We start from the raw sequence: 288358 nt of genomic DNA, 5'->3' as shown, positions 1-288358 counted from the left end.
GGAAGTTCCATCCTTTGCCAAGGAGCCCAAGTGTTTCTCCTACTCCATCCTTTAGAGTTTTCAGGGTATCCGTTTTAATTTCGAGGTCTTTGATCCATTTGGAATTGATTTTGGTACAGGGTGATATATAAGGATCTAGTTTTAGTTGATAAAGGAGCTAAAAAAATAGGATGGACAAATGGTGCTGGCAAAACTGGTTGCCAATTTCTTTTGAATGCGCAAATCAGACAGTGAAACAGAATAAAGAGACATTGTATGCACGTAGGAAAGCTTTCATTGTGTACTTATTTCACCAGTATTTAATGGGAACCTACTGGGGCAGGCCTAGTGGAAGGCATCCAACACCTGAACTGAGGCAGGAAATTGAAGCAGAGTGTTAAGGAAAAATCAATGGCCTCCCATTGGCCATAAAGACTCTGTAACTGTCTCCAAACAATGCAGTATTTCATCTTCCTACAGAAGTTTAATATCGAGCTCCACTACCTAAGAACTGAAAAAAACTCATGCAAAGCCTATCCATTTTTAATTATTTGTTAAGAATTACACATCTCTCAAGTGATAAATTGTCATAATCTCACAGGAGACTGCTAGGATGAGTTAAAATGTCTAACCTATTTTGAACATGAAGATAATGTCACCTTTTGTAATAGGAAGCCTAATGAGAACTGATTTACAACCCCATTTATAGTTCAAAGGATACCAATTTGATCAGGAAATAAAATGAAAGTGAATAAACTGCTTTGTATATTCCAAACAATGAATGGAAGCTTTTGTGTAATGGGACCAGATGGAAGGACACATAAAAGAAGTTATCTGTGGGAAGGAGCATAATCTGAGAAGCCAGACTCACCCAGAAATAAATTATATGAATCAATTCAATTCAGTATGATTTTGTTATTGCTTCTGCCTTTTGTCTAGTTCAGCACTAAACAGGTTGGAACAAAACAATTTTTAAAACAAGACAAATAACAATTTAGATTTTGACATTCACTTTTATTAGTTTGCATACTCAATTTGGTAGGTAGATAGACAGCATTTTTTGAATTGCCCTGTAAGTGTTTGTAAAAATTATGATTTGGTTTGTTTATGAACTGCCAACAGAACCAAGGTAATAAATTCCAAAAGTCTTGTTGCATACTTTTGATTTAATTTTGTGGTATAGAGGCTTACCACAATAGACATCAAGCTTTTTAACAAATATATTTTTATTTGTTGTCAAAGTGACGTACAGAGGGGTTACAGTGAGTACATTTCTTATCACACTTGTTACCTCCTCTCCTCCCTCATTTGTCTCCCACTTCCCCCTTTCCTCCCCCTCCCCAGATGTACAGTTAGTTTACAGCATATTGTCTTCTAAGTATTGCTGTTGCATTGGTTCACCTTTTAGCCTTGGTCTCTCTGTTTATGACAAATATTTTTAAGTGCACAAAACAGCATTACTTTCTTATGGGCCCTATCTTGTATCTCTAGAGCTTTGTATTTTGTAAAAATATAACTTTGGAAGAATGACTTTCCACTTCTTGCTCTTCCTGGCCCCTTCCAACTACGGCTCTACTCTGCTTCTGTGTCAATTCAGATACCTCATATGTGAAAATGCAGGCACCATTTGTCATTAAATTTTTTTAATTATTAATCCTTTTAAAATTAAAGTTTAATGATTTCCAAAACAAAACCTGAACATACACACACACATACACATATATATATATCACATATATCATGTATATGACATATTATGTGTGTGAATGTTAAATGAAGCTAGGAAAAAAAAGTATAATTTTCAAGGAAAACCAACAAGGCCAAAGCAAAACTCTGTAACTGAGTATTAAAATAAGAAAACTCAAAAAAGAAGGTATAAAAGAGGGGGAAACAAAAGAGTCAAAGTACCTATCCTGCAGCCTGATCGCAATGCAGGTTTCTGCCATAGCCTGGAAGAAATTCTAATATGTTTTGACATATTTATCTGTGGGACTCTGCCATTGCATTAGCATTCTTCAAATTATTTTTACATTTAAATTGATTTCAATTACATAGACATTTCAAAACATTAATATTCATTTGAGATATTTTTGATATCTCTGCGGTGTGAGAAACTTTTTCAGGCTCGGCTTCATAATTAACCCACTCCACATGTAGCTGCTGGAGAACAACCCTATGAAATTCTGATTAGTACAAGAGCTTTTTTTGCATATGCTCTGAGTTCCTAAATTATAAACATTCCGTTGACAAAGAGTTCACACGTACAAAGTATTCCATCACAGCTGAACTTTTAGATGTCTCCCTTCTATTATTGGAGAATAAGTAACTCCAGTAAGGAAGCAGCTCAGGCAACAGACAAGTTCATGAGATCATTAAGAATGAGAAAAGGGAAGATTTAATTGGTTCTTCAGAGGAGGGAAAGTTGGAGTTAAAGGAGCTGATGATGGAAAAGGACAACTCTAGTGAGTGACCTAAAAGAATTAGTAAAGAATGTAATAGATTTCTTATGCAAATTTATAAACAAACATAAAAAAAAAACTAAATTGATTTGTGCAGAGACAGCATGAAAACAATGAGAAGCCTTTGGAAAAGGGAACCAGGAACCTTTGACACAAACAAATAGAGCATGAGGGAAAGTTATGGAATTACAGGTGTTTGAAGCAATACCATCTTGTTGAGTAAAGGAGCACAAATACTAATTGGGGCACATGAGCACTATGAAATACTCAGTATTTAGAAGCTTTCTTTTTCCTCCTGAATCTGAGATTTGAACTTGGTACCTGGCATTTTCTCACATTGGCTAGTGCTCTAACACCTGAACCACACTTCCACCCACCCCCCAAAAGCTGTTTTTAATAAAGAACTGTTGAAGCTATTTCAGCATCTTCTTTAGGCTTCACATTTTACCTAAAAGAACATTATATTATTATTAACTTTTCACTCCCCTTTATGCTCTTTTCTAAGTTTTTAATGGGCTTCATTAATCAAGTTTCATAAATTTATGTACTTCAACAACACTCACCTTCCAACATCCTCTGCATTATCTCTTTACCCTCAGTGATGGTTCTCCCACTAATCCCCTTTTTACAATCATGTCACATTATTTTAAGGTTACATTCTTCATGTAAGTATAAACATGAAATACTTGCCTTTCTGAGCTTGATTTATCTTGTTCAATGTCACCCATTTTTACACAAATGACAATTTCATTATTTTTTATTGTATATATGTACCTCATTTTCTTCCTTTCTTTCTTTCTTTCTTCCTGTGGCTCTTTCTTTCTTTGTTTCATCCTTCTTCCCTTCCTTCCTTCCTTCATTTATTTATTTTTTTTATTTATTATTTTTTGTCAGTCCTGGGGCTTTAATCCAGGACTTGGGTAAAGTGCAGTAAAAAAGAAGCTCAGGCCACAGACATACTCATGTCCTGTGGTTGTACCGCAGTATCACTGTATCTTATCTGAGTACACTGGAAACTGCATATACTGGTATTAGAACTAGGAATGTGAAAGGGAATATCAAAATCGAGAGACAAAGGATAAAAAGACAAACAACTACAAAAGCAATACTTGCAAAACTGTTTGGTGTAAACCAACTGAACAACTCATGGGGGGAGAAGGAAAGGGAGAGGGGGAGGGAGAATGAGGGAAGAAGTAACAAACAGTATAAGAAATGTACCCAAGGCCTAACGTATGAAACTGTAACCTCTCTGTACATCACTTTGACAATAAATAAGAAAAAAAAAGAATAAGGAAAAGTGAAGCCATAGCTCCTCTTCAGCCTTTTTGTGGTTAATTGGGGAATAGCATTCATATGGACATTCCTGCCAAGACAGACTTTTCACCATGGACCTCAGATCTCAGCTTCCTGAGAAATGAAGATTACAGCTGTGAGCAACCATCTCCCAGTCCATATTTTCTTTGTCTGCATACTTGTTTTCCTAAAAAATGCCCTCACCAAAGATTTCTCCTAGAAACATCTCAATCCAATTACTCTGAATCTCACTGCCCACATCTCATCCAACTACCGCATTTACAAAATTCCCAGACAAGACTTTTAGAGGGCATCCTTCTGTATGTGAATGGCCAATAAAAGTATTTGAGGTGAACCCCTAAATGAAAGACAGGGCCAAGACTGGACACCCATAAAGGTAACCTGAAGGAAAATAAGAAAATACTGGAAAAAAGAAAAGTAAATTTAAAGAAGTAATATTGTCTTAGGAGAAACATATAAACATATAGCATCAACAAAATCCAAAGAACATTTCTATCACTTAAACTTTTTTTCTTATTTATTGTCAAAGTGATGTACAGAGAGGTTACAGTTTCATACATTAAAAGTAATATTTAATGAAGCTTAGTGTTCTCATAGAAATATGCAGGCATCTGAAATACATAACATAAATAATTGTTCCTCACCTATATACAGGGTCCATTTAGGACTAGGACTTGGGTGGTGAGTATTCTTTGCCACATAGATATTCACATTTCCAGGTACCTTCTGTCCTGTGTCATCTCCATCTTGTCAGTCCTTAATGTTCTCTCCAAACATCTGCCAAGTGATAAATCATTTCAAAGAAGCATACTTATTTCCTCTTTGCAAGGTTAGGAAGATGAAAGTGTTGCTAGAACATGTGGCCTCCCAACTGAGCAATCACTTCTTATAAGCACAGATAAGGAAAGAATTTGTGTCACACTATTGGAACATTGCCACACTCTTGAAAGGAAGAGAAAAGAAGACACAGGCTATGGATACATAAAGTAGATCCTGGACAATAAAAATATAATAGAAGTTATTAAATAATCAAAGGAAGAATTGAAAGAGTAAATTAAGGAAGCCATGAAGAAAGTGTGGCACAGAGGCAGTGATAAGAAATAGGACAGACACACCAGATTTAGCAATTTACCAGAGATAAATGTGCACCTAAGAAGAGATTCAGAATGGAAACTACAGTAAAAACAAACAGGATAAACAAATAATAAGGGCATGTTGAGAGGACTGAAAAATAGTAGTTAATAGAAGGAAAGATTTCAAATCTGACATAGTTCATAACATAGATGTAAACAAACATACGTTAAAAATGTCTAGCTAACTGTGGCTAATGATATTGTTTTGGAGAATTAATGACAAGTGATTGTATTTTAATCAACAATCAAAAATTAGAATAAAATAATAGTTTTGAAAAGTGGAAGACTGAAGAGAACATTTTAACCTGAATTACAGAGACAAAATTTTTAACCCAAAATTCTAGACACAACTAGCGATGAAGAATAATGTTATATAAAGATAAGTAAAGATAAATAAAAGTGTTATGCTCTAAAGGCTTCAAATAGCCTCCCTCCCATGCTACCAGAAACTGAGGTCTACCACAATGAGAGACAAAGAATAAAAAAGCAAATAACAAATAATAAGCCTAAGAAAATAAGAACCACTGTGGAAAAGAGAGTCCTTTGGATGATAGACAACAGAGCTCTCAATAAAATAACTGTACATCAGCCTTGGGAGCAAAGAATTTATATGGAAGCAGGAATATGGTTCCTTTAATAGATGAAATTGAGCTGGACGCCAGTGGCTCATGCCTGTAATCCTAGCTACTCTGGGGGCTAAGGTCTGGGGATTGTGGTTCAAAGCCAATCAGAGCAGGAAAGTGCATGAGATTCATCTCCAATTCATGGCAAAAAAAAAAAAAATAATAATGCTGGAAGTGGTGCTGTGGTTGAAGTGGTAGAACGGTGCCTTGAGCAAAAGATGCTCAGAGACAGTGCCCAGGCCCAGAGTTCAAGATCCTACATTGGCAAAAAAAGAAAAAATGATACTGACCTAATGTCTGCAAAATATTAGCACTATATGGAGAGGATAAAGAGCTGAAGCTAAAATCATCAGTAGCAAAGCTGTTCTATTACCAAAAAAAATTGACATAAAACATGTCTGAAGGAAAAGAAAAACTAAGAAGCAAAGAATAAAATTTAAAAACATAGCAATATGTCTAAAAGTTTGTGATATACAAATGGTAGCCAAGTAAAATTGTAGAGTTTTTAATGTCTAAATGTCTAGTGGTATTTCTAAACAAATTCAGTGATTGTTTTAAATATTGATAGTTTCTGTGCCCATTCAGACCACCTCCTCTGTGAAAGTAGAAGATGCCTGTGTTTCCACTGTGCAGATGGACTCATATTTTCTTTCCAGCTGTGGTCTAGATTTCAATTTTTCTTAATCACTACTTTTAATATTCAGCATTGAATTGAAATCACTTAGTGGCTTCTGTAAAAACATTGGCAACATTTTCAAACTTATTAACTTTTTTTTAATTTTTCTAAAGTTTTAAATTATGTCCTTTGAGGAAAGATATTGGCAATTTGCTGTAAATGTTCTACAAAATAAAATTGATCTTTAATAATTATGAAGAGGAAAGACAAATTTGGAACTTTGCAAAAATGGAAGACTTACCTATCCATCTGGTGCAATTCGTGCCAGCCATACCAATTAGCACATATTTAATACAAGAACATTTGTATGGTAAGTTTTAAAAACAACAGCCATATTACCTTGACATATATTACTAAAAATTCAAGAATCACCTTTGGTATTCATACTGTTGTTGTAAGTATTGCGTGAAAGGAGGTTGTAACCCTAGGTACTTAATCCCTAACTGTTTAAGACACCAATAAAGATTCTCCCCACTGCACATTGCAAAGTTGGGTCAGGATACACAGCACAAGACACTGGTCAAGGAAAAGTTTCTCAAAGTTCAACCTGTGAATTACATACTTAAGAACCACCCAGAGTATCTGTTAAAATGCAAATTTTTGGATCCACCATAAAATGATTAAATTATAATTTCCATGGTAGGTCTGAAAATCTGATTTTAAAATATATATATAACCCTCCTGAAGCTGAAATGTGAAGATGTGCTACTTTAGTGTGCTACTTTAATAGTCATTGGGAGCTGACTATTAGAGTATTGCAGGTGTATTAGTACCCCAAAAATCTAAGCAAAGGCAATCGACTCTCCTATAGCAGAAGATGAAAGTGAATTCAACCTTAAAGACACACATTTTCAGGCACTACAAGATCTTAAGACAGGGAAAGTTCTTAATTTTCTGCTGAGGTAGGGGCTTATAGAAGTACATAGACATGTTAAGACCCACAATATTATTTTAATATTTGTATGAATAATTTTATAGAATTTAATTTTAAAGAAAGCATTATAATAAAGCAATATGTGCAATATATTTTGATGTCTTTATGATTATGTACAGCTGCATATATATATATATGCTTATATAAAAAATAACCTGGCTTAAACAAGATGGAAATTTTCTTTTCTCTGTCACATGGTTAATTGACCCCACAAGTTCTTCAGGGCAAGTCCATACTTCCATTAGCTGCCTGCTCTTTCTTCCTCCTAGTCTAGGTGTGGACTTATGTTTTTATATGCTGGAGCTCCAGCCATTGCACCTAGCACTTTTCAAGCAGAAGTAATTAGGGACAAAGACATATGTATCAACCACTCACACTTGTTCTGGAAGTTCTTATAGATTCTAGACATTTCAATTAATAGTTTCTTTAAATTACTGAAGAAACATGAAAGGTAGTTGGGACTGAATTTGTTACAGATGCCAACACAGTTGGAGTTACTTCGCTCAAAGAGCAAGAACAGAGATTGAACTGGCACCTACAATTCTAGATTCTCTCCTCTACTAAACATCTGGCTGAAGAAATGTACCCATCATCTTTAGACTTCAGTTCTCCCACCTATAAAATAAGAACTACTACTTTTCAAGATATTATAACATTTAGGGAAAGAATTGTATGAACAATTTGGTACACAATAGAGATTCAATAAATAAGTTAAAGTAAGTTAACAATTAAAGCTCTTAAACATTTTTGGACTTGTTGATCTGTGATATAGGAATATATTACCCTGTCTTGCCAGCACAAATCAGATGTTTCATTCTGACTCATTGTATTATTTCAAAGGTTATTCTTGTTGAGCAATGATTAAAATTAATATACTCTTACAAAATTAATCAGTTACTAAAGAAAATTAAGAATCAAGGAACAGCAAGCGAAGAGTAAGAAAGATGGCCACTCAGGAAATATAAATAATAATGGAAATCCTTTAGCACTTGGATGCCAAAACAACAGCTGTATTAGCTGATCGACACATATACATCCTACTGTAAATACGTACTAATAAACTGCCCTGAGTACGTACTAATTTCCCTTTTTAAAATTGCAAGCTCAGTCTACTCTAGCAATTCTATAAGTAGGCTGAAAATGTAGGTATGGCTATTTCAGCACTATTTATGTCCCTACTTGTTTAATATAGGTGGAAAAATATGACCACATGGTCTTCACACTGTAGTATTCATGGGACATCACCTTTTACATCAGAAGTTGGAGCCTATTCCTCTTCCTTCTGAATCTGGATTTGTTCTTGGACCACCTTTGACCAAGAAAAGGGGGAAGAAGTGACATAAAGTGCTTTACACAGCTAATTAGGTCTCAGTGGAAGTTGGACCATTGTTGCAATTCTCCCTTGTAAGAAAGTAGACCTGGACCATGTAGAGGTAAGTGGATGTGTGTGTGCTACCAGCCACTACAAGACAGGTAAACTAGACTCCATCAGTCTTTCTAGCCAAGAGACATTCCACTCAAATGCAATGAAGGGTACTTCTGGTATAATAAGAAAATGAACCACCTAGCTAATCTACAAAGTAGTAGAAAATATTACTGGAATTATAAGCCTTGAAAAATACTGAGGATTTACACAATCATGTAAAGTGGGTAGCATTATTATGTGAAGAAACACTTTCAAGCTTTTATTTGCCTTACCATTGACTTTTCACCTGTTGGGGGGTAGGGAGAGAGTAAAGAACAGATGTGATCCTAACACATGGTGGACTTACTTGAATTACTTCATTAATGAATGAACTATATGAGTGAGCTACCTCTAACTCAATGAAGGATCCATTGCTTATCACCTATATCACCAAATCTACCCTAGCATCAAGCTCAGAGCACCATCTATTGGCCTCTCAGATAATTTCAAGGAGGCTAAACAGACAATTCAGACTCTGTCTTTTCAATATGATTCTTAATAATTCGCTGACTTCTAAATGAGCCATATGCTTGCCTCACAGAAGAAAATAATAGAGAGGCACTGGTTTTCCCCATGTTCTTTCTTGCATAACAGAAATAACAAATAAAATCTTTGTGTATGGACAGAGACTCTCCAATATCCAGTGGGGCCATTGTGTACCTGATACACAATTTGTGTGTAGTCACAACAGAATGTTTCAGGAATTTACATAGCTCTAAGATAGATGTTTAAGAAATAGCTGTTTATGAGAAGTGTCTTCAATGCCACAATGGAAAATCTGGTCATTCTCCACTTTGAGGCTACATCCCTGTGCTGATGTTTTATGATATAGAACTTTAACATATTAATTGATGTATGAGTATGCAGATAAACCCAGATTGTCTTTCTAAGAATGTCTTGGCCTATATAAAGAATCCTATCCAACATGTATCCATCATCAATCATGCAGCCTTCTAATCAAATGTGTCTGAAAAAGTGATTTTTCCTCCTCCTGCTAATCCATAGGCATCAAGTAGAGATGAGACAAGCATGAAGTAGTCATGTTTCTCCAAAAGCCACAGTGTTCCTTTTAGTTGGCATTTTGTAGATACATTCCCAGCTGGAGTAAGCAGCCAGAAATTCTTTTATGAAAACTGACTTCAACTGTAGTTAGAGGTCTCCTTGGCAAAGGATGGATTGCAGTCATGAGTTTCTAGTGACAGGACTCTGTGTCAGGAGTGCCTTGTCATAAGACAACACTGTGGTTAAGGAAGTGTTTAATTCAGAGGTACTCCTGCACAGAGATGCCTTATTACAAAGGAATCTTTAAGCCAAAAGTGAAATAAGATGAGTTGTGAACACCCTTGGAGGAACCAGGAAAATGTGATGGAATCTTCATTTGTGCTTAAATGTTTCCTTATTGTCAATTTACTATTGAACAACATGCAGAGTTTGTATCATTAAAATATAGTAGAAAATTCTATTTAATTTTTATCAAAAGCATATGGAGCCAGGTGTGGGTGGCTCATGTATATTTTCCTTACTAGTAAGAGGCTGAAATTGTAGAATCAGAGCCAGCCCAGGCAGACAAATCTCTTCAGGCCCCTTATCATCAATTAACCAGCAAAAGCCAGAAGTGGAGGAGTAGCTAAGTGATAAAACAACAACCTTAAGGAAAACAAACAAACAAACCCTGAGTTTAAAACACAGTATAGCCCCCCCCCCAAAAAAAAGAGAGAGAAAAAAGCTCATGAGAAAGAGAAGCAGAGGGAGAAGGGAAAGAAAAGAGAAAGAAAAAACACTACTTATATACAAGTTACAGTATATGGTTTTTCCTCTAAGTAGTCTAAAATGTAGCCTTAGGCAAAGAGAGGTCATGAGGAAAGTCATGCACATTTTATTGTTTTAACCACCACATGATCTCTTTTGCTTTAATAATCATCATCCTTTGTCAGAACTTCCTACAGTGTCCTTTGCACTGGCTCCTTTTAACTACTCCTCATTTTCACCCCTTCTAATGCAAGATCTTTGAAAAATGCAAACTTAATTGTCACCAGTTAGCTTAAAACCAATGGTATATGTTATGCTGGGAGGTATAAGTTGGGTCTGCCACAAAGCCATTCATTGACTTTCTGATGGACTTCAGATAAAAGACAAAATTTTTAACATTCCTGGTAACTCTTTGTAAAGCATTTAGTATAGTGTCTGAAGCATATGTAGGATTCTATAGATTGGACCTGCTATTTTTCAGGTCAAATTTCAGGTTACTGATTTTAAATATTGAAGAACACACCCTATTTCAGTCATTAAATAAAACCATAAATACAACTTTTTTTTTTACTCTGAATTGTAGATAACATACTCACCATTCATGGTGTCTGAGACACACAGAACTAGCTGAAAGAGATTAGAAATTAATAGGTTTATTTATTATACAAATGACTACAATAAGTGATTTATTTATACTCACAGTATTTGTTAGTGATAAAAGCCAAAAGTTAGATTTCAATTTCTCTGACTTTCACTCCAGTGCTTTCTCACTCTGAGTGCTTTCTCATGATCTAGCCACTCAGCCATTTCCTAATAGAGCTAACAGCTGTTGAGTGTCTTCTATATACATGCTGGTAAAATTCAGAACAAAACTCCTGTTCAAGGCAATACAAGACCACAGCATTCATAAGAGGATTCAAGCTGAAGAATCAATGGCTCAAATAAAAGTCTCAACTTTATTTCTCAATAAATTATAAGACACTTCCCTAACCCCAAGCCATCAATACTAGAGGGAATCCTTTCAGGTGGCGGGTACCGTTTTCCTCAGGCCCCAAATTGGTTCACTGAAACTGCATTTTTAACTTTTTCACTTCAATCTTAGTCTCTTTGTTTGGCTAGAATGTGTGTGTGTGTGTGTGTGTGTGTGTGAGAGAGAGAGAGAGAGAGAGACAGAGACAGAGACAGAGAGACAGAGAGAAAGAAAGAGAGAATGAGATATTCCTTGAGTTCTGAAGGCTGACTTTTCATTAGCACAAATCTAAGTAACCCATACAACAGAGAACTTGGTAGCAGATGGCTAGCGAGATCCTTTCTTATTCAATTTATTCAGAAATGAAATTAATTTTTAATACCACACATTAGTAATCTTCTAATACATAGGTAATCTCCTTGGAGGTCCTCCCAGTAAGAACAGATGCTGCTAATGGAATAAATGGAAGGAAATCATCCTGATTAGATAGAATGTTTTTCCATCTTTTCCTGTACAGGCATTTTGGTCCCAATTTTGGAACATTCAAGTCTAAGAAGGGCACAGATTTCTTCATCCCCCAACTATGCTCCATAACTGATCTTCCAATCTGTAATACAATTTCCACCAACTGGAAGATGAGAAAATGTCAAATTGGTACAAAGAAACCCAAATATTTCAGCTTCTCAACATACTGCACAACGAAATCAGCCCCATATCCATTGTTCTCTTTTAACTCCTACTGACAAGCTATGGAGAAATTTCTTTTCTTTAGAAATATTTTAAATTGGGAAAAGCATATTTCTGTGTTTTCTTCTTCCATTCTTTTTTCCTTCCTTCCTTCCTTCTTTCCTTCCTTCCTTCTTTCTTTTCTTCCTTCCTTCCTTCCTTCCTTCTTTCTTTTCCTTCCTTCGTCCCTCCCTCCCTCCCTCCTTCCCTTCCTTCCTCCTTTAGTTCTTTCTTTCTTTCTTTCTTTCTTTCTTTCTTTCTTTCTTTCTTTCTTTCTTTCTCTTTCTCTTTCTCCCTCCCTCTATCTTTCTTTCTTTCTTCTTTGCTTTCTCATTGTGTGTTTGTGTGTGTGTGTGTTAATGTGTGCATATGCACGTTTTTGTGAGTGCTAGGGCTTCAACTCCAGGCCTGTGTGCTGTTCCTGAGCTCTTTTGCTTAAGGCTAGCACTCTACTAATACCTTCACAGTTTGACTTCTAGTCTGTTGTAGCTTTTCAGTGATTAATTGGAGATAAGAGCATCATAGACTGTCCTGCCAATGCTGGCTTCAAACTGCGATTATCCAATCTCAGCCTCCTGAGTAGCAAGGATTAGAGGCAAGAGCTACATGTGCCCAGGTGTCCTTTCTTTAGTGGATAGAATACATAGAAATAAATCTTATGATAAGAATCCATACATTAGAGATCAAAGAAATATTCATATTTAATACATAGGCATGAACCTCCAGGAGCACATAATATTTTTCAACCATTACTTGCAGTTTATCAAAAAGCATATATTTCATTTTTCAACAGCATATCAACAAAATATCATAGGTAACTCCAAATGGCTACTTTGTGAAAATATGACATTTTTTCCTCAAACAACAGATCAACAAGTGAAGTTGTGAGGTGATCTTGTTGGTATATACTAATTGAGAATCAATTCCACCAAGCACTCCAAAGAGATGTGATTCCCATGCATGCACTCATAGTGCTCAATCTCCAAGGAAAGGCAGCACTGTAATCATATAAGGATTTATGTCATTAGTCAGGAACATTTATAAAAATAACATATTGAAATAGCATTCAACCAAGAATTAACATTTTGACTGCCAATGATTAAAAAGACTTAAATTTTTATTATAAAGTATTCAGTTTTCCTCTGGTTAGATTCTTCAGAATGAATAGTGAATAAATACTGGTTAAAAAAAAAACTTATTACAATTGATGGAGGCACTGTTTAATGGTATTGCACCTGTCTAGTATTGGTCAGACCCTGAGTTTAAATGCCAGAACTGTCAAAAAAAAAAATGTTTTCCTTCTATACCAATTGCTAACCACTCTTGTGAAATATATAACCTTTATAAAAGGCACATGAAACAAGAACGCCTAATATAAACTTATGCAAAACTTAAAAATAAACTTAATGCATCTTCTAATAAGGTAAAGACACAGAAGAACATAGCTGGTCCCATAGGCATCTTTTGTGAGTAACTTCTTAGACATATCCTCCTCCCTACAGGGCATAACCACTGACTTTCATTATAGTGTATCATTTGGGCTTTATACTACCATCTCTGAGGTATTCTCTTCTAAATATGTAGGTTGGATCAGCCATTTGCAGGTGACTTAAGCCTGTATATACCTTCTCAGGAGGATGAAATGAGAGAATTGATTTTTGAAGCCAACCAGGAGGGAAAAGTCTTTAGTATTCCATTGCAAATTTCATTGGCAAAAACCTGGGCTGGAGGATGTCCCAAGAGGAAGAATATCAGCTGAGCATGAAGGAAACCATGAATTCAAACCCAGGTTATATATTCGTGATTTTTTTTCTATGTTGACTTGAATGCATTATTCTCTTTTGTCAATATTGTGTTCATAGGATTCATATACATCTGAACAGTTCGTAGTTTCTTATACACACTGTGCTGTGTACACTTGGCCAAGTATTCTCATAATTCATCCTAATACAAAAGTGGACAATTTTCTATACATAAGAAGAATGGTGAAGGATCTTAGATGATATCCTGCTTGCAATCTAACAAGTGAATCTGCCATAGTTTCATGGGGACTTGCAGAAGACATACCATTCTCTAATCAGAGCCAAAGGACGGTTTGTTATTCACAAAAATAATGGTGGTCAGAGTCAACATTTGTCCTGGTTTCTCACTCACAAAAAGAGGGGCAGATGGATGTTGTGAACATACTGTACTACACTCAGAATACAAACTCTGGGCTCAGGAAATCCTAAATTTTTATAATAAAAAATAACCTTGATTTTTACATCATTAGGGATCCTATTTCTATTTATAAAATCTGTTTTCTCGACAAAGATTTTTGAAAAGAATATAAGACAAAAGTGCCTCTGCTCAAGACATTCATCAATGAGAGAAATTCATGGAGAAAATTCTTATTAGTGAATGATTTTTACTGAAAAAAAAAACTGTTGTTTTTCTTTTCAAAATATATGTAGAAAGTACATGTGAATGTATAAAAATAAGTTGTGTACTTATGCAAATGCGGTCATAACTAGTTTTTTTACATCTAAATCTTGTGACTTAAAGATATTTCAGTACAAAAGTTTCATTTTCCTTCCATAGCTTGTACCTTGCAAAACATAAATGCCCTACCACTTGTGTCACAAGTGATCCTACCCCCAAGTATATTTTGAAACCCAGATATAACTCTGAAACAACTTCGAGGCTGGGAATATGTCCTAATGTTAGAGTGCTTACCTTGCAGACATGAAGCCCTGGGCTGGATTTCTTAGCAACACATATATAGAAAGAGAGAGAAGTAGCACTGTGGCTCAAGTGGTAGGTAGGTAGAGTGCCAGCCTTAAGCAAAAAGAAGCCATGGACAGTGCTCAGGCCCTGAGTCCAAGCCCCAGGACTGGCAAAAAAAAAAAAAAAAAAAAAAGATAAACAACTTCAACTAGGCCCTACCTACTCAAATAGTTTTAGAGTTACCAAAATGTCTCTCTGAGGGAGGAGGTAACAAACAGTACAAGAAATGTATCCAATGCCTAACATATGAAACTGTAACCTCTCTGTACATCACTTTGACAATAAATTTTTAAAAAAGAAAAAAAATTCTCTCTGAGCTGGACACTAGTGGCTCTAATTTACAATCCTAGCTAGGATGAGATCTGAGGATCATGATTTGAAGCTATTCTAGGCAGTAAAGTCCAAGGGGCTTATACTTTAATTAACAAGAAAAAAAGATGAACTGGAGGAATAGCTTGAGTGGCAGAGCACTAGTTGTGAACAAAAACGTCAGTGAAGCATAAAACCATGTGTCTATGCTCTGGTATTGAAACAAACAAAATAATGTCTTTCTGCTCTTATTTTCTCAAGCTATTTAGAAATAAAGTAGGACCAGCATACATTTTTGACTATGCTTCAAATACAAGAAAGCAGGTGATAAAAGGTTAAATTCAACATTAGCCTTTTCCAAAGAAACTCATCACTAGGCTATATTCCAAAGAAGACAATTTTTTTTTAGTAAAATTACCCAGTATGGACCTCAAAAAGTCCTATGGAAATTTTTTATTGAATTCTTGGTGATGCAAAGTCTCTTACTCCTAACTTCACTTACGTGTCTATGTCCCATTTTACTTATACTTATGAAACCTACAAATGGAACAATACGAGTTTTGCAAAGTTGAAACAATCACGTTAATTTCTCAGAGAATCCAAAGTACTTTTCAAATGTTTGCTAAGTTATTTTTAGGAAGCACAGTATATTTACTGTGAGCCTTATAGCAGTGACACAGGGTGATAGCTAAGAAAATGCATCCCACATCTAGCAATACAAAATCAATCAATCGATACAAAAGAACCTGCTATATCTAACATATAATAGAGGCCCTTATGGTAAAGCCTTTTGAGAGAATGTGACAATAAATGAATTTATCACTTAGGATGACATTTCTTGAAGAAGATATTGACTCGGTTGTTTTTTTTAATGAAATCTAATTCACTACTGGAATCTTGGGAGGAAATGCAACAATCTGGCAACAGCAAAAGAGGAAAGAAGGAGATCTAGACAAAAGAATGAGCCATGGTTACTTCTGGGTTGCAAATTAAAGTCATCAGAGAAGGCATAGGATGTTTTTGATTGAGGAGAGCAGGCCAGAAGATGATTATTATTTTCTTTTCCTGGTCTCACAGTACTAGCAGGGAGGTAGCCACTGACCTGGAAAAATTACAGCCATCCAAAAAGACCAACAATGAAAGAGGCAGCAGATCTTGGAATTCGAAAATCTTCCGAGAAGTACCCCGCTGAGAAAACAAACACTTCCAAATGTTTGCAAGGTTCTTAATTTGACCTCGAAGAGATACACTTTAACAAATGCAGCATTATAAAACAAATAGTTTTATAGGATAGTTGTTTACTAAAAATGTGGCAGAACCAAAGAAAGGAATGCATTCTCTCTACAGAGACATTACCGGAGTCTTAGAGTGAACTTGGGAATCCTCTCTCAAAACAAGACAAATAGAATACAGCACAGGGGCAGCCAGGCGCCTGCTGAATCATGCAGGGAAATGACTGAGCACACATTGTGGAGACAATGACTGTCTCTGTTATTTGACATCACAGATACCATGGTAATAAATGGACTTCTCCATAAAAGGAACTGGAATATGTTTAAAAATAAAAGCTCCCAAGCCTTTAGCCCAGGCTCTCAACAGAAGACACCAGTGTTTCAGCCACTAGGCTGAAATCACCTTCTCCTTCTCCTTACAGACACATTCACAGCAACATCAAAGACAGGATTCCAAGTCAAAATTATAAGAGCTGTAGGTAAATTTAATGTTTATGTTTGTTTTAAAATTTCACAACATTTTGTTTTATAAAATCTCTAAATGGAAAGACTCTTCGCTGTCATGTTTCAAATATTATTATTTGTTTAGTACCCACATGAGCATATGGAGATGATTCAAATAAAATGTGGTTTCATAAATGAGTGGAACTTCAAACTAGGCACGGGAAAGGAAAAATTATAATAGGATAAACTTTTATAAGATGGATTTTTAAAGAGCAGTAATGTAGAAAGCCAGAGAAATCAAGAACAGTTGCAATGAAATGCATTTAGTAAATAACTTTCTTCTAACTAAAGACAAGAAGAAAGTGCTAGGATTTAGTCATTAAAGTCTGGATTTAAAACTAAGTTATAAATTAAACAATTTTAGAACTATTTATTTTAGTACATAAAGAAGGTTCTAAATAGGGGCTGGGGATATGGCCTAGTGGCAAGAGTGCCTGCCTCATATACATGAGGCCCTGGGTTCGATTCCCCAGCCCCACATATACAGAAAATGGCCAGAGGTGGCGCTGTGGCTCAAGTGGCAGAGTGCTAGCCTTGAGCAAAAGGAAGCCAGGGACAGTGCTCAGGCCCTGAGTCCAAGCCCCAGGACTGGCCAAAAAAAAAAAAAAAAAAAGAAGGTTCTAAATAGGTCGTGTGTGTGTGTGTGTGTGTGTGTGTGTGTGTGTGTATGTCTGTGTGTGTGACAGTGTGTGCTCTACCAAAGAAGTGGAAGTGATACGCAGGTTTAAAGCTGGTTGTCCATTGTGAGTATTTGGGCCATGGCTTCTTTCAAGGCAGTAATGTCACTGCATGGAGTGTTTAGAAGAGATGTGCATATTTCTTTCAAGTTCCAGCATACCAATGTCAGCTACTATGGAGAAATAAATTGGAAAAAAAATGAGAAAGTTTTAAAAGTTCTAAATTAAGAGAAACAACTGAAATTAAGCACATTAAAATAGTCAAGCTGGGGGCTGGGGATATAGCCTAGTGGCAAGAGTGCCTGCCTCGGATACACGAGGCCCTAGGTTCGATTCCCCAGCACCACATATACAGAAAACGGCCAGAAGCGGTGCTGTGGCTCAAGTGGCAGAGTGCTAGCCTTGAGCGGGAAGAAGCCAGGGACAGTGCTCAGGCCCTGAGTCCAAGGCCCAGGACTGGCAAAAAAAAAAAAAAAAAAAAAAAAAAAAAAAAAAAAATAGTCAAGCTGATAAAAGTTTATAATATATGTTTGGAAATTTAGGGTTTAGAAAGGTTGAATCTAAAAATTTTTTCAATCATTTTATTGAGTAGAATAAAGCAAATGAAGAATTATCAACGATTTATTTATTTATTGAGGAAGTGATTGACTTCATAATTGTAATTGTTTGGATCAGTTTGCTCTGTTCTGCAAGCTTTAGAGAGAAAAGACTAAGACAGCTTTGCAAGATGTGGTGCCAGGTCTTCAACAATAGCATTGAGGGAGAAAACCAGGTGAGTTGGAGAATATAGAAAAAAGTGGGTTCAGAGCAGAATGATCATCTGGTTGAACACCTTTAAACAACTGAACAAAGGTCAGTTTGTTGCGGAAGCCAACAGCACTAAGCTTTAGACAGGCACACTCTAGCTGCCGCCCTTGTCTGCCTTTCTGAATTCCATTGGCCATACAGATCTGGTTGCTTTCTTTACACATGGATCCTTGTCATTCTCAAAGTCCAAACCCAATCTCACAATTCCCCAATTAAATGCTGTAGCATAGATCTTAAATGATATTATTCATGCAGACCATCTTCTCTTTCCTTCTCCTTCTCCCCGTTATCCCCTAGTATATTTATACTCTTTCCTTCTAACTATGAGGATCATTCTGTTTAGTAATTTTTTTTTACTTTTTGAAAATTCTCTCAAGTGGAGGAGTGCCATACTTCCATAATCTCAGCACTTGGAATACTAAGGCAAGGGAATTGTGAGTCAAATACTGTCTAGGACTGTATATTCAGATACTGTCTCAAAACATTATCACCCCTAGCTAAGTCGCTGTGGTAAATGTCCTAGGCATTTGCCACACTTTACTTTAGATATACTGGTCTACTTATTATTCTAAACATTCTCCTAGATATTCCTATGAGAAAATGAAGGTAGCTATAATTAACCTTATTCTGTAAAAGGGGAACCAAGGGATAGAGATAATTAAAATAATCAAGCAACTGATTCAGAGGCAATCACTGATTCAGAATTTCCTTCCCAATATCCTTACTCAATAAAAAAATACTACTGATAACTTCTAAATTTCCTTAAAAGAAAGGTGCCATCTAAATGTATTTTTGCTCTGTAAAAGAGCCCTATTTGCATCTCAAGCTATATAAAATAAAATGTAAACTGTAATTTAAAAGAAATGCCACCTAATCAAAATACCACTGCCTTTTCCCAAGCCTCCTATGTTTTCTAGAACGATCTACAACAAATATAAAATGAAGACTAAGAAAAATACTCAATGAAGATAATCCTAATGTTTTTTGATCTGATGTGCCATACTTTATTGTTCAAACAGCATGAATTAGGTAATACACACTTAAATCCCATTGCTATCTATAGCCTGGGCAAAAGCTTATTGTTTTGGTATTTGTTTGTAAGCAATAGGGTGTATTTAAATGGAAACATAGGAAATAAAAAGGAAATAATACAAGGCATTTTTCAATTCCTAAAGGTACTTACTATGTAACTGTCTCAAACTGCAGTCTCCTCACGTCTCAGATCCTTAGCAGAAGGCATGCAATCAAGCCTCCATTCCAAGCTGAATTCTTCTAACTTATTAATTCTAGCAGACAAGATAAGAGGAAAGAAAACCTCTGAAGCATGTAAATTCCATTGTTTTAATGTATAAGTGGCTTTAACCCTGAAGGGTGGCTCACCAACCATTGAGGAGCTCTTGAATGCTGAATGATGTTCAATTCCTCCTTTTGAGTTTAACAAAATTACTCCATATGCAAATATATATATATATATATATACATACATATATATTTCTGAAAACAGTGGTTTTAAAACTTGGACAAATCATTCAAAGTATTGAAAAGCAAATCTCTGAGTTGCAATAGTGGTACAAGGTCAGAAACAATAGGGATAGAAGCATGTTGAATGTAATGGGGGAGAATGGTATTCTGCATTAATGGGATGAGGTTAATTAGAGCTGTAGTACTTATACTACTTTGAAGGAGAATGAATGAAATAAGACATATCCTAACATAACTGGTAGATGTTCTAGCCACATATTGTTGAGTAAAAAATGTAAGCCCTGGCCTTTTATATGATCCAAATATTTTGGTGCTATTTTGTATTTTAAAAACTTGGCATGTATTACCTAAATCTCAGAGTAACCCAAGTATTTCACACTGGTAAAATAACTATTATTTTATATTTTGTAATATTTTAATTTTGCATTTAGGAAGATATTTTAATCTGTATGTAAATGTACTATGTATTAAGCATAACTTAAAAGCATGTGAAATATGGAATAAGAAAGGATATTATATAGATTCCTCAACCATGTCTATTAGTGTGAAATATCCTGAAACAATAGGATCACCTCACAATATGAATATTTCACAACTTCCTTTTTATGGAAGTGTTTTTCAACACTTTTAAATTTCATAGTTGTCACTCACCACAACCAGGGACAGCACAATGACCAGATACTGGGTCAAAGAACAGAGAAAGGACAGAAAAGAAGGGCACCAGGAGAGTCCACTGCTCACCTGGATTGTATACCCAGGGTTCCCATTAACAAGCTTATTTTTTAGTTTAGTACAGGGAAGGTGACTACAGCTATGTGCAGAGACTAGTGTATCAGTCTGTCTTTGAAGTTACAATCATCAACATGCAACATAGTTTGCATACAAGTGATAATTGACTCCTTTATCTTACCAAGTGGAAGGAAGCAATAACATTCCAATGTTAACATAGATTTTCATCCTGTCTCCAAGGTCTTAAACTTTTGGTGTCCAAACAGCTCACACTCAGGGGAGAAACTTGAACCTCTGTCTTGCCTTGACTGTTTGATTGTTCCAGGGCTCAGCTCCCAGTCTTACGAGTGCTGTGGAGATGGCCTTCCAAAATCTGAACCCTGTCCAGATCTCACAGCTGGGCTCCAGAGTTCCCTACACAGAGTTGATTGTAAAGTAATACCTATGAAGTATCTTGCTGTCACAGGAGGAAGGGATGCTGTAAATGAAAATCTCTCCTCTTTTTGTTCCACAATAAATCCGAGCTAACACTGTAGGTAATTAAGTAAGAAGCTAGGGAATAATTAAGAGAAATTGATGGCTCATTGGGATGCTGTTCTTCAATACCTTCAAAGTAATGTCAAGTATAAAAGAAAATAAATAAATATTCACTGAAGGCAGGAATCTTTCAAGGCCTTTTATTTTCAATCTGAGCATTCTAGATGCAGTTTTGAAAATAGGTCTTGGTAATACACCGATTCTCATTAATAAAAGCAACTAAGGGGGTTCAGTTTCCAATGGCATCCAACATCTTTGTGCTTTTTCAGGTGAGTGTTGACTTTTAAAGCATTGAATGAAAAATAGAATACTTAACTCTGTCTTGCTTGTTTTCAGTGCTCAAGAAAAAAAATATGACTTACTTCATAATACTGCTAGATAAGGGAGACTGAAAATCTTAGGGACACTAAGATCTTCCATGGAGATTTCTCCTGCCTCTTCACTTCCAATTGAAACCTTATCACCTGAATACACTGCAGTCCTCTCTACTGGCATGAGCTTATGTATTTCTCAAGCTAAGAACATACTGCTCTTTTCTCTCTCTGCTCCCAAAATCTTGCCTGTAAGTCAACACCTGAATCTTATTCTTGATTTTTTTTTCAGAAAGAATTTAGATGTTTTATCTTAGGATAATATTTAGAATATGTTTCTTCAAAATGTTTATGATTCCTAAGGACTCTAGACACATAAATTCATAGTTCAGATATTTAGGAAATATTTTCTGGCCAAGGATATGGCATCTTTCTGGTATGAACAACCCAAAAAGTTTACAGATCTGCTCTTTTTTTTTAACTGTATTTTTTGTCTTTTCATTTTTGGTACTGGGGATCAAACCCAGGACGTTGCACTGGCTAGGCAAGAGCTTTGCCACTGAGCTACATCCCAGACCTACAGATCTGTTCTTATTCTTTCCGACTTCTATGGCGTTAAGTCACATGTGGTTCACTGGAGGCTATATTGGGATCAAAAAGTAGATGAATCAAATGATTAGGACAAAACCATCTTACTAGACAGGAAAGGCCTTCCATGGATTTTGCTACTTTTGTTTTGTTTTTTAATTTATGTACATATTCTTGATATGAAGCCTATGTTTGGCTTCAAACTCACAATCCTCCTGCCTCAAACACCCCAGAGATGCTGCCATTACAATTGTGCACCACCAAGCCTCAGCTTACGTATTGTTTTAACCTTGCATAAAACCAGGCCAGTCATAAGGAACACGACTGTGTTTTTCTTCTGCCTTGATGTTACATCTCAACCAGCATAGTTTCCTCCAACTACTTCTTTCATTCTGAAGATAATACTTGTACATTTCAGTAATAACACAGTTTTTTCAATTGTAATATATTCACTTTTTACTCTTTACACTTACTTTTTATTTCTTGTGATTGCTGTTCCTGATATTTAGTGTACCAATGAAGCTATCATTCCCATTGAGATTGTTTTCTTGCCAACATACCACCACCACTAACTACAATGTCTAGCAGAAACTGTAGATAAGTCGATACAATTCTGACTCTTAGTGACTTAATTTATTATCAACCTGAGATTCCCTCAATGATATTCTACTAAGAATGCTATAAAAAATGAGTAAATTCTAATATAGTTCTTGCTATAGTTGATTTAGTGATGGTAGGCTCCTATTTCAGTTAGTCCTTCCAATTATTTGGTTGAGTACATACAATCTCAGAATCGTTAAATAATCTTACCAAGGTAATATTATTTCAATAGCCCAATTGCAATTCATGTCTGTATTGTTTCAAAACCTTTTGATTTCTATTGTATACAGCACTGGTCTTTGAAGTCCAATAGATTCAAAGTCTCCAGAGACTTCCAGAAAAGGAAGCAAGTGATTAAATACTGACTTATTAGCTATTAAATTGTATTACATGTTGGCTGAGCATAGGAATTCTGGAACTATTCAGACTGGTTATCATCATGAGACTTCTAGAAACTGCAGATGAGTGGATCTGATCATCAGTGAACCTTAGGCATAAAAGATAGTATTTTCCTCCTGATGGTGAGTAAAAAGGATAAAACAAAAGGAAACCAATATTGTGTAGTAAGTTTATATTAACAACTGCTGGATCTATGAGAACACAGCTCAGTGATGGTCAGTTGCCTTTCCCATTAACAGCACCCCTTAAGTGGAAGTGCCATGAGAGAAATGACAAATGCAGGCTATCAATCAGATAAGGGTTTGCTTTGTTTTCCATGAACTTGACATATCCCTGTTTTCCCATATGCCTTGCCTCTTCTTGCTACACATTGCCTTCCCACTATCCCACCTCCTCTTCATTTGTCACCTCCTGTTCCCTCCCCTGCTTCTTCTGTTTTCCATTTAATGATGTTTTAAGTGTGAAATAATATGCATCATACCAAAGATCTTCAGGAGAACAAAAGAAATACATGCACCAGCACTTGTGTATGTGTGTGTGCCTATGTGTGATTATGATGGACAGTAATAATATTCATGGTAACACACATTATAATACCTGAAATAAATGTGGGATGTGCAAATTAAGATGTTAATAAATACATAAAATATGTCTCGGGCACTTAGCAGTCCTTCTTTTAACCTTGATATCCACTGTTAGCCATGTGTCAAAAGGAAAGCACTGGTAAAGAAACTCTGGAGACTGTTTTGCAGAGTGTAAAGGTCTGCATAACTCTGAATACTTTGAATATATCAACATGACAACACAGCATTTCCTTGACTATCAGAAAGAGTGAAGATAAATTAGAGCATTATACATTTCTTCTACAAGTAAAGGCCTGCCAAGTACTATGCAGAAGGCAAGTAAATTTACAAAGATCTCAAACACAATAAAGTATTCTTTACAAAATTAATCTCTCCCAACTTCTGGGACAGGGTTTGTAGTACAGTGATGCCTTGATTAAGACAAATCTCCTGCAAGCAAACTAAGCATGAATGAGGTTTGGATTACCACTGCTGTCCTTAGCACAGGCCAATAGAAGCAGCAAGTCATAAGAACACAATACTGATCATGTTTGCAAAGTAAGTTGTGGACCTGGATTCACACCAGGGTATATTCTAGAGGGCTAGAGAAGTGTACAAACCACCAGTCACCTGGGGGAAGAGGAAGGGGAAGCTGCAGTTCATTTTTCTTGTTTTTGACTTTTGTGATTGCATTGCTAATACCCCCATTTAAGGAACACGGTAACTATACATTAGCTCTTCACTTTTTAAAATTCTATTGCACTAAGAAAGTCCTACACGCCTCTCATCTTCCTCACCACAACTTTGAATCCACTTCCTAAGCCCTATTGGTAGTCCCCACATCATTCTCTTCAGCCTTCCACAACAACAAATAGTATATTTTGAAGGACAGGTGACTGCCAGGAGAAAGAGATTCTTTCCCACCAATTAATGGTTTTCTTGGGAATCTGGTTGATTTACTGTGGTTTTTTGCTATGTAAGTATTGGGATAAATGTGAATATGATTTTATTTTCTTAGGCTGGTGGGTCATATTTTTCAGCTCCAAGCTCTCAACAAAAATAAATAAAAATTTCCCATTTGTTGGGTATCTCTGTCCTGAGCTGCCAAGGGTCAGTATCAGTTTCATCTTTTACTTAGTTTTCTTAGTTGCTTCAGGTGGTAGTGTGCTTTGATTCAATGTATCTTTTCTAAAACTAGAGTACTGTCAATATGCTAATATTCAGAAGTGACTAGGATATGAGAGCTGCTCCCTTGAACAGAATTGAGGCCCTTAACATTTTTAAATTACTATTTTTAAAAAATGAAGGTTTACATAGCATTTGGCTAGCTAATGAACTTGCTCATCCTCTCTTCTGCCAAATGAGGAAATAAGACCCTCATCAGACTCTATGTGCCAATACCTTAATCTCAGACTTCCCAGACTTTAGAGTGATAAAAAGTAAATGCCTATCCTTGACAACTGCTCAGAGTACAATGCTTGCACACACAAACATATTAACTAAAGTATGAAATATTCAAGGGAAAATCCCAATGGTATAATTTCCTTGAGCAAATAACCTATAAACTAAAAAAAATAATGAATACCAGGTAGCTAAAACTTAAGGTGCCAGGAGAAAGTGAAGTAAAGAGAAGGGGGGGGCAGATGAACGGGGAGAGGAAGGTTGGGCAAATACACTCCTTGTATTCTATGTACATGTGTGAAAATGGAACCAGGAAAATTGTGGGTTGAGTATGGTGGGGAGAGATGGTGGGGGAATGATGAAAGGGGTGAACTTGATCAAGATGCACTGTGTATATAAACTGACATGTTGAATTGAAACCCCTTTATACAACTACTTAAAGATCAGTTTTAAAAAGAAAAGATAAAGAAGACTCACATTCACAGCCTTCTCAATCTTCTGTCAACATGAGGTAGATTTTTCTTACTGACCAATCATTATTGTAAGGGAAGTGCTGGATGGATGAATTTTATAGAGGAAGGCAGGGAGGCAGACCAGTGGTGGTCATGGAACTGCCATGTGCTCTCTGTGCACCAATGCATCACCCTCCCAGCAACAGATCAGATCACTTTTGTTAGGTTTTTATCTTGTTTCATTTCCAAGAAAAAAAGTTATAGAATCAAGCACACTAGGGTTGGGAATGCCTAAGTAGGAAAAAGAGAAATGGACAACACACACACACACACACACACACACACACACACACACAATGAATCTTGATCAATGTCACCCCTTTATCACTCATACCCATCTCTCCCAAACACACCCACTGTGTACATTTCCATCATTTTATTTTCACATATGTACATTGACTATTATGGTTGCACTTCCCTAGCCTTCCTCTCATTTGCTATACTCCTTCCTCTGTACCTCACCTCCCTGACAAATTATATAATATGAGGAAGATATCAACTTTCTCAACATTTTGATACCTAATAACCCTGAATTATCCTTTTGAAGATTCCCACTCCCCACCATAGCATCTGATTACCCTGGTCTGCATTCAGTATGAGTTCTATTTGGGCATTTAACCAGGATTCTCAAAGATGTTGTGTGTGTAGCTAGTATGTGTCCAAGACTTCATGTGTCTTCAACTACTACTCCTCCTGCTTCTTAGATTCATATCCTCACTTGTTCCTACTGAATGTAGAATAAAGCTTAATTCCATAGTGAAGTACTATGCAATAGTTCTGAATAAAATTAGCCATCACTACTTTAAGTTCTGGATACTTCTGTGGAGATATTTTTTGACATCTATAATAATTCCTAGCACATAGCAGAATCTTTCTTTTTTTAGGAGGCAAGCAAATTGTTTATTCAAGACATCAATTTACTTACTAGATGTGATCAAAGTAGCAAAAGCAGTAATGCTTTTTTTAACTTTTAAATTAAATGTGGTCTCAACATAATGTCAACAGTTTTTAAAGAAACAACCTTAGTAATAAGGCTGTCTGCCTTAACGAATTACAGTCATGCTATTAAGTTTTGAATCTTCTTTAAGAGTTGCTGCCAGATTTCATACTGCTGGACAATCTGAAAAACTGGAATGTAAGATGCTGAATTGCACTAGATATCATCAGTGTTTTCATCATCGTCCCCAATGTCATCGAAGTGAATTTCATCATCATCCCCGGGCCCAAAGGTATCAGTTTCATTGATTTTAGCATGTTCTGGAAGCTCGCCATATGCCTTCAGACTTCTGGCTTCATCTGCGTTGTATTTCAAAATTACATCAGCTTTGTTATCCTGATAATCACGGAGGCCAACCAATATGATGTCTGAGGTATTTATCCAAACCTTTTTTCTCAATTTCCCCCTAATATGACAAAACCTCTTTACACCATCAAAACACATTGCTTCTAATCGCCCGTTTCCCAACATTTTGATCACTTGAGCATATTCTTGTCCGTCTTCCTTGAACACCAACTCTCTTTTCTCAGATTCATTGTCGTTCTTACCTCTGCGTCTGTTTTTACCTCCTTTACCTTTATTCTTTGGTATGGTGGTAACTGCGAGGTGGTGGTACCGGTGACTTCTTTGAAGGAGGCTGCAGAGGGCGAGGGACTCCTCCTCAGGCTGACAAGCGGGGTGACTCTGATAGCAGAATCTTAATAATGTATTTCAATTGAACTTTCTGTTTGTTCTTTCTTCCCTTTTTAGGCAATACTGGACTTTGAACTTAAGTGTCTTACCATTGGGAAATAGATTTGTTTTTGTTACTATATTTTTGTTTCTGTTTTCGGTTTTTTGTTAGTTACCAATAGTAATATCTTGTAAAACTATAGTATGATATCATAAACACGATATTGACATTAATACACTTTGGGCACTCTATCACCACAGTGATGTATCCTTTTATCCATATACTCACTCTCCTCCAAAGGAAAGTTGCCCAAATATTGTTGTGATTAAGTCTGTAAGACACAACACAACTATTCAGGGTTGGAGATAATCTAGATAAATTCTACACTCAGATTGCTTCAGAATCGATGTAATTTTTATATCAATTTAAAAAACTTAACTGTAACAAATAGAAGCTGGAATAAAAAAAGACAGAAAGGCATTATAATCGTGACAGTTAATTTGATCATACTGCTAAATCATAAGATTGGGAAATTATTTGCAATACATTTATTTCTATTAAAACCAAACTTTGAAGTATATATTATTATTTTTTCACTTTTATTTTATATATTATAAAACTTTTGATTAAGTAAATATGGATCTCAATTATCTTAGATAATTGAAGAGCGGTGCTGTGGCTTCTCAATATGCAGTTCAATCTCAGGCCAAGTGAACTAGTAGGTCAAATGCCATTATCTCCCTCTATTTCACTTTCCTCTTCTGCAGACATTCACTCCATCTTACATTTGTTCTCTTTTCCAACTATGACAAAATTCTGTAAGTTTGATTTAAAATATGTTGAGGAGGAGGAGAGATAAGGTCACCATCTTTAAGTATGAATGAGTCACAAATGATCTCTTTTTTAAAAAAAAAGAAAGAAGATGATGATGATAATGGAGGAAAAAGAAGTTTAGGAAAAACCAGTAACTAGAAATGAATTTGAGATTAAAGATATTATGTTAAACTTGACCACTCTCTATTTATCCTTCACAGATTCTCACACTCACTTCAGAGCTCTCCTATTTACCTCTCCAACCTCAAGAAGAAGCTCATTCACTTGGCCTGTTGACATTCTTCATTATCTGTTGCCTACAATTACTTCAGTCCTTTCACCTACTTTTCTCTGCCATGGGGTTCCTTTTTCTAGAAACACTTACTGATGTTGTCCTATACACATACAGCATCTCACTCCAGACCTCAGTTCATATCAAACACTCTATCCTGACTACTGCCTCATATCCACCTGCTCCCTCAATTCCTCCAGCCTGTATCTCGTTCTTACCTCCTAAGCTCATTTCACATTCAGGTCTTCTTAGAGCCTTCTGTGTAGTATACTGAGTTAGAGATGCTCCAGTACCCTAAATATTATTCTTATTTACCCTACCACAGTAATAAAACTCAAATGGGTATAAACAGAGAAAGAAAACAATCACTAGTGTTAACAAAATATGAAAAGGGAAGCCCATTCATGTACTTTTCCTATAGAAACCATATCATATTTAATGCGTGATATTATAATCCATTAGTATTTATATCTCTGCTAATCAGTATTCCTGAGATTGTTCATGTTGGAATCTCTGAATATCAGCACCAACACTCAAATAGTAGAAATCAAATACATGCTCACTGAATAAAGAAAATAACTGGCTTTCAGGAATGTGATTACTAGGAGGAATATTTTATGTATTGAAGAGTAGGTTTACAAGTATATACAAATAACTTGGTGACTGAGTCTTGGAATTTCAAAAATGAAAGAAAACTCAATAAAATGAAGTCTTTCTGGATAGACCATGAACCTAGATTCTCATTTTAAACTTAGAAAAAAGTGAGAAAGATTTCCATGGAGAAGAGAGAGGTGCAAGTAAAATACATGATAGTGCAAGTGAGATGAGAGGTGAGGTGAATTGAAAGAGCTCTGCCATCTGCCCTCCTTTTCTCATTTTGACAGGGGGCAATGCCATCTGCCTGTGAGAGGGAAACAGACGTGTTTGGAATTGCGGTAGGAGGATTGAGAAAAGGATAAGTTGAAAAAGCTGCTTAGGAAAATGGGAACAGTTTCTTCACATGAACTAGGAGAAGTGCACTACTGTTACTCCAGACCCCATGTCTCACAGTCTAACAACAAAATCTGGGCCAGAAAATTCCATGAATGGTGTTGTTTTGATTCAGTCATTGAGTTACCTTTCCCACAGAGCAGCCACTCTTACTCACCTCCTATGTTTATACCTGCCTTTACCTCCTTTCCTCTGCATAGGGGCAAATGCATTTTTGCCTTCCGTTACAACTATACTCATTTTCTTCTCACTTCCAGAATTTTTTAAGAGGAGTTTTCAGTCTCTTGATTCTACACACACACCCCTAAAAATACATTATTTTGTTTTACCATATTAACCTTTTTTCTCTTTTTCTTTTTATTCACTATTGTCATTATTAAGTAATTTTACAAAGGGATTCCAATTTCATAATTCAGTTTGTGAGTACAATGCTTCTTGGTCAACGTGATCCTTTCCTTCCTTCTCTCTCATTTTTCCCCATTCTTCCCAGCATAACTTTCCTACCCTCAAGTTACATAGCTGCTGGTTTTTATTTGTTTGTTTGTTTGTAGTACTCACTCAAATACTAAGTCTACTATTTGAGCCACACCCTCAGTACTTTTTTTATTTTGTTTTGTTTCAAATAGAATCATATGATTTTGCTTATGGAAGCCTTGCATGGTAATCCTCTGATTTCTATCACCCACCGAGCTTGGATTACAAGCCTATAATACAATGAAAGCCTTTGGTTACTTTTCATTCACTCTTTAACCCACCATTATCTAGCCTTGGCACTAATGCTGCAGAAATATCTTTTGCAAAGGTCCCTATTACCTAACAACAACAATAACAACTAAAATAAACCAACATTAACTCTTTTTTTAACAATTTTTCTGGAATTTCTGAAAGCTCTTCTTTCTGGATACTTAGAATACATAGTAGAAAAGAAAATCAGACAAAAAAATTCCTGAATCGTGGAGATTCGGGGATTCTTCAGAAAAGGAGAAGCATAAACATAAGCAATATATCCACCATAACAAAAATAGCAGTGTCAATGATATAGAAAAGCATAACAACCAAATGGAGAGATAGGGAAATGTCCCATTAAAGGACTCAATTGCAACTTTAGATAGGATGGCCAGGTTAAAAGTCACTAAGAATTGATATTTGAGTGATAGGATGAGGGCTAATTAAACTGAAGAAAGAATGTTAGTTTTCTTTATCTGGAAAAAGTATAGGGCCTGTGCATCTGGAGTTACATGAAGAGGGGAGCAGCGGACAAGATAAAAAGGTATAGGGATGTGTTCATATAGGGCATTTTAGAAATTGACCTTCTGTGTGAAATTGAAAACTTGTAAAAAAAAAAGTTTTAAACAAAGAGATGTCTTACTTGTTAGTTTGGGTTCAGAAACATTTGATATCAGTTCTATCTTCTTTGTAAGGGAACAGGATACAGGAGGTGAGGCAAAAGCTAGAGACTAGCAAACTATATGCAGTCATAATGTTAGACAGTAGCAAGATTTGGTGAATGTAAAAAAAGGAGGTTGAATTCTAGACAGATTTTTGGGGTTAGGAATAAAGTATTTTCGTATTGGGTTGGCTGTGAGAGCAGCAGAAGAAAATGTATCATCCCAAGGTTTTGTGCTAGGTCACTATAAGACAAAGCTGTCCTGTTATCATGATGGAGAAGATTGGGAAGGAATGAATATCAATTTATAATATTTATATGGGAAAGATTTCTGCTACATTGTGAATTTACCCCTTTGCTTGTAAGACTTGTGATAATCCATCCTTTTCCTATCACAAAACACTGCAGCATCCTTGAAGCAATTTCTTACACATAATTCCATTTGGTGTGCCTTATATAACCATTTTTTTAGGAAGGCAGACAAAGTATTGTTGTTGTCTATGCAATGCAAGAGATGTCCAGGAATTGGAAAATCTATGAGATTAACTCAAGGCCTCAGTGAGTTTAAAAGGTATTATACACCAGATCCAGTATTTTGTGTCTTTTCTTGGTATATATTAGTGCATATAACACTTTCCAAGAGAAAGTGCAGCTTGTTCAATTAGTATTATGATAACTGGTTATCTGCACACAAAAGGATGAGTTTTGATCCTTAGAGCATTTGTAAATCAATCCAAATGGATTAAAAACTCAAACAAATATGGAAAGTCAAATTCTTCAAAGAAAACATAAGGAAATAGTTCCATGGTATTGGCTTGGACAGTAATCTTTTGGATATGAACCCAAAAGCACAAAGAAATTAGATTAAATCAAACTAAAGCGCACATACAATTGGCCAAAGGGAATTTGAATGAGTACTTGAAGTGTTTGGTCCAAGGCTACAGGAGTGTCCATTGTCCAATGTAGGTAGCTAAAGTATAAAACAGAACTCTACATGTGTTCAAACAGTGGTAACTATTATTAATATGCTACTCAAAAGCACCTTCTTCTTTAATAACGTTATTAAAAAGTGCTGAATTATCTCCCTTAAAATGGCTCAGTATATTTTTTGGCAGAAATTTAAGACTTTCCTCTTTAATGGCCAATTACTTGGTGTTTCTATAATCCTTTCTGTTTGTGAATTACTCCAGAGCTAGGCTCATTATATATGCTTCACCATATCCCTGCTTCACATAGAAAATAAAATCAAGTTAAGTAAGTCAGAGGAATTCCAATGCTTTGTTCAGTCAGTGCCTTGGCAGCTGTGAACAGATAGAAATTATGCATCCCATATTCAATCATTTACAGCAGTATATCCTCAAAGTATAGTCTCTGGACCATTAATCTCAAGAAATGCTCGGCGAGTCAAGAGTTCTGTGGTGAAATATACGTGGGAACTTTACACTGTGTATCCCACTCATGGGAGTTTCACAATATGCCATAGAAGTCTTTGAGAAGCCACATATAAAAGAAACTCTCTTAAATCTAGGATTTACCCTAGCATTTCTGAGCCTTATTTGATCACGAAATTCTCTCTTTTGTAACAGAGCATATTTCAGAGACATGTAGCAGTCATTTATTGAGTCAATACTCATATCCATTTATCCCTTCTTTTGTAGAAGAATTCCAGTTTTATCTGGGCATACTGTTTTTAGGTAAAAATGGTTTTTTCCCACCATCTCTACTGGCTGCTAGCTCTGACTACTAAGATGTAAGTAGAAATGGTAAATGTGAAGACCTAGAACTATCCTTAAATGTAAAGAGCATTTCCTATTTTTGAGTCACCCCTTGCGTGATTTCAGGTGACCAGAAAGCAGAGTGATAGCTACAGGATTTAATGCTTTTGTTATTAAGACAGTTAGAAAACACAAGAAAGCTATCAGACAGCAAAAGTTAGACCCTGGACTATTAGGACCGTAAGCCACATGGTACTTGTCCAGACTCCTTGATAAGAGATCAAATCTGCAACCTTTGGCATCATTATTTGGCTTTTTTTTCTTTTACTATTACTCAAGGATAAATCTAACTCTAATAAGTTTACTACTTTTCATCCTTTCATCAGACTGCTGTTCTTCAGAAGATACTGAGAATTGCTAGTATTAATTACACCAATAACATCATTCCTCTTTCCTGAAACAAGTGCATTTATTCCAAACGTACATATATGAAATGTTTACTTAGATATGCTATTTACACTTCCTCTGAAACATTGTAAAACAAAGGCAGCAGTAACTTGAATGAACAATGGATTATATAAAAATAATAAATATTTAATTCCCACTTTTTAAGTAGTCTAAATTATGCATGCCACTATTTTCCTGGTCTATATTCTCTACTTCATCTTATTAATATAAGAGCTAAATGAAATGTTGACCCCCAACAAACACTAGAAATTATATAGCATCCCTCATGAAAAAGTTTACTGTTAATTATTATTCTATTACAGGGTTCAGAACATGATAATCCACAATATGAAACTTTGCAAAACAAAACATTCACTTTGACCTTCTTCCACCTTTTTCATTGAGGCCATTACAGGAATTCTCCTTCCATTTACCCATGAAGACACTCATGTGACCAGGAGTCCTGCCCTATACTCAGAGGAAAAGATTAAAGACACAGAAATATATACAACCTCAATAAACAGACCTTGTTAAGTCCCACACAAGTACCTTATTACCTTTAGGTCATACTCTTTCTGTCTAATTATATTGATACATGGCAATCCACACTTCATTGAACCTAAGCATAGATATACAATTTTCTCTAGGTCTTGTGTCTCTACTTTCTAAGACTTTCATAGCATATAAACTTTTGGTTAAATAAATTTCTTATTCTTTTCTTTGTTCATTTTTTTGTTAAATCCATCAATTATGACTTCTTTGATGTGTGAAGATCAAGGAATGTATTTCCCCCTTACACATTATAGTATTGGGATCAATCCTACAAACATGTAGATGTCTGTTCTTGAGCTCTCTCTCTCTCACCAATTCCACAGATGTCATTTCAGTATAGACAGCAAGAACAAGATAGCCTCTTTATCCCATTCCAATGTAAATTCTAAGTGTAAATGGCATTTTTTAAATTTCAAGGTTAAGATGGAATTTTTGATGGGTTCATTTAGCTGTCTTCACGTTAACCTGGGATCATACCTAACTCATTCTAGAATTATAAAGACACTGAAGGAAAGTAATTGTAAGATTTCATCTTTAAGAAAGTGTCTGAGAGATTAACCATCTTCTCAAAAAACTGCTATTGAGAATTACAACTAAATTTATTACCCTAGTTTAAGTCTCATAGTCTCTGTGCATACTTTGGTAGCCAATGAAAAGCTGATACAACTTGTTCAATATTCAACCTCTATGTGTAAGTGATTTATTGTTAAGACAAACATAAATATTGGGTCTACAACTCACACTTTCTGTGACAACTACTGTTTCTATAGTTTTTTTTAAAGTAATATCTGACTCACAGATGAGGACCCTCATGACCATAATAAAGACATTTCAATTCTAAAGTATGGATATTTGGGAATCTTTTTATAAGGAAGAGAGATTGGGTAACAAGTTTACAAATCAAAGCATGCTTTAAAGCTGAAATTATCATTTCTAAACTATGTATCTGAAATATAAGACTATTAGTTAAGATGGGGACATACATTATTCAAATGGTATAGCTTAAAATAAATGAAAATCAAATGTCTAATTGATATTCATTTATTCTTGTCACTCTATAGCCAGAAGAGTATGAACTACTTTTGTATGGCATCATTCACGGGAAGAGTGTTCCAACATCCTTTACAAAATTTAAATAATGCATAATATTAATTTTGTTTGTTTTCAGTTTCTAGGACATGTCTGACATATATTATGGGCTATAGTCAATCTTCATTTTCTGCTTTTCTTGTAAATCCTGATGAAGGATGTTAGCATTACATTCAGCAAAATCCATCAAATAATTGAGTATCTTAAACCATATGAAATTAAACTGGTAGAATACAGTTGCTTAAAATCATTATTGGATGCTTGTGTTTGCTCATCAGTTCTAATCTTCTGTGCATTAACTGCACTCACTCTACACAGCTAGTAGTCTCCAATTGACTCTACTGACAATGTTACTTTGTATGAGGTCCAAAAAGCACAGAAGGTAACTGAAATTAGAAGAAAAAAGAGGACCATAGAGGAAAATATACCTTTAATAATCATCAAAAGTTTGTTTTTATATATTATACAATGAAAAATTTCCCCACTATTCGATATAGAAATTACTAATAAATAACAAAAGAAAACCTTAATATAACCTTTGGTATATTGGAATCAGAAGTATAACTGTCTTTAGCATTTTATTTCTGTGTATTTACTAGATCTCTCCACTACCAAAGCTTAGTAGCAATGTTATTCCACTATTAATTACAATATCTAAGTCCTAAGCCTTAGTTTTATAGTACCATTCTAAATAAAAGAACTAAGGGCTCTTGAAGGATAATAAATGTGAATACTGGAGTAGGAAAAGAACAATACACTCTTGGAATATCTTATAGCATCAGGAAGAAAGGAAAGGGTGAACATTAATGGTAACACTTTGGGAAACAATTCAATAAAATTAATAATCAAACCTGGGTAAACAAAAACAAAGACAAAGAAATGATACTTCCTGACTTCAAACTTAGTATGAAGCTACAATAAGTAAAACATTACATGTTGGTTAAATAATAAATAAATGGATAGAATCAATTAGGGAGCTTGAAAACAGACTTGTGTAAATATAGCCAATTAATGCTTTTCAGAGGAACAAAAATAAGGCAGTATAGCAATGATAGTCATTTCAACATGGTGGATAGTGGTAGAGCACAATTAGATATCCACCATGCCAAAAAAAAGGGGGGGGGAGAAAGAAAGAAAGAAAGAAAGAAAGAGAGAGAGAGAGAGAGAAAGAAAGAAAGAAAGAAAGAAAGAAAGAAAGAAAGAGAGAGAGAGAGAGAGAACAAAAACGTATCATTCACATGCACCGACTCAAAATGGGTCTCAGACCTCATGTGAAATATAAAAGCTGCATCACCCTGGATATGATAATGCCCTTTTATATAATACTAGTCACTCAGGAGGCTGAAACCTGAGGATTAAGATTGGCAAACAGCCCAGGCATGAGACTCTTATCTCCAATTCCAAGCCCAAAGACCACCAAAGATACATTTCATGAAAATGGGTTGATGAGCTGGACCTCATTAAAATTAAAGATTTATACTTTGTAAAAGAAAATACCATGAGCATAAGAACATAAGTTATAGGCTGGGAGGAAAAAATGGAAAAGACATATCTGAAATAAACAATGACTTCTTAAAAGTAAACAATAAAAAATTAAATTAATTTTAAAATTAGACAATAGAATTGGATAGCTGCTTCCCCCAGAATATATTGCAACTATAAGTCATGATATGAAAAAAATTCAACATCATGTATTAGAGAATTAAAAATTAAAACAATAATGGCATCCATACCATGACAAATAGCCAAAATAAAAAACAGTGACAATATCAAATGCTTGTGAATTTCTAAAGCAGTAGGACCTCTCATTCAATATTTATGGGAAACCAAATTCATATAGTCACTTTGAAAGAGTTAAGTAGTTTTTGCAAAAAGGAAACATCCTCTTACCAGATGATCTAGCAATCACCATCTTTGCTATTTATTCAAATTATGTAAAAAATTATGTTCACACAAAAACCTGCACATGAATATTTACATAAATTTCATTCAAAATAATCTAAATCTTGAAGCTAATAAAGTGTCCTTCAACAGGTAAATAGATAACTAATTGTGGCATATCCAATGAAATGCTAAGCAATATTGAGAAGAAATGAAATATGGATCCAGGAAAAGATACAATGTAATGAAATACAAATAAAAGATTTTTGTATTACTAAGAGAAAGAAAGTCAATCAGAAAGGACAAATACTGTTTTATTCCAATTTAATATAGTTTTTGAAAAAGGTAAAATTATAGCTCTAATACTGGCTACTCCAGTATTAAGGGAAAGATGTACATATGTAGGTAGAACACAAAGGGTTTTTAAGGCAGCAAATATTCTAGTAGAATGGTGGATATCATTATAAGAAAGCATTGTGTTATTATACATTTGTCATAACTAATACAATGTACAACATCAGAAGTGAGCCCTACATAAACTATTGGCTTTGGGTCATTAGTTAACAATACATTGGCTTTGTATCATAGCAAACACTGCTGTGGTTAAGAACTCTAAGTTCCACTCAATTTTGATGTAAATCTAAAACTGCTCTAAAATGAAACTTTTTGTTTTAAAAGTGAAAATGTTATTGTATATATGATGTTTTCTGGAAAACCTTCTTAAGAAAATATGGCACATGCTTGACACATCTGGTTACATTAATGTTAGAAACATCTTTCAACAAAAAAACAATAGCAAAAATAGTCAGAGAAGTTATCTGTCACTCATACATATCTACAATTATAAATAAAAAGGTAAATTACCTAATACAAAAGCATTAAAAGAAATAGACTATTCACAAAATGTAACCTAAATAATCAATACAAACAGATTCATAAGAAAATGAAGTGGTATACAACTTCATTACCAATCCAGAAAATGCTAGTTAGAATTCCAGTAAGATATTATTCCACATTCATCAAGTCATTAAAAAGTCTGGAATTACTAATGTCTGCTGAGTATATGCAAAAACACAAAATTTCTATATAATGATGGGGAAATAACTTGGCTCAAGCACACTGAGAGCAATTTAGCAATATCTTGCAATGATGAAAATACTGGACACTCAATCAATTATTCCACATGAACAAAGAAGCACACACACACACACAGAGACACTACATTCTATGATATTGTTTGTAACCTTAAATATCCATCAGCAAGAAATGATTAAGTTTATTTTTATATACTCACTGAATGAAGAACTATATAACCATTAGCATGAGTAAATTCCATATGTATAATTGTTGATCAAGCAATACCATAGGGTTCAGTTTAAAAAATGAGTGAATACGAAATGGCATAGTATAGTAGTATTTTTGTAAATCTAAAAAAAATCAGAACAGTGGTACCTTCTTTTGGTTTTTAGGTTTTTCTTTGATTTTTTTTTTCTTGGCAGTACTGAAATTTAAAATCATGACTTGGGCTCGCTAAGCAGGCTGTGCTGTATAAAGACACACATATTAGATAGATAGATAGATAGATAGATAGATAGATAGATAGATAGATAGATAGATATAGAGATAGAGATATATAGTGTAAAATCTTACAAAGGGATAATAAATAGTAACTTGGGCTTGTCTCAGGAAGGGTGAAGTAATTGGATCCGTTTCTAGGGTACCTTTGACATTTTTGTGCAATTTTATTTCATCTTTTTTTTCAAACTTTGAAGCTGAGAAAGCAACAAGACTATTTTATGAAATATTCTCTTAAATTTTTCATGAAATGTTCCTTAATTGCAAAAAAAAAAAAAAAGATGACGAATTTGAACAACTGAAAAGTCTACCATGTTTGTACTCATTACCACTTCCTGTCATTGGAAAAACAGTCTTGCTGAATTCCACAAGTGAAATAGAGGAAGGTTTATAATATTCTGATGATTTAAAACAAAGGAAATGAAAATAGGAACTAAAGTCAGAGCATAAATTTGTAAGGAAAATACATTACTATGAATCTACCAAACTAGGAAAATGAAAGAACGCCTCTAGGCATCATATTCACAATCAATAAGAGACAAAACCAGACTGAAACTGACTAAGCTCATCACAATGTTCTATTTGATTTTCATACTGCAACTACTTATTAGACAATGTTTTGCTCAGGAAGTGAAAAGCCCAATCATGCAGGGTGCCATCTTAAAACATATGATTCTTTATAGCACATTAAAAGCTACTGTATTTATCCTGAATTGAGAAGTTACAAATAAAACCAGGTGAGACTCTAAATTCATGATAATAGTTTTGTATCTGGAGTTTAATTTTAGAAGTTGTCATCAGAAGTGACAATGACAAGTCAAAAAGTGCTGTAACCAGACCGTCAATTGAAATGCCACCAAGGAAAAAGTGTAATCAATAATACTCCCAGGAGAAATGGGTTGAAGAAAACTGGTGAAGACCCCAACTTCTCTATGTCCTTTATTTCTATGTTATTATTCATTCTTCAGAAATTGACTTTTTATATAGTAATGCCTAAATGCTTTTGATACATCTTATGCTTGAATGAAATGATATAAAGACATCACAGTCCTCAACTGCTATTATCTCAACCTGAAAAGACCCATTTCCAACAGATTGAGGTCCCAGAAACAGACTGGGTAGTATTTTTGAAGTTTCTTATACTTTTATCCAAATTATATGTATATTTACAATTCACTGAGCCAAAACTATGATGACAACTTGCAATAAGAAGAATAAAGAGAAATTCCTAAATTACTAAATTTTTCTTAAAAATCTTTGGCCATGGGCTGGGGATATGGCCTAGTGGCAAGAGAGCTTGCCTCGTATACATGAGGCCCTGGGTTCGATTCCCCAGCACCACATATACAGAAAATGGCCAGAAGTGGCGCTGTGGCTCAAGTGGCAGAGTGCTAGCCTTGAGCAAAAGGAAGCCAGGGACAGTGCTCAGGCCCTGAGTCCAAGGCCCAGGACTGGCAAAAAAAAAAAAAAAAAAAAATCTTTGGCCATGACTTGCTAGAGTGGTATAATGTATTGTAGTAATTCTTAGGTAGAATCTAATGAGATCACAGGCATTTAAATAAAATGAAAATATGAATAATATCTAAATATATTTTAATCATGGTTGATGTTATTTATTAGAGAAACCCTCTACACAAGTGACTAAGTCTATTTTACGTTCCCATGTTGGATTTTCTTTTACTTTAACACATTAACATATATTTCTCCAGTATAAAGAATAACTAACATGGCAATAAGTTAGGAATTCTTAGGAAATTATGAGCCCTTAATTTTTCTACTGACTTAGTTCTTCAAATTTCTATTGTATTTTCAAAATTTAAGAAAATCAATGGTAGAACATAAAAACCATCTTCATCACTTCACTGTCTAATATTGGTTGATATTTTTTCATGGAAAAAAGTCTGTACTACTGAAGCTTTAAGTACTTCCCATTCTAATACCTTATAATAACTCAGAACATTGGACTAAGAGCTCAGTTACCCCTACATACTCTGCCTCATGGAGCCTTCTGCTTCAGTTACGTTCAGTATAGATGAGAGAAATCAAACAAAAAAAATCACATTACACAGGTATTGAAGGTGAGGTTCAGAAAGGCATAGGGACCTATCTAAGGGGGAAGAACAAATCACAAAACTCATGGCTGCTAATTTTGCAGTCTATTTGACCTTACCCACATGAGGAAAGGTTAAGATATGGAGGGTTCCTAGTTCCAGATTCTGCTGTCAGCTGCATATGAAACTGCAAATTTCTCATGTTCCTCCATCAAAACCTGACTCAAAGAGAGTTAAATCTAATTATCAGAATTGAATGTGATAAAATATCCATTTAAAGATGTGATAACATCCTGTTCAAGTTACCTAATGATAAAATTCCTGACTTCTGCCATCTTTGTAAAGTTGTTAAAAATGGCAATTTCCCTGTACCTACATGATTAAAATCTCCTGAGATTCACTTATACCTAATGCAATCTAAGAACAAAAAAGGAAAATTACTTCCTAACACATGTACCTTGAAACATTTTGTCTTCCACTAGATTATATAATGGACATCTTTCAGGTATTTCTCTGTCAATTAAAAGAAAGCAACATGGTGCTTGTGGATGTTTAAAGCAGGGGTGATTTCCTGACTCCATTTATCTAGCTCTCCAGTGGACTCTTTAATAAAGAACCTCTCAGTTCAGTCTGTCCCAGGTATGCATGCGTTGGGCATGCATTTAAGTTTATTGTAACACAGCAAGCTTCCAATAGAATCTTGTCAATGCAATTTCACACAATAGGTGGGCATGTGTGTTCTGCATATTAGGAAATGTTTTTCTTCTCTGCCAGGGCATTGGCTTTGCTATTCTAAATTCATTTAAAGCTTTAACTGAGGTTATAATGGTAAATAGAGTAAGAGGAAAAGTTCACAATAATAGTCATGGTTTTCACAGTATTTTGGCTTTGCCCAATAAACCATTTAGGGATGAAACTTACTGTTTTGGGCTGCATTTCTGTTCTTTGCTCTCCAGTTAGCAAGTTAGAATAGAAGGTCTAATCATTTTTACTGATAAAAAATATCTTTACTGTTTATAAATGACATGCAGGGTGAAATGGAACAAGTCCTTAATTTTTGCTCTATATGTGTACATTGTTTGAATTCTCAAATATTTTTATATATTAGTAGAAAAATTATTTCATATATTAGTAAAATAATCTTGAAAATCATCTTTCCAAACACAAAGCATATCTGCTCACTTTTAAAAATTCAGCAAATAAGAAATGAACAAAAATAGAAAGCAACTGCATTGCCTAATGATGTCAAGTGAGAATAATGCCTTAAATTATTTAAACAGACCCCTAAATAGACTATATATTTATTATCCAGATATGATAAATAATGCCTCAGAAAGTAACATACACACTTCTCCGATTCTTCAGAATAACAAGGTTGAAAGAAAGCTCATTTTATAGCTGTTGACTACTTATCTCCAGACTAGCACACACAAAAAAAGGCTGAATCAGTGTGCTATCTACTGCATTGTGAACAGAGCACCAGCTCTCTAATAATTCTCCAGTTTTACCATATAAGCAAAAGAATAAGATAAATGAAGTTTTGATTAATGTAAACAAAGTAGAGAAGCATGAGTACTAATATCAGTAGCACCTTTGCTTAATTTCTTTTCTTTAGGAAGAAGAAAAGAACTAAAATTTGTGGAGTACCTCCCATAGACCGTTGTCATACATGTGCTAGAGAAATGGTATTTTAGTAAGTGTTCAACAGCAACTAATAAGGCAATTGAAGTTCAGGAAGACTGTATCTTGATTTAAGTGTATCTAGATCAATTTGACAGATATCTTGTTCATTTGTTATCTAAGTTCGGTGCTCACCACCATATTTCCAATGATTAACCATGTGCGAGACAAATAACCTTTCTGAGATTTTTTCTATTTGAACTATGGTTCTGAGACTATAATGACTAGCATGCAGAGCTCTCATAGAAAATTGTGTTTAAAATTAGACAGAAACATAGAATATCACTTTGTAATATTTATGCATAATATTTAAGTCAGTAATTATTCATATTCTGTAAAACTCAAAGTTTCAGAATACAACTTTTCAAATGTATTTAGGGGAAATACATTTTAAGCTAAACACTTGATTTTAAAGAAATATGTTTAACTAATGAGCACGTACCTTAAGAAATAAATGGCAGAGAAAAAATGTTTAAAAAAACAAAATGAGAGCTAAGAAAACAACAGTGTACATCAGGGAATATGCACTTAAGAACAATGACAGCTTCTATTGCAAAGCTCATATCAAATACAGGCATATGAAAGGATAATTTTGAGTAAAAGACTTTGCTGTCAATTATATCTGTTCTTACATTTAGTATTAATGAAATTGGAGAAGAAGCCACAGAATGCACAGAGTTTTTGTTAGTAATGCCCAGGTGACTTAGTTTGCTCTCACTTTTTAGATTCCTTTTCTTGTCTACATTTCCATATATTTTCATGTTGGAAGGCAATCATAAAATCATCATTTTGAATAGAAAATTAGCTCCTTATCACATCGAATGCACTATCGTGCCAAAGTGTGTAACTTTAGTTGAAAATTTCCTATAGAGAGGTTTACTTCTAACTTAGGTTTTCATGAAGTAGGCAGAGAAACAGAAAGATTCTAGAAAAAAAAATTTTTTCCAGAGTTTCCCCTCCATAATAAGACATTGACATATTACAACTGAAAGAATCTGTCCCAGCCATCCCAGGGGACCACACAGAGACAGTCACAAACAGGAGAAGGTTTTTAAGGTTTATTAGCGGGGCTATATCTCCCATGGGAAAGGGAGCGATATGGTGTCTACACATTATCCAGGTGGTAGCTTGTAACTCTGGAGCTGGAGGGGAGGCAGGTAGGTCTGGGCAGAGAGTGGGAGTGCCCAACCATCCTGGTGGGGGCTCTAGAGCAGGAAGGAGTTCAGGTGTGGGTGGAGAGGGGGGCCAGTGAGAGGGGCCAAGGACCTACGTTGGGGGAAGTGCTAACACAAACTATAATGTCAAAGATTAGTAATATCTTCTTTCTGGTTTACATTTTTTATTTTCCCTTGGATACTTTCCTTCGTTCCAGAAAACCTTTGGAAAATCTCCTAGATATTCACCCTGGTTAACAAAGCACTTCTCAGCGGAAGCACTTCCTACAGAAAGTTTTCACCGAAAGAAAGCATCTCTGAAAGAAATAAGCAAATAATTGAATAGTAGGGATTTTCAGATTTATCAATACACAGCCCATTGAAAATAGGAATTGTTTCTATATTGATTCACCACACTGAAATTCATTGCCCAAATTATGAAAATAAAAAAGGTATGATTTTACAATATCTGATGAATCCAAATGTTATGAATCACTTTATTTAATATACTTATTTATGCGCATCTAAAAGCATCCATCATCTGTCCCTGACTCTTCAGAGCAAGGTTTCCCAATGTGAGGGTCCTGTCATTAAAAGAACATGGCAGAGAAAGGATGCCCAGGACTTCTTTGGCAAACAGTGTTCACTAGGACTCCCAGAGCTGTGGGCTCCCAGCAATGTAAGCTAAGCCACTTTTGAGTACTAAACACTTAGACATTCTGTAAAGAATGGCTAGCCTTCAGGCAATCCTTGAATCACCTTACCAGTGATACAACTCTTTGTTTCTGCTGAATAAGAATCCATATGCTTTACCACAGAGGGCTCTACTTTTCACTTCACCTGTTTTGACACAGGATGGGTCTTCACCTACTGGGATTATTTCCTCTTGGGCATTTTCAAGTAGAGCAGAAAGAAGCTTCAAAGAACTCTCTATATCTTGGTCCAACTGTCTTCATACCCAGCACAAAGTTCAGAAGGTACTGTTTGTAAACAATCTGTAAACACTTCTCTACTGCATTTTTAGATGTAGGATAGGAGCACAGAGAGAATATATAGAAAATCATTTGGTTATGTTTCAAAGTGTCTTTTAAGTTCTAGATGAGGAAAGAGTGGAGGGGAGGCTCAGGGGCTCAGTTTGGAGAAAGAGACCTATAGATTATAATACTATAAGTAGCTGTTTCCTTTTGCAAGTAGGAAATACTTGAAATATTTTATATTCCATATTTTATATATTTTGGAGATGGTCAAAGTCTCATAAATATATGCAGTCATATCTATTTCTATGTGTTTTGAGTATACATGTAAATAAATGATAGATAAATAGAAACAAATAAGGAGTGCAAATGTGATGTTACAACATTAGGGCTTACACAGCTGTCTTGCTCACAGCTGTTATTCTACCACTTGAGCCATGGCTCTGTTTGGCTTTTTGCCAGTTAATTGGATATGAAGCCTTTCTTAGGCTTTTATTCTTGACCCAGCTTCAGATCTCAATTCAGAAAGTCTTAGCCTCCTGAGTAGCTAAGTTTAGTAGCTAAGTTTAGCCACCAGCACCAGACTCTACAAGGTACATTATATATAATTAACTTTTTTTTTTTTTGGCCAGTCCTGGGGCTTGAACTCTGGGCCTGTGTGCTGTCTTTGGGCACCTTTTGCTCAAGTCTAGCACTCTACCATTTGAGTCACCGTGCCATCACTTCTGGCTTTTCTGTGATTAATTGGAGATAAGAGTATACAAGTCTCACTGACTTTCCTGCCTGGGCTGGCTTCAAACCATGATCCTCAGATCTCATCCTCCTGACTAGCTGCAATTATAGGCTTGAGCCACCAGTGCCTAACCAATTACCTCTTTTAATCCTCACTACAACTCTTAGAGAAAGTATTATTTTATTGTTACTTTTATAGTTAAGGGAACAAAAATCAGGACACTTTCCAAGCACCACAGTTATTATTTGTTACTACTGAGTTCAGACCAGGTAGGCATTCTTATGTTATCATTTATGACTTCATCTCTGTCTCCCATAACCTCTCCCAATTTGTAGAATTCAATATTAATTTCCATTTAAACTATCACATTGAAATATTAATTTGATTTAATATCAGCTATCTAATCCCTACTCTAAGTTCTCCAACATTGTTTATTTTAGGGGCATGTATATTTAAGCATTTATATTTTTACATTATTTTTATAAATGGCACAGAGGTATATGGAATGTCTAGGTAATGCAAATAAGGTTTCGAACCAATATTTGATGCACTCACAAGCTGTGCCAAAGCAATTTTCACCACTACAAAAGGCAAGTTTCAATGGCCCAATGATTCTTTTGTTTATTTATTTATTCAATTAATTATTTATAACATCTAGCACATACAACCTTTTGGATTAATGTTTCAAATGGGAAAAAAATACAAAACCTCAGAGCAGAGAAACAAACGCATGGGAAAACAGGAAGCTTAGTAGTTTTCTGCATAGCAATTGAAAGTAAAATTCACATCAGAACCCAGGCATATGACTAGTTGAAGCAAGCAATCTGTTGTCTGGGTTAGAGTTTACAGGAAAAACCATAAGTAACAGCAATAAGCATATCATCTCTGACTCTAGGGATGTTACACACCCTGTAATTGGTGCCATTCAGCACTAATCAATACGTTACAAACACCTAATAGGCACTCCTGCAGATCCTAGGGAAACCAGTCAGACCACAGAAAGTTCTGTAGCCCTGAATATTCATACCAAGTGCAAATGTTAATTCATGCAGCGCTTGTGTTAAACTGGTCTAATTATCTACTGAAGGAATCTATTAAAGGCATGCTGTCAATCCTACAGATTGGGTTCAGCAAAGTGAAACTGAATTGCATGCCTTTTCAGCTAATTACAAAAATTCTGCCTGAAATGCTTTAAGAATGGTTAAAAAAAAAAAAAAAGTACACACAGCCAGCTACAGCTCCCAATGCACACTGCTACTTCTTTTGTTGTCAATCTGACAAATACACAGGACAGGATGAAAGGAAGAGAAGCCCAGCCTGGGAGACCACATGTCTTACCATTACATTTCTTCCCGTCTCATAAGGAATATGGCTTGATGCAAATACTAGCTTCTTAAACGGACTCACATTGTTGATAACTGCATTTTTATTGCATAATTAGAAACAATGATCAGTAACTTTTAATACTTAGAACTATTCTTCAGTTGGCATGTTTAGTATTCCTATATATTGAAAAAGAGTTCTGTCAATAGAATTCTTTTCTCTTTTGTCTGTAATATTAATATTAAAAAAAGAAAAGAAAAAGAAAAAGATAGGGTTTTGCTTACTGCCTCTCCAGCTTCATGTTTCTCTACTGGATTTGAACTTTCAACAGCTAGTCCTCAATGAGCAGGGAAACCCTCATCATGGAGACAAAGGAAGTAGTTTATAATTTGAATATATTTTATCATGTGTTGTAGGGTGTGGCCAACTTGCTGATTAACTCATATAATCTTTTCCTCTGTCTGGAAAATGTTCCTTATCCCATATCCCTGTACCCTGCACCCTCAGTGTCCATGGTTAGTCTGTTCTACCTGCCATTTGTGAAAGTATGCATTATTCACTCCGATAACTCTCAATGATGGATCAGAGTTTGTCATCTGAAAGCTTCACTAAGGCATGAACCATATCCCAGTGCTCTTTTTGTCTCTATGTGTGCAAATTGTCAGCAATTACTATTTGTTCTACCTTCAAAGTCTTTCCAGGTTCTTTCTACTGGCTACTGTCTCCTTATGCATGTTACTACCTTCTCATGCCTAATGCACTACACCCACTTTTCCCTTCTGTAGTCTTAAACCTCCCCTCAAAGAAGCCTATATATGATAGATAGATAGATAGATAGATAGATAGATAGATAGATAGAGAGATAGATAGATAGATAGATAGATAGATAGATAGATAGATAGATAGATAGATAGATAGATAGATCTGTATAAGGTTATATTGAGCCTACTCTCAAAAGACTAATAAAAGTTAAGGTATCTAAAGTTGCCCCAATCACAGAAACAGCAAACAGAATGGTGTTCTCTTGGTAGGAAGAGAATAAGAACTGGGGAAGTTTACACTGTGTATAGCCTAAAGTTTCAGTTTCTCAAGATTAAGAAATGCTAGAGCTAGGTTCATGCCTAGCTTCTCAGAAGGGTGAGAACTGAGGATTACATTTTCAAGTTATCCTAAGAAAGGAAGTATATGGGACATTCATCTGCAATTGTCTACCAAAAAGCCGGAAATTGAAGGGTATCGCAAGTGATAGAGCGCAAGTCTTGAGTGAAAAAAACAAAACAAACAAACAAGACCTAAGAAACAGAATCTAGGCTATAAATTCAAGTCCCATCACTGGCGCGCGTGTGTGTGCGCGCACACACACACACACACACACACACACACACACACACCCCAAGGTGAGTAACATTAATACCACTGAATAGTACACTTAAAAATAGCTAAGTTGTCAGGTATTGGAAGCTCACACCTGTAATCCTACTACTCAAGAGGCTGAGATCTGAGGATTGCAATCCAAAGCCAGCCTGGGCAGGATAGTCCATTTGACTCCTATCTCCAATTAACTAGCAAAAAACTTCAAATGAAGCTGTGGTTCAAGTAGTAGAGCACTAGCCTTGAGCTAAAAATGCTCAGGGACAGGGCCCAGAGCTTCATTTCAAGCCCTAGGAATGGAAAAAGAAATCTCAGACAATAAAACATTAAAAGTTTCAAAAAGTCATAAAGTCTTTCAATGTGCTCTAAGTTGTCCAATGACTTCACATAGTACTCAATAAAATGCTGAACTTTTTCCATGCTCCAAGAGTGAACATGAATTCTCCTACCTCCCTCTGTAAGCTCTATGTCAAGCTTTATGCCTAACATGACTGTCTCTTTTAGATGACACACTGAAAGAGTCATGAATTACAGATTGACTAAAAGAACACTCAGCCATTAAGATTGTATAGAAGCCAGGCTCCAGTAGCTTACACCTTTAACCCTCGCTACTCAGAAGGCTGAGATCATGGTTCTAAGCCAGCTCAGGCTGGACACTCCATGAAAATCTCATCTCCAATAAACTACTCAAAAAAGTGGGAATGGCATTGTAGCTCAAGGGAGAGAGCACTTGTCTTGAGCAAAAGAAGCTCAAGGACAGCACCCAGGCCCAGAGGTCAAGCCCCAGGATGGGTAAAAAAAAAAAAAAGAACTTTGTGGTGCTTCAAGCTAATCTCATTAACTTTAGCCACAATCTCATCTATTGATATGAAATGGTGCCAAGACTCTTGTAAGGATGAAGAGATGACACAGGAGGATAAATAAAGATGTGAAGCACAGTTAAGAAATGTAGAACAAAAAAGGAAGGAACAATAGAACACCAAATCTGCAGCAGAGTGTTAAATCAAAGTCTATTTAAATTGTAATGGAAAAATGCAGAAATGCAATATCAGAAGCTAAATAAGGTCATTCATAAGAGAATATCTGTAGCATATTTCTAACCTACTGTGGGAGTAAAATTCATGAATAATATTAAAGGTATTTACATGATCCACTGTTCTCCTGAATAGTGTTTGTCTAATGTAATAAGATCTGGATTGCTTGAGCAAAATACAAATTAGAGGTTGTAAGGCCTTAACCTGATTCTCTGTGCTATTTTTTTAAAAAGGAATCTTTATGCATACTATAGTTTACATCAATACTATCATTTTATTCTCTTTATCTTATATATCATTTTGATTGCATTCATACCATGTAATAATTATACAATCTATGATATCCTACTCTCCTTTTCCAATATATCTTGGTATCACTTTCACTGAAAACAAGGTCTCAAAATTCAAATTTAATTTAAGCAATTCCAATCTCCTTTGTGAAAAAATACCATATGAGAAAATGTGACATCTCCTAAAAAAAAAAGAACTTTCTTCAATAAACTAAAATCTAAATATAATTGATCCCCTACTCACTTGTTAAAACACACATCTATCTCATTTCCTTTGGATTCTTAAAAGTTGACAGATATACATTCACAAAGCAAAAAGTAAATACCTCTTGCTAAGAATCTTTCTTACCCTCTATTTCTGGATATATATTTTATGCAAAACCTGTAGGAAATGAGGAAAGAACCTCTTGTTAATATCAAGGGTTTTTTTTGCCAACTATACCTGTCTCATAAATTCTATGTATAAGGATATGTTACTCTATAATTTATCTATATTTTATTGATTTGTGCTGTATTTCTAGACAGGAACACCCAGTAGTTAAGATGTTCACACAGGAAGACTTTGTTTATCCCCTTATTAACAGCACTTGCTTGCCTCAGATAAGAAAAATGTTTGATGAGTCACAAGTTTGTAAACTATCACTTCTCTCTACCCCCAGAGACAGTTTATATGCCTTTCACTTTGCTTATTTTTACTTCCTGGTGTCAGGAAGCAGACAGAACCTTTGGCTTCTCTCATTCCCTGTAGTTGGTTTTGCTGAGGTATGGCCAGTATTTTAACTATCTAAAGGAATCAATCCATGATCTCTTCCCCAAAACAGAAGATGAATGTTAGCAAGTGATAGAAATTTGACATGGCTCAGATGTTTATCTCTATGTAGCAGGAAAATGGATCACACATCCCAGGAACATTTGTAGTACACATTTGGAAACTTAGCATTTTGCAGGATTGGTTTATGTCTATTTTACCTACTATAGGGGAATCAGGCTTATTTTCAAACAACTTTCAAAATTTATAATCTCATTTTTATAGTGACTCTGAAATTTATGGTTTAACTTTTATGTAAGTATGGGTCTGCAAAAAATAGATGGTAAAAACCAAACCAACAGCCACAACAATAAATGTACTAGTGCTCAGCCACAGGGAGCTTAAACACTGATTTAGATCATTAAAGGAAAATGTTTATAGTAGGTCCTCCAGTCATTTCCATTCACTTTCATTCTTACTCTTTTTCCTTATCTGTTTTTCCAAACCCAAATTTATTTTCCCCCATTAGGATCTCAACAGTAAATGAAATCACTTTTTGTGCAATTTTTGTATTTTTTCCACATGGTTTCAAAATAAAATCTATATCACCAATAAAAGAAACATTTTCCCTGTTCTAAATCCTATTCAAAGAGCAGTGTGGTAGACAAAATAATAAGCTACTCCCTGGTGATATGTCTATTATATCCCTGGCAATCACACAGGATCTATGACTTCCCTCTAGCCAACAGGATAAAGTGATAAAGATTGGATGTTATTTTCTTGGTTATTATAGATACAAGATGGAAAGAGGGTGGATCACCAAGATGTCCATTCACATTAGTGTTGAAGATATAAGTCACTATTACCTTTACAACTAATCACACAAATAATCAAACACAAACATGAAAATTCTACTATCAGTATGGGAGTGGAGCATTTCCTTTCCCAGTGTTAGAAAATTTACATCTACTTGACTACTCTAGGATAGTGTTAAGAGATCCCATGGATAAGATCTAATTATCTGTATATAAAATCCTGGCAGATGAAAATGAACTAGAGGAAATTGGGTATTGGTTTTGTCATTTTCTTCACATAAGACATGAGGAAAAGTGGGGTACGGGGGGGGAGATGCAAAAGGAATTAAATTTATTTTGGACAAAGTAAAATTGGGGCACTGAAATGGCTATAATTTATAAATTACTTGCAATTATAAACTAAAAGTTTGTAGCCAAATATTTAACACAGGGAAGAAAGAAAAGTTACAAAGTTATAAAGAAGTAACAACATCTGGGGAAGGAGGGAATAGGTTTCATGAAGAAGGGAATAAACAGTTAGACAAATATTTAAGAACTGTCAAAAGAATAAGAACTATTAAATGTCACTATATTACATAAAAGAATGGAAAGTGTTCCCTAAGGCCTTTTAAAGGGATAGATTTGATAGAATATGAACCATCAAAATTAATATGCCAAGGGGTTGAGGTAATACAAATTGTAAGACACTGAGTATGGATCATTTGAGGGAGATAAAGAAAGTTGGGATATTTAACAGAAACTATACAATGCCAAGTGCATAATCAAAGAATATTTACTCCAAAAAATGGTAGAAGAAGGGCTCGGAATATGGCTTAGTGGTAGAGTACTTGTTTTGCATGCATGAAGCCATGGGTTCAATTCCTCAGCACCACATAAACAGAAAAAGCCGGAAGTGCCACTGTGCCTCACGTGATAGAGTGTTAGCCTTGAGTTGAAAGAAGCCAGGGACAGCACTCAGGCCCTGAGTCCAAGCTGCAGGACTGGGAAAAAAAAAAAAAAAAAGATGGTAGAAAGAAGGATACAATAGAGGATAAAGAGACAAATGAAGTAGGAAAAAGAAGACATGTCATCCTATACACAGGTGAAATCAGTAGCCACAGAGGAGTATGAAAATATAAAAGCTAAAAATACATTGCACGAATAGTAGAGGAAATAGTTCACATTCCCTGATAAGAATGGAAATTGTTCACTTCAAAATAAGAAACAAGACCAGGAATTGGAAGTGAGAGAAGGTTTGGAATGGCTCATGTGCAGACCGTTAGAGGATCAACAGAGATTAACGGAAGGATTAAGAAGCAATTAAAGTCAGGCAGCATGAACTGGTAATAGGCCAAATTGTGCAGAAATCTGTTACTGATGCTGGATTAGCAGCTAGAAGAAAACTTGGGTTAACGGTGGATTGGTGGCATGGGGAAAATGCAGCATGCACCACTAAGAATGAGACCTGCTCACACTATTTGATTGCAAAAGAGCAGCCAGGAGATCGAATGCTTTAACAACAGATTGCAGGTGTGTACTTTCAGCCAGTTATGACACTTAGTAAACTTGAAATTTTTAAAGAGTAGAAAATTCAAAATACCCTAAAGCATTTCAATCATAGTTATTGTTTGTTTTGTTTGTTTTCTTTTACTACTATCTTTCTGGCTAATTGTCTTATACAGTATTTCTTATTATGTAATTGGCATATACTTTAGATTTACAAGTATTTTCTTAAATGTCTGAAAAGAAACAAATTTTCTTAAAATGTTTTAGAAAAGCGTTTTAAAGTATATATGGAATTTAATGCCCTTATTAATTTATGAGTAAATTAATGTTATTTTTTGTCTCTCTATATTTAAGCTCCTCACTTTAAGGATAGGTAGTAAGTTTTTATTTGTAATTTGCATGTGATAATTAAAGGTGGTAATTTATATGACAATTCTTTGGTACTATGATATCTATACTGAAGATCTAAATAGTGCTATTTAATTTTTTCCACAGAAGCAATGTAATTCCATATATTACTGCATTGTTTTCTAGAAAAATCTAGTAAAAATTATTAAGGAAACTTGGAAAGCACAAGGAAGTAAAAGAAAAGCATGATAAAGCTTCTATCAACTAACATTAAGGACTTGTAAAATTTTGGCACTAACTGTAAAATTTCATAGAGAATTTTGAGGTTGTAAATACAAGCCTTGTTTTTACTTTCTTTTCCTTTTTTTCTTTTCTTCTCTTTCCTCATTTCTGTCATGGTCTTGGCTATGTAGCCAGGCTGGCCTGTAACTAACTATAAACCCCACGCTCAACTCTAAATTCTGCTGCCTCAGCTTCCAGAGTGCTTTGATCACAGGAATCACCAAACCTGAACCCTGTATTTTTATAGTTGAGAAAAATAGAGATCCCGAGAATCCTGCCTTATTTTCTACAGCCACACAGCTAGTAAGTTATATAACTAAGATTAGAAATCCTTTCTTCCATCTCCAGTACTTTTCCATTCTCTGTGAGGAGAGAAGTAGGAACATTGCACTGTGAACAGCCAATTGTTATTAGGTTCACACATATGTAGGACATTCACTATTCTGGTTGCATGATCATTATTTGCTAGGTTACACCTATAACAAAACCAATCAAAAGCATATGCGTAGATCAGGAAAAAGACGACCCTCTGAACTGAGAGGGGAAAACATCTTCTACCTATATCTGAAGCATAAACTCTACAAAATTCATTTCCTCCAGGATCATGTTTTGCAGAAGGTATATTTTCATAAGAGAAAATGTCAATTCCTTCAACAAGGAAAGCATGATACCTGTAAGTCATCCACTTAGCTCTAAAACAATTCTGAGAGCTGTTGTGCCTTAGTATTAAACCTAAGTGTTGTGAGCTAATACAATTTTCAGGAAAAAAAATGTTTTTTTGAATATTGAGGCAAAGGCCTCAAGCTTCATACTTAGTCTGCAATGTGGCAAAGCTCTGACTAGCTTTTTGAAGTAAACAAGGTAAATAAATCAACCTGAAAATAATATTCCTTGAATGGTCATGGCTGAGTTCAATTTGCAGATAATTTAGTAAAGAAATAGTAGCTGCATATCTCAAGTTATGATTCAGGCATTAACCCCGCTCCATTTTATTTACACAATTAAAAATTAATTTGTAAAAAAGAATTCACCTATCTGCTTCTTTTGAAATAATAAGTTATGGATTACCTAAGTAGTATAAAAAGTATTATCCAAGTCACCAGGCTACAAAGGAAGCTTTTTCTGAAGTATTTGTATTATGTGTATGATAGAGGCAATGAAGCAACTTAGGTCAATATGAGAATGTTCTATTAGTAATAAACTTTTTTCTCCCTTCTATGTGCCAATTATTTTAAGAAGTGTACTCTTTGTTTGACTTATGTGACTATAACCCCTTTGTATATTACCTTTGTAAAAATAACAATAAAGCTGGATGCTGGTAGCTCACACTTGTAATTCTAGATGACCAGGAGGCTGAGATCTAAGTATTGCAGTTTGAAGCCAGCCTGGGCAGGAAAGGCCATGAGCCTCTTATCTACGATCAACTACCAGAAAACCAGCAATGCTGCTGTGGATCAAAGAGGTAGACCACAAGCCTTTAGTGGAAGAGCTCAGGGACAGCGCCTAGGCCCTGAGTTCAAGCCCCATTACTGACAAAATAATAAAATAAAAATAAAATCAGTGTTAAAGAAGATATAAAACAACAAGCCCCAGACCCTGCCAGTTCTAATTCTTTAGTTTTCTGAGAAACACAAACAGACAATCTCAATAAGCAGAACTATAATGAGGCCTCTACTTGGAGCCCAAAAGCAAAGAGGGAGTGGGTAGTACTTAGTTCTAATCCTGGTCCTGTATTATAGAACATGAGCAATGTCCTCAACAAGATGACTAAAGAGTTAGCAAGGTGGTGACAGATGAGAAAAGCAACCCTGGCACCATCAAACTTCTGATACTTTAATGAATACAGTGTGTTCTGAGAACTACAAACTGTGAGGGACAGTTAAGTGACAACATTCAAAGCAGGAAGAAGGAAAGGGTAAGGATTCCAGAGTATCTGAGGCCAGATACTGGAGAGACTTGTGTGCTCATGTTGATGAACAAAGAGACTGGTCTTAGTTTTGTTGCTATCAAAGCCTTTGTGGTAGACAGTTGGTTCTAGAAGCAATGAGGGGTGAACTTAAAAGTTATGAGATTAGAAGAAAATAAAACTACTTAGAAGGTTCCAAATGCAATTAGGTCAGGATGTGATTGTATGAAAGGAGAATGTTTAGGATATGTTAGTGGGAGAGAGGTCAGAATTTAGGTTGATATCATTTCTCGCATACATGTATTTATGTCATTATATGTGGTCAGGAAGAAAATAAAATGTAGAAGAAATAAGATCAAGTTGGGATACATTTAATGGCAAGTGCCTAGAAAGATCCAAACACAATAGTGTGAGAGAACAAGGCTATACAAGACTAAGATTTTTCCATTTCTCCTGACCAACATCTTCCTTCTCTTCTAGAAGCATGAAACCTCCTTTTAACTGCCTGTATGTCCCCAAAACGCCTAAACTAGAGAAAGCAAGAGGAACATGGCTCATGTTCTATAATACAGGACCAAGATTAGAACTAAGCACTACTCACTCCCCCTTTGCTTTTGGGCTCCAAGTAGAGGCCTCATTATAGTTCTGCTTTTTGAGATTGTCTGTTTATGACTTTGTGTTTCTCAGAAAACTAAAGAATTAGAACTGGCAGGTTCTGGGGCTTGTTGTTTTATATCTTCTTTAACACTGATTTTATTTTTATTTTATTATTTTGTCAGTAATGGGGCTTGAACTCAGGGCCTAGGTACTGTCCCTTTTCCTAAGTGTATTTCCTAATAGCACGTCGTTCCCACCTTCAAGCAAATAACTGGTCTCTAGAGACCAAGAGATGCCAGCTGAGGAACACAAAGTCATGTCTCACGGGACCACTGCCACACCAAACCAGTTATTCTTCTGGGTCCCTCTTTCTATTCTCCTGTGCAAGAACCTCAGACATGTAGTCACTTGGGTGGCACATGATACATTCATTCCCTCAATCTCATTATACCTAGTGGACTCTCCTTTTTCTGTCTTCCTACCTCATAGCAAACCCATCTCAAATGGAATGACCCCAAACTATACCTATGTATAGTCTATATCTCCCAGAAATTGCCTTCTTCCTGCCCTTGCTTCATGGCAGTCACACCCTTTTCATTCCCACCCTTTTTCCCCTGCCACAGATCAGCCAACTTGTTTGATCCTTTGTCTCACTTAAAGCATGAAGGATTCTAGTTGACAGGCCTATTTAGTAACAAAGTTTTTCTTCTGTTGTTGTACTAGATTTACTACATGATTTATGAATTTAAAGGCATTCTATTTGTGGGAACATGATGGAACGGACCTGAGTTGTGAGTCTGTTTTATTACTTGGAAGGACAGTCCCCTAAACTCATTGAGCCTTCGTTTCTTTATCTGTAAAATGAAGGCACAATCATTCTTTTCCTGTATTGTTGAAAATGCGAGTAAAATGAAGAAGCATGTTAAATGGATGGCTAGTAGTGGACAGACAATGAACACTATTTCTCTTTCTTCAGATAGATAATTCTGTCCTCCACATCTTCCTTGTCATTCCTTTCAGTCATTATTTGTTCATATTTTTTTAAGTTTTCTTTCTTTCAAGTTCTCTAGCTTCTCTTCTATTTCTTTAATAATCACTGCTGATTCATCTTCCATACACAGAGCTAGAGTAGACCATGGAGGGAAACCCAGAATGTAAAGCAGAGTAGTAGTGAGAACACTGTTTCCTTTGTATCTCTGATTCCTTTTGAATTAAAGTCTCTGTAAGCAGAGCATGGCTTTTCCTTGCATTTCTATAGTTAGGAAACCATCAAATTGGAACTGGTTAAGCTCTTCTAAATCATGCTGATGGGTATCACAGTTGATTAAATACAAATAAGGCTCCTTTCCTCCCCTAATTTTCTAGGTCCCTATTCTTGTCCTCATACCATAAAACACAGATCCTCTGCTTATTAGTACCCATGATTCTCACTGTGGCCTAAGATGACAACTCCATAACAAAAAGATTGCAGATTCTTTTCTGCATTCATTAAAATCAGGCCTGTGGTTGTGGAAGCTTACTTAACCCAGAAACTAAATAAGGTAGATTCAGAAGATCTCGGGTCTCTGTGACTCTTTTACTGTTTCTTTAACCATGCTTGAAATGAAAGCAGATATTTTTTATGCTGTTTAATTAAAGTGTTAAGCAAGTGGCAGTCTCTGCCACAGGCAGAATTCTCTTTCTAGCAAATTCAGGGTTTTGGTGGCATCATCAAATGATTTCAGTTTCTGTTAACACAAACCTGACAAAAAGTGGTGGGAAACTATGTCATAAATATATGTTACACAAGATGGGTACTTGTGCAGGCCTATATTCCCAGTGCTTGGAAGCTGGAGACAAGAGCACTGCAAATGTGAGCCTAAGCCTCAGATTCATAACAAAATCAACATAGCAAGTTCAAAAACAGCCTGAGTTACATTGCAAGATGATGTCTCAAAAAATCTAAATAAGTAAGTAATCCATAGGGAGGGCTCAAGTGTTGCTAATTCTACAGGCCAGTTGGTCATTGAGGACACAGGTGCTAATGTGCTATTGCCAGTGTGTCAGCAATTAATTTCTCATGGTTGCAGTGAACCAGGCATCAATTGCAGACAGCACCATATTAACCAATCCTGGAAACTGCTGTGTTGTGTATTCCCTTTGCTTAGTGGAGATACATTCTCAGGAGCAACCTTGAAGAATTTTTCTAGCTTCCAGTCATCAAGATTGAATCACATGTTCACACACAGGAACCAGTTCTTGGCAGGTAATGTGGAGAAACGTTGTTATCTTGATACAAATAATTGTGAGCCAGACCCAAAGAAACATGGACTCTATGGCCTCCCTTATTGGGAATAATTAGTACAGGTTTAGGCAAGCCATAGCAGAGCATCACAAGGCCCAATAGCTATACTCTTATGAACACATAAGATGATGCTAAGTGAAATGAACTCCATGTTATGGAAACAATTGATATATCACAGTTGTAACTACTTTCAACGTCCTATGTGTATGTGTAGTTTCTATTATTGATGATGTTCTTGTATCACCTTCCTAAGGTTGTACCTACACTATCTCTGTAATCTTATCTGAGTATATTGGAAACCGTGTTTACTGGTATTGGAAGTAGGAAATTCAAAGGGAATACCAAATTTGAGAGACACAGGGTAAAAAAAGAGAAATAACTACAAAAGCAATACTTGCAAAACTGTTTGGTGTAAGTGAACTGAACACCTGGGTGGGGGGAGGGAAAGGGGGGAGGGCGGGGGGCATGAGGGATAAGGTAACAAACAGTACAAGAAATGTATCCAATGCCCAACATTTGAAACTGTAACCTCTCTGTACATCAGTTCGATAATAAAAATTTGAGAAAAAAAAAATCCTTTTTGGAATACAGAAGTCTAAGAGACAGGAGGGGGAGGGGGAGGGGGAGGGGAGGGGAGGGAGAGGGGGGAGGGAAGGGGGAGGGGGAGGGGAGGAGGCGGGGGGAGGGGAGGAGGCGGGGGGAGGGGAGGAGGCTGGGGGAGGGGAGGAGGCGGAGGGGAGGGGGAGGGGGGAGGAGGAGGGGGAGGGGAGGGGGAAGGGGAGGGGGAGAGAAGGGGGAGGGGCAGGGGGAGGGGGAGGGGGAGGGGAAGGGGGAGGGGGAAGGGGGAGGGGGAAGGGGGAGGGGGAAGGGGGAGGGGAGGGGAAGGGGGAGGAGGAGGAAGAAGAGGAGGATTCCTTTTTGCCACTATGTCTTGATACAGTCCCAAGCATATTCTAAGTATGGCGTCCTGTATAATGACATAGACCAGGACTGAGATTTAAGTCTGAGGCATAAAAATTAAGGATGTATTAACCCTCAGATGCAGACCCTGAACTTGCATGACTCGGAGTGTAATGCTTCTTGAACATTGTGCCTTACAAACCTTGATGGCTTCACTCTACATTTCACCTTGACCACAGATATGGTAGTTAGTTCAGTAAATAAACATTTGTTTTATGGTTTTGTTTGTAGTTTGTCCATGATATCCTTCATTCTTAGTCATTAGCTATTTACTCCTTATGTAAAGATTTGCCTACTCTCCACAATATGCTCTTATGTATTCAAAGGATACTAAATAGAGAATTGATTACACTATTGTACTATATATTTTTCGTTGTACTAAAGACACTGGTTTTTATAAGCAGAGTGCTAGGTTATTTATATACACTATCTGTTTTGTACTTGGGATGCTTCAGGCATGCTTTTTTCAGATTGTAACAAGAAAAAATAATATGGAGAGATGCTGAACAAAGAGAGAAAATTTGTTTCAGCCAAATGTACATATAATGGTATCTCCATAAATATTGGTACCAATATCACCTGCAAAGCATAGAAGAGGAAGGTAACATTACAGATGGCAATTGTAAGAAGATAAACATTCCTGCAGGATGAGCTGTTGCCCAATACAAAGGCTCAAAGTAAGACATTTATATTGACACTCTGGAGACATATGCAAGCTAGGAGGTCCTGCAGATTAGGGACAGCACCCTGATATCTTTTAGGTCAGGAGCTACATGGTTTAAGACCTCTATCATTCAATATGTGAGCCATGACTTGTTCACTTGAAATTTTCCAGATTTCAAGAAGCACAGACAATCAAGCTCTAGAGTGTTTCTCAAGCCCACTGTGTTAAGTAAAGCAAATCAAGTGGAGAAGAGCCAGAATCAGTGTAGGCAGGTACCCATCAGGGTATAGACTTAAAAAAAAAACGGAATGTGTGTGTGTGGAGATATTTATGACCATTTTTGCAGTGTAACACAAAAGAAGCATTCATGTTTGCGAATGCTTATAAAGCTCCTTTGTGATTGGCAGTTCCTTGCTATAACAAATACATGAGATAATCAATTGGTAAAGAGAAAATGTTTACATGGCTCATAGTTTCAGAAATTCTATTCTATGACCAGTTGGTACCATTACTTGTTGGCCTATAGCACATCATGATAGCTTTATGTGGAAGCACAAAACCATTAACTTAAGAAAGACTACTTTTTCACAACCCCCTTCAAAGTCATCCCTAAAATGACCTAAAGAACTCCCAGTAGGCTCTATATTTTAAAGACTCCACCTCCTCTTCCTATTGCTACTCTAGGAATGGGCCATTGAAGGACAATCAAAATCCAAACTATAATGTAACATAAGATGTCCAAAAATTGCTAGAAGACTTGCTGTGTAGGTAGATGAACCAAGGTGAAATTTTATGTAATGAAAGTGTGTTATTTAGAACATTCTTTCTTTTTTTTCCAAAAAGAAACACAGAATCTTGGAAAAAGTGGCCCACACCTGTAATCCTAACTACGCAGAGGCTGAGTTCCTGAAGATCTCAGTTTGAAGCCAGACTTGGAAGAAAAATCCACAAAATTCCACCTTCAAAATTGAACAATCAAAAAGCAAAGCTAGTGGGATGCCAGTGACTCATGACTATAATCCTGACTACTCAGGAGGTTGAGATCTGAGGATTAGAGTTCAAAGTTAGCCCAGACGGGAAGATGCTTTTCTCCAATTAACTACGCCAAAAAAACTAAAAGCGTAGCTGTGGCTCAAGTGATTGAGTGCTAGCCTTGAGCAAAAGAGCTCAAGCAGAATATCCAAGCCCTCAGTTCAAGTTACACACACACACACACACACACACACACACACACATATTAAGGATCAGGCTATGAGTTACCATGAGATTCACCTAGTCTAATAAGGTCAGAAGAACTAGTAAGCATTATTGAATTGTAGAGCTAAGAACCAAATTTAATACTACATACATACTACTGTTCATCGTTCACTGTTACATATAACCTTACTTAATAGTAAATTAAAAATGTTAGGGATGGCGACTAAAGTGAATTTCTTGGGCTGAGTGCCTTCTGAAGACTGTTTCAACCAAGCATTCTATAATTGTGTTCTGTCTTTTCCCCAGACATTCTACAATTTTATTCCTAGGCACAGTCATTCCATGACTAAATGGAGACTTTTTCTCAAGGATGGCGACTAGTCACTCACAGAGGCCCTGTCTTAGTCCTATCTGCAAGCTAAAAACTTTACTCCATTTTTAAGTAGCTGAAGCTGTCAAAAGAAGAGCAATATTTTGTGACATGCCAGAATTACATGAACTTCAAATGTGAATTCCCATAAGCTGTGTTCTATTGTAGCATAGCCACACCCATTCAATTATGGCCTGTCTATAGTTGCTTTGATGCTGCTATAACAGAGTCACATGATTGTGACAGAGACATTACTGCCAGTGAAAACTAAAATCTTTACTATCTGGCCTCCTTTTATAGGAAAAAAAATGTTGTCTAGTCTCTGTTCTGGAGGAGGAAGAAAATTGAGCATCTGATCTTCGACTTCTCTTTTCTCTTTCATGTCTGATCCTGTACTAAATGTTCTTTCCCAGATTAACCAGATCTAAAATAACTTCCTTTCCTTCCTACCTCTTCTGCTGTATGGAGAGAACAGGTTTTACTGTGTGTTCCACATCACAAGTTGCATGTCAGGCAAATCATGCATATAATTCACACTTTAAATGAGTTAATTATTTAAGTGCTCAATCTTTTAGTCGGGTCTATCAGCCAACTTTACAAGGAGGAAATGAATAAACATGAAGGCATTTTATCCCCCCCCATCATTCATTAAAAACATTTCAGAGACTCATTAGTCAGAGCTTAAGCAGGCTTCATGGAAGGCTGATAAGATGTCAGACATTACTTTCCAAACTACACGAGTATCACCTAAATGGAAGGAGTGAAATTCCTATCAGCTCAGTAGAAATTAGCTGTGACTCAGCCTCTCAACTGCCTTTCTCTAGCTCTTCAGGAAAACCTAGTTCCATCTCTGTGATTTATTTAAATTGCTGGAAAAAAATGGTTAGGCAAATAAAGCACTTGGATGCATAAAATGATGTGTCACTTGCATGGTAAGGAGTGCTTTCTGTTCTATCATCAGGAAATGAAAAAGAATAAAAAGGAAAATAGGCAGCCTTTAAAAGGATTTTAAATGAGAATGCTGCATTTCCCAAGCCTCTGCTGACTCCGAAAACCCTGTGGTATACATTTTCCCTTTTATGGTTTTAAGATGGCAAAAGTGTTCTCGTATTTTAAGTTCATTCCCAAAATACATTGTCCCTTGCAGCAGTCCCATTGGTGGTGCTTTGGAGTAACTCCCACTGACAAAGCTCACAATAATCCCCAATTCTCATTTGCCTGTTGGATCTCCCTCCACTTTCCCAATGTGCATATTGTAGCAAGGCAGTGGGCAGTGAATCAGGAAGGTTCCATGGGACCAGAAGCTTTGGGTGGTATTTTATGTTAATTCATTCTGATGGTTTCGAAGAAGTTTTCTGATCATATCAGCTTGTTGTGTTTCTTTGGGACTTATTAAAAAAGAGTGTTCTATTTCAGTAGAGTAGAAATCACTTGAATAGGGTAATGAAGATGAATTAGATGAATTCTAGTGTTTCTAGTTTTTAAATAATATGCTAAGATCTGTGAATTCGACAAAATGAGTGCCCTTTGAGTGCTTGTAGTTTTCACAGTTACTCTGAACATTGAAAATCCCTTGGATTCAGCCTAAGTGCCCAGAGCCAGTGTGGCATCTGCTAACAAAGGTAGAATAGATTAATGTGTAGACTCTTGATAGCAGCTTCAAGTCCAAGGATTGAGAGCGTATGCCTGGTGGGGAAAATGTTTGTTTTGGCAAGAAGAAGAAAGGACAGTGGATTGGGGCCAAGGCGAACAGAAGAGCATAGTGGAGCCTTTTGCTACCATTTAAATGAAAGGCAGCCTACCTCCTTCAACATGGTAGTTACCAGTTGGCAAAGAAATACTTGCGGTGGAAAATAACGAGCTCCCTCATTATAAAGCAATAGTTTTAAAGTAAATTTTCATAGCATAATCAATAAAAAGTGCCAGGAAAATAGTAGCCTAAATGTCAGTTTTCAAAGTTTCATAAGTTTATATATGGCAAGGGATGCTTGCTGGCAAGGTTTGAAGGTTTACTAATAACTTCAAACTATTCTTTAAAATGTTGTTTTTGCAATCTGCTTCACTACTTACCATTGATCATGTTCCTCTTGAATTTATACTGTAGTACATTTTAACTGAAACAAAAACAAGCATAAATCATGTAAAGCTATCAAAAATATTTCTTTTGTGAAAGCCAGTCATCACATGACTGTTATTACAATGATTTGCATTCTGATTCAATCTGCAAGTATAGGGTATTCTATGAATCAGTGGGATAAAAATGTTTCAATGTAGGATTACTTCCAGATAATTGAAGATTTTTGTCTACCATGGGAAGAATTAAGCATATTATAAATGCTTTTATCCTTAGCATGTCAAACCATGGTAAGGTGTTCCTAACATGCATGTCATCTTCCTTTCTTTTCTTTGTCTTTAATTTTTAAAAATTATCTTTCAGTGCTTGTACAAAGGGGTTTTAAATCAACATGTGGGGTTTTGAGTACAGGTTGATTAATGTCACCCTCCCAACATTCCTCTTGATCTCTCCCAGGTCCAAGTAATCTGTTTCCATGTTCACGTATGAATATTTTGACAGCATTTACCCATCCTTCCTCTCTCCAGGAAAAATATAAACCAATTCCCTGTCCAAAGCAAAAAAGTGGTTGAGCATGACTTAAGGGAACACTATGAACTGTGATTAGTCTACTGATGGCCAAGAAATGTCCAATGCAGTCCTGTCATTGGGTTGCAGCGTGAACACTGAGAGAAAAAGGGTTGGTCCTTTTCTTTGGAAATGATAAGCTACATCCTACAGGATAGGTTAGTCATTGGCTTCCTTGCCAGCAGGAAAGAAAAATGAAACATTGTAAAAGAATAGGAACAATGAAAGCTAACACACAGGAAGAGATTTTTTTTTTTTTTTTTTTTTTTTTGGCCAGTCTTGGGACTTGGACTCAGGGCCTGAGCACTGTCCCTGGCTTCCTTTTGCTCAAGGCTAGCACTCTGCCACTTGAGCCACAGCGCCACTTCTGGCCGTTTTCTGTATATGTGGTGCTGGGGAATTGAACCCAGGGCCTCATGTATAAGAGACAAGCTCTCTTGCCACTAGGCCATATCCCCAGCCCAGGAAGAGATTTTAACAGTGAGAAAAATCTGTGATCTAGTCATGCCTAATATTACTTTCTTTTCTTCCTTACTAAGGGATTTGGGTCAATAGTGTTCAATGTTTTCTTTAGGTTGGGTGGAGTTGGTTGTCTATCCATTATGACTCAAAACAATTTGACAGTCTGTAGAGCATTCTAGTTACTGAAGGATAATAAAAGGATATATATTAATATAATAAAATATATATTGATATAATAGAAGGGTACATATGAATATGATATAAGTATGATATTATTTCAAGCTCATACAGAAACCAGACAAAATCCCAGGTATTTGCGGATGTGCTTGACGTGCAGCCAGGGCAATCTAACCCCATCCTGGTCTTCAACATTCCATTGTGGGCCTAACTGAAAGGCTCAAGCTCCCCTAGCCCTATTAGCCTTTCCCATAACATTTGTCTCCTTGCTCAGACCCCTTAAAATCCTAACACCAGCTCCACTTCCTTGCACAACCTCCATCTATGCAGGAAGGTTGCTGCACCTTGCTGCTGTGCCTCAATAAAGAGTCCTTGCCTGTTGAGACGGAATGCAGCCTTTTCCTTTCTCCTCCATTTTCCTAACAGTTACTCATGAGGCTGAGATCTGGAGGATAACAGTTTCCAGTCAGCCTGGACAGGAATGCTCCTGACATTCTATTTACAATTAACCAGCAAAATACCATACTGAAAAAATGACTCAAGTAGTAGAGCACCAGCTGTGAGCAAGCAAGGTAAATAAGTACTAGTCTTGAGTTCAAAAAGTCTGTCAATGGCAAGATAGTCTCTAGTAAGTGTGAAAGGTCTAGCTATAGTGAGAAAGTTACTGAAACTGTACGTAACCAATTCTAAAAGAATCCCTGTCTTTCAGGGAGTGATATAATTTCCCTGTGCCAGTTAAAATTGAAGAGAATATTAAGCAAGAACCAAAGGATGGCTAATGATATCCATCTTCAGAACAGCAGCTGTTTAGAATAGAAATGTACAAACTGCTTCAGAAAGTGTACAAAATTCATATAGAATAATGAGTTTGTAACTCTAAGTCCAACCGTGATTGGTATAATACGTTTGTTGGCTATTTGGAACTTGAGGGCTTTTGTATTTTTTCAGTGTTTCCTATTTCATGAACCCAAAGATATTCTCTATACACATTAAAATATGAGTCCTTGACAATTTTCCTGTCACTTTGGTATAAATGATGACTGAGGATAACTACGTAGCGCTGAGGCAATGTCTAGGGCTGTCTTCCTGAAATTTAGAGAAGGAAAACTTTTTAAAAAAGTGATTTTACAGTTGGTGATGTGAAAATGTGGTGTCTATACATATTGACAGCACACGCACTTCGCAGCAGCACAGACCATAACTGAGCCTAGTTAGCAAGACAAATTAGTCAGAAAAAGGACGCTGCCAGATGGTACACATTGTTAATAACGCCCATCTGTGAATTATGAAGCTGATTTGCGTATTCATTTGATGCTTCTTTTCTTGGACAGCAAAGTAGCTTGTTACATCTTTGTTGGGAAGCTTTGGTGTCCCAGTGGCTCTCCAGGTAACTTTCATTCCTTCTTAGCCAGCAATTTTGAAGGAAGCCTTATTTGTGTCCTCTGAAGCCCTGGGACGGACCCCAGGGAGTAAAGTCTGTCATCAATTCTATAGTGATTGTGAATTATTCTCCTCTTTCAAAAAATAAGGAAAATAATGAAATATAGGCTTTAGAGTTGTGAATAGTTTCTTGATGAAAATAGAGCTATGCAAAGCTACTGTAAACAAAGCAAGGTCCAGGAAGGAAGCAAGAATAAAGAAAAAGCCATAAAGCTCTCCTTCTTGGTAGAGCTCAGCATTGAAAACATACGAAAGGACAATCTTTTTCAGCTTTCTTTTTTCCTCTCAGATTTCAAGGATTCCTAGGCCCAATGATAAGGCTAGGCCTCAAGAGAAGGTGGGCAAAGAGTTCTGGCCCTCTAGGGAGTTCTTAGATGCTCCTGTCATGTTACTATGATGTCATGAAGCAGCATCATGGTTCTCTTATTGTGGTTCCAGTCTCACCAGCCAAAATTCTGACTTCAAAGATAGTCAGACTACAGTGGAGTTTCCCCATTATTTTTACTTCTATTCAAGTTATGGGAATTTCAAAACAAAGCAGTAAAGTCACTGTGGACCCCTTTTTCCTTCCCGTGTATTAAGTTATACCACCCTAATGTGCTAATATTGGATTCTTTGTTGCTTTCTCAACTTGGACATATTAAGAATCTGGACTAACAACATAGACTTAAGGCATATTCTACCTGTCACTTATTTATTTATTTTCTTTCTGAAGCTAACAAACTGCTGGGACAAAATGTGCACAAATGCAGCAGTGACACTCACTAGATGCTATGTTGAAAATGAACTACATAACTTGTCGGGGAGAGGGATTGTGAGGGAAGGAAATGGGAAGAGGTGAGACTGTTAAAAAATACAGAGAAAAACAAAACACACAGAAAAAAACAAACACCAAAAAAACCAGTATTGACATTTGCCAAATTTCTTTCCAGAATGTCTTTTAGCCATACCTTGGTGTATTTTGTTCTATCCCAAGAAGCTGACTCGTAGCCAACAAGGAGGAGACAGATTCATGAGGATTAAAACAAAAACTCAGAAATAAAAGCCTGCTGTACTCATGTGGACCACATGAAGTTAGCATCTTTACTACTTAGATGATCAAATACTTTTGTTGTTGTTTGGTTGTGGGGCTTGATCTCATAACATGGGTTCTGTCCCTGAGCCTCTTTGTGCTCGAGGATAGCACTCTACCACTTTGAGCCATAGCAACATTTTTGAGTGGTTAATTGGAGGTAAGAATTTCACAAGAACTTTTCTTCCCTGGCTGGCTTCAAACCACAATTTTCAAATCTCAGACTCTTGAGTGCTAAGATTACAGGGATGATCTATCGGCACCTGAATCAAATGATACTTCTAAAAAAAATTATGAAGATTAAATGGAATTATTATTTAGAAAAGCTTTTAAATGTGTCTAGACTATGTGTTATATACATGTTTATAAAGTAAATAAATTATAAAATGAATACATGTGTGCATGGATTATAAACTATTATGGATACTTTATGCTTTGCTTGTTTTGCTGAATATTTTAGTTTTAGAATTTTCCAATATTAACAAAAGAAATCCTATTTTCTTCATTTTCCACTATCTAGTAAATCATTCCCATCCAGACATGCACCGTTATTTCCTGTTGGAATTGCATGGCCAATGTCTTCACCAGGTCTTGGGTTTTAGTGCCTAAACAAGGAACTTGATCTTGGTTGATCTGCACCTACTAAACCCAGCCTCGTTTATTTTTTTGCCCTACTCTTAATTTTTCTGTATAGCACTTACCCACCACCTAATAAACTGTATTAGGTAATCAGTTTGATATTTATATTTACTTTCGTATGTCCCTGCTGGACTACAAACTCTATAAGAGCAAAAAATTGCTTCATTCATTATTTCTGCAAACCTGTTTCAGAGCAGATGCTCAGTAAATATTTGCAAAATTGAAAGAAATTCCTTCTTATTTTTGCTATTATAAATAGTTTTGTGTGTTGAATGTTTCTATATGTTAATTATCTTACATTCATTCCTTTCAGACTTCTTAAAGTGAAATCATTAGGTCAGGTTTAGAGAATATATTTTAAGGTCACCATTTCCTTTTTTTCAATTATAGCTGCTTTTAGAGAAACAAATCAAAGTAATATTCATATAAGCATGAATCTTACCAAGTCCAGAGAAAAAAGGAAGGGTAAACAGTCTGCATATCCTGCTGTAATATTTTCCTGCCCAGTAAGACCATAATGCTTTGTCCCATTGTCAGTTACTGATATAATAAACCACAAATAATATCTTCTCTGGAAGATGCACTGCTGCTCTTTGAGACAACAGGGAAAAGGAACTAGACATAAGATAGAATGCTTTATTTTTTTGGCAGATAATCTCAGTCGTTACAAGTACTGCTGTACTGCTAATTTAAAAAGAATATGTTCTCCTCATGTGTTGAAAATTCCAGGGATGAGGAGGCTGAGATTTCAGCTCGGGTATCTCCAAGTATATTACTATTTTTCCCCTGACCTTTCTGTGTGTTATTTCTCAGTTGCTTCTGGATCACTCCCATTCTCTGTTTGTGAGCTTGTATGTGAGTAAGCTCTTTTGTTGGGACAGATTTCTTCAGAGCCAAATCCTGGGATCCACATGTTCCTCTGGCACTTGAGATGCAGCTGGACATATTTCACCTCAGGGTGCGGGATTTGTAATGCTGTGAAAATTGGCAGGACGCTGTTACCACAATCTGGATAAAATCATCACCAATCTACAGCAGCGCCTCCTCCACATCTTCATCCAACTGCTCATTATGATCCACTTCCCTAACTAAACCTTGTGATGTCTTCCTCTGCTAAACCTGATTGCTTTCAGGGCCAAGATGATTAGCTTCCACATGAATGCCTGGTATCTTTACCATGGAGCCATGGAGCCTTGGGGAGGAATGCTGGCTGGATCCAGTTTTATGGATGAGAAATCAGTAAGATTGATTAGGACTGACTGGCAGTCTCTGGAGTACAGCTCAAAAAGTTTACCAAGATCCTATTTCTTTATTTGAGCTGTGAGGACCAAGACAATATATTAATTGTATGGTGGTTAAGAGAAGTAGTCCAGCAACAAGACTTCATCCTTGTTTGTGCTGACATTCCCAGCACAGAGCCATCGCCATCGCAATGAGACCCTCTTCATTTCGCTAATCCAAGCCCTGGATAATAATTGCCAATAAATAAATCAATAAACAAATAAATAGAGAAAGAGAAGCTAATACATGATGGATCATGTAGAGTTCTCCCCACTGGATTTCTATAATTTCAATACCTCCAATCATCACAAGGCCACACACACATACCCAAAGCAGCTCTTTCTTTATCACTTCTTTTGATTCAGCCTACATTGTCCTTCAGTAGGTTCTAAGTTCACACTTCTAAAACTTAATTAAAATCTGAGTCCACTATGCTCATTAAATATCTGAATATGCATTCTACACTTAGATCTGAAATGCTCTACCACCATAAATTTTTTTTATCTGAATATAGCTTTATTTTCTTCCATTTATCTTACACTTCTCTGTTCCATTCAGAATATAACACAGAAATGCTATCACCTTTCTCATTTTAGGTAGCAGTCTTCTGTTAATGTCCATTAGCTTTATTGTCTGGCTCAACACCTTGTTGGTTCATTAAGTTTCTTGCTGAATACATCTCCCATTTGGCTGTTTGTGCTGACACCCAGCCCGCTCTTCCCTATATTTGTGTCCTTCTGTTTTGAAGTCCAGTTCAAGGTCTCATATAGTGTCAGTGCTCATAGCAAAGAGGCTACTTTATGCCCCCAAAGAACCATTTATTCATTTCTCAATGGTTTTCCCAACCCCATTGTAATTTCATGCTTGTAAGAAGCATTGTTCAAAAAGAAAATGAAGTATGGTATACTTTATGTGGGGTGCATGCCACACACAATCAACAAGGGATTTTTCAGCATTTTCTGTAGCAAAATTCTAAGCCAATTTTATAGGATGCTGACTGTGGAAAACTGACACAAGAAATAAGTCAGCAAAAGAACTTAAAACACAAAAGACAATGGGAGTAGTGGTCACAAAAAATAGCAATATAAGGTAGTTTATAAATTTGAGGAAATTAGACTATCATCTTCAAGAACTCATCAGTTAGATTTTCATCTCATACCCATTCCACACAGCCATTTTGTGTTTAATTCTCATGTAAACATTCTGAGCACTCAGAATATATACCTATATTACTTTTGTGGTGCTGCTGGGAGAATTTAAATACCTCCAGTTCTATTTTGCACTGAGAGAGTGGCATTCTAATATCTCAAGTGAGTGAATATGGACAGTATCCAGGTCTAGATGTCCTTACATTCTTATTTCTGACTTCCACTACTCAACATACCATTTCTAAGATGGAAAACTAGAGTAGACATTTAATGAAACAATGGAAGTGATTGGCTTGGTTTCCTCTTTTTAAGAAAGCATGCCTTTCTTTGATGCTCAGATTTGGAACATCTATGAAAAGACTAAGGTGTTTTTCTTGTTATTTTTAATGATAATTCTGTGTATTTCTATCATCTCTCAATGTCATTTCCTTCCTTACTTCCTTTCTTCCTTTCTCTCTTTCTTTCTCTCTTCCTTCCTTCCTTTTTCTTTCTTTCTCTTTCTTTCTCTCCCTTTCTCTTTCTCTCTCTCTTTTTCTCCCTTCCTCCCTCCCTTCCTCCCCTCCTTCCTTCCTTCCTTCCTTCCTTCCTTCCTTTCTTTCTTTCTTTCTTTCTTTCTTTCTTTCTTTCTTTCTTTCTTTCTTTCTTTCATTCCTTCCTTCTTTCTTTCTTTCTTTCTTTCTTTCTTTTTCTTTCTCTATTTTTATTTGCTGCTCCTGGGGCTTTAATTCCGGGCGTCCCTGAACTCCTTTTGCTCAAGGCTAGTGCTATACTTCGAGCCACAGTGCCACTTCTGGCTTTTCTATGTTTAATTGGAGATAAGAGTCTCATGGACTTTCCTGCAGGGCTGGCTCCAAACTGCAATCTTCAGATCCCAGCCTCTTGAGTATTTAAGTTTACAGGTGTGAGCTGCTGGCACCAGGATAATAATGCCATTTTTAATGTCTTCCTATCACCTAAGCTTTCTATTCTTGTATCCTACAAAGAAGCAGCTCGTTTTCTAACTAGTTAACCAAAAGTTTAGCATGAGCTAAGAACCATTATTTTAGGGATCTGATGTATTCATCTTAAGAGGTGATGAGAACATTTGGATAATTTCTGAGATTTAGATTGCCTAAGATTGTCATGTTATTCCTTAAAAATTACTAAAAGTAGCTTAAGGTTGACAATATTCCCACGTAGTGTGTTCAGATACTGCCAGTAGCAGCACTGGGGTTATTATATTCTACTGGTAAAGAAATAGTAGTCAGAAATAAAGTTTCTGTTTGAATTCTGCCTCTTCCACTGGCCAGACATGTGAACTAACTTCTTTGCATCCACATTCTCACTTCTGTGTGAGGAAGTGTGACTACCACCTCATGGGCAAATTTCACATGTGATATTATACTTGACTATCACTTAGTAAGGATAGAGTAGATAATTTACATTTATTATTTTTATATCTAAGTAGGTCAGTGGCTAAAATGCCATGCCTGAAACAGTAAGAAAGTAGGTAGACATTTCGAACATAAAATTCTAAAGTCAACCAATTTTCCACTTAGAGTAATAGGCCATTTTTGCAACTTTCCTTGAGGACCAAAATGAATGAATTAAAATATTCATCCTAATATAAGATATATCTCTACCACAGGATAGTCCAGAGACTTCCTGCAAAGGTCTAGTCATAGAGGATTTGGCTAGTATTAAGTATTAAACACCCATGTCCTTGCTGTAATATGGAGGTCAGATCTGGCCAGAGAAAGAGGGCAGAAGCTGACTCCATCTCTACTATCTCCCCAGCCACTGAGCTTCAGAGTTGAGGGCCCCTCCCCATCTGCTCGGAAGCCTGGGAGGATCCAACTTCCCGTGAACAATAGTGCCTCCCCCCCTACCAAATTCCCGAGCCAATTCTTGATGGGCTGCCTGGATTCCTACCGGAAAGGAAGCCCCATACCCAGGTAATGGGAGTTCCTGAATCCTAAGAGGCAGGGGTGGGCACATGGCCTATACTTACTGAACTTGTCAGTCAAGTGCTTGGGACTGGGAGCTTCCAGTGACCCAGCCACCTGACCTGACCCTATTTAGAGGCAGGCCAGCTCAGGCGCCTTTATGCCTTGCCACATGTCTACACATTCGAGTCTTGTGTCTCTTATCCCGTGGTGTCCCAATTCTGCTCTCCACTAGAGCTGAATTAGTTTGTTGGTACGTAGCAATCTTTGGAAGTAAGTCTCTGTCCTGTTTTGTGTTATATGTTTTTCTGAAACCTGGGGAAGGTCTATCTGGAACTTCCCCAACAAATTCATCTTTTTACTTGAGACTGTTTCTGAGTGGTGGACTCTTGGAGGGATGGGGGATCCCCCTCCCTCGGACCCCATTACACTTGGTACCACACTGTGTGTGGTACCCATAGCTTTGCACCATGTACACAGTGCCGTACAGATATATGTACCACATACAGCCCATAGTTTTATGTAACATGATATGTTGTATGTGATGCATACTGTGACTTTCTCCATCTGCAGATATACACAAATACATCTATATGAACAGATATCCATATAGTTTATCTGTGTAGACAAATATATAGATACAGATCTATAGAGATAGTCAATCTACTATCAATCTATCTAAAATCTGGCTTAAAAGTAAATACAAAAAGGTCAGCATTAGCTTGCCAAATAAACAGTTTCATATCTTGTTCTTTGCTTTAATAATGTTTTTCTGTATTATAAACCATAGGCTCACTAACCACAGCCTCATAATTTGAGAGTCATTACTCAGGTTCTCATCTTTGAAAAGGAATAGTGACATTTATGCTTAAAAAAGAACTCATTTTAATTTTAATTTCTACCTACAGTGCGTGCATTTTAAATCAGGCAATGGGGGCTGTGGACTACTTGCTTCTGCTCTTCTCAGGCCCAGGAAAGCCCACACAGGGATAGGTCTGGGAGTTGATAACTCTGGTCCAGCCCCTGAGAGCCAGAAGGTACACAGAATAGGCAAAGACATGTCTATGATCAATATAAAACATTGATAGGTATCACAGCATTCTTATCACCTCTTTTTTTTTTTTTTTGACAATTTGAGCTCTTCTCATTATCAATGATTCACTTCTCAACTTGTAGGAGATAAAAAAAGGAGACAATGTTTATTCCCAATACACTTAGCTTTGGTTTGCCAAGCTGATTTCTGAATATGTAAATACTTTATCCATGGAGATGCAAAAGACTTGCATCTTGGGTTTGTTAAAGATAAGAATTAAGCCAAAATGTGCTCAGAGTAAGCAGCCAGGAAGACAGGAAGGTATATTTCTATTTACATAGCTGCTTAAACTTATTTAGCTAAAATCCTGACAAAATAACTAGGCACTTTGTGATCAGTGGTCTAGAAATACATGTTTACATAGTTGGGGGTAAGGGAAGAGAAGAAATTAAGAGAGAGAGAGCAAAGAGTTTTCCACAGTTGACAACCTTTTTTTCTTTTTTTTTTTAAATGTCAAGGTAACTCACCACTAAGGTATCCTGCCAGCATAATGCATGGTTCCCCAACAACCTCAGGGATTTGCTTAGCAGTATCAGGCTTAATGTGAGACACTTAGGAGTCATTAAGCTTGTGAGATATTTTAATCTGGCAGTGCTAGCGATTTATGACAGCTAGGAGTTGAGAGACATCACCCTTAGAAAAAAGAAAATAAATATTCATATGCTATAGATGAAATAGAAGAATACTTAGCACATTTCCTCAAATAAGATGCATTTGTGCATTAAATTTGGAAAAGTGCTAAGTATTGATAAGCCCTTTTCTATAGAGACCATGCAAGAAATCTAGAATTTCCAGTGCATTCTTTTTTCCTCTAGGCTACATGTAAAACAGAATACAAGACCCAAAATACATTAAGTGGGAAATAAATACATAACTGACGGAATAGTAGGATTTCAGGATAAGTGCATTCCACTACTCCTCCCATGACTGCTTCCTGAAGTCCAAAATCTTTATTAAGGGTTATTGTCTTGAAATAGATAGAATCTGTTAACAATAACTTTGAGAGAAAAATCCAAATTTATTCCTTGATGGAGGGCTACTGCTGTATTTGCAAATGAGCAGGAGGCTACTTGTGTTGGAAGTGAGTCAGAAAAGCACTGTGATATCAGAAGTTTGAGCCAAACACATTTTCTGACTATTGTTTTTAGATGAAGTTTACTGAACACTGTATTCATGTTTTCACACAGGCACTCATTATTCATTCAACAAGTGTTTATTGAACATAGACTATGTTCCAACATCACGTTTATGTGTCAGATATCAAAGAAAAGCAATACCAAATTTCTGTCTTAAGGAGATCACTATCTATATTCTATAGAGTTCAGCGCAAACTATTAAAATTCTAAAAACTTTAAAAAATTCGGAAGTATGAAGCTACTAAAATTTTATTGCAGGGCCACACATAGTGGCTCAAAGCAGCATTTCATAGGGCTTACTGTAAATTATAGTAACAAATGCTTAAGGTTTCTAACTACCTCAATGTGTATCTGTTTGTTTGTTTTTTTTCCATTTCAAGGAGATCCTGTTCCTATTCATTATTTAAAATGCCTCATTGACACACACACACACACACATACATACACATACACACACACAATCTCCCAGGCATTTGCCTTACACTCCAATCAGGTATCTCCAATTATCCAGTTGCCCAGTAACCTGGAATAGTTTCACTAATGTTCTCCCACCAATGTAAAGTCAATATACCTAATGTGACTACTTTTCTCTGCAAAGTACTCTGTTTACCTTTTTATTTTCTCCAAGGCTACACAGGATCACTCTCTTTTAGCCAGAACTTTTGGGGTGGATGTGACTTGAAATAAGATTATTTTGAAATAATTTAAGTGTAATATACTAAATAAACCATATACTTTTCACACTTTAGAGAATTCCAATCACATCCAAATTTGTCTCTTCAAATAATCTAAGAAATAATATGAGAGCTGATGGCATATTTAGAAATTTGCTAAGGAGTTAAGCCAGATTAATAAGTAAACCTGGGACAGGAGGCTGAAGTAAATACATTTCTCCCTAGAAATCTTTTAGTAATTAGAAAGCAAAACATATAAATATTTGCACAGTAAGCAAAACCAGAAATCATTTCTTAGTTTAGGTAAGGTTTTGTTACTAATATGTCAATCAGATAACTGAACGTATCAAAAATAATGATAAGGATTTTAGAATTGTTAGAATATGGGATTATGAATCATAGACTGTTGATAAGTATGAAAACAATATTAAAAAAACAAAACTGGGCTGGGGATATGGCCTAGTGGCAAGAGTGCTTGCCTCATATACATGAGGCCCTTGGTTCAATTCCCCAGCACCACATATACAGAAAATGGCCAGAAAGGGTGCTGTGGCTCAAGTGGCAGAGTGCTAGCCTTGAGCAAAAAGAAGCCAGGGACAGTGCTCAGGCCCTGAGTCCAAGCCCCAGGACTGGCAAAACAACAACAACAACAACAACAAAAAAAAAAAAAAAAAAAAACTGCCAGAATCATGGTTTAAAGTCAGCCAAGGCAGGAAAGTCCCTGAAAGTCTTATCTCCAATTAACCACCTGAAAACCAGAACTGGAGCTGTGGTTCAAAGGGGTAGTAGAGTACTAGCCTTGAGCAAAAAGAGCTCAAGGACAGCATTCAGGCCTTGAGTTCAAACTCCACAACTGACAAAATAATAAAATAAAACCTTTTCGTTGGAAATCAATAATTACTCAAGACTTGGGCTGGCCATTTTATGCATACAACAATAAAAAATGTGAAAACCAGTAAGACAATGTACGTTTTCTGCACACGGAATATCTGTAGTGTACCACCATTTTTTTTAATATTATCCACCCTTGAAACTCAGTCATTTTGTTTGGTTTTGTTTGTTTCTGTTTCCTTTTTCCTTTGCTCTATATGTAACTTATCTTCAAACACACTAATTCCTCTTTTCTGTCTGGGAGTCCCATCGCTGATACAACTCAGACCCTATGTGTGATGGTGTGAATATAGTTTGTTCCCTGAAGTTCATGAACTAGTAACTGGGTTCTCATTGTATTAAGAAGTTGATGAAACTTTAATAAGTAAGTGTAGTAGCAAAGAGTAAGGAAATGAGAACATTTCCCTTGGAGAAATGCTGGCCTTGCAGAACAAGTTAGTTCTACTTAGAGTGAGTGAATAGTTATGAAAAAAACACTGATTCCTGAATCCGTCAGGCTTCCTGTCTTTCTGTGTGATCACTTTCTTACTCTTTAGATAACAGAGACTATTCTGAACACTTTGAACACATGAAAGTAGAGAATCTTTCATGTAGAGGGAAGGAACATGAGTTTACGAAGTTATATTACTTCCAAAGTTTGCAAAACTAGTAAGTGACAGAGATAGAATTTCGTACCCAGATTTACTACTAATCCATTTCCTTAAGAAGTACAGGTTAGGGAAGTTGAACATTCCACTCTGATCTTACAGCTTTAGGGAATGTTCTGAATATCAAATTCTCTCTGATTTCATCAGATGATAGGTTTTCATCAGATTCATTTCTCTTGAGGACACCTTATTTTGTTGATATCAAAAATTATTTCATTAGACATTTATGAAACCTCTATTCTGGGAAAGAAGTAAAAGAGTCCAGAGAAGTCAAATTTTTATAATAAAGCCCTTACTCTCATATTTCCCAAACATTTCTAGGAAAACAAACTATACAAGTCTCAGAAAGATTAAATCCAGCTTTGAACTTATAAGAGGAAAAAAATCTGCTAATTTGCATGACTAATGACTATTTCTAGAATAAAATACAAAGATATTTTATATTAGTATTTCATATGGGACTTTATTTGTGGAAGTTTCCTAGTTCCATATGATTGGTAGAAAAAACTATTTTCAGTTTTTGAACTTCTGGAATCAATCATAATAACAGATGCATTGATTATCTTATTATTGATTAAGCAATGCACTAAGCAAGTGCTAATCCCATTAAAAACAGTAATTAGTTTAGCTCTCATAAAAAACCAAAGCCTGTATTATGGTAGTTATTTTAGTCAGTATTATTATAATTTTGATCATTAGTTTTATTACTGTTGTTATAATTCTACTGATGAGCAAATTAGAATACAGAAAGTTTGAGTAACTTTCGTGACACCACACAACTAAGAAAGTGGGGGAAAAAATTCAAGCATGGGAATTTTTTTTGTTGTTATACTTTAACCAGTACCTCATGTACAACCTGAGATCTGTAGTAAAGACAGGAATTCAAAACAAAAAAAAGAAGTTTAGAAAGTATACTTAAGAAGAGGTATAGAAGCTATGTGGACAATAGGGTAGGTAAAATGAGAGAAACATTTTTTTTTTTTAAGTTTGAAATCCATTGCCTTAACAAAGACAATTTGTCTTTACTATCAGTTATCCCAGTTGGGATCTTGTCAAAAGCTCTACAAAGAATAATATCAAGTTGAAGTCATCAGGGAGTCCTTGAAGTACCTTTTGAGTTGTTGATTACAAAGAAACACTCATACTTCAAATTTCAAGAAGATAAGTGAGAAAGTGGCTCTTTTGTAATTCAAAAGGCATTTGTTTTTCTTGTGAATAGCTACTTTCTGGAGAGGCACACTTCAGGAAACTGGACAGGAGAAACAAAAGCATTCTCTTGATGTGTTGAGTTCTGTTCACATTCCATTTCTCCCTGTCTGCCCTATGGAACACATGTAAGATGACCATGAGGTCCAGATAGTCTTGTTATGTAGCTATACAGATGTAATTATTAATAGTGATCCCTTCTATTAAAAAATATCCTTTTGTAAATTATATAACCAATCTTTCCATAGAAAGGGGAAAAATGGGTCTGGCCAAAAAAAAGTGTTTGTAAGAAAGAGCTGTGTAACAAATATGATTTATGCTTTTATTCAAACTGTGACTTCCATATGCTTCTATTCCTCCTGGAATTCACTTTGGGACTTCCTTATTAGAAAAAAAAATTCAATGTTTTTCTATTCAGTGTTCATGTGCACTGGAACAAAGTTCAAGAACTTTGGGAGCTTTCATGTAATTTTCACCCAACTGAGCTTCCATTGAGAATTTACTTTTAAATAAGAATGTAAGCTATTTTAAGTTTTAAAAATGCACTATCAGTACAGTCTTTGTCATGTGACTGGCCACTAGATATTCTAAACATTAAGATATTTCTGTTATCATATTAAAACCCAAGTCATGGTTTTAAAAATACGTATTTTTAGAATACATAAATTCCGTGTTTTATGTTTCCAATCAGCAGGAAATTGAAGATTTTTCTCTAATTTAAAAAAGAAAAATAGTGGAAGGAGTGAGAACTCATATAATGAAGGAAGGCATATCCAGAAAATAGCTAGAAAAAAATTGCCTGAAATTAAAAAAATAGTTCAAAATATATTTATTATACAAAAGCTATTTTACTTTGAAATTTAGGCAATCTCCTGCAATCTCAGCTACTCAAGAGAAGATTGGGAAAACTGGTTCCAGGCTAGCTCCATGAAAATTTACCAGGAATTTGGGTCATAGTGGTGCCTGCCTGTAATCAGAGATAGGTAGAAGGTGTAAGGTAGAAGTATGAGGTCTATGCAAAAATGCAAGATTCTGTTAAAAGGAAGCTGGGGATGGGAAAGATTAGGCAACCTAAGTTTAGAAAGCTTGAGACCTTTAACATTCATTAAATTAAAAAGCAATAGTAGTTCCAGATAGGGATGATAATATTCATATTACAAAAATATAACTCACATATTTATGAAGATTTTAGGGGCTGTGAATGTGGGTTCGGGGTAGAATGCTTGCCTAGCATGCATAAAGCCCTGGATTCAATTCCTCAGTATCACCTAAAAAGAATAAGTCAGAAATCGTGTTATGGCTCACCTGGCAGAATGCTTAGCCCTATGCAAAAGAAGCTCAGGGACAGTGCCCATGCCCTGAGTTCAAAACTGGAAGAAAAAAAAAGAGAGAGAGAGAGAGAGAGATTTTTCTATATTTCCTACAAGTGCTACTTTAATAATCTGAGTTTTTTTCTGTCCTTGATATGTTAAAATACATTTTTAATCTATTTTAATACATTCTCACCTGATTTTGTGCCCTTGGATATTTCTTGCATGTTTGGAAATTCCTCCAGAAGACAATTATGGGTTTATCCACTGGCATTCCAACCTTATTGATGAATTTATTTCAGTTTGAATTTTTTTTTTTTTTTTTTTTTTGGCCAGTCCTGGGCCTTGGACTCCGGGCCTGAGCACTGTCCCTGGCTTCTTCCCGCTCAAGGCTAGCACTCCGCCACTTGAGCCACAGCGCCGCTTCTGGCCGTTTTCTGTATATGTGGTGCTGGGGAATCGAACCTAGGGCCTCGTGTATCCGAGGCAGGCACTCTTGCCACTAGGCTATATCCCCAGCCCTCAGTTTGAATTTTTTCTACACTGTATGCATGTCAAAGCATGCCAATAGTACAATGGGTTTTGTACTTAATTTAATCTCTCAAATGCATATTTTAAGGTAGTCTATTCTTTTAATTTATTATGGTAAAAACTATAAACCATTGCCTTAAACATACTTATATTAATGACACAGAAGAGTATCAAAACCATTGCACTTTAAAATATCTAGATCATCTTGCAAAAAAATCACATCAGGTCATCTAGTAAAATCATAGCTAATTATAAATGGGGATATATTCCAAGTTATTTTACAAAAAACCTCCATGCCAGGGAGCTGGGTCATGGGAATGACTGTGATAATTAAGTTTTCTCAGGAGAATTGCTCAGGTTTTTATGAAGAAAGGAATGGAGGGTGTGTGTGCACACATTCATATGTAAGAGAGGGAGAAGAGGTAGAAGGAATGAAAAGAGAGAGAGGAAGAGAGAGCGAGAAATAAAGAGTAGGTGGAAAAAGAAAGAGAGCCTAGTATATGATGCTAAGGCATCACTTTCATTCTGTAGGTATAATGCAAAGTCACTGGAGAATTTTAAGCAGATTTCTTAGCTCTCTGTTACAGCATAAGAACCTCAGATAATCAAATTATAAAAAGAATAGGGAGGGGCTGGGAATGTGGCTTAGCCGTAGAGTGCTTGCCTTGCATGCATGAAGCTTTGGGTTCAATTCCTCAGCACCACATAAACAGAAAAAGCCACAAGTGGCGCTGTGGCTCAAATGGTAGAGTGTTAGCATTGAGCAAAAAGAAGTCAGGGACAGTGCTCAGGCCCTGAGTCCCAAGCCCCAGGACTGGCAAAAAAAAAAAAAAAGAAGAAGAATAGGACTTTGGAGGGCAAAGATAGGAGCTAGACACAAAAGCCCTTAAGTGTTCACAGGGGCTCTGACAAGTTATCTAAGAACCTCAACATTGTTGAGAGTTGTAATATGCTTCTTGATAGTGTACCATACCCTTTCATGCCTTATTAGGTATCCTTTGCTCCTAAAACATGCTCTGCTCCAAAGTGGTTTGACAGATCTCCAACTAATGCTGCTTCAAAAATCACTGTTTCTGTATCAACTTGCTTATGTAACTCAATACCATGAGACAGAAAAAGGAAATACTGAGTTGACTATGTATAGCCACGTCAACCAAGTCCCTCAAAGTACCACAGGAATAGACAGCTACATCTTCATAGGGAGGGTGTACTAGATATTAACTGTTCCAGAATATATAACAAAGTATTATTCCTTTTATAACATTGGGTCTAGCTATGTTGCTCATTATGGTTTCAAACTCTAAACCTTAAGTGATCCTCCTACCTTAGCCTCCCCAAAAGCTGGAGCTACAGGTGCAGACCAATAGGCCCAGGTGACAAAGCAACATTTTATTTAAGAATATAGGTACATAAAATTACTACACATTTTCCTTGTATTTATTAAACATATTTGTGGTGGTTAGTACTTGCAGTTATTATATGATCAATTTAGTAGGATGATCTACTATTTGAACAGGTTACAGAGTGCCATACTGGCTGCTCATGGGTAAATACCTCACCCAGAACTAATAGTCACCACAATTTTCCTATTGCTTCTTTCCTTCGGAGTTGGCAGTTTGATCCAGAATAACCCTTCTTCGCTCAAGTTAGTCCAAGACCTCCAGTGCTGGGCTAGATTTACCTCCCTTGGTGCGGGGATGCTAAGCCTACTCCCTTATCAGTGCTCCCCTTTTCACCCTCTCCCCTGGGTGCCCGACCCGCAGGCAGCCAAGATGGAGCAAAGAGACATGGGCAAGCCTAAAGTGCACATGGCCGAACAAGATCCCCTTTTCCTCCCTCCTTACCCACCAAGGAAGCCAGGTGCAGACAGATCTCGGAGACGCTTCGGAGAACAATCCAGTTTAATCAGAAGGGGCTTACAGTAATATAATGATGATGACGAGGATTGAGCAGGAGCTGGCGATAGGCTGGTGAGCTTGTCAATCCAAGAGCAGCTCCCAAGGACCTCCCTCATGGGCTAACATCACTTCCCATAGTACCGCCCTCTGGACAAAGCCCGCGAAAAGGGGAGCACATGTGCTTGCTGGCGCAAGGTGGGGGATGGTCTCAAAGCTATCCCTTCTGGTTCCAGACCCAGAAGGAGATAGGTGTGGCTCACTTCCACACTGCCCCAGGGCTGGAGGAAGGGCAGCGTCTCAGGAGCGCTCTTATTGCCCTTCCCTCCTTAAGGCCAAGATGAATCCCCAACACTCCAGTCCTTTCATTTCTCTGCTCTTCACTTCTATGTACCATTTAGTGAGGTCCTTACTACTTTGTTTGTATAAATAACAGACAATCCATCTTTTTCTTTCCATCATACATAATCCTTCTGAATTATGTACATTCTTGTAATTATCTGCAATTTTTGTTTTAGAAGCTGGGAACTATGACCCTTATTTCTCAGTAGACTATACATTTTTAGTCATTGTTGATCCTGCTAGGTGGTATATTATTCATATGTAATAGACAGACTCTTTTACAAGTAAGATGCACTGGAAAATGCCTTTGAACAAGCCATAAAAGCTTGCCATGACAGATGTCATGTAGCTTCTAGTGAGGCAGTCCTTTTTCTAAGGCAGCCCATCTTTCATAGGGCTTCAGATAACTATATGGTCTAACACTATGAAGCAAATTTCTCCATCTGTAAGAGTTGTAGAGAGGAATAAAGCTTATATTTGAGTTATCAAATTAAATTTTAAAGAGGAAAAGGATCTACTAAAATTTAATAGATTAGACTTAGTAGAAACTATTTCGGGGGAAAAGAACACAGAATTATAGACCCTGTTAATTTTTTTTTTTTGCTTATTCTACTACTAATTATTTTCTAATGATAATCCCAAATCATTTATGATAAAGTTTAAATTTTATTTTAAATGTCACACATGAAATAATATTAATAGAAACTTCTTCCAGTATGTAACTTCTAATTCTCCCCACTGATTTTGCAGCCTGAAGCCATTCTAAATTCTGACAGACAAATGCTGTGAAGAGCTTTGAGCACAGGCAGAATTACCAGTATGCATTCTTTAACTTGTGAACCTTCATACTGCTGATGCCCATTGGACTTGGGTGATACAGCTTAAACAACAGCTTGAAAAGTAATCTCAGTAATGGGCTTCATCTTTACTTACCATGCCAATGTAGCAATAAGGCAGGGAAAATGAAATTATAAACCATTGATTTGAACCATACAAATGGTTAGGAATAAATTTTGCTATCTGCCCTATTTGTCCCTGAAGCAAAATTTACACAAAATATAATACAAGTATTCATACTCAAATACATCAAAGGACGTCTTGGCCCCTAATAAAATTACTGCTATTGGTTTCAGTTTTCTCTTTGTATTCCAGATGAGCTAGACTGGTTAATGCAGATTATCTGATGTTTCTCTCCCAGGCACAAGGCCTACTTGGATAAAGCCTATTAAGTTTGTGTTCATTATTCATGTAGCAAGCATTCAGGCAGCTATTATTTTATAGCTACCTACATTGCATAAAAGGGTACTTTCAACAATACTAAGGAAGAAATATTTAACCCTAAGTATAAGGATATGTAGATATGTGTAATAGGATAAAGAACTGTAGATGACTTGATTCCAGATCACAAAATACTTGTTTTAAAAATTCAGTATAGGGCTGGGAGTATGGCCTAGTGGCAAGAGTGCTTGCTTCCTACACATGAAGCTTTCAGTTCGATTCCCCAGCACCACATATATGGAAAACGGCCAGAGGGGGCGCTGTGGCTCAAGTGGCAGAGTGCTAGCCATGGGCAAGAAGAGGCCAGGGACAGTTCTCAGGCCCTGAGTCCAAAGGCCCAGGACTGGCAAAAAACAAACAAACAAACAAACAAAAAAAAAAAAGAATTGATATTTCATTAAAAAAAAATTCAGGGCTGGGGATATAGCCTAGTGGCAAGAGTGCCTGCCTCGGATACACGAGGCCCTAGGTTCGATTCCCCAGCACCACATATACAGAAAACGGCCAGAAGTGGCACTGTGGCTCAAGTGGCAGAGTGCTAGCCTTGAGTGGGAAGAAGCCAGGGACAGTGCTCAGGCCCTGAGTCCAAGGCCCAGGACTGGCCAAAAAAAAAAAAAAAAAAAAAAAAAAAAAATCAGTATAAAACATTTAAATGCATTATATTTATTCATAGTCAGTTTCTGAAATTAGTGATTATCCTGTGTGCTAATGGCAGAAAGAAGTTAATGTGCTGGTAATATATAACTTAGATTTTTATAAAGCTATTTTGAAAGTAACTCAATGCCACAGAACAATATCAATTACTCTTTGCTTTCAGTTGACATTCCAAGGCTGCTTAAACTTACATTCTTTAGTTCAGTACCTGCAAAGGAATTTAAGGAAGAAATATTCCATGGAAGATTTTTTAGTATTACAATCACAAGATTCACTTTAAAAAATAATAATTTGATTGTGTACAGAGGGGTTACAGTCACATATATACGGTAGTGAGTACATGTCTTATCAAAGTTGTTTCCTCCTCCCTCATTTGTCTCTCACCTTCCCTTCTCTCTCAACACCCCCCACCCATGAGTTGCACAGTTAATTTCCAACATATTGTCTTGTTAGTGTCACTGTGGCATTGGTTCACCCTTTATCCTTTGTTTCACCATTTTGATATTTCCCTTTCCCCTCCCTAATTCAGATAAGCATATATACAATACCCAGGGTACCAAAATCAAATACAGTGACAACAGGGGATAAACAACAGAGAAGCAAAATGCAAGAAAAAAGAAATAATTTCACATAGTACATTAAAAATAACAATGAAAAACCACTTGTTCATTTCGCTTATCATCAACAAGATGCACTTCTTTAGAATATGTCCCCAAAATACTTCCTCAAGTGTTGATAAATTCTTCCATTCTCTAGAAATAGAAAATTACACAAAAGTACAAAACTGACCAAAGGTGAACAGGGGTAAAGCCAGCTGGTAATCTTGAATTCCTATAATCAATTTTTCATGAGAGGGCATAGTGTTGACAGGAGGGGCTGACCGGTCAATCCAGTTTTAATCTTGACTACATTCCGTATTTACAAGTGTAATCTTGGCATCAAACCATACTGAACTTTTGTTTCCTATTTCACAAAAGAGGTTACAAAATTCACCAACCAGGTATTAAAGACCAAATAACACAACACAAGAGGGTTTAATCAACTATTTAATGCTCAACAATGTTTGCTGCTTCATTAAAATTATTTTTAATAATAAAAGTAATGTATGCATGCATTATATACATATTTACATATAAACAGATTTTTAAGTAATCATTGAAAAAAATCTAATCCAATTTGAAAACACTGTGTGGAAAATAACATGAAATATAATGAAATAACATTCAACTAAGTATACCTTGAATACATACTTCATTTTTTTTCATACTTCATTGTTAACCGACAGAAAATAAATGCACATTTTAAACCCTTAGTAGAATTTCAATCATAAAATGTTATGGTTTATTTTGTTAGCACAAACTAACAAATACAATAACATGAAAATATCTTCTATCATTGTTAAAATCCCATGTTAACCAAATATGATTGAGTTTAAGTTATCTAGCTTTACTTTCAGCACATCAGTTACATGATTTTACAAGTTGTTAACAGAACAAAGGCACAAAACCAACCATTATTCCTAGTTACTGAAATTCAGGTATACAAAAAAAAAAGAGAGAGCAAATAGTATTTAGTAAAAATAGAATAAAGTAACTAATTCTGTGTTAGTAAGTAATACTGTATTAGTACTGTAAGTAAGTAATGTAAGTAGTACTGTAAGTAATACTGTATTAGTAGTGTATTAGCCAAATTTTGTCTTTTTTAAAGTTTTTTCAATTTGCCACATATGCCTTGATTGCTATCATTTTTATTATTATTATTATCTTTATGTAGTTGTACAAAGGAGTTGCCTTTTAACAAAGTTTATGCATACAGTAAATATATCTTGATAAATGTCACCCCTTTCAACATTCTCAACCATCCCTTCCCTACCTACCCGCTCTGTCTCTTCTTAATTTTGTAGGACATACATTGGATTCTTATTTACATTTCCCCCTCTCCTCCCCTTGATCTCACCCCACCCCTTCTGAGTACCCTCTTTTCCTGATGTTTTATTTTGCTTAAATTTGTAGGATATTCACTATACCCAAAGTATAGAATCAGCCCAGATGCCCCTCAATGGATGAATAGATCAAGAAAATGTAGTATATATACACAATGGAATTTTTCTCATCTATTAGAAAGAATATATTGTCCTATTTGTAAAGAAATAGAAAGACAGGAAAATTATGTTAAATGAAGTAAGACAAATCAGACAAAGATAAAAACAAAATATTTTTCCTTATATATGGAAGCTAGATTTAGCTGATGAATTTATAATATATATATATATGTTGGGTGGTATGCAAATGTGTATGAATGTATTAACTGAAATATGGTAGAGTCAAGGGAAATCTTAAAATGTGATTTCTTAGAAATACAAAATCAAAGACTTCTATATTTTGTAGTGCAGTAGATAGTTGTTTTCTGTTTTGTTTTCATTTCTTTATTGTTAAAGTAATGTACAGAGGGGTTACAGTTTCATTCATAAGGCAGTGAGTACATTTCTTATCCAACTTGTTATCCTTTCCCTCATTTCCCCCCTTCCTCCCTCCTCATTTCCCTTCCCCCCACATGAGCTGTACAGGTTCTTGATATTTAGCCTGGGCTGGCCTGGAGCTCATTACATAGCTATATCCTACTACCTCAGCCCTCTAAAGGTTGAAATTCATGCATGTGTTATCAGAATATGTTTAGACTCCAATAAAGTAACTGGGAGAAAATGCATGATCCATAGACTGACATGAAAACTCTAAGTCTATATAAAGAAATATGCACCGAATTCCCAGGATACATGTAACTACTACAGAGAGAGTCACTTAGTAACTACTATTGGATTTTGCTAAAAGTATAATACACCCTCATTAGGCATCTCCCTCTGGACATTAATATGTGACATCACTCTCTTCTATAATACTTTATAACAGAGTCAAATAAAAAGCTCCTCCAGATTGCAACTGTAAGATAATCAGATTCTGTAGTACTCATTATGACTGCAATTATGTAACAAAACTCTCCAAATATAGTTCAGTTATTGCAGTTATTAATCATTCTCATTTTAAGTACTTGCTTTATAGCCTTCTGGATAGACTCCATTATTCCACAGGCTGAATGTTGAAAGTCAAACATGTGCCTGTGAGTCTGTTTTCTAAAGGCCTTTCAACATAATTTACCCTTTCAATTTGTATTTGTGAATACAAAAAAAAATCCCAAAACAAGAACAACAACAACAACAACAACAAAAGTAAGGGAAATAAAGTTGGTGTCAATAGAGTCACTGACCTTTGCAGTAAACAGATGACAGTCCTTAACAGAAAACAACTTTGCAAATAAGAAACCTATTTTGCTAGAACAAGAAATAGTGCTGCTTAAGAAGTTAGTCTCAGAATACCAATCAGCACTTACAAACATGAATCTACATTTGATAAAGAGAAAAACAGTATGGTGCCAGCAAATGTGCATTTTAATGGTCCAAAGCACCGACATCATAGATAGAATGTAGCCCTAAACATTTTATGCAGAAAACCATGTATTTTGATTAATACAACCAAAAAAATGCCAAGTAAAAGACAGCAGATTTATTATACAGAACAAACACCATCTGCACTACCTTAAATCACTGTTAGAAATATATTTCTAGGAAAAAAATACACCTGAAAACATTTTAAGCCTACTTTTTGTAATACCAAAGCATTAACTAAATAGGATTCCAAATAGACCCAGAGAAAGTAACTGGATAATTCTTCAAATAGTAACATGTAGGGAGCTAAGAAAAACAAACACAATTATATATCAACATAATTTTAAAATGCATCACATTTTTTTCTTATGCTTTATTTTTTTTTCAATTTGGCTACATACATTGGACCCCAGGCTTTGCCCCTGTCAGGAATCACCATGAACCCATATTCATGGTCAATGGGAGCAAATGTGAAGTGTTTAGAGTAAGTCCTTACTATTTCCCTAATGTCCACAGGCACAATGTTATGGTTGGAGTTTAAAATTTCACTGATTACATCTTGATTTTCTGCTTTGGACAGTGTACATGTAGAGTACACAAGAATCCCACCAGGACGTAGAGTTCTAATTGCAGACCTATGTAAAAATCACAAAAATGATTAAGATTAGTTAAATACAGTAAAAGGAAACCATGGGTTTGAAGGCAAAGAGGGCTCCATACTAAAGAGTAACTTCAGTATCACTCAGACTGCAGTCACTTTGGCTGCTTTCTAGTCCTGCCCTCTTTTCGTTCTAACATCCTTGATGATTGGGAAAATAATAATCAGCTAAGTCTAGATAGAACAACAAAGAATGTTTGCTTAGTTGATGGTTTTAATTTTTAAGGAGAACAGGACGTTGAACATGAATAGCAGATTTGTCTTTGAATCAGTGAAAGTAAAAGTGAAAATAAAGATAGGAATTGCAATTGGGGCTATCAAGTAAAAAGTTGGAAGACTTTTTAATCTAAGCAAAAGACATAAATTACTTAAAGCAACCTAAGACAGCCACTATGTGTGCTGTCCCCAAAACCCTTTGGACTTGCATTCTATTAGAAGGGATCCTCCAGAGCAATAGCCAGAAACTGACAATATTGGGACGAAGACTCATCCTTAAAATAAGCCTCTAGTACTATTTTGTCTCATTATAAAAAGAAAATGTAAAACAAAGCATTGCCAGATACTTGATCAACGCATGCAGAAATACCATCAGACAGAGAGTATCTATAAAACAACAGCAAAATGTTATGAGAAAAGACCAAAAAGAAAGCTCTTGGACATTTAATACATATAATTGCCCAAACCAAGAATATTGTATATATGTGCTTGGTAGTAAGAGCTCAATGAATATTACTAAAAATAGAAAAGCAACAGATAGATTAAAAACTAAGATCAATTAAGTAGGTCCAAAGGCCAGTGAACAGGACTAGAAAGATAATATAGAGAGTTAGAGGAAAAGTTAAAATAATAAAATAATGAGACGTAATTTTCCAGTGGTAAGAAAGTTTGCAAATCGTCAGATTAAAGAACTCATAAAGAGGTTATCATATTCTTACTTACTGAACATCTATTATGTGTTTAGTTTTGTTCTAGGCATTGTATGTATACCAGTACACAAATCATAAATAATTAACAATGTAAACATTGATTCACTTTCACAAAGACTTTATTCTAGAGATTCTGTCAGATAAAAATTGAAAAAATATTTAAAAAATTGTATATTAGGGCATGAATCCTGTCACATCCCTGACAAATTTACATGCTTAAGTCCAAGCATCCTCTACTGCTAAATGTAATTATATTTGGAGATAGGATTTATGAAGAGATAATTAAGTTAAAATAAAGATAGTAGGGTAGTCACTAATCAAATATGGCTCATATTCTAATATGAAGATGAAGTTTGACCGCAGTATTTATAGAGAAAAGACCACATAGACACAGGAAAAAGAAACTACTTATAAGGAATGGAAAGAGGCCTCAGAAGAAGTGAATTTTGCCAATATCTTTATCAAAAACTCAAAGGCTACTGAACTAGAATAGAAAGTAAACTTTTGTTTAGCAACCCAGACTGCAATATTTCATTATGGCTATAGCAAAATATATACATACACATGCATAAATTTTATATAAATATACATTCATTTACACATAAATATACAATGCATATGTGTACATACATAGATGTATACATACATATGCATATATAAATATATATATACAGATACATACCAACAGACACACAGTATATATACATGCATACATACCAATTAACATACACATAGATGTGTGTTTGCAGGTATTTTAGCTTGGTATGCAAATTAGTGATAAATCTGAAGAAAATTAAAGCAGGATAAGAAGATTAGGAGTGTTTAGAGAGTGGAGGATTCCAATTTAAATTAGACTTTTAGAACAGAATGCTATTTCAAAAGTGATATTTGAATAAAAGAGCTGAGACAGCATGGGAGTGGGCCAAGCAGATATGTGAAGGAAAGGCATTTTATATCAAAGGAGTAATCAAGGAAAAGAGCCTGAGAATAGCCAAAGAGGAGCCAGGTGAGCCAGGGAGTAGTAGTATGAGATGAGATCAATGTTAAAGGGAATGGGTGTAGAGGAAAACAATGAAAAACCTCCATATTAGAATAAATGAAACTCACTCATATTTAGATAAAACACTGTGAAATATAAAAACCTGGAGAATAAAGAGAAGCCATTAAGTGTCTCCACAAGGGGAAAAAAATGGGTCAGCATTAATGAGTCACTTAGGGGTCCGGGAACCATGCCACTGAGTCAGGCACTAACATATCAGGGTTTGTAGTTAGCCTCTAAAATATTTTATATTTATCTTCTTAGTTCTTACTATTACTTAAATATACTACAGAGGGGAATAATAAGTTCCTACAAACAAGATATAAAATAGAAGTAACATTCTCTAATAAGAAAAACAATGATAGACACATTGTAATTCCCAGCATATGGAAACAAGTTACATCTCAATCTCTAGAACCTGTAAAACATGCCAAAAGGGATTTATAGATTTGACTAAAATACAGATCTTGACATGGGAGATTATCCTGGATTACCTGAGTGTCTGTGATGTAATCTAAAGGGTCCCTTATAGATGAAAGTGAAGCAGAAGAGTTAGTGAAAGAGAAGTAGTGCTAGAAGTTAAAGCTATCATGACTGAATTGCTGGCCAAAAAGAAGCACCAAGGTATGTGGGCTGCTGCTGGTAGCTGGTAAAGGACTTAAAAAGAAACACAGATGCAAAAAAAAAGGTTATCCTCTAGAAATTCTAGGAAATAGAGCTCTGTGAACACCTTGATTTTAGTTTCCTAAGATGTATTACATAGTCATGACCTTCATATTATGCATTAGGCATTATTCTGACCACCAGCTTCTTGTTGCAGTTACAACTGTGTTACATACACCCAAGTAAGGATAATATTTTTATTTGTCTATTTTACAATGACACCCAAGGCATTGGCAGATTTTGCTAAACAATTTTTTTAACTGCGTTCATTTTGTATCCTTTTCTATAGGCTATAAAAAAGGTATAAGTTTGTTTTTTTAATCTATGTAAGGGACTCATACAGGATTTGAGTGCAGCTATCTTTAAGATCCCATTCAAAAGACTATTTTAATCTTACTTTCACAGTTAGCAAAGACAGTACTTAATCAAATAGGTATAGTATTTTTCTCATTAAGGTTGTACAAAAGTACATTGAAGTCTCATCATTTACAAACAATATTTTTTTCACTTGATGCAAACTTAAATTAATTTCTATAATGTTACCATTGTTGGCTTATTTTGCTTTGTTTGCATTTTATAGTCATAAATTATCTTTTAAAAATTAGTCAGCAAAACTGCCCATGCCCACGTTAATTTCTAAGCATGGAAATGGTGTGCAGCAATACAAAGGCTTCTTTTTTATAGACTGGATAATTCAGAACCCTAGAGGGCAAAAGGTTACAATTCTATGCATATGATTATTGATGTGCTAAAGCTAGTTTTTGTTTAAATATAATATCTATTTTGCTTTAACTGGCAATGGATTTTAGATATACCAAGAGTTTGAACTAAAGCAGAAGATATTAAACTAAGCTGCAAGACTTCAATCTCAGATTCATAGCTAAGATTTTACTATGCTGAAAATTTTGTTGAACTTTACATGACTTTTCCTCGGTTATTGAAATCTATATTGAGGGTTCATCAGTAGTTATTATAGTAGCCTAAAACTATCACTATAGCTAACCCTCCCCCACCCCTATACAGTTTACTTTTTTTTTTTCTAGTCTTCGGGCTTGAACTCAGGGCCTGAGCACTGCCCCTCACTTCCTTTGCTTAAGGCTAGCACTCTACCACTTGAGCCACAGCACCACTTCTGGCTTTTTCTGTTTATGTGGTGCTGAGGAATAGAACCCAGGGCTTCATGCATGCTAGGCAAGCACTCTACTGCTAAGCCACAATCCCAGCTCACTTCTTCACTTTTAATACATTTATGTATTGGTGTCAATGTCAATAGACATTGAATTTTAGTTATGGCTAGAACATTAAACAATAGTCCAATGTTAACAATAAAAATTAAGAGAAGTTTGTTATTGCAATATTGTAAACAAAAAGTAACATGCTCCTAGAATATAAGTGCCTTAGTTTGCAGATCCCTGTCACTTAAACTGTCTGAAATAAGCCTTCTGCTTCCATATCAATTCACATACATGTTTAAATGGTCCTCAGAAGACATGTATTATGTCAGATTTCACCCAAGTCATAATTAAAAGGATATTACAAGACAGTAATATAGTAGGATGTTTAGATGTTTATGAAGAGATGGGATTCAATATGCATAAAAAAGACACTTTGGCTGGGAATGTGTCCTAGTGGTAGAATGCTTGCCTAGCATGCATGAAGCCCTGGGTTCGGTTCCTCAGCACCACATAAACAGAAAAAGCCACAAGTGGCACTGTGGATCAAGTGGTAGAGTGCTAGTCTTGAGCACAACGAAGCCAGGGACAGTGTTCAGGCCCTGAGTTCAAGCCCCAGGACTGGCAAAAAATAAAAGACACTTTATAGTTGGACTCAAAAACCCACTAATAAGCTTAAAATTCTGGAGGGCTTTAGTCTGGTAGGAATTAAATTTGAATAATAAATTCTGGCAAAGTAGTATTATTTGCCACATGAAAAGACAAAGCAAGATTAGAGAAGGAAAGAATGACATATTATGTTTGGGACTGGTAACAAGAAAAAGAAATCTCTATGTTGTCTAAATTCTGAGCTATGCTATTCTCTCTCTTTTTCTTAAGAGGAAAGAAAATCTAGCCACTAAGTGACATACATTGGTAAAATAGTATTCTCTGCTAACTTCCACGAAATGAGCAGTCGCTCCCTGACTTCTCAATAACACTAAGTGTCATGATTTAACAAGATCCTGAAAAATGAGGTAGTATTCACCTGCATAATCACTAGCCAGGTTTTTCTCACAGAATTATTACAAAGTACATTGCATTAAGACTAGCATTATTCATTATTAAATACCAGTAAAGTAGTAGAGCTTTCTAATCACAATGGTAAGACATGAGCTTCCTAATCAAATAAATAAGTAAAAGTCAGAAAAAGATGTTATGACTAACTATAAGAGAAGGAAATAATTATTTCTTAGAAGTTCTAATACTCAGGAGTCTAATTACTATGTTCTATTCCAAATAAGACCACAAAACATTTGTTTTGGATTACATATTATTGTTCAATAAACAAATTCAACAGTCTTGAAAAACTTGAGGAAGTGCTTCTAAAGGAAGTAGAACAGTCACATAGTATAAACACTGTCATTTCCTTGAAAATACCTATTTGCTTCTCATGCCCCTACAAAAGGCTTAAACCCTACTGACAATACTAAAAAAGATTCTATCTACCTTACTGTGGTAAATACAGCTGATCGTGATTAATATTAGTGTGTAAAAATAATAGGGAATGCTTTTTACCCCAGAACTACTAACAGAAAATGGAATGGTAGCAATCAGAAGGGATCCCAGATACTGGTTGTTATATGGCAGATAGGGGATATAGAATGCCTCCTAAGGTTTTAGTGCTCTTTCAGTGTATTACAGGATGGGATAAAATGCATTTCATGCTTGAGCCACCCTAGTTAATAAATCAACTATAAACTAAGCAAAACAAAACAGATTCTATGTTTAAAAAACCCTATAGGGGGCTGGGGATATAGCCTAGTGGCAAGAGTGCCTGCCTCGGATACACGAGGCCCTAGGTTCGATTCCCCAGCACCACATATACAGAAAACGGCCAGAAGCGGCGCTGTGGCTCAAGTGGCAGAGTGCTAGCCTTGAGCGGGAAGAAGCCAGGGACAGTGCTTAGGCCCTGAGTCCAAGGCCCAGGACTGGCAAAAAACAAAAAAAAAAAAAAACCCTATAGGATATAATATTAAATTGAATGGTAATTTAGGCTTTGTGATAGATTTGGCCCAAAAATCTCTCCTGCACTCAAGTAACATTATTTTTGGTTGCCTTATCTCATAGCGGTATACATGTTATGTTTTGTTTAAAAGTATTAAATGTCTGATTAGAGAGTTTTGCTGTCTAGACCATACTGAAGGAGGGGGCCATATTGTCTACCTTATACTAAATATATACTTTTTAAACTTACTTTTTAAACCTCCAAAATCTAAATTCTGAAATACATCTGGCTCTAGGTGTTTTTGAATAAGATTTGGGGCTACTATTTTAGATTTGAATGACTTATTGGAACATTATAGACAATATTTTCTGTAATATATCTCATATAAAAGTAGCCACATAGTTATCCAATGAAAACTTTAATACTTTTTACACTAACAAGCATCTAAATAGGCAGGGATTATATAGCTCAGTGTTTGAGGATTTGGTTAATATGCATGAGGCCCTGATTTAACTGGCACTATGGGGATGGTGAATATATCAGATAGGCAAATTCACCAATAAGCAGTCTATATGCTGATATTCACCGTGTCTCCTTTCTAACATATTGTAAGGAGAAAACTAGATTATTTTGCATTTGATTTGGTGCACCCAGTGTTTCTCCACACTGACCTCAATAAAGTGTGTGTGTGTGTGTGTGTGTGTGTGTGCACATGTGTGTGTGTGTTTTAAAGCAGTTATTGGCATTTGAATTCATAACCTCTCACTTGCTATGTAAACACTGAACCTTAAGCCACACACCCCCAAACCTTTTTGCTTCAGCCATTTTTTAGGTAGAAGATTACTTATTCTTTTTTCCTGGAATGACGTGGATCTTGATGCTCCTACTTATGGCCTTCCACAAACCTAGGATGACAACTATGTACAACCAAACCCAGCTTACTGGTTGAGATGGAAGTCTCACTTATTGCCTGAGGTAGACTCGAACTTATTATCCAGCTCATCTCTGTTGGCGTAACTGATACTAGCCACTAGAACTTACTATATTTGTTTCCTTTTTTAAATAAGAATAAGCCCTTATTCTATTAATAATAAGGCCAATTTTTGAAGTATTTATCTTCTATGTCCTCAAATTAAATGCTGTGCTTTACACTGCAGTTTTCCATCTTTGAAAGAGCTTCTTAAAGGAGAAAATTTAATTGTGTGAAAATTGTGGAGAATCAACTTTCAACAACTGTTCAAGATTCTTAGAAACAAGAGGAGAATGTGTTGCTATTTCAGCATAACAAGCAAGGATCTTTTAATTCCCAGACTAGTCACACAGGCTTCCAACTATTAACAAGTGATCTTTAGTAAACAAGGAAAGTGAAAGAAAAATGATTGCCCAAATTTAGTATCTCAAAGGAAAAATAACAGCCTTTAAGTTCAATTACCTCGAAAAGAAGCCAATAAATAAATAAATAAGCCCCAAACTAAAGTGTCTTGGAACCCTGATAGTTATCAAACTTCCCAAGGGATAGAAATGCAAAATGAACCAAAATTTAATGTGATGAAAGATGCCCAATTTTTTTTTTCTGTAGCAAATATGGAAGTCTCAGAAAATGTTATTTTCATAAATAGCTATTAAAACCACCTAACACATTAAAAATATAAATCTCCTTTTCTGATATATTCTACTTGTGCTTGATTAGATAATTTGCCATTCTGTTGGGAGGGTCAATGTTAATTAGATCGCTAAATTTAACTCTTTTCTTCACTTAAAAAGGATTGAGCCCTAATGGTAAGAAAAAAAATAAAATTCAGCACAGCAACACTGCCATCTTTTGACTAAAGAAAAAACTGCTACTTTCCTCTTTCATTATTTCCTTAGGACTTAGAGAATTTAAAAAAAAAACAACTTCTGTTTATGTCATCTGTAAACACATTTGAAATCACATTACTGTCTCACCTATGAAGTTACAGTAGCTTCACCTACAATATCTGGTGCAGAAGTGCAAGACTTGAAGATGTCTGCATTCTTGAAAGTCAACTTCTCATCTTTATCCTGTCTTCCTATTGTCATTATAGTATCAAGGAAATAGAGCCACAATGTTAAATGTAGATATGGACAAAGAGAGGCACTCCAAACTGTAAACCCTTTCATGGCACAGTACTAACAATCTTTCCCTCTTATCTTCATAAGTTTAGTATTATACACTTTTTTAAGCCAAATAACAGGACACTGTATTTTTAAATAAGTATAGGAGTCTGATGCTTTAATTGGCTCAATGTAACCACTGGACAGAATCTACATAAGGCAATTTTTTTTTTTTTGTCGGTTGTGGGGCTTGAACTCTGGGATTAGGTGTTGTCCCTGAACTCTTCTGCTCAAGGCTAGTGCTCTATCACTTGAGCCACAGGGCCACTTCAGGTTTCCTGGTGGTTAATTGGAGATACGAGTCTTACAGACTTTGCTGCCTGGGCTGGCGATGAGCCCTGATCATCAGCCTCCTCAATAGCTAGGATTACAAGTTTGAGACACCTGCGCCCAGCATTTTATTATTTCTTTTGAAGATAATAAATGTGATTTTATTGGGAGCATGGATACATTGCTGTCCACCATTTAATTTAATAACAAGCTCCCCCTCAGCAATTCTTTGAGATAAAGTCACTAGAGAGCAGTTTTCTTGCAAGTACTTTTCCAAGTGTTTCCTGAATCGCTATCTTCCAAAATGACATCTCTTTAGTCTTAAGTGTCTTTGGAGAGAAGACAGTTCCTTCACCAACAAGAGGACTTGGGAAGTCTCTCTCAGACAGAAGTCAATGTTCTGCAACAGTTGCCACATGAAACTGCTTCTCAGGACCCAAAGTTGGATCTGGTTGGCACTCTTTGGCTGCATTCTCATGTTGTAAAAGGCGACTTTATAAGGCCACTTACAGGTTACATTGAAAAGAGAAGTAGAAATATTTTTTCAAAGTATGAAAACTATTGGTATTCTTTTTATTTCACTGCCAGGTGATAGTTAAGCTAAGTCCCAAACTGCAAAGATGAAAGGCCTCCCCCCAGAGGAAACTGGATGCATGCACCACACATATTATGTCAGGAGGAACTTTCTTATCGGTTGCATAGAATATAATGTTCCAGACAAAAGGAAGTGTAGACTTGGTTCCAAGAATCAAAACATGTTGACTGCTATGGAGTCAAGGGCACGTGATCTGCCAGATTAATACTGCCTCATGTTTACTTGATGTTTAAGAGCACTTCACAAACCATATTAATGAAGTCTATGAGGTAAATGTACATGTAAATACTGTTACCCGATTTATTAAATTTGGGTTATAAACACTTAACTTTTGTGAAGTTATATTGGCAGTTAATGCAGACACAAAGAATGCTATGTTCGTCTAATTCCAGGAAAAGGGCTACATGCTTTACCACTGCTAGTTATCTGGAAGCTAACATTATTGCTAAAGCAAGTATAGAATCTGGGGCAGTAAGACCTAGGATGCCAAAAGCATGCATTTTATCATCCCAATTATCCTAAATACTCATTGAAAGTAAAGAATAATTGCATACCTTTAAGCACAAAGAAACTAGGAGTTAATAGGTCTGAAGCAGTGACCTGAAAGTCTTAGCTACCTGACCTTTTACAACATAAAAGCCTCATCTGTAATATGTTACTCACAGCAGTTATGAAGAGGAAAACCAAAGCAAACATCTTATGCTGAGACAAAACTTACAAGTCTTCATTGGAGATTGATAGTTTAATGATAGTTTTAATGAATAATAACAAAGTAGACTCAACAAACAGAAACTCAAGAGTAGTTCATCCTTCATAAAAATTCCTAGTCATCTGGATGTATGTGTTGATATATAACATATGTGACACATATAACAACAGTAACATATGACATGCATGCGATATGTGACACATGGGACATACATGTTAGGTATGCCATGCTTGGCATATGTGACATGCATGTCATACATGTCAGATGGACATGCATGTCATTTATGTCACACGTGTCATATGACACACATGTCACCAGTCGTGCATGTCTTATTGTGATGTGGAGGTCAGATATGGCCAGCAAAAGAGGGCAGAAGCTGACTCCATTTCCACTATCTCCCCAGCCCCCCTGCTCAGAGGCCTAGGAAGATTCCCTCTCCCAGTAAACAATAGTGCCCCCCTCCCCTCCAATATGGCAGGATTTCCCTATCCCACAATCACTAAGCTAAAAAGTCCCCGCCCTTATGAGAAATGAGCACACCCCTAGCCAATGAGCCAGAGACAGAGCTTGACCGGGAACTAACCGGCCAGTGAAGTGTAAGCCCGCGAACCTTCACCCAATCACAAAGCCATTGTCATGGTTATCCCTCCCCCTACCCTATTGTCAATAAAAAAACCCTGCTGAACAAGGAGGCGGGGCTCACTACCGCATGGCTGCTGCCATGGAAGGTTGTGGGACTGGCTCTAGCTGAATTAAATGACTCTCTTGTCCTTGCATCAGATTGGCTCCTTGGTGGCTTTTTGGGGGATCGTTGGCCTGGAACATCATTATCTGTCTCGTAAGGCATGCATTCCATATATGTCATCTGTGCCATGTATGTCACACATGTCATCTGTATCACATATTTCACACATGAACATATATATATACATATAGACATATATGCTTTATATTTTAATGACATATGTTCTGTGTATTTTCTGTATATATAATGTACTATATAAAATTAAACTATTTGGGCCAATATATACATATATGTCAACATATACACATGCCAATATATGTATACATCATACCATAATGGTTCCATTGAGCTTGAAGATGATTTGTGTTCAGCTATTGTTTTATAAAGTACAAATGCTGATTGTATTCAGTTAACTGGTAGTGCTCTTCAATCTAAACATGGCTTCACTCATTTTCTACTTGCTCTCTTTCAATTACTAACTGGGATGTTGAAATTTCTAGGTATTACAGGGAATCTATTTCTTTTTGTAATTCCCTCATTTTTTTCCTCATGCATTTGGAAGTTTACTGGGCACATGAGAATAAAAGCCTTTTACATCTTCATACACACACACACACACACACACACACACACACACATATCTATACTTCTGTGAAGGCAGAGACTATGTGTTGTGTCATTAACTAACAGGTGAAGGATTTAGAAATCCACTGTTTTCCTCTTCTTCCTAGCTGCTTATCAAGTTCTAGTGCTCACATACATTATTTTTCACAAAAATCATGTTTCATTCTGACCATTTCAAAGTAGATAGTCTGAAACTTTCAGTCTTCATTGAGTTTATTCCTAGTATATTTTCCCAAAAAATACATTTTCAGAAGTATCATTGTATGCACATATGACAAAAGCCCCTTTATACACCTAATGCATGTTAATAAACCATTAAAATAAAGCATAAAAAATAAAATAAGAGATATATTCATTTTGAAATTTTAAAATTTATCAAAATAGTATGTTCTGATATTACATTTTACCATTATATGCATTAGTCTATCATTTATATTATATGGGTAAGCCAATTGATATTATCTTAATTAAAGAGGCATGAAACATACTTTCCAGTGTAAAACAAAAGAATACATGTGATTTCAAATATTGTGTAATAATTTTGAGTAAAAAACTTCTAAAATAACCTCCAGCTTTAATGTTATAGAACAGATAAAAATGATAGACATTAGAAGCTTTACTTCAAGAAAAAAAAAAAGATTTTTGTTTGTTTTTTGAGACAAGTTATTAACATGTAGACCAAACAGACTTTGAACTCAAGATCATCCTTGCTCAACTTTCCAAGTATTGGGATTATTGGCATATACAACAAAGCTTGTCTTAAAATAAATGTTATGTGTGTGTACATTTGTTTCAGCAATATTGGGTTTTAAACTCAGGACCTGGTGTTAAGAAGGTTCTTAGACTCCTGAGCCTTTTTTGCTAGTTTGTTATAATTTTGTTGCTATTTTTTTAAATAGAGTCTTTGCTAGGCAGTCTGGACTAAGATCCTCTTATAGACATTTCCAGCACAGGTGGGTCGATACATACAAACACAGCAAATATCTGTTTATTGGTTGCTATAAGGTTTTGTGACCAGACTGTGCCATGATCTTCCCAATCTCAGGCTTCCAAGTATGTGTCCCCATATCTGGTTTTAAATAAAGTTCTTCCTAACAAACACATTATAAAAATGAGAAAGACCTGTCTTCTTCCCAACATGGAATATAGATAATGAACCTACACAGAAATTAAAATATCTGCTCATGGGGAATACTACTTGAGCAATTATATTCTCATTTTTGATAAAGTGGTACAATATTGTAACTTTTAGTAAGCAAAGTTGGTTATAAAGTCACTATTTTAAAACTGATATGTAAATAATACAAAAAAATCAGTAAGGCATTTAAAAATACTAGTTATCTGTGATACTTCCTCAATTTTAACAAAAAAAAGAAATCCTAAGGAAACCTTTATATGCTTTTACATGCTCCCTAAATATGTAATTTATACTTTTATATGTAATTTATACACATTTACTATATATATATAAAACATGTATATATATAGGTATATTACTCTTATATGCTCTCTAAATCTGTCTCTGGCTTTTCCTCAACAGTATAAATCTCATTCCTCTACATTTCATTTTTTCTCTTCCCCAAAGTATTTGGGTGATTTTTTTTTTCATTTGCTTTCCTTTTCCATTTCATATCTTTTTTTTCACACTGCCAGCTTTTAATATTTTTTTTTTTTGCAATTCTACTATTTTGCTGCTTTGCAGTAGTTCCTATTTCTTTTCTGATGCTCGTTTCTCATCATTTCCCTCTTTCTATCAGTTTACTACTGCTGCTAGAAAACAGCAGTCTGGGCAAGAAAGCAAATAAAAAATCCCCACCATGATTATGTTCTATGACCAAAAGAACATTAAGGTGAAAAGTTGGAGCTCATGTGCAATATATCAAATAAATGCAGATTTGAAATTAAGTTTCAGGTACTATAAGCATCTAAAACATAGATATTTCTAGGCTGATAGCTACCCACTGCTATCATCAGTTTAAAAAATATTATTTTACAAGCCTTGAGGGTACCCTTTACTGTGCTCACAGTAAGTAATCAAATTCTGATATCAAACTGCTTATTATCAAAGATTCTATAAATTCAAGATAAAGAAACAAGACTGAGCTTGCTATTTTCAAAGATGCCATACCCAGCAGCTAGTCTTTTGTCAGCCTAAGACATAAAAAACACACTGGTAATTATCTTCTTTGTACTGGCACTACATTTTTACCTTGAAGAGGGTTATTTTTGAATATAGTACTGAAAGAACACACTAATGACATTAGATTCCCCTGCAACAGATTATAAATGACAAGTTTCAACGTAGGTATTATGGGTCTCTACTTTATCAGTGCAAATTTAGTACATCTTCAAAATGGTTAATGACCTCATTAATATGAGTATTGGAAAGGGTTAAGGATAAAAAAGACCTCTGCTAAACTAGAACATAATAAATCCATTCTTCTGCTGCTTAAATTAGCAAATTAGCAGAGATCCAACAGATCCATTAGTCCTGCCTTACTTCAAGAAAGGGTCTTTGTCTACTATCAAATGAATTCTTCATGGGGCTGGGGATATGGCCTAGTGGCAAGAGTGCTCGCCTCTTATACAAGAAGCCCTGGGTTCGATTCCCCAGCACCACATATACAGAAAATGGCCAGAAGTGGTGCTGTGACTCAAGTGGCAGAGTGCTAGCCTTGAGCAAAAAAGGAAGCCAGGGACAGTGCTCAGCCCCTGAGTCAAGGCCCAGGACTGGAAAAAAAAAATGAATTCTTCAATACACAATGAAAAAAAATAATCTTTAAGAATAGCATCAAAACTGATCTGACTTTGGCCACTGAAAAACATGCTTGTGAATGGGAAATTGCCTATTAGTGATGTAAATGATTTTTTTGTTTTGTAATGAGAAACTGACATCACTTTTAACCTGATAGTAAGCATACTTATAGCTGGCTTTTGTGGGGTAGATTATGGGCCTCTACAGGTCATCTTTACCCATTCCCTCAAGAAGTTTCCACAAACAATGCTACAGAACTCCCATGTCTTTATAGCACAGGATTAGAAAACCACTGACCTCAATACCTATTAGGAGAAAAACAATGACTGTTTCCTCCTAAGAAAGAAGTCATTTGACTCCTGCAGTGGCCAGATTATAAGATAATTAAAAGCCTATAAGGTTTAGCAAGACATGTTAGTGACTGCATTTAGGCCAACAGCATGGTAAACTCAGATACCTGGGTGAGTGCCAGAGTGGGAACAACTGCCAGAAAAACCTTTCTCATGGAAGAAGAGTCTCTGAGACTCTTGGTATACATTGTGGGTACATCTTGTGTTTTTTAGTTTTAAGTGAAATCTTTGGGGCCAGAAAGTCACTGTTGCTAGCAGAAAGAAAAATCGGGGAAGAAAAAAAAAATATTGTCTTGTTAAGTATTGCTACATATTGTCTTGTTAAGTATTGCTATTGCACTGGTTCTCCTTTTACCCTTTATCTCACCATTCTGCTGTTCCCCTTCCTTCCCAGATTCAGAAAAACATACATACAACATCAAGGGCACCTAAATCAAATACAGTGACAAAAGGGGTTAAACCAGAGGGAAGATAAGCAAAAGAAAAAAGAAATAATTTCACATAGAGCATTAGAAATAACAGTGGTAAACTGCTGAAGGGGGGAATGAAGAGTTAAAGTAAACCTCATTTTCAGGCAGCCCCCGTTTTGTTGTCTGTTTAAAGGATGAGCAAACCCAGGGCAAGCTTATTAAGGCTCAGCCGGTCAAGAACTCCAACCGCTCCCCGGAATGCCTGGAGCCCTGAGCCAATCAGATTTGTACCCATGTCCTAATCTTGCTTGCTTGAACACCTGATTGCTGTAACTTTGTTTTTTGTCTTGCTTGAACACCTGATGTCTGTAACTTTGTTTTTTGCCTTTATAAACCCTGTGCAATCGCAGCTCAGGGCTTCCTCCTAACCTCCGCTGTGTGGGTAGGATGAGGCCCAGGCCATGGCCCGCTTGAATAAAGCCTTGCTTTGCTTTTGCATTTCGGAATGTCTGAGTCTTGGTGGTCTTCATGTTGGTCGTTTCACGACTTGGCATAACACTGCTTGTTTCCATAACTTGGAGTTCATTTCACTTAGCTTCATCTTATGTGATCATATGTACATAGCTATTGAGCTATTGTGGTCATCTGCTAGTACAACTGCGGGGAAGAATTGGAGAGGGGGGAAGGTAGGAGAAAAATGAGGGAGGAGGTAACAATTTTGACAAGAAATGTACTCACTACCTTACATATGTAACTGTAACCCCTCTGTACATCACTTTCACAATAAAAATTTTTTAAAAAAGAAATGAAAAACAAAAGTAAAAGAAACACAAACTCTCACAAGCAATGAATTTCTACAAGAGATATGTCTTTGAGGACAGCTATGCCTCTGGCTTCTGCATGTCAGTGTCTTTGCTAGTACTTGTAGCAAAGCAGACATTCATTAAATATTTGTTGAATTAAATTCCAGAAACAGACAAAAACAACCCATAAAGCATCAAGTGACAATTAAGAATCCACAAAAAAATGCTAGAAATGGTGGCACCTGCCAAGGCAGGAGAATCACACAGTTGAGATCAGCCTGGGTAATTTGGTAAGTCTGTCTCAAAATATAGAAAACAAAACAAATGAAAAACAATGTAGTTTAGTGGTAGAGAATTTCCTAGCATATACAAGGATCTGAGTTAATCCCTAGGACTACAAAGGGAAGGGAAGGGGAGGGGAAGTGGAGGGGGAGGGGGAGGGGGAGAGGGAAGAAAGGAAGGGAAAGGAAAGAAAAGAAAACCATTCAAATGACAAGAAGCACTTACTACTTTCCGCAAAAGTAACCAAGTAATCATTAGTAGTAACTACTTGGAAATTAAAAAAAAAAAAAAAAAACTAGAAAAAATTTAATACAAAAATGTAAGTACTCCCATGTTTTAAATACTTAAACTTATTTGTCTAATTCCATTTTGAATGAACTGAATGAAAAGTTTGTGCAAGTTGTTAAAGAACAATAAACTGTTAACATCAAAGGCATTTGTAAATTGAGTAAATGATGATGAGATACTGCTCCAAGTGGTACCATTTTATTCTGAAAACCACTACCTTCTAACTTTAGTTTACTGATAATCCTCACTTGGAAAAGTTTCCTAATTAGCTTTCTTCTCTATTTGCTTCATTGTATCCATCTTCTATAAGGCAATCTTTCCAAACTAAAGGTATTCACATCATTGAATAATTAAAAATCCTTCTGTAGTTTCCTTCTGCATATATCAGATATTTTCAGTTATGAAATGAACTACTCAAATTAAATAGTAGTCCAAGGCACAATTAAAACAACAGGAAGAGTGATAGAGCACTTGTCTAACATGCATAATACCATGTTTGATACGCAAAACAACCAAAAGTAAATATATAAAGAAAAAGGCAAAAAAAAAACAACAAAAAACAAAACCAAAAAGAAATGCAATATGGTATGATACAGATAGTAGAGCCCTCTTTTGTTTCATTTGCTTGTTTTTTTTTTTTGTTTGTTTGTTTTTTTGAGGCAGGGTCTTGCTATGTAGCCCAGGCTAACCTTAAGGGTGAGATTCTTCTGCCCAGACTACTGAATGATGGGAATGCATGCATATACCACAATGCTCAAGTAATATTCTACCATGTTTATAAACCAAAAAGTTAGTCTGAATCAGAGATGATAAACCCAACAATAACAGTAGTGAAGTCAAACAAGACTAGAACCAACCCTGTTCATCATAAGCTTTGGATGTCTTCTGAACCTTTTGTAATTAAATTTAATGTTGAGTATTTTGTTAATGTGTTCTTGCTAAAAGGAAGGATATAAGACCTCAGTGTTATAGCTAAACATGAGATCTGAGCACCAGTTTTAATTGCAAGTATCATGCATAAAACAAAAAAGAGAAAAAAATTAAAATGAACTGAATACTATTTATTTCAGAACGTCTGATTCCTGTCCATAAACCCTAATGAAAGAATTTTAAAAGAAGAAGAGAAGGAAGGAAAGTATTGTCAGTATAAGTAGTAATAAAAAATAGTTTGGCTTTGTTTTCTGGCTTCCAAAAAATATGACTAATCACTGAACAACAATACACAAAGTTAAATGAATTACTTGAGCTTTAAAAAGAAAGCTGAAATAGTTGTGGAAGTCTTCCATTATGCTAGTACTACATATCCAAAAATTGTATGTACAATATGAACATATCAAATTTCTAGTTATTAGGTGATAAACAATAAGGGCCCAGGGCTGGGAATATGGCCTAGTGGTAAAGTGCTTGCCTTATATACATGAAGCCCTCGGTTCGATTCCTCAGCACCACATATATAGAAAAGGCTGGAAGTGATGCTGTGGCTCAAGTGGTAGAAGGCTAGCCTTGAGCAAAAAGAAGCCAGGGACAGTGCTCAGGCCCTGAGTCCAAGCCCCAGGACTGGCCAAAAACCAAAACAAAACAATAAGGGCCCATACCCAGTCACTAAGCATCCTTCATCTCAGCTTCAAAACGCATCAGAGAATTGATGTGAGTAATTTTTAAAATGTTTCTTTTAAAATACAATTCTTGCTGTCAGAGTATCATTTTTAAGGATTGTTATCTGGATGATTTATATAAATCTTTAAAACATTACCCAGTAATCTAAGCTTCCTTTTTCAATGAGTTCACAAATTGGATTTTACTTGTCAAGTAGTAAGAAAAGAAAATCAGAAGGGGTCAGTATTTTATATGTGATTGATTTTCTTCCAGGAAGTGGATGACATGATACATTACTGCAATAAGATACCCACATTTTTGTAATAAATCATACTTTTCAGTTAGTGATTTCTCACTGAAAATCATATAAGCTTCACTTGCACAAATATCATAGCCATGTTCTAAAAGGAACATGTATGTAGTTTTGAGTATATTTTTCACAGTATATTTTTCTCAATATATTTAAATAAGAATGCAGAAAATGATATGTAGTATGTATATATGGTATACATTATATGTTATATAATAGAAATAATTGGCTCAAGTAATTTTAAAAAGAGATAATAAAGATATATGTTTAAATGGTATAATACAGATAAAATTATTTTATGTTCAATTATCCCTTTAATCATTGTTCTTCATTCTTATATTCTGAAAGTAGTTTCGGGAACATTCATGAGAAATAATTTTATATAACTTTATAACTTCCTGTTTTATAAATTAAATGGAGTTACTAATTTTCTACTTTTTTATGGATAAATTAAAAAGTCTCTATTAAACATATGAAAAATTCAAATGTTTTCAGGATTTTCCTCCTGTCATCACTTTACTTTTCATTACAAAAAATTAAAGGATTGCATGACTACTTTTTGATTATGTATAATTTTAACAAATGTATGTTCAGAAAGATTTTTGGAAAGAATATTATAGTAAAGGATGTATTTCAGTGGAAGAATCCTTGTTCAGTACCTTGAGTTCAATTTCCCACACCTCAAAGACATAAGCAAAAGGCAAAACAAAATAATACAAAAGTAATCATATATCATATATCTACTAACAGGTCTCTAAAAAAAAAAAAAAAAAGTAACAGCCCAGAGCCAGTGGTCTATGCCTGTAATCCTAGCAAGCTACTCAGGAAACTGAAATTTGAGGATCACAGTTTGAAGCCAGTCCAGGAAGGAGAAATCTGAGTTAGTCTTATCTCCAATTAACCACAAAAAGCCAGAAATGGAGCTGTAGTTCAAGTGGTAGAATGCCAACCTTGAGAAAAAGAGCTCAGGGACAGTTCCTAGAATTCAAGTCCCAGGATGAAAACACACACACACACACACACACACACACACACACACACACACACACACACTCTCACACACACACAACAGTAACATAGCTATTAGTGGTAGTGTACACCTGTAGTCCCAGCACATAGGAGTCTGAGACAGGACACTACTTCTATACCAGCCTGGATCAGATCTGCTTATTTTAGGGGATAAAAATCATAGGAGAAAAAAAGGATTAAGAATTAACCCAAAAATGTCTACTAAATTATCAGTTTTCCCATATTCACAAAAACCTTATCAAAATTAATACTTAGTTATAAAATATTGGTCACAAATTACTAACTTTTCAAAAGCTAACATTCCCAACACTTTAAGAATTATTTAATACAATTTCAAATAATCTGGCAAATACATAGCCACAGAAAGCATATGCTTATCTGTCAAAAAACAAAGGTAGACAGAAATTGAATATTCAATAAAATAGTTTGATCAAAAAGTTTCATTTTGTTTTCTAAGTTTTTCCTTTTTTTTTTCTTTTAAGATAAAGTGTGGCTGTGAGCTTAGGATGACCTAGAACTGGATATCCCCCTTGTGTCAGCTTCTCTAGTGATGTGATTACAGGCAGGTTGGCTCACTTATTTCTCTCTTGACTACATTTTCCTATCAAACCAGGTAATTCTTGCTTGCTTTCTGGTTGCTTCTCAAAAACATAGGTAAGGATAGGCTAACAGTGATTTATAGTTTGAATAAAACTCATACATACCAATTTATTCTCTTGTGCATTTGCATTTAAATTTTTATCTCTTATTATAAAGTAAAAAGAATTGCCTTTTGTTAAAATAATAAGTTTGTGAGGATGATTTGAAAGATGAGCAAGGGAAAATTCTCTGTAAATGATATAGTGATATAATAGTTATCTCTGATGGAAAAAAAGTACTATAGGCTTTTCATTCTTTGAAGTTAAGGGCAAGAGATAAAAGAGAGATTGTGCCAGGTATTATCATTTTTTCTTTATCTTCTTAACCCCAAGAATTTTAGGTGTCAAAAAAATCAAACCATTTTCTATGCCTGTAAGATTATGTGCGCCACTCCTTCCCTTCCTTCCCTTTTATCATCATTATCACACAGAACAAAGACTTGGTTTCAGCTGTCTTAAGTTGATCCAAAGCTGTCTATGCAGACTAAATAGAAGAGATAAGGAAGGCGGAACAGACACTCAAGAAAAAAGATGATGACTGGTATGAAGACTTTTCCCAATCACATGTGATTATGTGAAAATCTATACTTATTTGACTGGCCTCCTCATTTTCTGGCCTGTCCATATGCTACTAAAGTGATGTGATACTAATGACAATTCTTGTGTGGAAGGAGATGGAAGAGCTACTAAGGGAGCTACTAAGGTCTCTCATAGGAGGTGTATGTATGCATATGAATGATCTTTGTAAATGACTGATACATTCAATTATTAAATGGGAAAAACAACCAAAAGAATGCTTTAGATTTATAAAAACAATAGCAATCAAAAATAAATTATATGAATTGCTTTATGTTTATGCCTAATTACCTTGTAACACAATAATTATATTACATTAAGTTTTGCTATAAATTTAATTATAACAGTAAATTCTAAATACTCTACTTTATAATTTAATATTTTTAAACATTTGTCTACAATTTTCCTTCTATATGCCTGATGCCAACAGAAACAATAAAACAAACCACACTCCAAGAGGATTGAGTCTTATCTAAAAGTGAGATAAGGAAAGGTAAATGCACACATTTTGAATGATGGCAAAAATATCAGAAAAATACCAGTTCTAGAGAACTGATTAAAGTTTCAGTAAAGACATGTCAAAAATGACTCCTGAAGAAACAGGATAGTAAACCATGTAAAGGGAGGATTAGTTAGAACTCTAAAGCAAATGAAATAGGAAATGCTTTCACCTAAGACTTTAGAACTCAGACACTGAATAGCATATTGGCAGAGCTGATAAAACAGGGCACAACTCAATAATAGTCTTAAAAGAATGAGATTAGTGAAAAGACTTCTTGACTTTTATAGAGCTTACACAAAATGTAATAGGGTATTGCATGCATATTACCACAAGTTCCAGGACACCCTGGGTGACATAATGAGATTGTCTACAACAGCAAAAGTAAAACTACAAAAACAAAATAAAACTACAAGTAAAAAGTCTTGTTAAGCAATGAGGGAATGACTTCAGGATTTCCGGAAGGCAGTGTTGGGATTAAATTTATATTCCATTCCCAATTTTCTGGGATGAACAGATTAAATAAAAATTAAGAAAAACACAAAGAACGAATCTATGAAGAAGGAAGGAGAAAACCAAACAAGTGTATAATCACAAATGGCCAGAGAGGGAAAAAAAAATTTAAGTGGGAGCATTTAGGGGAACATTTAGTAGTGCTCACCTTAAGAGTTCAATCTGTAGTAAAGGCAAATTCCTCCTTTGATGTATTCTATAGGCTGCCTTCTGAGAATCAGATGAGAACAACCAACTTCGATCATTTGAACATGGAGCATCAACTAAGACCTAAAAGAGGGAAAAGGAAAAATAATGCAAATGTATTCTAGACATAAAGTATATAGAGAAGCTACATGACAAACAGCAATAAGTAATAATATGTATTTAGGATCCAAAGTTCATGATAAATTCTTTGTGACATTTCCGCACTATTAGTTTTCAGAAAATTTTCCTGTTTAATTTTTGTTTGTATGCTTATTTGCTACGTTAGTAGGGGAGATGATGAAAGGAAGAAAATCTAACAATGCTTACTAATAACATTTTATTTTTTATTTTATTTTTTACAGTACTGAGGAATGAACTCAAGGCTTCACACATGAAAGGCAACTGCCTACCACTATGAACTATGCCCCTACCTCCTTTTTGCTTTGGATAATTTTGAGACAGATTTTCACTTTATGGCCAAGCTGGCCTAGACTACTCTCCTCCTTCTTGTGTTTCCCCATGTCACCAAAGTGCTAGGCATGAACAACTGCAACCCAGCCATTGTGCTTCCTCGGTAGGTGGAATAACAGAGACCATCTTTTGGTTGAGATGGAATGCCACAGATTTGTTTTTGCATGGGCTCGCCTCAAACTACCATGTGCTGATCTCTACCTTTCAAGTAACTAGTATTATAAGCATGACGCACCATGCCTGTCAAAATTTGATATTCTTGAGAGTAGTAATAAAAACTAATTAAAATTACTTATTTTAAACAGACACTCAAATACTTAAACTTCCAGAATTTATTTTTAAGAACCAGCTATGCAGTACTAGTATGTATGTACTGACTCAAATAATACCTGATCTCTTTCTGAGTACCTATGAGGTACCAGGGAATAGAAAATATCCTATAATCCCTAAGTCCAGTGTTATTGTTTCCTCTGAACCATGTTGGCCATCTGATGAAAACTGCTTCCATGTTTACTCTATTAAAATATTCTATCAAAGTTCACTCTTCTCAAAATACTGAGAAACTTTATAACAAGCAGAAGGGAAACAACCTGAAAGCAACATTGCAGTGGAATCAGTGGAAGCCCATCAGTTTGTTGCAATGTAATAAAGTACCTTGTCAAATACTTCAGGTTGGGCATGTCCCAATTCTCTGCCATCAGATTCCGACACTTTAATTACATTTATCAAAGGTTGTGGGATGAATGATTCTAGTGTCTGTCTCAGCCATCTCAATCTCAGACTATCATATTCATTACAATGAAGATAACCTAAATATAAAGGATGAAAAAGTTTCAAATGAAAACACTTGCTAAACTTTTTCAGCAAAATATATATACAGAGAGTTAGATACAGAAATACGTTGTATTCGGTCACCAGAGTGGGACTCTACCCCATGGTAGGCCTCTAACCCATGGCCAGACCAGCAGAGTTTTATCCTGAATTCAAAGGAGACTCCAAGACACTCAGTTAATTGGGCTAGGATTTTATTTACTTCAGGTGTTTGCATTCTACCAGGGGACTGAAATGCAGCACTGAGCTTCAGTACACCTGAGTTTTTAAAGGCAAAAACTACACACAGGTGGTCAAGCAAGTTAGACAAAGCAAGCAAATAGACATACAGGAGCAGAATTGGCATTTAATGGTTACAGACGATTACAATTCTGGTAAACAAGGTAATAATGACTAGAACACATTCCAGGTTTTTCTTTTCAGGTCTCAGACCACACCACATTCCAGGTTTTTACACTCTTCCAAGTTTCACTCCTATCCCCTGAATTCTAGTACCCGGGTATTCAATTCCCCAATTCCTACAATTGTCTATTTCTAGCATTTCCCCAACCCAATGGGGCCTTTTGAGGGGAGTCTGGATGTCACAGTATAGAAGTAGAGAAAAGTCAATTCATCACGGGCATTAAAAAAGACCTAATGTGCCAAAAAAAAAAAAAAAAAAAAAAAAAAGACCTAATGTTTACTCAAAGGCAAACATCTTGTGCTTTAAAAACTGAAATACTGACACAAGTACACATGTAATAAAACATTGACAATAGTGATGCCTCCATACCTTCCCAGAAGCTCTCCTACTTGATCAATTCAGTCTTATTGTGAGATGAAAATCTATAAATTATGTAATCCAAAAGTTAACCTATACAACCAATATGTCAAACACAATTCTCACACTAAAGTGCAAGACATTAAAAGAAGACAATATATTCTACTATATATGAAGTTTCTTCTGCAGCATGTCTTCATTTTAAATGAAGGAAGGTTAGTGTGTTGGATTATTTATTAAGAGACAGATTTAGATTGTATGCTGGGAAGACTTTGGGAAAGATAGCTTTTTAAGTGTCTTAGTTTCCTTGTGGCTAGCTACCTTGCTGAATGGTTCCTTTTTTGTTGTTGTAAAGATTAACTGTGATAGGTTTGGGAGCAAATTGATACGATCCATGAGTAACTGTATCCTGATAGGCATACTCATTTAAACAGGTATTTGCATACCAAACTCCTTTTACAAGGGCTAAGGAAGCCAGGTGTGAAACTATAGTGTCTGGTTTGAGTACGATAAAGATGCAAAAAGGAAAGACTTGTCCTGGCATCCTTTCCTCAACTGAAAGCAGTGTGACATGGGAAGAGATGCCTCCTATTGGAAGTAGAGAGAAGAAATAAGTTCAGACAATCGAAACAATACCAGCCCCATCACAATGAAACTGAGGCAGAGCTTCATAATCCCTGTTCTCAGGCTAGGACTTGAAGACTGAGCCTCTACATTTTCTTAGCCAGGCAGACAAATGTGTCTACTACTGATTGGGCTGAAAGGTAAGGAGCAAGATTCCATTCACTGGGGAGTAGAACCTTTGCCTTGGAGCTTATTGCCAAGACCACAATAGTAGAGATCAAATACCCTCTCCTTAGCCCAGAGCTTGTTGATGAAGCCCTTAGAACTGTTGGGCAACAGGTGTAGACCTGAATCTTCATAGAGCATATGTGTGTTTTAGCGTGTATCACTGTCAAATTTTGCATGTGCCTGATGCATCCTTTAAGACCATGCAAATCCAGCAGTTGTGAGACTCAGGTGTGCACTCAGCTAACATTGCACAAGAAAATAAGGGACTATCTTTACTAGCTCGCCCACAATTTTAGGCAGCACAAAAAATTAGTAACACTCATTCCATGGAGTAAGGAATAGACAGAAAAATGAACACAGGATTTTGCCTTAGAACTCAGTGCCAGAGTAGTGAGATCTAAATTAGGCAGATTCTAAAAGTTTCCTATCCCTAAACTAGTGCCTTTTTAAACCTTAATACCTTAGCTGATTGCAAACTTAATCTAGCCAGCATCACCTATGCCCAATTGTAGTAATCCTGGGTCATGAGCCTGCCTCTGTAGCAGACAGTCCTTATGCTATGCTGGTCTCAGCAGGTGTGGGCTGTGGGTGGGACTCAGGGTTGCAGCACTAGTAGCCCTGGAATTGCTCTTTTTATTCAACCCTGACTCCAGACATGAAAAAGCAAATACTCTTCCACTTGAACTAAAATGACTGTATGCATCAAGTCACTGAGAGCCAGGGGCCAGGACTGTCATGGTATGGCTCTGTGGCCAGCAGAATCCAGCCAGAGCCTCAGTGACTATGAATGAGGCATTGAGGCTTAACCTAACCTCAAATGGAGGCTTGCTAGCTCAGACTAGCCTACTTAGAACATCAAACCTATGGAGGATATGGACACAATTGGGCTTAAGGCACCCCTTGGGACTAAAGCCGAACCAAGCCTTGGACTCTATGCAAACCTGAAATTAGTATGCCATCTAGTGCTGAATTACCAGAAAAGCCTACAGATTTGGAGGAAATAAGCTACATTTTCAAGTCCCTTTAAAAATCAGCGCAAATGCAGATTAAGATGACTGAAATAAATACCCAGTTATTCAGTACACAGACTATGTCAAAGAAATCAAGAGCTTTCAAGGAATCATGACCTTATCTAATGGATAAAATAAGAGTAACCACCAATATCTATGAACTCTAAAAAGAGGAAGTTAAAATTTGCTGTTTTAGAGAAACTAAATGAACTTCAAGCAAAGATAAAGTAGTGATTTGACACTGTAACAGAGAAACTTAGTAATGTGGTATATCATAAAGCTCTGTATTAGTTGCAAACTATTTTTAAGTGTTGAACTGAGAATCTTGAGTAAAGCTATTATTTAATGTTGTTCTGATTTTCACATGTAGCTATTTGCATGTTTGGTTTTTTTACTGTTCAGATCAGGTCAACCTGATGTCTTGTGCATAAATTAAATATAAGGCATTGAATGGTTTGTATATACTTGAAGGTTATAGAAGTGATTAGGACTTGTTGCCTGAGGTATGACTGACTGGGAACCCGACCAATTCTTCTGTAGGAAACAACCAGACAGAGAAAAGATAACATTAAAGAAAACAAAATCTTGTTAATCCATCAAGAATCTTCAAATAGTGGCAATATATGGAAAATGGAAAAATTAAAGATAAATTGAGTGCTGATGCTATTTTTTGCCTTGATAGCATTTTTCATAACCTGAGAATGTTTCATGTTTATTTACATTGTTTCATGAAAATGCAGATATAGAAGACAAAGACAGAAACCATACAATTATGCAATATAACAGAGGAAATTGCCTATAGCTAGGACTCCAAAGTGTTGGACCCTTCATACACTACTGGCCTATATAATGAAGGAGTTGTAATGGCTAATGCTAAGGTTGTCTTAGCTACTTTTAAATAATGTTATAACTTCACAAAAGCATAAAATGGCAACAAGGAACTTGTTAAAATGTAGGGAATATTAGATTAAAACGTATTTGAGAGTAAAGTCACTTTAAGGCTCTCGGTTACTTCATATTTATTGTAGACAAGACAGCATGTCTCTAACATCTAAAAGTCAGTAGTAAAGTATGATGGTGAGACAAAAAAAAATAAGAAATTATTCAGATCTTGACAATGCCATATAAGCAGTTTAGTTAATTATCTTTGTCTATGTTTCATTCATAAAAATGTGGTTAATAGTCACCAACTCACACCACTACAGAGTTAAATGCAGCATTATATATCAGTGATATTCCCAGCACACATTTCTAATTTCTAGGATTTGGAAGATTTTTATATGATGATATAAAACATTGGGGGAAAAAACATAGGAAACAGAGATTACTAAAACATATTCAAAAGCACCTTTTTATGCAACATGAGTAACATGGACTCACACAAGTACATTCCAACATATTATTTTTATTATCAGGACAAAATAAAGATAACGCTGAAACACACATATGCTCCATCAAGATTCAGGTCTACACCTGTTGCCCAACAATTCTAAGGGCTTCATCAACAAGCTCTGGGCTAAGGAGAGGGTATTTGATCTCTACCATTGTGGTCTTGGCAATAAGCTCCAAGGCACTCAATGAAGATAATTCAAAGAAGAGGTTGTTTTTTTTTGTTTTTTTTTTTACACAGAAGTTGATTTCTTGGGTAAAACCTAAAGGATGGAAAGATGATAGTAGTGGGATGTAGACGAAAAGATAAGTGTATAATGAGAAAAAAATTCTAGAGATAAGAAACAGAAGGAGCACAAAAGCAATTCAAGGAAGCCGTCTTTCCACTTTTATCCACCACCAAAGGCTTTACCAGGTGTAAAAATGTTATTACTAGCTGTGCAACTCTGGTGTGCTCTAAGGAATGCAGCCAGTCTGAGCAGACATATCTGAGAGACTTATCTCTAATTAACCAGCAAGAAAATGGAGGCATAGATCAATTGGTAGAGTGCATCTCAGTGAAAAAGCCAAATGAGAGAGGAGGGCCCCAGTTAAAAAACCTCAGTAATTGCACACATGCAACAACAACAAAAACAATTGTCATGATGGGCACCAGTGGGTCATGCATATAATCCTAGGTATCTATTCAGGAAGCAGACATCTGAGGATCACAATTCAAAGCCAGCTCAGGCAGGAAAGTCCTTAAGTCTCTTATCTACAATTAGTCACCAAAAAGAACAGGAAGTGAAGCTGTGTCTCTAGTGGTAGAGTGCTAGCCTTGAGCAAAAGTGCTCAGGAACAGCACTCAGGCCCTGAGTCAAACCCCCAGGAACAGCACCGTGTGTGTGTGTGTGTGTGTGTATGTGTGTGTATGTGTATATATATATACATACATTATACATATACATATACATATACATATACATATATGTATGTATATATACTTATTACTGACGGGGAGAAGAATCTTACTGGAAAAGAGCCATAGCCAAGGCTGAACATGCTATTCCATTAAGCTCAGTCACCTTATTCATGATTTACTATTTAGAATTAAAATTGTTTGCTCCTTTTCTGTCACAATTAGGATACTTCAAAGGCTGTACTCACATAGACACAGAGACACACACAGACACACAAGCACACACACAATGATCAGTCTATCACTATGCAAATAGTAAGAGCAGCTGGACCAACAGGAAAGTGGACTAATTTTTTTTTCAAATCCTTCTATAACATAAACTCTGAGATTATTTAACACAATGAGCCTCTGTCAGAAAAACAGCCAATAATGACCTAAAAAAAATCGTGCATAAAATTCACTGGTAGTATAGCCATCATTTTAAGTTTTGCTTATAAAAGCTTTGATTAGCATTGCTTCTGCATTCCAAATTTGAGCCCTGTGGCTAACCTAATTTTGTGCTTCAAGCATCAGCATGAAGACATCTGTACTTCTTAGTGAGCCATTATCATTAGTCCAACTTAGAGGAAAAACTACTTTAACTTGGAACATTGCCTGTAGTTCATTACCCTTGATGTAAGAACAGGAAGATTCTTCCCCACTTAGTTCAAACTCCTAGATTATATCAGTTTGCCTCTGGGTTTCTAACAAATCAACTTCCTTTCCACAGATGTGTAAAATATTTATAGCCTACTAATGATGATAATTTAGGATTAAAATGCCCTCTCTTCAAAATATATTTTCTTCTATATATATAGATAACTGACATTCATACCCAGACCAAGTATAATTTGACTCACATTTCTCAGAATTAAAAAATATATATTTCAATAGCTAATAATCTCAAAGGAAGAAATAAGTTACCAGTCTTCAAATTGGGTAATATTCAACCAAAGATCTGGGTTAGTTCTTTTGTAGAGTATCACTTAATAAGAGAATAATCTACATGACTGTTGATCTTGCAAATGGAGATTTTTGAGGTCCGGAGTTCAATTCCCAACAAGAAAAAGTAAACAATAATTTAAAATTTTATCATTTGCTTATCAGCATTTATACTACCCGTCAATAGCTTTCGTTAGTCTTTGTATGTTTGTTTTCAGTGGCTTGTCCCAAAGCTTTGAACTTGCTAGGCAGTCGCTCTACCACTAAAGACTACAGCTATGAAAATGCTGTTAAGTTCTGAAGAAAACCACCTACCTGGGTAAGCACACTGCAGCAGAGCTATTGATTTGCCTCCAGGAGCAGCACACAAGTCCAAAACCTTCTCTCCATCCTTTAATTCCAGTGCCAGCACTGGCAGAAGAGATGCAGCATTAAGGAGATAGTATTTTTTCAGGCTCCCAATCTGATGTCTTTCTGAAGGCATTCGGCTAGGAATTCTACTAAAGTAACATTTCATAGATTTAGGGTAGTAGGATAAAGATCCTTCAATGAGTGGACAATAGCCCTTCAAATGTAACTCCTCTTCTAGTGCAGTAGGATAACTGAATCTGTTGAAGAGGACAGCATGTTGCCACAATGCTGGAGATATGAGAATATCTCTAGAAACAGAAAGAGAAAAAAGTATTAATAGGGTGTATGAGGTCTTGGGTTTACACTTCATTTGCAGTGATTTTTCAGTCAGGATCAGTCTCCCAAACTTTTCCTTTTGCTCCATAAATGGCTCCAGCAAGCACGGTATGATCCTGTCTTTATTTAAATTTTGGTTTTATTGTTACTTCTAATAAAAAGAATTTTCAACACTAAAATATCATAATTACTGCCTTTGACTTTTTATATACTGTACAAGAAGGGTATGCCTCAGTTTCAGCTCTCTGAAGAAAATAAATGTTACTAAAGCTTTCTTTTTTCCAGTCTTGGGCCTTGGACTCAGGGCCTGAGCATTGTCCTTGGCTTCTCTTTTGCTCTAAGACTGGCACTCTACCTCTTGAGCCACAGCGCTATTTCAGGCTTTTTCTGTTTATATGGTGCTGAGGAATCAAACCTAGTTCTTTGTGCATTCTAGGCAAGCACTATACACTAAGCCATATTCCCAGCCCACTATAATATGTTTCAGGGCCGATCTTAACTGTATGTCATTCTTTGCATAAGAAGTGTTTTTCTTAGGCAAAATTTATGACCAGATGCTATGGTTAGAAATATTATGATAACAAAACTTTGTTGAAGGAATGAATATTAAAGTTTCCCTCTTCCAAGGATAAAAAGAATGAAAAGCTAACTACAGTGAACTCTACAGTATTAGAATTAATGAAGTGATGAGAGGCTCAGACGATACAGATCCAAGGATGATTGAAAAATCATTTATAGACTGATGGTGCAGGCTTGCCCCCAATAGCTTTACTTTAATTTGTATTTGGTCCAACAATTAGATCAAGCTCACATCAGCTGACAGATGATGCAGCAGGAAATATTTCATTTATTTACTAGCTGACCTTTCTGGCTGAGTTATTTGGGAGCCTCATTAACCATGGTCAATTAAATAAATTCCAGCTGCTGTGCACCCTGGAGTTGCCTGTGTAAGAAATGGCTGTATTAAAATGTAACACCTGTGACTCATGCATGCCATGTGAATTTCAATTTAGGTCCAATATGTGCTTTTTCCATTCACTGCTTCTTGCTTACTATGGATGGAGCCACGGTAATTTCCTGGCATTTCTGTTTCAAGTACTTTTCAGGGTAAGAACTTTCATGCTCATGAATGTCTGTAGAAAAAAAACTACTGAATCCTACCTGGAGCTATTGATTCGGTAAATCTGATGCAGGACCTGAAATCTGTACTTCGAATAGGTTCTTAAATAAAACTATTTTTAAAAAAAATGCACTTCAACGGGAACCTGTGACTCACATTATAAATCATATGATTGTGTATCCCACTCTTACTATCTAAACTCGATAAAAATTTATTCAGTGTTTGAGAGTCATGTATAACTGAGAACTGGTCAGAAATATTATTGAATTTATGAAGACTACAATGGGTTGATCTATATCATATACCTTATAAACAATATGTTTGTATGTTAGGATTTGTATTGTATGCTAATAAATGTTTTGTATTTGCATTGTTAATAAAGACACTTTCAAATATACTATCAAAAAGGATTAATATCTAGTCATTGCTCATTTTTTCTTCTTTGGTTTGGAACTTCAAAAGCTATTCTAGGGGGCTGGAGATATGGCCTAGTGGCAAGAGTGCTTGCCTCGTATACATGAGGCCCTAGGTTCGATTCCCCAGCACCACATATACAGAAAATGGCCAGAAGTGGCGCTGTGGCTCAAGTGGCAGAGTGCTAGCCTTGGGCAGGAATGAAGCCAGGGACAGTGCTCAGGCCCTGAGTCCAACCCCGGGGACTGGCAAAAAAAAAAAAAAAAAAGCTATTCTAATAGTTAATAAAATAATTGTGTATACAGATACTTATAGTTAATAAAATAATAATATGACAATTGTATATAGAGTATCCTTTGATTATAAATATATTAAATGCATCAAACTTGTACAAAGCACATCATATATAGTCTTTGAATTCTACCGTTTTTTCATTTGTTTACATTTTCTTTCATCTCTTAGAAAATGTTTAATTATTGTTATTAATTTTATTACTTTGTTATGCTATTCAGAGGATTGTTAGTGTAGGAACACTACTGATTTTTGTATGTTCAATATGCTAACTGAACAAAATAAGAAAGAAATTCTAGGTAATAGCACATCCACATCCACTAGAGGTGTGAGGAAGAATGTACAATTAGGGAATTAGCAGTACTATGTGACTATGGCAAGGGATTACATAGCGCAAGTATCATATGTTCAAATTAATATATATATATATATATATATATGTAGTGGGGAGGCCAGATCTGCCCAGTGCCATCAATAGCTGTGGAGGGACTTCAGGTTGACTCCAGCTCAGATTAGAGCAGAAGCCAACTCCATCTCCACTAAGCCCTCCCCCACCCTATTCAGGGAAGCTCCCTTTACTATGTAGATTGACTACCTGAGGCCTGGGAGCTTCAAGGGAACCTGTGTCCTCCTCTTTATTATGATAAGTTATGTAGATTAACCACCTGAGGCTTGGGAGCTTCAAGGAAACCAGCTATGAATAGGCATATCCGCCTGCATCATGTGAGCCCCGCCAAATCCATGCGTCAATTCTAACTAGAATGATAGGTTAGTTCAAATGAATATTATGAGACAGACTGTAACTCTATTGGCCACCTGCGTGCGGCCTAGCATGCTCTGTAAGTGTTGTATCTTCATTGGTCACCTGCGTGTGACAAGTTTGTCTGTGATGTTTGCCTTATAACCAGGCTGGAAGGCCACACGGGGGCGGTCCCAGCTCCCGAGTCTGGGCCGCCCAGGTGTGTACAAGCCCAGCTCCCGAGTCTGGGCTCCACACGTGGTCGGCAGTTTCGGCTCCCGAGTCCGGGCTGCGACCAAGGCCTGTCGGTTCACTTTTTGTTCACTTTTTACTTCCCCAATAAAACTGTCTTTTTGTCACCTTGTAGCTGGAGACTGTGTGGTGGACTCTTGGGAGAACCAGGAATCCCTTCCCTTGGGGGGAACCCTGTTTCATTGTAGCGAACCCCCACTCTACTTCATATTGGTGCATGGGCCGGGAAGGGTCCTTAACCACAATATTTTGTTGGGGAAGACGCCCAGGTGAAGAAAAGGAACCTCCGGAGGAATGAGGTATGTGTAGGGCTGCCTGAGCAGGCCCGTTTTTAGGGCCGCCGAAGTGGGCCCATTCGTAGAGTGCACTGGCTGTAAGGGCCGTCTGCATGAGTGCACTGGCCGTGGAGGCCGTCTGTGGGGCTGCCGAGTGGGCCCGTCTGTAAGTGCACTGGCTGTAAAGGCCGTCTGCATGAGTGCACTGGCCGTAGAGGCCGTCTGTGGGTCTGCCGAGTGGGCCCATCTGTAAGTGCACTGGCTGTAAGGGCCGTCTGCATGAGTGCACTGGCCGTGGAGGCCGTCTGTGGGGCTGCCGAGTGGGCCCGTCTGTAAGTGCACTGGCTGTAAGGGCCGTCTGCATGAGTGCACTGGCCGTGGAGGCCGTCTGTGGGGCTGCCGAGTGGGCCCGTCTGTAAGTGCACTGGCTGTAAGGGCCGTCTGCATGAGTGCACTGGCCGTGGAGGCCGTCTGTGGGGCTGCCGAGTGGGCCCGTCTGTAAGAGTGCACTGGCTGTAAAGGCCGTCTGCATGAGTGCACTGGCCGTGAAGGCCGTCTGTGGGGCTGCCGAGTGGGCCCGTCTGTAAGTGCACTGGCTGTAAAGGCCGTCTGCATGAGTGCACTGGCCGTGAAGGCCGTCTGTGGGGCTGCCGAGTGGGCCCGTCTGTAAGTGCACTGGCTGTAAGGGCCGTCTGCATGAGTGCACTGGCCGTGAAGGCCGTCTGTGGGGCTGCCGAGTGGGCCCGTCTGAATCTGAAGGTGCACCGTCTGTAGGCCTAAGACAGAGAGAAGCTGGACGCAGCAGAGCTCTCTAAGGCCGGGGTGGTCAAGGGACGCCTTGACTCCCTTCTGGAAGTCCTCATTGGGGAGGACATGTATAAATTTTGTAAAAAAATCAGCAATTCTGACCTTGTTCCCTGTTCGGCACGTGGTCTTGTCTATCTGTGTTTGTTCACACTCCTACTCCTGTTTGCTAGTGCTATGATTGACTTTCCTCTACAGGGAAGCATGGAACGACCAAAATCCACTGAGGAACTGCTCCTCTACCTGTGTCTGTTCTTAGTTTTGCTTTTGGTAATTGTTGCTATCAGATGTGTTTTACAGGAAAATATGGGACGACAAGTGGCTTCTGCTGAGAAACTCCCCCTAAACCTGATCTTAGAACATTTTAAAGATTTTGAGAAGAGAGCAAAGTTATCTGGTGATTGTGTCTTCCCTGGAAAACTGACTACTTTCTGCCAGCTGGTATGGCCCACCCTCTGTACTGGGTGGCCCCCAGAAGGCACCTTTAATCTCTCACTTGTTTATGAATCCCAGGCAATGATTGTCAGCGACCGAGAATATCTGGACCAGGTTCCCTACATCGTAGCATGGCGCTATTTAATAGAGGAACCTCCAGAGTGGCTGAAACCCCTTTTGCCTCCCGAGAATACCTCCACTGTTTTGGCTTTGAAATCACGGCCGCCGCTGCTTCCTAAACAGCTGAAGGGCATGCTGCCTCTCCCGCCGGAGGAGGAGGAGGAGGAGGATATCTTGCTCACACCCCACTCAATCCCCCCGCGCGTCCGCCATAGGGTGCCTATTGACCTCTCCCTCAGGGAGTCAGATCAAGTCCTCTTGAGTCCATCCCATACTCGCTCTGGCTCTTCATATGGGGAGGCTGGAGGAAGGGACAGGAGAGAGACTCGCCCCTCAGCCCACCAAAGTAGGGATCCCCTTCCTCCCCCTGCTGCACTCCCACTTAGACAGGTGGGACCCCCTGAAGAGGGCCAGGCTCACCCTTATGAGGTTCATGTCCCCTTTGCTTCTAATGATCTATTAAATTGGAAACAACAGAACCCTCCCTTCTCAAAGAAGCCTCAGGCACTAACCTCTTTGTTAGAAACTCTCTTTATGACTCATCGACCCACCTGGGCCGATATCCAGCAACTCCTGGACATCCTCTTCACCACTGAGGAGAAAGACAGGATTCTCCGGGAAGCCAAGAAGCTGGTCCCAGGAAACAACGGCAGGCCATCGGAAGACCCCCTTGAGATAGAGGAAGCCCTGCCCTCCCGGAATCCGGACTGGAACCCGAATTCATCAGCAGGTAGGGAGCGGCTAAAGGTTTATCGCCAGACTATTCTGGGTGGTCTCCGGGCTGCTGGAAAGCGCCCTATGAACTTGTCTAAAGTAGGGGAAGTAAGACAGGGAATGGATGAGTCCCCAGCAGCCTATTTAGAAAGGCTTCTTGATGCTTACCGTACTTATACTCCTATAGACCCAGAGGCTGAGGAAAATAAAAAGGCGATTAATGTAGCATTTGTGGGACAAGCAGCTCCAGACATTAGAAGAAAGATTCAGAAGATTGAAGGGTTTGAAGGAAAAAATTTGTCAGAGTTAGTGGAGATTGCCATCAGAGTTTTTGACAACAGGGATTCTGCAGAAGAGAGACAGGTTAGGAAACTGGCTAAGATTTTTGCTATCTCCCAAGAGGAACAGAAGAGGAAAACAGGCTCTGAGCCCCGTGAGAGAAGACTATGGAGAAGTAGAAGTAAAAGTAGGGAAAGAGCGTGGATGTTAGAGAAGGATCAGTGCAGCTACTGCAAGAGGAAAGGGCATTGGAGAGGAGAATGCCCAAAGAGAAGGGAAACCAAAACACTGGCCTTGGATGATTGACAGAGTCGGGGCTCTCCCCTCCCAGAGCCTAGGGTAACTCTAAAAGTGGAGGGAAAACCGGTCAGATTCTTAGTGGACACTGGAGCAGACATGTCTGTTTTAAAGCAGGCCTTAGGGCCGATGACCAACCAAAGGACAAAAGTACAGGGGGCCACGGGATCCAAAAGTTATCAATGGACTACAAGTCGAAAAGTGGACTTGGGCAAAGGAACTGTGACCCATTCCTTTTTAGTTATGCCTGAGTGTCCATACCCCTTGTTGGGGAGAGACTTATTACACAAATTGGGAGCACAAATCAAGTTTGAGGCGACACAGATTAAGGTTGACTTGAAACCCCCACAGGAGAATCAGATCCTAGAGCTATCACTGCCAATAGCCCAAGAATATGTTCTGCACCAGGCCAATGAAAACAGTTGCCCTCTCAAACTCCTCCAGGAGCTCCAAGAGAGGTTTCCCCAAGTGTGGGCAGAAACCAACCCGCCAGGCCTGGCTGTCCATCAGAGCCCAGTGCTGGTCCAGCTGAGGGCTTCTGCTGAACCTGTGAGAGTGAGACAGTACCCCATGGCCTCAGAAGCAAGAGAGGGGATCAGGGTCCATATCAACCGCCTCCGACAAGCGGGGATACTGGTCCCGTGCCAGTCGCCTTGGAATACACCACTTCTTCCTGTAAAGAAGGCAGAGACAGGCGACTATAGGCCGGTGCAAGACTTGAGAGAAGTAAACAAGAGGGTTGAAGACATTCACCCAACTGTACCTAACCCATATACTCTGCTCAGCATGCTTGACCCCAAGAAACAGGTTTATACAGTCCTAGACCTGAAGGATGCCTTCTTCAGCATCCCGCTGGCGAAAGCCAGTCAGCCCCTATTTGCCTTCGAGTGAGCAGATCCAGAGAATGGATGCCAAGGACAACTGACCTGGACCAGGCTGCCTCAAGGGTTCAAGAACTCCCCCACCATCTTTGATGAGGCACTGCACACGGACCTCCGTGAGTACCGACTCTCTTTCCCCGAGGTTTCCTTGTTACAATATGTGGATGATTTGTTGATAGCTGCAGAAACAGAGGAGATCTGCTTACAAGCTACTGAAGGGCTCCTAAAGGCGCTACAGGAACTTGGCTACCGGGTCTCAGCAAAGAAGGCCCAGCTGTGCACCAGGAGAGCCACATATCTCGGGTATGATCTCGAAGGGGGATTCAGGACCTTGTCGAGCTCCAGGAAACAAGCAATCATGCAGATCCCCACTCCCAAGACAAAGAGGCAAGTAAGAGAATTCTTGGGAACTGTGGGGTACTGTAGACTCTGGATTTTGGGGTTTGCTGAAGTAGCACGGCCCTTATATGAGATTACCAAAGGGCCAGGAGAAAATATTAGATGGACAGAAGAAGAGGAACAGGCATTCCAGACCCTTAAAAAGCAGCTAGTCTCAGCTCCAGCCCTGGCCATCCCGGATATCCACAAACCTTTCCACCTATTCGTGGATGAAAAGGCTGGAGTGGGAAAAGGCGTGCTAACTCAGAAGTTAGGACCCTGGTATCGGCCAGTGGCCTACTTATCAAAAAAATTGGACCCTGTTGCATCAGGATGGCCTACTTGCCTTAGGATGATTGCAGCAACAGCTCAGCTAGTCAAAGACTCTAACAAGCTAACATTGGGGCAGGACCTAGTGGTAACTACTCCGCATGCAGTTGAGAACTTGTTGCGAAGCCCCCCGGACCGGTGGATGTCCAATGCCAGGCTAACACAGTACCAGGCCCTGTTGCTCAATCAGCCTAAAGTGACTTTCCGAGCTTCCACAGCCCTCAACCCTGCTACCCTGCTGCCAGACACTGATCAGACAGTGCTGCACGACTGTGCGGAGGTTGTGGCCCATGTCCACAGCATTCGACCAGACCTCACAGATGTCCCGCTACCAGACGCGGAAAAGACCATGTTCACCGATGGGAGCAGCTACGTGATGGACGGAGTAAGGCTAGCGGGAGCAGCGGTCGTGGAAGGGGACCAGGTCATCTGGGCTGAGCCGTTACCAGTGAGCACCTCAGCGCAAAAAGCTGAGCTCATTGCCCTAACCCAAGCTCTGACGCTGGGAAAGGACAAGAAGGTCAACATCTATACGGACAGCAGGTATGCATTTGCCACTGTACATGTACACGGGGCCATTTATAAGGAGCGCGGGCTGCTGACAGCAGAAGGCAAAACCATCAAAAACAAAGAACAGATATTAGGCCTACTTCGGGCCATATGGTTGCCAAAGGCAGTTGCTGTAATGCACTGCCAAGGACATCAGAAGGGAAACTCAGAGGAAGCAAAGGGGAACCGGAGAGCGGATGAGGCTGCACGGGAAGTGGCTACAAGAGATAGGGGCCCGATGGCATTAGCCCTTCTCCCAACGCCAGCCCTCCCAGAGAAGCCCCAGTATTCTTCTAAAGATCAAAAGTTTCTCCAGTCTCTTCACAATGTAAGTGAAAAGGGAAACTGGAAACAGACTCACAGTGGAAGAATTATTCTTCCACGAGCATTAGGACAGACTCTCATTAAGCAAATACACCAGGGAACCCATCTAGGAAAGAGCAAGCTAGCGGAATTAATCCGCCGGTTCTACTATATACCTGAAATGGACAAAATGCTAGAGGATATTACCAGCCGGTGTGTGCCATGCCAGAGGACAAATGCTGCTGGTGGAGTAGCTGTCAAAGGAAGGAGGGAAAGAGGAACGGTGCCAGGAGCCTATTGGGAGGTAGACTTTACTGAGGTAAAAACAGGCAAGTATGGATGTAAGTACCTGCTAGTTTTTGTAGACACCTTTTCAGGATGGACAGAAGCTTTCCCAACCAAGTGGGAAACAGCGCAGACTGTAACGAAGAAGCTGCTAGAGGAGATAATTCCCAGGTTTGGACTCCCAGTGGCCATAGGCTCGGACAATGGCCCTGCTTTCATCTCTCAGGTAACCCAGCTTTTGGGTAAGTCATTGGGGATTAATTGGAAATTACATTGTGCCTATCATCCCCAAAGTTCAGGTCAGGTAGAGAGGATGAATAGAACTCTAAAGGAGACCTTAACCAAATTGACCCTTGAGACTGGCGAAAACTGGACGGCCCTCCTACCATTTGCCCTTCTGCGGGTACGCTGTACACCATACTTTAAGGGCATCACACCTTATGAGATAATGTTCGGGAGGCCTCCTCCCTTATGCCCTAAGCTTGGTTCTGAAGCCATAGCTGAATTGTCTAACCAACATTTGTTACAGTCCTTACAGGCCCTGCAGAGAATCCAAAATGAACTTTATTCCCAGATCAAGGCCGCTCATGAGAAGCTGCCTAAAGATGCCCCAGCCTTACACCCTTTTGTGCCAGGACAGGTGGTGTGGGTAAGGCGACATAAGACTGAGTCCTTGGAGCCTCGCTGGAAAGGCCCCTACACTGTAGTCCTGACCACTCCGACTGCTGTCAAGGTAGATGGCCTAAAGACCTGGATCCACGCTTCCCACGTCAAAGCAGCTAACCTGACCAAGGAGGACAAGTGGAAGGTGGTGCAATCTGGTGATGACCCACTAAAATGGACATTTGTAAAACATTTGAACTAGTAATGTTCTTGTGACTTTGATAAAGAGTAAGAATGGACGAGTTTAAGATGGAACTTGGAGTTTGAGCATTACCAAATTTTTGGAGGTTTATTACATTGTCAAAAGAGGAACTGAGGAAAAGACTTTAAAATCAAAAATGCATTTCCAGTCTGTCTATAGGCATTTTTGTAACAGTTTTCAACAGACCCACACAGGACAGGTGATTCCTTAGCAAGTTCCAGGTAAGAGCATACTTAAAAACTATTTCTGTGTGGACCACCTTGTTGCTTTAATTGGAGTAAAGTGGCCTCTTATATGACTCACTGATCTGAAATCTGCGGTTCAAAGCCAGCCCGGGCAGAGAAAGGTCCCTGTGAGAGTCTTGTCTCTACTCAGCCAGCAGAGTGCTGGGAACAGAGCTGTGAGTTGCTTTGAGGCTCAAAGTGGTAGAGTGCTAGTCTTGAGCTGGAGAGCTGAGGGACAGCACTCAAGCCCTGAGTCCAAGTCCAGTGACGGACCAAGAGAAATGCCAAAGGTGCATTTACCTCTGAGTGGAAAAGTCACTCCTGGGACAAATGGAGCATCCAGAGGCAGCAAGCCACTGCTTGGATGGCAGAGACAGTGTCAGATCTCAGAGTCACCTGTGTTTGGCCTATCAAAAGTTAACTGGAGCCGGGAGGTCCTAAAAGAATGGTTTATAAGCATGCCTTTCTAAATGCCCATGTCTTTCTACTGGGCAGGAACTTGCCAGTCATCTGTGATAGTGGGTAGTAAATCTAAGATACTGGGGAGACATTCTTCCTGTGGTAACCTTCCCACTCCTCTAAGTTAACTGGAGTTGAGAAAAACATGCGTGGCAGGCTACAGAGTCACTCCCAGGAAATGCTTGGAGTGGGAGGTGTATCCAAGTGTATTAGGGTGTCCAGATGAACTAGGGTGCGACCTCAGAGGAGGTATGCCAGTTACCTAGGTAACTGGATGGAGACTTAAAACAGGTGAGAACACCTGTAGCTGTCCTGGGGGTGGACCTCATAGATGACCAGGTTCTTTCTGGGTACAAGCCTAAGAGCAGCAGTGACATCACACTGGCTCTTGTATCATGCTTGCTCTCCCCAGAAACCTGTGGATGAAACCATGTTACAGTCTAGGCAAAAAGCTCTTAGAGAAATCAATGATTTGATTTTCATGTACAAGAAAAAAACGGGGGAATGTAGTGGGGAGGCCAGATCTGCCCAGTGCCATCAATAGCTGTGGAGGGACTTCAGGTTGACTCCAGCTCAGATTAGAGCAGAAGCCAACTCCATCTCCACTAAGCCCTCCCCCACCCTATTCAGGGAAGCTCCCTTTACTATGTAGATTGACTACCTGAGGCCTGGGAGCTTCAAGGGAACCTGTGTCCTCCTCTTTATTATGATAAGTTATGTAGATTAACCACCTGAGGCTTGGGAGCTTCAAGGAAACCAGCTATGAATAGGCATATCCGCCTGCATCATGTGAGCCCCGCCAAATCCATGCGTCAATTCTAACTAGAATGATAGGTTAGTTCAAATGAATATTATGAGACAGACTGTAACTCTATTGGCCACCTGCGTGCGGCCTAGCATGCTCTGTAAGTGTTGTATCTTCATTGGTCACCTGCGTGTGACAAGTTTGTCTGTGATGTTTGCCTTATAACCAGGCTGGAAGGCCACACGGGGGCGGTCCCAGCTCCCGAGTCTGGGCCGCCCAGGTGTGTACAAGCCCAGCTCCCGAGTCTGGGCTCCACACGTGGTCGGCAGTTTCGGCTCCCGAGTCCGGGCTGCGACCAAGGCCTGTCGGTTCACTTTTTGTTCACTTTTTACTTCCCCAATAAAACTGTCTTTTTGTCACCTTGTAGCTGGAGACTGTGTGGTGGACTCTTGGGAGAACCAGGAATCCCTTCCCTTGGGGGGAACCCTGTTTCATTGTAGCGAACCCCCACTCTACTTCAATATATATATCTTATAAGTGATGGGCTGTCACTGAAGGACTTAAGAATGAAAGCCTTATCATACTTAAAAACATGTACTGTAGGTACAAAAGCAGAAACCTTCAGAAACACCTAAATAAAATTAAGCCTTGAATAAAATAAATACAATCCGGATCCCTGAAGACCTACACCCAAGTGCACAAAACTGAATTTTCTATAACAAGGTTATTTTTCTGTTGGTTTATGTGACAGGATCTTGGTATATGTAGCCCAGGCCGACCTCAAAACACTATCATTCTTCCTGGCTTCTCGGATTACAAGTACATGCTGTCATGCACAGCCTGGAACAAGAATCTTTAGCCTTTACTAGTCTTGGTATGTACTGTCCTTCTATCAGATGATCTACCTTTCCGTGCGGGGTTTTACTGACCTCAAGAAAGCCTTTCCACCAAGTATTCAATCCATCTCTTTCACCTTACACTGACAATATTAACAAAAATTTTGAATTGATATTTGCTGTACTTTTTTTACTGTTTACTTCGTAAAAACACCAGTGAGACTTTCATGACATGACAACTTACCCAAGATCCTGTTGCTAGCAGACAGAGTATCTGCTATAAAAACAGTGTGACTTAAAACACTAATATGAATGGTTCCCAGTGAGACCCTAGCACTGCAGCATTAAGGGTACACAGAGGGGAGCCCCAGAAAATTCCTATCCAAACTCACTTACTGAAAAAGGCCCTGAGCCCCAGCAGTAGACCTATTGCATACTTAATAGCCATTCCCGAAAAAGCTATACGATCAACTAAATGAAGGGACTACAGCACAGGCTGATGAGCAAGCACAGCTGTATTTTAATGTGGTTCTCAGAGTAAAAACAGGGACTCTTAAGTTACAGGTCTGGATTGAGTACAAGATACATGGTAATTGTTCTAAGGTCTGAGCCTAGTAGCTAAATGGCATTCCACCTTATTGCTGATCTCCTAAAATACACACAAAGAACAACAGGTAGAAGAGATTCCAGTAGGAAGGTTCATGATAGCATAGCCTGAAGCTACTCTACTTAACTGTTCTCCAAGACAGAACAAGTCCAAGTATATCAGCAGTGATTAGATCTGAGAGCCACAGGTCAGTTATCTACGAATATTTAATCACCGAAACCATTTTGAAAAAGACAATTTACTGCACATTTAAAGTTGACTTTAAAACCCTCACCATAAGTTTAATGAAATTTTCAGAATTTTGAGAAAACTTGATACATTAATGCTAGAAATAGAACCTATAACCTCACATGTTCTAGGCAAGCACTTTATCACTGAGCTACACAATTCCAGGGAACACTACCTAGTGTGTGTGTGTGTGTGTGTGTGTATGTGTGTGTGTACACATGCCAGTACCACCTTAAACTTAGGTCCTCAAGGTCTGGATCACCTTTTTCACTTGTAGCTGGCAGCTAATGTTCTACCATTTGAACCAAGCCTCCACATAGTACTTTATTGGTTAATTAAAAATAGTGTTTCAGATTTTTCTGCTCAGGCTGGCTTCAAACTGCTTCTTCTCTTAGTCTCCTGAATAGTGAGGATTACAGATAGAATTACCACCACCCTATTTGTCACCATTTCTTAAAATGCATCCAGAGAAACTTAAGTATAAGATTTTCATATGCATCATTTAAAAGTCATATTCTGACTCTTCTTTAACAGACAGAAAATTTTACATACTTCTTTTCCTGGTTTTATTTATATTATATTTTTTCCTGTAGCTTCATATTAATATATACGTGTGTGTAAATGTATGGGTATAGCTAAAAAATGGCTGAATAAATTCATAATCATTCCATAATACTCTACATACACACAACAGGTAATATTAAATTTGCTTTCCTTAGTGAACTTAAAACTTGGAGTTGTAAAATATCTTATTTCCAGATTCAATAATTTAAAATTTAAGCATAAATGGATCAAAGTAATTTAGAAATCTGATCCTTAACTATTAAGTAGAATTAATTGAATACTTTGCTATGGTTTTTCTAAACTGGAAAATGCAGTAGCAAAGTCAAGAAGGTATAAGAATGTTTTTCTTTGTAAATGTGGGAATAGAAGACCTGGAGAAAGGCAAGTTGGGGAAGTGTTGATGTTCTAAGGAGAGGAGAGCAATTTGGATTTGTAGAAATCCAGGAACTACAGAAATGATCCTACAGACCTAGGGCCACATAATCTTTGATAAGGGAGCCAAAATTCTCACATGGAAGAAAGACAGCCTCTTCAGCAAATGGTGCAGGCAGAACTGGCTATACACGTGTAGAATACTAAAGTTAAATCCATATATATCGCCCTGCACCAGAATCAACTCCAAATGGATCAAACACGTCAAGGTAAGAGCCAATACCCTCAGAATATTACAGGAAGGGATAGGGGAAGGACTAGGGCTCCATGGAACAGGTTGAAACTTCCTAAATAAAGATTCAGAAACACAACAAATCAAAAAAAAAAAAAACTGGATAAATGGATTAAATTAAACTTCAGAGCTTCCACATGACAAAGGACATAGCTAGCAAGATAAATAAAGCCCACAGATTGGGAGATCTTCACTAGCTATACAACGGACAAGGTCCTCAAATAAAAAATATGCCTAGAACCCAAAAATTTAAACCCCCCAATAACAAATCTTCAAAGAAACACCCACCCCGATTAATAAGTGGGCTAAAGAATTAAAAAGAGGGGCTGGGAATATGGCCTGGTGGTAAAGTGTTTGCCTCATATACATAAAACCCTGGGTTCAATTCCTCAACACCACATTTATAGAAAAATGTGGAAGTGGCACTGTGGCTCAAGTGGTAGAATGCTAGTCTTGAGCAAAAAAGAAGCCAGGGACAGTGCTCAGGCCCTGAGTTCAAGCCCCAGGACTGGCAAAAAAACAAAAGAATTAAAGAGTCTTCTCTGAATAGGAAGAATGGTCAATAGACACACGAAGACATATATGTTTAACATCTCTGGCCATAAAAGAAATGCAAATCAAAACTATATTTAGATTACACCTCACCCCAGTTAGAATGACCATTATCAAGAAATCAAATAATAAAACAGATGCTAGTGGGGATGTGGCCAAAAGGGAACACCATTACACTGTTGTTGGGAGTGTAAACTTGTTCAACCATTCTGGAAAGCAGTATGGAGGTTCCTCAAAAGATTAAACATAGAGCTCCCCTACAACCCAGCAATCCCACTCCTGGACATTTACCCAAAGGGTCACAAGGCCACATTAAAGATACCAGCACAACTATGTCCACTAAAGCATTATTTATCATAGCTAAGATATGGAACCCACCCAGATGCCCCTCCGTAGATGAATGGATCAAGAAAATGTGAGATGTATATATACAGATGTATATATACATATATATACACACATATGTATACACACACACACACACAAATGGAATTCTATCTTCCGTCAGAAAGAATGACATCACTCCATTCGTAAGGAAATGGGAAGACTTAAATCATCTTAAGTGAAGTCAGACCCAAAGAAATTTAGGCTTCATTGTTTCCTCATTTGTAATAATTAGTGTATTTCTAGGATACTCCCAACAGAGAATTACAATAGCTCAATAGCTATGTACATATACCTATATAAAATGTAACAATTGAAATGAACTCCAAGATATGGAATCAAGGGGCTGGGGATATAGCCTAGTGGCAAGAGTGCCTGCCTCGGATACACGAGGCCCTAGGTTCGATTCCCCAGCACCACATATACAGAAAACGGCCAGAAGCAGCGCTGTGGCTCAAGTGGCGGAGTGCTAGCCTTGAGCGGGAAGAAGCCAGGGACAGTGCTCAGGCCCTGAGTCCAAGGCCCAGGACTGGCAAAAAAAAAAAAAAAAAAAAAAAAAGATATGGAATCAAGACTTTTTTGTTGTTATTTAATGTACTGTGTGTAGTTATTTCTTTTTTCCTTGTGTTTTTTTTTCCCCCTTTGATTTACCCATTGATGTTACTGTTTTTGATACCCTATGTCTTCTATATATGTTTACCTGATTGGGGAAAGGGGAATCACAAAATGGTGAGACAAAGGACCAAGGGAGAACCAATGCAACAGTTATACTCACAAGAAGCTATGTTGGAAATAAACTTTACAACTTGGGGTGGGGGAGAGCATCAGGGGGAAGGGAATGCAGGAGAAAACGGAGGGGGTACCAATGTTTGAAAAGAAATGTACTCATTACCTTACTTATGTATTTGTAACCTCTCAGTATATCAACTTTACAATAAAATAAAATTTTGAAGAAAAAAACGCAGGTTTTGTAAGTTGAGTACTGAAATTTGATGTGCCTGTATTTCCTTCATCATTCTGTAGCATGTTTCACTATTGGGTTATGCTTACCTCCAATATGCTAAATCATTATTGTCTTCTTGTCAACATTCATTCATTCTTTAAAGTAGATTTTAGCCAGGTACGAGTGGCTCATGCCTGTAATCCTAGCTACTCAGGAGGCTGAGATCTGAGGATGTTTCCAGCCCAGGCAGGAAAGTCCATGAGACTCTTATCTCCAATAAACTACTCAGAAAATGCCAGAAGTGGCTCTGTGACTCAAGTGGTAGAGCGCTAGCCTTGAACACAGCCTTGTATACACACACTAGATTTTAACCATATATTAGGCAACTCTAAATATAAAGTAAAAAAATAAATGCTTTAGTCACACAGGAGCAGATGAACTGATTGAACACTGAACTTTCACAGGTATATAGAACCATCGTATTCTCTGTCCCTATGACTAAGTGCCTGATCTCCTGAGTAAGTTAATAGTAAATCAGCAGTAAATTAATATTAAGGTAAGATTTTATGAATAATTAACATTTATTTTGTTTACAAATCTTTATTATTATCAGCCTAGGATTAAATTTACGATCCTGTGCATTCTACCACTGAACTACACTTAGAACTGCACAATTAACAAAATTCAAAAAATTAAAAATTTAAATCTAGTAAATTATAATCTTGAAAAAATAGATATCTGGTCACTCATTATTTGGTTGTGTGATTTTTCATTTAACATTTTGGTGACACTATTTTCTCCTATTCTCTTCTTTTCTCCTACTTTCCTATTGATAAGAGATATGCAGTCCTATATAGAAATCAGCGGGAGACCAAAAACATTTTATCTAGAAACTGCTAAACTGAACTGGTTCAAAATTAGCAGTTTCCTGTTAATTGTTACAACTAGCCACTAGAGGGTGCTCATTCAATCATTTTATTATGTTCTTTGTAAATTTAATTTTACTGTCAAGGTGATGTACAGTTATATACATAAAGGTAGTGAGTACATTTCTTGTCAAACTTTTTACCTCCTCCCTCATTTTTCTCCCACCTTCCCTCCTCTCCAATCCCCACCCCCAAGTTGTGCAGTTTGTTTACAACATATTTATTGTCTTTTAAGTATTGCTGTTGCATTGGTTCCCCCTTTGTCATTTGTCTCACCATTTTGATGTCTGGTTTAGCAAGAATAAATGGATTCATGGAAATGCACAATAGTATGTTTTCAATCCACTTTATTTTTAGTATTCAGAATTTCTAATAATGAAATGAGGGTTTTCTATTCTTTCTCTGCAAGATTTCTTCCTTATTACACATAGGAGAGATCAGCAAGGAAGTTCTGAGTGAGCACTTGTGTTTTAGGCCAAGACAGCCATAGACTAAAAGAACAGATTATAAGAACTCTCCAATATTGGAAGATATGCACACACTCCAGAGTTTTGGATCCCAGGCCTCTCATACCAGCACAAATGACATAAACTTTTGATCATTGTTCTTACCACTGACTTTAAAAGCTCCACAAAATTGCTGCTTTATAGGGTTTTGCACAAATTTAGGTTGTAAATGTGAATAAAGCTAACACAGGACAACATAGAAATCTAGTTATTAGTTAATTTCTCTCTGCCACATTCTACCACCTTATACAAATCTGGTGATACTATCTAATCATGCAATTATTTTCCTCTTGTCTTCATAAACTCAGGTCATTAAATGTTTTTGCTTATTTGCTTTCAATAGAATAAATAAAATTTCCATGAACTACAAACTTCATCCAAATATGAGCTGTATTCATTGGCCCATGTCTTAGGTTGTCTGTCTGAAAATAAAAATAACTACATCTTACAGGGTTGTACAGAGAATTGTTATTAGTTTTACAGGGAGGATACCACTACTGGATATATGTAGTAGTTGTTAAAATAAGCAAAAAAAGAAAAAAAAAAGAAAGAAGCAGGAAACTACAACTATTATAATATGCCCTGTGAAGGCCTATGTAAATAGTGGCTGTCGAGTTAGAAAGGAATTCCAAATTAAAAATAAAATTATTATGCAGAAGCAACAGCCTTTTTTTAAAAATTTGACAGGAAAAAGTGTTGTGTGATACCATATAATTTGGTAGTCACCAAGGTAACTCTCACTTCTCACACCAACTACACAATTTGAAGAACCCCCTAGGACTCTCAGGTTTGACTAGACTCTAGGACACACTGAAAACTCCTGTATTTACAACTATGGCTATGATTTATTATAGAAAAAGCATATAAGTTGTAGGCGGTAGCATGCATAACAAGCATGAATTTGAGTTCAAACTGCAGTACCACAGATAAGACCCAAGACCCACTTTTTTTCACAGTAATATGTGAAAATATGCATAGGAGCATTGCCACTCAAAGATGCTCAATAAGCTCTGATGTCCAGTGTCACGGAGACCCAGAAAGGCAGACATAAGTCAACTGTCTTATACCTTTTATTTTCCAACACCTGTGGAAAGTTGAGCTGATATGTATGGTAACTTTCCAGACAAATCACATTGTTGGGACAATAAGGTATGCTCAAGCTCTCCAGTAAGCATGACTCTTATCAGGTAAGTTTTAGGGGCTTAGATATCACCTCCATAAAGGTGAGGAGAAATGTTGGACTTACATCTGAATAAGGCGCATTCTTTGTTTTTATTACAAAAGTCGTGAAGGTGTTGAAGAAAAAAAGAGATAATCAGATTAATGGTCATATCTTGGAGATAACATATGCAAATATCCAAAGCAAGGAGAAAAATGATATGCTTTTCAGTTTGCTGAATATAACAACTAATTGTAATTTTTAAAACACTTAAAGGTAGGAAAATGATACTAGAAAGAACTGCATGGCTTGAGACAATAAAATATTGAGTAAAGTTTAAAGTTTTCCTTTGGAAGTAAAGAATTGGCAGGTAACAGTAGTGCGAAAGTTGAAATCAGGTAAACTTGAACCTTAAAGGGTCTATCAGAGGTTGAATGGCCAAGAAAGAACACTACAAAACAGCACAATTCACTAAAACTTTCTACTAAAATTACTGAGTTACTACTATCTAGACAGGGAAAAATAATAAAACAGCCAAGTTCTGGTGAAACTAAATAGATTTACTTAAAAGCACAAAGTGTATGTGTGTGTGTGTGTGTGTGTGTGTGTGTGTGTGTGTGTGCATTCTTGCTAATTAAGCTATCTTCTATTTTAAATTACTTTCTGAAAAAGCCTTTATTTTGCTTATAGCAAATTTAGTACACATTTATGCAAAACTTAAATTAACATAAAATCACAACAAAAAGGTAGATGAAGCAGAAGGCACAGCTAATTAAATGGGTTTAAGGTTCACCAGTCATTTTGTTTGGGTCAAACAATAATTTATTAGTCTGCTCGAGCATAATGAATACAAAAATAACTGATTACAGGGTATGAGTAGCCAAGTTTTCTTTTAAATCTACAGATGAAATATCTCTTGAAATCTTTAATCATCCAAGCATGCTTTAATGACATTCCAGGTAGGAACAACAGCACAGAACAAGGGTTAGTAGTGGGAAGTCTTGGGTTGGAGAACATAGGCACAATTCCCAGCTCTGCTATTTACTAGTTGAGTTAACATGGTCAAGTTAACTTTAATATCCTTAGATGAAAAATGAGAAGCAATTCTCACATAGTACATCTGAAAAGCATTTAAGTCAGCATTGTCTGGCACAAAATAAGAAATCAAGATGTGTGATTTGGAGATACATTCTATCATTGCATACTGAAAACTTTATGAATTCATTACACACTTCCATTCCTCCTTCTCTGTGACAGAAGATAATCATATTGAAATCTAGCTATTAAAAAACCCTCTATATACCTTCTCATATTTATTTCATATTTTACCTATTCATAATTTATTTCACGTTTGTCTCCTAAATAGCATAATTTCTTCTAAAATTATTTTAAAACATGTCAGGTTTTATTGTCTTTATTTACCAAGACTTAATCTTTGTTATAAAAGTTAAAGCTATTCTGTATACAGAAGAAACACTTTAAGTTGATTCAAGAGACCAAGTAAAATGACTATGTAACTACTGTTTGAACCATTATCCAGATCTGTAACTTTTTCCCCTTATGAAATCATGAGTTGAGTTTTGCTCCTAATTTTTAGAATGGTGCATATTCTTTGCTGTACCTAGAATCTGCTTTCTTTTGCCAAATTAACACTTGTTAAGTCAGTAAGACCTTGCTTTTGCTCAGGCCTTCACTTTGACAAATAAAACAAGCTATATGTGCCTGCTTTTATCACACTCATCAAATTACAGGTTTACATTGTTATAACCATGCCTCCTTATAACACTAGAAATCCAGACCCTAAGACTGTCTTGCTGTTTGCATAACAGTGGGTATTATAAATCATATATTTAGTGGTAAAAGCCCATACAGTAATAGGTGAACAGGAACACTCAGTAGACAAGTCAAATGTCTCAATTTTATGCATTTTTATAGTATGCTTAGTATAACACACTTAATCTATATGTTAAACAGACATACTACGAAATAAATATTGATTAAAGAATGACTATTGTTGCATGTTGGCTTTTTTGTTGTTTTGTGGGCTGTGGGGGCTTAAACTGGGGTCCTAGACACTATCCCTGAGTTTTTTGCTCAAGGATTGGGCTCTACCATTTTGATCCACAGAGCCACTTCCAGATTACTGGTAGTTAATTGGAGATTGGGGTTTCATTGACTTTCTTGAATGTGCTGGCTTTGAACCCTCAGATCTCAGCCTCTAAACAGCTAAGATTACAGGCAAGAGCCACTAGAGCCCAGCTTTTACATCATTTAAAAATTTCATATACTACTGAACGTTTTAACATTGTTTGTGATAACTTTTCAAACTTATATGTTTTATAGCGCAAAGCAATTGCTCAAGTGGACATAAAGTTTGCTTATTATCACCAATTTTCCTTTTCTGCTTATGATTACCCTATCATTCAAACTATTTCCTACTAGTTTCTGCTTTCAGGTTTAGAGTCTACCCTTTATCCTCAATGCATTCAATCGCCCAGAAGTTATGCTACATCCTCTTTCCCACTGTTCATTCAGAGCATCAAGAGATTTTACTAACCTTACTGTATTCCAGGAATCTCCAAGTTCTTTGGAATACTGATTCTCAAAATGATCCAACACAACTTTGCAAATTTGTTTTGCAAGCTTCCCCTCTGATTTTGCTCTCAGCTAAGACGATAAGAAAAAAGATGCTGACACTCAATGATAATAGTACAAATTTATTGATCTTCAACAGTAGGGTGGTCTTTTTATTTTTAGGAACATTTTAAATGATACTATTGACACTTGGCTACGGAAGCAGTATATTACCTAGAACAAAACTGTTATCTACTTAAGAAAAGCAGGGTTTCTCAAACTGATCGTTGTCCAAATGTGAAGTATAGGTTAGAAGTGGAACCAATCGTGCCAACAAAATTCTATCAAGTAGAACAAAATTAATTTAACAAAACCAAACCCAAAACCACTGTATACGTTACTCCTAGAGGCAGCTTCTTGCAAGACTCATAGGAACGCTACTACCTTTGCAACATTTCTACAAACCTAAGGTTATTCCAAAACCTCGTTTCTCCTTGGAAATCGTTACAACTGTTTCACTTATTCCTTAAGGAAAAGCGTTCCTTTCGAGGTCCAAAAAAACGTAATGAGAACTCTGTCCTTTGTGTCCCAGGGCACAGCAGCGACGAAGAGAACTCCCAGCGGCCGCCCTCGGGGCGCGCAGGCTGAGTTCAAACTACGGGAAGCTACGAATGGCCGGCGGGCTGGGCTGATCGGACTCTGGATGATAGGGAAGAGTGCTAGGTGGAGACCTCACCGAACACTCGAGCGCAGCAGGAGCGCACGACTTTATTCCAGGGCGCTTCGACCACCAGGCTAGAGTCCCGCACGCCGCCAGCGGCCACCCAGAGATGAAGTTCCCCGCACCCGGCCCCTCCCGCGCCTCCGAGGCTAACAGGAGGCCCGGGGGTTCTGTTAATTCGCCGTGCCGAAGTCCCGAGGCCTCACCCGACTCAGCATTATTCCAGCAGGAGCGTCCAAACGAGACAGAGACGAAACTCTACATGAAAACTGTCAGGCCAAAGGGGAAGAACGCCCCGATTTCCGCGAATACCCCCCAAAGCCGCTTGCTTCCTGGCGTTTCCGGTTTATGATCTCGCGAGATCACCTTTGGGCAAAGTCTAGGGATGCGATTGACAGATCCCGCGAGAGTTCCGCGGGAGGCCAGCGTTTCCGGGGACCTGGATGCTGCGGGCGTGTTGACTACTGGAAGCTATGGGCCCTGATGAGAATTTAGGGAAAGGCCAGTGGCATTTTGGGTAACTATCTCGCTGGTGAGCTTATGTGCGAGGTCTCAGCAAAATACCTCGGTCACTATTAGGTGAGTTATCATTGCTTTAGGCTCAAAGGTGATTTCATCAAGTCTGGGAACTTGTCACCTCGGGAAATGTGGAGAAAAATTAAATCTCACTTTGCTCTAGGATGGCAGTTTTGAAGTGGAATAGTAAAAAGTGTATTACTTTACAAAAGTATATTATTATACACCACTGGAATTTTACGTTTCTATCAGAAAGAATATTGTACCATTCCTAAGGAAATGGAAGGACTTGGAAATATATATATAAAGTAAGCCAGACCCAAATAAACATCGGTTGCATGGTTTCCCTTATCTGTACTAAAGAGAATGTGTCTATAAATCTACAAGTAAACAACAAGTAAAGGACAAAAAATTTACACTTAGATGTGATACATTAAGCCGGACTCTATAAACATTCACACAGTGAGACCAAAAGAGAATATTCCCTGGAAAAGATCTCAAGAATTCAAGCTAGGTGCATAGCATCATTAAATTAATATTTATTAAATTGAACTCCAAAAATGGAAACAGGTTTTTAATTTTTTTTCTACTTCGTCACTTTTCCCCCCCTGTACTTTTTGTCTTGTATGTAAGTTTATCTATTTGGGGGAGGGTAAGGGGGAATAAAAAAAATGGGTGGACAAAGAGTGAACAAATGCAGCAGTGACACTCTAGACACTACGTTGAAAATGAACTATACAACTTGGGAAGGGGAGTTGAAAGTGAAAAACTGGGAGAAAGGGAGGAAAGAGATGACACTTTAAAAAGAAATGTACTCATTACCTTACAAAGCTGCAAGCCCTCTATAAATCACCTTTACAATAACCATTTTTAAAATATATTATTTGAGTTTTCCAATTTAAATTGTCTTTCTGAAACCTATTAAAATGTAAGAAAAACAACATGCTGGCATAAATTATTTTATTAGTGTAAAAATGTAATTCATGATTAAGACTAAAAATGTAGCATATAACAAAATAGAAATTTAATTGTTAAAACCCAGATTAACAAAATATCTTTCAAAGTATTTTAGAACAATTTAAGAAAACATTAATTTTCAAGAGGACTATATAAACCATTGATTCTACTTTATACCATTTCAAAATCTTTTTATTAAACAATGTCAGTAATTACCATACAGAACAGTAAATATGTATAACTTAAGAATTTTAAAGCATTTTTTCTTCCAAATCAGATGAATGTTAAAAAGATAGGAAATGTATGAGTTCGTTTTTTTTTAAGGAATAAATGTATACATTACAGGAGTTTGATATAAGCAAATTTTTCTCTAAAATCCAGTCCAAAATCTGTACTCTGTCTTCTTCCGATGCTTTTTTGTCACATTTCAAGTACCTGTCAAATTTAGGTTGTTAGGAATTTTGTATCTGAAGTGGAATGCTTTATGATCAGTATGATAGGTAGGTCCCACATCTAATCCAAATTTGGTACCATACTGACTACAGAACTAAATGGCCAGTTTATTAAAAATGTGAATAAGGTGTAATGCTCCGAAGTAAAATTTTAGCCATATGAAACTGCCTTAGATGTACTTACACTGGTGCCTATATGTTGTCAATAAAAGTTACTAAATACAACAATCTTAGCAAAGTGACTTGAGAATTACTGTGTTTATCCAATTTTACCTTTGATATAAGTCAGTTTTTCAAATAAATGTAACATTATGATATCATCACTCAAAATATCTATGTAAAAGCTTGAAAACATGAATAGAGGATCTGGTGATACTCTCAAGTACAAAAAAAGTGCTATTTTTTTTTAAATTGAGAAATTATTTCTCTATAGACAGTATTTGAGCTAACTTTTATTCTTATTGCTTTGATATCCAAACTATTTGTTGCAAAATATAAACATTTGGACCTTCAGATGCCTTTTAAGTCTTTTTTGTCTTGAAATTTAAGTCAAGAAAGAACTAGAAAAGTCACTGCAGCTTCTGACAGGATGGCCTGGAACACCATGACCTCTAAAAGTGTCTGGTTCTAGAAACAAGGGTCCACTGGATCTTAGGATAATGTTCCACAAAACACTATATGATATATAACTTTAATGCTTTTTTAATTAGGTAAAAAGGAGTATTTCAAGTCCACTGACTGGGAGCAACACCAAAGAAAACAAGAAAAATAACCACGAAATCAAACTGTCTCTTTGGGTACACATAGTTTACTACAATAAACATCTGCTTTTATAGAAAATATTTTAAAATTAGGCCAAAAAGAAAATGGAATCTTCAAGAATGCTATCACAAAACATAACTCAAGCTTTATAAATACATCCTGTTTGTAGAGTTCACGTCTGTCAATCAATCAACTCTATATTCCAGACACAGTTTAAACACAATCTCTGCAGAAAAGTGCACGATGAATACAATAGCAATTAAACAAAAGCTTAGAAAAATATAAAAATAGTTAAAAATGTAGTTCCAAATCCCCAGGAATTCCTCTTCCATACATACGTATCTTACAAAAAAATGTTTATTGTATAGAAATACAGACTATTAAATAGTAAATAAAGTATTCTGTCCACTGTCCACTGTCTCTTATTTCTGAGGAGGTTTTCCGTCAGGAATATGCTCATCAGCAGGATGTGTAAACCAGAATGTCAACACTAAATCTTGCTAACTTGATCTGAATGCTCATACAATCTATTTGTCATTTTGTTTCCTTCCTGTTTTATCTGTGATGATCATGGAGAAGCAAATCATCAGGTTAGGGTCTTGACTCTTTTTTCTTCAGATTAAAATCCGTTACTTACTGCAATCATCAATGCTCAGGGTTGTTCTCCTTTTACAAATAAGAAGGCGCCAGTTCCCTTTCTAATGCTAAGAGAGCGAGTGCACTTGACTAGGTTATGAAATAACATCATGAGCATCGCTGTTAGGTCTCTGTCGCACAGCCAGTGGAGGCAGCGGCTTCCCATAGAAATCTACGTAAGGAAGGAAACCAAAAACACAACGAAGTTATGGTAGTCAAACTATCTGAAACACTGTTTTTTATGTTCCAACCAACATCTTCAAAAGAGAATAAGACAAGATAATGGATGAGGAAAATAGTAAAACAAAAATAAGAAACCAAGAAAATGTGGATAAATTCAAACAACCTGGGAAAATTCTACTTGACCTAGTACAATGCTGCACAACCACACTCATCTATATATTTATTTCTAATTACATATTCCTATAAGAACAGAATAAATATATTCACAATCTATACAGTCTTCTGCCAAGATCTGTATTTGTGCATACCATGTTCTTACCCAGTGTTGATTATTGCTAGGTATTTTAGGGAAAACAAGTTAAAATAATGCTTCTACACAGTTCAGTGATTTGGGAGATTTACAAGATAGTTTATCTTCAAAATAAGTTTCTGTTACCTTAATGATCATAAATTGGCTTATAAGCTTAATGGTACATGTGTCATCAATAAATAATTTCTAGTCTATTTCATTCTAGAATAATTAAGTGCTCAGGACCACTTACGCATATTAAAATTGTATAGAGGGGATATTCAATGAAACTAGTAGGCTTCAATGATGCCCTGACAAATGTTAATAAAATAATACAATGAATTTAAGTATGGGTTTCAAAGCTGATTGATCTAAGTTCAAATCTGGATTCTACCATTTATTAGCAATGTGGAGTATAGAGGATCAGTATGCACAAAAGGCAGACTTTTTTGCCATGGTATAACGTAATTTGGGAGAATTAAAACTCTAAGCACAATGGTAGGTATATAGTATATGAGTCATTATTCTTGCTTTACTTAAAATGAAAACAGAGATAAATATTCTCATAAATTTAAAAATATTTTAGGAAAAGATAGATCAAATATGTATAAGCAATGTCTTTTCCTTTCCCCAAATGAAATTCATATCTGTCACTATTTGGTAGTATTTCTTTGCCAAAAAATTGAATTGTTTTATGCAAAGGTTTATTATTAATTAATTTCATCAAAGAGGATATAAGTAAAACTTAACATAAGTTGAACTTACAGAAATGAATAAAATGACCAGCTTAATTGTCAACACACATCCTAACAAAGAACTTTAAATCTTTTAAATCTTTTAGTCTATATATTTTGTACTTTTGACTCTTTTACTAATTTCTCATGTAATACATAATATATGACATGAACAGAATACAGCTTGAGAGTCCCCACAAAACTAACCAGTATTCTCTTTTAAGTCTCTTTCTCAGAGTGAATCTGTCTTACCTGTTACCCCAAGAAAGCTTTGTATTATTAATGCTATTAAAAAAAGTAGAGTTAAAGGCAGGTCCCAGTGGCTAATGCCTGTAATACTAAATATTCAGAGAGCCTGAGATCTTAAGATTGTGATTGGAAGCCAGCCTAGGCAGAAAATGCCATGAGACTCTTAAGTAGAGCTGTAGCTTAACTAGTATAGTGCTAGACATGCATGAGTTTTTTTAAAAAAAAGTGGTAAGGGATAACATTCTAGTCCTGAATTCAAGTCTCAGAACCAGCATGCATACACACACACAGAGTCAAATTATTAACAAGGTAAATTTCTATAATTAAACTGTATGACTGTTCCTTAAAAATTCCTGATATAATTATAGCATGATTCTTTTTCATCTCAGAACATTTTAACTGACAAGCTATCATGAGTTGATTTTTAATTGTGTCCTAATTTATCATGTATCTGTTGTCTACTTACCATCAATCTTTTATCAATCCAGTTATAGATATACAAACCAAAAATGTGTTCAAAATTTAGAAAAATGAGATGCAATCATATAATCCTGGGATATCAGAAGAATATCTTTTGATAAACCAAAAAATTTAATGTGCTTTATATTAAAATACAAATTTTTATTATGTTTGTTTTCTTTTCCAGTTAAAGTAGAGTTGAATGTACATTTTTTATAATTCAGGTTAGTTAAGCTTTAACTTAAAATTAATGGAAAAAATAATGATATTTAAAAACTTTTAAAGGTCATCTTGGGTTTTACTGTTTTGGATGAATAATAAAAGTTAACTAAAATATTAAAATACAGTGACCTTAAATTTAGCTTCTTATTACAATTCTTTCCTTCTAATTCAGGTGCAAATATAGAAAAATGAGAGGGAATGACCATTTTTCAATTCTTTTACCCAGTGTCTTTGTGATACTGCACTTCTACCCCCACCCGCACCCCCACTCTTTACATGTTATTGGGCATTCTCCCACAAACAGCAAACTATCATCTCCTCAACAAGTGTTCATAATGGGCAAAGTACTCTGGCTATGTGATGACCACTGGGGAAAATATCCTACCTATTTATCCTCTCCACCTCACCCTCCTTAGTCCCTTCTGTCTTGGTTTCATAATGTTCGTTGGACTGTCAGACTTGCGAGACAGATACCTCACCCACTTCTACATATCTCTCCAAAATGGATTTCCTTCTTATTTATGTTTAGTCTTAAGAGACAATACTAGGGCTGGGGATATGGCCTAGTGGCAAGAGTGCTTGCCTTGTATACATGAAGCACTGGGTTCAATTCCCCAGCACCACATATACAGAAAACGGCCAGAAGCGGTGCTATGGCTCAAGTGGCAGAGTGCTAGCCTGGAGCAAAAAGAAGCCAGGGACAGTGTTCAGGGCCCCAGTCCAAGCCCCAGGACTGGCAAAAAAAAAAAAAAAAGAGAGAGAGAGAGAGAGAATACTAACTTTGCTAGCCTTTTGAGCCAAAAATTCTCTTTCTCTAATGTTACTAGTAATTCTTAAAATATTATTTGTGTATTTTTTCCTTCATTACAATTTCCAGTACTTATTTCATACTTTGATTACAATACCTTCCTAACTGGGTTTCTTAACTTAGATTTGTAACTGTCATTAGGTCTTTACATTGTGAGAAGAATCCTTTTCATAAGCATTAAATCTACTAAATACAATTTACATGCTTAAAATGATTATTAACTCTTGAAAAGCAAGTCCAGACATTTTAACACATATATGAAATTTTTTCCATCAGTCTCAAAACCTGAATTTCAACACTTTCTAGAATTTAAAATTGTCTCTTTCTTACTAATTCTTGTGCACATGAACCTAAACTCTAGTTGCAAGTGATTGCATACTGTTGTCCAAATAAACCCTGTACTGCCTGTTATCACCTTTGTACTTTTTTTTTGGGGGGGGGGAGAGGTACTAGGTGTTGTTTTTGAGACAGAAACTCACTCTGTAGACCAGATTGACATAGAACTTGTGATATTATTGTCCCACTTTCTCAAGTATATTATTGCCATGCCTACTACTGAACAGTCTGTTTCTTCTACTTCCTGAGTCCTTAAGGTTTGAAGACCTATCTAAGGAGAACTTCCTTAACTCTTGCAGTTGATGCACAGTATATAGTTCTGCACCACAGAAAGTTGTCATAAATATTATTATAAGCTGGAGTACTGTCTTCTCCATTAAGTAAGGCTCTCTACTATACACATCTTACTGATCTTAGTATTAAAACTTTTTAGCTATTGTCAAGGGATAGATGCTTACTGAATTACGGATTTAGTTAGAGAAAAACTATCAGTCTATCAGAAATTATTTTTCTATAGAAGTATGTGTATACATATATGTATATGCATATGCATATTTAGGCTCAATTTTTCTATTCTGTGATAATATACTCTAGTACATATAAATCAGGTATAAAGCAGGAATTAACCTATTACTATTGATAGAAACTTTACAATGTAAAAATCAGCAAATAAGGCAGAAATATTTGAATAAACTAGCATTTATCAGTAATTCTCAGTCTGAAAACAAACTTTTCTAATTTTAAAAATATAAATTAAATCTAATATTTATTTAAAATATTCATTACTGACTTATTAATAAGAAAGAAAACAAGCAGTACACTTACAGACATCTTGAAAAGTAATTGTTTCACACAACATTAAATTATATGGCAATGACTTTCTAAAGATTGGGAAATTTTCTAGTAAATGACCTACTCAGGAAACATATACTAGGGAAAGATAACACATGGCCATCTAAAAGAGAACTGGAGGGATGGCTGTGTGGTTCAAGTAGCACAGTTCCACTCTAGTACATGCAAGCCTCTGAGTTCAAACCCTAGTACCCCCACCCCCAAAGAAAAATGAATGGGGAAGAGAGGAAGAATTAGATCCTTTCAATGACAAAGTTGACTAATCAAAAATTATATGTCATTATTCCTGCATTTACATTCAAAAATAATGAAAAGAAGCTGGGTGCTGGTGGCTTGTGTCTATAATCCTGTTTAGGAGGCCAAGAATTGAAAATTGAGATGCCCAGGCATAGCCAAACACAGCCTAGGTAGACAAATCCTTAGACTCTTACTTTCAGTTAACCTGCTGGATGTGGCATGGTAGTGGTAGAGCACTAGCCATGAGTGGAAAAAGCAAAGTGAGATATGATCAGAAAGCTGGGACTTCAGGCCCCAGTACTGGCACCAAAAGGGGGAAAAGATAATCCAGATTGATAGTAATCAGTCTTTTATTCTTTTTGCTGTTATTGTTTTCTATGACTTTCCCTATTATTTTCTCATATTTTACTTCATGTAGTTCTAATGTCATATACTAGTTAGGTTATAAGTATATCAATTCCATTCAAGTAATTTTTTTCTCTTGATTAATGGCATTTTTTAAGAGAATAAATATATTATTATCAAAGAATATGGTGATCCTATACAGAACAAGTTTATAGCACTGTAAATATAATTGCAATGTCTTATATATTTAAATTGTTTTAGCTTTCCATTTTCATGACTATGCTCAGGAAAGGAGAAAACACAAGTGTGATTCTTTTTATTTCTGTATTCTAATGTATATATAAATCAAATTATATAGATATAAAATGGACAAAATTTTTTAAATTAAATAAAATGAAAAAAAATCTAAGTATAACAAAATGATGGCAGTGGATGTAAAATGCTTCTAAAAATAAAATATTAGGCTTGTTGGAGTAATGAGGTAAAGAAAAGTGGATGTAATATGCATAGATGATATTGAAAACTGATCCTTTTGTATTACCATTATGACGGGTTTCACCAAGAGGCTCAAGTTTTGGAAGTCTAGTGACTTTGGGGGTTCCCCAGCCAACTAAAGAAAAAGAAAAACATTTAGAAGCACTGTTAAATAAATGTCTCTTAAGTTCTGTTGAAAGGATTCCTCCCTTGATAAAGAAGTGTTGATTCAAATATACCAAGTAACAGTACTGAATAGCCATAAACACATTTTCACCTATTCCAAAACAGGCTGATAACATCAGTTTTAACATAACAATTAATTCACCTTTAGTTAAAAATAAAATACATGTTCCTCCATCACCATCATAAATAAACATTGGGCCCCTTTTAGCCCATAGCAAAACTAAAATATGTCTTCTTAAGAGGAATATTATAAATGAGCCTTTAAGAAGTTCATAAAACAAGTCATTGTAAGTGTTAAAGTGAATATTCTCTAAGGACACTACAACACATTTACGTATTCAGCAAGTATTTCTGGGCAGTTGTTATAGGTAAGGTTTGACATTTAGTGTTAAGAAGTTACAATTATTGAACAGCTATATCTCAGTACATTATACCCATTAACCCATGAAACAGCATAGGAGGTATGTATGGCATTGGATTTGAATTGAAAAATTCATGTATTTAGATAACTTTCAAGATGAAAAGTCAAAAGTTCTCATTAGTCATCAATCCATTAAACTCAATTTTTTCCAGTAATTTGAACATTGATATTTCAAATAGAATTTGAACATAGTCTAGGAATTTCATGGAAAGGTTTATTAAGTAGTTTTCCACCTTTGTTATTTTTCCCATGTTTTTATTTTCATAAAAAACAAACTTTGGTTGACAAATATTGCACAAAATAAACTGCAGGATTTTTTTTCAAAAATTCACAGGGTAATAATTTAAAAAACATATATAATTTATTTCCCTTTTCTTCTAAATTATTTAGAGCAGTATTTCTTCATTCAGTATCAATCTCATTTACTCACCAGGAGGAGGCGGTGGCGGTGGTGCTGGACTCTTAGGAACAGAGTCATCTGTATTAACTGGTTCTACCCGATGGCTCCTTTTCATTCTTAGTTTCTTAGTTTTCTTTTTGCTAGTATCTATAAGGCATAAAAATGCAACTTTGTATGATTGGGAAAAACTTCCCTTCTATAATAGAAAATATAACAAAACAAGCTCAAAAATGATCCTCTGAATTGAGAACAAAAAAAGCCCAAATTAATTATAAACATATTATTCATGATACAATCCTTATGTAATATATGCACAATCTTAATATGTATAGCCACATTAAGTAGACAAAGCAGAATTTAATATGTAATATTTCTAAAAAGAAAGAACAACAAAAAGCAAAATTATAGATTCTAACTTAAACATAGAAAAACTAAGAATGGGTAAATTTTCACACACAGAAACAGAATGGCATAGACCTTAACTCACTTAGAACGCCAAATACACTAAAATATTTTAATAATCCAGAATCCTAAATCTATATATGTAATACACATTTTCTAAAATTAGTTTCTGGAATGTAAAAAAATGCCACATATGTGAAACCTACAAAGCTGTATAAAGAAAAAAATAAATACGCATTTCCGAAACAATATTATTTTTTAAATAAGTTGGCATTATTTGAGGCAATATGCTGCAGAAAAAAATAATCTTTTAGAATTAAGGCTATAGTTATGGCTTAAGTGCTGGAACACTAACCTTCAGTGAAAAAGCCAAGTGAGAATGTGAGATTCTGAGCTGAAGCTTCAGGAGAGACAGACACAGAGTGAGACAGAGAGACAGACAGACTGATTTTTTTCAAGGGAAGGTAGAATACAAAATCTACAACTGGAGACATTTTATTACAGAAGAGATTGCAAGGTTCTCTTACTTCACAGAGAAATATAATATCAAACAATAGGATTGTGAAAACAAAAAAAAGAATTAAGGCTATAGGTTTTATAGCTAGAAGAATGAAAGGAGTAAGAAGAGCTGGCACTTTAGGATGGGCAGTAACTGAGGATGATGGAAGAGCACAGAATAAGGAACAAACAACTTGAACAGTGCCTTCATCCTATTCACAACATGAGCTGTATGATCTTAAGCTGCTCAACCTTTCTAAATGCCTGGCTTAATGTTTATATAATGACAGTGTGATCCACAGCTGCTATGGTAAATACTATACAACACTGTGTTGAATAACATAGTCAACCAAAGGGCATGTTTTAAAGTATGAAATAATGTTGTTTGAAATAATCCCTGGCAAGAAAGTCCATGAGACGCTTATCTCCAATTAACCAAATAAAAAACAGAAAGTGAAGCTATGATTCAAGTGATAGAACACTAACTAGCCTTGAGCAAAAAAGCTCAAAGACAGAGCCTAGGCCCTGAGTTTAAACCCAGGGACACACACACACATATACATTATACACACACTATACACACACACTATACACACACATATACAGTAGAGGTGTATCACTAATTAAGAATTGAAAGGAAATAATAATTATTGAGCACTTCTTGGTTTTATTTATTTTGAATTTTATTGTAAAGTGATATATGAGGAGGAGGAGTTACAGTTATATAGATAAGGTCATGAGTCCATTTCTTTTTTAACAGTATTATCCCCTTCCTCATTTTTCACCTTTTCACCCTCTCCCCGCCCCCCACACAACAAGTTGTAAAGTTTCTTTCCAACATTCTGTCTGGTATCTGTTGAATTTGTTTACCCTTTGTTCTACTGTTACTGATTCCCCTTTCCTTCCCCAAATCAGATAAACTTATACACAAAACAAAGTGTACAGAAAACAAAAATAGTAGCAACATGGAATATACCAAAGGAACAAAAAAGAAAGAAAGAAAGAAGGAAAGAGAGGAGAGAAAAAAAGTGAGGGAGGGCGGGAGGAATGAAGGAAGGAAGGAAGGAAGGAAGGAAAAAAAGAAGGGAGGGAGGGAGGGAGGAAGGAGTAACTGCAAAGAGTACAAATACACACACACGCACACACACACACACACACACTCCCTCGTGTTTCCATTTCTTGGAGTTCACTTTAGAAGCATTATTTTACATTGTCATATGCACACAGCTATTGAGCTATTGTGATCTTGTTAAGAGTATGTGGCAGGGGCTGGGGATATGGCCTAGTGGCAAGAGTGCTTACCTCCCATACATGAAGCCCTGGGTTCAATTCCCCAGCACCACATATACAGAAAATGGCCAGAAGGGGCGCTGTGGCTCAAGTGGCAGAGCAAAGTGGCCTTGAGCAAAAAGAAGCCAGGGACAGTACTCAGGCCCTGAGTCCAAGCCCCAGGACTGGCAAAAAAATAAAAGAGTATGTGGCAGGTACTATGGTAGGAATACTGAAGTAATAAGCAGCTCTACAGATAAAGGTGATGCATAACATCATGATGCTCATCCTTTACTTTTGTACTTTTGCTTCCCTGAAGAGGGGTTGTAGATTTAACTCAAAGATTTGCAACATACTCTACCACTGAACAATATCTCTTACCCCATGAAAATATTTTTTAAATGTTGTACTGATTATGCTTGCATCACAGAAGTAACCCGAAAATACATAAAATGATGTTGATTTTTTTACATTATAAGACTTAAAAAGGTAAACACAAGCAACAAAATACCTTAAAATGTTAATGAAGTTGAAAGATTTCCAAGAATCATAAAGCATTACAAACTTATGAAAATTACATTAAAAAACTAAATTTTTTGCAAAAATCTTATGAAAGATTGTATTTTAAATAAACATGGAAAAATAGGAGAAAACTGGCTAAGTAAAGACTGAAAAAATCGTAAGAACTACATTTAGAGAAAAAACTATTACAGTACATTTTTGCAGAAATAAGTATGATGGAAGTGAAATGAATTTTCAGTGTATATCTATGAAAATTACTTAAACTAATGAAATTTCTTACCAGATTCCGAAGACTGTTGGTCTGTTTCATCTTCATTTTCCAACCGCTGTATTATTGCCTCCTTACATTTTTCTACTCTTTCGGATTCACTGTTTTTGTGGATATTATCACCAATCGGGCACTTCGACTCTATTTGTTCATGTTCCATTTTATGTTTCAGGTAGCAGTCACTACTATCACTGTCCCTCACCACTGTGTGCTTCTTTTTTTCTCTTTCAAGCCTTTTTTCATTCTAAAAAAATGAAATAAACTATCTTTGTTACCAGGGTATATCTAAGATTATTTTTAAGAGACATCAAATAATCTAACAACATTCTGTAACTTCAACATACTGACATTTCCTGTTCAAATGATTATGTCATTGAAACATGCTGGCTGCTAAATACTTACACAGAAATTGTAAAGAAAAACAAATGAACAAACAAAACAAACAGTCAGGCAATAATGGCTCTCACAAGTAATCTAGGTACTCAAGAGACTAAGATCTGAGAATTGAAATTCAAAGCCAACCCTGGCAGAAAAATCTCAGAGACTCTTATCTACAACTAACCTGCAAAATGCTACAAGTTGAGGTGTTGCTCAATTGGTAGTGTCAGCCTTGAGTGGAAAGGCTAAGCTTAAGTGCAAGTCCCTAAGTTCAACCCCCAGTACCAAAACCAACAAATAAAAAATCCCTCAGATATGATCAGTAATTAACACAATCTAGAAGTGATCACTAGTCTGCATATAATCATTAAGGGAGGCTTATGGCATATCCTGACATATACAAAAGCATAGACAATCAATAATATATGAATTCATGATGTCTCCAGTTCAAGTTCTTATTTGAGAATACATATTTGTTTGTGTTAATGAATATGTGATGCTATTAGAATAGTAGTACCTCATATGTAACAAGTGATATCTAAGTTTTAGCTATTACAGTTTTCATCAATTACATTAATATTTTGAAGTTGTATCTAAACTTATTTTATCAATTTCCTTTTCCATGAACAAAGAAATTTTTCACTATTATAAGGAGTAAACTGTTTTATTAGTTTTTAAAATTAAATTCCTAGATTAGTTCATATATTTTCAAATGTGACCTACAATCACAAATGTCCCTTGAGAAAAACTGAATCAGTTTATTTACCCCAAAGAGTTAGAAGAGTAACATTTTTATAAATCACTTTTGAAACTGCATATCACTATCACTGTTTTATAATGCAGCTAAATAATTTTAACAAGATTGTTTGAATTTTATTTGACCTTGACTTAATTTTTTAAATTATTTACTACTGAAGAAGATGAAATAATCAATACGTTTATGATTCTTTTTTTTTCTCTTTAGGGAACTGTGATAACCCAATACCCACTTTTCTATTATTTTTCTTACAAAAATTCTTTCATTTTTTCATACTTTTTCAGTAAAAGTAGTCACACTGTCACACTGAACTGTATTTTATTCCCCCCTTAAAATAGCTTTATTTTTATTTTTGCCGTTTAACGTTGTATAATGGTTCTTTTAAAAATAAAATGTCTACGTTTACCACTGTTGCTGATGAACAGCTGAAAGAAAGGAATCATGGGCAAGGAGTGGAAAACTCAAAGGCAGACCAGTCATCCTGACTTCACAACAGGCTCAAAAAGAATGTAGGAGGGCTTGGGAAGTACGGTGTAGGAAGAAGCCTAGCTTTCTAGGAGCATGCTTGCAGGCATGGCTGCTGGGAACAAAAGTAAAAGACAGCCATGCAGACTGTGGGCATGAGCCAAAGATGAAAATGAAGATACTCACACATGCATACACTCACATATACACACATAATCACCTAACTTCTTAATGACTCAAACTTACAAGTAAATGTTGGCAAAACTTGTAATAACTAAAATTTAAATAGAATTGAGATACAGGAGAATTTGTTGTCAGATTTCTGAAACAGAAAGTTGTTTATGTACCAGAATACAGCATAAACATCTAAATATTACTGTAAAGTAATTGAGACACAATGTATAGCAGAGTAAATACATTACTGCTAAATAATAGAAAAAAACAGCTGTAATTATTTACTATATTCACCTTTATTTTTATTCTGATTTATTTGAATTCCTATATTCCTTTTTATTCTACATCAAGTGACCTTTTGATTTTTTTTAAAAAGTAATTGATTTTACTGTTAAGTGACACTCCTAACCTCAGAAAATAAATTATAAGAGGAAGAAACAACAGTAAATATTCAGTCTCTCAGTTGTACTTTCATTAGAAATAATCCCACTGAATAATGTCTTCTATCTCTCTACCTCCTGATACAATTTCACTCCTTCTTTCCCAAACTGTTACCTTATTGTTTAAGATTAAAGAATGTATATTTGTCCCAACTCCTACCTCAATGATTACAGATGCTATTGGCTGGAAAGGATTAACAAGAACTGGCACTGGGTCCATCTCAGCCATATCACCAGTTCCATCGAGTTCAGTTCGCTCTTGCTCTCTTTGTTCTCTATTGTTTGAGGGGAGAAAAATTGAAATGCTTTTTGAATAAATGTTGAATCATTCCTAAGAAATCTATTTGTTTAAGGCATTTAAATTACTCTTAATAAACAAGTGAAAAGAAAATCAAACATTATGGAGAAGTAGAAAGGCAATGCAAAGAAAAATATGAAACAATTGGCAACTTAATTCCTATTCTCCTATTCCTAAACCTAAAATATAAATTAATCAGAAAGTGCTGAAAAAAACCTATGCCAACAGCAGGCTAGAAGTCCAAACTACAGGAGAAACACACGATTCTTATAAGCTTTAAATGTAATATGGGGAATTTCTGCAAAAGTGACTCCTGCATAACAAACTATCATCAGAGAACTCCATTACATCACTTGAAAAATTTGAGAATATTTAAACTAGTTGACATTTTGAGAAAGGTGCAATTGTTAGGAAATAAAGTATTCTGGAATAAACTAAGCCTTAGAAACACAGTAGCATTGAATATATAGGAGACTTCCACACAAGACACCAGGAATATCAGTGAAAAACCAAGTAAGTTCAAGCTCTGGGTAGCAAGGTGAGGAGGAGCATAGTTGTTGGTCCTATTTCTTATCAAGTGGCTGGGATCCTTTTGCTATTCCTGGATAGAAGTCACAAGTAAGCCAGGAGAAGCTCTTCTAGTGCTGGCAATCATGGGTACTGTGTGCACAGTCTACAAGTTGAAGTGGCAGACACAGTGGCTTTAAGCTAAGTCCTAAACTAGAGACCTGGTCTTCTGGGCTTTAAAAGCCAGTAAATTTAAAAGCTTTAAGTATGCAGGTGGGGGCTTATTATACAAAAAACTAGCTATGCATTAAAATGTCATGTACTTTGCTCTTCAAGTAAACTGTTATGTAAAATTGTTTTAACTACCTTTCCTCTCGTAATTTTTGCACTCGCTCAGCCCTTTCTCGTTTCTCCTGTTCCTCTAGAGCACGTTGCTCTATTGTGTCTTTTTGGATGCGTTCATTCAAAGCATCAAAGTCTTTCGCGATAATATGTAGTAGCCAATAAAGGCCTTTCTTAATGGACTTATCAATTTTCTTTCCATATCCCAGAACTGCTGAACAAGGTTCCTGAAACAAAAAAATTGACACAAAGATTAGAAGTTCTCAATATAAATGTACTGACAAACCAAAATCAAACTTAATCACATTTGTTCATTTAACTTACAAAGCAACTGGCAAATGATAAATAACTTGAGTACTTGAGTACTATACAAAAGTTAGAAATATTTTGACAGAGGACTGGGAATATGGCCTAGTGTTAGAGTGCTTGCCTCATATACATGAAGCCCAGGGTTCGATTCCTCAGCACCACATAAACAGAAAAAGCCAGAAGTGGCGCTATTGCTCAAGTGGTAGAGTGCTAGCCTTGAGCAAAAAGAAGCCAGGGACAGTGCTCAGGTCCTGAGTTCAAGTTCCGTGACTGGGGGGCTGGGGATATAGCCTAGTGGCAAGAGTGCCTGCCTCGGATACACGAGGCCCTAGGTTCGATTCCCCAGCACCACATATACAGAAAACGGCCAGAAGCGGCGCTGTGGCTCAAGTGGCAGAGTGCTAGCCTTGAGCGGGAAGAAGCCAGGGACAGTGCTCAGGCCCTGAGTCCAAGGCCCAGGACTGGCCAAAAAAAAAAAAAAAAAAAAAGTTACGTGACTGGCCAAAAAAACATAACATTTGACAGATACTGTCTATAAGGTACAAGAGATATTATGACATAAGTATTAAGGCTAAGAATAGTTTTGTGTATTGGAAGATAAAATGAGATTGATGTAAGAAAAAATACTATTTTATAAAAATACCAGGAAGTCTTGATTTCTTATTCCAAGGAATTCATAGCAGTAAACATCAATGAATTTGTAGTTTAAAGACTACTTTAGAGTAGAGCACTGGACAGTAGCTCATACCTGTAATCCTATCTACATAGGGGACTGAGATATGAGGATCAAGATTCTAAGCCAGTCCAGACAGCAAAGTCAGTAAGACTCGCATTTCCATTTAACCATCAAAAAGTTGAAAGTAGAGCTGTGGCTCAAATGGTAGAGTGCTAACTAGCATTGAGCAAAAACTCTCAGGGACACTGCCCAGGCCTTGAGTTCAGGCTTCTGAATCAACACACACACACACACACACACACACACACACACACACACACTCTCTCTCTCTCTCTCTCTCTCTCTCTCTCTCATAAAGCTAGAATAAATTAATCTGCCATCTTTCTTAAAATTGTATGATAACTCTCCCAATTTTTTAAATTCATTGTAAATTGTGTATTTACACTTTTCTTTCTTATTTTCCACAATTCACAGCATATGTTAGCATAATCAGCATGTGCTAAAGTCAAGTCTTAAATTATTAACTATTACCAATAGACCAAAATGAGGATGATTCCTTAAGTGGAAAAAACCCTCTTAAAATTATTTTCGAATTGCTTATCACCTTTATAAAAAGAGTTATTTGAACATATTTAAAAGAACAAAAAAGATCAATGAAATGTGGAAAATATACAGTGGAATTTTACTCATACATCAGAAAGAATAGATTGTCACTGGCAGGGAAATGGATGGACCTAGAACAAATCATACTAAATTAGGTAATCCAAGGTCAGAGAGATGAATGACAAATGCTTTCCCTCATATGTGGAAGCTAGATTCAAAATATAACTGTATATGACAACGTACACAGGAATTCAAACACATGAACAGTCAGAGTAAAGGATACCCTTGGAGGAAGCACCTGAACGTGTAACTTCTCTGAGGATTTAAAATATTATTTATCAAAACAAACTCCAGGAAATGAAAACACAAGTTTTGTTGTGGTCGCTACTGCTGTTGGTGGTGGTGTTTGTTCTTGCTGTTGTTATTTTTTTGTTTTATCAGGGGCGTCAAAGTGGGGTGGCAGAGAGGAAGGAAGAGTGAAATGCAATCGTGCTTTTCAGTAGACACTATGTAGAAAATAAACATGTGACCAAGGACAGGAAGGGGAAAGTGGGAGAAAATAAAGAAAGAGATGACACTGCCCCCAAAAAGAGGTGTATATTACCTGACATGAAATGGTAACACCTTAATAACAATAAAATAGTATTTTTTAAAAGAACAGAAAGAAATTAAAAATCACTTACTATTTGACACAGGCACTTGTGCTCATTGACAAGTTTTTCCAGAGAAAGACATTCAATCACATCAGCTTCACCTAAAGCCCCTTCTTTGTCTTGTTTATTTGCCAAACTAGGAAGACAAATGAAATAGTATTATAGCAAATACATAATTAGATGGCAACTTAAAAATAATCTGACCATGTTCTTTTATTCTAATGTTTAAAAGGTACTGATTATAGAACTGATTTTAGAATGTTTTATAGTACTAAGTTAGTTTTTCCTTATTTCTATGAAAAGAAAACCAAGTAAAAAGGGATGTCAAGGAATCAAAGGCCATAGGAAAAGTGGCACACACCTGTAATCCCAACACTTAGAAACTGAACAAGAAGACTATAAGTCCTAGGTTACATGGCAAGATCCTATGTCTCAACATATAGATGGAGAAGAATACAAGAAGGGAAGGAAGGAGGGAAAGATGAAGGGAGAGAAGTAGGGAGGGAAGGAAGGTGGAAAAAATAGGTCAATAAAAAAGCTACAAACAGAAAAACCTAATAGTCTCTATTCCACAGCCTACAACTGAAAAATATGTCCTTTCGAAAAAATAAAGATATAAATACATTTATCTCATGTTCTTATCTTCTTAAAATACAAAACATATGTTTTAACTCCAAACATTTATGCTAAGTTTAAAACATTTTACTTCATCTCTATTTCTAATTTTCTGCATGGCAAAGGATATAGCTAGCAAGATAAACAGAAAGCCCACAGAATGGGAGATCTTTACTAGCTATGCATCAGACAAGCACCTCAATCTTAAATATACTTAGAGGTAAACAAAATTCAACCCCACAAAAACAAATCCTCAAAGAAACAACAACCCAATTAATAAATGGGCTAAAGACTTGAAGAGAGACTTCTCAGAAAAAGAAATAAGAATGGCCAAAAGACATATGAAGAGATGTTCACCATCTCCGTCCATAAAGAAATACAAACAGTACAAGAAATGTATCTAATGCCTAATGTATGAAACTGTAACCTCTCTGTAATTCAGTTTGATAATAAATATATATATATATATAAAATAAAGAAAGGAAATGAAAATAAAAACAACATTGAAATTCCACATCATCCCAATTAGAAATTACCAAAAAAACTACAAATAGTAGATGTTGGTGGGGATGTGGCCAAAAGGAATGCTACTACACTATTGGTGGGAATGTAAATGCATGCAACCACTCTGGAAAGCAGTAGGAGATTCCTCAAAAGATTAAACATAGAGCTTCCCTATGATCCAGTAATTCCATTCCTGGGCATTTATCCAATTGAAAACCAACCAGGCCACACTAAAGCTACCAATAATGTATGAGGTTTCTATATGAACACTCAATTTACTGGAGAACTAAGCACTTCTAGTTTACTTGGCATGGCACTGAGCTTAAATACATATACTATACATTTGTATGTTTTCTTGTGTATAGATAGACATACATGTAAGTACACACACATTTATGTTAGAGACCACTAGGGAACAAAATGAAAAATCAAGCAAACTTTTCTAAATAAAAACAAGAATCATCCAGGTGCTGGTGGCTTACGCCTATAATCCTTGCTACTCAGGAGGCTGAGATTTGAAGATCACAGATTCAAAGTCAGCCCAGGCAGGAAAGGCCATGAGACTGTAATCTCCACTTAACCACCAGATAAAGAGAAACAGAGCTGTGGGTCAAAGTGGTACAGTGCTAGTCTTGAGCACAAAACCTCAGGGACAGCCCTAAGTTCAAGCTCCATGACCAAAACAATAAATACAGAAAGAAAGAATTATTATGAAATAGTACTGCTTGTCTATTAGATAGCAGGGGTGTCCATAAGCTTGATAAAATAGAATTGGTCTTCTGAACTCTTCCACATCCACTGGTTCAACCAACCAAATTCAGATAAAAAATATTTGGGGGGGGCGGGGGGAAAGCTGTACTGAATGCATACTGAACTGTCTATTGTTATTCATTACTCTCCTAAAATATACTGCATTATTGACACAGCTCTTTCATTTTATTGTGATATAAGCAATCTAGAAACAATTCCAGCTATGCAAGGGCATATGTGTAAGGTTCTACAAATGGAACACTATTTTCTATAAGGTTTAGAATATCTGTGGATGTTGTTACTTTAGAATCCTACAACCAATCTCCTATGGAAACCCCAAAACAATTGTACTGTACTGGTCAGGTTGACACACTTTGGGCAAAAATTAAAAGATTTAATTAAAAAGTTAATAAGTACATAGCAAAATAAATCTAATGAACATCTATGATTTACTGTTCAAAATTATTGGTACCATAAAATTTTAGTAATCTGTACAATTATCCCTTTTTCTCTTATTGTCATTTCATCCAACACTTTAGAATCACATAATGACACACATAACAAAATTAGTAGCATCTTTAATATTAAATAGAGTCACCATTCCCCAGTGTAATTTTACAAGTATGTGTTCAAAATCAGATCACACTGTTGTAATTTAGACAAAGAGGTGTTAAGCCTTTTTACATTTACTATACCAATCCTACACACGTTTTCCCCTCATCACATTTTTCGGAACATATTTTGTTTCTCTTCAGCATTCAGGTTCAGTCAGAAACAGTCCCCTTCAAATTGGAGTTCTTTTGATAATTTCTTTTGTTTTTCAGTATGAAACAATGCCCTGGGAATCTAGTCTTTTCAGGGGAAAAGTACTTTAAAGACCAAAAGTTGGGCATTGCGGTTCATCACTATCATTGACTTGCCACTGCACTCAGTTTAACCCTTTGAATGCTAAGAATATTTGTTTAAAAAAGTTATGAGCACATGTTGCTTAACTTCATGTTAAAGATTAATGTTAACTTCAAGTTAAAGATTACTGTGTTTTCACTTAGCATCTCAGATCTTTGTGTCTCTTTACTTTTGTGCTGAAAACTGTAAGTTCTAACAAATAGTATTGGCATTATCTATTTGCTTTATCTTTCCTGTGAGTTTCAACTTAATATCATTACTAAAGTAAGACTTATTACATGCAGTTTAAGATCTTTTTGAGGTTATTTTGGTCTGTTTATCACACTAGCGACATACCAAATACTAAGCTTCAAAAGTGCTTGAATACCACTTCCCTGTATAGCCATATCACCAACCAGATATGTAACTAAATTAATTTGTTCCAGGTTGCTTTTGCTTTTTCGAAGTAATTTGGTTCTCTAGGATTTTTTTTTAGTGTTTACATAGTTTCAAATTCAAAGATACAAAGCACAGACAGGAAGAACTTATGAGTATCTATCCCTTCTCTCCCTTCTTTGCCTTCTTCAACACATAACTTTCTCCCTTTTTAAAAGTGATAAACAAGTTTGTGGTGGAAATGGAACACTTTTGCTTTGCTTCATGTTAGTACTTGTTCTCTAACTCCAAGCTTTGTGCTCTGACTACTCAGCTTCCACAACCACCCCTGTCCACTCATGGCTGGTACTCTACCACTTGAGTTCCTACTTCTACCTCCGGCTTTTTGATGGTTAATTGGAGATGACATGCTTAAGGATTTGTCTCCACAGGCCTACTTCACATTCAAATTCTGAGACCTCCTTTAGCCTCTTGACTAGCTAGGATTATGGGCATTATGTTTATTATGGAACTTACTTGGTATCGAGTATGAATTTTTGTATATACCATTTAACATATTGTATACCTCTTTCACAAAATCCTTTCTTTTGACTAAACATTTTCTTCCTTATAGATTATAAAACTGAAAATTGATTTATATTGTATAGATGCCCCATCATTTATTTTGTTGTAATTCTCAACTGAAATAATTTGTGATCCCCTATTTTGTTTATATACAGAGTACTACTATAAAGATAATTGTAGAACTGGATTTACAAAGACTGAGAAATACTCAGTGAAGTGCAATATATGATTATTGTGTGTGTGTGTGTGTGTGTGTGTGTGTGTGTGTTTAGGTGTGTGGGGGGAAAGAATCTAGAAAGTGCAACTTCTAAATCAAAGAAGAAACACAAATGTTATTTTAATAGCTATGATAACCATGTTACTCCTATTGCCCTAAAACAACAACTCAGGAGGAAAAAAAGAAAAATAATTTAGAAATTTGGTGTTATAGAGTAGTTTTTATTTCTAGTTTTCCTTATCCATATTTCCTTCTGGTAATATTAATTTTTAATTATTATAGTAGTATAATAAATCATTTGACATTGCTTAGCATTTTAGTTTTTCTATGTTGAAAATTATAGGAGAAACATATTTTAAGTTACATACTATTATAGTTAAAAAGAAAAGTATGGCAGATAGTTTAAAATCATGAGGTCATTATTGGTTCTTCTACTTATGAAATTCCATGACTTTATGAGCTATTACCTTAGGGAGTTCTCTAAAGTAGGACAGATCCAATCATAAATGAAATCAAAGTATAGCAAATATCTTCCTATTCTTATTCCTTCTTATTTAATTCTATAATTTAACAGGTTTTTATCTACAGAAAAGTAACATTTGTTTAAAGATAAATACAATGTTGAAGCAATATATTTTATATATTTACAGAGTATGCAAAACACTTTATGTAGGCAGTTTAACAAAAGCTTCTGGTTACCAAGTAGCTCCAATGAAAATGATCTTCCTTTAATCTAAAGAACAGCCATCTAACAGGCAGAACGAGATTTTCCAGGTGCGAAGTATGCAAGCTGTTCTCATTTAATATGACTAGCAAAAGTACAGCTTTATCTCTAACTTATTTGACTTCATTATTTGTCTTTCAATTAACTACATGAGAACCATAAGAAAATTAGCCTGTGACCTATAACAGAGATCTCAGTATTTTGATCAAATATTCATTAGCTGGCACTCAGATTTTCTTTCAGAAAAAGGACTCCAAGATCACAGGTGGAAAACCAGCAAAAGGAACAAAAAGAAACAGAAAGAAACAGAAAAGTAAGTTATTCTTTTTGTACATTTAACATTGGGACATCCCCAGACATAAATTTAGTTTTACTGTGGAAGTTAAAAGTAGCTCCACAGCCTAGCTAAAACTACTTCTTTTGTTCAGATTTGGAAAGAGCCACAATATGGATGATCTGTTCATATGTAGTGCTGGTAAACGGAAAAGGATTTAGTTGTAGAGGTCTTACCTAATTAGCTTTAAAGGAAATACGGCTTAACTTCTTTAAGAAATGGCTTCCCATTTTGGAAACATTAGAAAATGAAATCTTATTTTTTAAAAATCTAAAATCTTTTCTTCTCTAGGCAATAAATAATGACAAGGGGGAGGTGCTTTAGAGAATATTTTTACATTTAACAGTGACAAGAGGCTAATGCCCAAAAGCCTAACCTTTAAAGTTAAGACAGTTTCCCGCATAGTTTTAATGAGTTCCTTCATGCTGGTTTCCAGAATTGACTAATAACTAATCTGAAGAAAAAAAAATCTTACTGTAAGAGGATTAATATAAAATATAAAAGGACTCAGCTACTTATTTAATGTTTCAGCTAGAATACTGAAAGTACTTAAGTTACACAATTTAACAAAGTTTTCAAAGCATTAAATTAATGCAATGTTTAAGTCTGCACTGTTTAAATTTAACACCTCTAACTAGATCAGATGCTATCTATGTTATCTTATAATTGATACTACTTTTGAATTTAATAAACATCCCATTTCATACTAAACTAATTATATTTTATGAGTATTTTAACAGTAGACTTAAAGGTTGCTTTTGTGATATATTCAATATAAAGGTCATTTAATGTATATATGAGTTAGTTAAATCAGGAAGTACAAGTTAAACATATGTACATTTTAATAAAAATGATCATACTAATTAGGTTAATAACATTTACACTAAAAAGTAGAAAAGAGATAATTTACAAAAATACCAAAGTGATATGTGATATGTACAATTTATAACAATTCGTAATTCATTTGAGATACAATCTTTTTCATGTAATTTAAGTTACCAAAGGAGTCCAATAAAATCCAATGCTTCCATCTTAATCTAAATAAATGTTACAAATTTTCATGAGCTATGAAGGAAAAAAGGGTAATAATTTTTGTTGAGGGGAATCCAGTAATGCTTCTATGGAAATATTTTATTTGACATAGTATAATAACAACAGAAAGAAAGGACTATGAAAAAATATTTGTATACATACAATGCATGTATCCCAGTATATATTTCTTAAACTACTAAGAACTATTTATACACATTTGTCTTTAGAAATTTTCATCATCTATAATAGAGTGAAGAAAGTTTTATTTGGATTACTTACACCTATTTTTTCTATTTCCCAGAACAAATTATTAAAGTTGATTACCTATGTATAATTAGTTATAGAAGACATAACTACAGTTTTATATTGACCAACTTTTATAATTATTTGACAGTGTTATCTATATTGTCTTATACTCCTTTTTAATCTAACTTCCACTCACAAATTTTCCAAATTTAGTGTTGCAGCTTATTAATTTTTTTCCTCAAAAGGGAAAAACATACATGGTTTGACTTGTTCTAGTTACAAACGAGAAAAATTATCCCTGTCAAATAAAGTAGAATACAGGAAATGTAAAGGTAATAAACAAGTATAAATCTTCTCTAGCTTAGAAATCTACTTCCATAAATTCAATTGTCTGAAGTTCTTTTTCACTAGTACTATAGAAAATCAGCAAGAAGACAAAAATGTACAAAGCTAATTTGAATTAAAAACTTAAACAGAAAAATCTAAATGACTTATAGACAACAAAAAACTGAAGTATAATAAAAGTTCAGCAATGCTGATGCAAATATACACAGCAAATGCTTATAGGTCAACTTCTAGTATCTAAAAAGGACTTTTCCTGTTGAAAAACAAATTTCAAGGTCTTGTGACCCGTCATCTTCTTTTCTCAATGTTCATCTAATAACTAATTGCCTCTTTTTAAGAACTCATCCTTAGCTGGGTATGACATGCCTGTAATACTAGCTACTTAGGAGGCTGAGATCTGAGAATCTCAGTTCAAAGGCAGCCTAGACAAGAAATTCCAAGAGACTCTTTTCTCCAATTAACCACCAGAAAAACTAGAAGTGGTGCTGTGGCTCAAAGTGGTAGAGAGCTAGCAAGAACTCACTGTGAGACCTCAATAAATATGAATAAATCTCTTTCAGGGCCTATATTTGGGGATAAAAGTAGATAATATGACAAAATAAACCATATTTAAAATATTGAGAAGTACTAAAAAGAGAGAAAGGAATGAGCTAGAAATCTGAAAGGGTAGCTGCAAACGATTCTGGATAGGATAAACACCAAGAGCCTTACTGAGAAGGTGACATTTCAGCAAGACTTAAAGAGAGCTAGAGGAATAAGTTATGTACAAAATCTCAAACACAGAAAACTGCAAGTGCTGAATCCATAAAGTTAGAAAGCATTTAGTTTGGGTGAGGAATACTATGAACATAAGGCAAAAACAAGGAGGATAGTTTTAGGAGGTAAAGTCAGAAGACAGGAGGGGTGGAGACACCAGCAGAATCTTGTAGGCTCTGGCTTTTCCTCTAACAGATACTACCAAAGAAATATTTTAAGCACAGTGATAATATGATTGCCTTTAAAATATAACTGGTCTGTGTTAGGAAAAGACTGAGAGTTATAAAAGGGGAAGAAAGAACAGCATTTAGGGACTACAGTAATAATCCATGTGAGAGATAAGGTTCACTTGAATCAGATGGGAAAATATGGCTGGACCTAACTAAATATACTTTGAAAAAGAGGCTGACAAGATTTGCTAGCTGCTAGTTTGGGGAAAAAAGTGCAGCAAGTATGAATATGGTACATGAAAAAAAATTAGTAAAGAATGACCCCAAATATTTAGTCTGAGCCACTAAAATAATAGCATTTCCTAGCATGGAGAAGTCTAGAGATTCAGAGAAAAATCAACTTTTTAAAATACAGATTCCCAAAAGGAACTTGTGAAATATGTGTTTTAAAAAGCAGTCTAGGGCTGGGAATATGGCCTAGTGGCAAGAGTGCTTGCCTCCTACACATGAAGCTCTCAGGATTCCCCAGCACCACATATATGGAAAACGGCCAGAAGGGGCGCTGTGGCTCAGGTGGCAGAGTGCTAGCCTTGAGCGGGAAGAAGCCAGGGACAGTGCTCAAGCCCCTGAGTCCAAGGCCCAGGACTGGCCAAAAATAAAAAATAAAAAGCAGTCTAGATTGGAGATACAACTTTGATTCATCAGGTAATGAATGGTAGTAAGTGCTAGACGATGATGATGGTAGTATTATGTGTGGTCCAATGAGCTACATATATTCTGATACAGCCTCTTCAAAACTATCACAAAAGACATTAAATGGCTTTTTAAAATTCAAGGTACTCTGTGAAAATGTTTCATCACTTCATTTTATTTTTGTATATAATTTTATATAAATACAAATTATATCCATTGACTTGACTTCTTGAATAATTATCAATGAGGATGGATTAAGTTTAACATTATTAGCATATTCAAAATCAGACTATTTTATAAATATGTACTCAGGTTTACTAAACACAATATTAAATATAAACTGATATACATAGAGACATATATATCTTATTCTAAAATAATCTGTGTATCTTTGTAAAGGTGTTCAGAAAAATCAACAATATAAAAACAAAGACGTCTTTTCAGATGTATGTAATATATAAGCAAACAAAGCTATATAAAATAATATGTAACATAGAGATATCAGAAAACTTAAGTTCAAAATTATCTATATTGCTTAAAACTCATAAAAAATGTACCTTTGTCACGGGACTGGTTTTAACTGAATATGCATATTTAGTAAAATGAGTATATTTTTAACATATTAGCTAGGTAAAGTAAAGTTCTAAAGGACAAAAATTAGAAGTGTACTCTAAATCACTGTTTATTAAAGAAAATCATGTCACAGATAGTATAAAGAACTTATTGTGGGCAAGTTTCTTCATCATTTCTTTCTCCTTACTGCATTCAACTCACAGGAACCCTACATTATGTAATTTACATTAGTTTTCCTACTTCATCATTTTGTTTGAGGAAATTCTTTTTGCTTACCCCTATTATTATTGTTATTATTATTGCTTACATTTTGGAGAAAAGATGATACCGTGTAGTCCAGGATAGCCTCAAAATTACACTGGTGATTCTACTGTCCTAGCCTCCAGAGTGCTGGAGTGACAGTTCTGTGTCACCGTGTCCAGAAGTTTTTCCTATCTTTCTTAAGTTTCTTTTTCAAAAACAAGGAGGATTTCTTTCTTTTTTTTCTTCCTCCTCCTCCCCCCGCTCCCGCTGTCCACCTCCCCCTCCTTATCCTCATGCTAGGAGATAGTTATCTGAAGCCAACTGCTACTGGGGAAAAATATCAAATTTGTCTTTGTTTATTACAGTCATTTTCTCTGTTTAGGGGAAAAGTGAAGATGAAAGACCGACTTCAAGAACTAAAGCAGAGAACAAAAGAAATTGAACCCTTCACAAACACTCAGTTATTAACTATGGAGTCAGAGGAACAAGGGGTGTTTGTGCAGCAAGCTGTTATTTATGAAAGAGAACCCGTAGCTGAAAAGCACCTACATGAGATCCAAAAGCTACAGGAGGACATTAATAATTTTGCAGATGATGTTCAACAATTTGGACAGCAGCAAAAAAGTCTGGTGGCTTCCATGAGAAGGTTCAGTCTACTCAAGAGAGACAGTAGCATTGCAAAGGAGATAAAATGCCAAGCAGAAAACATTACCAGAGGTTTGGGTAATTTAGTTAAAGAACTTAAAAAGTCAGAGGTTGAAAATGGGCCAACATCTGTGGTCACAAGGATACTTAAATCTCAGTATGCCGCCATGTTCCGCCACTTTCAGCAAACCATGTTTATGTACAATGAAACAATAGCAGCAAAGCAAGAAAAATGCAAGACTTTTATATTCCGTCAGCTTGAAGTTGCTGGGAAAGTACTGCCTGAAGAAGAAGTAAATGAAATGCTTCATCAAGGAAAATGGGAAGTTTTTAATGAAAGCTTACTTACGGAAACAAATATCACTAAAGCACAACTCTCAGAGATTGAGCAGAGACACAAGGAACTTGTTAATTTGGAGAACCACATAAAAGATTTACATGATCTTTTCATTCAGATTTCTCTTTTAGTGGAGGAACAAGGAGAGAGTATCAACAATATTGAAATGATGGTGAACAGTACACAAGATTATGTTAACATTACTAAAGAGAAATTTGGACTTGCTGTAAAATACAAAAGAAGAAATCCTTGCAGGAAACTGTGCTGTTGCTGTTGTCCATGCTGTGGCTCAAAATAAAGAAGTTACTTTAGAAACTTTTCTAGTTTTTAGGTAAAAGATATCCCACATTTCAGTGTCTATTTTGTATTTTTTCATTTCACCGTTATATTCACACATTGCATAACTGCTAAGTTATAACTTTTCCCTTTAGCATTTCTTACTTGAATTACAGAAACTTCAGAAGCTAGTGGCGAATCAAATCCTTAAGTTAATACTCAAAAATTAATAAGCCACAATGAAGTTAGATTCATCCTAGATATGAGGGGATGGTTTAGTATATAGACAAATATATTTGATAAGGACTCATTACATTTGCACAATGAAAGACAAAGTCTCCATGATGATTTCAATAAATGCAGTAACTTCATCATAATTTTTCTTAAATATTAAGAAGGAATGTACCTCAATACAATAAAGGCTATATACCAATGCCATACTATCTGTTTGGAAAAGCTGAAATCATTTCCTCTAAGGTCACAAACCAATCAATGATGTCCAGGTTCATAATTCTTATTCAGAACAAATATATTTTCAATTAATGAGCAATCCACTTATCACCTATTATGGGATGTAATGTGTTACTTACATATAATGTGCATTTCACTCACTATAATATAAGCTCCTAGAGGTTATATACGGCTTTTTTTCTTTTTGTTTCCATAAACACATCCCTCTCATAAGAATAAGTAGCATATAGTTGACACTCAAAAAATATTTGTTGAGGGCTGGGGATATAGCCTAGTGGCAAGAGTGCCTGCCTCGTATACACGAGGCCCTAGGTTCGATTCCCCAGCACCACATATACGGAAAACGGCCAGAAGCGGCGCTGCGGCTCAAGTGGCAGAGTGCTAGCCTTGAGCGGGAAGAAGCCAGGGACAGTGCTCAGGCCCTGAGTCCAAGGCCCAGGACTGGCAAAAAAAAAAAAAAAAAAAAAAAAAGAAAAAAAAATATTTGTTGAAATAATATATTCATAGAAGAATAAATGCACATACTAAAGATAATTTAGTTAGGATGCACATATCACTATATCCACAAATGACCAGCATTCATTAAAGCTCACCTTCATATGTATTTCTATTCATATTTTGCTTCAGACTTAATAACGATGTGAATTGATTACATGAACCAATTTCTCTAATAAATTTACAAAAACAGTAAAGCTTTACTAATAAAGTATGTAGTAACATTTTAGCATTTGAAATGAAAACTTCCAAACTGCCTAGAAAGTGAACTTACAATTTTTCATTTACTCTCAAGTTGTTTGATTTTTTTAAGACAAATCCTTAATAATGAAACAGGAAATGAAAAAAAGGCAAAAAAAAAAAAAACAGAGAAAGTGTTTAGTTAATTGTAAGTCAGAGCAAGTTTAAAAGTAAGCTAAAACAAGGGAAGAGGTGACACTGTTGAAAAAGAAATGTAACTCAATATCTGACTTATATAACTGTAACCCCTCTGTGCATCACCTTTACAACAAAAATTTACAAAAAAAAAAATAGAAAAAAAAAAGAAAAACCAAAAACCTAAGCTACTTTCACTTTAGTATGTCTCACAATTACAGCGCCATCTGGTGATTGCTATGCATAAACGCTATGAGAATAAATGTTATCTGTAAAAGACATGGAGGCAAAATAACATAAGCATGTGACTAGGAGGAAAATAAAAAAAGGTCATATGTAAAATACGGAAATCTAGAAGCAATTTCTTGGAAGAGAAGTAATGGCACTAGAAAACTGAACAACTAAAATAACTTTTTAAAAGCACTCTCCAAAAAGAAGAAAAAAACTGAAAAAAAAATCTAAACCTTGGCATTTTTGTTCCTTTTTCTTTCTCCTTTAACTTTTGTGGCACATTCCCAGTCCTTTTGCGTTCACGGACTGGCCTTGGATGAAACTCTCAAGAAGAACCTTTTTAATAGACTATCTCTAAATGCAAAATCAATACAAAGTAAATCATTAAATAAAACAGACTCATTGTACTTGAATACCCAGGAGATCTAATTATAAGCCTTCTTCAAAGCATAGCCTCAATTGTTTATTGCTATGGATACCATTTCAACAAGCCCTCAGTATATTAGCAACTCACAGATACTTATATTTTATACACTAGTGGATAAGCAATTTAGCTTATTTAGTACTTTGTCAAAGATAAATTTCTTGATTGGTTAATGCTGCTGCCACTGGGTTTACAATACCAGTAAAGTTACTTACACCAATATAGGTTTTCCTGATATCCTAGGATGTCTTAGCACTTCTGACATTGTCTCCTTTGTCTCCTCCATTCTCTCTTCATCGCTGGAATCCACAACAAATATTACCCCATAGGATTCAGCATAATAATTCTTCCAAATTCCTCGAATTCTTTTTCCACCTCCTAAGTCAAATATAGTAACTTCAAACTTTCCTTGTCTAAGATCAATTTTAGAAAATCCAACAGTAGGAGCTACGTCTTCAGGGTGCTCTGTTTCAAATGATAAAAAAAAAGAAACAATATTTAGACTTGAAATTAATTATATTGGTATCTCACCGAGGTATGAAAATAAAAACCAGAGTGGACAAAAAAACAATGAAAGATTAATAGACCCTTCTGACTCGATGGTTACAGGAAAATGCTCAAGCTTTCTGTTTCCCAGTTATATTCTGTCTGCATCATGAGAAACTACTATAAAGACTGTCCATATAGGAATAAAAACAACAGACACAAAAATACAAAAGTATGAGAAGGATCCATTTGGGACACTTTGAATAGTTATATTCCACTTGACCCTCAAGATAAAGATACTCAGTTATCACTACAGTAGATTAAAGAAGAAATGTGAAATGAAGAACAATAACAAAGAGCAGAGAGGATCTCAAAGGAGGGGACAGTTATGACTTTTACCTTATTATGTGATGCCCTGAGCATTTTCTATACTCAGAAAAAGGAACTTAAAAACACCTAGAGGTCTAACACAGAGAGAAAGGGTCAAATGAAAAGAAAATATTCTGAGTCTGATTAGCACATCTAATGTGTGAGCTTTCTTGAATGTAAGGCTTTGAAGGAAAGGAAAAATGGAAGAAATTTAAGTAAGGTGTCAAGGCCTGGTCGAATCTGTCTTGTTATCTGACTTTGCATATTTGAAAGGGAAAGAATGTGCTTTATATTTGCAAATGATCAAAATTTTAAAGAAAAATGTTTCAACACACATGAAATTCAAATTTTAAATATCCATAAATAAATAGCTTTTGGAATATGGCTACGCTCACTTCTTAATATATGTTGTAGTTGCTTTCTCACTACACCATCAGAATTATGTGCAAGTTGGCTCCGATGTCTCAAATATTCACTGTCTCTTGGCAGAAAAAGTTTTCTCTGCAACAATATTCCCTACAAGATACATCCAAAAGGTATTCAGAGGAAAAGCCAAACACATTATGTAATTTGCATCTAATGTCTAGATAGCAGAATCTGTGGTGACTAAATCTTTTTCTCCAACCATAAGTTTTACAAAGCATCTGTTTAGTATGCATGCTCTTTTACCTTCATCATCAATTTTCAGAAACAAATAAAATTAGGCTTTTCTTCCTACTTGATACTCTTAAGATGCCTGGTTAGTGATATATCCTCAGTGTTGAAAAAACTCACTACTATGATGGATACTACTATATTGTACAAGAAAGCAATAAATGAAAACTAACCATCTTCACTAAGCATAGTGTTGCATACCTATAATTCCAACTACTAGAGAGAGAAAGACTCTGGGACAACTGTGGTTTGAGGTCAGCCTGGGTAACCTATTTTACCAATGAATCAGGGTGTGGTTGGTATATGTCTATAATTTCAGCTATGAAGGAGATGTAGGAATATTGCAGCCCAAGGCTGATCCAGGCAAAAAGACTATCTGAAGAATAATACAAAAGGAGCTGGGGAAGTGACACATGTGGTACTGATCAAACTCCTCCCAGAAAAAAAATAACATTCACTGAAAAAAAAATAGCCATCAAGATGCAGAGAGAGTTCTGCTGGCTAACTACACATCTTTTCCTTTTCTTCCTGTAGAACATATATATGACTAAATTCTGGCTAAGAAAATGTAAGTAGAAGATGGGGACCCTTAACCCTAGAAGGACAACAGAACCTTAAAGGCTTTAGTTTTATCATCCTATGTTTCTCCTTCCTGTGGTCCAAAACACATGCATTACCTCCAGGACCTATGCACCAGTATCAACATCTAATAAGTGTGAATATGATAACAGGCTGGTACGGTTAACCAGAACTCATTCTTAACAGAAGTAGAAAGTTGTAGAAAGTTGTGGAATATATACCACATGTACCCTATCAATATAACAGAGCAAATTAGCATAAATCATTGAGAATAATTTGAGTTGGAGAAACTTACCTCCTTGGATTCCCTTTGCTGTGGCCGTTTTACCAGCATTATCAAGTCCCACCATCACAAGAGTCACCTTTCTTAAAAAAAAAAAAAAAAAAAAATTAGAACCACTTTCTTTGTCAGCTTAGTATTGAAAAAGAATAATAAGATACTTTATTCATTCAAGCAACATTTAAAGTGCATCTATTCTACATAAGAAATATGCCAGGTGCTGGGAGGGACGATGATGAATAAAACAGAGATAGGGAGGAAAATTTAAAACAAAAATAGCTATAAACTATCTTTCTTTTGCTCTCTAAACAAAGTAAAATTATACAGTATATAATAAGGGAAATCAAAAATAAGGGCAAGTATACAGTAGAGTCTGACCCTATGATCATTGCTAAGTACTCAGTGTTTCAGTGATTCTCACTTTTTTTTTTTTGCATAGGGCTTGAAGTTAGGGCTTAGGCTGTGTCCTGAACTCTTGCGCTCAAGGCTAGCAGTCTACCACTTTGGGCCACAGCTTCACTTCTGATTTTTAAGGAGTTAACTAGAGATAAGTCTCACAGGCACTTTTCTGCTCCAGCTGGCTTTGAACCATGATATTCATATCTCAGCCTCCTGAATAACAAGGATTACAGGCATGAGGTCACAAATCTGTTTATCTCATAAAAGTTCTTTCTAGGTCTATGCTGTACTCTCTTACTGGATATACAGCACTTACCCAATGTGAATCTTAAATACAGAAAATAATGTGATTATTGACCCAGATTCTAACGTCTTTTTAAAGAGGCTTCTTTAATTACAAACTTTTTGAAGTGTTTCTGAGGACAGAGACAAACTGAAGTTAAACAAATAATACATAGTTCAATTTTACAACCTAAGTCCAGATAATTTGTCAAAATAATTTGTCAAATGTCACACAATGAAACCATTCCTAGGTAGAATGAGAACCCCAGTCCTAGTTCCCCTAACTTCTAGGAACTTCGTAAACCTCTAGATGATATAAAGGAACAAACCTATTATACTGGCATTCTAAATCTGGTGATTCAGTCTACCATACTGGCTTTGAAGTTTGACTGAGATAAACCTACTCTGCATAATATTTTCCTGTGTTACTCAGAAGCTTTGGGCATTTCAATTTTAGCAGCCCATAGGGAACAAACAGAAGTGATTACTACACTAGAAACAGGAAATAATAAAATTAATCACAATAATGAAGCATCCTCAGACCCCCAGGCCCAACAGCTGGTGGTGAACTAACTGGGATGCCAGAGACTTCCACAGCAGATCATGAATGCATGGGAGGAGGCAGCATGGAAGGGCTTCATGGGGTCCTATTGCTTTTACATCATTACCAACTTTGTGAAAACCAAATTTGTGAAAACACAAATTTACTTGCTACAGAAGCTAATTTTATGATTTTAATTTGTTTGAAGAAGTCATAATTATGAGTTGAGGAGTTAATGAAATCAGTATCAAAACATGAAGAAGACTTAGATACAAAATAACTTCCTAAATAAAATGATCACCCAGAAAAGATAATGTAGCATATTAAATAAACATATTAGAAAATTCAAGTTACTCAATATGTGATTAAAACATTAACATTAAAATGAGCTCAACTGTCTTGTTACTTACGATTAACTCAATATCTGCAATGCCTTAAAAACTACTAACTACTTATACAAATACTTTTGGAGAACAAATCCATGTTTTCCACTTGTTTGCAATATTTATTCCATAAATACTAAATATTCATTATACAGTGGTAAACAAGTATTCAAGAGTTTTATTATTCATGGGCCATAAATAGGCATTGGAACACTGACTTTAGTAATATAGGACAACTGAAATAACAGGGAAATGTCAGCAGGGAAATGTCTCCTGCCATGGCAGGAGAAGGTAGAAGTTTAAGACCATGCTACAAACAGACAGCAACTGAATCAGCCGTCCTGATTAACATCATGAAGCTGTTTCACACATCCTCATGAGCGGAAGTAAAAATCATCTAATATACTTTTCCAAAGTGGCATCTCATTCACCATTACATGGGTAGCATCTTATGTTTTCTCTGACCATGTCAAGATTTCAGTTTTACAGATACAAGCAAACTTCTTATCTATTACACATTTTAAGCACTGCCTGGGCTTTGTGCATGCTGAGCAAGTGCTCCACCACTGAACTACACATCAACCTTGACTGTTCCTTTTAAAGCTATCAAAACTGCTAGTTGTGGGCTGGGTATATGGCCTAGTGGCAAGAGTGCCTGCCTCATATACATGAGGCCCTGGGTTCGATTCCCCAGCACCACATATACAGAAAATGGCCAGAAGTGGCTCTGTGGCTCAAGTGGCAAAATGCTAGCCTTGAGCACAAAGAAGCCAGGGACAGTGCTCAGGCCCTGAGTCCAAGCCCCAGGACTGGCCAAAAGAAAAAAAAAAAAAAAGAAAAACTGCTAGTCATATCTTAAGTGCTTGTCTCAATTTTTCTTTCCCTTCCTTCCTTCCTTTCTTCCTTCTTTCCTTCCTTCCTTCCTTCTTTTCTTCCCTCCCTCCTTTCCTTCCTTCCTTCCTTCCTTCCTTCCTTCCTTCCTTCCTTCCTTCCTTCCTCTCTCTCTCCCTCCCTCCTTCCTTCCTTCCTATCTGTGCTATTTGATTCAAACAAAATTTTTTTCAAAGATAAAAATCATTTTGAAAAATTATAATCAGGCTCAGAGTGGCACAAGGTAAGTCTTTCTTGATTCAATGTTTTATTTACTCTATCCTTGCAACTAGTAAATTTTTAAAATTCTGACATATACTTGAAAAAATACTTTAAATATTGAGGCAGTTAGACTTGGTGAATAAATATGTAACAGCAGTACAAATAAAAACCACAAAATAAATTACTGCAATGCTTTATAAGAAACTATTAAATAAATACTCTTAGAAAATAATCTATTTTAAATGTTAACATTCATTTTAAAATTCAAAATTCTATAAAACTGTTATGGCTGTGGTCTGTTTTCTAGAAGCACTGGGGTTTGGACTAAGAGTGTCATGCTTGGTAGGCAGGCACTCTAGGCAAGTAGACTTCAGACATGCCTCCAGAATTTTTTGCTCTGGTTTTTCTGAGATACGGTTTCACTTTTTGCTAGGGCTAGCCTGGATGCATGTAGGCTTCTGAAATGTAGCTGGAAGGATAGATGCATACTACTATGCCCAGCTTTTTGTATGGAGTCTTGCAAACTTTATTCTTGCTCAAACTAGCCATAACCATGATTCTCTCAATCTCAGCCTCCCACACAGTTGGGATTACAAGCATGATTCATCCTGTCTGGCTTGCTTCTTTTGAGACAGGGATTTTCTAAGTAGCCCAGGCCAGCCACAGGGTCTTGTTAAATAAGAAGCTCAGGCATGCAACAAATCCATGATGCTCTGGCTTCATCTTCCATAGTAGTACAGGGGTTACAGGCAATAACCACATTTATGTGATATTTAAGTACATATATAATCTTAAAAGCTATATAATCTATTAAACACATGTTAAAATGTACATGTCTTTATAGTTTTCCTATAATATGATAAATTTCACTGGTAACAGTTTGGGTGAGGTGGTGGATGACAAAGAGAGATGAAAGATTGTCTTTTAGTCTTACAATTATAGATGAAATACATTAGCTCTTCACATTGAAAAAGTAAGACAGTGTTCTTAGGACTGTAGAGTCTAGAAAAATTGACACTAGCCATAAAATCAATCATTTGTTCAGACAATAATTCAATGGAAGCTTGATAGGGAATACAGATGTAAAAATGATCAGATATAATTTCTATCCCAAAGTGTTTATCCTTTAGTAAGAGTGACTAAAATAGAAATATTAATTCATGGTAACACTATGACAGATATTCATCTACCTAAGCACAAGGACAAAGATATAGAGAAAATGAGGACATTATCCAGCCCAGCATTAGACATGGTCAGAAAATCTTCTCAAACAAGGCCATGCTGGATATAAATACTTGAGAATTTTGCAAAAGAAGGGAAAGTCAAAGATAGGAGGAAGAAAAAAAAGGATTCTTGATCAAGAACACCCCACTAAAAGACATCCTACTATCATGTGAGCTAGCAAATCAAATCCATAAAAGTAGATCTTAGTAAAGAAGATTTAAGCAAAAAGAGGAGAAAAAGCATAACACTACACATATGTATTGAGTCTAAAGGGACCTCTTTACTTCTTAAGGAACCAGTATTAGCAAAACACTTAATGGGTGGCCTTCTAAGTGTAAACTGGTTGTGTCACTTTATTGCAGGTGTCCCTAAGTGTTAAGCTGCATACTAAATCAGAAAGACTGAGATAGAAAGGGCTCAGTGGTATTGCAAAGACTGACAGTTTTTGTGCTAGTAGTAAGGAAACATAATGTGAGCACTCTTAGAGCCACAAACAAGTGTCACAGATTTGGTCTCAAGTCCAAACTGTATGACTTGGGACATATAAACTATCTCCTAAAATTTTCAGTAAAATAATGAAAATACCACTCCAAAAGATGTGCTATAATTCAGATAATGCCCATAACATAACAGACTGGCCATCCAATTCCTATCATACACAAAGTTCAAGACATGGAGGCCATACAACATGGGCTGGGAACAGATTATGAAAGAGGTTTCATGAGTTCAATTTAAGACTGAACTCATTTGCTGAGGTACTGTTGTCATTCTTAAAAGTTTGAAGCCAGAAGAAAGATCAGGACTACATTTACTTATCACCTCGATGACAGTTAAAATAATTAAAACACATGAAATAGCTCAGGAAATGCATAGGAAGAATCAGGAGGAAGAGAATTCCAATAACTGTTGGAAACTTTGAACATTAGAGTAGAAAAAAAAGAGATTAAATAAACAGCATCAATAAATTGAGAACCAATTCCAGAAAGTAAAGAAATGAACACTATCAAACACTGGGAAATTTGTGAGGCTGAAAAGTATCTTGTTGGGTTAACAGGCATCATGGTACACATTTGGGAGATTGAGGAGGAGTATCATGAGTTCAAGGCTATCTTGGGCTACACAGTGACACTGTCCAAAAACATTTTTTAAGTAGCTTACTGATAAGCTCCTAAAATTAATTACCTCAGAATTAAATGCTCTCGGCTTTTCTCAACCCTGCAGTATCAATGTTTTGACTTTGATATAGCATATCACAATTATTTAAAGCTACTTCACTATCATTTACCCTCATGCTGCCCCAGCAGAGCAAGATGCTCAAGACAAGATGCTCAAGGCTTGAGGATTAATAAGAAAGTAGTGCACAGCAGTGTCTAGGAGAGGTTTGAATACAATTATTTGTAGAAATATTAGATATCATTATTGTATAGTAAGTTAAATGATTTTTGGTTATCTTAAACTTTACTTACATGGATGGAAGTAAATTTATATGAGCATTTCTAGCAGTATGCAGTCAATTCATGTGATATTTACATTCACGCACTCAATCAGGTATGTAGGGAGGAAATTTGTTTTCAAAAACATAATTTGGAATTTCCCCCATACCTCAATCTACCACAATCACAACTTAGTTGCTATATCTAAAAGGATGATTATCTAGCAATACATACATGGATTGACTAAGGTCAGAAATTGTATGAAAATCTGACTATGGCATTTTTTGGTTTAAATGTACAGAAACAAGCCCAAACTCAGCAGCAGCTTCTTCTGCAACAAGCCTACAATATGTCTTCTAATACTTGATTTGCTGAGTAAATAGTTGAGTGTACTATAATGAATTTAATTTATATAAATCACCATATCCAAAGAATAGTTTGATATGAAAATGTAAACAAAACCATGTGGAGCTTTTTTTTTGTTGTTGTTGTTTTGTTTTGTTTTTTTTGCCAGTCCTGATGCTTGAACTCAGGGCTTGGGCACTATCCTTGAGCTTCTTTTTTGTTCAAGACTAGCACTCCTCTACTTGAGCCATAATACCACTTCTCACTTTTTCTGAACAGTTTATTGGAGATAAGTCTCACAAATTTTTTGACTTGGGTTGGCTTCAAACTGTAATCCTCAGATCTCAGCCTCCTGAGCAGCTAGGATTACAGGTGTTAGCAACCAGTGCCTGGCACCTATCTTTTATTTTTTATGGTACTATGACTTGATTTCAGGGTCTCCTGCTTTGTAAGCTGTGCTATCACTTGAGCCATTGATTCAGTCCTGCTTTTTCCTGGTATTTCAAAGATAGGATCTAGCAGACTTTCCTGCCCACTGACATGGAGAACTGTGATCCTACTGGTTTCTGCCTCTTCAGTTTGCAAGAGTGAGCCATTAGTACCAGCTTAAAACTATACATATACAACTACACAAAACTGGGTGAAATATTCTGAAAAGGTTTAGGTGCACATGGATTTAAGGTAACCACTAACCGAAAGGTTTATCAAACTGGAAAAAAAAATCTCAGGAAAAAAAAAATCAAAGCTAGGGATTAAGAAACCCAAAATTCTGTTTTATATAATTTTAGTAATTTGCTTCAAGGAGTGAAGACTAGTAGAGTCCAGTGGCTAGTAATTATGTTGTTTAAGGCAATGTAGTGATGAACAGTTTCCTAAAGTGAATACCTCTTAAGATATCTTATCTCAAGGTCACTTTTTATAAAGCATATGTACAAATCAATATATCAGAAATATCTGCAATATAAGATTTGAGAATAGTGAGCTTTTAAAATAAAGTTTAGAACAGAACTACTGCAATATTTTCTTTTCTCCCCATTTTTATTAGCATGCATTACTTCTGCACAGAGGGATGTCACTGCGGCATTTGTAGGCATATATATGTAGTCTAGTCAATCTACCCATCATCTGTCATTCTCCTTTACTGCGGTATTTCTCATCTATTAACCAAAAAAGTCACTTTACCTGATATAATTAAATACATAAGAGTATTTCTAACATCAAAACTATCGTGCACATAAAAGGTAAAAACATTAAAGAACAAAGCTTAACACATGAAAATAAATCCTGTTGTTTAAAACAACATAGAACATGCTATAAATGCTAAAATCATAAACACAACAAATAACTTCTAAAACAAACTAAGACATGGAAAGAGATTTGGGAATACTTTCTATGATATAATTCTGATAAGAAAGAGAATTAATGACAGACAAAAAAATTACCAATAAATTATAGTGAGATTTTATTGTATAAATGTACCATATCCTCACATTTTAGTTCTAATCCAGCATAACAGTACATAATAATCATTGTCTAAGTTACTGATTACTAATAAGGTGTGAAGGGACAATACTTTGGGACAGTCTAGCTTTGCGGCCTTGATGAAATCAATTTCTTCCTGTGTTTTAAAATAAGACATGGGGCTGGTAAATAGCTCAGTGATAGAACTCAGGCTTAATACACACACATACACACACATACACACACACACATATACACACACACCACAAGTATATGTATTGATTAGAGGAATAGGCCCTTTGTTATCCTGCAATTTTCAGTACTAGAGCAATAGAATGAAATACAAAACTTTCCAGTTCAGCATACAGCACATAAGATAATCCTTGCTAATCTGTATGTGCAGCCTAATTAGTAAATGAATGACTTGGCAATTTCTATAAACGGTCAAGATCTACTACATTTATTTAGACCAAAAAATTGACATTAGGGAGATATTCAAGCAAAGGAAAAATACCATGCCTTTCTAGATACCATATTGATGTACAGAAAACACTGATCCACATCTGGGTTTCTTCATTTAAACTTGATCAAAGAAAACAAAATGTAAGAAATAAGGACTTGGTAAGGGGAATAGTGATGTATAAAATGATAAATGAGTAAGAAATTAATTCAAATGCTTATTACCTCTGGGAGGGATAGGGTTAGACGAACAGGTATGTGATATTTCAATGATCTGTTACTAATTTCCTTAAAAAGAAAACTGAAATGTGATACTAAAGGTTAATATGTGTAAAAATGCAAATGACAGGAACATGGGCATAGTACACACATAAAACTATTTAATGATAAATGGGTCTTAATTTTCTCCTTAAGTGAGCTATTCCTCAAATCATGATCATGGAATACTTAGGATGTATTAATTTCTTCAGACCTAAGTAAAATAACTATTCTTCTAAACACCTCCCATCCTGCAAGAATTTGAACCTAAGAGACAGATGAAAAAAACAAGGAATAAATGTCAAGTTTTCATCATGCATTAAACTCCTCATGGGATACCTTCAATCCCAAGTGAAGCAACCTCTAAATCTTTGTCACAATGTGACAACACAACAATATTGTTCATCCCAGCTAGTTCCTTGTGAACTGGGGTTTCTAGGAGAAGGGAAGAAGAGGGTGGGGCCAAAGGGTTATCTAGTATAGTAGACAGAAAATGGTCTGTGAAAGACATCCTTTCTAATCTTTAGCCCGCGCATTTGTCACCTAACATAGCAAATGGAAATTTATATATATGACTGAGAAATTTGAGATTGGAGGGTTATCTTGGATCACCCATCTGGGCTCAATGTAATCATAAGGATCCATTTAAGAAGGAGGAAGGAACTCAGAGAGTTTAAGTGTACACTGTAAAGTCTGAGTTTACTTGTTTCCTGACTAATGTCCCCCCACCCCCCGTTTTTGTTTTTTGTCCAAAATTGAGTCTGAAAGATCCCATCCCACACAGCATTTTCCATGTCCTTTTATTCTCCCCCAATCTGTCATAGATTGGGGAAGAATCTACAAAAATATAGTCTTCTTGTATTTTATAACTTTGAAACTTTGAGTAGTACAGACCAGTTCTTTAATACCCCTCAATTTGTTTTTCTTTTGTTTCTTTTGATTTGACTAACATGTTTGAGTTCTTTGGAGAATACCACAGAGGCAACATGCTCTTCACAGTACATCCTATCAAGGAATCCATAGTATTGATGCACTTACTCCTTGAAATGCTATCCTTAATAGGATGTGCTATATATGTCTCAAAATTAAAAATATTTAACAAATAACACCATTATATACTACACTGCTTCTTTAAAGAAAGTCACTTGTCTGTGGGTCTAGATTTCTAGGCTATTCAAAATTAACTACGATAGCATAAAATCCTAGGTTCATGTCCTGACTTGTAGTTAATACAAAGTATGGTTTGAGTTGGCTGGATTCCTGAGTAGCTTGGCACCTTAGTACTGACTCCTAACTATACTGTGACTTAACATTTGATCTCTGACTACTGCATTGTCTGTATCAAACAAAGCCAGATTTTAAAATAAAATGCTCAATCAGAATGTGAGTGGGTAAATACAAAGTATGCAAAACATAGTAGATAATTTCTTAGCCTTTTGGTTAAGATCAAGTGTAAAATGGATTAGATAAGTTAGCAAACTAATCTCAAAACATATTAACAATTATCTATTTTCAAATTTGCAAACACATGTAACTAAAGAAATTGCAGTATGCAAGAGAATGTTATAACTACATACTTAGAACTTTAATAGTACCACAGAACACATGAACACAATATTCAAAATGACTTTTTCTTGAAAAGGTGAAGAATACCATAACAGCACAAAACTTTATGTTTGTAAAATTCAGTTATTTCACGTCTCATTAATTCCAGTAAAATAAAGAGAACTACTTAATTTGCTTAAGGACGATTACTGGTAAAAAGAGATCAGATACAATATCTAGTGAATTTTATTAAGCCACTATTATGAATTATTATTGGACAAGGATGCTTAAATCATAGGAATAAACCAATGTGCTTCCAAATCTTCCCAGTTGATGCTAATCAACACTGAGAGATGTTTCTCCATGTGTTCTTTATAATTAAACTATAATATGGATTAGCAAGGTCCAACAGAACAATAATGCAATGCAAATTTTCTAAAAAACAATTTAAAAAGCAAAACTGACATTTTCCTGCAAAAGCTTTCAAAATATACTATGTGGTTTACACTTAAGCACGTTAATGAGGAATAACCACATATCGAATGCTCAACAGCCATATATAGCTTGTTGCTATCCTACTGGACTGCACAGCTAAGATGCTACTTATTAAAAACAATACACTTTAAGTTAAAAGGCTGAATTTCATTTATGATTTCCTAATAAAATTTGATTATCTCTTCCACTTGGAAACAGTATTCCCCTCTGAACTTTCCCTTAAGCAAGTTTCAGAGACTATTCCATAGTATTAGAAGATTAAGAAACATGGACTCAATTGAAAACTTCAGATTGTAAACTTTTTTATTGTATTTATATGGAAAGGGTATACACTATAGTGTTCTCATAAAAATAAAATGCCTTTTTTAAAGGTAAAGACAGAATAAAGCAAGAAGGGATATCTATTCTTAGTAATTTTCAAATAGATTCAGACTCAGTCTAGGATGTGGTTAAAAGGAATAACTCAAAGGCCATAGAGCCAAAACCATACTCTTAGCTCTTCTGTACAGGTTAATCATTACTTTTATTTAAAACATTCAAACTGAGTGAAGAGGTACTAAAGGGAAGATAACTTCAGTAGTTTAATTTAATGCAAATTTATTTTCCAAACACATTTCATTCCTGAACACATTTTCAGATTCTTTAAAGTGTATTCTATGATGATTGCTTAAATTACAACTATTTACTATATTTTTAACCTTTGGTCCAACTATGAAGCTAACTATGGGAAAGTCAACATTTCCAAAGAATCACAAACTCATGGTGTATCTATACTATGACCATCTCAATCTTAGCGGATCATTTTCTAAAACTGATTTCTTCCTAATACACTGCCAGGTACACGTTACTTTTGTCAAAAACAAAGCATTGTAACATGAAACTTTCGAAGTGTAGCAGACCCTTTCAAATAGAAGGTTTTGCTAGAGTCCACATGAAAGTTGAAGATAATTATAGACTAAGGAGGGAAAAAAAAAACAACAAACCCACTATCATGATTTTGGCTGGGGATGATATTATCACCTGCATTTAATATGAGAAAAACGGGGTCGGGACTTGGATGAAGCATATAATTATTGAGCCATATTTCAAGCCCAAGTCCTCAAACAAAATGTGTGTGTGTGTGTGTGTGTGTGAGAGAGAGAGAGAGAGATAGAGAGAGAGAGAGAGAGAGAGAGAGAGAGAGAGAGAGAAGGAGACAGACAGACAGAGACAGAGATAGCAGAGATAGACACACTAGAGACAGTGAGAGAGACAGTCACAGAACAGGGAGAGAAGAGTTGGAATTAAATCTCTTACAATTACTTTGGAAGAAAAATACACAACTGGTTTCTAATCACACACAAGGGCTCTATTATAAGTTTTTAAGCAATTCGAAATAGAATTAAAACCTAGCATGGACACACCGTTGATGAGAAGTTACTTCAACCAGACCTAAAGGCTACATCTCCAGCCTCCCCTTAAGGAAGCCAGTTGGCAGAGGGGAAGGGAAGCATCCCCTGCTGCCCGGCAGACACTGGGCCCTGTTCCCCAAGTCCAGGCGGAGCTCGGCGCCGGGGCGCGGCCATCCCCACCCCAGGGACCCGGCCAGGACCACCGGTCCAGCCTACCTGACGGGCTCCCGCCACCGCTTGAGCCAGCTGCAGCAATTGGCCATCAGACTGAACATCCCAGGCCGCTGCACCCGCCGCCGCCGCCTCCCATCAGGGTCCGGAGCGGGAATCGGCCCCTAGGTTCCCCCGGCCGATCTCAGGGCGACCCTCTCAGACCCAGAGCGACCGACCCTAAGGCGCGGAGGCCCACAGGACAAGCTAGGAAGAGGTGAAGGTGACCAGTGCGAGCACCAAACCCCGCTCCAACCACGTCGACTCGCGATCTCGAGGATAACGACCGCCCTCTGGCCCCAGGGGCAGCGGGACAGGAGGCGTTCACACCGGGATAAGGCGTTAGCTGATCTCCGCTAGAGAAAACCCCCGCGTCGACGTGCTGACGTCTCTCCGAGGCACGGAAGACCCTCCCCCCAGAAGTTCCGCCCACATTTCAATTCTCCAATCATCGATTGCGACTCTGATTTGGTAGCCTCTGTGTGGCTTACAGAGCCTGTTCTCCCGCCCCCTCCGGAAAGGTTGAAATGGAAGAGGGTGTGGCCTGAAAGAAGGGGGTGGAGCTAGGGAAAAATGGCTTTAGTAACTAGGCAACCGGAGCGTTCAGAGATAAGTGGAGGGACCCAGAATTTCTGGCAAGCCCCGTCGTTATACATATCCAAAACATGTTACCTGTGCAGCGTGCTAAACCTCTGACTGAGATTCAGGGATCTCACGTCTATGCATGGGTTTTGCTTTGTGGGGCTTATTTTTCTGTTTGTGAAGCAAGGTTTGGGGTTCTCCCAGGGTTCACGCTCGAAATATCAGTAAAAATATACAGAAGCAATTATAAATTAAGGACTAGTTGGAAATTTTCACTAAATTATCCCAATAACTCAAATGAGAATAATGTTTTAACCCATACCATCATCGCCTTTTTATGTAAAACCCTACATGTGATTTTTATTTTTGTTGTAGGAGGAAGTTTTCATTACAAAAGAGATATGGTCATTGTAAAATGGGGGGGGGGGGGGGTGGAGGGAGGTGTACACTAACAAAATGCGAGGAGATGGCTGCGTGCCAGTGGCCCAAGCCTGTAATCCTAGCTACTCAGCAGGCTATGATCTTAGGATCTCAGTTTGAAACCAGCCCAGGCAGAAAAGTCCACAAGAATCTTATCTCCAATTAACCACAAAATGCCGTAAGTGGACTCTACACTTAAGCGCAAAACCTCAGTGCCCAAGTTCAGAGTTCAACACTCAGGACAGGCGAAACAACAACAAACAGTATGGAGACGTTACTATTCCACACTCGGCACTCATAACCAAACGTTAACATTTTATGTGTATTCTTTCCTAGATGTTTGGAAACATAGATGATGACTAATAGAATTTTGAAATTATGATAGTAACTCTTTTCAAATATTTTTAAAGCAGCATAGAGTATCCACACTAATAATATATTTTTGTGTGTGAGGGTATTGTGGCTTGAACTTTAGGGCCTCAGGCTGTCACTTATAACTAGCACTCTATTACTTAAGCCACTGCCTCTACTTCTAGCTTTTTATTGGTTGTTAGAACTACAAATCTCATGCATTTGTCTGCCCTGATTTGCTCCAAACCTATATTTTCAGATATCAAGACGTGAGTTTATAGGCGTGATCCACAGACTGCCTGGCTCTAATATATTCTATGAGAGGAAGTGTAGGATAGATACTTTCCAAAAGTTGCATGTGTAACATGTCATAGGTATGTATATTCACGAAGTTTCTGATTACATACTTTCAAATCCTGGTAAAAGAAAAGAGCATTTGGTGTCATTTTGTTTCATAAATTCATATAGCATGTCATGCCTACCTCTGATTTCCATGGTGAGGGGTGGGAAAGCAGAGCAGTTGAAGGCTGAAAGTCTCCCTTAACTATAAGCTAGATTCATAATGTTTCTTCTAATTCTACTTCATGACCCACTTTCTAAAATAAGTAGTTTGCAAACTTTAAAAAACACTGTTGATGGCATTCACTCTTTTGTCCTTTTAATATGCTTGGGCTTCAGTCCCATCAAACTACTCAAAATCCACTCTCCATATAATCTCTGTATTCCTCATTACAAAATCAATATTTTTCTTTTATATAATTTAATATAAAAATGTAATTAACTTTTCCTAAAATTCTTTTCTTCCTTGGCCTTTCACAGTTACGCAATTCTGATTTTCTTCTCCCTGACCATTCTTTCCGGGCTTGCTGTGTGTATTCTCTAAGATCTGATTCTACTCATTTAGTTCTCTTTTATAAAACTTGTTATATGGGAGAATTCAATTATTTTTTGTGACAGAAGTCTTTTGCCATATGGCTTCATGGATTCATTAAGCATTCCTGAAGCTATATCCAATGCAAGATTTTTCCCAAATTATAATATAATATTGATCTCATTTGTAGTTTTCCTAGCTGTGGTAATGAGATATTTCTAGTGTCAACAGAGTCACACATTTAATTACTTTGACTTTGGGGTAATTCAATATTTGATATAAGTGGCTTTGGACACATAGATGTTGCTTACCATCACTGGTTCTCTTTTCTTTTTTTCTTTGTGGTACTAAAGTTTGAAGTCAGGAATATGCACGTGGTAGGTAGAACTTGCTCTACCTCTTAAGCTTCATTTTTGAAATTGGGTCTCATAGTTTTGCCTATCCAGTCTTGACCTCTATCATCACAGTAGCTAGGATTGGCCCATCATTTTGTTCTTGCTTGTGCTAACTATGACTGAGTTGGCCTCAAACCACAATCCTCCTAAACTACACTTTTCAACAATCTCAGATTACAATCAATGGGCTAACATCTCTAGTAGAGTTCTTGTTTCTTGTAGTAGGCATAAGAGATAACTATTTCCCACTCTAGAGCCAGGTATATAATTTGACTTGCTTGTCCAAAGAAATGTGAGTTGTATGTCACTTTGGTGAAAGCATTTAAGAGCTGGTGCAGGTCCTCCATGTTCTCTCTTCCCTTGTAATATTATTTGTGTTGACCTGAGTTGATTTTGAATACTACAAAAAAGCTGTATGGACTGCTGTCAGTATACGAAAGACAGCTACCTGAAAACTCATGCAATCTTAGACTCCCCATGAACAATTGATCAAGCCCTTCAATTCTGTGGCTGTTTTGTTACAAGTAAGCAAATTTATTAAGAATGATGAAAAAGTCTTGCTGCTGTCACTCTAATAATTGTTAATAAAGACTTTCCTCTGATATGTAGTACTGGCCTAGAATACATAAGGCTCTGGATACTACTGACTGAAAGCAAAATAGCAAAATCCAGAAGCAAATCTTTTTTTTTTTTTTTACTTACCTTTCAATTGCCTAAATAAGGTGTTAATTTCCTCTTTTGGAAAGCATTTTCCATCTCTCTCGCCATGACAGACTACCTGAGAAAACAAACCTAAGGAAGAAACTGTCTGGTTGGGCTTGTTACTTTAGTCCATGGGCATTTATTTAGCCTGAATGCTTGGGGCCTATGATGGAAAAGTACACCATGGCAATGAAATTGCATGTTGGAAGAAACAGATTGAACGGTGTAATAAAGCTGTTCACTCATAGCATTGTGAAGCCAAGAGTGACAAAAGATGGAGCAAGGATTTCAATATTCCCTTCAAGTGCATGCCCCAGGGTCCCAACACAATCCCTAGTTTCCACAATCAGCAAGACAGATTGGCAACCAAGCATTTAACACATAAGTGTTGAAGGACCCTCCAGATCCAAACTATAACATTTATTCCCAGAAAAGAATCTACTGTACCCAGAAGAGATACTTCTAGAGACAATTGTCATTGTGGGAGACTCTTCTTGATCACACATTTTTCCCCTCCCTAAATTTGCCTCCTTTTCTTCAGAAGCTGTAAACTCCCGTTCCTTTCTGATCTGTCTAGCTCACGATGATAATGTGCTCAACTATCTAGCCACCTCTTCATGTCTAATTTTTTTGTAAAACTCCCCTACCAGGGTATATGAATAGACATAATTTGCTCCAGAGTGTCTATCTGAATTCTTAGACTAGGTAGAGAACATAGAATGGGCTACCCACTTAGTGCAAGAGAATTTCCCAGCTCATTTACTCATCAGAAAAATAGTAAACTATAATATGAATCACCTTCCATCCAGTTGGATAATTACAGTCATAAAAAGTTAGAGCTGGAAATCAATCATCACATATGGTTTTCCTATTGAATTTTACTCACGCATAGAAAATCAATTAGTATTTAATTTGGACAAAGAATGTGTAATAGTAAATATGCAATAAATACTACTCTTGGACACAGACTAATGAGTTTTTCGGTTACTCATTGAACTCATCACTGAAAACAATTACCCCTCTTTTTGCAGATGATAAAACCAAAGCTTGGAAAAGTTCAACAATTTGCAACTAGTCACAGGCAGAGTATGCATTGTAATCTTATCTTTAGCTGGCTAGCTCCAAAGGCAGCTACAAATGTAGGTATGTCTAAGGACAAAAATTAAGGCTGTGTGCAAACGCCACAACCAGCTGCTTGAAGATAATATAATCTGATATATTATCTTTGTGCCAAACATTTTTCGTTGTTGTTATTATATACCACAAACACATGAACAAACACAAAGAGCAGACCAACACGATCCTTGTTTATTCCAATATTTCTTGTGTCTGCTCTTAAGTCATTGTTCCCATCTAGATTTGGTTATCATTCTCATGGCCAAATCAGTCCTTCGGAATTTCTTTTTTAAGCTTGGAGGTCTAGTCCTCGCAGGACTTTGAAGGTTTATGGATCACACTTGGTCCCGCACTCCAGTACCCTGGAGGTTTTCAGTGTGTCTCCTCCCCTTTTGGAAACTTCTTGTTCCCTGAGACAACCAAGACTTTGGGAACCAGTAAGTGGGGGACCTTTCTCGGAAAGCATTTACTTGCCTGTAAGGGCACCCCTCCTCTTTCTCTCTCTGAGCCCTTCCCCCAGCTCCAAAAAGCTTCCTGGAAATGTCCTCGTTATCACTTCCCCTCTCCGGCTGGGGGAGCTGGGAGCTGAGAGCGGGCGGTCCCCTCCCCGGGCTGGTGGCCAGAGCTCTGGCTGTCCCGAGGCGTCGCTGGAGCTCAGTCTCGGGAGAGCAGAGCCTGCACTGGCTGCAACGCAGCGGAGGGCACAGGTCTGGATCGCCGTCCCCGCCTTCTCCCCTGCCCCCTGTGAAATGAGGGTCCTGGGTGGGCGCTGTGGAGTGCTGCTGGCCTGCCTGGCCCTCATGCTTCCAGTCTCAGAGGCAAACTGTGAGTAATCAAAGGCACTTTGTCGACATTCTCGCTTCTCCTCCTGAATCGCCAAACCAACGGACGTGCTCTAGTTGGCGGAATTTCGATTTTCTTCTCTAGGCTGAACCTCCTGGAAAGTTTCCCTTACGTCCCCACAGCGACTTACTTGCCCATTGGAAGCAGCCGTGGGGCACGCAAGGCAGTGTAATGGTGGTGGTAGGTCTGTTTTGAAAGTCCTGTGTTGCCTACAGGACTGATGCGAAATCATGGGTGACACTAAGTATCAGTGAAGGAATTTGACCATCTACCTCCTCCCTTCAGCCAGAACCCAGACTCCCAGTTAGAGGACAAGGATGAGCACATTCCAGAATGTAAGTAGGGAAACAAAGTCAGTCCCCCCAACCTGCTGCCTCTGCCCCCTGCAACCAACATTTCTTTTGCAATTTCTGGACTTTGAGCTTGGTTTGCTTGTTTTGCATTGACAAATGAGTTGTTTCAGGATAACGGATGTTTTGCTGAGCAGTTAAGCAAATGTTGTTTTCTAGCCTTGGAATACAAATAATTTAAAGATTTTGTAGTAAGGATCATTGTGTGCCGAGAATTTTTTTCTTTTTTCATTTTTGCTATGAGATGGTGGCAGGAATTCCTTGTATCTTATCTTGCTTTTTCTGTTCTTTATGTTCCCACACCAGATCAAGGTAACATACTGAGGTTTATCAGAAAAAAAGCACATATGTATAAGGAGGATCCAAGCTTTGGGTACAAAGACTTAAATATATACATGACTAATAATGCTTTATTGTACTACGTTGGAATCTCAAGAATTGGCATCAGAACAATAACTGAATTACAAACACTTGGGCTGTTTAAAACTAAACTTTTCAAAGATGATTTTTTTCAAACTGTTAATTAAAATTTTTAACTATTTTTATTAATTACTGACTGGGATGAATGTGCTATTTTCAAATTCTAATTTCAAGGATAAACTATTACTAGCTGAACTGACATTAAAACTCTACAGTTACAAGTCTTCAACAATCATCCAGTTGTGACTAAGCCTATACATGACCACATGTACTGACTTGCTATCTAGTTCATTAGGATTATGAAATATTTTCTTATAACTAGTATTTCTGGAGAAGTGAAAGTGGCAACAGTACCTATACTCATACTCAAAAGAATTTTCTAGGCCTTTCTTTGTGAAGAGATCATTATATTTGACTGACTCTAAATAGAAGTAAAAATTTTGTGTGACTGTATATTTTGCGTATATACTATTAGTGCATACATATCTAGTATGTGAAGAATTGCATGTGTTACATAAGATCGCTAAAGCATGTGAATTCTGCAGGTATACCACATAAAGAATACTTGGCCCTATAATGGTCATTGATATTTTTTGGTTGCTTAACTAAATTAAAACTCATCTCTAGTTTGCAGATGAGGACACTTAAATACAGATGAGATCTTTCCACACGTAGATATTTTTATTTTGGTTGTTTCAGTTTAGTTGTGGGTTTTGTTTTAGTGCTGGTGTTTGAACACATACTTGGTGTAGTATTCTACTACTGAGCTACAACCCCTGGCTTCCAAGCTCTGTAAGATTTTACAATTGAGATATAATTAGAACTTGAACACTTTATTTGAAATACCTTGTGTATTACCCATAGAAAGGTAGTTGCTATTTAAAGGAAAAAAAAACTTAGAAAGTATAGGCTTATTTTTGTGAAAGATCTGAGGAAACCTATGGCTCATGTGTATTTTAACAAAAAGGCAAAATTGTTCAGCTAAATTAACTGGCTTTCCAGATATTATGTATATTCTATATAATATATTTATTTGTGTTAGAGAGAGAAGATATGTGTGCATGTGTGTGTATATGTTTGTGTGTTCATTCTACATATTTAATCATTCTTATAAGGCTTTTGATGAAAAGGGAAATGGGAGAAAGAGGATATCTATTTTGGTTAGGCTAATTTGAACTTATCTAGACTTCCCTTTTGGGTGAGTGCCATCTACGCTGCACATTACTGACCCATAGTTTGTGGTTTTTCTCTTTTTCATCATTTTTTTTTTTTGTTTTTTGGTGCCAGTCCTGGAGCTTGAATTTGGGGTCTGGGTACTGTCCCTGAGCTTTTCTGCTCAAGGCTAGCTCTACCACTTGAGCCATAGCTCCATTTCCAGATTTTTGGTGGTTAATAGGAGATAAGATTTTCATGGACTTTTCCTGCCTGGGTTGACTTTAAACCATGATCCTCAGATCTCATCCTCCTGAGGTAGCTAGGATTACTGGCATGATCCACCAGCACCCAGCTTCTTTTATATCTTCTAACTATACCTTTTATTATTTATGTACCCATGTCTTCTTAAATTTCCTTTACTTCAAAACTCAAAATACTACACTGATATGGTATAATAAAGTTGGATTGCAGTTGTGGTTTGTGCCGTAAGATTTACAAGCAGTGTCTGATAATAAAAAATAAACCCTGTACAATATATATTCTCTTACTGCTCATTCTGTGCTAAGGGACACAGTAATCATCTTCATGATAGCTATTTTTTTCTGTTCATCAAGCTTAATATCCTCTTTATACTTTCATTGGAGCTATTTAAATATTTTAACCATCAAAATATTATGAGTAACCTAATACTGCATATCACTATTCTGTATCTCTGATTAATAATGTTGACTTTTTGCCAAGTAAAGAAAAAAGGAATGAGTCAGCTTTCTGTCACTTTGAAAAATACTTCAGAAAATAAACTCAAAAGGGGAAGATTATTTTGCCTCACAGTTTCAGAACTTTCTATACCAGGGTTGCTTGTCCTCATGTTTCTAGGCATGTGGTGAGTTCGAAGTTCAAGGAGACACCCTTGACACTCCAGAGGCAAAAATCTTCCTGTTATAACAAAGCACTTCTCTAAAACCAGTGTAGCAATGATCTATTAAGGGATGAATCCATTGCTGAGGTGAGAGCCCTCATGATTAAAACACCTTCCAAAAGCTCTGCACTTGAAAGCTGTCACATTAGGGACCAAGTTTGCAGCACACATTTCATATTAAATGTGAACTATTTACTCCACCCCTGAGTTCCAAGGGCTCATGTCCATATTACAATGCAAAACTCTTCCAGTCCTCCCATAACAATTCCTATAGGTGTGCCGGTTCCAGTCCAAAGACTCCACTGAGGAGGCAAGTTCTTACCCTGAGCTTCCAACCTATAATGTCACAGAGTCCTATTCTGGAATGGAGGAAAAGGGACTGGGAATGTAGCTCAGGGACAGAGCACTTGCTTAGCATGGCCAAGGACTGGCTGGGTTCAGTTCATTTCACTGTAAAGAAAAAAAAAACAGTGGTTTCCAAAAGGGAAATATAAGAAAAGAACAAGAAAAAGATCTAGAAAAAAGAACCCAAGTGCATACTTTAAGTCCTGTAGGTATGTGTCAGGAATCTGGGTCCCCTGATGTCATGATAGGAACTCTGCTCATATGGTCACTCTCATAGGCCAGCTTGCTGACTGCCTGCAGATTCCCTCCATCCATGTCTTTGACATTTCTCATGTCCTTGGATCCCCACTGTAGCCTCTCTTTTACTTTCATAGCTTCACGTATCATCCCAAGAGGGACTGTTTGCAGGGAATATAAATGAACATGCTATACATAGCAGGCTTTGAAATCTTAGTAGAGGGGCTGGGAATGTGGCTTAGTGGTAAAGTGCTTGCCTAGCATGAATGAAGCCCTGGGTTCCATTCCTTAGTACCACATAAACAGAAAAAGCTGGAAGTAGTGTTGTGGCTCAAGTGGCAGAGTGCTAGCCTTGAGCAAAAGAAACTCAAGGACAGAGCCCAGGCCCTGAGTTCAAGCCTCAGGACTGGAGCAATAATAATAACAGCAACAACAACAACAATCTTGATAGAGGACTCCATAAATCTTGTGTTTTCCATGCCTATAAAGTCAATTCACATGGATGATACTAATTTTGCTTTAAGCAGGATGACGTCTGCAGTGAAGTCTGAATGATTTGATGACTGAACATGAGGAAATTAATCCTGGGAAAATGACTTCCCGATTGGTCTATGAGAGGAAGACACACAGGAGTTCTCTCCTTAAACAAACAACAGCAAAAAAAACAAACAAACAAACACCTTTACACATGTACACCTTTGAGGCCAAGAGGATTTGTGGCCTTGCTGATTCCCAAGTGCCTTTAAGGAATTGGGAACCTGCTGCCTCAATCTTCCTCTTTGATTAGGAGGGTCAGTTATACAGTAGTTATTTGTATTATGTTATTAGACAAATGTTTTCAAATGGTACTTATGGAAAGAAGGGCATAGTGTATGTTATTAGTTACAATATATGGAATTTTTCTATATCTGATTTCTCCCCAATCATCTTTCCTATTGTATTGATGCAAATTGCTTAGATTACTTATATTGGTGTTAATATCCTTACTAGCTGCACACACCTTTGGCTTCAAGTCTGTAAGTACTTTGTTTTCAGGACAGATTGTTCACCCTTGTTTGTTCTTAATTCTTACAGCAAAATTGTTGTATACATACCATTATGCAACCTTGAAATTTCTTACAACAGATTAATTAGTCTGTACCTTTAAAACCTACTTCCACAAAGTCTTGGGGCATGTACAAAATATAGACACATTCTTTGTCAAAATGTAGTATGAATAGCCCCATATTAATCCCCAATATAGTCCTCATTCTATCTGAAATCTCATGAGCAAAGCCCTTTACTGTCTGCATTTTCTCAGAATTCTTATCTGAGCTTCATCTAGAATCTTCCTTGTTTACAATTTCCTAGCACTATTCTAGCCTGTTTCTCTAAATAATTCCCCAAATCTCTGAACTACATAAAAATAGTCACAAAAAGGACCTCATTCCCAATACCAGTTTTCGTGTCTTAGTAATTTACCCACTACTCTGACAAAATACATGCAAAAATCAACTAAAGAGGAAAGATTTATTTTGTTGCATGCTTTGAGAGGTTTCAGTAAATTTTTGATCCTGTTGTGGGACAGCAGCATATCGTGGTAGACGTATGCAGTATTGCAAAGTTGCTTATTTCATGAGAATTAGGAAACAAAATTAGTGATCTTACCTCTCTAACAAAGCTTTCCTCCAGTCTATAAATGTATGAGTCCCTCCATGCATTAATCCATTGGTGAAGAGGTCAGAGCCCTCATAACCTAATTACCTCCTATATACTGATGTCATCAAACTTCTGTTTCTATAACTTCGTATCTGCTTAATAAGCCCACTGCTCATAGTGTATTAGTGTCTACCCAGTGGCTTTATCTAATCTGGTCAGATGACAAGTTCATATTTATTTATTTTTATTTGTGGGTTGTTGGGTTTGAACTCAGGGGCCTGGATGCTCTCACTGAGCTCTGTCACTCAAGGTTAGCACTCAATTACTTGAGCCACAGCACTACTTCTGAGTAGCTAATCAGAGAAAGAGTTTTGCAGATTTTCCTGCCTGGGCTGGCTTCAAACCCCAATCCTCAGATCTCAGCCTCCTGAATACCTAAGATTAATGTTGTGAGCCACCAGCACCTGGCTCAGTCCATACTTTAAATAAGGTAACATTCTCAGGAACTAATATGGTAGGAGTTAACTATCTTTTGGGGAGGATAAAATTCAACCTTTTAGAGTTACAAAGCATCAATTTATTTCAGTTATTCTTCTCTTTCTACTTTGATCTGTTTTTTGCTTACAGATAAAAAAATACTATACATTAAATATTACTGATACAAAGAATACATCATATTTTAAATTACATTTTCAATGATAACATTGCATCCAAAGAGAGAGGAACTGAACCCTCAATAATTGTGCAACTCATGATTCTGTAAAGGTAACTCTTAGTTTTAGAGTATGAAATAGACCAGTAAAAACTTTGAAGAGTCTCTCATTGACATATTTCCTTAGTTATAGTATGAATTCCTTTTATTCTGGATAGATTATTATAAAGCATTGGATGAATCTAACACTGACTAACACGCACACACCAACACATACACACACATACACACAGAAGAAATGTCTATAGATATTAATGCAAATTGTTGCCCCCTCTATGATAGAAGAGCCCTTACTAGTCAACAGTCTACCATGTGTTTGGTTAAAATTGCCATGTGTGTATTCTAACCACCCAAGAAACACAAGTCATACTGACAACTTGGGAGTTTTATTTTGGTAGTGTGAGCCTGAAGGATCTCAGTGAAGGGAAAAATGTCTTGTGATGTTGGGTGTAGACATAATTCTTACAGTATTTTCACAATATGCTGGGGTTGTGTCTGGGAGAGAAGGGATGGATGGCGGTACTGTGTTTGAACTCAGAGCCTCACTCTTGTTTAACTTGCTTGTTCAGCAAAACCAGTTTAGGCATGACTCTAGCCCTGTTTTTCTCTTGGTTGTTTTGGAGCTGGAGTCTACCAGATTTTTCCCCCTGCGCTGGCTTTGAATTAGGTTCCTCTAGATCTTAGCCTCTGGAGTAACTAGGATTATAAGCATAATCACACATCTGTGGTTGTAATTTATGTGTACATTACATGATTAAGAAATAAATTCTGCGGGCTGGGGATATGGCCTAGTGGCAAGAGTGCTTGCCTCATATACATGAGGCCCTGGGTTCAATTCCCCAGCACCACATCTATAGAAAACGGCCAGAAGTGGCACTGTGGCTCAAGTGCTAGCCTTGAGCAAAAAGAAGCCAGGGACAGTGCTCAGGCCCTGAGTCCAAGGCCCAGGACTGGAAAAAAAAAAAAGAAAGAAAGGAAGGAAGAAAGAAAGAAAGAAAGAAAGAAAGAAAGAAAGAAAGAAAGAAAGAAAGAAAGAAATTCTGTCGGACACCAGTAACTCACAGCTATCATCCTAGCTACTCAGGAGGCTGAGTTCTGAGGATCATGGTTCAAATCCATCCAGGGCAGGAGAGTTTATGAGACTCTTATTTCCAATTTCAGAAACCTGAAAGTAGCACTGTGGCTCAATGGTAGAGCACTAGTCTTGAGCAAAAGAACTCAGGGACAGTTTACAGACCCAGAGTTCAAGCCCCATGACTGGAAAAAAAGAAAGAAAGAAATTTTAATTTTGCTAAACCACTGAGATTTGAAAATCTGGATTCACTTAGAATCTGAGGAATAGTGTGATACTACATCAGAGAATCTGTTTTATTCTAATAATGTAAAAATTCAAGGTAATGCCTATATAATGTTCTTCAGTAATGTTTACTCTAACATTGGAGGGATCAAAAATAAAACCAAAATCATAGATAATCATGTAAAGTCCAAATTTTGTGTAATCTCTTTCATCCTAGTTATGCTATCTGGTCCACATGGCTTACAATAGAACAATCAATAAGGTACACATACTGACTTTTCCTGGAAGTAGCAATGTACTTCTGCTTATCATTCAAAAAGGTCCAACTGAAGTATATAGAGTATTTTGTAACCATTGTCTATTAAAAACACTATTCATCTTCAATCAAAATAAATCACTCTTCCTCTGTGGAAAGCATAAACACCATCTATTAACCTTTGCTAATAGATAATTTATTATTTATTAATCTTTGGAAATGAGTGTATTTACCTTGTGCACTATGAAATCGCTTAACTCTCGGAATAAAATATATAGTGGAAAGAATAATTCAATATACCTACCGAGTATCTGTTGGGAAGTTAGTATTACTACAACTACTTTTGTGGGATTGGCAGTAAGGGAGGTTAGTCAGCTCTCCATTGATATAGTAAAATACCTGAGGCAATTAATTTCTAAGGAGCAAATATTTATTTTGGTTCATTGGGAAGTTGTATCCCAAACTGTGTTGTGCTTCTGGCAAAGGCAGTGTATCACATAAAAAGTGTGTAAAAACAAACCATTCATGCTACAAGACAGGAAGTGGATGAGAGAGGATAGGTCAGGATGCTGCAATTTTTCACCAGGGTATGCCCTCAATGACCTATGCCAGGGCTTCCTATACAGTTCTACTTCTTCAAGGTCTACTGCATCTCTAGTAGCAACATCCCAGAAACTAAGGCTTTCCATGAGGGGTTTTGGACACACTGCTTACATTCAAACCACATGAGATCACTATTTTAATGTGATATAGTGAATGGAACCTCTGGCTAACATCTGGAGGGGGAAAGTCACTGTTGGAAGGCTATTGACCAATGTACTAAATTATAGTCAACTATTACACCAGGACAATGGTGAAGTGGCACAATTGGCAACATGCACTCAGGTACTGTCAATGATTATAGATTCTCATTGAGAAGTAGTAAAATGTGGGAAAACCTCTTCTATGACTTCATGAAGATTAAAATTACATGTGCCCTTCCTTTGAAATCTATCTTCCTCGCTAAATACTTTGGTGAGGTGAAGCCAGATTCACATGTAATGACAACTTAGTTTGAGGACTGTAGCCTGATGCCTGTTCCTCTGAAGGAACTATGAGAGGAATTGATGGAGGAAGGTTGTTGGACTCTTAGAACATAAATTCAAAACAGGAAGATGTAAATAACAAGGCCAAAAAATGTTACAAATAATGATATTAGGGTTTCTAGCAGAAGGAGAAACCATTTAAGCCTGTCCCAGAACTGTTCCAGAAATGACAACTATCTTTTATAAGTCTCTTTTGGGGATTGTGTGTTTTTTTGGTATTGTTTTTATTCCAGGTGAGCTTCTTTGTCTAGTAGATCTTTTTTGTTATCTTGGAACATGTCATATTTGGTAACATAGAAGCAGCTACAGGACAACTCTTACATTAGTGATTGTGAGCATGTCCAGGGCTCAGAGGTTCTGAAGGACAGCCTCTGCCATGAAATCAATCTGGTCTTGTAAAAAAAGACAGAGCCTTGGCAGTTTCCTGGAGGCTTAATTCCTTTGAGTGATTACAATGTATCTGTCATGCTGAAATTGTTTTACCACTTCCATTCCAAACCATCTGTAATTCCCAAGGCAATACCAACAACACAGGGATTACCTAGACATTTTTATCTTGATACTGGGATACCAAAAATGTTCAAGTCACAAGAAGGGAAACAGAGGCGTCTTTCATAATCAGGAAAAGAGAAGGAAGGAAGTGTGTCAAGGAACAGATCCTTAATCATTGAAGTAGAAATGTTAATTACTATTTTTCCCCCATGGAAGAAATAAATTTTTTGGCCACAGAGAGTGAAGCAGAAAATTTTATATTAATTTTAACTCAGAGAGCAATTATATTCCAGTTGCCAAAGCAATTCAAGATGGAAGAGTAGTTACTGACCCCCCCAAAGTTATTCCCACAGGTTGAGATAACTTTGAGTATGCAGGACATGTGGCATTGGAGCATTTTAGCAGTCCATAAACAAGAGTAAGATGAAGCACAACCTATTACCAGTCACCAACCAGATACAACTGAAGTGTCATGGTGGGCCTTGTTTAACTGTATGACAAGCCTTGCATTGTGATAGGGGAATCATGCAGCATTAAATAAGGAAAGTACATATTGATGATGAATTGGACATCTCTAAGTCTTTCCTTGAGTTTGGTTTGATTTCAGGTAAAAGGAGAGGGAGAATTGGAATTTTGTCTAATTACGGGAAAGATGGGCCTGTAAATAGATTAGAATGAGGATTTAGAGTCTTAGCTTAGGGAACTTTAGTCTAAATTTCTCATGACTGCATTAAGTAAGCCCCTTTGACAGAATTCCTTGTTAAAGATTGGGACCAGATTCAAGCTCAAATCCAAGTTCAGAGTCAGTTTGGAAAGAGAGTATAGCATTATTCTATGCCAATGACAGAATAGCCACATATGTTGTATCTGAATGAGGCCCACAGAGATCCAACAAGGGCAATTAGTGGTGCTCTGTTCAGGAAAGAATAAACTAGATAGAGCCAAAGATGTTTAAGGACAAAGGCACATAAGAATTTAACAAAAGGACAGGAGGCCCATTCATGGTTTATGAAGTCTGATTATGAAGAATGGAATAAGAAACACAATTTAATCCCTCAGGGTGTAAGCATAGATGGACAAGGCTGTAGATAAGAAGCAAAATTATTCAAAAGATTAGGAAAAAATATAATACAACCTTTTAACATTACATTTATCTGTGGTGAAAGTTAAGGGCTATCTTTCAAAGAACAACTTGAAGTCCCTGGTTGACTCTCAGCTCCAGGAAGCTGTATGTTTGTCCTCCCCAGGATTTGGCACTGGAAAGTATAGTTTGACCCAAGGCAAATGAACCTACGTGTATAGGTAACAGTTGCTGGAGTGTTCAAAGTTACCGGATGTGCTCCCTCCCACATAGGTTGGTGTTCCAAATAGTTGACCCTGTATGATTTTGACAAAGATCACATCCCTAAGCTCAACTAGAGATTTGTTGGTGTTGGTATCAGATGTTGGTTACTTGATTTCTGTATCACTGGTTGTACCTGTCCTCAGTAAATGATATGAGAAATTAAGGTCCATTTCAAGGTTTCCTAGAATAGTTTAAGGTTTTCTGCAGCACTTTTTTTTTTTTTTTTTTTTTTTTTTTTTGCAGTCATGTGGCTTGAACTCGGGGCCTGGGTGTTCTCCTTGAGTTCTTCAGCTCAACACTAGTGCTCTACCACTTGAGCTACAGTACCTGTTGGATTTCAAATTTCCCTCTATTATCTTGAGTTTCCCCTTTCATATTCTGGATATTAGACAACTGATGCTTTTTTTAGGATCTTGGATGCCCTGCAAATCCAACATTTTGGGGCCACATGGGCATTTAATATTGCTGAAGGCATATTATGGTTAGTGTAAGCATATAATTGTTTTTGAGAGCCTGGGTAATGCCTTTGGGGCAGAAGTTCCTGATAAAAGTCCTAATCCTACAGTTTGATCAGCATCAACTACTGTCATCCTGCAATTTTCTTTGGCTTTCTTTTATGATACTACTATCAGATTAAATCTGGGGGTTGCAAAGGTTTAGATATGGCCTGCTGAAGTTCACATTTTGTCATTTCTACACAGGAGTGAGTTGATATATCTTCATTTGTTTGGGGGCAGTGGAGTGGTTAGATTTAGCTTCTAACATACTTTAAGAGTAATATTTGGAGTATCCAATGGTAATGCCTCATCGTCTACCTGGCATCATTCATTAATAGACCTTGGCTATAATGAGGTTAACTTTCTTATGTTTGTTCCAAATTTAACCTTTTAGGCAGTGACAAAATAATCTTTTAGCATCTAACAAACTTTGTGTCACTAAATCTAGATGTTATCAGAAGTAAACATTGGGACAAGGGATTTCACTCCTACAAAGTTTCTGGATAAGTATATAGAATCCAATTCCTATTATTTTATCGTCATCATCATGATTATTATTATTATTTGCAGCAAACAAACAGAGGCTTTCTTTGTCTGGCAGTTGAGGCAGGGATAGATTTCAAAACTCCCATTAAGGTTTTATAGGGGGAGAGGAGGTAACAAGTTGGATAAGAAATATACTTGTCTTCCATATGAAGCTGTAACCTCTCTGTACTTCACTTTGACAATAAGGAAGAAGAAAAAAAGATTTTATAGGGTAAGACATTATAGGAAAGAGGAGGACAGACTCATTTACAAAAGAAAGATTGTACCCACAGTGCCTCTACATTTTGTGTGTGTGTGTGTGTGTGTGTGTGTGTGTGTGCACGCGCGCGCACAAGGGCTGGAGCTTGAATTTAGGAACTAGTAATATCCATCAGGTTTTTATTTCCCCCAAGGCTAGTGCTCTACCATTTAAATCACAGCCCTCGCCTCCAGCTTGTTTGCTGGTTAGTTAGAAATAAGAATTTCACAGACTTTCCTGCTTGGGCTGGCTTTGAATTGGGATCTTCATATCTCAGCCTTGTGAGTAGTTGGATCACTAGCATGAGCTGTGCAAATCTTATTTTATAAGGATTGGAACATTAAAATGTAAGACATTTCATGACATTAAATTAAATTGGCAGGTGGCTTTGTAATTTAGATTTCCACTTTTAACATTTCTCCATCTTTCAGTGTATACTGAGGCTAAGCCACATTATAAAAATATATCAGAATCTGTCTTTTTTTTTTTTTTCTTTCTTGATTTGTCATGGGGCTTGAACTCTGGGCCTGGGCACTATCCCTGGGCTCTTCAACTCAAGGTTAGCAGTCTACCACTTGAGCCCCAGCACTACTTCTAATTTTCTGGTGATTAACTGGATATAAGAGTTTCACAGGACTGGGGATATGGCCTAGTGGCAAGAGTGCCTGCCTCGGATACACGAGGCCCTAGGTTCGATTCCCCAGCACCACATATACAGAAAACGGCCAGAAGCGGCGCTGTGGCTCAAGTGGCGGAGTGCTAGCCTTGAGCGGGAAGAAGCCAGGGACAGTGCTCAGGCCCTGAGTCCAAGGCCCAGGACTGGCAAAAAAAAAAAAAAAAAAAAAAAAAAAAAAAAAAAAAAAAAGAGTTTCACAGACTTTCATGCTCTGCAGAATCTTTCTTTTAAAAGATTCTATTGATTGTTGTATCCAGTCATTGGGAATGCATCTCTCACCAATATCTCTAAGAGACAAAGCAAAGGGCAAGAAGCCATTACAGTGGACTATCATGTTCTTATTGGAATAATCCCGACTCTGGCACCCTGAATTGCACATCCTTCTTGCTTGTTCTTGTTCTTGTGGTGGGGGAGCAATACCTGATCTTGCCAACTATACCAATCCAGAGTCAATATTCTGACCCAGTGGTTGCTTTCCTAGATTGCCAAATCCTCCTGGGATGTCCATTTCTCTCTGGAGTGAATTCTCCTAGAATATCCCTTGGAAATGCATCTCTGCCAGATGAAAACATGGAGTTTCTTTATAGAAGGAATTTGGCCTTTTCGGAACTTTACACCTGGTCTTTGGTAAGCCTGGGTCCCTTGAAATTTACAGTAAAGTCCAGGTCAAACTAATTGATATGATACCATATTTTTGTATAGGATGGCAAGAAATTAAGTGACATACAAATAAGCCTGTGAGAGGAAATCATTGTCCCTTGTATCTTTTAACAGGAAATAAACAGATTGGGAAAAAAGTATTTAGTTATCTAGTTCAAACCAAGAATTGCCCTTAGAGAACTTAATGATTGCTGCACAGAAAAAATTGTCACACAGCTCCCTCCCTCCCACCATCAAAACAAAGTAGCAAAATGAGCATGAGATGAACTGGCCTGTGTAAAACAAGGTAGAATGAGGTCTAGGAAAGGCGTAGAGAAAGTCAAGAATCAAGAAAGTTCAAAAATTAACAGTAAACCTAACATTGGACACTGCAGCCACTGGCATGGATGGATTTTCAATGTTGCATGGAGACTGACTTGAGAAAGTTGGAAAGGCCTAACACCAATATCCAAGCTTCATGACCCCCTTATCTTATTATGGGATTTTTCAAATTGTAAACACATTAAAAATGGCAGTTTAATCTTGATATGGAGGAAGAGAGAAGGGAGAGAGGAGAGAAGAGAAAAATGTCAGCACCAGGCTGGTAAAGCAGGACTCTTGGGCCCATTGAGAATGCACTTACTCATTTCTCAGAAAGACAGTCACCTCACTCGATTTGATATCTCCATAAGCATGTCCTGGTGTGCTCTCCTAAGGTATAAACAGTGAATAAAGGCAGGTTTTTAGTCTTGCAAAAGAGAGGTTTTAAGGTTAACGTACAAAAGTATCTTAAAGAGAAGTGTTTATGGAAGGAAATGGAAAGATGGGATTATTGAAGGAAAGCAGAATTATACTCCAAAGAAGACAGCCCAAACAAGCAACCGAATCTCTGACCTTCTGGGTATTTGGCATTATTGTGGGAAAGTTTTAATGATTATACTACTTAATTATGGAGATTTTTGAAAAATGGGAAGACATTTCCAAGAACTGAGGGACAAGGAATGGTAAACCAAACACGGCATCTGCAGGACCTAGGATGGTGATTTGCGTAAATATATATGTATGCAACCATGATTATGAATGCATGTACTGGATGAGGCTTCAGCCTAATGTTGACTTCCTGTTTGGGGGACTGTTGGCCAATACTTCACCAAGTAGACATTATTCATCAAAACAGGGTAGTGAGGAAGCAGAATAGCAAACAAAATGTATTCAGACAGGATGCTACAACAACTCTTCAGTTTCTCTTGCTTTATTGTTCTTTTTATGTCTGACTACCCCATCTCAGTCCCAGCCTTTTCTCTAAAGTCTGAAGTTCATTAGCATACCCGGATATGATGGTGACTTAAGCCTTGACACTTGGGAGGCAGAGATCAGGACAAGACCAGCTGGAGAAAAGTTCATGCTACTCCATCTTCATCAAAGTCGGTATGAGGTGATGTACACCTGCCATTCGATTACATGGAGAAGCTCTAATAGAATTGACATGTAGACCAGTAGGGGCTTAAAGCAAGACCCTATCTCAAAAAATAACAAATAGATTAAGGGCTGGTTGAGTAGCTCAATTGGTAGAGTATGTGCCTATCAAGTGGCAAATACTAGATAAAAATTCAGCTATGTTCTGCACCAAGGATGCCCTTATTATTTGTTAAAATACCACTTACTTCTCAGCTCCAAAATCTGCATTCATTTCCTTGGGCTGCTATAACAAGATGCCATAGACTTGACCATATGAACTTATTTTCTCACAGTTCTATAAGATGTAAAATACAAGATGAGTGCTTCAGGAGAACACTGTCTATTGTGTAGATGATTTTCTTCTCAGGGTGTTCTCACTTAACTTTCCTTGGCATAGCCCCTGAAGAGAGAAATAACACTGACCTGAACCACAGGATGTCCTGTCTTATAAAAAGCACTGGTCCTTTTGGATCACAACCCCTTCTTTATAATTCAGTGTAATGCTAAATACTTCTTTAAAAGTCTAATCTCCAACTATAGTAGCGACACTGTTTTTTCAATGGCAAAGTATGAGATGCTGGTAAAAACTATTGAATTATAGACATTTACTCAACGATACAAAAATGTTCTAAAACTCTCACTTTAACATGAACATTTTAAAATTAAGTAATATCCTAAGAGTCAAAGGGGCTCTTTGTTTTGGCAGTCCTGGGAATTGAACACAGTACCTTACACTTACCAAGTGCAAACCCTACCACTGAGTGACACCCATAGCTTAAGTCTCAGAGTCCTTTTAAACCTCTAAGCATATTTCAGACATCAGAAGGGAATATTGTGAAATGAGGCCAATTCTTCACTTTTACCTTTAATTCCACCAAAACAATTTGCCTGTTGCATTTAGAGACATGAAAGTTGACACAGGCCAGTGAACTAATAATACTGATGCCATCCTAATAAAACAGGTCAAATAGAACAGAAGCAACCCATTTCTTGTGTGCTACCTTTTGAGTACATGACGTCAAAATCACATGGTGTTTTTGGTGTCCTAGTGGGTAGGAGAAAAAGAAGACTAGGGAAACAACTGTGTAAACATCTTACTGCAGTCATGAAAGAGACCTTCTATTGTAACCTCATGAAATATAACCAGTTTGCAATCTACCAATCAAGAGAAGAAAAGAGGATTAGAGAAAATTTCTTTTTCATACCTTGCCAAATTCTGAGTGCCTTCAAATGAAGTATCTTCATTTATCACTCACCAAAAACAAATGAATTAAGTAAAAGAAATTGCCAATGTAATTTTTCTCTGTGTAACAAGCTGCTTGCTCTGTCTTTTGAGTAGAAATATTTGTCATTTTGGAGTGAATAGCTAATATGTCCTGCTCTCTGTATCTATGGCTAAATCAAAGGCTTAAATCATGTGGAGATAATTGGCAGGATGAAAGTTATAATTAAATTTTGGAGTAAGTAACTGTTTGTTTTGGCTAAACAGTTTAGGCATTGTGCCTTTGCTCATTCATTCATTTGTTCCAAAATGGAGGGTCACTGACTGGTCACAGTTTTAATGCCACTAGGGGCTGTTCTACTTTTGAATAAATGCGAGACCACACTTCTCTCATCCGAGTGTTATTAAAGCCACCTTTTATACGCCTACTTCTTTTCTTTTCTTGATATACATAAATCCTTACCTAGATCTACCTTAGGATCTTTGACTGTGTGTGTGTGTGTGTGTGTGTGTGTGTGCGCGCGCGCGCATGCCTGGCTCTGTCTGTGTGTATTGTGTCTGTATGTGCTGGTACTGAGGTTTGAAATCAGGGTTTCATATTCTCAACATTTTTTTTGTTCATGGCTGACATTCTAGCACTTGGGCCACATCTCTGGTTCTTGCTTTTGGATAGTTAATTTGAGATAACAGTCTCAGAGGTTTGTCTGCTGAATTTGAACTGCAATCTCCCGATCTTAGCCTCTTGAATAGCTGAAGTTACATGTGTGAGCTGTCAGTTCCCAACTGATCTTTGACTTTCAAAAGTATTTCTCATTAGCTTAGTTTTTTTGAAGGATGTACCTATAGCTTTTCTTCACAGATGGCTTTTTGTTCTTATGATACTGGGGATGGGAACCCAAGGTCTCATGAATGCCAGGTAAATGTCTACTTCTTGAACCAAACCCTGAAACATTTGATTTTTTTTTCATTTTTCATGTTAGACAAGATTTTGCTACATTTTTGCCTTGACTGGCTTCAAACTCACCATGTTATTTCCTCTGTCCTTTGAGTAGCCCAGATTATAAGCATGCAACACTGATGCGTACATGATATTTTTAGCTCCTTTTACCCTTAGTACATGGTGGCTCATGCCCATAATCCTAGCTACTCTGGAGGCTGAGATCTGAGGATCATGGATCAGCCCAGGGAGAAAAATCCGTGAGACTCTTAGTTCCAATTAACCACCAGAAAACTGGAAATGGCACTATTGATCAAAGTAGTAGAGTGCTCAGCTGAAGAGCTCAGGGACAGCACCTTAGTCCCCAAGTTCAAGCCCCATGACCACCACCACCACCACCACCACCAAACACACACACACACACACACACACACACACACACAAAAACAAAAAACCCACCTAAAACAACCATCCTGCCATTTCAATAGTTGAGACCTGTGAAGTACAATTGTACTTCAAAATATTATGTGGTTGTTCTGTTTCAGTGAAAGCCATTTCCCCTCATACTGTGAGCCACTACACACTGAAGTACAAAGTTCAAAGCACTGTGCAACTGCGATGCTAGCCAAGATTCTCTTCTCAGACACATTCTTTCAGGAGAAATCTTTCATTCTTGAGATGCCAAATTAAAAGGGCCTTGGGAAAAAACAGGCAGACAGCAAAACCTAAAAAGAATGCATGCGTTTTTAGAAAGAAGAAAGAGGAAGTCATCTTTGCCAAAGATAGGACTGTGAAAGAGTTTTAGAAGATGACCCTTTCTAAAATCTGGAAATACTGGAAATCTGACACTGTACCCTTATATGACTTTGGACTCTTAATAGGGATAAAGACCTGAGGAAAGGGGGCTACCCTTGGGCCAAAAATGACCCATGAGTAATTGTCTGTGGGGTAGGGCTACCCTACAAATATTATTGGTGCTTCTATGAAACCAATGACAATTTGTCACTTTAGAGCATCAGATGTATACTCATAAAACAAAGATGCTCTCACAAAGGGAACAAGTGACAATGTAAAGATAGTTTGTGACCATGAGTTCAATGTGGTCATTTTAGCGTTTCATTCTCTCCAATGTAGCCCTAATATCATGTGATGTGTTTAACATAAAGTGTGATCTTAAACTAATTTGTGTGGATCACTGAAAGTGTTGAGACTACACACCAGCCTGCTCTCTGAATTGTTAACCAAAAGTACTTATGTAGATCTTCAGATTCTTCTTTATGACATGAAACCCATTTTAAATATCATATAATCCATACTCAGGAAATTATTTTAACTTTTATTATTTAAAAATAGATTTTAGCTAAGTACTAGTGGCTCATGCTTATAATCCTAGCTACTCAGGATGCTGAGATTGAGGAAGCCAACTCAGCCAGGAAAGTCTGTGAGAATCTTATCTCCAACTAATCACCATAATATTAGAAATGGTGCTGTGCCTCAAAGTGGTAGAGTCCTAGCCTTGTGCAAAACAGCTCAGAGGTAGCACCTAAGACCAGAGTTCAAACTCCATGACCCATAAAACATTTTACAAGAAACTGAGGTCATCTTGGGGATTCTGCTAGCAGTTATTTGAAGTGTCAAACAATAAAGAATTTTAGTGTCTGCTGACAGCCGCTTTGTTAAAAAAAATAAGGTTATTGTCATGGTGATGTACAGAGGGGTGACAGTTACATACATAAGGGTGTGATTACATTTCTTGTCAACCTTGTTATCGCCTTCTTTATTTTCCTCTCACTTTTTCCCCTCTCCCCCCCAAATTGCACAGTTAATTTTCAATACATTGCCTTGTGAGTCACTGTTGCATTGGTTTGTCCTTTGTCCCTTGTCTCACCATTTTGATGTTCCTTTTCCCTTCCTTAATTCAGGTTAACATATACACAATACCCAGGGTACCAAAATCAAATGCAGTGACCACAAGGGATAAACCATAGGAAAAGAAAATGAAAGGAAAAAAAAGGAATAAATTTACATAATACATTACAAACAGAACATGTAATAAATCCCCCCTGAGCATTTCACTTGCAGAGTTGGTTCACTTTCCAACATCATGTACAATAACAATGTTTTTCCAAATGTTAACTAAAGTGTCAGCAAGGTATGCTTCAGATTAACAATAGATGATATTAGTATGGAAAATGAAGGGAAGGAAAAAATACATGTGTTAGAAAACACTAAACAATAATTAATAGATGACTTCAAAGCACTCTAGGAATTCTGGGAAATGGCATAATTTAAAGAGTAAGTAATCATAATACAATCACAGAACATAATATATAAATATAGTAGGTCAACCTGTCTACAATTTTATTTAAAGGAGGTATAATGAAAATACATCACAAAATTTTAATGCTCAATCTTTATCTTAAGTATTGTCTGAAACTCTCCTACAGTAGTTTACAATGACTTCAGCCTTGTATCTATTATTCCTCATGAAGCATAGTGGTAAACATGTTACCAGAACCATGCCATTGTTCTTTCAAAGAAAACCTATCTATGTTTATGTTTATAAGCTTACATTTTGTAAGGGAAATATTATGACTATTTCTCATAAAATAAAGTACTTTGTCAAGATAAAAATATTTTTTGGAGGGGAAGGCAAAGATTTATTCATACAACTTTATTTTTTTCCTTCAGTTTTGTCAAAGCAGAGTGCATCACAAGTCCTGGTTAGGAAACGTCGTGCAAATTCTTTACTTGAAGAAACCAAAGAGGGTAATCTCGAAAGAGAATGCATTGAGGAATTGTGCAATAAAGAAGAAGCCAGAGAGGTATTTGAAAATAACCCAGAAACGGTAAGAATCTATGGAAAACTATTAAGTCCTCACATGTACACATGAATACTGCCTGAATATTTCCTGTTGAGTTCTTGTGTTCTATCTTAAAGTTACTGATTTTTTTATATCACAATCCTTATGTAAACTAGTTCTATTTCTGGAGAAGATACTGTTTAAGGAAAGTAGACTTGGTTAGGCAAGCATTACTACCAATAACAACGTATCATGACCAAACTATAATTTGCTTACACTAATTATCAGCATGTAGTAATGACTTATGGCTTTCAAATATTTTTCCTAATGAAATATAGTAATATTCAGTGAGGAAGAGAAAATGCCTCAAGTATAATGCATGTGCTTCTGTTGTTATTACTATGGTTCACTAAATCTCTGTATTCTCTTTCCTTTTCATTCCGCTTCCTCTCTTCCTCTATCGTGTCCTTCGTCCCTTCCTTCCTTCCTTCCTTCCTTCCTTCCTTCCTTCCTTCCTTCCTTCCTTCCTTCCTTCCTTCCTTCTTTCCTTTCTTCCTTTCTTCCTTCCTTCTTTCCTTCCTTCCTTCCCTCATTCATTTCCTCCTGCCTTTCCTTTCCTATTTTTCATTTTTTTTATGTCATGAGTATTGTGATTTACAAGTATGTAATACCAGCCATTTGTTTTTATTTATTTATTCAACATTGCAAGTGTTTGAATTAAGGGTTCAGTGCCTGCTAGGCTGGTGCTCTGCCAGACTGATACACTGCTACTTGAATTATGCCTCTAGCTCTTCTTTTGGCTAGTTATTTTTGGAGACTAAGCCTAGTGAAATTTTCTTCCCGAGATGGCCTTGAATCCCAGTTCTCCATATCGCAACCTGCTGAATACCTAGGTTTATCAGCATAAGCTATCTGTACATGGCTACCCCCAAGTTATCCTTAACTGGCTTCTAAAATATCTAATCTAGAGCATGTATTAGAATATTGTGTATATTGAGTGCATTTTATTTGATAAACCTTGGAAAGTTTCCTAAACCTACTTTATTGTCACTAGTCATCTTCATTGAGAATGGGATAGTGTGGGGATACAGACAAAAGTTCAATGTATGTCCTACAAAATTAAGAGTGAGGGAAGGGGTAGGAATGGTGAGAATGCTGAAAGCGTAACAGTGACCTAGATATACTGTACTCCAAAACTCCTTTGTTAAATGGCAACTCCTTCGTTCAGCTACTCTTATATAATAATGTAAAATAAAAGTATCTTTAAATGTCATGCAAAAATATAGCATGTTATCATTCATCCTCTCATTTTAAGGAAAAGGTATTATTTAGCATTTCCAATGGATAGCAGGCATATACACAGTAGTGTGAGGGTGTCACTGAGATCAGATCTGATCATCTACAGGGTCACCTCAGAAATTTTTCCTAAATTAACTTATATAGCTTAGAATTAGAAATTAAGAAAACATAAACAAAATATGTCCTGTATTTCTGCCAGGGGTCTCAGTACCAAGAGAACAGATGAATAGACATCATTAGTCTGTAGTTAAAGTTTATCCAAGACTGCAGCAACTAGTGTTCTCTTGGGCTTCTCTTTTTACCTGTACATATTCTAATGGGTTCAAAGTGATTTTTTTTTCACTAAGTACCCAGAAATTCATTTTTTATCTCTCCAATATAAGGTAAAAATGTTTTTCCCTCTGCTTTGTGGCTTTTATGGATAAGGAGCTGACAGATTAAAACTAATTTTACAGAATAATGTAGACTACTTTTATGATGAGGTAAGGATTTTACATGTATGTTGCGTGTTTTATAGTTACATAACAAGGAATGTAAATGCCCTGTCTATATTAAAGTTTCCCTGGTGAAAAAGGATAATATATATTCACATTCAGAGACATTTCTTTTATTAAAGAAATTTGATATATATAAATATATACATATATACTGATATTTATATATAGTATATATTCTATGTATAGAAATTCAATATCATTTAATATAGAAATTTAAATATACACCAAAGTGGAAAGATAATAAACTCCAGTAAACAAACTGCTATATAATATCTATTTTAGTTTAGTTTAGTTATATTTTTTATTATCTTTAAGTAATTATACAAAGAAATTACCATTCAGCAAATCAGTTGATAATACACCAGGCCATTTTGATCATTTTCACCAATGTCATCATTTTCTCTCATCCCTCCTATCCCAACTCCTCCCTTTAATTATCCTAGTTATCCCTGTTCTCAACAATATATTATCTTTTTCATTTCTTTATTGTCAGAGTGAGGTACAGAAGGGTTACAGTTTCATACACAGGGCAATGGGCACATTTATTATCCAACTTGTTACCTCCACTCTCATTTTCCCCCACCTTCTTCCATCTCCTCATTCTTCCCCCCATGAGTTGTGCAGTTGCTTTACACCATATAGTTTTGTAATTATTGCTGTTGTCTTGGTTTGTCTTTTCATCCTTTGTCTCTCAACTTTGGTATTCCCTTTCTTTACTCTAGTTCCAATACATGTATATACAATATCCAGTGTACCAAAATCAGTTACAGTGACATCAGGGGTAAAACCATGGGAAAGAAAGAGAGCATAATTTCACATGGTATGTTGAAAATAACAGTGATAAACCACTTGTTTCCATATCTTGGGGTTCATTTCACTTAGCATCATCTTATGTGTTCATATGGACATAGCTATTGAGCTATTGTGATCTTCTGCTAGGATAATCTTAGATGTATAATAATTATTCCTGATGAGGGAAACCATAGAGTCTATGTTTCTTTGGGTCTGGCTCACTTCATTTAGAATGATTTTTTTCCAGGTCTTTCTATTTCCTTATGAATGGGGCAATCTCTCTCTCTCTCTCTCTCTCTCTCTCTCTCTCTCTCTGTCTCTCTCTCATATATAATATATATTATATATTATATATTACATATATTATATCATATATATATTTATTTTCTATCCTCTTCATCCTAATCTTTGCTTTGCTTTTATGGAATGTTATAAGGCATGTTTGAATCCCTAAGATGTCATATTATTATTATAGCTCCTATAAATATTTGAGAACATGTCTCTAACTGTAGATATAGTCTGAGATTGGAGCTATAAGCGGCAATGGAAAGTGAGGTAGAATTTAAAGAAGAGAAAACATGTGAAGAAGGAAAATACATTTATACATTTCATTACTTTCACTGATTATCATATTGACAGAAGAAAAAGATGGCAGAGACATAAGAGAGGTATAGAATAAATTTAAAGAAAACTCATTTGTTATTACTTATTTTCTAGTTTATCTCAAATACTTCCTGTCCACATCCTTATTACCCTTTGTTTTTATTCCTTGTGTTCACCTTATTGCTTACTACCTCTCATCCCTAATTTATTCCTTTCACCATCATAATATCATTATTTGAACTCTGCTGCTTATGGTTCTGGCTTTTCTTCTGGAGAAAAAAAAATCACTGTGGTCTGTGTTATTCAGTATGACATTTCTGTACTCATAAATAAGTGCATATGTATTGTACAGCAATGAAGTCTTTGTTCTGATGTGTTCCATATTTAGTAAACTGGATTATTAAGTAAATTTTTGTGCAGAAATTCTGGTTTTGCATGGGCTGTTCTGGTGCTAACATTGCTACATATTACATTATGATTAGAGCAAACATGATTCTGTTGAGCACCTTGAGAAAATTACTATCAATTTTTTTTAGATTTTGTCTTTTTCATAAAATGCATGTTGTAGAGCAAATTCTTGGTACAGAAACTTTTTCTTTATGTCCAGTTATAAGTAAGGTATTACATGTATATCATATGTTATAACTATTTTCCTTAGTTCACTTCAAACTATGTGACTATTTTTCAATCTTGATTTCAATATGTATGGTGATATAAAATAGTGATATAAAATATAGTGATGTGACATAAAATGGGGCAAATGGGTATCTAGTCATTGTGATAAATTAAATGATTTATAAAAAAGAGCATATATGTATCATTCTCTTGTAACTCTATAATGAAATTCAGGCTTGCTAATTTATATATTTTTACTTACTCTCTTTCTAGGACTATTTTTATCCAAAATACTTAGGTAAGTTTTAAGGATCTGAATCATATGATCTTTTGAGTTTGACTCTATTTATATGTCCTATCCAATATAACTTTATTAATCATGAGAGTGAAATATTTTCAGTCCTTTCATTTAAAGAAACAGACATATTTGGAATGGTTCTTAATTGTCATATAGCATTTTCTTTTTTTTGTCATTCTCATATGTCTTTTATAAAGTGTCTTTGTGCTGATGCTCAATTATCTCTAGGTACCAAAAATTCTCTATATCAATTTTCACAAGTTACTTCTCAATGAAAAGAAACATCTCTAAACTCTCCAGATATTATGATGTACATCGTTATCATCTAGACATCTGTAGAATCATTAAGAGCTCTTCTGTGACACCATTTATAAGTCTCTCAGTATCCCATAAATTTTATATTTTACCAATAATGTTCAGTGTTTATCAAGCCTATTTTAAGTATGATATTTGTTCCCAAGGGAAATGGCTGTAATTTGTATATAAACCATTCAAATAAAGAATATACTGGGTGTCATTTATCTTGTTCAAATGTATAACTTTAAAACTAGCATACCAACTTAGATCTAGCAGTCATACTTCCACTTAATCAAATATCGTACTAACCTGACAGAAAGCAAAGGTAGATGGAAATATGGAGAGATAGCATTTGGAATACTGATACTTATGAGCCCATAGGAAAGTAAGTCTCCTACTTTTAGAATAGTTCCTGCTAAGATTTCAGAACAAGTAAATCTGGCTCCTTCAAATAAATGTATTTGTTTTTTATTTACAGGTTGTCTTGGCTCTTTTCGAGCTGGAATATTTGCTGCACGTCAGTCAACAAATCCTTATCCTGACCTTAGGAGCTGTGTCAATGGTAGGCAGGTCCATTATGGATCCCAAAATAAAAATAAACAGAAGTCAAACAAAACAAAACATGAACCTTTCAAGTACAAGACTTCTATGTCAATGTAAACTAATGCTTAAAAATCAATAAATGAACCATTGAAGGGTTGTATGCCCAGCTACAAAGTATTTTTAAACTGAGTATGAATAAATATCTTTTAGTTCTAAGTACTGCTGTTTAAAAGAAAAACTTGCCATGTGAAACCGTAGCTTCTTTTGTTGATGATCCTCTTATATCCCTTTCCTATGGTTGTACCCAAACTATCACTGTATCTTATCTGAGTACACTGGATACTGTATATACTGGTATTAGAACTAGGGAAGTGAAAGGGAGTACCAAAAGCTGGAGACAAAGGATAAAAGACAAAGGACTCCAAAAGCAATCCCTGCAAAACCATTTGGTGTAAACCAACTGAACAACTCATGGGGGGAGAGGGAAAGGGGGAGGGGGAGGGGGGAATGAGGGAGGAGGTAACAAATAGTACAAGAAATGTACCCATGGCCTAAAATATGAAACTGTAACTCCTCTGTATATCACTTTGACAATAAATAATTATTATTAAAAAAAGAAAAACTTCATCTAACGTAAGCTGAACAGTGATCTTTGAATGTAAGATTTAAGTCACTCTTTTTTTTTTAAATGTTCCTTATAAAAGCTCTGTTTTGCTTGCTGTTGCATAATGAAGTAGTCAAATCAAATGTCAGTTAAACTGATCAAATAGAGTCAGACTTGTTCCTACAAGATCAGTATCAGCTTTGGTTTTGGAATGTAATTTCACTATATGGACAGTGATCATCTTTCAGCACATGAAAGATGTCTTTCCATTGTTTACTTAAATAAAATATTTTGATGAGAAATCTGTCAATCTTGCTTTTCTCTCTTATAATATTTGTATAGTTCCTTTGCTTTTATGATTTATTTTCCTAGATGGGATTGCTTATACCTATAATTCCAGCAACTCAGAGGTAAGGAATGTGAGGATTTCAGTTAAAGGCCAGCCTGGGCAGAAAATAAGTGAGACCTCATCTCAAACAAGCTAAGCATGATGCTGAATAACTGTAATCATAGTAATGTGGGAAGTATACATAAAGAGGCAAGAAGTCTGTGATTTTTTTTTCCCATCAGATCTAAGGATTTTCTGCTCTGTAAATTTTTTTTCAAACTCAGTAACTGAGCAATGTCTTGGAACTTTTGAGCTTGAGCCTAGTGCTCTATTACTTTGAGCCATAGCCCCTTTTGTTTGGTTTTCTGGTGGGTAGTTGGAGATGAGTCTTATGGACTTTCCTACCTAGGCTGGCTTTGAACCTTGATCCTCAGATCTCAGCCTCCTGAGTAGCTAGGATTACACATGTGAGCCACCAGTGCATAGGTGTCTGTAAGTCTCTCATCTCCAATAAATTGCTAAACTAAATAAGAAAACAAAGTAGAAGTGGAGCTGTGACACAAATAATAGAGCATTAGACTTTATCACAAAGGAAGTCATGGGATAGCAGCCTGGCCTGAGTTCAAGCCCCAGAACTGGAAAAAAAAAATCATCATTGTTCTAGGCCACGCTAAGTAAACATACAAGACCCTACCTGAAAAGCAACTAAAGTAAAAAAGGATTCTGGGTATGTGTTTGAAGTGGCAAAATACTTGCCTACTTTGCACAAGACCTCGGGTTCAAACCCTTGCATTGCAAAATAAATGTTAGTAAATAAAATTTTGATTTTTAAGCTTGACTAGGGCTATATGGAATTGCCATTAACTTAAATTAATTTAGCCTAATAACTAGACATTAGCTTTTGTTACCTGATGGTGAAAATCTGTGGAAGTAGATCCTTGACTGGAAGTAGGATCTGTGGAAGTAGGATCTTGACTGAGTAATTGCACAAAACAATTCCAGGTCACTTAGACCATTTCAATCCTTCAGTGTGGCTGGTCTCGCACTCCCTGCCTTTGTAGTACTCTGAGCAGCAACATTCTACTTTGACCTTTCTGAACTCCAGTGTTTATTCTCTCCACCTTTGGTCTCTATTTGAGTTCCTTTCTGCTGCATGGAAATCATTTGCAGGCAGTTAGTATACAATTGTATGTCTCATTTGTTTGAATCCTTTCCCATAGGCTTTTCTGCTACTCATTACCTAATGCTTGAAAGGCATAATTCCACACATTAAACTAAGTTCTACTAATTTACTGAAAAAGCAGAAAATCTTTCCCTTTTCATACCATCTCTGCCCAAATTGGAATTCTGCAGAATTCCAGTTCATTGCCTGCCTATGGAATGGTTTCAAATACCATGTAAGGTGATATACTTGAAAAAATACTTGTGTTACAATTAGAGAATATGGTACATGTTCAAATTGGTAAGGTACGGTCCCCAAATAGTACTGTTATAAGGATTTGCCTAATGGGCCCACTTTGTAATGAGAAGTAATTATATGAAGGAAAAATTGTAATTTTATTTGTTATTGTCTTAATACAAAGGATTTCGCTGAAAGGTTCATACTTTTAACTTTGTTTGGCTTTATATAAGAAAATGTAAATAGATATTTATTCCCTTCAGCCATTCCAGACCAGTGTAACCCTATGCCATGCCATGAAGATGGTTACTGGAATTGCAAGGATGGCCAAGCTTCATTCACTTGCATTTGTAAACCTGGCTGGCAAGGAACAAGGTGTGAATTTGGTATGTATAATAAAACCACCTGATTCATCTCTATCAGATGCATGAAAAGTTCTCTGGAATTGTTATTATTCTCAAAATAATTTATTTTTCCTCTTTTAATTAGATATAAATGAATGTAAAGATCCATTCACTATGAATGGAGGCTGTAGTCATATTTGTGATAATACACCTGGAAGCTATCACTGTTCCTGTAGAAGTGGCTTTACTATGCTTTCAAATAAAAAAGACTGTAAAGGTAAGAGCAAGGAAGGAGAATAAGAATGTTGTTTGCTGTGAGTAAACACTGTTTAGTTAGAGGATCTCCTCAGGAAATTCTTAGGAAACACTGCTTGTTAGTCATTATAGTAAATATATGTATTTTTTATCTATCTTGAATCCTTGTAATACTCTGGTACTGTCTTTCAATTTACAGTACTGTCCATAAGAATATTCTGTTGCTTTCTTATTACGCGTGTGCATGCACATCTCAGTAAACAATTGTATTGCAAATCAAAAAATTTCCTTATTAATTGAGGTTTTAGTGCAGGTGTTTGCATGTTAGACTTGGACAAAAAATTGTTTATCCTCTCTTTTCAGATGTTACCTACTGTTATTTTCTTTCTTGAACAGATGAACAGCAAAACAAAGAAATCTTCAATACTACTTAAAACTTTTCCCATTATATTTTATTTATTTATTTATTTTTGGGCCAATCCTGGGGCTTGGACTCAGGGCCTGAGCACTGTCCCTGGCTTCTTTTTGCTCAAGGCTAGCACTCTGCCTCTTGAGCCACAGCGCCACTTCTGGCCATTTTCTGTATATGTGGTGTGCTGGGGAATCGAACCCAGGGCCTCATGTATATGAGGCAGGCACTCTTGCCACTAGGCAATATCCCCAGCCCCTTCCCATTATATTTTATTGTTCCTTTTTAGAAATATTTTTGTGATTTCCAGTATAAAGCCTTCATCTTGGACTTTATTTTTTATTGTGGTTCTGAGAAAGATGGTTCATCTTGTGTACTTACATATTTAAGATCACATCATTAGTTCTAATTTTTCTTTTTAGTTTTGCTTTAAATAATCTCTAGAAGTTTAACTATTGTCAGGGTGTTACTGGTTTTATTTTTTTGGCTAGGGAACTTATTTTTCTTTAAATCATTGTCTCTTAGATTTTAACTATTCTTCATTGCTGCCTTTCTGTTTGGCTGCTTTAATTGCCAGAACAATTCTTCAAATGTTCCACGCTACATATATAAGTAACTTGGAACAAAATTTTGGAGGCTTGAGTTAAATGTTGCCTGTAGGAATTAGTTACGCTTAAAGTCATTTTTTTTCTCTGCTTCCTCAACTTTGTCTTCCTCACTCCTTCCCTTCTTTATCTTGCAAAGAGATTAAAACATTCAGCAAGTTAAAGTTAAATTAAATTTTCGTCACTAATTAAAGGACTCCCATTTGACCTTCTCTATTGGTTTTGGTTATTCCTTAAATTGGATTTTTTTTTTTTTTTTTTTTGCCAGTACTGGGGCTTGGACTCAGGGCCCGAGCACTGTCCCTGGCTTCTTTTTGCTCAAGGCTAGCACTCTGCCACTTGAGCCACAGCGCCACTTCTGGCCATTTTCTGTATATGTGGTGCTGGGGAATCAAACGCAGGGCCTCATGTATATGAGGCAGGCACTCTTGCCACTAGGCCATATCCCAACCCCCTTAAATTGGATTTTAAAGGAATGGTCTGTCCCTTATCATTCAGTAGTATTTAGCATTAAAGTTTACCATAATATTTAAAATATTCTAAATGAACCATTTACAAACAATTTCTTCAAAGTGATTATCTACTTTGTGATTATTTGTCTTTTTTTAAAAAAGATTATGCTTTTATTATCTTTAAACACTTGTATAAAGGGGTATAATGCATATATTGGCAGTTGTGGGGCTTGAACTCAGGGCTTGGGCGCTGTCCCTGAGCTCTTTGTTCAAGGCTAGCATTCTGGCTCTACTACTTTGAGCCATGACACCACTTCAGATTTTCTGGTGGTTAATTGAGGATAAGAGCCTCACAGATGTTCTTTCCCAGGCTGCCACCAGAGCCTGGGTACAATGCATCTTTGTTGATATCACACTTTCACTCATCTTAATCGATGTCATCTCTTTGACCACACTTACCCATCCCTCCCAACCCAATCCTTTCACAAGATTTTCCTAGTTTTAAAGGATATTCATATAATAGCATGATTGAATTCTCTCCCCTTCCTCTCTTTATTTGTTTATTGTCTCCCTTGGACCTCTCCCTCACACAAATCCCAATTTCCTGGTATTCATTTTTTTGGTCTGTGATTTTGTCCTTTTAAGGAATTACACAATTTGAGTTCTCCCCTGTAAATACTATACTTTCATTAATTTATTTGTATGCACTTGGATATTGCATTGCATGTGTATTTATAAATTAGTTCTAGCTTCCACATATGAGAGAAAACATGTTTTCTTTGTCCCTTTGGCCCTAACTTACTTCACTTAACATAATACTTTTCATTTCTTTGAAACTGACATGATATCATATTTCCTAACAGATCAGTAAAACCGTATTGAGTATATATATTACATTGTTTTATCCATTTGACCACTGAGGGGCATCTAAGCGGTTTCCATACCATGGCTATGGTGAATAGTGCAGCTGTGAACCTGGGCACAAAGTGGCTTTCTCGTAGCTTGGTTTGTAGTCTTTTGGATAAATACCCAAGAGTAGTATTGCTCAATCATAAGGTAATTCTGTTTACTTAAAAAAAAATTCTGAATAATTACTTATTGTCCAAGTGATGTACAGAGGGGTTACATTTTCATGTGTAAGGCAGTGATTCCATTTCTGGTACAATTTGTTACCTCCTCCATCTACAAACCACTTTGCAGAATGGTTTATATTCCCACCAACAATGAGTTAGGTTTCCTTTCCCCCCCACATCCATGCCAGCATCTGTTGTTTACATTTTTGATGGTCATTCTAACTGAAGTAAAATGGAATCTCAATGTTGTTTAGATATTCATTTCCTCTATGGGCAGAGATGTTTATGGCCAGAGAGTTCATCATATTTCTTTTGTCCAATTTAACTTCTTCTAAGAAGTCTTTATTCAGCTTGCTTGCCCATGTACTAATTGGGTTGTTGATTCTTTGAGTGTTTGCTTTTTGAGTTCTTTGCATATTCTAGATACTATGCTATTACCCAAAATATAGCTGGTAAGGATATTCTTTCAGTATGTAGGCTGTCTTTCTAGCTTGTTAACTGTGTCCTTTGCCATACAAGAACTTCTTCGTTTGATAAAATCATGTTTATCAGTTTTCTTATTGATTTGCTGAGCCCTTGAAACTTAACTCAAAAATTTCCTGCCTGTGCTGAGAAGCTCAATTGTGTATCCTTCTCCTTTCTGTATTAGTTTTATGGTTTCATGTCTTCAACCCACTTTAGGTTAATATTAGTACAGAGTGACAAATGGGGATCCAGTTTGAGTTTTCTCTTTGTGAATATCCATTTTTCCCAACATCAACTTTTGAAGAATCTGTCTTTTTTCCATCCTGGTTGTTCTTTTAAAAATAAGAAAGTTTCTGATGATCAGGGGTATTTTCTTATGTTCTCTATTTATATAGTTTTTTATTCATGATAATTAAGAAAAAGACAGCAGAACTTAAAAATATGCATATAGAATGTGACTTTAGTTAAGATATGGATATGCTCAAATTGCCTTGATTATTTATACTTGGTGGAAGAAAACTTTTCGTCATCACCTTTAGAGACGTCAGTGTTGAGGCATGAGAACAAAGTTCAATATCCTAAACTCATATGATTGACATTTTTTTTTTCTCTGAAAACGTACATTGAGTACATTTCTTTTTTTTTTTTTTTTTTTTGCCAGTCCCAGGCCTTGGACTCAGGGCCTGAACACTTTCTCTGGCTTTTTTTTGCTCAAGGCTAGCACTCTGCCACTTGAGCCACAGCTCCCCTTTTGACCATTTTCTATATATGTGGTGCTGAGGAATTGAACCCAGGGCTTCATGTATCCGAGGTGAGCACTCTTGCCACTAGGCCATATTCCCAGCCCCTGAAAACGTACCTTGATACAAGTATTTTCAGTCAAATGGGCCCACAGTCTTTTGAATATGAAATAGGAAATTTGAAAATAAAAATTTTATAACTTTTTAAAAATTTAAAAATATTTTTATTTAACTAAACATCCACATTAAGTTGTAAAAAATCATAGAGAGATCACAGGAACCATTTTCTGGATTACTTTACTGGAAACTTTTTATAGAATTACAGAATGTATTATTTATACAGCTAACTGATCCATTAAAAAGAAGGATTGATCCCATTTTTTTTTGCAAATTAAAAAAGGAATTTGGCTGTTCACCTTAGGGTGTGTGTTGGGGTGTAATAAAACTTGCCAGTTCACAAGAGCAGATAACATATTTTCTATTCTGAACTTGTCATTCTCTGACGGGTACAGATGAAAAAATATTCACTAATAATTATACCTCCCTGGAACTATTTCTATCACTTGTAAAGTTTCTTGTTAAGTGTTTATCTAGTAGCTAGCTGAGATCATATTTTGTAACCTATATAATGTAATACCGAAATACTGAAATTTCTGCAATATTAATTTAGCAACAAAACCTATATTGTACAAGATCTTAAGGTCTTACTTCTTTCTATTTTGAATATGAACCACTTTGGAAAAAAATAAGAATGAATCAATTAGGCAACCAGGTGCCAGCACCTCACACCTATATTTGGAGCTACTCAGAAAGGTGAGATTGGAAGGAAGATTTGAAGCAATTCTAGGAAATAAAAGTCTGTGATGTCTTCTTTCAAAGTAATCAGTAAAAGGTAGGCTGGAGAAATGGCTTTCAAGAGTATAGTACCATAACTTGGAATTCATTTTGCTTAGCATCACCTTACGTGATCATATGTTCATAGATATTGAGGTACTGTGATCATCTGCTAGGACTATCCTAGAGGTGTATTAATTATTACCAATGAGGGAAACCACAGAGTCTATGTTTCTTTAGGTCTGGATCACTTCACTTAGTATGATTTTTTCCAAGCCTTTCCATTCCTTTACAAATGGGGAAATGTTATTCTTTCTGATAGAAGCATAGAATTCCATTGTGTATATATACCACAATTTCTTGATCCATTCATCTACTGAAGGGAATCTGTGTTGGTTCCATATTTTAGCTATGGTAAATAGTGCTGCAATGAATGTGGTTGTGCTCATAGCTTTAGTATGCTCTGTTTGTGACAGACAATCTTTTGCAAACTATCTGTACAACCTGGAGGGGGCGGGAGAGGAGGGAAGGTGGGAGAAAAATGAGGGAGCAGGTAGCAAGTTTGACAAGAAATGTCCTTACTAACCTTATGTATGTAACTTTAACCCCTCTGTACATCAACTTGACAATAAAATTTAAAATAAAATAAAAAAAGAGTATCACACCAGGTGATCAAGCATAGGTCACTGAGTTCAAACACCAGTAATGGCAAAAAAAATTATAGATTTGATATTTGTCTGTTTTCAATAAAAGAAGTTGCAACAGATGAGCCTTCTTATTTTTTAATATATATGACAGTATAAAATGAGTCCACTTTTAAGAACAATTTTAGAAGTGTGTTTACTAGTTCATTTGAAGTATAGTAAGTATATTTTCAATCATTTTCATATTTGAATCTAGTAGATAAGTATAAATAAATCATGTTTAGTGAACTATATTTTGATGACAGATTTAATATTTTGTTACACAAAGATTATTCAGTTGTTTCACATTGTATATATTCTATACTGTACTTTAATATTTAATGTATGTATTAAATTAGACCCTGAAATCACAGTTTCTCTGCCAGTATCTTCTGGTAATGTAAAATTGTTCTTTAACATATTGGTTTCTTTCTAGATGTGGATGAATGCTCCACGAAGCCAAGTGTTTGTGGCACAGCTGTGTGCAAGAACACCCCGGGAGATTTTGAATGTCAATGTCCTGAAGGCTATCGATATAATCCCAAATTAAAGTCTTGTGAAGGTAAATGGTGTTGGTTTCACTGCTTATGGTGGAGAAGGTGTATTCAAACCCTAGGATTATACTGAAGATAACAGGTTTTGTTTGAAATCCAATAATCAGATTTTTGAATGTGTACATTTACAGAATTTAACAGTCAAAGATTAAGAAAATTTATCTTTGAGAGGAAAAACATACATATAAAATAAAGGCACAAGCTTAAGCCATCCATGTGGAAAAAATGAGCTCTAAGTTTGTTTGTCTAATATTTTTAGTCATGTTCTATGTGGTTATATGTTATTGGAAAATAGGAAATAACATAATTTATTGCACCTGACCTCCAGAAAGTTGAAAGACACTGATCATCAAGCTAGTATGTGGGGGTTTGGCTTGGCCTCTATGAAGGGTAGTGATATTGCCCTGTGTGTCTCAGATATCTTTAATATTCAACAGTTTTGTTTCATTAATCATAGTGCTCAAATGAGCACTTCTCTTCTCCCTCTCTTGCTCCCTTTCTTTCACTCTCTTTCCTGTTTCCTCCCTTCCTCCTTTCCCATGTGTATGTAGTCCAGGCTGTCTTTGAACTCGCCATTCTCCATTGCTTTAGCCTCTTGTGAGATAAGATTATAGGTGTATGCCCTATACCCAGCCTAAACCTCAAATTTAAATATCTTAAAGATTCAAAATGAATTTTGTTGAAGCTACTCAAATCAATAATGTATAATATACTTTGTAACCCATTTTCAGTGTAAAGCTTGATGGTAGTAACTGTATTCACATGGTTGTGTATCCCTCATAACTGTCAGTTTCCCAACATTTTCCATATCCCAAACAGAAGATCCATCCATTAAGCAATGAATTTCCTCCTATTACTTAACTTGTAAAGAGTTGATGCTCTGGTGACCCAGTCTTTTTTTCTAATTCTACGAATTTGCTTAAAAAGGATGACTTTAGAATAGACTTTTTCCATCTATTCCTGCTCTTGTTGAAATTTTATGTCTTAACTTTTCCATGCACTTACGCAAAGTAACCTATGAATACTATTTCTTCTTTCCACTACTTCTTGTAGCAACTACTGTGGTGAGTTCTAGGAATGTGCAGATTTACTCTTATATGATTTTTATCACCTACCTGTGTCATTTTATTCAATGAGTGATAGAATTTTTTTAAAGATTTATATGACTAGATATATTTAACTTTACTCATATATCACATAATTTTAGTACACTGAAGGATCATTAACTATGGGGAGTTATTTTGAAATATTTTATGAAAATAGATGCTATAACATCTATTATTCTGTTAACTTTCATGATATATACAATGACAATGTGAAGGATTTTCTGTGGCTTTGAAGTAGACTTCAGTGTAGACATGCTATTACAAATTATGAATGATTTTTTTCAAAATATAAAATATCTGAAGATAATGGTTTAAAGCCAGCCTTGGCAGGAAAAGTCTGAAAGACTCTTATTTTCAGTTAACCTCAAAAAAGCCAGAAATGGAGCTGTGGTTCAAGTGACAGATGCTACCCTTGAGTACAGATAAAAATTAGGGACATTGCACAGGCCCTGAGTTCAAGTGACAGGACTGGTACACACACACACACACACACACACACACACACACACACACAACTAGTTACAGATACCACATAGATTTCACAAAAAGGAAAGTAATATCACTAGCTTTTTGAAAACATGATATGACATGTATAATAGGTTTTAAATTTATTTCTACCATTATTATGTGATGAGAAATCAGATGTGTTTGATGTTATTACTTAATCATATTAACTTTCTCCTTGTTTCTTTCCCTTATTTTTATTTCCATTGTACCAACTCCCCTTCTTCTCATTTCTTTTGTTTTATTGTCTTTTCTATCCTCAAAAAAAATAATTGGGAGGTAATCTCAATGGCAGGTAGTCAGGAATGAGAAATTTGACATTAAGTCATTTTTTCTTTTCAAATCGAAAGCCAGAAGTGCAGTATAACTCTTTCAAGTGTGTAAATAAGTATAAACTACACTTGTAACTCATTGAAGATTCTAGATCCAGTGTTTAAAGATGATGTCATAGGTATTTCCTTCCCTAAGTACCTACTGTCTATGATCATTGCATATTAAAATAAGACTAATCCTCTGTCTACTGGACTGAATATTAGGAGGAGATGTGAATATCTGTGTTGTTTTTATCCCAGATGTGGATGAGTGTGCAGAGAACACGTGTGCTCAATTTTGTGTCAATTATCCTGGCAGCTACTCTTGTTATTGTGATGGGAAGAAAAGATTCAAACTTGCCCAAGATCAGAAAAATTGTGAGGTAAACATCTTATAATGTGAAACTTCTTACGTCTTTTTCAAATGAGAGCTCTATGTACTTATTTCCATGTAGCTGAGGAAAATCAGAAAATAGTTCTAAGCAGGCTATAAGTTCTAATCTTTATTTGTGGTCATTATCTTCCATGGAAAATAATTATTGACTTTTTTTAAGGACTAATAGGATCATAGATTTGAGAAAATTCAAATGGAACCCACATATTTACAGAATGCAGTATATATTTACTTAAGGGATATGGAAAGCTGATACTAATATTCCTATTTGTGAAAAGACACTGTACATAGAAACCTTACTAAATATATTTTCTAGTGCCTACCTTTCTATAGGTCATGTTGGCATGTTCAGTTATGCCTAAGGGCATGTTTGGACTTGTATAGGTGCTCATAAATCTTTAGTTGAAAACAACATTTTTTCTAGAATAGGATTTAGTGTATATATCACCCACCACCCCTCTTTTCCTGGGGCTATTTTAAAGACAGTGCTATAGCCACAATTCCATTCCACACGCCCTTATGTGTACCCATTAACTTACCATTTAATGTTGACAAGTTGGTATTTTAATATTTGCTTTCAGTTGTAGCAAACAAATGCTGGATAAAAGACTTGAAGACTTTAAATCACTTCCCTGTAGATTTCTTGGAAACTTGAGATAATATTTCTGTTAGGAAACTGAGTCCTGAGGATATTAAAATAAAGAACAGAAAACAACCTCAACAGACCAAATCAGCTTTAATGGAAAGGTGAAGAGGGGCACCATGGTAACTTGAGGAGAGCCAGGAGACAGGAGGCGTGGTACAATGGGGGGCAAGGGTGCAAGGACTGAAGTATGGGTAATAGGTGGCCGCAGAGTCCTATGTAGTTGGAGGGTATAAAGTGTTTCCTGAATTTATGGGGCATGTCTGGCTCTGGAGAGCAAGTCTCCTGCTCATCTCTCAGGCGCATATTACCTGAGAGCTTTCATATTTAGATCAGGTTTCTGAGATGGAAATGTTCAGAGAGGGCCTTCGGGGCAAGAGTTTTTAGTGGGTCACACCTTGGGAGCAATATTGAGTTGTTGAGAACAAAGCAGATTCCCATCACCTTCTTTTCTTTATTTTTTATTTTTTCTGTTAGAAAGAATCTCACAACATAGCCCAGGTTGATTTTAAATTCGTGATCCTCCTGCTTCCAAATCTTACCTCTTGATTAGAGGAGTGCAGCATCATGCCTGTTATATGATAACCTAATTTAGGTTTATTTCTCCAGGGTTTTAAATATTTCTTTGACTATATAGACAGCACATTTTTGCTCAGAAAATTTTTGCTTAATATAAGAGTGAATGAACACGGTGCTGGTAACATTCATTCTTCTATTTATTTCCAACTACAAATAAAAATAACTTTGGGCTTTAGTCCCGTTAAAGCCGTATAACTGATAGCTTATTAAAGAAATACACATTGGTGTAAAAATTTATGTTTAACACTGGGATATATATGCCCAGGAAATATGAATAAAAAATTCTAAAACCACCCAGGTTGATTGAAACTTTAAAGCAAACATATTCTTGGAGCATTTATCAATAGATCATGCAAATAAGTGAAAGAAGTTTCATTTGTTATTTTTAAAGATAACCTTACTGTATTTTAATGAATCTCAGAGGATCTGTTAGAAAGCAGAGAAAGGAAGCATAACTGGACCCTGGCATCAAGACGTAACCAATAAATCTTGTTTCTTTTTCTAGGCTGTCCCAGTTTGCCTTTCATTGAACCTTGACAAAAATTATGAACTACTCTACTTGGCAGAGCAGTTTGCAGGAGTTGTTTTATACTTAAAATTTCGTTTGCCAGATATCACCAGGTGAGGAAGCATTATGGTAGTTTCTAGAGGTTAAACAGATAAGGAAAGTATTGCCAAACAAGAAAACCTAGAAATATTACCAATCATTTGGGAGAATCTTAACATTAGTTCATTCCTTCATACCTGTAATTGTCCTACTAGAGTATTTTTCTGATCATTCTAGGCTAAGCTTCCTCAATAATCATGCTGCTTTATTCATTATTCTTCATTTTCTAGTAAACCTTAGAACAATCTTGAGATAAAACTTTGAATTCATTTTTGCTATGAACAACTCAGAGCAAACAATATCTTCCAGTGAGGGCTTTTAGTTACAGATCTTCCTAGATATGTGGAAAAATGAGAATAAGGAAGGAAAATATTAAATCCATTGTATCTTCAGATACTTTCAGGAATGTTCATATCTATTTGGTGATTCTTGAATCAGAATTGGCCAAATGCTTATTGTTTTCAATGCATTGCCTTTTTGGTGATTTAATTACTTTGTACTTTTTAGATGGATGAATTCTTATAGAGTGTGCCACCTCTATAAGAAGTAAAAAGAACAGCTGGTGTTTTTTATTTTTAAAGCAAATTCCTTTACCTCTGTTTTCTACAAGTACTTTCTACTCAAATGTCAACAAATTCACTGTTTTTCAACTCTATGATAGTTCAGAAACAGAATGAATTGGTCCCCTGTGTAATAATCAGTATGATGATGATGTATTCCAGAAATAAAATATGCAGAACACAACTCTTTGAAATATCATTTTAGCATGATTTTCCAAAGGAAAGGAAATTGTCTCCATAATAGGATCAACTTCTGGAAGATCCTGACCATACACAGATTTGAGTTTTGGCAAGATAATCCCTACCTTACCTCAATGAAATATTCAGATAATTATAAAAGATGATACAGTCCTTATTTCAAGCAAATCTTTTTTATGTAAACCGAGGTCAGTACATTCCCACTATCCTGTTGTCCATCCAACATAATTTACTCCTGATTTTACCTCTTTCAAATACTTTCTTGGGATTTGAAGGTTGAAAGTTTATTTTGTCACTTTTTCTTTGATCACTTTGAGGAAGATCTGTGCTCCATTACAAATCACCCCTTACCATTAATACATTAACATTGTATGATGGGACAAGGGTGTGGTATTCTTTTTTGACTTACTAGAATTGCCAAAAGTTTGGAGTCTTTTAACTTGTTTCTCTCATTTAATTGATTACTATAGCTGACCAATAAAACTTGTAGGACTTTTTATTGTTGCTGTTTGTCTTTTAAAAATTATTTTATTTTAGATTTCTTTTTTTTAAATTTAATTTTATTGTCAAGGCGACATACAGAGGGGTTATAGTTACATATGTAAAGAGAAGCATAGACTCTGTGTTTTCCTTCATTGGTAATAATTAGTATGTATTGAGGATGTCCTAGCAGTGGGTCACAATAGCTCAATGACTATGTATATATGATCATATAAGATAATGCTAAGAGAAATGAACTATAAGATATGGAAACAAGTGATTTTTCATTGTTATTTTTAATGTACTATGTGAAAATATTTTTCTCTTGCATTTTTCTTCCCTATTGTTTAGTCCTTGTTTTCACTGTATTTGATTCTAGTACCCTGAGTATTGTATATTTTTTTCTCTGAATTAGGGAAAGGAAAGGGAATATCAAAATGGTGAGACAAAGGGAGAACCAATGTAACAGCAATACTTACAAGACAATATGGTGTCAATTAACAGTACAACTGGGGAGAAGGGCTGACAAGGGAGGAAGTTGGGAGAAAAATGAAGGAGGTTGAAAATCATTTCTATGACCTTGTCCCTTGCAGATTTTAATGGTGGTTCTCATTAGAATGTTCTAATGTCAGTAAATCAACATGTGGTCTTTAAAATCCAGTGTCCCTAAGATTTCCCTTCCCTGAGATAGCTATTCTGTGTGTATTTTCAGAGTTTTAATAACAACAGACATTGCTTGTTTCTGATACCCTAAGTGTATGGCTACACTGAATTCATTTAGCTTTCAAGAATTTTACTTATTCAATTAGTGCTTTTGAAATCAAAGTAGAGCTGTGTTTAAAAAGTATTTTCTCTTCTTTTTTTTTAATGAAAGCTCTTGCCTCGCTTGTTCCCCTCCCCCCACTCCTCCCCCGTTTTTCCTGGGGCTTGAACATTGAGCTTGATTGCTGTCTCTGAGCTTCTTTTTGCTCAAGGCCAGCACTTTACCACTTGAGCCACAGTGCCACTGCAGGCTTTTCCTGTGGTTAATTGGAGATAATAGTCTTACAGACTTTCCTGCCCCAGCTGGCATCAAACTGTGATTCTTAGATCTCAGCCATATGGGTAGCGAGAATTACATGCAATAATCCCTGGCATTCAACTATGAAAGTTTTATTATGCGTTGAGGGGAGAGAGGGTTCAGACCTTCTTGGCAGACATTTTCCTCATGGCATATGAAAACATTAGTCAGCTCAACTTGCTTCTTTGGGCCTGTTTGTTTCTAGCCTTTTCTCAATAAACTAGATTTCGTTTTGTCTTTGGAGACCTGGAATGTTTCAATGGCGTGTGCCTTGCACTGAGCAAAGCTATCCAGGGGCTGGGGATATAGCCTAGTGGCAAGAGTGCCTGCCTCGGATACACGAGGCCCTAGGTTCGATTCCCCAGCACCACATATACAGAAAACGGCCAGAAGCGGCGCTGTGGCTCAAGTGGCGAAGTGCTAGCCTTGAGCGGGAAGAAGCCAGGGACAGTGCTCAGGCCCTGAGTCCAAGGACCAGGACTGGCCAAAAAAAAAAAAAAAAAAAAAAAGCTATCCAGTCAGCTTAAGCCTCGCACCAGATTGGTGTGCTTGGTGAGATACTCATTGCTGTGGCTGTGCCTCCGTTTGATCATATTCTTGTCCACCACGTGGCTCACCTAAGTCCCACAGGCAAAGCATAGTGCAAAGCCATGGCTTCATCTTTTGAAGGGTTGCTGCCCAGAGGGTTTTCTTTTTATCATCTTGACCATACTTGAAGGCTTATTATAGTTGCATTCATAAGATACTATAGTGCTTTGTGAATGATCCACTTCTGACATATATAAAATCATAGAAAAAGTATGTCTTTTGAAAGATCAGCCAATCATGGAATTGTAACATCTTTTACTAATCATTTATGAATACAAAACAAACACACACACACACACACACACACACACACACACACACACACACACACACCACACTATAAGTTCAGATGTTGTAGTATATAAAAGGTTCCAGGAGAGATACAATATACCTAATACTTACAGATGTGCATTTAATTCCAGCATTTGAAAGATGCTTTCAAAACATATGCCAAAAAAGATGAAAAATTACCAAAGCATCTGTTCACCAAGGAAAAAAGATTCATACAATAAGCAAGAAAATATGTTAACCAGATTTTAAACTTACATGGAACTAGAAACGGCATATGAACACCCTAAGTCTACCTTTCCCTTTTATTAACTCCAGGGAAGGAAATAAATAATTGACTCTTCTACTGTCTGGCAATATAAGAAAAAAGATAATACATTAATTTTCCCATATTCCTTACTATTAAAGACTGTTTTTTTCATTGTTTAGATTTTCAGCAGAATTTGATTTCCGGACGTATGATTCAGAAGGCATCATATTGTATGCAGAATCTCTTGATCACTCTGCATGGCTCCTGATTGCACTCCGTGAGGGAAAAATTGAGGTGCAATTTAAGAATGAATATGCAACCCAAATCACATCTGGAGGCAACACGATTAATAATGGACTTTGGAATATGGTATGTTTTACAGATTTCATACAGATTTTCTCACTTTGATGCAGTATGTCTAAAATTTTGATTTATTTCTTGTAGTGACAGTCAATAAAAATGGGTTAGATTGTTTAATACTCTATGAAGTAGATCCTACATTTTCTACATACTGTAAATCCATAAGATAGCCTAGAATTGTTATCCTCACTTAGTATATTTAGGATTTCTTGTAAGTAAATTTTTTCTCAGCTATTTATTTGTAGTCTTCCATCCTTTAACTTTTTGCCTTTCATCGTGGCTAACATGATGTGAGCAATGGTGTCTGCCAGCAGGTCAGGAATCGCATTAGCCGGTATACCACTTTGTGCAAAAGACCTACTGATCAAGATAAACAACACTCAACTGTCATTCATGTTTTTTTTTAATTAAAGAGAAATAAAAACAGTAACAAAAATAAACATGTCAATTTATTTTTAAATATAAATATATAGAAAAGTAATGATTTGTACCAATAGTATATAGCAGTGGATACAAAACAGAGAACTTAAAGAAAACTAATGTCTTTATGATAGTGCTACAAATTGTCTTTATTAGCTTACATCATCTCTTTAATCAAATGGGACTTTTTTTTTTTTCCAGAGCAGCAATTACAGCTTATCAGTAATGGGGAGAAATGCCGTACTGTCATTGCTGATTTCAGCGTAGTGTAACTGAGAGAAGAACCACTTAGTCTTAAAATTTGGTACCCAAAAGAGACCATTGTGGGAACTGGCAAGGCTCTGTGTTGACAAGCCACATATTTTATCCTGTCATTCATCTACTCAAGTACTTGCTTTTTCAATAAGCTTCTACCGAACACTTCAATAGGGCTGACTTTGTGAGTTCAAGGTTCTAGAATTACAGTCAAGGATTCTGCTTGTTCTTGGGCATAATAGTGGGAAGTTAGTAACCAATACTACTTATGATGTAACATGAAAGATATTACCGTAGCCGTGTGACTATTGTTCACACAGGTGGGCACTGTCTGTTTTTGGACTGTTAATGATTTTTGAGTTTTAACCTCAGCAAACATTGTCTATACAAGATCAGATGTAACAGTATGCAAATATTATCTGCATGGGACCAGTCTGAGAAATCATTCAACATCTCTGATTTCCATAGATGTTTTCATTAGTGTAACTTCACTGCCACGTATTTCCCATTACATCTATATTTAGATTATATAATGTGTACAACTATTCCCTAAATGTACTGAAGAGCACATTTTACTGTTCAGTGTCATTGAATAACTACTAATAAAATTACTTTCTTCAGCAAGAGAGAAAATTAAAAATTTACACAAATAAGTTATCTGTTTTAAGAATAGTTTGGTTAAATTCATATATATTTGGATAATACAAAGGTATAAATTTGGATAAAAGCAAAGGTACAGTTTTACTCTTATGGTAATATTGTGGTCTACAGATAGTGTTCACTCAATGATTGTCTCTGAATGATGCTCTTAATGGAGAGAACCTAAATGGCTGAATGGCAACCGTTCAGTTCCATAGGTTTTTAATCAACAGTGTTTATGGTCCTTGTTAAACTATTAATAGCATACCCATGTTTTAATTAAAACCTGTCTCTATAAAATTATTATATAAGTATAAAATTAAAGACAATTTCACATATAAGCAAGTAAGATAACTTTCACGTGCTAAGTTTGGTGCTGGCTCTTTTTTTTGTAATTGTCAATTTAGTATTTTAATAGCTAATAAAGTTTTTACTCAATGATACAAAAGAGAATTTCTTTTCTCACCTTATATCTTTTATTATAAGTGCATTACATTTTTTATTGGTTGTAATCCTAATGGCTCATTATGCATCATAGTTTCAAAAGTTTTTAGCAGGTGAGTATATATGAGAGATTTTTTCAATCCAGTATTTCAAATGATACATAATGATGTTGGATTATTTGAGTTTTTTTATCTTGATAATTGTAGGTGTCTGTGGAAGAATTAGAAGATCGGATTAGCATTAAAATAGCTAAAGAAGCTGTGATGAATATAAATAAAATCGGGAGCCTTTTTCAACCTACAGAGGGATTTTTGGAAACTAAAATATATTTTGCAGGATTACCTCGGAAAGTGGAAAATCTACTCATTAAACGGGTAACAATCCAAACATATATCATTCATGAGTGATTTCCTTTTTTCACTAATAGATTTAAAGATGTGTTTTCCATGAGAGGCAATAGGCATATTTTGTTAAACATAACAAGTGTGAGCATCTGAATTGAACACGGAAAAATAATCATAGTGTTCCTGAAAAATCACATTAGGTAAATGAGAAAAATGATGATATTTTTGCATGTGTATATATTTAAACCCCCGCTTTATACAGGGGAAGTAATTTTTTTTTAATTTGCAAGTATCACTTTAGTACTAACATCATAGTAGTCCATATTTGGACATTAAATAGATGAACACATATATTTGGATCCAAAATTATATAATATTGTAAAAACAAGTAAAATACCTTTCTCAATTCTATTTTAGTTCGAAAAATAGAGGTTTAGATGGTAATTATAAAAAAACAGTTATAACAGATTATTTTTTAAATGTTTTACAAAATAGGTTTCTTGAAGGAAGCTGAATCACTGTCTATTAAGGGTCTAAATGTTTCATTTGATATCATGGGACTCCAGGATAAACTTGTTGATTTATCATCAAGCTTTACTATTTTATATATATTAACCTTCCACAATTTAGTTACTTTAAATTTAGTATATTTTGATGAGATATTAAATCAGAATTAGTTAAGCCATGTCAAAATAAATATTATTATTATTATTATTTTTTCAATCTCAGGGCTTGAACTCAGGGGCTGAGCTCTGTTCCTGAGCTTTTTTGCTAAATGCAGCACTCTACCACTTTAAGCCACCATGCCACTTCCAGTTTTCTGGTGGTTAATTGAAAATAAGAGTCTCATGGACTTTTCTGCTTAGGCTAGTTTCTGAAGAATACTCAAAAACGGAAAAAAAAAAATAGACTAAAGTAAAAAATATTTGAAATTCCTTTAAAGATCAAAGAAAGGGTTTTCCATCCAAATGAAAATGAAACCTATACCTAGAATCAATGAAGTTGCTTATTGGTCTGTTTTCAGTTTTAAAAATGTACTCCTTGACCTAATTTTAATTTGTTAGATTAACCCGCGTATGGATGGATGTATTCGAGGATGGAATTTGTTGAAACAAGGAGCTTTAGGAGCAAAGGAAATTATTCAAGGGAAACAAAATAAGCATTGTCTTGTCACTGTGGAAAAGGGCTCCTACTATCCTGGTTCTGGAGTTGCTCAATTTATCATAGATTACAGTAAGTGATTTCCCATTTTATTTTTCCTTTCTCTTCAATGATTAAATTACTCCTTGATGAATGGCTATAATTTATTCAACAAATATCAATGAGTAATTATTACATCAAGCATAGACATATGTACTGCTCTGTATTTTTTACAAAAAAATCCTACGTTAGGTAAAATATAAATATGCTTTTTAAATATGCTTTTTGCTGTTACTTAAAGTTTATTAGACTATAGCTTAATTCATTTTGAGTTGATTCAACTGACCCACTCTAAAGTGCATCACTTTCTCTGGAAGATAATCAGCCTGTAAAATAAGAGGTGAAGTGTTAAAACAAGATGGTGACAACATAAGAATTATCGGTCTAATTTCAAAATCAACTGTTTACTTAGTCTTTACCACCAAACTGTCTGTTTCCTCCATGTGCAGAAATCACAGTTTTAACCACAGTTTTAGAATAAGGAATGATGGGGTGATGATGGCTGCTATACCCAAAATTTCCCCAAGAAATTTACAATAAATCCATTGAACTTCTGTCAAATGACTATTTTAATTTTGGACTATTGTGAGGTTTGAATATTGGTCAATATGTGTGGTAGAAGATAGGTCTATAAAGGAACAAGCAGGGGAAATTTATAATAATTCCTAATACAAAAATTCACAATTCTCATCTGGAGGAATAAAAGCGTAGGGGAAAATCTAACTGTGATTATGTCTATTGGCCACATTAAAAAATCGTGCTTTATTTTGCCTAGGCTGTCTGACTTGTTGATAAAGGGGCATTGAAATCTTTATTTTTATACAAACTGTTATTTATTGGATTGTGATAACTGCTTTTTTTCCCCCAGATGCATTTAGGAATGCATTCATCCTGCCTTGTTGTATTGTTTTAAACAGATAATGTAACAAATGCTTTGGGTTGGCAAGTAAACGTGATCTTGAATATTCGTCCATCATCTGGCACTGGTGTGATGTTTGCCTTGGTTTCTGGAAACACAGTGCCCTTTGCCTTGTCCTTGGTGGACTCTAGATCTGAAAATTCTCAGGTAACTTTAAACCTAGATGATTCTTTCTTTTATGTCTTCTCTTTCCCCTTCTCCTCTTTCTCTTTGCAATGGATGTAAAAAGGCACTTCTTGGAGGACTCTTTTAAAGACAAATGACACAACTTGTATTTGGTTCAAACTTAAGCATGATATTCAGGGTTAAAAAAGGTCCATGAATACTATTTTGTTCTGATTTCTAAGATCTGAAGTTCTGAAAGGGGAATTGATGGGTGTGGTGACTAAAATGCCTTTGCCATCTACCTCTGACTAAGCAGACTCACACTCAGATTATTAGGAGACATCACCTAGTACTTAGAGATCCACGCATACTTAACATCCAGGCAACGCCCTGGGGATTCCTCTGTATTAACAAAATAGACGTGAGTCTGATAATAATCTACTCTGAGATATTTCTGTATTTAATTATCGTGATCTGTACTTTCCCACACTCTTAATCATTTCTTCCAGGAATAAATTAGGAAAGAAGAGTGGAAACTGAAACGGGATCACTTGACTTACTGGAAACTCTTTTTTGAAATTAGGAAGGGCAGTAAAGTCTCAAATACAAGAAAACAAGAAAGTAATCAGATTTGTATTAGTAACATTTCTATTAGAGCCTATTAGTTCTGGCCATAGGTCATCTAAGTCTCAGCAAGCAACTTAGGTTTATGGCGAGGATAGCCTGAAAATTTTCCTGTGCTCAGTAGCTTTTGTAGGGATATATAATTGGATAATGGTAATATTATTTCAAGGTGGGGTCAGTTTGCAATTCATAGGATAATTTGGAAGGGTGTTTTGAGTGAGTAAACTTTATCAGTCTAAAGAATTCTGTTGACTTCGTTTCTTTCCGTTTTATTTATCTAAATCTCTGATCTACAAAGGGCTTATAACATTTGGCTTTTGAGTTTTGTCTTTGTTTACTGTCTTATTTGTTTCGTTTTGTAAAACACTGTGGATTTCCTTTTTTCAATACTATCTTACTTTCAATTTTTTTATGCCACACAAACTATTTGCATAGATCAACAAGCTGAATAATTTGTGTGTATCAGCAGTTGGTAAAATTTCAGCAAATGTAATGCATTTTCTCTTTAAGAATCTTCTGCTAAATATTCTGTAACTTATTTGTTAATAACCCTGGATTGTTTCTCTGAAGACCTCTTTACTTACTTTGCTCTCAATCAACAGGATTATGTAGGTGGCACAAACTGAACTTTCTGTCTCACCTGCTATGTGCTTAGCAGCTTAAATTCTTCAAGTCTGTACCTAGCAAATATTTCAACTCTGTTTTTTTCCATATGTAAGTTTTGAAGTTAAAAATGTTTGAAAGTAAAAGAATTAGATAAGACAATACTGATGCTGACAAAGCAACTGTTGGTTTGTTGAATTTTTTAGAAGCTAGAATAAAATTATAGCTTAGCTAAACTTAAAGTTTGTAAAACAAATATACCTTTTAAAGTTCACATGATTATAATAATAAACAATATCAAATATAAACCTAGGAGCTCTATCATATATTATTTTTGTTTTCTGGAATTCAGTTTTTGAGTTTCAAAGCTCAAAATGCCTTCATAAATGACTTGTTTATTCTGAATTTTTGATCTGCTCTTTAGGATATTCTGGTGTCTGTCGAAAATATGGTAGTATCCAGAATTGAGGCTACAAATCTCTGTTCCAGTCAACAATCTTATCTGAAATTCAAAGTCAACAGAAACAGTCTGGAGTTGTGGACTCCACATAAAAAAGATATCATCTACTCTGAAGACCTTCAAAAGCAGCTTGCCATCTTAGACAAAGCAATGAAGGGTACAATGACCACTTACTTGGGTGGCCTTCCAGGTATCTTATTATGTTTTATTGTGTTTTAGAAGTATATTTTAACCCAACTGATGATATTTTAAACAGAGAATTTTAGGAGAAAGACAGCAGAAGGGAAGACAAAAATTCCAACACCTATTATTCTTTTTTCTGGATGCTTGTATCAACATTTAATTTGTACATTTTTATTTGATTTAAAAAATGAAGTAAACAAAAGCTAATGAATTTATCATTTATTTAGTATTTATTTAGAACATATATCCTGCATTTTAGGGACAAAGCAATAAGATAAATAAATAGGCTCTGCTGTTAAGACTTTTATAATCAGAGGTAGATAATATCTACTATCTGAAAAAAATGACCAAAATAATAATTGTTATCATTTCTATGAAGGATTTTCTCCAAAATGAAGACTTGACTTAGTTGTAGTAAAAATTACTTATCTATGGGCTGGGGATATGGCCTAGTGGCAAGAGTACTTGCCTTGTGTATACGTGATGCCCTGGGTTCAATTCCCCAGCACCACATATATGGAAAACGGCCAGAAGTGGCGCTGTGGCTCAAGTGGCAGAGTGCTAGCATTGAAAAAAAAAAGGAAGAAGGACAGTGCTCAGGTCCTGAGTCCAAGCCCCAGGACTGGCAAAAAAAGAAAAAAAAATTATTTATCTGAAGGAGAGAATAAAATATATATCTAATATGTGAAGGATTAGGTGAATTTAATCAAGTTGTAGAAGTGGAAATTACAGTTTGTAGGTAGAATTGTCCATGTGTGGACACCATTGGAAGGGGCTGGCATGCTAGAAGATGATACAGAAGAATAAGGTTGATTAAAAGAGTGAAAGTGCAGCAAATCCCAAAGGTCCTCACTGAAGAGTATTGAAATCATTGTGTTTTTATTCTAAATAAAAGACTATTAGTATATACAAGTGAATCATCAATTGTGACCTGCTATATTCTACATTCAATAAGAAACAACTTCTTAAGACAAATACAAAAGTCTATGTTTAAGTAATAATTTTTATAAGTAACATTATTTAGTATGTAACACAAATAAGCAATATCAAAAGTAATAAAATGCTCTAATTATCACAACTACATCCAGCTGATAAATGATTTAATATTGCTTAGGCTACTACTCAGAAATAGAAAATAATTAATATTATTACTTTATAATAAATGTGGGATAAAAGAAGAATATGATCTTTTCTACACATAGCACTGTATAAGTGATTACTGACTTAATATATATTCATTAAATATAATCACTTTATGAATGTATCCTTTAGGATTTGATTAAATTTGCTTCAAAATGAAACTCTAACTTATCCTTGTAGGCAAACAAAATGCTTCTGAAAGACTTGAGATAATAGTGAAATATTCTGTTTTTGCAGACATTCCCTTCAATGCCACACCAGTAAATGCCTTCTACCATGGTTGTATGACAGTGAATATCAATGGTGTACAGCTGGATCTGGATGAAGCCATTTCTAAACATAATGATATCAGATCTCACTCATGTCCGTCCATTTCTAATGGCACCAAAAACTTTTAAGGCGTATATTCTTTGTTGATACTGTCTCTTTCTTGATTGTAATTATACTTCTATTTCTATCACAGTTGGCAGGTTTTATCTATGATGTTCCATATTTTTTTTCTGGTACTTTGACCTTGGCATTTTTTAAAGGATCTTTTGCAAGAAAAAAAAGTCTTTTGTGATATAAATCGCAGAATAAACTCTTCTTTTGCTATCTACAAATTAAATAATGTAACATAAAATTTTTAATTTTTTTCTACAAATGACATTTCTTTTGTTTGTAAAAGTAAATTTTAATTGTATCTTCTTTGAACCAATGTTTCAATATCTACTAAACACAATCAGTCACAGGCAGAAAATATTTCTTGTTGGTACTTTTTCCTGATAAAGGCAGAAAAAATGTTAATCTACTGAATATAAATTAAACGTAAGATCTCATGAAGAGGGGATCCTAGAACTTGAATTTAGATCTGTGTGTTGTCCCTGAGCTCTTTTTCTTTCTTCCTTCCTTTTTACATTTGCCCACGGCTAACATTCTACCACTTGAACTAAATAAAGCTCCACTTCAGTTTTTTTTTTATCGCTAAGTGGATATGAGACTTATTATGGACATTTTTGCCTGGGCTTCTTTCAAACCACCATTCTCTGATCTCAGCCTTCTCAGTAGCTAGGATTAAATGTATGAGACACCAGAGCCAGCTGAATAAAATGTCTTTAACCTTAATTCCAAAATAATGCCTCAGGGGCAGAAGTTTTAGCTTTATCTTTCCACAGTTGACTCACAACTTTAACCTAGGCAGTTAGCAAGAGAAATCCATTTTCAGAACATGAATCTGACTTCTTGGGAATTGGACTCCATGGGAATTCTCAGAACATGAGTCTGACTTCTTGGGAATTCGACTCCATGTGCATGAGACATTAGATTGTGTAAGAATGGGTGTGGAAATCTGAAGTGCACACGTTCCTTAAATTTGACAACATGCAAGCACTGGTTTGGAAAAGGCAGCATATTCAAAAGTGGAAAGGAAAGTGAACAAATGTGGAGGTCTATTCTTTACTCCAACTTTTCATTATCATGGTAACATCTCAAATGTGATTTTTTTTTAAGTTTAAGTAGTTGTACAAACTGTTTCAATTCTACAGTGAGATTATGAGTAGAATGCATCTTGATCAATGCCATCCTTCAATTATTGAAGGAGAAAAAAAAACCATGAAAACTAGAACCCATTATTAATAAAAGAGAAACTAAAGAAGGAGATAAATAAGAAATTAAGATTGCCATGTACTTGCTTTTAATACATTTCAAGAGGCAGGTTCTTTTCACTCCTGAATCTACTATTCATGACAGGGATTTATCAAATGTTTTCTTAACATTTTATAATATAAATGTATCTTCATTAGAGACACTTAACCATCACAAAACCACAATAAATTGTATTTTAGATTGTATATGCCTGGTATATTTATTCTGACAACTCTTTCAAGAAAATTACACAATATATACCTAACTAGTCATAAACGTAGTAATTCATGTGAAAGACAAATACAGCACAGATATTTGATGAGCAATTGTAACTGATTGTAAAGTTGATCTTGGAAGTGGAAGAAAAGCAAGAGTAAGAAGTAATGAGTGTATGATACATACTTTAAATTATACTAGGTCATCTCATTGCTTGTAATTTTTCTCTGAGTTGCCACCATGTGCTGTGTGTGATGAACATCAGCAAGTACCTATTAAAAATTACTTTGGTGTCAAGAGAAAAGAATTGGAAATTTTGAGAAAAGTATGAGAAAGTATGAGAAAAAAGAACAGAAGAAGGAAAAATGAATTTCCTATGGAGAAATTAGCTTCTCATTTAATAATGTTATATACAGGGACATATCTGAGTATTTCTTCCATATTTTACATCAGAAGTAGAAACTTATTTATATACAATGCTATTTGTAAGATATTCAGAGAGTTCTTTACAAATTTCATTTACTTTTGAAAAGGAGATGAAAGAAACCCAGTATGTTGTTATTTTAATCATAGAATTTTAGCAAATGAGTCATTGGAAAGGCAGACAAGAATTTCCATACCCATTATTGACACATGGCTAGATATGGAAAGGTGCTAGATCTTTCATGACAAAACTCTGATATGGTCAGTCATTTTTGATCATGCTAAGAAATATAAATCTCTATTAAGAAATATAAATTTCTACTTTTAACAAGTTGGTAAGGATATAGAATGTCTAAAAGGCTAAACTCACTGAATTGGGAAAATAAAAAGTTTCAATTCAGTGTATGACAATCCTTAGGTTTCTGTTAGGTGAAGGTACAAATGAATTCTTTTCAGGTTATCCAAAGAAATTGAACAAGTGTGTTCCTGACTCCTGTGTAAGAGAAGTTTTCTCTTTATTAGTAATAATGTTTTGATGTCTGTCTCTGTCTCTGTCTCTGTCTCTGTCTGTCTCTGTATGTCTGTCTGTCTGTTTTACACACATGCACATACACACACCCACATATTCAGCTTTCTCCATGTCCTTTGTTATAGGACCAAACCAATCATGAACTGAAACCTGTGAAATCATGTTCCAAACTAAATCTAGGAATACTTAGCTATTGATTTTATAAGCTGTTTATCTCAGGTAGTTTACCACAGCAATGGAGACATAGATAGACGGTTAGACAGAGACACTTAAGATTTATTAAGGGATTGGCTCTTGTGATTACAGGGGTAGAGCATTCCCATGAGAGACCTCTGGATCCTGTAGAGGCCCTTGGATTCAGGAATATGGTTCACACTAGACCAATGCCAAGATGATGAACACTTGCAGGGGGAAGGGCGGGTCTCTGGAATAAGTTCAGCAGTATGAAGACTGAAGAACCTGAGGAACTGATGTCTAAGAGCAAGAGAGTTGTGTATCCTAGTTCCAGATTTCAGAGAGAGAGAGAGAGGGAGAGAGAGAGATACCTTGATTTCCTTATTCCACTTCCACTTTGAGTCTAGTATTCTGACTGATGCTGCTCAGTCTGCTCCAGCAATTCTAAACATACATGACAGAAATATGCATCTCCACATGAAGTAAAGTCAAATGAGATGGAGGAAGCAACTCCGAAAGATGGTATCTTGCAACCACACCATAGATGTCCATTTTTATTACCTGTGGGTTATGATTCTCTGGCACATCTATCACAGTGACTTAGATTTGGGTGTACTACTTCGCATATACCTTCTCTCCTGTTTACTGCCAATTTAGTACATAAGTGAAATCCATAAAATGTCAGAATGAATGTGAATCATTACCACATCCTCTTCTGCTTTCCTTAACTCATACATTTTCACTCACCTGAAATATTCTCCAGCCATAGTCCTAAGAGGAAATGCTCCTTATAGACAAAACCGGCTAACTCTGTGGTAAAGCCTATTTTAAAAGTGGACCACTTTCCTGGTCTTTAATTGCTCTGCATTATATTCCAGCTCACTGCAGGTGTCCCATGTCCTTCACAATCCTTCTTATTACCCTTAGTGTATTAAGTCAGATTTTGTGTTACCCTTCACAAGTATCATTTGACCGATTTGTCTTAATTGTTTAGCTTTTTCCACACCAGTAAGTTAGACTTTACTGAGATTATGCAGATTATCCCAAATCAACTTTCTCCAAATCAGTCCATTTTTTTATTGCACTTCATTACATTTGTATATAATTTAATTTAAACTGTTTATAGATATTGCTGTTTACACCATTTCTCTATATATACTACAATTTTTAAATTTTCTTTTTTTTTCTTTTCTTTTCTTTTTTTTTTTTTTTGGCCAGTCCTGGGGCTTGGACTCAGGGCCTGAGCACTGTCCCTGGCTTCTTTTTGCTCAAGGCTAGCACTCTGCCTCTTGAGCTACAGCACCACTTCTGGCCATTTTCTGTATATGTGGTGCTGGGGAATCGAACCCAGGGCCTCATGTATATGAGGCAGGCACTCTTGCCACTAGGCCATATCCCCAGCCCCTACAATTTTTAAATGACAAAATTTATCTTCTGAACCCCAGTGCAAGATATTTATCCAGCAAGATACATATGTTGAGCAGATCAAATAAATTGTATTATTTATAAGCACTTCCTTACTTCCTCCCAAACTATATTGTAAACATCTAAGTATCTGGAAAATACCCATGATTCTTTCAGAACATGTAATTGTTCTGACTCTCTTCTCTGCTTTATGAATTACTGTAACTTTATGACTTGAGAACTCTGGTTCCTTAAAGCTATATCCCCACTTTTCTTCACTTCCGTTGTTTCCCATTTACTCAGTACTTATGTTTTTAATAGAAGATTAAAGAACAAAAATTAAAAAAAGGAATTAGGCATATACCTTTTAGTAAGCACAATTTTAGCATGCTGAAATAAATATAATTGCTGCATTAGCATTTTTATTGAGATTATTTTGACAATGGAACTATTGGGAGTTATTTATAGCAGAATATTAGCACAAAATAAAAGGGAATGTTGAAGACGTCTTGTTTTTGTTCTGTTTAGAAAAAAAAAAAGAATGAACAGTCCTCATTCAAGATCACAACAGGATGATTTAGGGCAAAATGCAATTCACTCTAAAGAGATATTACCCTAGTAGGAAGATATTGACATGCAAAGATGCATTCTATTTTTCTTTCATTCTTGGAATTTCATGTTCTGGCAAAACCAGATGAATCATATTACTGTGAAACATCCCATGTCCACAAATCATGCCAGAACTGTCTCAAAGGAAATCCTCAACTTCTATATCAACCTGGACATGCCATTATTTTCAAATACTCTTAAAAAAGCACTGTTTGATCATTAGTTTGACTTCCTTGGGAATAAATGAATTGAATTCTTCTCAGTCACAAAAGGAGAAAAATAAACTCAATTATTTACATTTAACAGACCTGCTGTCTTCCCCGTGATTTAAAAGCTTACTATCCGACTGCATTTTTTTTCTTTTGTACAATTTATATTTTTGCCTGCAATGTGGCTTTTTTTCTCCCTGTCTGCCTTTGAAGATAAAACTCATATTTCAGTATTGATTTTTTTCCATGTCAGTAAAAAGTAAAAAATTTTTGAACCAAACCACATGCTGGTAGTATTTGACTAGCTCCATTTTTTTCTTTTTTCCTGTTATCTCACTTTTGCTCAGAACTTAACTTACATTTTTAATTAGGGTAGAATTCTCATAACAGAAATTGCTCATTTTAAAGTTATTTTAGCATCGTTTAGTACATCAACAGTGTACTTGCTATTTTATTTACTTCTCTCCAATTGATCTGTACTGGCATTCTCCAAAGAAGCAGAAACAGTGCAGTACACATAGATGTGTTTGTAAATTTATTTAGTTATTTATTTGGGCAGAATGGAATTTAAACTCAGGACCTCAAGCTCTTTCTTGGCTTGTTTACTTAGCTGGTACTTTAACATATAAGAAGACCAGCTAATTGTTTGTTCTTTTAAAGCTGGGATCTAGAGAATTTTTCTGTTTAAGCGGGCCTCAAACTGCAGTTCTCTAGATTTCAGCCTCCTGAGTAAGTAGGATAAAAGAACACAGCCCTTCATGTTTAATATTTCTAATTGTCATTGCTCTGATATTCTTCACCTATGCTCACTCAGGTATTCAGATTTTCAGTTACATAATTAACACACTATACTCAACATCCCATTTAAACCCTTAATTTCTAATCTTGAAAATAATGGCATAAAGCTTTGAACATACCATAGACTTTTTTGTGTGTGATACTCTGAAAGGGGAAGTGTTATTTCTTCCTTGATGAGTTGGGTTGACTTGGAGCTTACTTCAGACACACACAGAGTGAGCCCCCTGTAAGTACAGAGGCATGGATATATGGAGGGAATTCTATAGTGAATTCTCTGGACAAGTGCTTTTAAGAAGCTCTATTGTCTCTCGATTTTGATATTCCCTTTCACTTCTCTAGTTCTAATACCAGTATATACAGTATCCGGATGAGATACAGTGATAGCACGGGTACAACCGAGAGACAAAGGATAAAAAGACAAAGGACTCCAAAAGCAATACTTGCAAAAACCATTTGGTGTAAACCAACTGAACAACTCCTTGGGGGAGAGGGAAAGGGGGAGGGGAGAGTGGGGAATGAGGTAGGAGGTAACAAACAGTACAAGAAATGTACCCAATGCCTAACGTATGAAACTGTAACCTCTGTACATCACTTTGACAATAAAAAAAGACGCTCTATTGTGAATACAAACTAATGGTGGTAACAAGGGGTTTTATTGTGATTTTCCATACATGAATAGTATGTATGTTTATCAAATTCATCCCATATGTTACTCGTTCTTATTCATATCTTCTTTCCTTTCTTTATAGATGTCATTATGACATTTTTGTACATACATAAAAATAATTTTAGCATTTTCATTTCTCACATCACGCTTTATCTCCTTCTGGTCTTCTCCAACTGCTTTACATTCACCTTACATTTACTGTTATTGTTATTAATCATCATCATCGTTATTTCTTGGATTTAGCAATTTTTGACAGATACTTATCAGAATTGAACTATTTCATCTTTCATATTAATCGCTTCACATTTCCATTTAGCTGCTGTGTACTTGATTTGACCACCTGGTGGCAGTATTTGAATGTCTTATGATGATCTTCCTTTTAAGCATGTTCAGGCTGTGTAACTACTCAAACTATCCAGACTATTATTTTCTTTATGGTGTAAAATGTTCCTTACTTAGATAGTAAGATTATAGGACAAATGAATACGATTGAGAATTATTTTTTTTGAAGAGAATTGTATTTTTCTCCTCTCACTATTGGAGTTGAACTTAGGAGTTTGCACTTAATAGACACTGGACTATTTGAGCTCTGCCCTTAGGGCATCAAGGAGCCAATTTTGAGGTCAATGCTTATACACAAACTGCGTGAAAGAAAATCAATAGGGAAGACTAGGAATATTTTAAGAAAATACATGCATGAAATCAAAAAGTAAGTAGGGATTCTTTTGATAATTCATATTGGAATTAAGTCTCATATTTACTCTTAAAATGGAGCCATAAACAAAGAAAAATTATCCTTATTAGCACTCATATTTCAGCATTCTTTATTTTTTTGCATTTTCATATTGTCTTGTATCTTATTCTTCCACATTAATAAAAGGGTTGCAGTTTATTCAGCTTGAAGTTACTTATCTCACTATGAATTCATTGAAATGGGCAAGTGTTTCTACTAGTTCACTATCCCTTTAAATAACCCAAATCCCAAATTTCTGTGTAATCTGTTTTTTCTTCTCTATTATTCATATTTATCTTGAAATATGTGAACAAGAGTTCCATATCCTGTCTTACTCTTTCTTTGTCCCCAAATTGACATCATGTTTCCTGAGCCTTCTGGGGAAGTTGATCACTGATAAGAATTCTTCTATACTTTAAAAAATATCTTCCAGCCATTAAAACTAAGCACAAAACCTCTAGTTGTCTTGTGAATGCTTCTCACAATGGAAGCCTATTGATCTGCTTCCCTTCACTAATTTACTTGGATGCATAAACTCTACCATATGTTCCATCACAGAGTTGTCTATTGAAAGCCAAGAAACCTTGTCTGTTCTCATTTCATCTTTGGGTTAGTCTAGTCTCCGTTGTTTAGTTTGTTCTCTTACATCTGTTTTTTTTTTCTTTTTCTGTGTGTGTGTGTGTGTGTGTGTGTGTGTGTGTGTGCGTGCACACACACAAAACATCAAAGATACAGAGGAAAGTCTCAAAACAAACTATACTTTGCATTTCCTTTACTTAGGACATTCTTCCTCCTCTTCTACTTTTCTTTCCTTTACTCTTTCTCCCCTTTTCCTTATATTTGAAATTCTAGGTTCTCAAAACAAGATGCGAATGACAAAACAAATATAGAAATGCAAAAATTGCAGCCGTAAGGGGCACAGTAATAAGCATCAATCTGAAATTATTTTGGATGAGATTGCATGGTTATTATAGGCACATGAAAACTATACATAAATAAACTTATAACCCACTTACATACTGATCTTGGAAGTCATAGCTAACATCTTCAGTGCTGCTCTTTCTGACTATATAGATTCTCTATCCTCAGCATGAAGGACTATCCCTATTGAATAATATCAATATTTTCATTTTCATTGCTCTAAATATGGAGCCAAAATAAGCATATGTGAACTGTTGCTTCATCCTATCACTCTCATGTATTTAGCCCTGATAATTATACTCTATAACTAACCTGAATTTTATTTTAGTACTTATTCTAATATGATCCATGCTATAATGATGAATATGTGTTTTTATGGAGCTGGCTAGATTTCCTCATCTTTAGGATTGGGCGACTGTGTTTCCTCTCTGGATGAATTAGGGTAGTATATTGGAGATTATATTTCATTAGTTTTACTGCTGCTTGTTAAAGTTTTATTATCCTCTCTGTTTTATATTTCAGGCTGGCAATTCTTGCCAGCAGTGCTAAGTGACTTGATATATATGAATCATAACTTTGTGACCTAAGAATCTGCTGTCTGCAAACATAATAGTGCACTGGAAGTGATATTTTATAATGCTATTAAACATATGTATGTGCAGAACTGTTATCCAGAACTAAAAAACATTCTTTCACATTTTATTTCCATGTTGGTTGATGTACTCAGAATCTTTCATCAGTGGTACATTTGCTTTCAGAAAGGATTCATTCACTCTGATTGCCATTCATTTCATATAACTATTATCTATGATGTAGTTATAATTCAATAATATCTTTAAGAGCAACCAACACTGAGACAAAATCTGAAGGCAATCTATATTGCTTAGGTTGATATGCCTTTAATTGAATGAATGAAGAGTTGAGCAATTGTAATTGATCAAATAATTAAACAAGTTCTAGGCAGTAAAATACCCATCTCTATTCCTCTGAACTCAGTTCACTGTAGTTATGTGTTCTGTATAGTAGGGTAGAGAATGTAGCACTCTCTGAGATATTTACAGTAATTCTTCAAGTAAATATTATCAGAGAGATCATGACTCAAGCTACCAGAAATTCGTTTGTGACATAGAAGTTACACTTAAAATATGATTGTGAGGGTTTCATTGGTATATGTGAAAGTCCTTTCAAAATTGGAAAATGTTATTTGTTCTAATGTTTTTAACAAAAATTTTAAGTTAAAAAATATGTGATTTCCAGAAGAAAGGAGTGTGTACAGTTTTGTTTTCCGGTACAGACATTATCTGCAAGAATTTTAAATATTGTAATCTCTTGAGAAATTGCCTCATGAATATTTATTGAACTGTCACTATGTGCCAATGGATATAATGAAATTTTTTTTCACACATTTGATTTTTGTGTTATGCTTTATGTAATTGCAATATGTGAAAATTTTCTAGATAGCTAACGCTGGGTTCTAATAGCTCAGAATTTTGTAGGTATTTCAGAATAAAAAGCATGTTTAGATTTTTTACAGAGCTATTCTTAAAAAAACAATAACACATACTTAAAAATTAAAGGATTATTGATTATGAAATTGAACTGTCCCTTTCTAGTTTGAAGCAAAATAGAACTAAAATGTCTGTGTAACAAAAGATGCAATATGGCAATATCTTGTTCTTGAAACAACAGAAATCCCATCCTTCAAGTGAGTGATGTTAGAGGCAGATTACAGATCCAGGGGCACCTGCCAATGCCCTGGCCCATGTTTCTTCTCAGGGGCCAGAGAAAGCATTGAGGAATTTGGCATCTCCAAAGCAAAAGAACTCTTAAATTATCTATAGTTTCAAGTAACTATGGACATTTCTATTTATGATTCCAAAAGCTGGAGGAGTCTTAGGAGAAGAACACCAAGAGCACTCCTGAGAATTTTTTATATCTCCTGAAGTGTGGCATTAAAAAACAAAATAAGACATAAAAATAGTAAATTGTTTTGAAACTCAAATTCATATTTAATGAGAAAACAAGCATGTTTAATATGTGTAAATTTATTCTTGTCTAGGGTTCACCTTTTTCCTTCTTTTCTCTGATCCATAGAGACAATTCTTTCAGTTTCTATGTCAATTTGATGCTGCTTTGAGCTGATGTATTACAAAACAAAAACCAAAAGAAGCCAGATGAGGGAACCAATAGGGACAGAAGGGAAGTGAGAAAGGACAAGAGACACCAAACCCTTATCAGATGGCTGAACTGGCTATGGTGCTTGGTTTGGAGGTAAGATTATCAGAGAGGAGAATTATTAGAAGCTCCTTCCATCCATGTGGAGAATTTTAGGAGCAATATTTTAAACATATTTAAGACAATTCATGTTTTCTAAAGTAAAATTACATTCCGCTTTCATACTTCAGAGGACATCTTTAAATAAATTGAATGTCTTATAGTTACTTGTAGTTATTATAATGCATTTTTTTATACCAGAAACCTAAACTCTGCTTGGATGACATTAGAATGGTTGTGACTTGGATTGCTCTGTATTTCTGGGAGTCATTATCTTGTGGCATGTAAGCAACTCTTGTTATTTTGTTATTTCTTGATGGGGAGCAAGAACTATGTCAGGCAAGTACAAGGATGGAAATGTGACAGTGTTCTTCACTTTGATGATACAGGCTTCATGTCCTTGAAATAAGGTTTACTTTTGTGAGTTAAGAGAATCTGAGAAGTGCTAGATAAGCTATCAGCAAGTATAGAAATATGAGCCTGTAAGAAGATTTCTTAAAAAGAGGCCTAAGTGTATGCAATGTGAACTTCATTTTCTGAAATGTTGGACATTTCCAGTACTGCCCATTTAAAAATCACATATAAGTGCTGAGAGTGTGGCCTAGTGGCAAGAGTACATGCCTCTTATACATGAAGCCCTGGGTTCAATTCCCCAGTACCACATATATAGAAAATGGCCACAAGTGGTGGTGTAGCTCAAGTGGTAGAGTGCTAGACTTGAGCAAAAAGAAGCCAGGGGACAGTGCTCAGCCGCTGAGTACAAGGCCCAGGAGGGGGAAAAAAAATCACATATAAATGACTGGTTAAAAGGTATTTAAACAATTTAAATATCATACTTATATTTATGACAGACTACCTTCTAATTATTTTTAGCAGTCTTTAAAGTTTTTCTTTTGCTTATTAGCAGGTTATTCTCCATTGTCTTCTATCAAATCTATGGATTATAATGGTCATTAAACTTTTTCTATTTGTACATTTGAAATTAGATAGAAATTTATTAGATTTCAAATTTTCAGCTATAAAATATGATCAACAGATGAGCGTTTTTGGCCTTTCTAGTATTATTTGCATGTGTTCAGATGGAGTGGCTGGTTCTGAGAAGTTATAAGTTTGTCTTATAATTTCTATTTCTGCCAAGTAGACAAAGGTGATCTTTGAAGCTACAAAGCACTTTACTCTTCATACTAAGTGCTTTTATGCCACAGTCTGTTAAATTATATTAATTCACTGTGACTCCTAGCATTCTCCTGAGTATTTGCTGCAAGTGATCCGTGCTTAAAGCTATGCTTAACAATAAGGGTAGCACTTCAGTCAGTCATTATTGATGGGATAATACAGTAAGTGCCTCTAGAATCAACCATGTGCATAACTGTTTGCTTACAATTTCAAAGGTGACTTACTGTTTATTTCTAGATTGCATCCTTTGAACTAGTATTTATGACTGCTATTTTAAAAATACCTGAAACTTTTTAAAATATGGAAATCTAAAGTGTTTAGGGAACAAACATTTTAATAATACTTTTGTCAATAGTGCTTCCTTAGGTTTGATTTACTGCACAAACGCTTTTCCATTTTACCTGTCCCCCAGCCTTTTTGCTTTAATAATTTTACAGATAGAGTCTCACAGTTTTCCTTCACCTCAGGCAGACTGCAATCCTCCTATACCTATACCCTTTTACATAGCTGAGATTGTAGACATGATCTACCATGATCCACCTGTTAGTTGAGACAGGATCTTGGTAGTTTCTTTTGCCCATGCTGTGCCCAAACATGTTTCCTCCTGTTTCTGCCTCCCAAGTATAGCTGAAATTGTGCAGCTGAGATACTGTGCCCTGATCTTATTCTTCTTTTCATGTTCTTTAACTCATTAGTTCTTTATGCATTATATATCTGTTAAATTGTGAGACTTTTACAAGGAAATATCTACTGAGTAAATTTAATGTTCACCATAGTCAAATAAGTTTAGAACTTTTTCTGTTTTATTTTTCCTTTTATATATAAATTTGGGAGTCTGACTATAGTCATGGCTATATCATTTACAGATGTCTTTAGAATAGATTTTTAATTCAACTTACTTGAATCAATAGTGTTGGGGTATGATTTTAGAGCAAAAGCAAAATAAAAATCAAAGGCATAGTTGACAAAAAGCCACAATTACTCCTTTGTGGACTTCAAATATCAATCTGGTGCATACTATCAACTTGTTTCATCTTTGAGTTACATGAACCTTTTTATAAAGCAAGGATTTTTTTTATTTCACAATATGAATTTTTCTCAAACCTAATTGCAATTTTTCACTATTGTTTGGTGATGAAAATGTGCTGAAAAACTTTCTTCATCTAAAAAGCAGCCCCAGACATGAAGCTTGGTATATATTGGTATCATATCCAATTATTTAATCTCAAATTCAGGCAAAATAACTTTTTATTCTAGATATAGGTACAAGTTACATATTTCATCATTCATAAAGTACAGGTGCAATGTTTTGGTTTGTTCTGATTAAGGTAAGAGAACTTCTGAAGAAATTGATTGCTTCACTTTGAAAATTTGTCATTTCTTCAATCAACATTAAGCATATGTAGAAATCTGTTCTTGGCAATCACATCACAAGATTTTCCATGAAAAAGTCTACACTGCACAAACATCTGGTCCATTTCCTGTTAATGGTAAAATTATTGGTTTCACAAAAAAAAGAATAATAGCATTGGTAATTCTTTCCTTAAGAAAGATCTTAACATTACATACTGTTTAATTGCTGGGCTCTAAAAATCGGTACATTATAGTTTTTGTTTTAAACTATGTGGATTACTTTTAAAGTACTTAAAACAGAAAAAAATCCCTACCATATTATACATAAGCATATAATATAAACATACACATATATAACATAAACACAAATTAATTCACTTACAATTAATTTCCTTAACCAAATGATTTTGTTAAATATATTACATTTCCTCTGAGATAGGAACAAATTCTAACCTCCTGGAATGTCTTGTTTTTTTTTTCTTTCTATAATTTTAATTTTTATTGTCAAGGTGATATACAGAGGGGTTATAGTTACACATGTAAGACAGTGAGTACATTTCTTTTCAAATTTATTACCTCCTCTCTCATTTTTCTCCCACCTCCTGCCTTCCCCAATCCCCCCACCGGAGGTGTACAGTTAGTTTGCAGCATATTATCTTATAAGTATTGCTGTTGCATTGATTTTCATAGACTCATTTGCTATTGACCAATAATTTTAGGTAAATTCATTCAATAAAATAGTTTATGCATTAATTAAATGATTTTTTCACATTTGTCATCCTTTGTATGTGTCAGAAACAAAAGCAGAAAATAAGAGAAAAAGAAAAGGGGGTAATATTGGGATAATTAGTTAGATAGAATTTAGAGTATGGTTAAAATGGAGTTGTAGGACAGGAATGGCGGCACATTTCTGTAAATTCAGGAGCTGAGACAGGGATTTCAAATTCAGAACCGGTCAGTCTATGCCACAATTGCACAGGGCTTCCCATCACACATGGAATGGTGGCTTTCAAGCTTTCTTTTTTCTTAGACTTGATTAGCATTTTTTGGAAAGTAAGCAAATACGATATACAACAGCTAAATCTTCTTAAAGACTAGAATGGATTTTTCTTAGAAAAGAGAAAACATAGTTTTATCAAGAGGAATTTCTTTTACGTGCAACAAACCATAAAAGTTTTAATAAGAGTCACACTATCCTACTTATGTCACCTTTACATGTCAGGAAAGCAACAATGGTCATTTCAGGTAAAGTACAACAGAACAATGTGTGTAAAAATACAATGCAAACAGCATCTCAGTTTTAAATCTGGAGTATCATTGTCATTAAAACCTACTAAACCTACAAATAACTCTGGTAAATCAAGTCATTCATTTAGAAAGAATAAAATATTATTCTTACTGCAAGGAATAAAGGCAATAGACCACTTTGAAAGGAGATGGTTCATTTCCTAAAGAAAAGCTAGCAAGTATATTATTTATACAGTTTTATCATATTTCTCTCTTTACTTTATTGTCTTTTGTCCTCATCTATTATCATTTTATAAATTCAATTAATGTGTCAACTTCTGAAGATTAATAAAAGTTTAAAAATTCAAATTTAGTTTGAAATAAGCTCTCCTTGTTTGTGTAACAAGAGAGTTTTTAGAATACTAGAAAGGACAACACCAAGTATGGATTTACAAATATAAATGTAAGGACAAATATTTAATATGAAGAAGAGGTTCATTTAAATGTGAAAAATTAGCTAGGTCATAGATGGTACCTACTGTAAAAGTTATTTTAATTAGCATACATTAATAACGTAAGGGACAACAGTATATATGCAGTTGTGGGGCTTGAACTTTGGACCTGGGCACTGTCCCTGGGATCTTTCTTTTCTCGAGATTAGTGCTCTACCCCTTTGAACCACTGCTTTGCTTTCCATTTTTAGGTGGTTAGTTGGAGATAAGTGTCACACAGGGACTTTTCTGCCCCTGGCTGGCATTTAAGAACCACAATTCTTTGATCTCAGACTCTTGAGTAGCTAGGATTGCTGGAATGAGCCACTAGACAGGCTGTATAGTGTATTTTAAACAAGTTTGATCCCTCCATTGTATTTCCATTCCTCCTCTTCTTTATTACCTACTTTTCACAAAGTGTTTAATGGGGTTATGTCATACTATACTTATAATGGGTGTGTGTGTTTGTGTATGTGTGCGTAAAAATACTTCAATAATTTTTCACCTTTATTATCTTTTCCCTCTCTCCCCTTTTCCTGACCCTTCAAAGCATACTCCACTTACATTCATAACCCATTATCATCATTGTTGTCATCATTCTAGATCTAGGTTCAACAAATGAGCAAGAACGTGTAGTGTCCAGCTTCCTGAACTTAGCTTATCTTGCTCAACATGATGACAACATGATGATCTCCAGTTCCATATATCATTCTTCAAATGATATAATTTCATTCTTCTTTCTGTCTGAGTAATATAATATGGTTTATCTATTTATATATCTCTTTATCATATGTCCAGTATTTTATTTATCCCTTCAGTGGTTGTCGGCCATTTCACCTGATTCCACAGTTTGGCTGTTGTGAACTGGTGCTATATTTTAAGAATGGTATAGAGACCATACTTTATTCCGAGATTCTGAATTTAGTTGACATTTTCTGGTAATTTCAAAAGTTTGCAGAAAGGTGCAAATGAAATAGTACTCCTTTTATTTTTCTAAATTACTAATAATGAATACAGAAGAGAGCCTTATCACTTTGGACAAATTGTTATGTGGGAAACAATTGTATCCTCACTATGAATAGGAAGTTTAGGAAAGCTATATCTCAGTTAGTATGCTGGGAACTGCCTTTGGATTGTGTGTACTGGAAGGAGGAGGAAATGAGAAATAAAGAAGACTGTGTGAGCTTTACAATGTTGAGAGAGCTAGAGTTAACATGGAAATAGCTACCACATTGTTGTTCAAAAAGAAATATGACAGGGGCTGGGGATATGGCCTAGTGGCAAGGGTGCTTGCCTCGTATACATGAGGCCCTGGGTTCAATTCCCCAGCACCACATGTATAGAAAAAGGCCAGAAGTGGTGCTGTGGCTGAAGTGGTAGAGTGCTAGCCTTGAGCAAAAAGAAGCCAGGGATAGTGCTCAGGCCCTGAGTCCATGCCCAGGACTGGCCAAAAAAAAAAAAAAAAAAAAAGAAATATGACAAATTATGATTGATTTTGACAAACTTAAATACTCAAAATAAATCTTATTAAATGTAGTGGCTGGTTCAAGTATAAGTAGAATTATCTTTTTGTGTTTTCATGTTTTTCACCAAAATTCAACAGCACTCTAAATCACTCTGTTCAAACTTGAACTAGTGTCAAATTGTTGACTAGGGTGGTTTACTGTGCTTTGAGCTCTATTCAACTCAATGAGCAGTTTATTCCCCAAAATTAAGAGTCTAACTCTGTAATGCTGACTGAAGAATAGGCCTTCACAAACTTTCTGAGTTTACTGTAGGTAGAACTCATTATTGACAACTCTGGAAAACCATGTAGTTCCTTTTTACAAGAGAAAAGATGTTTACTTTGAACCATAAGAACTTTTATCTCTGTACTTCTTATTTCTCACTACCTCTTTCTTCTCTGAACTTAATACAATTTAACAGTATATATACACGTATATATATTTATTATTATTATTACTTAATTGATTTTTAGAAGTCTCCATACCACAGCTTAAGTAAGACTCGGAGAAGGTATTCTGCACACCATGATGTCTGTAAATTCTGGAAGCATGTTGAGACTTCAAAGTATTTTTTTTTTGTCAGTCCTTGGCCTTGAACTCAGGGCTTGAGCACTGTCTCTGGCTTCTTTTTGCTCAAGGCTAGCACTCTACCACTGGAGTCACAGTGCCACTTCTGGCTGTTTTCTATATATGTGGTACCAGGGAAGCGAACCGAGGGCTTCATGTATACGAGGCAAGCTCTCTTGCCACTAGGCCATATTCCCAGCCCAAGACTTCAAAGTATTTTATATATGTTTGTTAATTAAATAATTGAAAAGAAAATGGTCTTATAATGTGTAGAAATTTATAGTTCATTGACACTGTCTATGCTGAATTGCATACAACTTTACAGTAGAGAATTTTGGAAGTCATACAAATGATATGACTTTGTATTTAAGATCATCGTTGTAAATTGAAAACCAATGCATTAAATATGTGAAACCTTTTCATAAGTAAATGTTATTCTTCCTATGGATTTCTTTTTTTATCATTTCTTTTTTTATTTTATTTTTTTCAAATTTTTATTATCAAACTGATGTACAGAGAGGTTACAGTTTCATACGTTAGGCATTGGATACATTTCTTGTACTGTTTGTTACCTTGTCCCTCATACCCCCCTCCCACCTCCCCTTTTCCCTATCCCCCCCCTTGAGGTGTTCAGTTCACTTACACCAAACAGTTTTGCAAGTATTGCTTTTGTGGTTGTTTGTATTTTTTTACCCTGTGTCTCTCAATTTTGGTATTCCCTTTCAATTTCCTACTTCTAATACCAGTATACACGGTTTCCAATATATTCAGATAAGATTACAGAGATAGTGTAGGTACAACCACAGGAAGGTGATACAAGAACATCATCAATTATAGAAGGTACAGATACAGATGGGACATTGAAAGTAGTTACAACTGTGATATAACAATCATTTCCATAACATGGAGTTCATTTCACTTAGCATCATCTTTTGTGTTCATAATGGTTTAGCTATTGGGCTCTTGTGATGCTGTGCTATGACTTGCCTAAACCTGTACTTATTCCCAATAAGGGAGATAGAGTCCATGTTTCTTTGGGTCTGGTTCACTCCACTTAGTATAATTTTTTCCAAGTCCTTCTATTTCCTTACAAATGGGACAATGTTATTCTTTCTGATAGAGGCATAAAATTCCATTGTGTATATGTACCACATTTTCCTGATCCATTCGTCTACTGAGGGGCATCTAGGTTGGTTCCAGATTATAGCTATGACAAATTGTGCTGCGATGAACATTGTTGTGCTGGTGGTATTACTGTGATTTTGTTTGTGGACTTTTGGATAGGTACCCAAAAGTAGGGCTGCTGGGTCATAGGGGAGTTCTATATTTAGCCTTCTGATGAATCTACATACTGCTTGCCAGAGTGGCTGAACCAGTTTACATTCCCACCAACTATGAAATGGGGTTCCCTATTGGCCACATCCCCTCCAACAATTGTTATTGTTAGTTTTCTTGATATATGCCATTCTTACTGGGGTGAGATGGAATCTTAATGTTGTTTTGATTTGTATTTCTTTTGTGGCCAGTGATGTAGAGCACTTTTTCATATGTCTCTTGGTCATTCTCATTTCCTCATCAGAGAAGTCTCTTTGTAAGTCTTTAGCCCACTTGATGAGGGGGCTATTGGTTCTTTGCGGTTTTGTTTTGGAAGAAGGTAATGTTTTTTAGTTCTGCATACATTTTAGAGATGAGGCCTTTGTCCATTGAATGGCTGGTAAAGATCTTCTCCCAGTCTGTGGGCTTTCTGTTTATCTTGCGAGCTATGTCCTTAGCCCTGCAGAAGCTCTGTAGTTTGATGCAGTCCCATTTGTCCAACCTTTCTCTGATTTGTAGCCTTTCTGGGTCATTGTTAAAGACTCCTTCCTTTAGTGTTTTCAGGGTGTCTGTTTTGATTTCGAGGTCTTTAATCCATTTGGAATTGATTTTGGTGCAGGGTGATATATAAGGATCTAGTTTTAGTTTGTTGCATGTGTTGAGCCAGTTTTGTCAGCACCATTTGTTAAAAAGGCTATCTTTCTTCCAAACTATTGTTTTAGCTCTTTTATCAAAGATTAAGTAGGCGTAGTTCTGTGGGTTCATTTATGGGTCTTCAATTCTGTTCCATTGGTCTTCAGCCCTGTTCCGGTGCCAATACCAAGCTGTTTTTATTACTATAGCTTTATAATACAGCTTGAAGTTGGGTATTGTAATTCCTCCAGCACTGTTCTTTCTGCTTAGGAGTGTTTTTGCTATTCTAGGTCTTTTATTGTTCCATATGAATTTCTGGATTGCTTCCTCTATTTCATTAAAAAATGGTGTTGGGATATTAATGATAATTGCATTGAATTTGTAGATAGCCTTTGGCAATATTGCCATTTTGATTATATTAATCCTCCCAATCCAGGAGCATGGGAGGTTTTTCCATTTCCTTAGTTCTGACTTAATTTCATTTTTCAAGCTTTTAAAGTTCTCCTCAAAGAGGTTTTTCACTTCTTTGGTTAAGGTTATTCCTAAGTATTTTATGTTTTGGGGGGCTATTGCAAAAGGAGTTGCTTTCCTGATTTCAGCCTCGGTCTTCGGGTGGTTACCATAGAGAAAGGCCGTTGATTTTTGAGGGTTTGCCAAAGTTTTGGATCAGCTCTAGTAGCTTGGGGGTAGCGTCTATGGGATTCTTTAGGTATAGGATCATGTTATCTGTGAAGAGAGAAAGTTTAACTTCATCTTTTCCTATTTGGATCCCCTTTATATTTTCTTCTTGCCTAATTGCTCTGGCTAGGAATTCTAGTACTATGTTGAAGAGCAGGGGAGAGAGTGGACATCCCTGCCTTGTTCCTGATTTTAAAGGGAATGGCTTTAGTTTTTCACCATTTAGAGTTATGCTTGCTGTTGGTTTGTCATAAACTGCCTTGATTATATTCAGGAATGTTCCCTGGAATCCCAGTTTTTCCAGGGCTTTTAGCATAAATGGGTGCTGGATTTTATCGAACGCTTTTTCTGCATCCAGAGATATAACCATGTGGTTCTTTACCTTGCTCCAGTTGATGTGGTGTATTACATTAATTGACTTGCGTATATTAAACCAACTTTGCATCCCTGGGATGAATCCAGTTTGATCGTGGTGTATGATTTTTTTGATGACCTGTTGAAATCAATTGGGCAGAATTTTGTTGAGAATTTTTGCGTCTATATTCATCAGGGAAATCGGTCTATAGTCCTCTTTCTGTGATGAGTCCCTGCCTGGTTTTGGGATGAGGGTTATACTGGCTTCATAGAATGAGTCTGGTAGTGAACGTTCTCTTTCAATTTCATTGAAGAGTTTGAGAAATATTGGTGTGAGTTCTGTTTTGAAGGCCTTGTAGAATTCTGCAGTGAATCCGTCTGGGCCTGGGCATTTCTTGGATGGGAGATCATTTATTGCCGTTTCTATTTCAATACTGGATATGGGTCTGTTTAGAAGGTTTAAATCTTCATGGTTAAGTTTGGGGATACAAATTTTTTCTAGGAAATCATCGATTTCTTCCAAGTTCTCAAATTTGTTGGCATAAAGGTTTGCAAAATATTCCCTTATTATTTTCTGAATTTCTGTTATTTCTGTGGTGATGTTACCTGTTTTATCTCTTATCTTGTTTATTTGAGTGTGCTGCCTTCGTTTTTTGTTTGCCAGGGGTATGTCTATCTTGTTGATTTTTTCAAAGAACCAACTCTTTGTTTTGTTTATTCTTTCAATGGTTTTTTTTTTTTTTTCGTCTCTAATTGATTTAATTCTGATTTGATTTTAAATATTTGCTTCCGTCTATTGACTAGGGGTTTGGCTTGTTGTTCTCTCTCAAGGAAATTAAGGTGCTTCCTTAAATTGTTGAGTTGCTGGTTCTCCAGTTTGTTAATGTATGCACTCAGAGATATAAATTTTCCTCTGAGTACTGTCTTTTCTGTGTCCCAAAGGAGCTGGTACTTTGTGTCCTCAACTTGGTTGAATTCCATAAACATTTGAATTTCCATTTTAATTTCTTCAATGACCCACTGATGGTTCAGCAGTGTGTTGTTTAGTCTCCATGAATTGTAGGATTTTCTGTGGTAGCTGTTAGAGTTGAGCTCTAATTTTATTTCATTGTGGTCTGAGAAAATGCAGGAAATGTTTTTGATACTTCTGAATTTGTACAGATTTTCTTTGTGCCCTAAGATGTGATCTATTTTGGAGAATGTTCCATGTGCTGCGGAGAAGAATGTGTATTCTGTTATGCTGGGTGGAATATTCTGTAGATGTCGGTTAAGTCTAGTTGGTCTATGCAATTATTTAGTTCTGTGGTTTCTTTGTTCAGTTTTTGGCGTGTTGATCTGTCCAGAGGTGATAGTGGAGTGTTAAAGTACCCAACTATCAATGTGTTTGGGTCTATGAGTGTTTTTAGAGTCAGTAGTGTTTGTTTGATGAAGTTGGGTGCTCCTGCATTTGGTGTGTAGATATTTAGAATGGTTATTTCTTCCTGTAGGAGAGATCCCTTTACTAGTATGTAGTAACCTTCTTTGTCTCTTCTTACCTTTTTAAATTTGAAGTCAATTTTGTCTGATACTAGGATTGCAACTCCAGCCTGCTTATGGGGGCCATTTGCTTGATAGATTTGATTCCAGCCTTTCACTTTTAGAAGATGTTTACTTTTGCTGGATAGATGTGTCTCTTGGAGGCAGCAGAAAGATTTATATTGATTTTTGATCCAACTTATGATCCTATGTTGTTTGATTGGAGAATTAACTCCATTAATGTTGAGAGTTAGGATTGAGAGATGATCGTTTGTTCCTTTCATTATCACTATCTTGTTTAAAGCTGTGTCTTTCCATTTCTTGGTCTGATATTTACTATTTTGGGTTCATTTCTCTGTCTGTATTGGGATCTTGATTATTTTCCCTGTATAGTACATCTTTGAGGATTTTCTGTAAAGCTGGTTTGGTGGAGATATATTGTTTCAGTTTTTCCTTACTGTGGAAGACTTTTATTTGACCTTCGGCTATGAATGAGAGTTTGGCTGGGTACAGAATTCTTGGTTGGTAGTTATCTTTATTTAGTGTTTGGTATACTTCATTCCAGGCTCTCCTTGCTATCATGGTGTCTGCTGAGATGTCTGGGGTAATTCTGATTGGTTTTCCTTTATATGTGATTATTTTCTTCTCCCTAACAGCTTTAAGGATTCTTTCCTTGTACTCTACTGATCCTGTTTTGATCACAGTGTGTCAGTAGGATGTCCTATTCTGGTCTGGTCGGTTTTGGGTTCTAAATGCTTCTTGTATCTGTATAGGCCTTTCCTTCTGGATATTTGGGAAGTTCTCAGATAATATTCTGTTAAATAGGTTGCCTATCCCATTAACCTCTTTCTCCACGTTTTCCTCAATACTTATTATCCTTAAATTGGGCTTCCTGATAGTGTCTTGAATCTCCTGTAGCGATCTGTTTTGTTGATTGGACTGGATTTGTGTTGATTTTTGATCTTTCTCCATAGAATCTAAGGAATCTTCAGCTCCTGAAATTCGATCCTCTGCTTCAGTTAGTCGGGACTGTAGGCTAGCTACTTGATTTTGAATCTCTTTTCCTTCTGACTGCTCTTTGCTGATGATTTCCAAGTCATTTCTTAGGTCTTGTATCGACTTCTTTACTTCATTAACTTTATTACTTTGGTTTTGTGTGTTGTCTCTCAAATCTTTAAGCTGGGTAGCTATCTTTTCATTTGACTCTTAAAGTCCATTTATCTTTCTATTTGTGGATGCCATGAAATTCTCCATTAATTTTTGCTTTGCCTCCTCATGCTCTAGAATAATTGACTGAAGAGATTCAAACTTTTCATTTATCATGTTTATCAGTAGACTTTGTAGAGCATTTTGGGGGTTCTCTTCTATGTCTTTGATTGACTGCTCTGCTTCCTGCTTGTTTTGAGTGGGGGATAAGACTTTGTTGTTTGCCATCTTTCTTGTGTTCCTTCTGCCCATTTGGATTGGGAATGCCTGTCTACCAGCACCTGTGAGCACCGTTTCAGACCCAAAGCAGCCCTTACCAAGCACTGTTGTGTAAATCTTACAAGTTCACAATTATATACAGATACCTTGTATACCTGTCTATAAAATTAGATTTGGTGTTCCTAAAGAATACAATTTCAATATAACAACCGATCCTGGGCCCTGTATTCAGTAGTTACTTATTTACTGTTACAACCCTATAAGCAATTCTTGTTTTTATATTAAGTTCTTTTAGGACTGACTTTCTCTATGAACCCCTTTGATTCACTCGGATTAAGCTGGGATACCCTCTATCCAATAACCAGGAGTCAATGGAACCTGGAGGTCCAGGCAGTAAGTCAGGAGGGTAAGTTGGAGGTAGTAAAGAGAATAGAATAAAATGTATGGGGGGGGTGTTGATTTTGGTTTAGTTTCAGTGAGGTGGAAATGTGGAGAAGAGTAGAATCAGTAGAAAGAACAAGGTTAAAATGATAGACAATGGGGAGTTAGCAGAAAAAAGTGGAGGTGTCATTCATAGGAAAGTAATTTTTAAAGAAAGAGACCGCAAAGAGAGAAATAAAGTAAAAATAATGGAAGACAGATGCACAAAACAGAAAAATTATTTAAAAAAGAAAAAAAAAGAAAAAAAAAAAGATAAGGAACACCCCAAACAAAAAAAAAAAAGAAAAAAACTTGATAAAACAAACAGGTAAAAATTTAAAACAACAACAAAAAAAAACCAATGACGTTTCAGAAGTGAAAAAAAATTTTTTTTTAAAGTTTAAAAAATGTTTGAAAAGAAAAAAAAATGGAGTCCTCCTTGTTTGGGTGGTCTTTCCCCAGTCTCTGGTTTCCTTGCGATGGTCTGCAGTCTATTTTCCTGATTGGCTGGGTTTGACTTGATTTCAGTTTGCAGGGGGTGGATCTGTTCTGACCCTTCTGCCCTGTTGGTGCAATCCTGGGTCTCTGTGGTTTGCACAGCTTGCAGGTAGGTCTTGGGCATCCTCTGTAGATAGGGACATGAGCAGTCTCGGGAACCGTGGCTCCTCTGTCTGCTGTGGAGCCGCTTGCCTTTAATGCCTGGCTTTGAATAGGCTGTGGACTCAGCAGGGCGGGACGCCTCTGGTCTGTTTTACCCGGCTGAGAGTTGATTGCCTGGGGGAGGCTCCTCCCTCCTGGGTGGGGCGGCCTCCTTGGTGGAGGTGGCTATGGAATGCGGCTCTGTTTCAGGCTGGGAATTGGGCTTCCTCTGTGAAGGGACCGTTTAACTGTCTCAGGAACTATTTGTTCCCCCGTCTGGTGTTTCCACACCGCTGGGAGCTGCTCGCTGCTTTCATTTTAAATTTAGAAATTCCGGTGGGCAGGGTGGGACACCTCTGGCTAAGCAGAGGCCCAGGACACGACTCCCGCTTGGGCAGGCATGTTCTCCTGGGTGGAGCTGGCTCTCACTGGTGGGACCCTCTTGCCCTTTTCAAAGATGGCTCCTTTGACCTTGCTTTCCCCAGGCCCGCTTTAGTTCCAATCTGGTCTGACCCTATGCCTGTGGCAAAGATGGTGCTTTGCTCTGGCAGTGGGGGAGGGCTGCCTTCCAGAAGCTGCTCTGTGGGTGCGAGTGAGAATATCTTTTGTGGGGTACTCATGCTTTCTCTGCGATTTCAGCCCATCAGTGCTCAGCCGCTGTCTGGAGTATTTCTCCCTGCTCTATGCTGTGTGCTTTAGCTGCGCGAAGTGCGGGTTGCTGTGCTGGGCACTGTGCTGGCGCTGGCACTGGCGCAGCAGCAGGACGCTGGCTGGAGCTCAAATCTGTGTTTTCAGATGAGCAAAGTCGATTTTTCCTTCCTGGCCAGAATCCCTGTACTGTTAGAACTTACTCTGGCTGTCTTTCTAGGAGTAAAAGTTTCTATGGGGTGAGAAAACTGCGATGTCGGAGGGAGCTCAGCTAGGGCTCTGCAGCTCCTCTGCTGTCTTCCCAGAAGTCCTTCCTATGGATTTCTTTATCTTTTTTCTGAAGAATAAATAGTATAAATCAGCAGAAAGTATGTATATAGGTGGTATTCAATTATACTACTGGGAAATATGTTTGATGAGTTCCAAAAATGAATGCTCCCAGCAAATTATAATTGCTACCCAAGAGAGAAATGCAAAAATCCAAGAAATTATTTCTGCCTTCATTTGGTGGGAATTGTGTGCATTTACTACATTTGACAAAAAATAATGAGAAAGTAGCCGAAGTATGATCACAGCAAAATACTTATAATTTCACAGTTCAATATAAGTGAATGATGAGTCTTCTTAACAGAGAAGGAAGCTGTGTTAGTGTGTGTGTGTGTGTGTGTGTGTGTGTGTGTGTGTGTGTGTGTGCATTCGTTTGTAACATCCTGGGGCTTGAACTTGGTCTGGACTTGGTCTGTCCCTGAGATTTTTTTTTGTATACAAGGCTCATGATCTACCACTTGAGCCACAGCTCCACTCCAATTTTGGGGGAGATTAATTGGAGATAAGAGTCTCATGGACTTCCCTGCCCAGGCTGGTATCAAATTGGGATCCTCAGATCTAAGCTAAGACTTGCTAGGATTACCCATATGAATCATCAGCATTTGGAACATTTTTTGGAAAGAAGAATAAGATCTGACTTTTCTTTTTTGACCATTTTCCTTATGCTTGGCACCATTCCAAGACCTTGGTACATAGTGACAAATTTAATCCTCCAAAAACAGTATGAAGTGAATGCTATTTTCTCCATTTCACAAAAAAAGAGAGTTCTCAGAGCTAAACTTACCCTGCCTAGTTAACCAATTGCTTAATGAAAGGACCACGCTCACCTTGTCAGGAAATAACTCTTAACAATACAAGTTGGATACTAGATTTAAGTAGCCATCTACAAGTTCTGTGCCATATTTGGAATATCCCTTAGGATCAAACTACTCAACTGATACTGAGTGAATGCTCACCATGATTAAATTTTTTTTTTTTTTTTTTTTTTTTTTTTTTGGCCAGTCCTGGGCCTTGGACTCAGGGCCTGAGCACTGTCCCTGGCTTCTTCCCGCTCAAGGCTAGCACTCTGCCACTTGAGCCACAGCGCCACTTCTGGCCGTTTTCTGTATATGTGGTGCTGGGGAATCGAACCTAGGGCCTCGTGTATCCGAGGCAGGCACTCTTGCCACTAGGCTATATCCCCAGCCCCCATGATTAAATTTTTAAAAGTCAGATTCAGAAGATTCTGAGTTTACATCAGTTATTTAATTAACTGAAGTTGTACATTTGAGGTTTGACTAAACTCAGAGTTGCAAGAGTTCCCTTTACAAAAAGCAAACCCAGAGACAGTTAATTAGCAATGTTGATTCATAGGATTCAGCTGTCCCAGCATATAAGTATAACTCCTTAATTGTGAAATATTCTGTCCTGTAGAGAGAAATAAAGAGAACCAATAAAGAGTAAAGCAAATGCTAACTCAAGATAAGAGGAAGGAAGGAAGAGGAGAAGAAGGAGAATGGGGAGCAGGGGGAAAGGAGGAGAAGGAGAAGGAGAAGGAGAAGGAGAATCAGAAGAGGAAGAAGAGGAAGAAGAAGAGGAAGAAGAAGAAGAAGAAGAAGAAGAAGAAGAAGAAGAAGAAGAAGAAGAGGAGGAGGAGGAGGAGGAGGAGGAGGAGGAGGAGGAGGAGGAGGAGGAGGAAGCAAGAAGAGGAAGAAGAAGAGGAAGAAGAAGAACAGGATGAGGAAGAAGAGGATGAGGAGGAAGAGGAAGAAGAGGAAGAGGAAGAAGAGGAGAAGGAAGAAGAAGAAGAAGAAGAAGAAGAAGAAGAAGAAGAAGAAGAAGAAGAAGAACAAGGAGAAGAAGAAGAGGAAGAGGAAGAAGAAGAGGAGGAGGAGAAGGAGGAGGAGGAGGAGGAGGGGGAGGAGGAGGGGGAAGAAGAGGAGGAGGAGGAGGAGGAAGAAGAAGAGAAGAAAGAAGAAGAAACCAAAATCAAGAGCCTTACAGTCTGGTCTGCTTTGTAGTAAACATTTCAAAGTGGAGCAGAGAAGGGGCAGGTGGAAGGGTTTGGGGGAAATCATACATTGGTGAGTTAAGTAAGCTCTGGCCATTGGCTTTTGCTGTAGTGAAAGCTTTTCCATTTCTGTTTTTCCAGATTGCTCTTTATTTCCATCCTCATTAGCAGCACTGCCCCCCCCACCCCCAACCCCAAGCATTCACTCCAAGATGTTTTCAAACAGATTTGTTCCTTGTTGCCAGTTTTGCTGACTCTAATGCTATTAAACACTCAGTGATTTCATTTTTTAACCCTGTAGAATATGATATGTATATATTATAAACTAATAACTTTACCCTCTTTTCATTCTTGGTGTAATTTTCTCTGGCTTCTCACATTTCCCATTTCCCTGGCTGTAAAGTTCTTCCTGTATTAAGTTTGTAATAGTCCATTGTGGATTTTATGTTTTGTGATAGTAGTTTAATGTGTTAAAGCATAAGCATGTTTGGTTTATTTACTTCTGTGGCTGAAATATACTGGGTTTGTTTTAAAAAAAGAGAAAACAACTAAGTTCTCATATGAGGGTTTTAAGCCAAATTTCCTCTGTCCAGATGGCTCCTGCTTCTAAGCCAGAAAAATGTAGAGCCTCTCTATTTACTGCTGATTTGTTTATAGTGGCCCTTGATTGCTATTAATGATCCCCAGCTGTAGCAGCTACTTACACATGTCTCCTTCCATTTCTTACACCCCCCATTAACCCCTTGGGGATGGGTTCCTGCTTCTCTGTTGTCTATTTCCTTTCTACTTCTTTTGTAAAGGAAACACAAGCAGACCTCCTAGAAAAAAAAAGTGGAAAAATAAAAACAATTTACATGTTTCAACAAGGACTTTTTTGGTTTATATTCTTTATACTCAGCCAACAACATGCATATTTATTATTGTCCCCTTTGTTAGAGAATGAATTCCGAAGCACCTAATACATATAAACAAGACTCACACATGTAACATCTCTCCCTCATCACTTCAGATTTTCTGAAGTTATTTTAGGTAAGGCTTTGTTAATTCCATATGACTTCTCATTACTTGAAGGCTATTCTTTACCATTGTCCACTCATTTGTACTTGCTTTTTATTTCAGTTACTGAAGACATAAATGAATAAAAATATCTCAGGATTGAGCAATTCCCATTATGTTCAGAACTGGAACATTTCTTTAGCCTCAGCCCATAATATTCTCTAGGTAGAGAACATTCTCTATAGGATAAAAAGGATGTAGTGGAGAATCAGCTTGGCTTTCATTATTTTATTACCTAGAAATGGCACCAAGTAGAGTGCCATCTAATTTAAGGTAAAGTATTTTTGCCCTTTGATGTTTTCCTTCTTCTCTTTTGCTCTTTATTGTTGACCGGCTTTATTCATTACACAACAAATTATTTTGGATTTTTTTTTTTTTTTTTTTTTTTGCCAGTCCTGGGCCTTGGACTCAGGGCCTGAGCACTGTCCCTGGCTTCTTTTTGCTCAAGGCTAGCACTCTGCCACTTGAGCCGCAGCACCACTTCTGGCCATTTTCTGTATATGTGGTGCTGGGGAATCGAACCGAGGACTTCATGTATCTGAGGCAAGCGCTCTTGCCACTAGGCCATATCCCCAGCCCTGGAAAAATTTTTAACAGGCTTCTTTGTCATTTAGCAGGGCACTTGATGATAATATAACATCTTTGGAATATGCTCTCACTACCTTGTGGTGTTATGAACTTTACATGCTTTAGCTATTCTTTCTTGTAAAGACTTTTGATGTAGATGCTTTTAATCATTCCCTTTTACAGAGCAAGATACTGAGATCTGGAGAGATTGGGGATAAGTATCATCTAGACAGTGCATTCTTAAGAAAAGTTAAATAAATTCATTAATCAATTGTTTTTCTCCAAGGAAAAGCCTTCTCATTAGAGCAAATGAAAAGGAAAATTTCGCACTCATTGTCTTACAAAAGAATGAGGGCCAGGGCAAGCTATTAAATTGCAACAATACGACTGTGATGTACCTCAGTGGTAAAGTACTTGCTTAGCAAGTACAATGTCCTGGTATCAAAAAAAAGAACACACACACACACATATACACACACACACACACACACACACACTCAGCAGTAGCAGCATCAGAGTCTTGAGAAATGATTGCTATGAGCAGATATGCAAGTGTTATTAAATAAAACATACACAGAAATCTTGTCTCCCTTTATATTTAAAGGAGAAAGAACAGATTGCTTTTGATATCCTTCCTGATTGGGAGGGGAACATTTCCATTTAAAAAGAATTTAAATACATATGTATACATTTTAAAGCAATACAATTTACCATAAATTAATATATTTGAATACCACAAGTTAACAAATTTGAATAGCATTAATTAATACAATTTTATTTGTTAATAAGTCTCATAATGTGGCTAAATTTTTTGAGATTATATAAGAAAAATTTCAAAATTATTTTGTGACCTAGTTCTTCAAGGGTCGTTTTTCCTTGCACTTAAATATAGATATTATTGCTAATTCTCTTCCTAATCTCAGTAGCTTCTACTTAAAAATCACTATTATCACAGCTTGTATGCTTAGGGCTTGACCCAAAAACTCATCTCTTTAAGTTGGCGTGTTTACTAGTGGGAGCTCAAGGTTGCTGGACTAAATTCCCTGGTACAAATTCACAATCAGAAGCAGCACAATGCAGTGTGCTTTAAGTGATCAAATACATTGCAATACCAAATGAGGACTTGGGGAATAGCTCACATTTCACCAAATAACCAGCTGTGTGAATGCCCAAACACAGTTGATCTATTTATAGTATTGGGGAATCATAAGGGCCATTGAGTTCAGTACTCAGATGGGTGCCCAGCAGGACTGCAGGTTTCACAAATCCATAAATCACTGATATGAGTCATTATTGGAGATTATAACAAAAAAGATTGAGCCTCTTTGAATATAGTTACCAAGTCAGTTACATATTCTGCCCCTTAATTCTCATATTCTGTTCATTTCCTCCCTAAAATTTATCTAAAAACAACATATGATGTGGTTTTACTCTTTCTTAAATTTCTTACTCCTAAATAGAAATGACAAAAATCAAACAGCTATACAATGGAGAATTGTGGTTTTTATCAAAAAGAAAGTATATTCCTAAAGAAAAAATATATTTACTTATCTGGCTATCTTTTTCATTCCTGTATTTTCCTTATTCATCCTTCATGCTGTAGTCTAGTTTCCTTTGTTCCATCATTTGGAGTTCCAAGTCTGTGTGCACATTTCCCTCTATATTAAAATAGATGTCTTCTAACAGACGTCAGTTTCACTGTTCTACTATTTTGGTTTTCTGCATTGACTTTCTCTACTTATTTTTTCTTTTTGCGCATTTCTATTTTAGTGAACTATTTCTGATGATTCAAGTTTGAATTCAGTCTATTTGCATAATTCTTTGGTCTAATACGTAAAATAATTTATTAACGTACCAAGAAAGTTGTTGAATTGTTCTTTAGATAAAGAATAGTACAGAAAAATGCTATTTCCTTTTGGCTACAAAGCACTTTATGTTTTTTTAATTGATTAACTTATTGTCAAAGTGATGTACAGAGGTGTTACGAAAGGCAGTGAGTATATTTCTTATCAAACTTGTTACCTCCTGTCTCATTTTTCTCCCATCTTCTTCCCTCCCCAACTCCATCACACATGCCCCTGAACTGTACAATTGGTTTACAGCATATTATCTTGTAAGTATTGCTGTTGCATTGGTCCATCTTTTACGCTTTGTCTCTCAATTTTGATGTTTTTAGCCATATTTGGAACAGATTTAGACATGCTTACGAAATATAATTTTAGTTCAAGTGAAAATATTTATTATTCAAACAAAAGTTTAAGGCTTAAATTGTACATTTTCTTATTAATTGTACATTTTCTTATGAGATGCAAGCCTAAAATTTAGATAAACAGTAATTACATCAGAAAATGTTGAAAAATTATACCTCCACAGAACTTAATGCTTTATAGAAAACAGTGGCAATATGTAAAAGAGTCTCCAAAACTGAAAGGGTAGACAGTGAAATTATGAAGCAGATAAAAGTTATTACAATTAAATTTATCATGTGTATTTATGATATACAATGTGATATTATTGAGTACATGCAGATAGTATAATAATTATTGCAGGCAAGTGAATTAACATAACTATCAGCTTATATAGTTACATTTCCTTTTACGTATTTGTGGCAATTACACCTAAATGTACTAGAACTCAATGTAAGTTCAATGCAGATTTTTTTAAATTATAGATTCATGTTGTACATTGGATGTCTAGACTTGTTCATCTTACAAATCTGCTCCTTGTGGTTTATCATATGTCTTTACATTTCTTCTTATGTCCCAACAGAAGCTTTTTTTCCCTCTTAGTATATCTACAGTAAGTAAGATGATGGAGAAATTATTTATGTTCGTTCATGTATTCAGAATCCATAGGTGCTGAGATCAATGTTCTGGGCCGTGGAGAGGCAGAGCAACACTGTGTGGAGAAAAAGGTAGCGCAAAGCATGTTTACTTCAAAGAAGCTGAAAGTGGGGGACTGTGGGTTACAGTCTACAAAAGCTTGTCCCAAGGACTCACTCCTTTAACTATATTCCACTTCCTACATTTCCATCATTCCTGATTATGAACTGATTGCTTGCATTGCTGAGATCAGAGCCCTGTGACCCAATCATTTCCCCAAAGCCCCACCTGTGAACATTGTCCCACTGACGACCAAACCTCTAGTATGAGTCTCTGTGATACATTCTAGCTCCAAGCTATATGACAAAAGCAAAATGCAATGAATGGAACTTTGTAAAACCGCATTTGAAACTAATAAGAAAAAATATATAAAGAAGGCTCAAAACAGAAATGCAAAACTAAAATATATATTAGTTTTAAAAATCTCAGGAATGTTTGAAACTGCCTACCCTTTACACAAATACGGTAACAGCATGGCTGGTTGCTAAAACCAATTGCAAGTAGTAAAATATCATTAATCATTTTATGAGTGGATCTAATTAGACTTGCTTAATGAATGGAAACCATATTTATAAAAAAAAGTGAGGCATTCTTCCAAATTGCGTAAAGGCTTACATTGTAAAAACAAATGGAGAAATGACTATCCCTTCTAAAAAGAAAAAAATCTTTATAATTATTTCCCACTGTAGATATTGATATTATCTTTATCTTCACACTTTTTTAGAGTATTTAAGAAATACAACTTTGAGTATAGACTAAAATAACACATTGTGGCATTTGTATTTTCCTTATTTCTGACTGTCTGCTTTTGTTGGAACAAAGATATGGTTAAAATTGGTTTAAAATCTCTATTGGGGAAAAGTTACATTTTTTTCACTTGATGTTTCTCCTTGCTTTATTTTAAAACAAAAGCTCTGCTTGCAACATATGCTCAGCCTGAGGAAAATGAATTAGGTTACTTATTTATTTGAAATTTGTACTTTCTCTATGTAATACAATGTTTATGGTCATGTGCTTTGCTAAATGAATTCCTTTTGTTTGTTCAATTTGTATTCCCATTAAGCATAACCTAGAAGTAAAGAACTCTACAATAAACCATGATCTATAAAGTCAAAGATAAGGCTTCATTTTACCATATTACTGTCGATAATGCTTCAGAAAAGAAACACAAAACAATCATTTTTGATGAAGAGACTTAGCAAGTTTAAGTACAAACATTAGAAAGTTTTTAGACTGGTATGTACTCACCTTTCTTCCTCTTTTGGAGGAGGAGAAATCTCTCTCTGTCTCTGTCTCTCTCTCTCTCTCTCTCTCCCTCCCTCCCTCCCTCCCTCCCTGCCTCCTTCCCTCTCTCTCTCCCTCCCTCCCTTCCTCCCTCCCTGCTTCCTTCTCTCTTTCTCTCTCTCTCTCTCTCTCCCTCCCTCCCTCCTCTCTCTTTCCCCCTATCCTCTCCTCTCTCTTGCTCTCTCTAGCTCTCTCTTCCCCTGCTTCCTCCTTCCCTCTTCCTTCCCTCCCTTCATCTCTTCCTTCTGTGGGGCTTTAGCTCTGGGCCTGAGTGCTGTCCCTGAGCTCTTCAGCTTAAGGCTAGCACTCTACCACTTGAGCCACAGTGCCACTTCCATTTTTACTGGTAAATTAGAGATACGAGTCTCATGGACTTTCCTGCCTGGGTTGGATTTGAACTGTGATCCTAAGATCTCATCCTCCTTAGTAGGTAGGAACTCAGATGTGCCCCGCCTATTGGTAATTCTTATCTATTGTGTTTTTTAAGACCTCTGGTTTTGTTGTTGTTGGTTGTTATTTTTTGTTTGTTTGTTTGTTTTTGGCCAGTCCTGGGCTTTGAACTCCGGGCCTGACCACTGACCACTATTCCTAGCTTCTTTTTGCTCAAGGCTAGACAAGGCTAGAGCTCTGCCACTCGAGCCACAGCACCACTTCTGGCCGTTTTCTATATGTGTGGTGTTGAGGAATCGACCCCAGGGCTTCATGTATAGGAGGCAAGCACTCTTGACACTAGGCCATATTCCCAGCCCACTAAGACATCTGTTTTTAAAAATAAGGTGAAATATTAGTAGTTATTTATCATCTTCTGATAACTAGCACAGGAATATTTCAGGTTGAAGTCCTTTAGAAGTGGTTGGCCTCAGTTTTACTGTGATACATTATGTTTATCTGGACTGGTTATTGTAGCCATTATTTGTGGGCTGAGGACTGAGTTGCTTCCATTCAATATACATTGGATAAAATTATACACAGTGGAGAACCATTCCAGGCCCTTTCCTTAAGAAAACACCACAGGGTAGTGTTCATCTGAGTTTATGTGAACTTGCCACTAGTGTGTCCAGTGTGACCATTTTCTCTCAAGTAAATAGCATATTCTTGATTAACTTAATAAGTTAACTTATTAAGATAATACCAATAAGATTAGTTCATTAAGTTAATTTCTTTACTACTTAAATTAGAAAATTGAATGATACCAGAAAGATTGAGAAGAAATTGCTTTGTATTAAATTACTGAAATCTATTTTGTCATCGAGGGACATTACCAATTTCACACCTTTCTTCCTTGAAATCACACAAATTAACTTTGCGTGTATTATAACTGTGAAGTTGGTAGGTATTATTTGATAAAGGCTCAAATTTCAGGGTTCAATACATCTGTGACTTACAGGCTTAGCTGTGATGTTCCTAGAAGCCAGTTATGTCAGAGACTTGTAAAATTTCAGATGCCAGCTCATGAGTTGAGTCCAGAGAAAACTTACTGTTTAGAATTCAGTTTTATTACTACAAATAAAAATTCTACATATTGTTATATTTTAAGACGATATTTGTAGGGAACAGAGCAAATATAAACTGCTGGCTTTCCTCCCATTTGTTTTTGCTTTTGTTTAATGGAATGTGTTATGAAATCTTTAACAGCAAACAACTGACTCTACATATTTGGGTAAGGGAGGAAATAAAACAGTGAGCACAGGAGAGAAGCTCCTGAGATATTTCAGTAGTGTCATAAAACCTGAATGTTACAAGGATCTGTCTGATTTAAATTGTCACTGTCTGAAGGAACCTCAGCATGACCTGGGAGGATATTGCTGGTGTGTTTGACACACAAGTCACAACAGGTGTGGAGCTGAACACTTTCATTTACCCAGTCACATCAAATTAATGAGGGGAGGGCTGTGGAGAGATCACTTGGCCACCCTAAAATATGATAAAATGAAAGCTTCATTATTGAAACTTTCTGGCCATCTGCACACAGGTTTAAAGTCAGAAAACAGTAAGCTGTTTTATTTTGATGACTACACACAAAATGTATTCATTTTTATAGGGTATGGGAATAAAGCTAACATTATGGTGTGCTTATTATATGCACCATACTGTGTTAATGGTGTTTTTGTATTTCTCTTATAGTCCTCAACAGCATTTTCTGTTGAGTCTTATTATCTCCATTTACATAACGGAGAAAATGGGTCCAGAGAGGTTAACTGGTTTACTTAAGATCCCTTAAGTAGTAACAAGCTCATCCATCTGGTTTTGGGATTCAAAATTGACAGATTTAAAATCCACAATGCTTGTAGCAACTGGGGAAATTTATTTACTATTGGTTTAGGAACAATGAGCTCTTTCCTCATGGAATAATTGTGAAGAACTCCTCAACAATTAAAAGGATATTAGAAATTAATAAATAATAATCCAGGTCATATTTTATTTGTTTAACATACCTTACTTGAACTAGGTGGAATAAAAAAGGAATAAATAGATGTACTATTAACTTTTAGTAAGTCTATTGCTCAGGAAGAGCAATGTATTAAAAAAAGGTGAACATGGGAGCTATAGACAAACATGTGACAAATGCCATTTGATGCTGTTTATTTAAATATGTTTCAGTAGTTAGTGGTGGTGGGGATTGAACTCAGGACCTGGGCTCTGTCGCTGAGCTCTTTTGCTCAAGGCTAGCTCTCTACCATTTTGAACCAAAGAGCTACTTCCTGTTTACTGGTAAGAGATAAGAGTCTCATGAACATTCCTGCCCTGCTCAAGCTGGCTTCTAACTGTGATCTCAGCCTTTTAAGTAACTAACATTAACAGGCATGAGCCACCAGTGCCAGGTTTTAGTATTTTCAGTTATTTATTTTAAGAAAATAGTCATAAATTTATTCAGGATTTTAGAATTCAAGAAAAGAAGAAAATTACATTAGGGTTATATTTTGATCAGTGGGTCAGTCATTATCATTCAATGATACTGAATTTAAAAATTACTTCCACTGAAATGAATGGAGTTTGGATGGTATTATAAAACACATGCATTTGGATAATATAAAATATGGTGTGTATGAATGTGTACATATATGTATTTATTTAATTATTACTTGGATTCAACCAAAACTGGTATGGGGGAGTTCTTCTTCAGTTAAGTTACCACAAGGAGTAAGAAAACTAATGAAAAACATGAACATTTTCTCTCATCATATTCTCTTCATCCCCTCTGGCAGTACTGTAATGAGAAGCTATTAGTACTTTCATTGTCACCAGCTACTCATGCAAACTACATTAATTTTGTTGAAAATGGTCATTAGGAAAGCTAATTATTTTTTAAAGTGTTAACTGACTATTGTTTAAGTACTATGCATTCACTAATTATTATTCCTTTCCATTAATTACATGTAATTACTTAATTCTTAAAAGCAGATGATTTTGGTTTACTATGCTGTTCATTTGCCTTACTATATAATCCTTTGTACTGACAGAGATCTATACACTTGAGTATTTAGCGTAAGTTGATGAACATTAGCTTGTTAATCCTAATGACTTTTTGGTATCAAAATGAAAAAAAAAATTCTAGCTTATATTTCACAGAGTCCCTACCAAGTTGAGAATTGAGTATCTGAATAAACAAACATATTAAGACCATATATAATGCTTGAGAAGGCATGGGAATTACAATTCCCCAGTAAGGGAAGGAAAAACAATCTATACAGAAATTATTCTGCATGCCTTGTAAATACAGAAATGTTACAAAAGCCATAATTTTTATATTAAGAGGAAACAAATACAGGATGAACATTAGTATAAAAAAATGAAGGGACACTTTTTTATTTTGTGTATGTGTGTGTGTACTGATTCTGGAGCTTGAATCTAGGGCTTGAATTTCTGCTCATGTCTAAGGCTCTGTTGAGCCACAGCTCCATTTCCTACCTTTCAGTGATTAATTGGAGATGAGAGGGTTCCTTGCCTGGTTTTGAACCTCAGTCCTCAGATCTAAGCCTCCTAAGTAGCTAGGATTACAAGTGTAAGCCACCGACACCCAGCTAAGGGGGTCTTCTTTATATACATATTTTATGTTTAAATACAAAAACATGAATTTATCTGTAGATCTATTTAAATTTTGGACACAATCTGATACAATATAATGTTCCATACAGATATAAATAAGCAATGTATGAAACAATTTACTATGGTGCTGTTCTGCAATATACCCTTTTGACATTTTCTGCCTGTTTTTGGTAATATTAAAATAATAGGTTTGTATGTCATCAAATTCTATCTGTTTTTTTAAGATGTCATTTTCGTGTTCTTATAGATTAATTCCCATTGGTTATAATTTTAACACTGATTATAATTTCAGACTTTAATGAAGACATAGGAGACAAAAATAGTCAAGAAACAGAATAGTCAACAATTTATGAAATAAAGTCTTGTGGTTTTACATTTTCAGCTATTGCAATAATTATGATATATTTCAAAGATAATTTCAAGCCCTCCTGATAAGTGCTCTAGGGTAAGATACAAATACCAGAATTTTTTTTATCAATTTAAAAAATAATTTTTGAACTAAAAAACATGTCAGTCACAGAATATGTGAATTAAAAACTCAGTGTTCTCATTTATCCTGGTCAGTATATCAGAAAGCTACTGATTGTCATACAATGACTTTACCGTGTTTATAACAATAACAATTTTCATCTTTAAAATATAAGCTGTTCCAATCATGTAAAAGGCTGTTGGGTAGAAAGGGAAATAGCTATTCTTTATACAGACAATTTACCTAGGCATTTTAGTGTAGTGGAAAAATGTGTTAGAAAAACTGAGCACAGTAGCACATATCTATAATCCCAGTAGTTACAACCTATACCAGTTGGATGCAAGTTTGAGACTAGCCTAGGCTACACTGCAGGATGTGTTTGTGTGTGTGTGTGTGTGTGTGTGTGTGTGTGTGTGTACACATATACATATGTACAGTAAAGATGTATATATTTATATAAGTAGCAAAACACTTTCAAACATTTTATATAACGGATTTTCTCTTTGAGAAGGTTTGTTTGAAAATGTGCTTCTAATTGTAGTGTAGTTTACTGTCCTAGTTTACTATTATCATCATTGTAGTCAATAGACATGGGTTCCAATCCTAATTTAGCATACTAATTAACAGTGGAATGTTGTGTGAGTGCCTCATCTTGACCCGAGTTTATTGCTCTGAAGTAAAATAATTGGACCAGATAATCTAAAAGGTCTTTTAATTAAAAAGTATCTCATTATTTTTAAATAAATATGTTTCAGGTTAGATGTGCTAAACATATTTATTTAAAATTCACATGAGGAGCCAGGCATGGTGGCTTTTGGCCGTAAGCCAGAGAGAATCATGAGCTCAAAACCAGTTTAGGATGTGTAGTGAGTCTCTTCTTCCAAAACAGAAGAGAGGTCTTCCTCGAAATGAACAAAAGCATATGCAATTGGCTGTTATTATCTGTAGAATTGATCTAGATCTTTTAAAAATAATCTACAAGTTTAGGGAAAGAGGGAGGGAAATGAGGGAGGAGGTAACAAGTTATACAAAAAATGTACCCAGTGCCTTATGTATGAAACTATAACCCCTCTGTGCATCACTTTGACAATAAATAATTATTCAGAAAAAATAATCTACAAGTTTAATAACTCTTTCATCTCTGTAAATTTCTATTTTTGTGCTGATGGGTTTTTATAATGTAGATATAGATGAGTTAATTACTGTCTACACTTTTTAAGTTAGATATTTTGATTTTAGTCATTACAAGTAAAAATACATTTCCAAAGTCTGAAGGTCTTACATCTTAACTAAAATTTCTTTTCTTTTTCTCTTCTTTCTTTCTTTCTTTTTTTTTTTTTTTGGCCAGTCCTGGGCCTTGGACTCAGGGCCTGAGCACTGTCCCTGGCTTCTTCCCGCTCAAGGCTAGCACTCTGCCACTTGAGCCACAGTGCCGCTTCTGGCCGTTTTCTGTATATGTGGTGCTGGGGAATCGAACCCAGGGCCTCATGTATCCGAGGCAGGCACTCTTGCCACTAGGCCATATCCCCAGCCCCTCTTTCTTTCTTTCCATCCTCCCTCCCTCCCTCCATCCCTCCCTCTCTCACTCCCTCCCTCTCTGTTCTTTCTTCCTTCCTTCCTTCCTTCCTTCCTTCCTTCCTTCCTTCCTTCCTTCCTTCCTTCCTTCCTTTCTTTCTTTCTTTCTTTCTTTCTTTCTTTCTTTCTTTCTTTCTTTCCTTCTTTCTTTCTTTCTTTCTTTCTTTCTTTCTTTCTTTCTTTCTTTCTTTCTTTCTTTCTCTTCTCTTTCTTTCTTTCTTTCTTTCTTTCTTTCTTTCTTTCTTTCTTTCTTTTCTTTCTTTCTTTCTTTCTTTCTTTCTTTCTTTCTTTCTTTCTTTCTTTTTCTTTCTGCCAGTCCTGGGGCTTGAACACTGTCCCTAGCTTCTTTTTGCTCTCAAGACTAGCACTCTACCTCTTGAGCCACAGCACCACTCCTGTTTTTTCTGTTTATGTGGTGCTGAAGAATCGAACCCAGGGTTTCATGCATGCTAGGAAAACATTCTAGAGCTAAGCCACATTCTCAATCCCTCTTAACTATATTTTCTAATATTTCTTTTATTATGTTGTTTTATAAAAGAACATATTTAATATACGTTTGTTAAAAGTTACAGCATAGAAGAGTTAGTCATGGTAACTCACACTTGTAATTTCAGCTATTCAGGAAGAAGGTATTAGTAAAATCTTGGATTGATGCCAGCCTGGTAAGAAGTTATCAAGACTCCATCTCAACAAATATTCTGGGTATAGTGGAGCACCTATATGCTCTCAGCTAAATGGGAGACATAGGTAGGTAGGTGGGGAATATTAGGAGGAAGATCCTAGATAACAGCACAGGCCATATTTGAAAACCAAATTGAAAAGGGCAAAAGAGTTGGATAAACAACATGGTAAAATGACTTCTTAGAGTATGAGGCCTCCATTACCAAGCCTTTGAATTGAAACCCCTGCCACACGAGTTACAGAATAGGAAAGAAAAACTATTTAATGTAACATAATATTTGGGTTCACATCGGAGGTTTCTGTCCATGTTTGTGTGGTTTATTTCTAGAATATGAAAAGTTAGAACATCATTATGAAAGGAGTAGTAAAGACTTCACTCTGTGGTGGCAAAGACACAGAGAGCACATCCTTAACTTTATTAACTTCTTCCTTCTTCTTTTTGCTTCCTCCTGTTCCCTCCTAGCCCTCAGCCTATCACATGCTGCCTCCCAAGTTCAGGATGAGTCATGAGTCTGTGTCTCTCCTTAGTTAATCATCTCTCAAAACATCCTCACAGAAATGTGCTTTACTTATCTATCTCACAGGTATTTCTTAACATAATCAAGCTGTGAAGATGAACCATGATGTGACCCCATACTTATGATTTAATTTAATCTTAATGATCTTTCATGATCAATTTTAAATTGAGCCATTTTAAAATTGAGAATTTTAACATACAAATATTCAGGTGACATAATTTAGCTTACAACAGTCTACCTTCTGGTTGCATTTACTCTGTAAAATAATTAATATTCATTTTATGTCTGTAACCAAATGGTGGTTTTGCATGTTGATAAGTATTGTCAAAAGAACCATAGCTAAAAATTAGAGTGCAAAAAGATTTGTTATTATGGTGGATAAAGAGAGCAATGCTCTCCCTGGAAAAAGGAAACCTAAGGCCTCTATTTGAGGAGCCTAAAGATATTTATATAGAAATGCACTTCAGAGTGTGGGCATATTCCTGAGAATGCTCAGTTTAAGGTCATAATTTAAGAAAGTTGGCAGAGCATGCTTAGCTCAAAGTCATGAAGCACATGTTCAAAAGTTTAAAATGGTAAGCAGGAATATCCCTACAGATACTCAGTCTTCATCATGAAGGTTTACTTAGAGTGAAAGGAAAGGATACTTTGAGAGCACATTGATAAAAGAGTTTGCCTCCATCTGGGTTGGTTCCATATTTTATCAATGACAAATTGTGCTGTGATGAACATTGTTGTGCTGGTGGCTTTAGTGTGTTCTTGTTTGTAGTCTTTTGTGTAGATACCCAAGAGTGGGGCTGCTGGGTAGTAAAGTTGCTCTATGTTTAACCTTTTGAGGAACCTCCATACCACTTTCCAGATTGGCTGAACAAGTTTACATTCCCACCAACAATGTAGTAGGGTTCCCTTTTGGCCACATCCCCTCCAGCATTTGTTAATTGTTAGTTTTCCTGGTAATGGACATTCTTACTTGGGTGTGGTGGAATCTCAATGTTGTTTTGGTTTACATTTCTTTTATGACCAGCAATGTAGAGCACTTCATGCATCTCTTGGCCATTCTCATTTCTTCTTCAGAGAAGTCTCTTTTTAGGTCTGTATCCTACTTGTTGAGGGGGCTGTTGATTCTTTGAGGATTTGTTTTGTAGGAATTTAATTTTTTAGTTCCACATATATTTTCGATATGAGGCCTTTGTCCATTGTATGGCCAGTAAAGATCTCCTAATCTGTGGCCTTTCCGTTTATCTTGCAAGCTATGTCCTTTGTCCTGCAGAAGCTCTGCAGTTTGATGCAGTCCCATTTGTCTAACCTTTCTTTGATTTGTTACATTTCTGGGCCTTCCTGTGGTTGTGTTACTACTTTCTCATCTAAGTATCCTGGATACTTGTATTAGAGGTGGGGAAGGGAAAGGGAATATCAAAATCATGGGACAAAGGATAAAAAGACAAGTGAATCCAAAAGCAATACTTACAAGCTCAAGCCTAGCACTCTACCACTAGAGCCACAGTTCTATTTATGGCTTGTAAACAAGGGGTGTGAGCAGGTAATATATTGCAGATAAGGAGTCCCATGAATTTTTCTGCTCAGGCTACAATCTTCACACTGGAGACTGCTGAGTAGCTAACATAACAGATGTGAGCCACCAGGGTCCAGTTCATTATTTTAATTAATTATCTCTGTATACATTTCCATTTTTCATAGCTTATAGTTTTATTTCATATTAAGAGTCATTTAGTATAGAACTTTGTTAGAGATCTTAATAAAGAAAATCAGAAATTTAGCAGTGAATCTATTATTATTATTATTATTATTATTATTATTATTATTTTGCCTGGGACTTGAACTCAGGGCCTTACCATTGTCCCTGGCTTCTTTTTGCTCAAGGATAGCACTTTACCACATGAGCCACAGTACCACTTCTGGCTTTTTCTGTATATTTGGTGTTGAGGAATAGAACTCAGGGTTTCATGCATGCTAGGCAAACACTCTACTGCTAAGCCACATTCCCATCATGCATATTATTTTTAACTTTACTAGGCATGCATTTTTCTTACCCCAGTCTCTCAAAAATCCCACTTTCTTTCTCAATTTTCTCTTACTGACCTAGTATAACCTAAGAAGACATTCATAGGTGGCTCCCCGATCTTGAGAACTTATCAGTTGAAATGGTAAATCTGGAGATTGGTGTTTTTAGGAAGATATAAATTGGTACTTTGTATCCCTCCAAAGAAGATACCTATGGGCTTGTCTTCACATTTGCAACAGGCAAAAATGAAAAATAATGTTGTATTGAGCCAAATAATAATTCTGATGGGCATTACATTTTCAGTCTATTCACAATATTGGATTTTTCATTAACAAGTAGGTACATGGAATTAGAAATAATGGTTGAGTAAAATATAGAAATATGGAATGACATTCATTTCATATAGTTTCATATGAAATGTTCAAGTTTTACCACTATGAATATATTTTTTCAAATATATTCATATTTTTGTGACATACAATTATTACCTTAGGAAAGTTTTTAGTGAGGAAGGACAAGAGAAAAAATGAAACAAACAAAAATGAGTGCATTGCTTTAAAGGAAAAGCAACCGGACAGTTTTCGAACAGATGAAATAAATAAATTTCATTATTAAAGCAGAATGATATGATAACATTGACATATAAGAATCTACAGAATCCCATCATTACTCAGTAGAGCTGATGTATATTTTACTTCCCACTATAGATTGCCATATAGACTAAATTTTGCAGTACTTTAAGGAGGAAAATGTCATATGCCACCTGGATTCAAGAGAACAGTTTGTTCATCATTGAATTTCTTTCAGATTACAAAGATAAATAAATTGATAAATAGATAACAACCAACCTTACAAAGACAAGTTTGTATTTTAATTGGGAACAGTTCTGCTCTTGGAAAATTTGTCAACCAAAGCATACAAGTCAAGTCTAGTTTATTTTACTGCAATTAAGTCATGAGTAGTCATTTTCCACACCATCCCTTAAGAAATAAACAGTAAGGTAGGTTACTTTTTACAATATTTATTTTCCCAATATGAAACTAATTCGTGAGCTCATTCTTTGAACAGCTGTCCCTGTTCAGGATTTTTTCTAGGCAGATTAGGACCAATAGATGGAAAATATATCTTTAAAAAATCTAATAATAACAATAAACTCACAAAGCATGTCTGAGGAATTAAGTAAAAACAATAAATAAGTCATCTTACAAGAGTACAGTGATCTTGAACTTCCTTTTTCACTTATCCACATGGAGGTTGTGTTGGTTAGTGTCAGTGGGAAATCTTACCCCCAAATGGAAAAATATTAGCAATGAGTCAACCTCAAAGGGTTCATGATGAGTTTGAATAAGTACTCCGAGTTCAAAAGTCTATTGGGATCTTAGGTAAACTCCACAATTGACTAGAGCAGACCCAAAACTTTCAACTGGCTTGTGTCCAATATTGTCTCAGCATCTTTTGTTCCTATCAGGATGTTAATTTCTAAGTTCCCAATGTCCCTTAAGTTGAATATCTTTTCCATCCATTCTCAGTGGGTGATCCTTCTCCACAGACTTAGTAAAGTTGAATGTAAATTTACATATGTATAGTATGCGGTATTAGGAAAAAATGTTCAAGTCTACTGTAAAACTCATCGTTTTAGAAATCTGACTCTAAGTCAATCTGAGAAAAAAAATTTAAGGAAGAGCATACTAAAACTTTTTAAAAGCACTACAATAATGCACGGCAGTGAGTAACAATGGTGTTTAATTATGTACACTGTCATTTTATTAATTTATTTTAATTTCATAAATAAAAGTTAGGTTTTTTGCTTTGTATTGCTTAGCAAAACTCTTTCATTCTTCATTTTGTCGGAAAATTTTACATAATGCACTCCAAATAATTTTTTAAAATTATATATCTAATACTAACTTCGTAAATTACTATCCTGTACCAGCCAAGAATTCCATAAGGCTTCTATAATACTTGATTTGTAGAGAATAATTAATTTTCTTTTATGAGACAGAGTAAATAATTCTCTAACGTTGGCAACCCTAAATTCCATACTAGTATGTTCTGAATTGAGTTAAGGTGCTCTTTTTGGTGTGTAACTGTCATCCAGCATATTGCTCTATGATAAAAGTAATTAAATGAAAGGAAAGGCTAGTGTTATTGTTGAAATTTGAAAGCTCTGAAGGCTGAGAATTCACAGAATTCTTCTGGCTCTGGGCATGACAGTGTTTTATTTTGTTTAGGACTTTCAGTGATTTTGTAAATTGACCTTATGCAAAGCAATTGGCATTACTTAATCATTTAGATGTTAGAATCATCTCAAAATACCCTTATAGAATAGTCCAGAAAATACTTGGTCTAACTAAATTGACATCTCCTGGTGCTGGGGAATCGAACCCAGGGCTTCATCTATATGAGGCAAGCACTCTTGCCATTAGGCCATATTCCCCGACCTAAATTAAATTTCTCATTCTTTTAGAAGATTAAAAATCTTAAAATGAAAGTCATAGGAGTGTTTAAATGCTTTCTCATGGCTATTTATATCCACGGAAAGGATTAGATTGTTTCATTAGTTATATAAGAAGTTAAAACAAATTCTGAGAGGAGAGAAGAGTTGTTATTCTCATTGTTCTCAATCTAGTCAATGACACACAAATCTGTTTATAGCATTACACAGAGAACAGGAAGAAAGAAAAGGAAAAAAAGTAAAGACTTTGATGTGTACGGTAGGAAAAACAGATGTGAGAGGTTCCCTGGTTTATGTTTCTGCTATATTTTTTGTTGTATCTGTGAAGGAAAATTTCCAATCTCACAGAAGCTCTCAAGAGACTTTAGAAAATATTACAAGTCTAACTTAATTGCTTCATTCAATAATATTTTATATTGACAACTTTTACAATATTTGAAATAATATCTCATGGTCTCATATCTTGTAGGGTTGAGACAAATTTTAATTATCTGGATATTCTCTTTCCACTAATCATGAGATTAACCTATTTAGAATTCCTGGCAGAAAGGTGAAAGATAGTACTGAAATTTCTAACAAATTCTGTTACAGAAAATAATTGAAACCTCTTGATATCATCCATGATAATAACTGACATATAAAATAAATAACTAAAATAAAATATCCAAACCAAATTAGAATTGTCTGTGTCCATGAAGAAGCATCATGTGTGAGGATGTGTCTCAGATGCCACTGGACAAATATGAGGACTAAAGAAAAGGAGCTCTCAGGGTTTTCCTAGCACCTGTTCTTCCAAAGTCTAACAGAGTGAGGTTCATAAAGCTTACATATGATTTGGGACTGCTAGACCCAACATAAATAGTATAGAAGATTGAGTTTGAAGTTGACTATACAGCACACAGATCAGTGATTCTTGAACACTATGATTAAAACTTTTAATTTTCCCCCAAGTGAAATTGTGTCCTGTAGGATATTGAAGCAAGTGTACTTATCATAAGGCACTGGACCTGTTTCTGCCTCCATTCCACACTTACTGGTCTTCCTTGAAGATGGAGGAGAAGAGGCTCAGGAGAAATTACATTATAAGCAGAAGAAACATAGACTTTGAGAACTGGGAAACATGGATTTGTGATGGCCACATTTTCCTTAATCTTTAGTGTATTATTTCATTGCTTATCAAATCTCCCTCTCATGGCATCCAAAGCTTGGTAGCAGTTCTTTTTGCTTAAAAGCTTCTCCAACTCTGTTTTGAAAAAGACATTGTCTTTTATCCTAAAATCTAGTTCACAGTTTACATACTTCACATTTCATCTAATTTCTTTTTTGTCTAAATATCACTAGTATTAAGAATACATGTTAAATCAATGGTTTTATACATGTATATGAAAATATTCTAAGGTAAGAAGATTAATTTTCATAAGAACTATCAATATTTGGTGTTAAAACTCAAGCTTTGCTTCACATTCTTCCTTTTTCTTTTTTTCAAGGTAATATTATTGTATCTCCAATTAAGTAATAAGCTTGAAACAAGTTATGTTTTAATTATGAGCTCCCAAATGTTAGCAAACCAACTGTTATATTCTGTTTGTTTCACAAATCCAAATTGCATCATTACATCAAGATTTTCTTATTGTATTGGTTCGCCAACATATCTCTTACTATTGATATAAATTCCATTTCAAACTCTATTAAAACTTTCTTTTCGGGCTGGGAATATGGCCAAGTGGCAAGAGTGCTTGCCTCCCATACATAAAGCCCTCGGTTCGATTCCCCAGTACCACATATATAGAAAAGGGCCAGAAGAGGCGCTGTGGCTCAAGTGGCAGAGTGCTACTAGCCTTGAGCAAAGAGAAGCCAAGGACAGTGCTCAGGCCCTGAGTCCAAGGCCCAGGACTGGCAGCAAAAAAACAAAACAAAACAAAACAAACAACTTTCTTTTCAAAAGGACACACACATTTAACATTTGAAGGAAAGGATATAGGAGAAAGTGAAATAATATATTCCATCTTTTTATTGATCTTCTGTAATCTTTTCAGAACATTTCAGTGTTGTAAATTAGTTATCTGTGAGATGAAGGAGATGGAAAAACAAATTCTGTTTGGGACCATGCTTCTCACTGGTAAGCTGATTGGATATTAGCAACAGGATGTACTAGAACATGTGTGGTAACATCTTAGTTGAACAAACCATTTCTATTTTTATTCCACAGTTGTTCCTTGGGAATAAAGTAATAACAGCTCCCTATATCACATTGATTATTAGTGCCAAAGAGCAACATTTCTGTTAAAGTAGAAAGGTAGACTGCAAGCTTAAGCTTCCCAAAGACTTTCTCTCAAGCTGGAAAAATTCAGGTCAATCATTCTGAGCCGTATCTGAGATTGGACTCACAGAATAGTCATTGTTGGGGCCAAATCCAAACCAGCCTTATCCTTCAGTAAGCGTGCTGACCTGAATAAATTCAATCAGAGGCTTTATTTAGGCCTCACTGAGAAAAAGGTCTCTTAAAAAGTTAAAAAAAAATCTCTTTTATTACATTTACCCTCACACTTACTGGGTCCATCAGAGGAAAATGAATTGCCAGAATAGATCATGATCCTGATACAACATATTTAGAATCAGCTTATTCAGGTAAGAGTTAAGGCATGTCACAGGACAAACTGTAAAAGAAATTGCAGTCATTGCTCTGCAAAACCTTGGAAGGAATGAAGAATTGCAGTCTTTGGTGCTGTCAAACTGACACCATTCATCATCCTTGAATTGGCTTTGGCTTTAAAATAAATAAAATAAACCAGTCTCTTTCAGACTGCCATAATAAAAGCAAGTCCATACTGTAGCTCATCTGAGTTTTGGCGTTGATAGAAAAAAAAAGATTTTTATTCCTTAAAACTCCCAACACTTCAACTCACCTTTGAGTCAAGCAATCTCAAAGAATTACTGGTGTAGGTATTGATTGCAAACACTGGGACTGTTTGCCCTTTGGTTTTTCAATTTTCAAGGAATAAGGTGAAATTCATATCTCTCCCCCAAAATATGCTCTGGTTTCTGGACACTAGAGTTATGTGACTTGAGTATATTTGAAGAGAATAATTTACATTGGAATGAATAAATAATAGCCAATGGATAGTTAGGAGTTCTAACTATCCAAACAGGATATATACTACTCAGGTTTTTAGAAATGGACCATATTGTAATGACTTCTGTATTGTTTGTTATGAGCGACTATAAAAACCAAATTAATTCACAGTCACCTACCTACTCATGGTTTTTAAGTTGCATTCATCGATAGCATCCTACTTTCAGTTTACCATAGAGGTACAGCTTGAGTTATAAACACTGTCTTCTTTCTCATCTTGCCTGGAAATCCTGATAGCAGATAACTGACAAGGCATCTCACAGTGACTCTGCCCTTTAGACATATCACTTTGTGAAAAAATAATATGCAAGTAGCCAGTTCATTTTTAGCTATAAGCCAATGTGCTTGGTGTGAGAGAACAAATGTCTATTCTTTAATTTGGAGATGGAAACCTTCCAGCTGTAACCAATTAAGCCTTACTTGTTCCTTCCAGTAGATGTATCTGCACTGGGTATATTTGCAGACATTTCTCCTTTTGTTCATATTAAGTCTTAACTGAATCAGTGAATCTGAGTTAGCCTCTTGGCAGATGAACATTTGACTACATTCTTGATTTTCCTCTTCCACAGACTGGGCTTTCAGATGCCAAGATTCAGTTAGAGTATTAAGAAATCAAGACTTAAATCTTACGTATTATTTTTCAATTGGAATGAAGAAAAATACCCGAAAAGTAGAGAGATTAAAGCTAGCCACTGTTAGCTGGGTACAATTTCTTTCCTTCTTTTCTTTTTTTAATTTGAGTTTTTAAAAATTATTTATTTATTGTCAAAGTGATGTACAGAGGGGTTACAGTTTCATACGAAAAACAATGGGTACATTTCTTATATAACTTGTTACCTCCTCCCTCATTTCCCCCTCCTCCCATCTCCCCCTTTCCCTCTCCACCCCCTGAGTTGTTCAGTTGGTTTACACCAAATGGTTTTGTAAATATTGCTTTTGGAGTCATTTGTCTTTTTATCCTTTCTCTCTCAATTTTGAAATTCCTTTTCCCTTCCCTAGTTATAATACAAGTATATACAGTATCCAGGGTACTCAGATGAGATACAGTGATAGTGCGGGCACACCACAGGAAGGGAATACAAGAGGGGTACAATTTCTTAAACCTTTAATCCTAGCTATTTGAGAGGCAGAGATAGAGTATTGCAGTATTCACATAAACATTTGAAAGACTCCATCTCAACCAGTGGCTGAGTGTAATGGCATGCTCCTGTTATTCTTACTAGCAAAGAACAATCCACAAGTAGGAGGAATGAAGCCCAGAAGAGTTCTCAATTAAAGCAAGACCCTATCTCTCATGCAAAAACCTAATACAAAAAAGGGATTGAGGGGGTCTCTTAAGTGGAAGAGCTCTGGCCTATTAAATAGGAGGCCTGGATTCAGTTCTTAATAACAACAAAACAAACAACTTGCTTTTATTTCAATAAGTGGCTAAATAGATAAAACCAATTGCATAGTTCAAAGGAAAGTGTGAAGAACAGGAATGACAAAGTGCTTACTCTGGTCCTTTCCACACATCTGACCCATGGGATCTAAAATCAGTCATTTGAGCCACAGTTTGCTTATCTGAAAAATAAGACCAATGGACTGAAATCCTGTCAAGCAATAAAAATTCTGTGGTGAGCTAAGGTTCCACATGGAGCTCTTTTAGATTTTACTATCCTAAAGGGACCACAATAAACTTAGTTTCCTTATGTAGTACTCTTAGTATAGGCATTTGTGAGTAATGGAATTTTACAATACTCTGGCCCGTTTTACCAAACACCTGTTGGCTTTCAGAAATATAGTCTATTCTTACTACTGAGAACTGGCTATCTGACTTTTAAAGAAAATGAGAGAATTTATTATATGGATGTTAATGAAATTCATTATGTTTTATGAATTTAGAATGGCAACTTATTACTAAGCAGCTATGAGGTGAGTAAAATGCCTTGTTCTGCACATTTTATAATATATTCAATAAATGCAATGTATTAAAAATGAACTATATCTAACAGATAGCAACAGGAACCAATTTTGGTAGAGGCATTAAAATCTTGATTCTAGGACATTTTCCTCCCTATATTTTCTAAAGAATTTCTAAATAAAATCACATGAATAAGAGGCAGAAAACACAGAAAAAGAAAAAAAAAGAACTGATATTCTTGGACAAAAACTGGTCATGAAAGGAGTGACAGAACCCCAAAATATTCTTAATATTTTTCAAAGTTTTTTTTCTGGGAGATAACCTTGTTATATATCTCATTTTCTTCTTTGCTCTTAAGTATCATTCTATTATTAGTCACCGATGGTGAAATCAATTTGCCTAGACCTTAAAATGGTTTAAGGTAGAATGATTTATTGTCTCAGAGATTTTGTGTGCCACAAACCTGGATATAGTTTGCCTGGGTTCTATGCTTTATGATTGCTTATTTGTTTAGACAATAACTAAGGTTTGGACCAGTGTTAATGTCTCACTCGAAGGCTTGACTGGGGACTGGTCCACTTATTTGTAGGAGGGAGTCAGCTCTTTCAGGGTTTTCAGACCAAGAGTCTCATTTCTTTGCTGGCTGTGGCTGCAGGCTAGAGGTTGGGATATGTGGCATTTTTCCTACTTTCTTGTTATTTATTTTGTTGTTGTTTGTTTTTGTTTAGTTGAATGCATTGGCTGACAGAGGGAGTCTACCAAAATCTACCAGAAAGATGAATGTTACAAGATTTCTCACTTAATACTGTGGTCTGAAATTTATATGTTGAGATACTCACTTCCTAGGCATTAGAAGTTTGAGACTTTGGGCAGTGATTGTATAAGGAGACTGGAGCTGTCCAGAAAGGGAGAGATTTGGCAGATCTTTACCCTTTTTATTTTTTTTTCATGAAAGCATTGGTCAACCTTCTATGAGGAGGCTGTTCCTAAGAAGACACTGAATCTGTTGGTACAGTGATTTTGGAATTCCTATCCTAGAGAGCTAAGTGAAATTAGTGCTTATTGTATCTGTATCAGCAATGTTTGCTATTTTGTAATAGCAGCCTGAATAGACTAGGACACCAAATAGCGGAAATGATATCACACCACTTTTCCATGTATTACTGATTAGGAGTATTTCACCAAGTGTAGCTAATGTTCAAGAGACAGAATTGTAGAAGAATATGAATTAAAGATTTGCGGGACTGTTTCACAAAACCACTGCCCCAAAAGTCAAAATACTTCTTGTTATAATTTCAGTTAAAGGCACTAAAGAAACTTCTCACACTTGAAGTTTGATGTCAAGCTCATCTACTCTCCATTTTCCCATACTATCCACATTCAGTTCATCACTAAGTCAGACAGATGCCCTACCTGAGTTTTCTTAAATGTCACTCATCTCCTGGACTCCCAGAGTTGACTCCTGCAGGCCTTTTACTTGCAACCCTGCAAGAGCCTTCAGCTACTTTGCTGAGTGTCCTCACATTATTATACCATTGCCTTAGCTTTGCTATATCATTGGGAAGAGTTCTCCATATAATTCTGTCTTCCACCATCCCTAGTCATCCAGAGAACTAAGATCTAGTTCAGTTTCTAACATAATACTGAAAATTCTGGTTTCATAATACTTGATACAGCAGAAGCCTTATCTTTGAGGTGGTGAGGAAGCTTGGAGTTGCACACTAAAATGTGCACAAGATGGGCTGGGAATGTGGTCTAGTGGCAGAGCGCTTGCCTTGTATATATGAAGCCCTGGGTTCAATTCCCCAGCACCACATATAGAAAAGACCAGAAGTGGCGCTGTGGCTCAAGTGGCAGAGTGCCAGCCTTGAGCAAAAAGAAGCCAGGGGACAGTGCTCAGGCCCTGAGTCCAAGCCGCAGGACTGGCCAAAAAAAACCCAAAAAACAAAAAACAAAAAACAAAAAAAAACACACCAAAAAGTCTAAAATGGGCACAAGAGAATCTTACACGAAGAAAATCGTTCAGGGGTGTGTGTGTGTGTGTGTGTGTGTGTGTGTGTGTGTGTGTGTGCTCCTGGGGCTTGATCTCAAGGCCTGGACACTGTCCCTGAGGATAGTGCTCTATGACTTGAGACTTGAGCCACAGATCAACTCCTGACTTTTTGTTGTTTAATTGGTGATACAAGTGTTATAGACTTTTCCTATCCAAGCTGGCTTTGAACTGGTAATCTCAGATCTCAGCCTCCTGAGTAGGTAGGATTTGAGTCATGAGCCACTGTTGCCAAGCTAGTTTTCTAAATGTAATGACCAAAGTCCCCATGTAATTTTACAGAAAACAATGCTGTCATTAATTAATAAACAATGTCCTATGTGGTGCTATTGTTCCTATGTTTTTGAGACAGTGTTTTATTCAAGCACAAACGGGTCCTTAAATCAAAATCTTCCTGCCTCAGCTTCTCTAGTGCTGGGTTTACAGGATTGTATCACTGTGCTACATTTTTCATTATGTTCACTTTTCTTTTCTCCTGTTTACCTTTTTGCTACTTCATTGAATGCAATGAGTAGAAGAAATATATCAGCAAAAAACTACTACATAACAACAACAAAACATACAGAACAGAACATACATAACAGAAGAAAAAGAAACATCTGGTTTCACAACAATTTATTTAATTGACTAAGAGCATGGTACACTTTTCACTGAAACATTATGGTGGGCTTAGGGAAAAATACAAACTAAAAGGACCTAATTTGAATCTTCATTTGTCCATCAAATAGATTTGGCACTTTGGAAAATGTTTTAATTTTTATCTATAAAGTGAAGATGTGAGATTAGCTCAGAGTTACTGGACTTCTATTCTTCTGAGTGGTGGAGTTTAAGGTTCTGATACCAGATGTTCATCACATTAAAGATCTCATAATACTCTTGTGTTACCTCACAATTCCTCACAGTTCTTCTCACTTCTGCACTAACCCAAGATACTTCAATATACCCAAATAAATAGTTCCGTAGAAGCAAATCACTTTGACTAGGATTTAGGTTCCAAATTGCTGTTAAAGTACATATAATCATGTTTTCACCACTATAAAATTGCTGCCACTGAACAATTCGAATTTTTAAAGTAATTATCATAATTTCAAGAGCACTCACCCCTTTGATATTATTGAATGTGTTGATGTGTTGGGTTGTCTTTTTGGTGGCTTTGTTGTTTCTGTTTTTTTTTTTGTCTCATGGACCAAATTTCTTTTTTTTTTTTTTTTTGGCCAGTTCTAGGCCTTGGACTCAGGGCCTGAGCACTGTCCCTGGCTTCCTTTTGCTCAAGGCTAGCACTCTGCCACTTGAGCCACAGCGCCACTTCTGGCCATTTTCTGTATATGTGGTGCTGGGGAATCGAATCCAGGGCCTCATGTATACGAGGCAAGCTCTCTTGCCACTAGGCCATCTCCCCAGCCCTGGACCAAATTTCTTAAAACTTGGTATTATAAAAAATGAAATCATCTATTGGTCATTTCCTTTGTTCAAAATCAAAGACTTCAAACTGGACAAACCATGCTTATTATTGTCTTACATATGGAAGAATCATATATATTAGTTTTCATTTAGTTTGCCTCAGGCCTGGCTCAGAAGTAGATCTAGGCTTCTTGTTGTAGTGTTTGTCCTTGTTGCTATAATAAGTTGTTGTATAAAAGTTTCCATTCAACAAAACAGTCTATGAATATAATGCATTTTGGTCAATGCTGGTTAATTTTTAAAACAATAATTTTTTCAGTACCTGGTTTGAATTTAGGGCCTCATTCTTGCTTGCTGTGCACTCTACTTTCTGAGCTCCACTCACAGACTTATTTGTATTGGCTCTAATTTGAAAAGAGTCTGTGTTTTTACATGGGCTATCCTTGATCACTGTCTGATTTAGTCGTCCCAAACAGGTAAGATTATAGACATAATCACTGTGCTTAGATTATGTCTTGCTAACTTTTTTTTTTCTCCTGGGCTAGCCTTGAGTCTTGATTTCTGCTCTGTGAGTAGCTGAAAAGGTATAAACTACCTTGTCCAGTTCAGGACTTTATTTCCTCATGTTTATAGAGACTGGGAAGTCCAAGATCAAAGTGCTAGACTTTAGTTTTGGTGAAAGTCGGTTTTTCTTAGCCACA

The 288358-nt window shown here is 36.2% G+C and overlaps 5 protein-coding genes and 1 pseudogene across 9 annotated transcripts; 2 read left to right on the top strand and 4 right to left on the bottom strand.

The window, feature by feature from the left end:
• Positions 1-26431: 26431 nt before the first annotated feature.
• Positions 26432-28228, bottom strand: LOC125351043 (eukaryotic translation initiation factor 1A, X-chromosomal-like). Its single transcript, XM_048345794.1, has 2 exons — positions 28184-28228; positions 26432-27126 (listed from the first exon to the last, which is right to left on the bottom strand). The coding sequence occupies exons 1-2, from the start codon at positions 28226-28228 to the stop codon at positions 26599-26601; spliced, it is 573 nt and encodes a 190-aa protein (XP_048201751.1). The 3' UTR covers positions 26432-26598.
• A 39009-nt stretch (positions 28229-67237) lies between these two features.
• LOC125351042 lies at positions 67238-69010 on the bottom strand (annotated as a pseudogene).
• Positions 69011-85114: 16104 nt separating this feature from the next.
• Positions 85115-137338, bottom strand: Nsun3 (NOP2/Sun RNA methyltransferase 3). 3 transcript variants are annotated; one of them, XM_048346464.1, is made up of 6 exons: positions 137211-137338; positions 136267-136376; positions 115210-115553; positions 108888-109042; positions 107725-107846; positions 85115-86638 (listed from the first exon to the last, which is right to left on the bottom strand). In XM_048346464.1, the coding sequence occupies exons 1-6, from the start codon at positions 137220-137222 to the stop codon at positions 86377-86379; spliced, it is 1005 nt and encodes a 334-aa protein (XP_048202421.1). In that variant the 5' UTR covers positions 137223-137338; the 3' UTR covers positions 85115-86376. The 3 variants fall into 3 exon arrangements, with proteins under 3 accessions (XP_048202421.1, XP_048202422.1, XP_048202423.1); XM_048346465.1 differs by having other exon boundaries at positions 115246-115553; XM_048346466.1 differs by lacking the exon at positions 85115-86638 and adding an exon at positions 100275-100883.
• A 1732-nt stretch (positions 137339-139070) lies between these two features.
• On the bottom strand, positions 139071-181631 carry Arl13b (ADP ribosylation factor like GTPase 13B). 3 transcript variants are annotated; one of them, XM_048346460.1, is made up of 10 exons: positions 181277-181631; positions 169768-169838; positions 167600-167849; positions 155114-155219; positions 152867-153069; positions 151856-151970; positions 149494-149725; positions 146553-146669; positions 145583-145651; positions 139071-140499 (listed from the first exon to the last, which is right to left on the bottom strand). In XM_048346460.1, exons 1-10 carry the CDS (start codon positions 181333-181335, stop codon positions 140423-140425), a joined length of 1299 nt encoding a protein of 432 aa, XP_048202417.1. In that variant the 5' UTR covers positions 181336-181631; the 3' UTR covers positions 139071-140422. The 3 variants fall into 3 exon arrangements, with proteins under 3 accessions (XP_048202417.1, XP_048202419.1, XP_048202416.1); XM_048346462.1 differs by lacking the exon at positions 145583-145651; XM_048346459.1 differs by lacking the exon at positions 139071-140499 and having other exon boundaries at positions 144396-145651.
• Positions 164426-165695, top strand: Stx19 (syntaxin 19). The gene has a single exon (XM_048346463.1). The coding sequence runs from the start codon at positions 164526-164528 to the stop codon at positions 165408-165410; it is 885 nt and encodes a 294-aa protein (XP_048202420.1). The 5' UTR covers positions 164426-164525; the 3' UTR covers positions 165411-165695.
• A 4521-nt stretch (positions 181632-186152) lies between the features above and the next one.
• On the top strand, positions 186153-236600 carry Pros1 (protein S). The gene is made up of 15 exons (XM_048346458.1): positions 186153-186532; positions 205706-205863; positions 209898-209922; positions 210698-210781; positions 213357-213479; positions 213583-213714; positions 219390-219515; positions 221690-221811; positions 223550-223665; positions 227255-227444; positions 229400-229567; positions 230602-230770; positions 231655-231803; positions 233413-233638; positions 235009-236600. Exons 1-15 carry the CDS (start codon positions 186457-186459, stop codon positions 235167-235169), a joined length of 2025 nt encoding a protein of 674 aa, XP_048202415.1. The 5' UTR covers positions 186153-186456; the 3' UTR covers positions 235170-236600.
• The last annotated feature ends 51758 nt before the right edge of the window (positions 236601-288358 follow it).

The sequence above is a fragment of the Perognathus longimembris genome, chromosome 5 (assembly GCF_023159225.1).
Source record: "Perognathus longimembris pacificus isolate PPM17 chromosome 5, ASM2315922v1, whole genome shotgun sequence".
Lineage (NCBI taxonomy): Eukaryota > Metazoa > Chordata > Mammalia > Rodentia > Heteromyidae > Perognathus > Perognathus longimembris.
Note: the sequence above shows the minus strand (reverse complement) of the source record. Positions and strands in the feature narration are given on the sequence as shown.

Bases quoted from the DNA above. Each gene is read 5' to 3' on its own strand.
- Arl13b (XM_048346459.1), bottom strand. From the start codon at position 181,335: ATGTTCAGTCTGATGGCCAATTGCTGCAGCTGGCTCAAGCGGTGGCGG. The intron at 146,670-149,493 runs GTAAGAAATTTC...TATGCCTTATAG, and splicing joins CCAACAGTCTTCGGAATCTG to ATACTAGCAAAAAGAAAACT. The intron at 145,652-146,552 runs GTGAGTAAATGA...CTTTTTCTTTAG, and splicing joins ACCGCCACCGCCTCCTCCTG to TTGGCTGGGGAACCCCCAAA.
- LOC125351043 (XM_048345794.1), bottom strand. From the start codon at position 28,228: ATGTCAACAGGCCAAGTGAATGAGCTTCTTCTTGAGGTTGGAGAG. The intron at 27,127-28,183 runs GTAAATAGGAGA...TTCTGCTATCAG, and splicing joins TTCTTCTTGAGGTTGGAGAG to AGTCACCCCGCTTGTCAGCC.
- Nsun3 (XM_048346464.1), bottom strand. The intron at 107,847-108,887 runs GTACTTTATTAC...TCCCTCTTTTAG, and splicing joins AACCTGAAGTATTTGACAAG to GTCTTAGTTGATGCTCCATG. The intron at 86,639-107,724 runs GTGAGCACTACT...ATTTTTACATAG, and splicing joins CTACAGATTGAACTCTTAAG to GTCTGCAATTAGAACTCTAC.
- Stx19 (XM_048346463.1), top strand. From the start codon at position 164,526: ATGAAAGACCGACTTCAAGAACTAAAGCAGAGAACAAAAGAAATTGAA.
- Pros1 (XM_048346458.1), top strand. From the start codon at position 186,457: ATGAGGGTCCTGGGTGGGCGCTGTGGAGTGCTGCTGGCCTGCCTGGCC. The intron at 210,782-213,356 runs GTAGGCAGGTCC...TATTCCCTTCAG, and splicing joins CCTTAGGAGCTGTGTCAATG to CCATTCCAGACCAGTGTAAC. The intron at 221,812-223,549 runs GTAAACATCTTA...TTCTTTTTCTAG, and splicing joins AAGATCAGAAAAATTGTGAG to GCTGTCCCAGTTTGCCTTTC.